Consider the following 288,358-nt stretch of genomic DNA (forward strand, 5'->3'; position numbering starts at 1 on the left):
GAAGTCAGAGTAAGGTGAATTGTTTGGTATTTAATGCCAGTACTTCTTCACGCTGGGCATTCATGCAATTTTTTACTCCCACAGAGAATATTGTGAGCAATTTAATTTGCAGAATGAGTTTAGAGGAAGTGTTTTCTCTCTCCATTTTAGATTAGGTATTGCAAGCATAAACAAAATTCCATGTATTTCTAAACCTCCACACACTGAAACAAACGTTTCAGAAAGCAAACAATATGAATTCCTTCCACATTGTCAATTTGGTAACAACAGCTGACATTATTTCACACACTAAAAAGGAATGATGAACTCTTTTCCATCAAGAGGTTGGTTTCAATTTTTTCTGAAAAGCCTAAGAGTGAAAGTAAACAAACTAATGGGTTAAACTAGACAGGGACAGTTCAGCAGCCTTTCTCAGCATCCCTTTGGCATTCTGATTCTTCTCATATCTGTGGCAATACAAGGTAATTTCCAGATAATTTTTTCCCATAAGTGGAAAGTCAGGATAATTTCTAGAGGTGCCCTATTCTTCCTGACTGGTTTATTTAGTTAGGAGTAAGCTTTTTAGGATTTTAAGGCTAAAATTAATACTGTCCTTCCTAAAAACACCAAATTCATCAATTCAGCAATGTAACTAATTAAAAATAAGATCTGACTTACAGAAAGAACTACAATTACTGTAGGTAGAATGTACTGGAAAACATACAGCTGCACAAATCTCTTTTACTTCAAGGATGTATTTATCAAATACTCTGTTAATCATTGTGTGTCTTTTCTTGTGAAGTTATCTATCTCTACCACACTTGTCCTAAGCTTGTGTAAGACACAGCCTCTCTTTTCATATTTGAGTCTTTTTCAACTGTCAACAGGCCAGCATTAATTGATATGGGGAAAAAAAAAAGAATAATAGTAATAAATGGTATAGATCTTATCCAGAACCCAGTGAAATCAATGGAAAGACTTGCAGAAAATTTACCTGGTTTTGAAGTATATGGAGTCCACTGAGTGTCTTGCATAAGAGCATTTGTCACTGATAATGTCACCTGTGTACACTTCCTCCTGTTGTCATCACTAGGATAATCTCTCAGCTCAGTGTCTTGACTCATACACACCTGAGGACTGAGCCTGCACCTTTATTCCCTCAAAGAAATGCTGATATTTACAAGTGTTAAGTAATGAAAATGTCACGTCACAAGAGCTATTTAAAAATGGTGCTTTAACACAACAAGGAAAAGCAGTTTGTATTGGAATTTCTACCAATAATGGATAAATATTAAAGATGCATTTCAAGTTTGATAAGCACCTCAAAGTTTGGATGCCTATCTGAAAGATATTGACTAAAAAATCTGAATGATTTGCATCTGCTCAGTTTAGCTGGGAAGTTTAGGAAAAGAATCTGTATCTTGAGGCATGGCTAATAGATACAACTGAGGACACACAGAGATAATGATTAAGTATAAGGTCTGAAAAAAGAAAAAGAAGAAAAAGAACCAAATTTCTTCAGACCTCAGAAACATATTTACTTCAGATTAGATTCAGGAAATAGGTTAAGAAATAAATTGACTCTTATTTTATTTATGTCATCACTTTTAGATCTTAATATTATTTTACTTGTTAATATTGAAAAAAGCCCTACAGCATGTTAAAAAACTTGCTTAGCATTTCAGTGAGACACAGAGGGAGATGAAAAGAACAGTTTCTGTCTGCTCCTCTGCCTTGACTCCTCTGCAATGTGCTGAGCTGCAAGCTGAAGCTCTGTAATAGAAAAAACTTTCCCAGTTCTTGTGCAACAGATGTTTTTGCAAGTGCTTCAACTCCCAGAGAAGCAAGTCTGGAGATAACTATATAAGCTCCCTCATCTTAACGGAACAGCACATTACCGAGCAATCATGAAGCAGCCTTTATGTGAGATTTCATATAAAAATATAAGTTACCAAAAAAGAAGTTTCACACCTAGGAAGCTACTGTCTTTTTTTCAATGTAATTATTTCTTTTTTTCCTGCATATGCAGCTCTTCTAGCTTATGCGGCTGTGACAGTACATTTATCAATTTGCTGGCGTGAAGTTTGTGCTTTCCCTTAACTTGCATAATTCTACCTCACAATTCAGTTCCTAATTCAAAACAAGATTTCTTTTACAAAGAGCTGTACATACAGAAGAAAAGGCTCTGTGCCTTATCCTTTATAACTGAACAAAGATAAAATGTAGAAAGAGTGAGAAAAATAGACATTCTTATTCCCATTTTTAGATGAAATTTTCTTCTTGTTCTTCTGCAGTCCTTTGTTCTCCACCGGAGTGAAGCCAAGCACAAATTACTACCCAAGCAATTCTTGTTAGTACTGTTAAGAATTACCTAGATAAGTATTAAAGAAGAGCATTGCATAGGGGTTTTTTTCCTAGACAATTTGAAGAATAAATAATCTGCTAATTTATACCAACAAACGAAAGAAAAACACGGAGATCATGGTTCCATTTCAAAACAATTGTTCACAGAGTTTTGACTCTGCTCTGGAATGTAGATATTTTCTTTGGGGCATTGGAAGTTCATCTCATATCCAACAGAATTTAATATCTATTTCTTAAATAATCTATTTGAATGCATATTACTCAAATACCAAAAAAGCTCATTCCATCTAGAAAAGAGGAGAGCATGTCTCTCAATCTTATAGGAATTGAAGAGATGGACCGTCAGGGTTTTAAATGTGCAGGGAGGAGGTGAGTTTGTACTGCTGATAGCAAAAAAGCAACCAAATAACAACCGTAAAGCCCTTCTGTGAGCTAAGTTATGTAAATTGAAGAATGCCCTCACTGTCAGCAGGTATATTATTTCGAAGAAGACAGACAACTGTGTTAATCTCCCTTCTGCTTAATCCCTGTCTCTCCACAAATCATCATGTCGACAGTTTAAACAGATTTAGATGTGACTGAAATCAAGAAAAGGAGATAGTCTCAGGATGCTGGGGCTGATGCAAGCCTCCAAGAGGTAATTTTGTTTGTGGTAGAGAGAGAGCGCGGGAGAGAGAGTAAATCTAACAAATCTAACAAAGCAGCCCTCTGGCCCAGCCCTGAGGATCAAATCCAATTTTACGAAGATACACATTAAGCCCTGTCTATCACAGCTTTGCCCTTGAAAAGACAAATAATGATGAGATTCACCTCGTTGTGCTTGTCTCTGGAGAGAGGAGACAGAAGACATTTAAGGAACCTGCACTATTGCTCATTTTGAATACCTTTTATTATTTAATTCTTATTATCTTAAAGTGGGGGTAAAAAAAAGTTAACTGTTAGTTTAACCACTTGCTGTCCCTTAAGTAATAATCACTAGCAATAGTCACTAGATACTAGAAGCAATAATCACTAGAGTAATAGAAGCAGTCGAGAAAGAGGTGGTCAGTGGAACAGTGGCTCACGCATTATGCATCTTGACCAAATTATTTGTTGCAAAATGCAGCTTTTGTACTTCTTCTTTTGGGTGAAAAGGACCAATTTCTACTTACTGCTCTTCTGAAAATCATTGTGGAAAATGTTCTCAAAAGACTCCTGTGAACTGAAAAAAAAACCAGTACAACTTTGAATATTTAATTTAATAATTTTCTGATAGCATAAAAGTTAGATTCACTCATATTCCTTCTGTGCCTGGACTCTGTCAAAACCAGTCCTTTAGCACTAATTTTCAGTACTTAATAGTCAAGTTTTAGATGAAAGAAGTCCTTTTTCAATAAGGATTACTAGCATGCCACTCTTGAAGTTTTTAAACCAGAAATTCTATCATTTAATCACTTTAGCTTTAACTCTTATCTGATCAAATTAGCATTTGCAAGACTACACCTAAAATAACAAAAACAGTCTTTGGAATAATCTTCAATGCAAAGAAAATTATAATTACCTAGGTGGTCTGCACGATCACAGCTTGCAATTCTGTGTCTTAGAAGAAAACCAGAAAATTAATTAGTTAATGTTAGTGATACTCTTTGAAGATGAATAGCTATATGAAAGTGCTGGGAATTATTACAGTTATTAGATAGCGCAATTAACCGCTACTCACAATTAAAAAATTGAAGTAATTTAACTGAGCTAAAGGGGATGTCACTGTTTGCAATTCCTTGGGCCAGCTCCCCTGAGTCTACCTGATGGGGTGAGGGGAAAGGAAAAGAAAATCTGGGCAGATCATCAGTGTACAAGACTGCAGGGCCCTTTGGGAATGACCAAAAGGGCGTGGGCTTCTGCATCCAGCAGTGGCCAGGAGCCATTCTTCAGCTGGGGATTGCAAGAGCAAAATCCTCTCTGTCCCCTTCTGCCAACAAGTACCGTTTCCCTTACTGTCCCTCACTGTGGGGTCTCCTACCTGAAGAGTGGCACATAGCGGGAAGAGGTGGGGACACCTCACAATATGGGAAATGGAGCTTATGTTTGTATTCTCTTTGGGACCTTTGTAGTAACCTCTGAAACCTTCCTACTCAACTTCAGCCAAAATTATTTCTGAGAAAAACTTCTGGTTTTGACAAATTAGCTTTATAATGTCAAAAAAAGACTTTGTCAAAATGGCTCTGACCTATTCTAGATGCAGTAGTTCACTCCCTGGACCTTGAAGGTGCCTCTTCTGGCAGGCACTGCCTCTTCACAGACAATTACTATGCTGTATTTTAGCACTTTTTTCTGTTTGTAGCTATCCATTCATTCTGTTCTTTGGAATATGTTTTCATGTTATTCTAACATGGTACTATGTGGCAATTGCCACCTAGAGATTTATTTTATGTGGTTTAAACTGTTTACAACATCTGCTGTAGATTTCATTCTCAGCCAAGTTTCTTTACTTCATGAAATACAATTTTTTTAATTTCTTAAATGCTTTTAGATCATAGGAATGAAAGAGCTAAGGAAGTACGAGATATAATATTCAAATTACATGTAATAATATTAACATATAATTCAGTGGAAATTAATTGACAAATTTATATTCCCCTTCTACATTGTGAGCCACCTTTCCTGGAACTATTCATAATTCAGACATATATCCTTAACTGTTGTATTTTATGGACTGTTGAATATTCATAATTTAAACTATACATTTTCTTAAGATTGCTCAAAGGAGCTACATAGTGAAATTTCTATTCGCTGATTGTTTCATTGTTCATGAAGAATTGCTTGTGTTTGCAAAATCAGAAATGAGCTTCTACTAGTACTTTCTCATCACTTTTAAAATTTGCTTCATGAAAACACATTGTTCAGTGAACTACTTTGCCTGGATACCTGCAACAATACTCTAACATTATTGTGCAGGTGAAAAGTAATTACCGATGGCAAGTTTAACCTAATTCTTTGTCATGGCCACCTTGAACTTTTAATGATTTTTTTGTGTCAATAATTAATAGAAGTTTATTGAGTTTGAATTGGATTTCTTTCAAAAAGTGTGAAAGTTATGAATGATTGTGCATATGTGTTTAGTGGGCCAATGTTTCAGTCATTGCACACACAAAGGGCACTGAAAGTCAGCAATGAGAAAAGTTGCAGACTCCTTAAAATGAAAAAAATCACCCTGGCAAGGAGACTGGGGTTTGCAAATATCTAGGAAATTCAGTGATAATTAAACATAGTAAGAGGAATAGTCTCAAAGTTAATTACGTAATTGGAAACACAGAAGAAAGCTGTGACAGCCCTATTGCTCTGAGCTATTTCTCTAAAGGAATCATTTCTGCAGAGATACCCAGTGCTCTGTACTGTGCTGGGGAACGATTAAGAGCAGTGGCCGCCCTTTATTGCCTGTGGTAAATGCAACCTCTTTAGAGACTAAAGAACAGAGAGGTAGATGTCTGCAGTGGCTGAGCTGTCGCGAGCGTTATAGCACCAAACAGCTACACTTTATAATGGTAGCGCTAGACAAGAATGCCCTTTTAGGGTCATTAGCCATCTTATTTGCCCAGATGCTACATTTATAATTGGATGCCGGGTGTGAAAATATTAATAATGCATCTTTCCAAATGCAAATAATAAAGGAGCTGTCTCTGGCTCAGGGCTGAGGTGAAAAAGCACAGCCCTATCATAAAATCTGATCAGTCACTGTTCATCCTGCCTGTTCAGCCCTGAAAACTGGTCTTCATGAGAGTGAGCTCAAGGGCTGTGACAAGGGGAAGGTGTGTACTCAGTATTATCTCGTGGCACAGTCAGGCCCATTCCGTGTACCAATAAGAGATTTTGAACCCTTCTGCTAACCTTTATGCTAGGCTAACAAAGTACTGAATTCACTGAAGAAAGAGGATCAGAAGAAATGGTCCAAAAGGTAAAAAATATTTTAAAGAACACCTTGCTTAAATATAGATAATATTCACATGTCACCCAGGTGTGATCACAACCAAATAAGACATATGTCACCATCTTCATTTCATGCTTTTGCATTATTAGATATTCCAGTGCAATTCTAGCCCAACAGGTAAGAACAAATAATGGCAGCAGGCTGGATATTGCGGTATCAAGCCTTGCAGTTAAATTCCTTACTACTGCCCTTGCCTGGCACTTACTTCTTTGGGGCAGTTGTATTTTATGTACTAAGTGGAACTATGTGCTAGCTGAAATACAGCTTGTAATGCCTTGGGCCTGGATTGCTGTCTATCTTCTAAAATGTTAATTGCTTAGTAGCTATCTTCTTTCATTTTTTAATTAAACATTTTCCTAGGAAAATTTTTATTCTTGCAGTGTGCCACATATTGAATCTTTTTAGATAACCTCCTTGAACTAAAAGAAATACAGTCTTTCTGGCTTTTTCCCTTTTCTCATATTTCTAAATTTTATTTCTCTGTTCTGCTATCTAGATGGAACTGATGAACAAAAAGAATCAACTTAAAGCTTTTCTGTTCAGTCCGATTTTTGGCTGAACTTTATTATGATGTTTCCATTGTTCATTCTTGTTTTGGTTATGCAAATATCTGTAGATAGGCAAATTTTAATGATAGCAAGCCTGTTTCCAGTATCTGCGTGAAGTCTTCATGCTTTTATTCATTACACCATAGTGTCTGAGAGAAAAAGAAGAGAATGCTATCCAGAAAGCTAAGTACAGAGTACAATGAGCATGCCACAATTTACTGTAGAGGTTTTTCTGGTTTTGACAAGTGATACAACTAATTGTAGAGTGCAGAACCCTCTCCACTCTCACTGAAGTCCAGGTGCTTCACTTAAAGAATTCAAACTTCAGAGAAGTCAAAATCAAACTTCAGAGAAGTCACTGCTGCTTTCAAGCTGCAAGTACTAATATAACCAAACCATACACATGTGCTCCAGGAAGATATTTGGTGTAGCATGCTCCTTTGGCATTTGCAAGTCTAATCCTCCCAAGGTTATGCACACAAACCATCATCCTGAGAAGTCAACTTATGCTACAGATGGGAAAAATTATGCCAGCATGTTCCTATGCAATAACATTCCACAGAAGAAACAGGACCTGAGTGGAAGACAAAGAATATGACTTGCACTGAAAACAATGCTCAAGATAGGAATTGTCAAGTTTCCTTTGCCTGATCCTTCCAGCAGCTCTCAAGCACTGCACTGAAAAATTTGTTCACTAGCATGTCACAGAAATGGGAAAGGAGGCTGACATCCCAAGATTATCCCATTAACCCAGGTCTTCCACACTAACCATGGTATGTAGCAACAACAGCTCAGTTCAGTTTCATAGTTAATGAGATTAAGGAGAAAGGGCTCTTTCCTCTTGTGTATGATAGCAAAGACCTAACTTAATATCTTTGTGATCACATGGTAAGTCTTAATAAAGGGATAGAAGTAATTACAGCTGATTAGTGTTCTTGATGTAATGTTCTTAGACTACTGTAAGGCCTTTGACTTAATACATTTTGCTTACGAAATTAGAGCAACACAAAGCCAATATGAAACCTATCAAAGGATTAAAACTGGTTGACACTTTCATAAATGGGTATGAACAGCTCCCGCCTTCAAGAATCTACTTCACCTGCTAGTTGTTTGGTTCCCTTGGTTCTTTCTATAAGCAGCAGAAAGAAAGAAAGAGAAACTTCTTCAGAGGACAAAAATATAACTTGCATGCTCGGAAATAGCCTTGGAAAGAACTCACTACCACAATTCTCTAAGGAACTTTGGGACACTGGTAGCTGAGATAATTAAAGTTGCAATCCCCCAGACAGAAAAGGTAAAATAAATATCATCATTTGCATCAAGAGTGGACAGAAGTTAGTTTTTGAACACATGCTGTATGATATATCTGTGATTACACAGAAGTAAGTACTTTTAGAGGACAGAAAATAAAGTACTTCTAGAGGACATAATAGTGTGTGTGAAAGGCAAACAATAAAGACAGATCACCAATACTAAGGTTGGATCACTTGCTAAAATGAGCACCAGTGTAAACACTCAGTATGGCTTTGAGTATTTTTTTAATGCATTTAGTATGGCCAAATGCAGCCATACTTACGGAACAGAAGAATCTGTCTCCTATTGCTTATCTGAGGACATAGGCATTAAGAGACCTAATCAGCTAAACACAACCTCCAAATGAAACAGCGTGGTCAAAACTAGTCACATAAACCCTGTTTGAATAACAGGATGTTTATTGGGAATAGATAAGATACCTGTATTTCTGTACTTGGCAGTGGTACAAACACCTACTGGGATATTGTGTTGTCCAGCTCCAATGCCTGCAATATTAGAAGGGAGTTAATAGTGTAGAAAAAGTTTATAGAAGATCTATTGATCAGAAAATACTTCTCACAATACATGTCCTTCAGTAACTAGCTCATTCAGTCTGTGTTAATAAAGGAAAGGTTAGGGGATTACATGCCCAAAGTCTCTGTACCTTATGACAAACAGGCACTTCATAATAGAAGATTCATCAGTCCAGCAGGTAATTCTGTAATGAGATCAAATGATCTAGATGAAGCAAGCCAAATTCAGATCGACTATAAAGCACTAAAGTTAAAGACTAATAAAACATTGAAATAATTTGCTACTGATTATGGCAGACATCTCTGGAAATACTTTCAAAAAGATTGGTTATTTTCCTAAATGGAACACTCTAGTTCATATGGGAATTAATTCAAAAATCTCCAGTGGACTGTGTTATGCAGGAGGTCACAGTAAATGATCACAATGGTTCCTACTGGCTTTTATAATCTAGGAATCTATTAACTTGCTTCAATAAAATGAGTACAGCTGCCTAGCTGCAGGAACACCAGGTAAAGGACTAAGCTCTCTCCTCTTCCCACCACTGATATGTAAGCTCACATTCAAAACTCCCAGCAAACAGTCCACTGAAATAAATGAATATTCATCTCAATACAGGTGGCTGGTGCATAACTCTGAAAAATCTATGTATGTTGATTGTTTTATGTTTAGGCATCTTGGGCCAGAATTAAAAGAAAATTTAAGTACCTAGAAGAGGCAGTCTTCAGGGATAAGACATAGCTCACCAATGACTGGTAGTCGGTTCCAAACCCAAGAAATTCACATAAGCTTTCTCTATAAACAGACAAGAGATGTGGCCATCCCAGTGAGGTGACTGCAAATCCCAAGCTAGGTGTCCGGACAGTTGGGATGATTCACTGATTGGTGGTGCCTTTCTCCCTCACTGACTACAGTGTACCATAAATGCCTTGCATAGACTAAGCACCCAACTTTCAGACAGCTAGGTGGACTAAATCTGAGAGTATGTGATTTAGGGTAAAATGCTTATTCACGCCCTCAGTGGCTGCCTAACACTGGTGTTGCAACCAAAAATATGTGTATATATACCAGCCAGAAAATTAGAGATCATTGTGATAGAAACATTTAAAAGACTGATAAGCCAGGCCAGTTTCAAACTTCAAAACAGCACTTAACTAGATTGCCACTCATTAACAATATACATTCCCAGTAGTTACTTCTTACTCACTATCAATCATTATCAGTACATATTCAAAGCATTTAATCCTTAACAATCACATCCTAAATTAGTTGTGACTACTGAGTGCCACTGAACTGACGCGGTACAGTTAGATGGCTGACAGCTATGGGCCTTGATAGTCTTAGCCATCTAGACTGGGATGACCATGTCTAAGAGCTCTTCAATAAATAGTCATCAAATATCTATTAGGATTTTAATACACATAATGCTTAAGATCTCGCAAAAAGTATTAAATTGAAAGCACTTGACCCAGAATTTTTGTAAAAAATAACTGTTACTTATTGTAATTTTAAGTTTTACTTCTGCTACACTCAAAATATCCATATGAGCAAAAATGAGACACCTCTCATATGTGGAGTCAGAAATTTATTTTTAGGCTAAATGAAATCTTAACTAGTTTGATTCTGGTGACAAGGGTCCCTTCCTCAGCTGTAGCGAGGTAGATATAATTTTACCATTCCTAGTACAGGGCCACAGGCTCTGTCCTGAGCTGAGAGCACAGGTCTCAGGGCTGGCCTGGGCTCACCTTGGCTGGAGCTGGGCTGAGCTGGTTTCCGCTCCTGCCTCAGGGCCAAGTGCCTGTTGCTTCCTCTGCCTGAGCTTGAGCTCTGCCAGTGCCTCCGTGGGAAGGGTCTGGCAAACCCAGGAGTCACTGCCCAACAAACAAGAGCCCTGGTGGGGCTGAGCCTGCGGATGCTGTGGGGTCATGCTCACACCCAGCTGGGAGCAGCCAGAAGGCAGCAGCCTGGGGCAAGGAAATATATGAAAATAATCTCAAGTAGACCCCAATACAGAGGATGAGGGGACCCCCACCAGCAGCACTGCATTTCTCCCAGAAAGAGACTCAGGATGTCAATGGCTATCTGTGACAGGCCAGCACCACTCGACTGGAGGAAGGATGCCTCCATTGGCCTTATGTGCTGGAGGGAGAGTGAGCACAGCACCAGCAAAAAGGGGTAGACATTAGAAAGGGGGGGGTTTTAATAACAATTTTAAGGATATGATTAGCATTGAGACATTTCTGCATTAATTTGGACTGTTAGTGCTAATATTATTGTAACAGGCTTAATGACAACTGTTTGCTGTATTTTTATTAGATTGTTAAGATTTTAATTAAGCTAAAAGTTAATTCTTGCCTCCACATATGAGGTGCATCTCATTTTTGCTCATAAGAACATTTTGAATTTAGCACTTCTGTCAAAGCTCAAATTTCTTCAACTACAGATTCATGCAGAAAGATATGATTCCTTAATGACATATTGTAATGTTGAAGATGAAAAAAAAACCTGAAAAAACACCCTATTATTGGTTACCATAAGAGAACTGTCCTGCAAAACAGCCATCAATTAAACAAAAGATATCAGTTGTGTTAAATGCCTGAGTAAGCACCAGATTATAGCATCTAGGCAGCTCCAGTCAGTTTATTCCTCTCTTGTGTCTCTTTCTTGATTTGTAGGTAACTTCATTTGCAATGTAAATCTAAATTCATCTGGTACTGGTCTACAGCCTATTAAAATCATTAGGAGACTTTCTACTGACTTCAGTTACCTTTGAATTACTCCTTAGGTCTTAACTCTATATCCAAAGGACACCAAAACCAAGAGGTTATTTAAAGAGATGTTCCAACTTTCTGCATTTACTACATGGTATCGGTTTATGTTGAACCAGATAAGCAAAACCTTTCCAAATAGATGGCTTACATGTACCAGCACAGGTGTTATCACCAATCCATTCCTGCTCATCTAAAGATCTGGCTGTAGGGATGTAATTCCTTCTAGATACAGTTTGGTTGTCAGCAATCACAACAGCTCTTCTACTGAACAGAAAGATGTCTCATTTCTGCAACAGAGGTGAGAGTCAGGGAAGATAAACCTTGGAGAGCAATGAAAATTGTGGTATACTGAACACTGCAAATTCAAAACCATAAAACTCAAGTCTACCCAGTACGATCTGATGTGTCCCTGCAGCAATCAAATGAGAAATCAAGAATGGCTAATGGGTCTTTGAAGTCTGTAGAAGGACAACAGTGTATGAGTACAGATGTGTGATCCACCTTTTCTGCTGATTTAGAAGTTGTTCATTGGCATGATGAAGGAAAGGAGCACCAGGTGAACTAGAAGAAAGGGAGGAATCCACTCAGCATTTACCATATCAACATCACAATGACAGCTGATGCTGATGAAGATGGAGTAAATATAAACAGGAAAGCATCCGGTCATCACAAGAAAGAATGCATAAGACAAGATAAGGAATGTGGTAAAGATGCATCCCCCCAAAAATGGTATACCTTAACTGATAATCTTGAGGTTCAGTTTTGAGTACAAATAACCTGAGAAATCATAGAAACACTTTAGCAACCAGTTGAAGAAACAACATCTCCGGGCACTAATTTGAAATGTAAATAACATACTGGTTGACCAAATCCTTTCAGTTCTGGTCACTTTTCACAGACTTAGTCAAAAAAGGAGCAGAATCAACCTTTCACATTCACTTTTCTAATGATCTTGGATCACTGACAAGAAAAACTAAAAGCTGAAAGCTATGCGAAGTCTATTGCTTTTCCCATACTGTAAGAAACTGCTCTTAAACTGGATGAGTGAATGGGTGGGTGAATGGATGGAAGGATGGAAAGAGAAAGAAAGATAATGTGTTTGTGCTTAAGTATATATACACGTACAGCTTTCATATGTATAGAAGTGTGTGTGTGTGTGTGTGTATATATCAAAAAGTGTATTTGCTACAGACAAAACTTAGTTCAGGCAGACCCCCTGGGAATGCATTCAAAAAGAAAAAGGAAAATAAAAGTGCTCCAATGAGAAAGCTTTTGAGCACCCTGAAGTTAGCTGACAAACATCCATTTCAAACAGATTCAAACACTGCGGCATGCAGGAATGGTAGACAGTTGTAGAAAACAGAACAGTCTGCAGTAGTAAGAAAATCCAATGCTGTGCAGTAGCTAAGGTAACATTTTTGAATTTAAGAATCAAAACAAAGAACTTAAAAAAACAGAAATGAAATAGATGCAGTACAGCATACACGGCTTATTAAGTCAGTCGCAACATTTCTGTTTTATGCTGCTATTTTAACCACAGACTTCTGATTTTTAAACAAAGCTCCTAATCTCATGCAGGGTTAGCCTAGATTTTAAATTCTGATAGAAGTGGTTTCATATGTTAGAGAAAACTCAATAGATGGAAAATAGATTGTTTTTCTTCAGTTATTATTTTATTCCACAGATCACAGAGTTGCTAAAGGCAGTGGGATGCTCCCCTGTGGCGCTTTTTGCTTGGTATTTGTCAAGTGAGTTGCAGAATTGTTCATCCGGTACTAATAAACAATCTCATTAATGCTGTCTGAGCCCTGCTGCCTGCTCCAGCAAATCTGTCCAAACCTTCATAGGCTAGTCACCTTCACTGCAACACACTCTCTCCCTTGTGTGCAGGGAGAACTCCTCCTCCCTGCTGCATTTCTTATCTCCCCGACTATCTCTTCATGGTCCCAGTCATTAAATTAACACAAAAAGAATGATGTAGAGAAACTAACATACCAATTTAACAGGTGTATATTGCTTTCACAAATTACAATACACTAAGCAACACAAAGTATGATCCAGGGGACTGATAATTTTTCATTCCCCTATTATTCATGGATCTTTTTTACTCAGTGCAACAGTCTATTAAAACTAGAGAGAAAGCTAATTTACAAGCAAGGTTTCAAATCCTGTTTAAGGGTACCTCGGATCTCAGTCCTCTAGGAAAATCACATTTGTTTGCTCTGCTAGAGGTTAGAGTCCCTCCAAAAGCAAATAAAGTCTCAGGACTCATTCTTATTGTCTAATTAGACACTCCTCAACCTGGCAAAACCTTGCCCATGTGGAAAACATTTGTGTGGTGGGTCCCCAGGAATTTCCACTCCAGGTAGAAGGTGAAATAATTAATACTTTTTTTGGAGAAGGTCACAACTACAGAAGCATCTAAAGAGTTTTGTATCTCTAAATAGAGAGGTAGGTAGATAGCCAGTTCTGTTTTTCTAAGAGAAACCTTTTTGCTTTGAGAGTTTAAGAACTTTAGCTTGGCTTTTTCTTATTCAGTTATTGTTTTCATTGTGTGTAGAGTCTTTATAGAGTATTTGTGCAATACGCTTACAGTTCAAAAGATATTTATCTGAGTTATGAGAGGAGGAACCATTAACAACAAAATGACAAGCCAGACTACCCTTATAAGAGAAGGTCTGCAGATGTAAAGGTATTGAAAAAAGTGTTCAGAGCATCTGTACAATGCAAATATAAGATCTGAAGGCTCTGAAGCCTCCAGAGTGAACAAACTCAATAAAAGAAACATGAAAATAACAAGAGGTCATTACAGAGAGTGTTTCTATACAGCCAGAAATCTCAACTCCTGCTTTGAGAGCTGACCTACACACAAAACATCCAGGTGACAGTCTTTTTTGGGATCAGGGGAAGGCATTCATGTGTGTACATGTCACATCATCCCTCTGCTCAGCCCATTCTGGTACTGAAATTTCAGGCTCCTTCTCTTACAAAATTGTGATGACAGAGAGTCACTCCTTTCTGACTGAGCTAGAGTGAATTCACAAAAGGTGATAGTTCTTTCTAAAGGAATAGGAAAATAACTGCTTAATGAGGAGCTGGGTAGCATAGTTTTCCCTTCAAACCTTGCTCACAGCATCCAGGGCATCTGGATTTTGGCAGTCTTGACCAGAATTATTCATGCACATCAAGAAATTTCATTTATTTTATTCCTTGTAAAATAGGCTTGGCAATTTAGTAATGTCAAAACAGGGAAAAAAAGATTATTCTTTACCATTAGATTCTAATGTTGCTTCAGAACTGTAAAGAAAATATTTAAAAGTGGGATGAGTTCCATTAATGTCATTTCATAAACTTTCCTCCTGCATTCTCATCTGAAACTCTGCATCCTGCCCAGCACAGCAAACCAAACAGCTGTCAGATGAGAGTGACATTTAGTCACTGCCATGCCTAGATCCATCATTCAAGGTGGGTGAAATAGGAAAGGCCTCGTATTCTGCTGTCCCTGCTTTCCAACATCAATTTGTTACTAAAAATACATTAAACACAAAGAGTTTTTCAATATAGTTATGTTTTAAAGGAGTAACCACAAGTGTAAATGTTTTCAGTAATTAGCTCTTAATGAATATATGTCTCCTTGACATAGGAGAAAAAAATTTTAGTGAAATCTGAAATAGTTCTTCAATGCCTAAAATTCATCATGAGTTGAATTCACATGCATAAGAAGTCCATGAAGCACATGATGAACCCCTGGAAAGCAATCCAATACATCCCACATTCTTAACTGAATTAAATAGTTCTGGTATAATTTGGTGATTAGCTGACTATCTTTTTTGCTAAACACATACATCACCAAATCATGGAATACAATGAAGAAGGTACCCTCAGCTAGAAGGGGTACCATCTACAAAGCAAACAATAAATATATCTTCTAAAAGTTTGTTCTCAAGCTGTTTGCTTAAATTGTCACTATATGCCAAAGAGAACATTGCAAAAGAGATTAATAAAACACAGGTTTGCTTTTCATTTTATGGAATTATTAGCCATCAGGATAAAATAATCCCAATGCACAATTATGCTGAATAACCAGACAGTCAGCCAGGCCATTTCAATAAAGCTTAATCCATAACACTCTTCCAAAAGGAGACAGAAATTAAGAAACAGAATTATCATCAAATAAAACCAATTTATTCCTCACATAATTTTCTTGTTATTGCCATCATCCATTTTCTCTCTCACCATTCCTGCTCATTTTGCCAAATCCAACTGTGCTTTATTTGATCTCTTCTCCTATTTCCATGTTTTGTCCTTTCTAGTTATTTTCACCCTTTTTATAGTATCATCTCTATTCTTTTTTTTTCTTTGCGTTTCCAGTCTAAAGGACTTCCTATACTCTTCATCTCTTTTCTATGTAGTGATTCATTCAGTTTCTGCAATCTCCTAAATTCTCTACCCAATCTTGTATTCTGAACATGTATTTCAAGTATTTATTTTTCACTTTTTTTTACTGAATTACATTCACCCATGCTCATGCTACACTGTTCTGCTTCCTAATTTTTAATTCCAATAGACATTAGCAATGTACCACAAATTTGTTGTTAAGATGTCAACCATTTTCTAAACAAAAAAAAAAATTCTCAGATCAGGAAGTCAAATGTTTGGTATGATTAACGTTAATATTTTCAGCGTGACTGAGCAACTGAGGGGAGGATCTCAAACATATCCTATTAAATATCAGCAATTTAGAAAAATATCATATTATTTACTTATACATATGTGCAACTGCTTGCATTTCATTCAGTTCTCAATTTGCACATACATGACCTTGATGACTTTGAAAGATGCAGGTCTACACTGCATATCAGAGCCCAACATGTAGCTCCCTGGTTTTGCAGTGACGGGCACATTTAAGTGAGGTGACATGTGGGCAAAACAGGTCAGGTCTGGAAGCAGTAAAACTACATCTGGGCAGCGCTGCATCTGACTAAATAAGCCCCATCTCCCTTGAATGATTGAGATACAGAATAACACAGCTACCCTTTACTCCTTCTGGGTCCCAGGATCCTCTCTGATCCCTCTGACACTGACAGAAGGCTTACTGTCCTGGTTTCATGACAGGTTAAATCACAACACTTACCTAAGCCAAGTGTCTCTATATTCACAATGCAGTTGGGCTCTTTAAATGACAAAGGACAACCATTCTTGTGCTCTTCTTTGGCAGTGTGGCTGATGGGCTTTTATAACCTGAAAAGAAGCAAATTGAACCCATACCAATAGCATTGATGTAATTTTGCAATATTTTAATAATATTTAGTTAGGTGTTAAGTATATGCATAGATTTTTTTTTCTTACTATTGTTATTTAACATGAATTTCCAGGGTCCCTGAGAAATATGTGAACCCTAAAATAAGGATGTTCATGTGACAAGGAATGTATCAGAACTGTATTGAATTTCATCTGGAAAAGTATCACTGAGATGCCCAGGCTTAAAAAATGTCTTAAAGAATCTGTAGCTGAAGAAAATTCACTACCTTATCCTGATAAATACCTAAAAAGCTTTAGCTGCCTATGAAAGGTTATCCACAGACAAGCAGCACATCACATTAATGCAAGCAGGAATCTTTGGTAGCAAAAACAGCTAACCATTCCAATGGCACCCCTGAGTTACATATGCAGGACGCAACAAACACTGCAGAAGTGTGCAGAGACCCCTCTTCTTCAAGAATTGATTACTGTGTTGTGCTGTACTGTACTGCTGCTTATGCTAAGTACTGTCTTATCATAAAATGGAAATGTAATTCTCATATTTGGTCTCTACTTTACATTCAGTCAGTCTGGTTAGCTGTCCTTGAGGTTTAGCTGTAAAATTTTGATGCAGAAGACTGATCCCTTTCTGGATAATATTCAGACTTCTGTGCCTCAGCGTCAAGACTCATCAACCCCATCCAAGGGAGGTCATATTATCTGCAACATCCTTCTATGTCAGGAAGCTAATCTAGCACATCAAACACAGGACTACCTCCCACGCTTGTGCTCTGCCACAGTGCTGACTATCATGTAGTGCCTATCCAAGCATAGTACATATGCTATGTCAACACAACACTGCCCCACAGGACAGGAGAATATCCTTAATTCAGTACTGACTCACATAACAGCTGTCTCATTCACATAAAAGAAGCACAATCACAGAAACATTCCTGTGCGTGGGGACAACATGCAGCCCTGATATTATAGTATCTATGTGAATCCACCATTCCTGTAATTACAGCACTTTGCATCCTCTACTGCATTTTTGTGGTGGATTGACCTTGGTGGGCTGCCAGACGCCCATCCAGCTGCTCTCTCACTCCCCTTCATCAACAGGAAGGGGGGGGAAATAAGATTAAAAAGCTCATGGGTCGAGATAAAGACAGGGAGATCCCTTATCAAGTACTGTCACGGGCAAAACAGACTCACCTTGGGGAAAACTAATTTCATTTATTGCCAATTAAAATAGATTTGGATAGTGAGAAACAAAGACAAATTAAAACAACACTTTCCCCCCACCCCAAACATTTTTTCCCAGGCTCAACTTCACTTCTTCATTGCCAACTCTTCTACCCATCTCCAGCCCTCGAGTGGCACAGGGGAGATGGGAATGGGGGGTTGTGGTCAGTCCATAACAGATCCTCTCTGCCACTCCTTCTTCCTCACACTTCTCCCCTGCTCCAGTGTGGGTCCTTCCATGGGCTACAGTCCTTCAGGATAAACCTGCTCCAGCGTCTCACAGTCTCCCTGGAGAGGAGAGGAGAGGAGAGGAGAGGAGAGGAGAGGAGAGGAGAGGAGAGGAGAGGAGAGGAGAGGAGAGGAGAGGAGAGGAGAGGAGAGGAGAGGAGAGGAGCAAGACAAAATACAAAAGACCTGCTGACTGTGTTGGGAATTCATACAGGAGGAGGAGAGCAACTGAAATGCCCACTTACCCAACCAGAAGAAAATCCTCAATTATAACAAAAATCAGCTTTTTATATATTAAAAAAGTCTCATTATTTATATTTACATCTGTTGTGTATAGGTATATCAGGTGGAAAGTTGAGTTAGGTGTGCAACAGATCATCAAAGTTACCCCTGGTCTTCAGGAAAAAGATGGGACAAGGATGGCTTTAGACCTCTGCAAGCCTCCTTGACCAATGGCTGCCACAAGGACACAGAGAAGCTTATCCAATGTAAAGCAAGTTTACCCCTAATTTGCACCACTTTGTAGCAGCCCATCCTCTGGATTGTAGGACCAGCCAGGGACTGGAAAGTACTGTATCCTCTTGATATAGTTTCTTTGTACTCCACCTCTGCTACAGCAAACTCTTAGGTACCTTCATAACAGAGTATTTTGTCCCTTTGAACTGCTCTGAGCAAAGATCAAGAGCTAATCTAGACTATTTAGAAATGTATATTTGCTTGCCCTCTGAAACTAGCATCAGACACATGAAGTCACTTAGCACAGAGAGGTATTTGCACAGTACTAGAATGGTTCAGGAATGTATTGTGGTTGAAGTAAGTCATAAACTCCTTGTGATTGAATATATTCAAGAACGATATACTATAGATTCTTCAGTGGACTGCACTGATGATAACAATGACCTTGAATGTAGGAACTATAACTTTCTACAACTATGCAGCTGCCATTTCCAATATTTTAGTTTGTTTTCCTCAACTAAGATTTACAAAAAGCATCCAAAAAAACAAATAGAATCCTTGAGTAGGTTTTCCACTGCTGAAGTTCTTTGACTAAATCTGAATATTGGATAAGATGCCACTCACTGCCAGAGGATTGCAAAAGGTCTTCTCTGGATATAGCAACCTTCAAATGTCTGTATAATACTTAAACTGCCCTTAATTTAGTAGCTGGACTGAACTCATTATCACAAACATCAAAAGGTTTCCAGAAATACAGTCATTAAATATTTTTCCTTTTCCTAGCATTAAAAAGCAACTCCTGGCTTTATTAGCATAAGTTTTCTCTTTAATTGGGTGCTAATGATGGTGCTTTTTCAAGGATTTTTGTAGTTAGTACCTTGGGGTAAGTAAACATATAAATAGGTCTGGTAAGCTTTGGGGCTGAAATCTCAGGTTAACAGCATCATTATAAAGAGAATATACAATTATAACAATAAGTATTTCCTTAAACTAAGTTTGGGTCTTTAAAATGCCTCATAACTTGACCAAAGTCATTAATACATGCCCAACCATTAAAAAAAAATAGTGATTTTCTCACAGCTTGAGTCAACCTCTAAACAACCATTTACTGAATTTCAGTGATGCATTAGCAGTATCCTTGTTCATTTTTTTTTGCTTTAAAGTGAACTCAAAATGAGGAAGACCCCTCTAGCAGCAGGAAAACACCTCTCAAGCAATTGGAATGTGAAGAAATGGGATCGCAGAGCAACGTTCTGAATACACATTTTGTTTTTCCAGATATTTAATTAAAGACCATTTGCTCACTGTAGTCACAACTGGTGTTTATTGGTACCTTGAGTCCTTCTATAATTTACCTTACATGCTCCTTTGTGCCCAAAGATTTCAAGGAGGTGATCAAGCTTCTGTCCTTCTTCATGACTTAAATGGGTTCAGGCTAAGGCTCTTTCTTTTATCTTTTCATTCTGGTAATGCAGGAGGGTATGGAGGATTGAGGGCTGTCACTGATGACATTTGAGGAGTAAGGTTTGTCAGTGACGGAGCGCCATAAGCCCTGGTCCTACCCTCTCTCAGTCTAATGGTAACACAAGTCATTATTCTTTAGGAAACCCATAACAGCCTGCTGTCACTGGCCTCCAGTGTGCAAAAGCACTGTCTTACACCAAAGACTATCTCTATTCCTGTTCTCAAAACATAATGACTTCTGCTTTGAGATTCTGGGAAAAGAACAAATCAAAATATTACTCGTGTTTTATGCACTGATCTTAGCAGCAGTCACTTTAGCTGGAAAAATATTACTTTTTAGTAAATATTCTTTCCTACAGAACTGTTTCATTCTGTGTAGTTAAACCTTCCCCCGATCAGACAAGGAAAAAGAGAAGCTGGCAGCAAGTGAGCTACAATTCAGCTATTCTCCAGACTTCCTAGGTCAAATTTCCCTTTACCTGAGATTTTTAAATGCAAAATAACTGACACATACATGAACTGGAAACTCTCCATTCTGCAGGAATTCTGACATTTTGATCAAGATGATAAACTGATTAGCCTATGAAATAGGAACAGGGGAAAAAATAAAATAGAAAAGTTAATATTGAATAAGTTCATCTTCAAATTTTGTATCTGTTCATAGTATTTTATAGTCTGCTTAAAATATTTAACATTTTCTTCATTAAATGAAAAATTGAGGATGATTCTTTTTTTATTTCTCATCAAAAACTTCACTGAAAGAAGAAAGTTCATCTGAAGCATCTAAGAGAGATGACTGTTGTCTCTCAACACATCATTAGTTGTTCAGAGGCAGTGGAGTACTCGGTGTGTACATGGACTGAAATAAAGGCAGCCTTCATCAGAAAAAAATGGAATGGGACTTTCTCTGCACTGTGGTGTCTTGGCATTTCCAAGGCCACTGCAGAATATTCCCTCTGCTATTGAATCACAGAAATTATATGCAGACTTATTCCCTGTCCCATGCAACATTTTTCTTTTTTTACCCCATAAGCCATATAAATTTAGTTTCTGAACATAATTCTTGCAAGTCATTTTCCTAGCATTCCTGTGGAACTACTAACAGTATTACTCCCAGTGCTGAAAATCTTCCCATTCTAAAGATTTTCTAAGGACAAAAAAAATCACAAATTCTGATGATTTCACTAAACAAATTCATGTTGTGCTTTTTTTTTAGTGTTGAAACAAGGCAACATTTCACTGTGACGGAAAAATCTACTTCAAACCTATTTTCCACTATCTTTGAATAAGGTGCAACTATAACAATTTGATATGCCAGACTGAGACCTGGACCTTATTCTTTACAAATGAAAAGTTTGCTCACTAGTGTCTTTGTGCTTTTAGCTATACGAATGCATCACCTTCTTTAACAATGCCCTCTGGTCAGCTGGCTTTCTGCACTAGGCATCCAGCTCCAGACAGATGTGGGGAATATTAATCATGCCAGTGCTTTACCTCCTACTGCCCTGACCTTCACTGGGGAAAGCGAAGATCTCAGAAATAGAATATCTGAAAGAGCAGATTAATTTGGGATGAGAACTTTTCATTTTGGGCCAGATCCCAAGCCAGAATCAATCTAAAGACTCTGCTGAAGCCAACAGAATTATGTTATTGAAACCAGTTGAATACCTTTTGCCACAGAAGAATCTGTACCCCTCAGGAGAAATTTTTTTCAGTTGATTCTAAGCCTAGAAATATTAAAAATGCTAAAGTAAGTATATCCATATTATATGTAAATGGTACACTTCAGATTCTTTGGGAACTAAACTAAAGCTATCATGATGGACACTTTACTAATTTCACTATAAATAATAATTAATTTCATTCTTACAGGCTATTTTTCAGATAGCTTTGCAGGCTATCTTCTTCCGATAATTGCTGGATTTTTTTCCAGCACCTTACTAGTACAGTATTGTGAATATATGAAAATATCCAGTCTTGATTTCTTATTTTCAAGGACAGTTCTAGCCTTTAAAGCTACAGCAAAAGGCACAAAAAAAGTCTCTAATACTTCAATGGCATAAAAAGTCTACACACTAAATTAATTAAAAAAAAAAAACAAAGCAACCAAACCACAAAAACTCTGAATATTGAAAACAAACTGGTAATATTATGGAACACTGTTCATCATATTTCAGCTTTTGAGACTGGAAATGCAGCTGTTAGTCCCATTTCACAAATGAAGAAACTGAAGTAGGGTTTTGGATGAATCGGGGTGAGCTGCTTTTGAAAATTGAGCCAAGTGTTAGGGTTCAGAGGCAGCAGGGAGCACTAAGGTTCTCAAAAGCCCCAGATAAAAGCTCAGACTGTATTCATCTACCTATTAGACTGTATCATCATGTAATGAGCTAATGCCTCAGAGAAAACTAATCAATCCTTGTCCTTTCAGGGTGATCGTAGTGACACAAATGAGCCAGGCTTTGTTTTGGAAAGCCAGAGACCCTAGCTCCAAACCTGCATGCGGTTCTCCAGGCTACGTAACCCAGTGCAACGTCAGAGCAACAGTTGATTAGGCAAATTTGTATGAAAGTAATATAATTTATTCCAGTGTAAATAATGTAACAAATCCTCATAGATTATTTAACTAAGCATGATACTGGCAGTTGGCAGGATGCACTTCTGACAGGGGAAAAAAACCCTTTTAATTGGAAAGTGTATTAATGGCCTCTATTTTTAACAAGGAATAAATGTTCAGGAGGCCTACCATGTCAATAATTCACAACTTCCCCCAAAAGCAGCCACAGCTGGGGCAGGAGCTGAACAAGCTGCCCCACTAATGACCCTGAGACCTGTTCCGAAAGAATAGCAGTGCCAGTGACAGGAGGCCGATAAAACTCTGGCATACGGGAAGGGAGAGGGGCTGCACGACCAACCAACCATAGTCACTTCTCAAGATGGAGGAGCACCTGCCTTCTGGGGTAAACTCATGCATTGGCATGAGCTAACACCTGCCATCGCAGGGTCTCCGGTGTGCTAGGAGCCCATGGCCCAGGAGCAGCTCCCACGCTGCTTGGGAGTAAAAGGAGTGCCAGCTTCTACCCTCCCTGTTTGATGAGAACTTGTCACCGGATTCTAACTCAGCTGTGGTCCTGAAAGGGAGCTGCTCCACCATTTCCATACCGTGAACACATCAGATGATACCAACATTGACACTCTCCAGGGTTTGCAGTTTATTAGAAGCAAGGATACCAAACTCGAGTAAGGTAACTCCTTCTGCAGGGGTAGCTCAGCTCTGCGGGATGAGACAAATTGCAGGCAAGGTTTGGAAACCAGAAGTACCACAGCCCCTCAGGGTCCGCATGCTGCCGTGGCTGCCTCCATGGGGGGCTGACGGCTCCCTAGCGAAAGTCGCTCTCGGGATGGCACAAGCACAGGTTCCCTGTGGGCTCAGCCCCGGCCCCGGCTGGGAGTCGCAGTGGGGGCACAGACACAGGCAGCATGCCCCTCCTTACCAGGCACACCATTTCAGCAACTGTGCAACACCCATCCAGCAAACACAAATGAGCCAGGCACCAGAGAGGCTTTTTGACACAGCCTACAAGAATGATTACCACTTATCACCATTTTTTCTTTGTTTTACTTTGTGAAGACAAAGGCATTAAGCTTTGAGAGAAAAAAAAATAGATGACTAAATGTTCTTTTTTTCCCCCTTCCTCCTTGCCTAGTGAAACCTCCCACCGCTTAACAGTGGGAGCCAAAGTCTGTAGGGAAGAACTGCCAAGAGGTGCTTTGGAGCAGCAGTGCAGTATGACCATCCACCTGCATCCGACTCTGCTTCCCTCAAAGCAAAACAAAGTGGTATTACAGTTTGGGTTTAGAAGAACAAATGGTTTCCATACTGTTCTTATACAAATCTCAGTTTGCAATACAATGGGTTTTTTTACACAGTAATTAAATTTAGAAAAGCTTTTTTTTTTTTTTTTTTTACATTATAATACTTTCTATAATAGGTTTTTTGTGATAGCCTACAAATCCAAACAGTTAGGAATTTCATGCCCTCTGAAGTGATTTCTCTTTTAATGTGTTTTTATTTGAAGGATAATTTATCTTATGCTTCTTAGTGTATGCAATAAATAAAAAGAAAATATTGATCATGCGTCTACTGCAGCGAAATATTACCCCTTTAATTACTCTGCAAATAGTACATGTAGAAATACATGTAGAATTATATGTAGAAATACAGACTAGCAGTGTACACAAGGTTATCAGAAATGGTAAAAGAAGAGAAGAAACTCAGCTCATGTATACACACTGTAATGTTTCTTCAGGCAGTCTGGACTAAAAGAGAGCTCCTGCTGGGACATTTTAAGAATAAAAGCAATTAAAACAAATAACTGTTGACTGTTTACATTTTCAAGATCTGATCTCTCTCTTATTAAAAGCAATTGAAAAATTCCCCACTACATAACAAGACTTAGATGAGACCTTGAATTCTTCTGTCACCTTTCTACACTGTTAGGTGTGTTGGTTTTTTGCCAGCAGTAGAGATAAAATGAGAAATTATGTGGGTAGGTTTTCTTAGTGTTTAGATTACCTTTTTTATGAGCTTTATACATAGTTGTGAGGATCAAGTCTAACCTTCCTACCAGTATTTCTGAATCAGACCTTTCTTTAATAAGGGAGATACTGAGGGAGAATTATTGTAGACTATTCTAAATTCATTTCACAATCAACTCTGTCAGTGAAACACACTATAATTCAGTAATATTGCATTCTGGTAAGCTCCTTTTTTTTCCCAGAAATACTAGCTGAAATGTGCAAAATATTATTTTTCTTATACATGCATAATCAAAAAAATATTGCAGGTGATGAATAGAGGTAAGATAGATTTATTAAAACACTTTGTATAATGTTTCATAAGACCTTAATATCTCCAAAATTAATTTGAATTGTAACAGTAATAAAGACAATTGTACAAAGTGGAAACTATCTGAATAGCCATAAACACACATCAATGATAAATATCAAAGTTTTGATTTGTGGGCAAAAGTATTGGAGATCCAGTTTTGTTTAAAATGTCCCTGTCAGATCTGGAAAGTACGAGTAAAACATTATGCTAATAGAAGGAAGTTTGAGAAATAAAACAAAGGTATATAGAGAAATTAGAAATGTGATATCAAAAAGTGGTACAGATAAAGGAAATACAGTCTCATACCTCTGAGTAGGACTAATGTAGATCAAAACTTGAAAGGAGGAGAAACCAGGAAAGCAATTACATCAGAGGGGGTCAGGCTGATGGCAATTTCCTATAGCTATGTGATAGCATCAGCTCCTGCCAGGCTGCCCACACCACTATTTTTGGGACAAAGCCAAGACCACAGCTGCCCAGATGAGCTCTTGTCCGTTTGCATGGAGGATGAGCATAGGGTCAGAGGAAGGCCTCAGCTAATGCAGTTCTCTATGGGTACCTTGACTTTTGTCCCTTTTTCTGAAGGACATGGAAGAGCAAGCTGGATTTCTTCATTTTGGTTCCCACCGATCTTTATTCTTTTAACTAAGCCTGGTGAAAAAAGTCATAATGGTCTCTGTATACCGTATGCTTTAAAGAAAGGTAGTAGCACCTCCTTTTGATCCTCAGAAGGCTTCAGTAACTCAGAAAATATAAATAAATCAAATGCAAGAAAAGAGAAATGTATTCATCTTATTTTTCTTGGCTTTCTCCCAGATAATTTCCTTTTCATACTTAATTCTGGGATTTTGTCATTTCCATATCCCAAATTCAAGCCTTGGCAAGTTGAGATACCCTGAACAGTAATGAGTAGGTACAGCTTGTTCATTGAATTAATGCAAATGAATTACAAAATGAATTTTTTTTTTTCACTAAGGCTAGCAAATGAGGTTTTGAAATCATATTTTAAGCTGAAGGAAACAACTAGACAACCAAAAGTCCAGGGATGATACATGACTGTGACACTCATGCTCTGCATGGCCTCCTCCAAACACCTTCTCAGGGCCTCCTGCTGCCTGTTCGTGAAACCATTTGCTGGAAGGCTGAACTATCCCCTAGGACTACACTACCATCTACATTGTGTTAAATAGTCTAATCTTCAAATTGGCATAATACCTTTAAATCTTTGAGTGCCCCACGAGACAGCAACTCGATCCAGGGTGTACACCACGGCGACTATGCTGAATTCAGTGGAGCCACACTAGTTCACAAAGTTGAGAAGCCACAAATGTGGTGACTTGCTAGTGCTGAGGGTCTTACATTAAGTAAGTACAGCTCTACTGCAGACTCTTACAATTCTGCTTAGTCCAAAACGGCATCTTAAGTGAAGCTTTGGTGGGATTTAGATACTTTAATCCATGTGTCCTCATTCGTTAAAGTGTTAGGTACCTAACAGCTGCGGGCAACCATGCTGCTGTTTACTCTGCAGAGCTGCACCCAATGCAGAGCCATTTGAGTGATACAGTGGTCTGCAGTATAACAATCCCTGAATTTCTTGTCTGTGAAGACTATTATATATGTGAAGTGGTGTTTCTGCCTACTCTTAGGCCATTTCCACAAGACCAGAGGAAGGGCTGCCTGCCACCAGGGCAGTGACTTGTCAGGTGTTCCTTCTCTTACATCCTTGGAGAAGCACAGCTGGACAAGCAGACCTGTACACGATGAAAGTCTGCAAGAAACCTCTGTCCATATGGGTCTCTCCTAAGCCTTCCTGAGAGAGAAAAACCGCTTGTAAAAAGAACCAACGGTACTTCCAACTTCATAACTTGCTGAGAGGATACATGTTTTTAAATAGATTGTCAGAGGTTTTAATGCTGTGGGAGGGAGAGGGTGAGGTGAATTTACATCCAGCTGTTAATGTACAGTATATAGTTTTGTTTGAGGCTTTTGTTTGCGTTAGATGTACAGAAGCCATTAAAAGGTATTCATACTACTAAACAGCCTCTATACTTTTAAGCAGTTTATTTCAAAACTGGCTGCTTGAGTTAGAGTGAGTATCACTGGAAACTGGTTAGAGCAAAGGAGCATGTTTTTGCATTACCTGAGCTGCCAATTTTGAGGGTACTGGGGCCCATCTGAAAGCGCCTCGGGGTTGCTTGCAGTGCGGCCCCAGCCATCAGCACAGCACACCACGCTCCAGACCTGCTCCCGAAGCTGGAAACAGCAGCAAGGCTATTAACAGAATAATTTGTGGAGGCACTCTCAGTCCAAGATTGCCATCTTGTGGACTGCGATTGCTGAAGAAAATTTTTAAAATCTAGGCTTGCCATCCTGTGATCAGTGATGAAGACAAATTTTGTATCATCTCATTTATTGCACTCCAAAAAAAATTGATTATTTTTTTAAAGACTCTTTAATGAATCTTTAAGAGCAAAGTAAGGATGTAAGTACTCCTGAAACAATCAGAGAAATTGCAGTTTACAAAAAAATTAATAACATCTAATAATAAATATTTTACAGCTGCAATGTTTTACAATTACAGGGAACAGTTTTATGTGCATGTGTAAGAATTTTCAATATAATTTAATGGTTTATAAATTTAGACATAAAAATTTAATTAAATCTTTTAGAGAGAGAGTGGCTTGGTAAAGAAATCTGCTCTCCCAACAGACGTTAGCCAGGGAAGCAGCTTTACGTCAGGAAAACTGCTCTCCTACTGAGTTACCCAGATACGTGTGGTTTCTTTGAAGAGGCTAGTGGGCATAAAGTATTTTACTTACTCAATATTTTGATCTAAAATATTTTAATATATCTTCAACCTAGTTAAAAATATTTTAGAAAATTGTTGTGTTGTTTTTTTTTTAAATTCAGTTGAAGGAAAGATGAGTGTAATAAGGGAAAATTTTAAGCACCATTGTCTGGATCAGATAGATAGCGTATATCCAATATATATAAATGATGCAGCAGTGTGTGTATGATTTACTTCGTTTTATAATTGCCACACTTTTTCAAACTGCCTGCTTTCTAAGCAGACTGTCCTCCTGGAGTCTGATTGCTGGGCTTGGAAATCTCAGGCAATCAGATGCTCCCAACAGCAGGGCACATCTGGAGAATGCAGGTTCATTATGGGCAACGATGAGCCCTGCTCCCTGCTCTGTCATCTGCTATCAAGGAGACTATTTCATCAAAGATAAAAGCTAAGAGCATTGTTTTATGTTTTCCAAGGCCCTGCAGTATGTGCGGCTCCTTCTTTGTACTGTTAATATGTAGCTTACAATGAGACCTCAAAATGCCAAATTCATTTGAGAGCCCAATGAGCAACTGTTGAAAGGGCCCCTTGATCAATATTAACCATATATTGGGGATACTTGATATAGAGGGTATCAAACTGGGACATTAATAAAGACATACTATTTTTCTTTAAATATTTTGCATTTTATTTCAGAAATACAAATGACAAACAATAACAAGTTTGAAATCTAATCACATAGTAGCAATCCAGTAATAATCAATTACTATCAGACTGATTTGCATTTCATTTACAGGTTCATTTTCTTAAATGGAAACTTTTATTTAATACTCTATACTGTATTGCAGTCATTTTAAACAAAGGGTTAAATATATAATATCAGCCAGTTAGCTGTAAGAGAGTTCTGGTGTAATTTTCTATAATATTTTATATAATAAACACTCATTCTCAGTTAACTTTGTCTTTGCTCTATTTACTCTGCTATTTATTTGGTGTAGCAATGCACAGAGGAGATTCTAAGTTAACACACACAATTTCTATCATCACAGAAGTTGAAAAAAATGCAAATGTATTCAACCATTTGTGTCCATAATAATCAGATCAATTTTAACAGTGAATATTCATTTTGACTTGCCAAGTTGAAATTATTCTTACTTGATTTTCAGAAGCTATTAACTTTCTCCTGTCTAAATTAAATGAATAGAAATGTTGCTCTGCTTTTGAAAAAAGAATCATGAGTGTCTTGAATGGGGCATGTAAGATCGTCATATTTGAAAACGTTCAACATAATGCCTCAATGAACTTCAGTGCGTGTCTAAAAGGCTCAGGTCTATAATAATGTGAACATGGCACTCTCTAGAGCAACGAACAGCATAGAATATTTCAGTCCTTTAAAACAAGAAAGACAAGCAAACATGCCAGCTCGCTTCCGCCAGACTCCAAGGTGTGGATTTAGCTAACAAAAGGCACTCCCATGCTAACATAACCATATCTCAGAAGAAAAATCACAGACTTCCACTCAGCTGTTATTGAGCCTGTAAACACAGAAGAACAGATACACCATAAGCAGAGATAAGACAAAAGCAACATCCATCTCTTTTTGGTGTTTGCTGTTGTAGTAAGCTCATCAGTTTTATTATTTTATCTTTTGTTCAAATTCTGCAACTTTGCAACTATTCACTGTTAGCAAATTTCTCATATGAAGTATGAGTAGAAACAGATATTTTGAGTGACAACAGTAACAAATACACATCTCCTGTGATATATTTTGACATGTTTACATTATCACCTTTCTGTTAAATTGCAGTTTTGAAGAAAACATCAGATGTGACACCAGACATCATAAAAAGGAAAATACAATTGTACCTATAGAGAATAACTGAATAGGGGTAGCTAAAAAGTCCATCTACTCTTTAATGTCCCCGGATATATCAGCTGACAAAATCCAGAATTTTGAAAGTGATTTCTAACACTAAAGACACAAGCATTTAAGCTGCTCCAGTGCTAATTACTATTGCATCAAAATGTTTCTTCCAACATGAACCATTAAGTGAGGCCTGTTTTAAAGAGCTATTTAATGCAACACTGCTGCATGTAGACCAGTGTTTCCACTGAAAAGAACATAAAGAAATAAATGCAATGAACTCCTGAGATACATCTACTAACTTGTAGCCTGTATTTTATGTTATGGCCCAGAGAGACACAGGGACATAGAAAATTCCACACTAAATGAAAATGGTGACTGTTCTGCCTGGTGTTGCAAAGAGAAATACGCTGTGGACCACACCTAATAGTTTCTCAATGAAATTAATAGGAAAATGCGGGCAGAATTACTGTTTGTACATGTGAACATTAATCTGCAAATGTCAAAAGTTTAAACTATTACTAGAAAACAATGTAGGTGAGTTTTACTCCTTTGGAAAAAATCAAACATCAATAGAAATGATTTAGATGTGTATCTTGGTCATCAACAGCATACAGCTGTGATATTTTACCTCTCAGGCAAGGACTAAACTCCTCCAGGCTGAAATCAATAAGGTTAATGCTAAGGCTGTGAACATCAACAGTTACAGCTTTCTAGGGTTAACACACTTTATTCATGCAAACTGATTTTTTTAAAAAAAAATTATTTTAGCACAGATTAGAACCTTGTGCTCACTGGGAGTTATTTTCATCTATCAAAGCGATAGGGATTTCTTGGGAATTTTTGTATGCACATATTAATCACCTGCTGGTCCATATGTTTGTTGCAGCTATGTGCTGAAATTCACTTAAAAATTTCCTTTGATTTAAAAAAGTCTCAGCCATTTCTCAGAAATCTACTTTTCTGGAAAGACAAACTTGGTCTGCTTCACTTATTTTAACAGAGTCTCTGTATTTACCATGACACTGAACCATCATTGTGCAGAGGCTGATGGAGCAAAATTGCTTTGCTAACCAGCTCTAAGTTTTAGTGGTTTTAGAACAGGCTTGAAAAGACACTTCTATACCAGAATACAAGATCTAAAGAGCCAAAGGTTGTGATGTATCCACACATGCCTATGAAGGACCATATTTTCAGTATCCTCCTCTCTCTCGTGTTGAAAATTGAGCGTAGATATTTTTGTACCTACATTCTCTACCTGTGAAAGTAGATAATCTTGGTGGAAATACAGAGATAATTTTAAGCAATGCAACAAAATGAGCCTTGCCATTATTACCCACATCTATCATGTTATGGGAATTCTCCATAACCCAGAGATGGAAAGATATTAATCCTGCGTAACAATATATATTCATTGTACTTTGTTGCTAGACATTTTTATGACTCATCTGCTGGGCTTTTCTGGGGAAACAAGATTCTGGGCTCCCCTCAATTGTTGCAAATCACTTCATGGAGAAAAGAAGTTAAAACTGTGCGTGTTATTTTCCGTCATCCTTTTGGGGCCAATAATATGAGTAAGCTGACCAGAGCCCTAAGGCAAGTGTTTTCTGTTATAGAAATGGTTATCAGCTGCATTCCCACAGAATTAACCAGCACGGGAAGCCTTAGTCTGCACCCCATTTCTGATGAAGGGAGCAGCTGAAGGATGAGGAACTGCTACAGTGTCCGTGAAAGACTGCATGAAACAGCAAGGGGTGATTACAGCATCGGCCCGGCAGCAAAGTGAATGTGCCACTGCCAGAGGAACGCAGCTAAAGGGAGGGATTCGCTGTCCCTGTGTCAATGCTGCTGCAGAAGAGAGGTTTCGTCTGTGTTCTGTTCACAATGGATAGATACCCACATCATACAACGTGCTCAAACAGCAACAACTTTGCAGAAACTTTCAGGCAGTGAGTCAGTTGTGCCCCAGATGTCTCCAGAAAAAAGGTAGAAATAGTGTAATGCAATATGATTAAATTCTGCTGCTTTTGCCCTAAATAATGGAAGTTCTGTCCTCAGCACTTTGTATTCATTTTTTCATGAAAAGGAAATTAATTTCCAAGTCCCAGGTAAACCATCTTTGAAAGGTGGATAGTGGCTTTGCACCCAAAGAACCCATAGTTCCATCTTAAAATAATGTAAATATTTTAAACAGACATATTCAGATATCTCTGAGAAGAGCTGACCACCTGGCAGGAATAAGAAGAAATCCCTCCAGATCTTGTTTTGGACAGGAGGCTGTGTTAACCACCTGTCTGTACATATGTCTATAGGGACATTTGGGACCAGCTCAGTATAACCTCCTTGTTCTTTTAGATTTATTTTAACAGCCAATATGTTATGTTAAAACAAAACTGTCCCTGTGGCATCATCCATCAAAGAGAATACCTGCAGCATAAAGAGCAGGCCTTCATGGGGGAAAACATATAATTCTTTTCAAAGTTGTCAATACTCTTGAGTTTTTATTCAACTAATAGTTGAAATATTCTCTGGGTAGAAGTTGGGTGCAATTAGTGGGCATGTGCATTAAAAGGATTAAAATAGGATTTGGATGTGAAGTTAAATCAAGACTGACATAGTTAAATCAAAAACACAAACAATTACGTTGCTCTCATTTCTGGTACAAAACAGAAGAACCTCCTGGTTTTAAGATATGGATGTTAAGATGTAAGAAACTTCCTATGAAGAAAGAGGTTTGATGAGGTTTTGGTGACGTCTAAACTAGATTTGTAGGACATTTTGGCTCTCCTTTGCCTGTAAGCCTCCAAATGTTTCTGGGCACATTTTTTATCATATTGATAATAAGAATTACAGTATCAAGTTAGGATAAAAAGATTTACACCTCAATCACACACAGCTTTCCTGTTCAGAGCACTTTTATGAGAGTTCAGATGATAGTAAACCCATAATAGTGAAATAATTTTCTATTAAAATTATAATAAAGTGCTCTACACAATGTCATTGTAGAGCAAAGATTTTCTTAAAGTTTCAACTACTCTTAATTTCAGTATTGTTAACTCTAATACTGATAATGTTATTTTAAATGTCAGTACTGGTAAGTATTCACAATTAAAAGGCTAAGAAATGTGATGAGACTCATTATAAATACTTATATCAATATTATAAATATGGATAGCATCAGGCACATGCAAAAATTGTTCAAATTCAAATGCATTTGTGTTTAATAGGTCATGTGAAACATCTTGAGCATGAATAAGTGCAGTTTCAACAGACTAATTTAGCTTTGCTGCTTTCATTTTTTTAACACAAACAAAAAACCCAGCAAAAATAAGAAAATTACTTATTTGTGTAACTCTCCACTGATTACTGAAATGTTGGTGACGATTTCATCTCATAAAATGGTTTGTCTTCTTTTTTACAACAAAAATATTTGTGTACTCATATAGATTGAAATTTCAGCCAGAAAATTCCAAAAATTGTGAACCATTTTTAATGTGTGCCATTTTAGTTTTCCACTTGGAAGCATTGTACTTCAGAAACTGCCTATGTTTGTTTTTAACTCCGTGCAAGTGGGAAAATGTAAAAATGGTTTGTATCAGATGTAAAAGTTTTAATCACAATGAAATTTGTAGAAAAAGGGGATTGAAATATTACTATACAAAAAGAAAAAAAGAAAAATCCATCCTGAAATAGTGTAATTAATTTCTCTGTTAAGAGAAAACTGCAAAAATTCCACAAAATCCATCAGCCATCTAAACCTGAGCTGTGAAATTATTACTATTAGGGAGATTTTTCCCTAATGTCAAACCTAAGACATCTTGACTGCAATTAAAACCCATTATTTCTTTTCCTACGTAAAAGTTGTTGCAGAAAAAAGTTCCCTTTTTTAGCTACTTTTTACATGTTGAAGGCTCACTTTTCCCTACTCAGAATTAAACACCACCAGCAGTATGTACTACCAGACATTTCTCTTTAAGCTGAAAATGAAATCTGTCCTGTTGTCTGAAAATAGAGCCAGCTTCACACTGCATGAAACCTCCCGAATGATGAAGATAGCTGCTTTCTCTTTTCCTGTTGCTGCTTATAGGAGAATTAAGAGCAGGAAAGGGACAGGAAAGGAATGACTAGATGAGTAACATCATGAAAAGAAAACAGTCTTTGGACCCGTCTGGATCCAAATGTTTCTCACCCAGTTGTTACTAAAAATGTATGTGCTACGCATATATGTTTTTTTCTGTAATCTTATTGACATGAGCCTGAATCCTGCAGTCAGACTTGTCCTGTAATCACATTGCAAGAGTAAGAACATGGCCATCATCCAGACCAGCAGCGTCAAAAACCTGCAGAAATTGTCAGATGTATGCAAAACTCTTAGTAGAGCATAAAACAACTAATCTACTCCTTGCTGGTTTTTCTCTGTAGCTTTATGTCTTAATACACACTTTCTTACTGCAATGTGTAAGGAGGACAGGGAACAGCAGCGAAGTTTCAGCCTCATTTAAGGGTCTTGGGACGTGGCTAGAGATTGCCTGAACTATTTGTTAGCTTTGATACACTTCAGATGCCCGTGCAATATAAAGAGCACTCAGAATGAATGAACGGTCCCTGTGTGAACTGGATTACACTGCACAGGTTGACCTATACATGTATACAGACACATAGAAGCTGAATTGTACAGGTGGACTCATCAGAATGTTTTCTGTAATTAATTAGATACTGCTGCTTATTCCCAGACCTCAATGAACTGTTTTAATTCTTTGCTGCAGACTCATATCAACAGAAGAGCTGCAAATAATTGCAAAAAATGATATTGCATAGATTCATTTGGTATATACTCTCAAGATATCTGAAATTGTTGCTTGTTCTGTGCCCTTTGAAGTAGGAATCATTTTTACACTACCTATTTCTGTAGCCTTGTGACTCCAACTGATTATTCAAATACAAAAGAGAAGCTGTACTTTTTTGAGTCTGATAAAACAGTCACCACGCAGACTTTGAGGTTTGTTGTCACTTTAAAGTCTTCATTAACAGTAGAAGAACAACTGTATTAAAATATCTGCTTTAGCATCAGATTCCTCCAAATTGTGCTATGTTGGTCATATGTACTCCAGACTGATGGATCTGCAGCCCACCAGCCCAGCAAATACTGATTTAATGGAAAGTCACTCAATAATTTCAGTAAATTTTAGAAGAAACTCTAGCTAATGTATTTTGATATGTTGGACAGGTAGTGATGAACCAGCATGTAGAAACAACAGATTAATGATCAGGAATCAGGGAAAGTGAGAAGTTAGTTCTAGCTAGTCAGATTGTGGAAAGTGAGGAATAACAGTGCTCTGCAAATGGTCTAAACAAAATAAATTTGGAAAACATAAAGAAAAAGTTACTAAAGGGCATCCCCAAACTATGCTAATTCTGCAACAGGAGTCATCCAGCAGGGATGAAAATATACCAGAGCATTTAGGTAAATGGTTGGACACTTAAGGTGTAGCAGCTTAGAGTATTAGACTCTAATATTGTCATAGATACCTGGATGGGACTTGTGTCGCAGGAAAAATGACAGTTAGGAAGAAAAGCAACATTTTTCAAATAAATAGATTTAGTTCTTTCAGAAGAAGATTCAAATCTTTAATCTGAGATTAAAATTGTCTTTTTATTATTTACGCCAAGACTCTGGAAAACGTAAGAGAAATGAAAATAATGAAAATGTCTAGGTTACAGGTTTGATTTAAACCCAAGCTTTTCACCCAAAGTCCCTTAAAATCTATAGAGTTAATTGCTTAGCTGAGGCCACCTTCACTCTGGAAACCCTCAGAAGGTCTGCAAGGAGACCTGTCCATTCTCAGCATGCTTTAGGCTCTCCAGTATACAATATATCACATAAAATAAGGACTGAAAGACAGAAACAAACAACCTTTGCCAGCTGAGCAGAGGATCTGTCTGGGTCAGTATTGCTGCCTTGTTCCAAAGCAAAGTCACAGAGATAAGCTTAAATCATCATGGTTAATTATTTTGCCTATAGTGAGAAAGGTCGTTCTCACTGCTGCTGAAGTTATCCCATTTTAGATAAGCAAGTAAATATTTATCAGGCAGGGAATCTGAATCCAGACGTCTTATATCTCATGTTTGTTCCCTGGCCTATAGAGTGAGTCTTTGCAGAAACAGTTTAAAATTTGCCAGAGTTGAGCAGCTCCACCAGAAAAACAAACCAAAACTATCTGCTTGCACTGTAGCCATGAAGACAGCGGTGAAGACATTTGCATAGATGCAGCACAGCTGCTTTCAGATTCCTTGGCAAACTCAAGCAGGGCATAGAGTTGATCTCACGTATCCATGCCAGATGATTACTGCCAGCCTACCGGGACCATGAGAGTTGCTTCCTTGATGGGTGTGGTGGGTTGACCTTAGCTGGATGCCAGGTGCCACCAAGCTGCTCTATCACTTCCCCTCCTCAGCTGGACAGGGGAGAAAAAATATAACGAAAGGCTCACGGGCCAAGATAAAACTTTTTAAAATGGAAAAGTTGTTTAATACTTATGGCCTAGAGACACATGCTTTGCCAGAGTTCTTCCCCAGAGCACAGGTCAGGATTTAATTCTGTCACACCCTAGGGCTTCCTATGATCTAAATAGTTAACTGTCATAATTTAGTCTTAGAACATTATCAACTTTCTCTGCCAAAGGCGTATTGACATTGCTATTATCTATATGATCCTTAGACATCATTAGCAGTAAGTCCACTCTGTGATTTCAGTTAAAGTTGAAGGACACTGCAAACTGCCTCTCATTTCTGGACTGCATGAATTAAACCATGGCAAATAGTAATAAATTGAGTGAAAGACAACTGATTTTACATATTATAATATTTTCATACAAGTGTTCTATAATCTAAAAAGAGGTGTTAATCTAAAAAGCATTAATTTACCAAAACAAATTTAACATGAAACTGTTCTACTTTGAAGAATGCAGGCATATTTACTGAATAATAAAATGTTTTAATTATCTTTACATTATTTGTGTATATTTGTTCTGTTTGAATGGGTAGTTGTAGTATATTGTCTGGGAATCAGCATCTTTCCAGACTTGTATTTTTCTGTAATACGTATTGTTTTTAAAAAGTTAATACAAGAAATCTAATCAAATTGCTAGTTCAAAATTTCTTATTTGATATGTATTTTCATGCAGTTGTAAATGCCTTAGCATTAGTCTTAAAAATTAAGACCGCTTACTTCAGCAGGATCAGAGCCAGATCTAAACTGTGTCTTGTGCACCTTCTTAATCTCACATTGTGTAACAGCAAAAGTCCCATGCTGAAGATTTGCTCAGTTTGTTCACCTCCCTCGGAGTTAATATTTTCATTTCCTCTCTGAAAGTGGAGAAGGAGAAAGAAAATCAACCAAAGGGAAAACTGAAAATGCTGGACGGTTAAAGACAGACCCATAAGAGATCTAGAAGACTAAGGAAGACAGACAAAATGAAAGGCAGGGCGAAGTCTTCTTCATATCTGTCTCCAGGCAGTTATTTTTCAGTTCCACCCTTGAGAAAGACTGTCAGAAATTATAAGGGATGAGAGGAGGGAGGAGGAGCAAGATCCTATATAACCTGTGTCCAGATCAATCTTCATCTTCAGGCCTGGGGGAAGTGTGAGAGCAGTAGGCATTGGAGCAGCCCGGCAGTGGCTCTGTTTACCTGAGAGCAGCCCCCTTATATATTATAATACTTCTTATTATTAACTAACGAAGGAGGTCTACTGTGCATTAGGATAAAGCTTTCCAAGATATTAGGGTATCTTCAGCATTTTAGCATATCCACAATTCAGTTCACTTATATCAAGCAAACTGGCTGAGAACAAGTTTTCTGTGCTTGCATTTCCACAACTCCTTTAAAACAAGCAAACAAATGAGCAAACAACCTTAACAGAATAAAAGTGTTAGGTTTAGTCTTTTGTTGTAAAAAATTTTGGTCCATGGCTGTAATTTTTCAGTAATAATATATGAATTTTAGCCTAAACCTTAACTTTGGGCAAAATTCAGCCCGTGAAGGTATTTGTACCTTACCTCTGAGGGAGAACTATTTAACTAAGGTTATACTCCTTTAGTGAAAATGAATTATGTTTGTAAAAGATATATAAACAGTTTATAATTTTACTGTGTTTTCACAATAAGCTGGTCTTAACAAGAAAAGTTTTCCACAAGAAAAATTATGCCTGCCATAGTTCTCCTATGTCTTTGTAATACATTTGTACTAAACGAGCAGCTCATCCATCAGAATGAAGTACTCAAATCCCTTAAAGACCATTGTGCTAATTTAGTGCTATCATTTGATTAATACTCAGTGCCTCCACTTTTCCAAAATAAGGGATTTTTTTTTTCTCTTTTTACTGCTTTAACATACATTTCGGGAATCATACTTAACAACCTGTCATCTTTTTGCCTAGAGATCTAGCAGTATAGAATGGACTTACATAGACAGTTAAAACATTCGTATTTCAATCATCAGGTAAAGAAATGGAAATACAGTTTCTAAATGAAGCAGCAGAGAATAGTAAAACCCCATAACTTTAAATGCAGTAGAGATGAACTTAAACTCTTTAACTACATGCATGAATTACTTGTTTTGGTAGTCCCCAGATGCATACCCAGGAAGCACAGTAGAACTTCTATTTATTTCAATCCTGCCATGGCATACCTGTATAGATTGTATACTGGGAACAGCTAATACCAGCAGTCAATATAGCAGTAAATAGATTAGGATCAATTGGCATCTGTTTTATAAGAAATGTTTTACATTGTGCCTCACATCTGCAGCACAGGAGTAGACATTAGGTAGAGTCAAGAGTTATGGGTAGATAAGAGGCTGACATAAATAATTATACTGATGAGAACCTTTTTGATAAAAGTATTAAGCTAGTTTTTTGTAACAATTTTAATTTTTCATTGAAGCATATTCATTTCAACAAGGCTTTTTTAGCAGGCTTCCTATTTACAGGATGGATGGTTGGGTTAACAGGAGCCCACGTTCAGTGTCCACAAGATGCAAATGGGACACAGAGGATTCACAGGTAAGTACCTGTGTCAAGTTCAAAGTGGGATTGCTTAAATCCAAATCCCATGGGATTGCTCTGACTACAGCACTATTGACTATTCCGACAAGAGGTTAGAGGACTTCTGCCTTAAAAATAAATTTTAAAATTTATCATAACAAGATCTTTGATGCTGATGCAAGATGAAACCAAACTGAAAAACCTCAAACTTTTTGTACTGGGTCTGGCTGGAATGAGTTAACTTTCTTCACAGCAGCCCGTATTGTGCTGTGTTTTGGATTTGTGACCAGAACAGCATTGATAATGCACCAGTCTTTTGACTATTGCTGAGCAGTGTTTGCACAGCGTCAAGGCCTTCTCTGTTTTTCACTCTGTCCCTCCAAGTGAGTAGGCTGGGGCTGGGCAAGAGACTGGGAGGTGATACAGCCAAGAGTGCTGACCTGAACTGGCCAAAGGCATATTCCATATTCACTTAGTAAACTGTTTTTATCTCAGCCCACGAGTTTTCTCACTTTTGCTCTTCCTATGTCCTCCCTCATCCTGCTGGGAGCGGGAAGTGACCAAGCAGCTGTGCAGGTACTTCACCACTGGCCGGGGTCAGCCCACCACACTTCTTTTTCTAACAAAATTCACTGAGCGGCTGAGTTAGTGATTAAGTTCCAAATTTACCAGCTGATTAAAAAAGAAGCCATAATTTGGCAGCTGAGGCAGAAGTGTGTTCAGTTCAATTCCTAGCTCTGTCCCAGGCTTCCTCTGTGGCCTTGGACAACTCACTGAATTTCTGCTTCAATCCCTTATCTGTTAGCCAGAGATAACAACACTTCCTATTACATTCTTCTGTCACATCGACATTACAGCCAAGCCCCCAGAAGGGTGCGGGGCATGGTGCAATACCAGACCAAACACAAGCAAGATGTCAGAAGCCTGAGCAGCAGGGTAAGCAATACCATATAACACTGAACGCAAGCAGTGGAACCGCATTTCCCTTTAACGATCTTTAAAAGTACCTTCATATATACCTTCATAAGTACCTTCATAATACCACATACACACATATCTGTCTATGCACACATCAAGTATACATGATACTCTATTGATTAGTTCTGCAAATGTGACTCAAGTATGGGGCCATCCCAGCTAGTAATTTTTGTTGCAGACTGATATACACGATCTAAAGAGGATTTCACCTGTGCTGAAAATGCGCTTTTCACTTGTGCACATTAGGAGGCTTTTTTCCTAAGTTTTTTTCTTCCCATTATTTGAGACATAGAGTTTCCCTCAGTCCTTTAAACTAAATAGTTTTCCACCATCAGGAGGTTTCTATTTTTACCAAAACTTAATGTCAGCAGCAGCACTAAGCCATATATTGCTTTTGTCTTGCTCTAGAACTGATTTCCCTCCTGTTTGCATTCAAATTAATCAATAAATGGTCATCTAAGCTTATAGCCACACAGCCTCTGGCCTCATTTTATAACAGATTCCATGAACATCAGAAAAGATAGTGGTAATTTGATTACGTGCACTTGAGTGGACTAACATCTACTGCAAAGACTTCACATGTTCTCTTACTGCAAACACGACAGCTAAGCAGGCTCACGTTCAGCTCTGTAACTGTTTTTTGACTTTCCAAGGCTGTTTGTTCTTTAGCTGGTAATTGTACACATATGGCTAACATTAAAGAGACAGTTGAATACAAGAGCTAATATGAACTTCAGACTGTCCCCAAAACTAATTTTAGAAAGACAGCTAATAAAACAGACTTGTGTAGTACATTAACTACGCCTAACCCTAGCACTGACTGAATACATCACTGTCAACTCTAGTAACCTTGGACATAGAAGATAGTGTCACACTTACTAAGATTAATGGAAATACTGAATGTTAAATATGAAACAAATTGAGTTTTCAAAGCCAAAATGTTTTATTGCTGAGGTGTTAAAATGCTAATGGTTTATTTTTATGCAAGTAGCTTATATGAAGCATGGGAGATTTGATAGACACTTTGAGCAATTGCAATAATAAGACAGCAGCACGAGCAGGGTCCCTGGCATACAAGGCTCTGGAAGAGGTGTCATGCGACTATCCGCTGCTGCTATTGTCTTTGACCTTATTTATTTTTATTCTGACTTTAAATTGAGAACTCTGCCCTCATTTTCTATGCAGCCTCCTTTTCCCTGCTTAGAAATTAGGACTTGATTAAATAACAACTGTTCTACTGTTGTTTGTCAAATTCAGTTTTATTTGCCTTTTTTTTATTTTCTGGTTGACAGACATAGTCTCTGATAAATCAAATAATTCGGTAACATCTCTAACTGCTAACAGTTCTCTCTCACTGCTTATTTTGATGAGAAGTGTTCTTCACTCCATTGCAGAAGATCTTCTGGAAAACAGAAAAAAACACACAATATTGGTTTATACATTTTTATTTACCTAAAATATCATTATCTTTAACGAACTAGAGCTTTTATACCTCTTAATGATATGTCTTGTATAAAGACCACCACAACCACCCTTGGAAGAATGCAAAATATTATGAAGTAAATAATAAACAGAATGTGAGAGTAAATACACAAAAAGGAGAGAAAAAAAACCAGCATGGTTGCTTTTCTCATTTTGGGAACCATTAATTCTGATGACTTATTCTGGCTTTATTTTAACATATGAATTGGGGGAGAGGGCGAAAATCTTTTGTAGTAGAATTAGACTTATGAAAATTAGCTAAAAAGCCAAAAGCAAATCATATTTACCTGTCATGGGACAGCTTAACAATTAGGAAGTAGCAACACAGCATTGAAGAGACCTTCTGGGCCATCAAAGGCAATCATCTGCTACTGCAAACAATTGAGTTGCATAGTTCCTGTCACAAAATTATTAAGCTATCTTTTTTGTTGATTTGCCCAGTTAAATTTTAATGCCCAGTTGCCTCTGCCCTACTGCTTCAATGGCCACATGTCAAATCCATTGTAGAAAGCTTTTCTTTCTTTGCCCATGTGTTAATGCAGCGCATGAATCACAGAGGGGAAACACTGCTGCACGGAGCACCTCGATAGGGATTGTCTAAACCCCAGGACATCTACTCTGTGTAACATCTTGTGATTTTCTCTGTTTTCTCACTCACCCTTTAGCAGTCCCATATGGCCAGTGCAAAAGTCTAATGGAGAGTGGAGACTAACAGTAGACTATCGTGGCCTGAATGAAGTCACGCTGCCGCTGAGTGCTGCTGTGCCGGACATTCAATATGAACTGGAGTCAAAGGCAGCCAAATGGTATGTTACAATTGATATCGCTAATGTGTTTTTCTCAATCCCTTTGGCAGCAGACTGCAGGCCACAGTTTGCTTTCACTTGGAGGGGCGTCCAGTACACCTGGAATCGACTGCCCCAGGGGTGGAAACACAGCCCCACCATTTGCCATGGACTGATCCAGACGGCACTGGAAGAGGGGGAAGCTCCAGAACATCTGCAATACATTGATGACATTATCATGTGGGGCAATATAGCAGAAGAAGTTTTTGAGAAAGGAAAGAAAATAGTCCAAATCCTCTTGAAAGACAGTTTTGCCATAAACAAAGGTCGGTCAAGGGACCTGCACAGGAGATCCAGGTTTTAGGAATAAAATGGTAAGATGGGCGTCCGATCCTGATGGATGTGATTAACAAAATAACAGCCATGTCTCCACCAACTAGCAAAAAGGAAACACAAGCTTTCTTAGGCGTTGTGGGGTTTTGGAGAATGCATATTCCAAATCACAGTCTGATCGTAAGCCTTCTCTATCAAGTGACCCAGAAGAAGAGTTATTTCAGATGCGGCCCTGAGCAACGACAAGCCTTTGAACAAATTAAACGGGAGGTAGTTCATGCAGTAGCCCTTGGGCCAGTCTGGGCAGGGCAAGATGTAAAGAATGTGCTCTACATGGCAGCTGGGAGAATGGCCCTACCTGGAGCCTCTGGCAGAAAGCACCAGGGGACACTCAAGGTCGACCCCTAGGGTTTTGGAGTCGGTGATACAGAGGACCCGAGGCCCTCTATACGCCAAGTGAAAAAGAGATATCAGCAGCATATGAAGGGCTATGAACTGCTTCGGAAGTGGTTGGTACTGAAGCACAGCTCCTCCTGGCATGATGACTGCCAGTACTTGGGATCATACTGCATGGGATCCTCACGTACCCAAGAGTTGGGCCACTGGAGAACATCAAAACACCCAGCAGGTGGATCAGGCTGCTAAGATTGAAGTGGCTCAGGTGGATCTGGGCTGGCAACATAAGGGTGAATTATTTGTAGCTCAGTGGGCCCAGGACACCTCAGGCCATCAAGGAAGAGATGCAACATATAGATGGGCTCGTGATCGAGGGGTGGACTTGACCATGGACACTATTGCACAGGTTACCCATGAATGTGAAACATGCGCTGCAATTAAACAAGCCAAGCTGTTAAAGATTCTCTTGTATAGAGGGCGATGGCTGAAATATAAATATGGGGAGGCCTAGCAGATTGATATTATATCACACTCCCACAAACCTGCCAGGGCGAGTGTCACATGCTTACAATGGTGGAAGCAACCACCGGATGGCTGGAAACATATCCCATGCCCCATGCCACCACCTGGAACACTATCCTGGGCCTTGAAAAGCAAGTCCTGTGGTGACATGGCACCCCAGAAAGAATTGAGTCAGACAACGGGACTCATTTCTGAAACAACCTCATAGACACCTGGGCCAAAGGCCATGGCATTGAGTGGGTATATCACATCCCCTATCATGCACCAGCCTCTGGGAAAATTGAATGATACAATGGACTGTTAAAGACTACACTGCGAGCAACGGGTGGTGGGACATTCAAACATTGGGATACACATTTAGCAAAAGCCATCTGGTTAGTTAACACTAGGGGATCTGTCAATCGAGCTGGCCCTGCCCAATCAAAACTTTTAAGTACTGTAGAAGGGGATAAAGTCCCTGTAGTGCACACAACATTATCATGGGGAAAACAGTTTGTGTTACTCCTGCCTCAGGCAAAAGCAAACCCATCTGTGGCATTGTTTTTGCTCAAGGACCCAGGTGAACTTGGTGGGTGATGCAGAAGGATGGGGAGGTCCACTGTGTACCTCAAGGGATTTGATTTTGGGTGAGAATAGCCAAGGATCTGAACTGTGTGACATTGACTGCTACCTAATACTGTATATCATTACTATTATAGTTGTTGTATGCCATGGCAATGCTATTACAGTAAGAATCACCCAGATAAATGAAGAATTAACTTTGATGGAACCAAGTAAAATGCAGCAGTGATGGAACCAGAACTGTCTTCAGCATGCAACAATCCAACACCACATACCACTTCTCCTGCCCTGAAAGACTGTTATGACAGATGGAGCCCAAAGTCATGGACTAAATTAACTCAATGGACATTTTACAGGGATGGCCCATAGACCAAGGGAATGATAGCTGCATGTATGTATTAAAAGACAGGAAAAGTTGTGATGATTAATTGGAAAGTGTAGGGCCTGGGCATGACGTAGATGGTATAGAATAAGAGGTGGATACTGTCCTGTTTTCAGCTGGGGTAGAGTTGATTTTCTTCCTAGTAGCTGGTATAGTGCTGTGTTTTGGATTTAGCATGAGAATAATGTGATAACACACTGATGTTTTAGTTGTTGCCAAGCAGTGCTTATACTAAGTCAAGGACTTTTCAGCTTCCCATACTCTGCCAGCAAGGAAGCTGGAGGTGCACAAGAAGTTGGGAGGGACCCAAACTGGCCAAAGGGCTATTCCATACCATATGACATCATGCTCAGTATAGAAACTGGGGAGAGTTGGCAGGGGGGCAGCAATTGCTGCTTGGGGACAGGCTGGGCATCGGTCAGCAGGTGGTGAGCAGTTGCATCATTTGTTTTTTTCCCTGGATTTTGTTCCTCTTTCTCTCTCTTGTTGTTTTCCTTTTCATTACAATTTATTATTATTATATTTTATTTCAATTATTAAACTGTTCTTATCTCAAACCATGAATTTTCTTACTTTTGCTCTTCCGATTCTCTCCTCCATCCCATGGCGGGGGGGGTGCGGGGGGGTGAGCGAGGGAGCAGCTCCGTGGTGCTTAGTTGCCAGCTGGGGTTAAACCACGACAGAAATATCACATTATGCTTAGAAGATTTTGTAAATGAACCCATTCTGACCCAGATTAATTTGCCAGCTGTAAGACCTGAGAATGCTTAAGAACAATGAAGAAGTCTGGGATGGGTTCACTTAAGAGGTGCTTTTATGCGTTCTCTTGGATGGAAGTATTACTCTTTTCCCCAGAACAACCACCAAAGAATTTGGGTGAAACCTATTTTGTACAGGAAGCCATGCACAGGGCTGCTCAATCCTGCTTAGTACCAAAGACTATAAACGTCTTATTACCTATTAAAGACCAACTAAGACTATAATTTATTTACATATACTTCAATACTTTTATGGCAGTTAAAGTATTAAAAACAAATTTAATAATTTGACCAGTAATAAATCACACTCAAACACAGGAATTTTAAGAGATCTTACAGTATAAAGTAAGTCAGTTTAATGATCTTTGATTAAAAAGGGAGTAATGAAAACTCAGGACAAAAATATACCAATTTGTGACAAGAATACAACACAAAACATATACGTACATTTCTGCTTCTAGTCAGACACTACAAAAAAGCCTTTTTTCTACCCTGCCAAAATTCCCTTTTAGAGTAGCATTTTCATTAAAAACTAGGACTACTTTCTAATATAATCAACAATGCAACTAAGACCCATATTTTTCTCAGCTGGAAAAACCTGCTGACAAGTACTGTATCAGATATTTTCAGAAGAAATAAACATCTGTGGAAAGAAGCAGACAATTATGCAGCAAATTAGATTAGCTTGGTTCAAATTATTTGATGAAGTTGATCTGAAAAATTGATCTCCATGGTTCATCAGCATCTTACTGGCATCTTGTATACATCCTTCCCATGATCATCATCTGGCAGAAGTGCAGAGGAGTAACTTCAATTTCACTTTTCTTCTAAAATGGACAAATTAAGGACTATTCAGTTTTGCCATCACAAATATGGAAGTTACAGAAAAGGCATAAAATGTAGATTGCCAGTGAAGTTCATGTACAACCTGACTGTAGTTTTACTTGTTTTCTATTTATCTTGTAAGAGTCATTTTCCTTGTGCACAGACAGCTATTTCCATTGAAAGGGGGGGGGGGGGGGGGAAGACACCTTTAATACAGGTCTTACTTTTACTTTCTAAAGGAACTGCTGCCCAAATGCATCATCTTGTCCTGGTTTGGACAAATAACATCTCTAATTCCAAGTTCCCCCTGTGCTCGGGCAGGGAGGGGAACTCTACTGGTATTCAAGCACCACATTTTATGTCTAGTCATGTCAGTCTGTAAAGAAACTAATTCTGGGACATACTTATCATATATAGAAAAGTCACACCAAGCAGGAAGCAAAGTATGAGCCAAAGAACTACAAAGCAAAATAGAAGTTCATTCAAAACACAGGTGTAGATACACACACCAAAAAAATCTGGACTAGCATTTAAGAGTTTTGCAGTGCTATTTAGCACAAAAGTACTTAATACTAATGTGCAGACCCAAAAGGCAGAGTATTGAACATGTTCCCCCCAGTTTCACATCAAACCATTGACAATTACTTTGTGAACTGCTGCAGTTTTTAAAAAACCTGTTTGTCTAGGTAATATTTTTCTTGTTTGCCTAAGAAAATATGATGAAGAACATCAAAAGCATTGGTGACGTCAAAAGTAATTCCAACTGATACTTTCCCTTTTATCCACCATTAGGACTGTTATCCTATCCTACACAAGTAATAAATAATTTTAAATTAACTAAAAATTAATTACGTTCTCCATATCCTTTAACTGTGTATAAATCCACATAATTTGTATCTTCCCAAGTAGGAAAGTAGGAAAATACTGTTACCCTCTCTCTGCCCACCTCTCAGCTATTACTTTTCCACCTAAAATCCAGCCACCATTGCTTCTCTCACCATGTCCTTGTAGTGGCTTTATCTTTAGCAAGACCTGTGGACGATTCTCCACATCCCCCTTTTTAAATGAAGACACTACTTTAGCACTTCTCCAGTCCTTTAGAAAGCCCCGAAGTCCTTCATGAGTTCATGATGAAAATTTATAAGGTTTTTCCTATAGTTCCCCATTGACTTATTGACAAAAAATGCTAATGTTCTTCCTGTAGTTCCCCATCTACTTGAGCATGAGCATCAAGCTCCCACAACCCTAAAGAATAATTAGTCAAGGAAGATATTCTCAATTTCTTTTTATCAAGGACTAGGAGTATGAAAAAATGAACTGTCATAATCTCAGAACAACTCTGTGAAGAATGAAGCAAAGAAATCTCCAAAGCAAACTCCAATCTTTCATCACCATTGCATCATCTATTAGCAACTGTTTTCCCATTAAAATGACAGGCATAGAATTTCCTTTGTCCTCCTGTATTTTCCATGTATTTAGATAAGCTTTTTCTGTTTTGTTTTATGCTATAAAAATGTGAAAATTCTCATCCTCATAGAGCCAAGTATGGAGGAGTGAAGGACATGATAACTGAAATTGATGAGGAAGATGTGTGAGCTCTCCTAGCCCATCTTCTTAGGCTAAACCAAATTTTTGTTATTTTTGGGCTGTTGGCAGGGAAGCTGAACAGAGAATTCAGTTAGGTCTCCCTTGGATGTACAGTGGAGAATGGCTCAAGACAGCTTAAATAAGACCAAAAATGTGCTAAAATGCTGATTAATGGGGGAAATGGGAAAAGCAGTATTAATACTTAAGGTCATTGTATAAAGAGGAGCAACCAAAGACTGGACATGGAAACTACATTATTGCAGACCTCTGTACATCCATACGTTAGCCCAGGCAGCTAAGACTTGCCTGCTTTGCTGGTAGTGCCGACTTGTTGCAGTTGAGACATCAAAACAGATGAACAAAAAACCAGCTGAACTTGGGGGAACTGTGAAAACAACCAACAGAGGCAGCAAAGAAGCAGTCTGAACAGCGGACTGCTTTCTAAGAGATGCGATCACAGTGGGATTAATTTTAAAATTTTTAAAGAATAATTAAATTTAAATTTAAAAAAGCCCACAAAGTTAATTTTTCCTTATTCTGTCCCCTCTCACCATGTAGTATTAGCAGAAGATAGAACGGGGTGACTGCAGTTAGTGCAGTGTTAGATTTTTAACACTACGGAAACAATCTAAGAGAAAAGGACCTCGAATAACCTTAAAGTACCACTGCTGAGATCTTGCATTTTCCATCCTGACCAGCAGAGATTTGATAGCAGTTTCTGTGCAGAGGCAATGAAAGCAAGCTGAATAAAGTAGGCAGACAAAAATACATTTACAGCCCCCTCCCATCAAATACCAATTCCCAAAAAAGTTTTTAAAAAGCTTATTTATCAATTTCATGCTATTCTAAAAGAGTATTTTCAACTTTATGAACTTTCATTACCTTGAATTTACTCTTTTTCTACATATAAGAGAAGTTTTAGAGGAAATAAATCTTTCAAAGAAGAACTGATAAAATAGGCAAGTCATAATAACTGTATGATGTTATACAAATAGGTAAACAAGATAACCGAAAGGTGTTAAGTAGAATGTGGACAGTAAATGCTTCCTCCATTTACATTTCACTTCTGTATTTGTGTAATAGACTTAGAGGTCAAAAAAGAAAGTGTTTTCCTTTTATAGATAACAACCTTTACCCACACAATCACACATCAGAGCTAAGTTTATTGAATTCCCTTGTGAATATCCTCAAGACAACCTTCCTTTGCCAGCCTGCAGGACAGAGCAACTGTCTCATCTCGCACCTTCACCTCCAAACTTGAATATCTTTGTTGGTGATTGCTGCGTGTTTGACTTGCACTGCATTACTAGCAGCAAGCAGCTCTGAGTCATTTTCTGTTTATAATGCTATAGAATGCACCCATAGCAGTACACCTGTGAAAAGAAAATCAACAGCTAAATAAAACACAGTGTAAAAAGCAACTTGCCTGTCACCAGCAATTAGACACGAAGTAAGAGAGCCAGAAAATCCAGAGTTGTTCTATGTACTAGCTCTACAGTTAAAAATAAGCATTCCCAAAATGGGCCACTTGCAGCAAGAACATCAGAGAAAGCTACTTTTGATGGTCTATAAATACTAGAAGCAGAAAAGACCGTTTACCAGCAAAAAGTTTTAATAGCAGCATTATGAAAATACTGATTTTGTGAATGTTGATGGTGTGTGTGTATTGCTCCCTCTAGTGTAAAAGAAACAAAATCACATCAACAAACATTCAAAAAAATCACTGAGTTTGGTAACAAATACAAACTGTTTTTTAAAAAAGTCACTCCCTATCCACATTTTTTTCCTAAATATTTATAACATGATTTATCACATTTTAATACAAAATACAAATCCTGACTTAGTTTCAGCTTCTGATCCGGGATTCTCACACTTTATTAGCAGGAAATGATCATACCAGAATGGAGTAATGAATACGCAAATCTACACCCCAGATTTACCGCTGTAATGCTCCCCAAGAAATGGGTAAGATACAATGTGGTGTTCCCTTTTTCCCCCCTCCACTAAAATACTAATTTCCACTCTAAGATTATGTTACAGTTATTAATGGTGTCATAACAGAACTTCATCTAAAATGTAGCGAAGCACATTCTGATATGCATGTGCTCATCTGACTACTGTACCTGGTTAGGCCCTAGAATTTTGAAATAAACCAGTTTTGGAGCTCAGACTTCCTTTCCTAAACAGGTATGAAATCCCTTAAAAACACACAAGTCACACTGAAGACTGACAAGTCTGAGAAATTATTTTAGACTTTAACTCAATCCGAAGAGCCACTGGACGATACTCAACTTTGGCAATAAGAGAGCATGGCAACAGCCGTAGCCACTGCTGCAACCTCCTCTCAGACAGTATTCCTGGGACAGTTCCCATCACATACACAAAAGAAAAACAACGTAGCCTTTCATGCTAGTTTCATCAAAAGAATATGCAGTGTGCTTTGTTAGGATGCGTAACAGGCCTCTTTTAATCAGTAGTTTTCCAGCTCAGAATTCTCTTCAGCGCATAGACACCTGTAAGATCAAGGCAGCAAATTTACCTTCTCCAAGAGCTGATGGAGCTGTCTCCACAGATAAATGCCAGAAAATGAAACTTGGAAGTCTGAGCAAAATTCAAACTAAACCTTTCACTGAAGACATGATTAAACAATTTGTTATGGAATAATGAAATTAATGCTCTGCTTTTGTTTTCAAAAAAGGAGCTTTTTTCCCCCCCTCCTACGTTGCTACCCTCAGAAGCAGCTGAGAATTTGGGAAGCCTTCTCATGACTCATTTTGCAACTGTATGTATACTTTTTTTTACTGGGACTTCATACTCTATAGGTATCAAAATTCTTATCATGCAAGTGCCAAATTATCATCTTCTTACTCCTATTGTAAGTGCAATTTCAGCTTTCCAAGGTCTGACAGATCCATAACCCCCTTTTTCTCTGCTTGCCAGAATGAGGCTGTGAATCATTATCTGGTTTAACACACACCAAATTTGAGTATATTTGGTGGAACAAGTCTGAAATACAAACTGATGCAGGCTGTTTTTTTGAAGACTCTTCATAGGCAGTCCTAACAGATCACAAGTGGTTCTACTGTCTCAATATTGCACAAATTAAGCTCCATTCCCTTCAAAGATGAGCATGGTTATATGGCAGATCCTTCAAGTTGTTAAACAGAAGTTCTATTTAAGCCAAACCACCAAATTTTCATTTTATTTTTCTGCCGATATGGCTGTTATTTCTATCACAGCAGCACACCTCAGTGACAGTCCCTACAGGATACCTGCCATTGCTACTCCCCCTAAAGCTATGTTTACTGTTAAGACTGAGAAAACTATTTGCTTGATCATTTGTGAAATCTATCCAACTAATCTTTGTAATTATTAGAGTCCATTATAGGCAACTGGTCTCAGCTAGTGTAGCATAACTAGAACACCTACCATGCAGAGGCCTCAGCAAGGATGATACTGCGTGCCACAGCAAGAAAACAACCAGGTTCTTGAACTAGCGCCTCTGTAACAGCTCAGTCATGGCGTGAGAAAATGGGCACTACAGCAAAATCTCAGGGGCTAAATTCAGGACAAAATTAACAGTTGAGAAAGAAATTTTATTTCAAGCTTCTAAGGGGGTATTACAAACAATAGAGAATAAAAACATTAAAAACTATTTAAAAAGTAATTGTCCCTTTAAAATAAAGATTCAAGCAGGTTTAACAATGAAGTATGCTATTCAATGAAGTTTTAAAAAAAGATTTAAAAAGTATTGGTTTTGCTGTATTTGCTAATCCTTTATAAAAAAGCTGGGCATAAATACTTCGTGCATTCATATGCATTATTTGGTGTTTCATATTATATAACTTGGTACAGTATTTAAGATATCACTGCAAAAGAGTTCAAACACAGTGCATTTATAAATAATGGAGTCATTATAAATCACATTGCAAACATACCTTGTAATTTTCATTGTTACAAATTCAGTATCTCAGTGAAGGTAGGAATAAAGTAGCTACAACAATCAATATCTTGACTTTATTTTTTTTCTTTTTAATATAAAAATGCAGTTCTGGAAACCCACCCTCCTCCTTCCCCCTGCCCAAACATAATGCTTTACTTCTTAAAAATAAAAATAAAGTACTAATTCTATATACATCACATGTACCATACAAAAATGTATCCAAAGTTTCTATTGCTACCAAAGTGTTCTAAATTAAAAGTTACATAAATCCCCTCATTGGAAACAAAAGATTACAAGTTACAAAAAAATCAAATTACACACAAACCCATCAAGTTATTTTATACAATTTCCAATACATTTTTCTCCCAAAGCAAGTTGTCTTCTCATGTGCCTGTATAAAAATGCATATCAATATATTTGTCAATTTTATTTTTCATTATAAAGCAAATTAATACATTTTCTACAATAAATAAAACACAGGGAGGCACACATATCAACAAAATTAAATCAATGGGAGATAAATGGGATATGGTTTTGAAAGAAATAATGTGCTTGCAGGCTTTAAGCCAGGTTTGTTTAAAACAAAAACAATCTTAAGTTATTTTGGGCAACAATGGAGTGTTTTTGGTGATTTGCAAGTGATGTACATAGTATAATTTTTCTCTTGATGTCTTTCTCACAAAGTACCCTCCAAAATAATGCAACTTCCTTTCTTAAAATACATATTTGTAATTGTAAATTTACATCAATCTTAAATATGTGGTACTTTGTGCAAAGAGCAACGATTTACACGAACATTCAGAAGTCTTCTTCAGAAGCTACAGACCAAGGAAGAAATGATACAAGCAGCACCATATTGTGTATGATTTAGGCAAACATATATTTGATGCCATTTTGATATTAGGCTTTAAGATCCACTAAACACCTTAAGCTGGAAGATGGTGCTTAGGTAACAACCTCAGAAAGAAAGAGAGAGAGAAAGAAAGAGAGAGAGAAAGAAAGAGAGAGAGAAAGAAAGAGAGAGAGAAAGAAAGAGAGAGAGAAAGAAAGAGAGAGAGAAAGAAAAAAAGAAAAAAGCATGGAAACAAAAACCAACTCCCTCCCCAGCAAAATTATAAAAGGAATTAAAGAGCTACTTCTAAAATCAGAATAAGTTAAGTGTTGAATATACATTTATGTACAATTATGAACACTATGAACAAGACATTTTAACAAGTTTAGTGGAAAATCCTCCAAACTACAACACGATAAAATCATTAATCAATATGGCAATGGTGATTTAGAAGAATCGCTCAACTATTTCAAGTTTGCAGAACTCAGCCACTGAATCAACAATTAAGGGGTTGTATCTTCAATACATTCTTTTAGACAAAGAGGTTCATTAGTAGAGTTCAAGTCTGTGTGGTATTTTTCATGCCTTGGTAGAATCTCTGTTAGTCAATATCACTGAAGTCACTGACTGGTTCTCCATGGACTCTACTCAGGTGATTCATAGCACGATCGAAAGCAATTCTTACTGCTTTTCGTATGCTTGAGTTACGGCCTTCCATCATTTTTAACTTGTCTATGGTCTCATCTATCCCAAGGGGAACCATTTTGGATTTGGGAAGCCACTGCCTGTAAGAAAGGGTAAAATAAGTATGTTAAATATAGAATAAAATCAAGAAGTTTGTCCAGAAATGTCAGGGTTGCTATACTGGGTTTCTCATATAGCAGATCAGATTTACCACCTTAAATAAAGTGATAAAATTCCTTTTAACATAGTACTTACCCGCCCTAAATATTTTAAGAAGAGGAAATATTAAGAAAGCCTCTTCCACAAAACAAAGAATACATTCCAATTAAATGATACTTATTTAATGATTGATATTAGGTATCAACTGAAAAAAATTAGCATGAAATACTGATGCAGTTTAGTTTAAGAATAGGCAGCAGTAACTAACAATGAACATGACTTAAGATTCACTTGACACAGTATTGTTTCTCTTAATTCTTTCATATCCATTATTACAAGGAATTTGCAGATGATTAATTTTTGCTTTACATTTAAGACATCTCAACTTGGTCTTTATGGGGAAAGCTGAACTGTCATGGAGGTTTGGCTTTAGTATGCTTTTACCCTGCAGTATGAAATCCCACTAACTCTGTATTGAGGGTACTTTTCTGTTTTAAGCTCCATTAATATAATTAATTGCTGGGCACAAAGGAGTGATAATGAAAAAAATTCTACACCCCATTCTTCTAGTTACAGGAAAAGCATTCTAAATATTTAATTAAAAAAGTATAAAGTAAATTTACTTCATTTCCATAAATGTCTATCTTAATCCTGTTTCCTTAAGTTACAGTTATTAACGAAAACAAAAATTAAGTAAAATAATGAACATCTATTAAAGTATTTTACTGTAGTCTACAATCCTAACCCTGCAAATGGCAGAAGCCATGCTTCTGCTTAAAACCTTCAGTTTGGGAGTCCGTTTGGACCCAAACCAACTGCAAATCAGACAGTAACATATGATATAAAACATTTTATTCAAAGATTTTTTTTTAAACTGAATAAAGTTGTCTCTTGAAACATTATTTTTTATTAAAGCACTCTAAACTACAACCCCATTGTACTGAGCACAGACACTGAAACCAAAAAAATGTGAAGTCAGTACAAGGATACAGACAGAACAGTAAAGACTAGTAACATCAGTGACCAGCATGAAGCAGCAGTCTAAACATTATCAGTTTTAATACAGATCAGAGGGAAGTTTTAAGAAGGTATTTTTAAACAGAAAGCTTGCCAAGTCCTCCAGATGCAAGCAGTGAAGAAGAAACAAATATGACTATTTGAAAAGGTAATCCATAGGTGATAGAAGCTGGTATCACGGACTGAAGATGACATATACCCTGCAAGTGAATGAAAACCATAGATATGGGTTCAGGAATAAAAGATACAAAAGTGAGTTAGAGTGACAAGTACCAAAATAATCAGGATAAAAGAACCATTATAAAAAAAAGTTGGGGGGGGGGGGGGGGGGGGAAGGGACTGGAAAAATATTTAGCCTTTCCTGACCATCTATGCAGAGTATCCGTCAGAGACAGCTTTGTATAACATTTGCAAGATGTAGGACCACCTGCATATGGCAATGAAACAGAAAGGTTTACACTGAAGAGGACTCCTAAGATCAAGAAGCAATCACAGCAATTATTAAGAAAGTGGCTAGAGAAAGCATGCATTACACTTGTGATACCAGTGAGATAAAAAAGAGAAACAGAATACCGAGTATGTTTACATTTGGATGTTCTCCATGAACAAAGGCAGAATAATGCAGGAGCTCATGGAATCCTGCGCAACTGAACAAAGATCATCATGAAGAAGTACCAATTAATTAAGAAAAGAATCGAGGAACAGAGAGAGCAAGCCAAAGAATTGTGATTATGCCAAAGGATCTACAGGGACAGAAAAGCAAACACCAGTTCTAAATTTCAGGCAAGAATTTATTTAGGTGATAGTGTACTGGGACAGAGAGAGAGAGGAGAATGGCAGCATTTCTAGACATCACATTTAATCAGCTAAAGAGGAAAATGATACCTGAAAGTGTAAGCGAATTCAAGAGTAAAATTGAGATATTAAAAGATTTAAAGCTAGCTTGACCTGTGTGGAAACCCGTAGAGGAGAGGGATTAAGAAGAACATAGGAAAGAAATATATAACCTGATGAAAGGAAGAGAGAGAGGTAGATGAAAAGCTTCCATATCTGGCAAAAAACACCCCAAAACAACCCACACACAAAACTCAAAAAACCCAAAACGACGACAACAAAACCCCCCCCTAAAAAAACACCAAAAAACCAACCAAACAAAAATACACCAAAAAACCCTAACCAAAAAAGAAGAAGAAAGAAGAGCTAGTGGCAGGGGAAGAGAATGTTTTATTGTGTGAATTATCCTTTCAGGCTCCACACAGCATATTGCTGATACTGAAAGAAATGGAAAAAGGGAAGGTTTCACGAAAAAATTTAGAAAGGGCTCAGAACTTCAAATGAGAGTGTTAATAAAGCATTTACCTAGAGAGGTTAAAAATTTAAAGAAAACACACTTGAGCAGACTGGGGTGGTGGTGGGGGAAGTGTTGTCATTTGGAAAGCAATGATGAAGGCCAATACAGATAAATACTGAAGACTATTACCTTTAAAAAATCTGTTTAGCCAAAGAAGCAATTTTATCAGGTCAAAAAATGAAACCAGCTTGTAAATCAATCCAAAAGACTATTTAACAACTTGTATTATTTTCTTCCAAATTGACCATAAATAAGTACCTTTCAGTGATTATATGCCTTGGTTCAAGAATAGACTCAAATATGAAATTTTAACATTACAGCTGATACTTCCATAGAAAGATATTAATGGAAAGATAATGTTTCAATCTTCTTTTAGACTAAAGGTACAGGTTTTTAACATTTTAAGTCACTGCATCAAACAATACACTTCAACAACATACCAACTTCTTTTATTGTCAAAAAATAGTACTAAGAATAGTTTCTCATCTGATTTGGTCTGCATTTGTTCTCCAATTTTCAGTACATCCAGAGGTGGCACTGGTATAGTAACACCATTGTGATGGCCAGCAACACGAGGCATCTTAGGGTCAATAATCTATAAAAGAGAAGAAAGGATAGTACCTAATTTTTAAAAATACATCACTTACCTTAAGGAGGTATTACAAATAAAGTTAATGGGAAAAGAATCATACACTAAACAGCCACTGCATACAAATTGGCTTTGTGTTACACATGTAACTTCTTGATATAAGCTCAATAGGCAGAGTGGAGGCACAGTGGTAAATTTAACTGAAAAAACTACCTCTAGAGCATTTTTTCACCTGTGTAAGTTCTTCTTAAAGTCACATTTGAATTTCACTTATTACAACTTTGCAGACTGACAAGCAGGTTTCAGAATGAGGAAGTTGAACCAGGATTTCTAAAAGCAACTAGTCATAACTGGACTCAAATTCTGGGTTTTGAATTTCAGATACCTTAAAGAAACAACCTATGCTAAGGTATAAATATTTGCTTCTGCAAAATACAAGCCCCATACTCAAAATCTGAAGCAAAACACCCTCTAAACAAGCAAAAAACCCCAAACAGAAAAAAAGGAATCAGAAGTCACTTTCGAATATCTTGCATACCCAATTTAATGACTCGGTTTTCAGCAAAAGATGCAGTTAGAGTCACAAATTCTTTCTAAACAAAGGTTGGGGGAGGGAGGAAGATGCTGCTGACATTAAACTAATCAGGCTGATGGAAAAAATCCTTTGTAGGCAGATCACAGCATTATCAAGTGCTCAGCTTCCACCAAAAAGGGGTAATGTTACTCCATGCTTGTTCCACCTATCTCCTACCCTACAAACTCCTGTTGTTTTTCAAGCATCCACGCTGGCACCAGTCTTAATCCATACTAAACTCATTACAGGACCTAAATCAACAGAAAGCTAACACTGTGGGGAGTCTGTAGAAATCAGGAGAAGAACTTTCTTCTCTTGACTGAGGTTTAATTCCTCAGTCAACTCATCACACACTCAGAAACACCAGTGCTGACATAAAGGATTAGGCAGAAAAGGAGCCCTTCGGTCATGATCAGCTTAAATCTAAGACTAAAGTGCTAACACCATTCAAGAGACAATCAAATCATCGAATTTTCAGCATCTGACCCAAGAGTGTTTGGGTCACCCACTGAGGGCGCTTAAACTCAAGTGCTCTGAATCTCACCTCCACAGGTTTTAATCTGACTCTGTATGGTTACATGTCCTGATCTCCCCAACAGACATATATTAAAACAGTCATGACTGTCCAGTCTATTATATAGATCGGGCCATAGTGTATGAACTGTTTCTATAACCCCAAATGCCTGAAGCCAAACACTTTACCAACAACATTTTCTCTGCAAGCTTTAAGTAGAACTGTGTGTGTTTCTCCTAAAATAACAAAGGCACAACAGCTTTAACTTTCCAGTACATCATTCACAACTGGATACAATCATTCAACTCATTCTGACTCTACCAAGTTTTTTGTTTCTTTAATGAACTGCAGAATCAGAGGTTTTTGTATACTTATTTTGTAGCAGAAAATATTTTATAGTTCCAACACCAACAAGATGTCTGTCAAATGCTTATTCAGTTGATCCTTTAAACAATAATATATACTGCAGAAATAAAGACTACTGAGACAGGTATTGCACACCTCAAAAGATGGGTAAGGTAGTAGAGATTATTGACTCAACATCTGATACTGCAATAATTTTACAAACTGGGTGCATGGTAAAGAGGGCAGAATAATCCACCTTTGTTCAACCTGAATGGGAATTTATCAGTTACCTTAAGTTCAGGCACCAATAGTCTCAGACCAGAAATAGTTTCACTAGTGTACTGATGGGAAGCTGCGTACTCACCAAAGCTGGGTAAGAGGGATATCCACTGCATTTGGCCCATACTACTTTTAGAGGCTCAAGAACAGATGTTGCAGCATCAGTTGAAATCCACATGCTGCTATGCCCAACTTCTAAGAACAAATAATAATTAAATATAAAATTAATATGTTAAAGAATTAAAGCTCAGATAAATCTTCTGCACTTCTTTGTTTCCTCATCAATCTCACGATCATTAGAATCCAAATACCAATAACGTTTCATGCACATAGCAATAAAAAGCATGTAATGTTCATAACAGCAATGATACTAGTACTTTAATCCAAGCCTACAGATAAAAACCCAAGTTTTTAGACACTTCTAGAAACAGTTTATCTTAAAACACCTTAATTCTCAGAAAGCAAGTGTTTGCTGAATTTTAATAATCCTTTCCCTTTGAAAAAGCTCAAAAGAAAACAAAGTTATAGTACCACAAAATAACCAGTTTCTTTTGAAACTACGACGACAATCCTGTCAAAGAAGTGATGGTATTGAAAATGCAAGTTGCATGGATGTTTCCAAAGTGTTGGATGTATCATAGAGGGATTAGTTACCTGTGGGTAACTTACAATGCTTGTCTGGTATACCTTTCTATTCTCATGCATAAGTTCTAATCTGCATGTTAATTTCCATTTATTTATTTAATCAGCCCTCTTGGTCTCTCTGCCCAGCCCTTTCCTGCAGCAAAGTTCAAAAAGAACAACAGGCTTCAAGGAAGCAGCTGCAAGAGTGTTTATTTTCCTTCTCAGGAGGCAGCATAACAGAAAACTGAGTTTATGTTACTGCTCACTTCTACCAGAATCCTCCGTTGTCTTCTCTGTTGCTCACCACTGGACTGAAGCATGAAACAGGTTTAAGCTTTTCAGTCAACAAGAATCGCAATTGACCCCCTAGACACACAGGGATACAGTCAAGAGACTGGGCAGAAGGCAGTGAGTGATCCCCTCAAGATGGAACTGGGGGTGGAAAAAGTAATAAGAAGGTAATGAAAGTTCACAAGTTGTAAAGATGAGGAGGCACTTCTTGTATGGGGAAATGTGGTAGCATAATACAGTTCAGAGGCTGCAGCTGCACTTTCTTTTAGCAGTAAGGCAATACTTGATAGAAGTAGCTCTCTACTTGCCAAAATACAATTTATTCCTCAATTCTTCCCGATCTGCTCCCATTTAAAATAGGCAATGCTTATTTATAATGAAATGTGGCATGCAGATATACATTCCATCTCAACATCATAAAAAGTACGGGGAAAAAAAGTGGTTTCAAACCTTGTAAGAGTAGAAATAGCAAGGAAAGTGTTTAAGGTGATCACAAAAAAAAAAAAAAAAGGCAGTCATTCTCCACAATATATTCTAGGTCAATGTTCAGCCATAACCTATTAATTCAATTATAATTTAATCTATAATGGTATCAACATTTCAAGAAAACACTTTATTGGGAAATCTAACTTCAGAGATTCACAGCTATGTAACATCAGTTATCAAAATGCAATTGTTCATAATAACTTGCCATCACAGTGTAACGAAGACATTAGATGTTTTTGAAGCTAAAAATTGTCACTGGTTCTGTTACAGGTGTGGGTAACATAGGAGGAAGAGAAACAAATACAATTTTTCCAGTGTCTTCAAGACCTCAAACAAGTCTCCTAAAGAAAATAGGGATCTTTGCCATCAATCCCAGAGGCTTTACAGAGGAGATCTTTCATCAGTGGATTCCATTATACAAAACCATGAAAATAATTTAAGTCTTATTTACACTATTTCTTACTGAACTACATAACCTTGGAAAAAACAGTTACTAAATCTATTTACTGGTTTATTTATTTGTTCCTTTCGGTATATTTTTAGAGAGGTCATTTTAGGACATTCTTCACTGTCTCATTAAAAGCCCTAATAGTATTCTTCAGATTTATAAATAGATAATACACACAAATATAATATATACAGGCATTCTTATACTACTAAGAGTATAGCTGAATACATAAAATACTGTATATTATGGAAAGACATGTTAAATCCATATGAACCATTTTGGTAGTATCTCAAAATAAAACGATCAGAGCAATTGCTAACACAACAGAAAAAACAATTTGGGCAACTTCTTTATTTCTCTGCTCTATTAATACCAGTATGTTAAGTATTCACACGTCAGTTATAAAGAGTCATGAAGGTTTAGATTAATGTATCCTTCAAACACAGACTATTTTGAAAAATATATATAGAACTGTATCTTGTACATAAAAACAGTACAAGTCCTCTTCTGGGCAGCTAACAAGAAATAAAAGAAACCTACATTATTCTCAGCTGCAGAGTCAGTATGAAACAAAGAAAATGGCATTTTAATGCTGAGTAGAAGGTCATACACAATCTGACAGGATGCATGCAGCCAGATTCTCTCAGAGACTTCTCGGGTGTATACACAGTAGGGAAGAGTCTCAGAATTTTTCCTAGTCAGAATTTATTCCATGTGGTGATAGATAGGGTGTTAATAGACTAGCACATATGGTTAGTACCTTTCTTTTACAACATAAAAACCCCTTTATTTCCTCAAACTATGAGACACAAAGAATTTAAGTTAGCAGTCAGGACAACATACTGGTTAAGATTTTAAATAACAGTACCCCCACTAGCTGAAAACCAGCAGTAATGAAATACCACAAACCAGACTTAAGATTCTACATAGTTTAGGGTAAAGATACGGATGTCTCATTACACCCTTCCTCCCCTTACAGACTTCTTACTTCTTACAATATTTTAAAAACAACTAGTGTTTTTTTCAGTATCATTCTCATAATAAAGTCAATGTGTTTAATTTTTTTGTAGGAAGTTGAGCAAAACACCCATTAGGTGCCAGCGCCACAGCCTCAAAACTTTAAGGCATTTCTGTCTTCAAAAACAGAGCTAAGAACTTCAAACCCAGTATCTGCATAGCTTTCAGCAAGGAATGCAAGCTCTTCATAGGCCAATTTTATTTTAAACCAGGAACTTCAGCCATAAACAAGAAAGTCTATTTTACTGAAAGATGACCGGATTAACAGAGCACAGTGTTGGGGATTTTTTGGTTTGTGTTTTTTTGTTTGTTTGTTTGTTTTGGGGTTTTTTAATTACATAGAGGAACCTTTGATTTTAACACCTAAAGCTGTAGACAAATCCACTGACATTAAGCATACTTAAGCTCCAAAACTACTGCCACCCAAGAACTAGCTGTGGTATCAGCAGGGTAGATGGATCATTCTTTATCACGAATGATAAACGGAGACTTTCCTTTTACTGTGTAACTCTTGGCTAGACAAAGTGTTCTCTCTGCTGTCCATGTTACCTGTTGAAGTTAAGACCATGCAGAGGGGAAAGCTATTTGAGTCAAATGCAGCAAAATGTTCCCTACAACCTGCCCCCTGCCCACTCTTGCTCACCAGTCTGATGTGACTGAAGGGAAAGACAGCATCTAGACACTGCTGGAAAAAATACCATCACTAAGATTTACTGAGGAAAAAAATCTGACAAGAAGGTGGAGCAACTGACTGGACAAAGACAGGGACAAAGAATTGAAAACTGGGACAAAAAGCATGAGAGAGTATGGAACAGGAGAGCTAGACAAGAATCTTGGATCAGGGAACAAGGAATAGCCAGGCAAAAGGACTGGGCAAGGCTCAGGAGGGACAGGCAGAAGAACACATTGCCACTTCGGTGCAGCAACTTCCTGACCCTATAGGGGGATCCAAGACCTACAAACCTCAGCCCATATTTGTATACAGCAGCTATTAATGAAAACCACTCAGCACGTGTCTACTCATCTTCCAGTGCTCTTGCACACCAAGGACGACAAGCTATTACATACAGATAATTCTGTTTGAAAACCAAGAAAACCATATTAAGTCTACAAACCCAAGCCCTAGAAGTTAGACAGAATTCTGAGTCACTTCTGAAACTTTAATTCATCCTCCATATTTATATCTCAATATAATCTTCATATTTCAATGTAGAACATATTTTTCCATAATAGTCTTAACTTGTCCAGTACACTAAGTGGACCTGGTTCTAAAGCATACCTCAGTCTCACAAGTCAAAAATGCTGAATGTGGCAGCAGTATTACAGAAAACAGCATGCTCTAACTTGCAGACTTGGCTTTGTGATTTCAATAGCACTCTTGTAACATCGTTTGTGTTTGAACTAACTTATTTCAATGTGCGTGCATTACAAAGATTACATCCATTAATCAGTGCAAAACTGCACCCCATCATAATTGCAGTATTACAACATACCATACCACAGGTTCTGAAACAGCATCTTGTAAATAGAAACAAGATATTCCTTGGACCTAAAGAGAGCATAACTGTAAGCACTGTGTCTCTTGCTAAAGCATATATACTCTGTCAAACAGAACTGTTTGAGACCTTTTTCCAAGAATGAACAACCCTTTATTTTAGTTTCTTTGTAAAATCTGGGATTTTACTAATAGAAGTAAATCATGGTAAAGTTCCAGTTATGCACAGAATGTAAGCAGCAGATTTCACTTCACTCCTACTTATTTCTTCTTCTTGATCTGCTGGGGTAACAGGGTGCAGAAGGCAGCCAAAAGAACTCAAATTAGACAGAATATATAGTAATATATAAAATAATGCTGTTAAATGTCATTTGCTCCTCCTTTTAGGCAGCTGTGGAATGTATCTGAGAACACAGACAAAGCTAAAAGAGATCAAGGAGACTTCTGAAAAAACAGGTACAGGAATTCTAAGTGGAAAGTGTTAAATATAAGACTACCCAGGACAGAGTAAGACAAGCAAACGGAAAAGGTTAAGTCCTGTATAAGAGGTTACCATACAGATAATAAAGATACTAAACGTGAGAGTAATGAAGCCATAGCTGAAAACAGATTAGCTGCAAGAAAGAAAACCAAAACTGATCGTATGGGGAGGAAAGAACAGACTAAGGCAAACAAGACTCAGATAAAAGCACTAGAAAGACATGAGAGAGTCGTGGACAAGGAACACCCAGAATGAGGGGGCGAAGAGTTTTAAGGTCAGAACTAAAGACGGGCCTGCTAGACACTGCAAGGCTGATGCCTAACTTCAGTGTGGGAGCATTGCATTACACAAACACAGTTCTACTTATGGAAGAGATGACCTACTTAAATCTTGTAATTCAATTAAAATATTGAACAGGTAGAAAACGTATCACCAGAACATAGTTATTTCCCTAAAATTTGGTAAGTTATTATCCTCTACATTTCTAGAAATTTCCCCTTTCCAATTTCAAATTTTTCCTGAATGAAAGCAGACCATGTCTTACTCGTTTGTCAACACGTTTATGTAGAACAGTAAATGAGGAGTAAACCCTAAACCAAGAAGCTCAACAAAATATGGACAGAACCATAAGTAGTACTTCAGTCCAAGTTTTGCTCGTATTACTAGAGTAGCTTGATCACTTTAAATACCACTTTTTCATCAAAAAACCAAAATCAGGTACTATTCTTTTCTCTTCAAAGTCTTTAAAGAGTCAAAAGCAGAAACCAGTAGTTTCTGCAATGCTATCAACACCACCTTCAGAATGCTTAGATGTACTTCAGCAGTGAAAATAAGAATGTTAGAATCTGTCAAATAAATGGACAAAATTATAGTTATACAGTATTATTAAGAATACAATTATTTATAGTTACCAGCTGCAATTCTTGCTGCTTTGGCATAGTTTCCATTTTCAATGCATGATATCAATTCACTTCGGTCTTCCAGTGTGTGTCTTCGTATAAGTGCTGGTTTACCTTTACCACACTTCGGTAGGCTGAAACTACAAAAGCATTAATATTAAAACCATTACTTGATAATTAACATTGTTCACTATAAATCAAGACTTTGAAAAAAGAATTTAAAATTCACCAGTACACAGCAAAATCAGAGCAGCAAGTTCTAAAAAAATTTATATAACAAACACAAACAACTACATAAAACCTAAAACCCCAGATTATTTTCATGCACAGAATTGCCTGGTTATCAGCAAACGACAAACAGTATGCAACTGCACCTCAACTGCTGTACAGGTTATACGTGCACAAATGAGAGAAGCTGTTTTGTCTCCAGTGTTACAGTGGATACTGGCCAAACAGAAACATGTTCCCTCTGCTCCAACAGTTCCACTACACAGGAAACACAATCACTTTCTCTTTCATTTTTCACTACAAATTCAAGTAATCAGTTGTGGGATATATACACACAAAATTGGAAATTTGTCCTCTGCACACTTAAGTTTTCTTTAAGAGATCAAAGAATCTGAACAGCAATTATTCTAGATCAAATCCTCAACATATCACATTTACAAGAGATGCAATATTAAATTCTCTTTGTTTCTGAAGGCCTGTTTGACATGACTGCATTAACGCCATTCCCTTAAACAGTTTAATACCAATCTTGAACACATAAATAAAGCTGCCTTCTTTTTTTTCTTTTTTTCTTTTATTCTTTTTTTTCCTAAACAGATTTACCCTATACTCCTGTATGCCCCATCCCCATAGCCCAGGACTGGAGACAGATACCTTTTACCCAGAGATTAGTGTGCTTTTGGAAGATGTGCACCATTGGTGAAGGAGAAATATTTATCAATGGTAGCAGAGGTGACCATTCTGACAGTCCTACCTTTACCAACAGCCTTCACAAAGAGAAGGTCAATAGTTGGTATACGGGTACTATCATCACTGTGGTAACTAGCCAGTAATCCAAATCACAGACTCATAATCTAGTTTCACAGCTACTGAATTTACCTTCCCTGTGTTCAAGACTCTGCTTTGGAAATTGCTTCTCCCTTCACCAAAATAAACACACCCATTTTTTAGTGTTCAGGATTAGGAAGATAATTAAAACAAGATACTATACACACAAACATGTATATGTATCTATAAAGAGCAAAAGAAGCATAGTCAAGTATGAAAGTGTAACTTCCCGGATCTGCAATAAACTGAATTCAACAAAAGAATACTAGCAATCCTGAAAGGTGTCTCAGATTCGACATACAACTGAGAAAACTGAAATGTACTCTTTTTTCTAAAATTTATGCAATCCTCTGATGTGGGTCACAAGCAGAATAGAAAACTGATATATTCAATCTCAAATTTATATTTCAGATTTACAGTTTTACCTTGAGTTACACAAAAGACTGTTACTAGATGAAATACTAGATTCTGATGCACAGCGGCGACGAGGTTCAACTTTTCTTCCTGGAGTATCATCTAATGCTCTCTCTTTACTTCCATCTCCGAAACCATTTGACAGACCTACAGCATAACACAAAAATAAACTGCATCAAACTGGAAACCACACCATTTCCATGAACAATGTTTTACATTCACACACTGTATCATTATTGTTCTGTACTTCAAGTATTTTGATGTGCCGAAAAAGGAAGAACATGAGCATTAACAAAATACTTCATTTTAAAACACAGTATTATAAATAGGAGGTTCCTGTAGTCCAGATTTTAAAGACAGGATGGAAATTTAGGTAACATAAAAAAAAGGGTGAAGATTATAATATGGGAAATTCCAAATGGAATATCAAATCAGTCTCTGTATGTAGTATTAAGACAGTCAGGCTGCAGAAGCTAGGTAGAAAAAACAAGGGGGGGGGGGGGGGGACGGACCATGTTACAAACCAGGCAGATTTACCAAGTCAACACAAGACTCATTTGAATACAATGTTACAACTGTAAGCCAAGAACTACTGAAAATCCTTTTCAAACACTGGAAGTAAAGAGTGGTAGGGATTCCCTCCTGATGCCATCTAGTTCCTCCTGAAAGTCTTTCCATTTTAGTAAATTCAGACTGACACCATGATGTCTGTTTTCTGGGATCAACAATCAATAATATGCACATTACATATTTTGACTATCCTTCCCCTGGCACAAGTTTATATACGTCCAAGGATATTGTATTTTAATTGTATAATTGTAATGAAAACCTAACAGAAGGCTTTTATATTACAAGCTACTGATTTGATGGGCTGCCACCAATCCTGCTCTGGGTTTGCTAATTCACAAACTGTATAGTTCTTATTAAGCCATTTCCATATTTGATTAAAGAGACAAATGAAGAAGTTTAAGGTAGCTTTCTGAAGACTTTCCCAAGGGGGGTGGGGGGGTGGAATTAGGACTAAAAAAGAAAGAATCCAACACAGACTCCAGAGTATCAACAGAAATGAACTGGCTAAAGACAATGGTATTAGCCTGCAATCAGCTACTGCAAGCTGTAGACTGCAAAGAGAATAAAATTTTAACACAAATTCAATTCTGAGCACACTTACTTCCTTACAATAAATTAAAGTATTTACTTAAGGCATATGACCAGCATGCTTCTCATAATGCAAGAAAAGAGCTACCCATCCCAGCCATCCTATTATCAGAGTCTTAAAGGTCATAATGATCTTTGTTCATTCAGACATAGTCAAATAAGCTTATGTAACTTCACGTGCCCCTCCACAGAGCATTATACTGTAAAACAATTACGGCAGAACTCCCTTTATTAAGTTCTATTTCTTCCAGTCTGATTGCTGCAAAGAAGGCTGACAACTAAGGAACTTGAGCTTAGCAAGTTACTTTGTACGATCCAGTTGTATTTCAAGATTTAAGGGATTTCCTCCTCCACCCCCAGGAGACCTTCCATTTGGATTATCAGCATAATTTTAGATTTTTAAGAGAAAAAGGAGAATTTATTCAATGGTCTGAAAGATTTACAGATAAGCATTCTCTTTCATAGTCATTTAGTTGACACTGTAGAACATTCATTTTAGAGTGTCTGTTTGTAATGCCTATATTTGCCTTTGATTTCCTATACAAGAAAAAGAAATAATAAAGGTAGCATTGTCTTGAGTGTTCAAGCACCAAACTACATGCTATTGGTTAATCTTGTTCTCATTCTCAGCAAGTCAGTACAAATAGCTGGAGATTAAGTAGGAGTTCAGTCCTAGACTATGCTGAAAGACCTGTCAAAACAGAGTATGCTTTATGAGAAAGCTTAAATTCCCCTATAAACTATCACAGTACACCTCACATAGCATCTGAAATGAAAAGCTGAAAAAACATTCTCCAAAGATAAAAAGTAGATCTCTTGGGTCTCTGTAAATAACTATTTTTTATTCTTAGATATCCTGTCAGACCTATTTTTCAAGTGAGGTGTAGAAACTGTTTTGTTTTCATCCTGCCACAAGCCAGAGATACATCACTCAAATTATCATTCAGGCATCTAGCTAATATAAATCAGCTATCAGCAGAAACAAATTAGATCACAGATTAAATTTTAGATTTAAAGACAGATCAAGTAAATATTGCTACCAGAACCAGAGCACAGTTCAGGTTCCCAAGGGACTGAGAAAGTGAAAGGAAATATCTGTTTATTCTTGTAAGATATGTATAAAATGTTTAATTATATGCCAAATATGACTTGGCTACGTATATCTATGTACACTGGTTCTGTATGTATATCCAGGACAAAAAAAAAAATTAGGGAGTAGCTTCACATTTTGATTGCTTCAATCAGTTTATGATTGTGCTGCCACTGAAATGGACATTTTGGCACTCTCAGTCCCTTGCAATGGTTTCTTCTCACCATCACCATGTCAGTACCAAGAAAAACATGGTCATGTAATGAACTAGTTTTCAGCCATGCACTGGGCAAAGCAACCATCTGACTGCCTGATTGCTGATGTTGAGAACCAAGGGAAGCAAAAGAAACATGTAACTATAGCAATGGAGACAGCTCTCTGCAGTGGTAGTTCAGTCTTATACTAGTTTAAACATAACCTACATTATGAGTTTAATGATTCATTTAATTCACTACCGTAGGTTTTTAAGATTACAGTAAACAGGTTTTTTTCAATCTGCAGAATGGTCACTAACAGTGGAAAAAAAACCCAAATAACCTTTTTCTCACAAGTAAGGAATATTAAAGTGCAAAAGAATTTAGACCTTCTCAGACACATTTCTCTCTTGCTTGCGGAAGTATGAAAAGCAAAGAACAGGCAGGCTATTAGCAGGAGCAATTTTCCTGAATATCAAGCCCTGAATGACATGAGCTTATGCAGTCCATGAGATTCAGTTTATACAGTCAATTTTTCAGAAATTATAAGGAATAGGCATTATTTTAAGAAAGGAAAACCTCAACGCTCATTTTAAACAAAACACACTCCTATCTAGTCACAGATGCAGCAGTTCCCAAGTGACCCTGTTACTTGACAGAAAAATCCAAGCAATAAAATGTAAGTGCTTTATGCTATCACTGATGTGCAAAAAATAAACAGATATACTACCATTTACATGCTATAACTCGGAATTTGTTTTTTAGGTCATTACACAACTCTTTCTCCCATGCATCAAGAAACACCCAATCTCCTGTAGCTACTAGAATAAGTGAGATTAAAGAAGATCCCCATTTACTTTAAGGAATTTGCATATTTTTGGCTCCAAAGATATTACTAAGAAAGTCAAATAAAGAAAATCCACGGGAGAAGTAACTCATCCTGCTTTTGTGGATTTGTAGCCTGGGTAAGCCTGCAACAAACCTATATGAGCCATTTACATTTTCAAAAGCTCATGATTTTGTTAGATCAACTGAGCTTTCTCTATAGACATGGAGAGAAACTTTATTAGGTCAGGTACTAAACTTCTAACACATACCCCCTCACCAACACCCTTGATTAACACTCCCCCCCTCCCCCAAATCCCAAACATCAAACTAAAACCTTTCATTAGTGGATGATTCCTTTTTATTTTCCCCTCTGTTCTTAAGTTTCTTCAAAAAGCAGTCCACTCTCAGAGCCAGAACTGAACTTTTTTTCATTTAAAAAAAAAAAAAGGAATTCACAAATAATGAAGTCTGCTATCAATCTTAAAATGCAGGGTTACTGCCATTTCCAATCTCCAGCTCTAGACTTCAGCTTACATAGAAAGTTTACTGCCATGTCAATCATGGCATAAAACACACACAACTGTTTTAAAAATAAAGAAACGCTAACAAACAACTGTAAACCAAGAAGAAAAAAAAGGTTAGCCAAAGATGATCAGCTTGATACTTTTTCACAGGTTTCTCACTGCCCTGAATATGGTATTTGTCAGGGAAAGTTTCAACTTTTTCTCAACAGTAGCAGTTTGTTCTTAAACTGCAATTAAAACTTTCACTGACTACCTACATCAAGCAAGTTAGAATCTTGTTGCCCATACCAAATTAATAGAAGCAGGAAAAGCTAACTCCGGAAAGACAGCAGAAGTTCGGAAAAAAATCAGAGGAACAAAACTTAGGGTAGCCCAAGGAGCAGCACGCTCCACGAATGTACAAAATGCTGCCACAGAATACAGAACTGTGCATTTCAGACTGTAATCACATCTTGCAGCTCTGCTGAAACAAAAATAAAGAAGCAGAACTTGTATAAAATTATTCTAAAGCAATTAAAACTTTATTATGCATAGCTTGATGCAAAACCAAGCATATCCAAATGTAAGATGAAGTGCTGTATTAAAACCACAGCTGAAGAGCTGAGAAATAATGAAAACTGTTAAATAATTTCAACCACTAAAGAAGTGGGAGCATTCAAAAAACGACTGCACACAGCACACCAGCACTTATATAACACTATTTAGGTTCATCTTACCAAGCAAGGACTAATCAAGTCCTGACTTGTGCACTTACCCAGCACCAGTGACGTTAGGCTTCATTAAAATATATATATTACAGAAAAATATGTATTTTATTAAAATGGGTAAAACATTTTTTTTGTACGCTTTACTTCTCCAAGGAAGATTAGACTGGTTTTGGGGGAAGGGAAGAGGATGGAGATGGAACATTCTTAACTAATCTGCTCTCACAGAGCATGTTCTGGGAATAAGAACGCTGGGACTGGTAAAAATCTGCGACCAATTTGTGTCACATATACTACAACATGTACAACTTTATAACTTACGGAAATGGGGCAATATATTGAATGAAGAGCATAGTTTCATATATGTCAAAGATTTCCTCCAACAGTGTTCATATTTTTTTTTGTTTTAAGGATGGCTGGTGTCTCCAACATGATCCAAAATAATTACTTCAAATGTAATTGTCTTTCTGCGTTCCAAAATGATCATTTAATTGAATTCCATTCCATGTTGAGGATAACAGAAAATAATTAGGATCCAAAGAGATAAATACCCAGCATGATATTAGTTAATATGAGAACCTGGAAGACAGTGAAAAAGCCATTAAGTCTCTCTGAAAGGAAACAGAGCTTTCAAATAAATAAGCCATCCTTACAGCAGCGTCCAGAGACAGTGAGAGTGATACAAGTGCTCCACCTATTCTTAACACTAATACTCAGCTGAAGTTTCAAAAGGGGCAAAACTAGATTAAAAGTTTCACTTTGATTCAGTCCTCTTTCTTGAAAAAGAAAATATATGCAAGTCATTGAAAGCATAGAATACAACCTCCACATGCATGATATGCATCAAGAACATGGTTTTGAAATGTATCTAAAAATACTTCCAGTAAGAGTAAGAAGGGGGATGACCCTAATTTAAGAGGAGTTATATATACAGGTATGCACAGACAGGATAAAGGAATACTTTAAGGTAATAAATAATCAGAAATTATTGTGTTCTTAAATACGCAAACCTTGAAAATGGATGTATTGCAGCAAATAGGAAGGCATCCACAAAGTTTTTAAAAAGTGAGCCTTAGAATAACCCTATAAATATCTACTTCCAACAGTAAATTCTGGAGTGCAGTAAGAATATTAGACACAATCCTTCTTTTCAGAATACACAGATGAATATCTGAGCACGTCAAAGTTTACAGTTCTTAAAACAGTCTTCAGTATGCAGACAAAATGGGAGCCAGTTACTCACGAAGATGATAAAGTTTGGTGTGAAGAGTCCCCTTGGAAATAAAGCTTTTAAAACTTGCTTAAAATTTGGTCATGGCCAAAGACAGCAAAGAAAGCTCAGTGTCAGCCCATGACATAGCACCTACACACTAAATAGCTGCAGGCTTTCAAGATCCTAAACAGAAAAATTTCATCTTTGTTGGTTTAAGTAACACATAATGAATACAGTTTGGTGGCTCACCGAATAGTCAAAGTTTGATATGTTTCAAAAGAATGCTTAAGAATTAATCCTGTAACTACTAATTTTCTTCGAAATCTGTGAATAAGAAGTGTCTCTGGCTAATCGGATGAGAGTATGCTAAAACAGTTGAATCTGAATTGCACAACAGAAAGGAAAACTAATCAATATTTAGTAACTACAGCTTCCACAAGATAAGGATTGACTGTTGCTCTAAGCACTACAACAATAGGATCGCTGTATTATAGGACAATTGTTCAAGACATTTTAAAATATACAAGTGGGAGGCAACACTAGTGGAGCAGTTTGAAAACATTCCATAAAAATCTGAAAGGAAAAAAAGAACATATAAGCAGAAACATTTCTCAGAAAACAAAAACACAACCCCAAAACATTTTACAACTTCTTCTAGAGAGTATCAGCTGTTCCAGTGGTATAGAAAAGACTGATGACAGTAGTAATATAGTAGAAACCAAATCCTGATATAAATTAAAAGGAAGAAAACTTAAAGAGTTATTAAAAACTTATTAATAAAGATTATTTTTGTTCTCAATTTATATCATGAAAAAGCATGTAATTATCTATCAATATATTGCATCAAAAACCTAGTGCCTAGCAGTCTTTCAGAGCAGCTCAGCAGAACCTACCAAGGCAGGCTATTCCATTTCCTAAATGGAACTAACTTCTTTTTCTTAAATTACTATCCAAAGGATTTTATACAGAGCTTTTACCAAGACATGGTTTTTTTCTTCTTTGAAAGTAAATGCTTCCCTGTAATTGTGAGAACATACTTGCTGGGCATGGTATCCAAAGAAAAGGAAACAGATGGACAGGTGAACTTCAGAGGTCTCTTATGTAAGTATGTCCAACAATCCTACTCTATTAAAAAGGAAACAAATCATTTACCATTTATTTGCCTTTTACAGCTATTTAGAAAAATTGGTTCTTAACTTGTGCCTCATTCTAGGATAGGGAACAGAAACTGAAGTTGCCACCTGAAAGAAAGATGACGGCACAAATGTTTACCAGAGATCTGCCACTCCCGAGATGACATACAGGACAACACAGTAAACTGCAAGTCCTTGAATTAGCCAGTTATTTCATTAAGTTACACAGCTGCATTTTAGGACCCAATTTTCCAGGCCTTTTGTACCTTGAGAGGTATTTCACACAGGGAGATGGAAACTTCAAGTGATTCAGTATAAAAGATCCAGCACATACTAAAGACATGGAACAGCCTCCTTCTATGATAGCTTGCACTGTACTTGAGGAAGTGCATGATCTGAATCCTTTTAGAGACCATAACGTCACACTAAAAATTTATTCCAGCCTAGCAAAAATTAACAGTACTTGCAATCCTAAGATTTTCTTCCTGGCTTCAATGAAAGGAACTGCAAAGACAAAACAAGATGTTTCACTGCTCATGCAGTCAACCTGACAGCGCTTGAAGTGTCAGGCAAGGGAAGATAATCAAGGGCTATTAAACACCAACCCAGCTTTGCTATTTTCAGGCAGCACTGAAGACAAAGAGTTAAAATAAGGCTGACTTGCATATTCACATCTTTGTATCTAATCAGATAAATTTATAGTGCATTCTTTCCCCCCCCCTCGGACCTAAAATACTTTTATCTTCAACAAAAAAAAAAAAAAAGTTTTTATAGAACTTGGGAGTACTTAGCCATTCTTACCAGCCAACAGTTAGTTATCAACATCTGCTTTCGTCTCCATTTTTTTTCCAATGACATATTGTTAGAAAGTAATTTCTGAGTGACAGCTGTATTATGACAGCTTTGGAGGGAGGGGAAAAGGGAAAAGTAAAGGAAGAGAAAAAAGGAAGGAGGAGAGAAAGGAAAATGAAAGTGGGGGGAGCATTACCATGTTAGGATAGCATGGCCTGACAAAGTCCAAGTGACAACATGACCAACGAACACTGTTTTGGTACCAACAAAATAAAAGAAACTTTGTTTCAAGTATTTTACCTATTCTTGAGTAATACATGTTTCTTTGTATGGGATACCTTCTTATGGGTACACTTCCCCTAGACAAAGAAACTATGTCTGGGTACTACAATGGGAAACATAGAAGAGAGCTATCAATTAAAAATGTCCCAAAATATTGGACTGCATGTATGATACAGTAAAAGAGTACATACTACCATAATTACTCTTTATGGAAGACCTGCCTCTATGCATGTAACTACACAATCTGTTCTCATCTGGGTGGAAAAAAGGGGAAAGGGAAAAAAAAAGAAAACATAAACAACACCCCCCCAAACCTTTTCTGAGACATTCATCTTGCAGTCACTCGTACTGTGGAAACTATTTCCCTCTCTCTCCACTCATAGTAGAATGAGCCCTAAGTCACTTGTATTTTTGACTTCCAGGTTCAGTGCCTGAACTTAGTGTTGAAGTCACTGGATTCATTTTTATGATCACCCATCTCTTAAATCAGACCTGTAGGCGAGTATATGCGGGTTGGACTAGATGGCCTTTAAAGGTTCCTTCCAGCCCAAACTATTCTATGATTCTATGATGTTCCAAACAGGTCAAATATAATGGTGATTTGATCAACTCTGGTACCTTATGTACCTGATACAAGGGACTTCACAGTACCTGAGCCTGTGAATTTGAAGGTAGGTCAACTATACTCAGCCCCAACACCATGACAAGTGTGTTCTTAATTTATAAGCATAGTGTGGATCTCCAAATTAACTTTTTTTTTTTTTAATACCTTCAATAAATCCCACAGTTCTCTGTTTACCATCTGCACCACACAGAAAAATTAGTGTTAAATGCCACAGATGAAGCACATAGGGGACTATGACATTTTATTTTTTAGAAAGCCAAACCTGGGCCAAGAAATGAGCTACGCATTCCAAAAAAATGAAATGCCAGAATACAGTAAAAAGCTCCACAATTCCTACAGCATCAAGAAAAACAGAGGGGCATCTAGAAATATTTTTTTATTATTACAGAAGATTCAGTTATAGTGATCTTAGAAAACACAGCAATTGTAAGTTGGGTGCTAATAATTAACATCTTAAGAATAACCCAAAAGATAGTACTTTAAAAGAAATTAACACATCTAAAATATTAATGCATATTATAACGTATGCATGCACACACTTCACAAGCCTTGAAAATGGACAAAACCCCCATTTATCTAGTTGTTCATCAAGCCCCACCATTCTTGACTATGTTGCTCAAAACTCCCTCTATTCTAATAATATAAATCAAGAAATAAGCAAAGGATTTTTCATGGTGAGGAAGTTAATACGATGGTTCTTTAGATGAAATAAAACCAAAAGGAACATTTATTCTCTTAAATGTCATTGCAATTGCTGACTGTTATAAAAGTTTCCTTCCTCTGCTTTCTGCCTTATACACTTACTTTATTCCACATGTATTACAAACATCCTCTCCTATTTCTCAAAATTTTTCCAGAAATTAAATTGGCAAAATTTTTAGTAGGGCTGCCAGAACTCCTGTCTAAAGCTTGAGCGAGCCAAATACAAATAAAAAAATGCAGCATTCAGGTTTTTTCAAATTTATCTCCTTAATTTGCCTGATTTTCTTAGCAAATGGTCAAAGTTTCTCAGTGGCCTATCATCCCATTAAAAATAAAACAAAACAAACCCCAAACAAACAAACAAAAACTTGTCAAAACCAAGCAAAAATGCACTAGCATCCCCCCCACTAATTCTGGTAGTGTTCTAGTCAAACTTCACCTTCTCAGCCTCTTTAGTACTTATGGGCTGCTGTGCAGCCTGGTTTTATCCTGACAACTCAGCAGTCGAGCTCCTGTAGTCCCTGTGTCTCTATACTGACAAATTTAACAAGCCAGGGGATAATTCCTTTTAGGCCTTCACAATCTCCAGTGCTTTGTTCGTTTGCATATACACCTTAAAATGTTTTATGTTTTGAAACTTCCCAGAGGCAGGCAGCTGAAGTTTTTTGGACATTGTTAAGTGCTTAAATAACTAAATTTCACATCAGATTTTACAGGAAACAATCACTATGCATCTAAAGAAAAAAGAAAATAAAAAGAATAGTTTTAATTCAAAGTATAAGGACTCTGAATCTGTCAGTAGATTTAGTCAAATTACTGCATTTTACTCATGAATATATGTATACACTATCATTCCTGTCTATGGTAACCCTATGAGTAATTATGCCAATTTGTTTTTTCATTGAGCAACCTCTAGTTTAGTTTGTTATTTACTTTGAGGACATAAGTTATGTTCTTAGATATGCATATTTTACTTTCATTTCTTCCATTTAGAGAATGGTAATTTAATGCTGCACATACGAAGCTTGACTTTTAATCAAATTGGCCTGTGCTCCAGAGCACCGAAGATTTATTAGAAATCAAGTACTGCAGAATTCAGAAAATAATCTGTGTTCCATTTTACCCCAGATATAATCTCTGTCCTTATTACACCAAATAAAATTAAGTAAAAGTGGTCATCGCTACAATATTAAATTATATCAAATGCAAGTGGAATTCATATACAGGTTACTTGCAGACAGTTCTTAAGTGCCATCAAACATTTTGTAGCAATTGGGCAGAAACAAAGTCAGCCCAACGTTTACTAATAGATTTAAAAAGGTATAATTACATTTGTTGTATATTGACAACTGCATGCAAAGTATATATTAAGAAACAATAAATTCCCCTGCCGCCCAAAAAACCCTGTGCTTTTTACTGTGTTAAATACTCTAATTCAGTGATCCATGTTATAAATATTTGTTTACATCCATTTCAGTGCCTTGAGAAAAATCTGTGTAGCTGGAAGCAAGACGAATACTAAGTAAATTATATGTTTCACTGAAATTTTCTATTACTGCTATCTAGCCAAGAAATAATAGAAAAGCAACATACTGCACTATAATAATCACTATTTGCAATCCTAATTCTATAGTAAGTTAAGGATAGTATATTCTAAATACTTACTTTCCAATTGAAATAGAGGGTACCAACACAGTAAAACTGTGAATTACTATCCTAAATTTATGAAAGCTTAAAGGTGACTGATAAAACCAAGAACAACATGAAAATTTAATCTGAACCTAATCTAGCATTTTATAATGCTCAAAAGGTATCTTAAAACAGTCATTTGTTCCAGGAATTTATCTTACCTATACACAACTGACAGAGGTAAATTTTTAAATGGTCAGTAAAACCTACCTTCTATCCATTAATCAGCTTTATTTTTCTCAGATGTTATAATTGCACCAACTAATTTCCTGACAAAAAGGATTAATCTTTGTAACAAAAGAGCAAGGTAAGGATACAATGGATATTTTGAAAAGGTCATTGATCTTGTCGCAGTTAAGATTTGACATGCTTGAACTTCAAGAATCATACATCAATCTCTGATGTGACCAAAATTTCCTAAGTAAAAACAACCTATCTTCTTTTTGAAACTGCCAGATACCATGTGAAGCAAAAGCAAGATACATCAAGTATATACAGGAATTTTTTAAACACATCTCTGCACTATGTAGTCATCAGTTTCCACATAGCGACCATGGAGAAAGATGTGCTATATATGTAAGTGATAATGCCCTAGTAGAACAATGAAATTAAAATGTAAGGTTACATTACACTATTGCTTCATATTTTTTAAACAAAGATTCACACATAAATGGAGGTTAGAGCATTAAAGTGAATTGCTTTCAGTCCTCTTTAAAGGTTAAGGCATATTGTGCAATAGTCCCCTATTTCTGAAAAAAGCTAGTATTTCAATAATTCTTTTGTATATGAAAACCAACAACATATGGGACACCATACTTACAAAGTAGTGTGCCAATGGATCCTGTATGTGTCTTTCTTGAAACTAACTGGCAAGCACACCAACCTCAAATGTAATTCAAGACAGCATAATAAAAGACAGTCTACGAGAATAATGAAACATCAGACAAAGTAGGTGTGGTTTTACTTAACTAGGTAAGCTTTAGAGTCTTCCTTTGAACGTCTTCATATAAGAATACATATGAGTGACATGAAAGGCAGAAACATTGAAGAGGCTGAGTACGGTGAGGGACAAAACAACAAGGCATCCTTAAGTAATGGCAAAAGACCCACATTGGTTATGAATAGGTAAGGGAGAAAAAAAAAAAAGATGTGACAGCGCAGCTCTCGACCACTTATAAAATTTCAATGCTTTGTATATTAAGCAAAGTCCTTTTTAATGACTTTTTTCCTATAGCCACTAGAAATGAGGATATTTAACATTCATACCAGTCAAAGAAAACTGTGCAATAATAATTCATTTGCAACTACAGTGATTGCTCACGAAATTGCTAACTCAGAAGAACGCATGTAAGAAGCCTGAAGCATGCCTTTTCTATCATGGTATGGCTTTGGAGGGAAAGGTTCATGTCTGCTGAATTGTTTTGAATAAAAACATTTTTTACCAGCAGCATGACATTGAAATTTTGTGAAAAATATCCAAATAGAAAAAAAATTCTATTACCGTATACATCATCTCATTTATTTTTATCAGAACACAGACATCTGCATGAATCGTCACCAGCTTGCATATGCAAAAGTAAAACAATTCAACTGGTTTAAATCTTGGAAAGCACCTGAGGTTTGTGCTGGGTTCCTGCTGAATCGTAGCTCAAAATAGCTGCCAATTACAAATTGCTTAAATTAGTGTGGAGACACAAGTTTGAAAATAACACGAGTAATAAAGTCTCTGACGTGAAACCAAAACGTTTGGTTGCAAATGGAAAAAGAATCACAGGAATAAGATTTGATAAGCTGACACATCTGTATGAAGCATATATGCTTAAAACACCCACGTACTATTAAAGAATAACTGGAACACCTTCAGGTAAATTTAATTTGGCTAAAACATTTCAATTCACATACACAGTCTCTTCTAGAAGAAACCAATAAAAAGTTTAAAGATAAATGCCCCCTAGGTATTAATTCTACATAAATTTAGTTCTGTGCATATCTTCATTAGCTTCAGGAAGAGGCAACAGATTTTTATTTAAAAATTTTTTAAAAAATTCTTTTAACCTTTTGGATTTTATTCCTGTTACTAGCCTACATATTACATTAAAAAAAACCAAAACAAAAAACCCTAGAAATTCTGACATGGGAAGAGCACTAAAATTAGAAGAAACTACCCATAAATGTTTGGGGGTTTTGTTTTGAAGATAAATCAAAAGCATATTTGCCCCACATACACCTAACTCAACAGAGAGAAAAGGAACAAAATGACAGATTTTAAATGTATTCAGAAATTGGGAGGGGTGGGGGTATGTGTGTGTGTGTGAAAAATTAAGTCAGTTTTCCTATATAATAAAAACATTTGTCCCCCAAACAAACAATTCACAATGTTTAAGATAAAAATTTCAAGGAATTAGTACTAATTCCTGGTGTGATCTAGCACAAAATGATTCACCGTGCGTGTGATAAAATGCGATCTGTATAAAGGTACATAATGAAATTATCTAGATTAAAGACTGGCAAATTGGAATATTTGGAAACCAAACCTTTTATATCATTAAGATTAATTCATTTCTATCATCACGCTACCTTCACATGATTCCTACTTCAGATCAAACCTACATGCTCCTTCCAAGTTGTTATGAAAAGGGGCTTTCCAAAGAGGCGAAACAACAAAGAAACAAAAATGTAAATGAAAAGACCCCACCCCTATACCAAATCTTACTTATCATTTTCTTATGCTATGATTCCAGCATTAGAATAATTTTCCTCCTCACTTGATCATTCAAAAAACCCCACCCCAAAACAAAAAACCAAACAAAAAAACCCAAAAAACCACCCCACCCCCCCCCCACCAAAAAACCCCAACCAACCAACCCCCCTCCTCCCTCAAACCACAAAACCCCCCACAAACAGCTTTTGGAGCACATATTCACAATAAATGTTCAAATTAAATTCCTTTATCTTTCATTCAAAGACACAAAAACACACCTGCTGTTTTCATACCCACATACAGATTATCAACATGACAATGAAACAGAGTATTTATTTCAAAGGTAATATAAAAGTCATAGCAATGGCCATGGATAACATTAAGGAAATATACTTAAGTAATTTCCTTATACTGCTGTTCTTCCTCAAAGAGGGTTTTATTCAAACTTCTCCAATAAATAGAACTACAGTTCGCTAAGAAAAGGTGTAATTAATGCCTTCAACTGTGCCAACGTATCAAGACTACATTTTTTAAAATTCTCTTTAGAGAAGTCTCATTAAGAGCGTAATCTTACACTTAGATTCTTCAACTTTATTTATTTAAAGTGCACAGACTAAAGAAAAGGAAGACAGGAAATGTCATTATACTTTGGGATTTTAACACTTCCATAAATACATGGGTATACAGAGCACCTCATACACAGCCATCAGTTTCATAATGTGAAAATATGCTTGGAGTAACACTACAGAAAAATGAAGTCATACATAGAACATGTATTTTCCATGTTCTTCCTTTTAAGAGTTCTAGTTTTGGCACCATATATGAAGCTTCCATGTAATTTAACAGGGAATTTCCAAAAAAGCAGCTGATTCACCTTTCCTACTGGTTGCAACAAAAGGAAACAGAAAACAGCTTGGGGGGGGTGGGGTGGGGGGAATCACCCACCCATACATGTAAACTCGAAGATTCCATTGCTAAAGTGAAAACTGTGAAAAAGTAAAACTTGGTTCACTAAATCTAATTGTATAGGGCCAACACAAAAATGAATCAGCAATTTTCTGAACTATAACTACTCAACTATGAGGACAAACTGTTCAAGTACTAAAATCTGAAGATTAACAACTACACATATGTCAAAAAATTAACAGGTACATTAACTTTTGAGATACACCCATTCAAATAAATTTTGTAGCATTTACCTGTATCCAAGCGCTTTACAGGGGACTCATCATCAACCTCAGAATCTCCACATGCACTCCTTGATCTTTTCCTTGGGTGCAGAAGTGTCTCCAACCTTGGAAGGACTACAGACAAAAAGGTTTTGGTCCCTAGCTGTGGAGAAGTTGGCTGGGTTTCAGTGTTCTTTGCAGACTTTTGGGGGCTTATACTTTTCGATTTGCAGAAGAGAATGGATGTACGTCTGTTTACATCAGTTGATGACTCAGCTACAGAAGAAACAGTCGACTCATTGAGATTACTGTCAAGTAAGTGTTCTGGAGTGTGTCCATTTATTTCTTTCTGAATGGAAGTGCTATATAATTCATTATCAAATTTTACTCTTTTGTAAAGCTTACTCTGCTCTGGATTGAGTTCTACTGGTTTGAGGGTTGGTGGTTCTGAATTAGTCTCCAAGTTTGAAGGAAGAGGTAATGCATCTGATGGTTCAAGTTTAGGGGGAGATTTATCTCCTGAAAAAATTATAAATAGAGTGTGATTTTTGAAAACCTGTAGTTATAAAGTCTATTATAAAACTCACTATAAATGTGCAGCCCACCAAATAAATTGTTGTTTGGAAACAAAGCATAACATTTTAAAAACAAACCTTGTCTAGCAACAATCTGTCCTAGTTAGTAGTTCCTACTTTTATACTGGGAATGTAACAGGGATGGAAAAGTAGGTGTTTATAGTTTGTGTTAACAATTTACACCTGGATAAATACTTTTTACTTATCATGCAGTTATGTTAGTTTCATTAACTAAAAGCTAAGAAATCTATTTTTTTAAATAGAATGTTGGGGTGGTGGATGATTATCTGTTAAATGCAATTACACTGCCATTCAAGTAAAATTTTTGATAGATAAAAATTTATATTATTTCACCTTATCAATATTCACCTTACCTAAGACAAATTTTATCAGATAAGAATAATAATAATAAAAAAATGTGTAACCTGATCTACTAGAATGAGCTAAAATGTGTTAAAATTTACAGAAAGGCAAGATTTGCAAAGCTGTTTTACAGCTGTGGCTAGAAGTTTTATCTAACAAAAAGAAAAATTAATTTAAAAAAGGGAGGGGGAAAAAAACCCCCATCCTCAAAGTCTTGCAGCTTGATTAGCCACTAGTTGGCAAATACACACTTGACAAGGCAGACTTGATAGGAGAAATCAGAAAAACCACCCTCTACCATTTTTCTCCTGCCCCGCCCCTCCCCCCCCTTTTTTAAAACATTATAATGTCCCAGTCAATTCCAATAATTCCATGCTGGGAAAAGAAAACAGAGATACAACTGTGAGCGTATAAAACTAGTTTCAGTTTTTCCATCCTAAGTGATGGGGGAAAAAAAAACCAACAACATTCTAATGTTGTAGCATTCCTAAATACAAGTAGAAGGACTTCCTAACCCATAATAATCAACTCAAAAAGATGTTAAAAACCTTCTTTCTAGCTTCCAAAAGAATCTTTTAGGATATAAATTAATAAAAAGAAGATGCTTATTCTAGAGAAACTGTAAAAGACCAACGTAATATTTATGCTATCACATGAAATTTTAAAGTTTAGTTAATTTTTCTATGCCACCTGAAAAAAAAGGCATAAAACCCAATGGTTTTAAGCCCTGTATCTGTAGTGGATTAAATATTATCTCTATATTGTTTTGGTTTTGGCTCAGCAATGCTTACTTGGAAATCAATGACTTCTAAGTGCAGAAAAATATCTGCCTCATTGTTTAAGGTTTAATCAAACAATAGCATAGTTCATACTAAAAATACATTGTTAGAATAAAGTGTAACTATGCTCACATCCTTTGAAGGCATACAAGTATTAGAATTGTTAAATAATATTTCAGGAAGACATTTAGAATTAAATTTACAGTCAGATAAGCACATTTAAAGTACTACCAATTAAAAAAGCCTGTCGTTTAGAATGTCCAAGGTGACTGTTCTTTGTGAACAAATTCTGATTTTCTTGCAATTAATTAGAAAATATTCACAAAAAGATTTAAGCACAGAAAAACACTTGAGAACTATTTAGACAATAAAACCTAAATGTCACAGAGTTATTCTGGTACCATATTTTTCACATGATCAGAAACTGAAAACAGAATTGCAAGGGAGTAATTCACAGCTCTTCTAAAGTCAGCTCCTGTAGAGATCCTAGGCACAGGATTCTACTTTCTCATCTTTCTTTTTGGCAATTTCTTTTCTTTACTCCTCTAAGTATCTTCCATTTCAGCATTGATATTTGAACTAATGACTATTACTCTTCACTAGATCGGAATTGTAACAATAATGCCAATCAACTCTGGATCATGCTCTTCATTAAGCCTTTTTTAAAAAGTGTGCTGTAAATATAAGAAAACAGCTACTGCACACTTTTGGACTATTTTTTGCACAATAGCTGCAGTGAAAGGCTGTCTCAAAAATTTTAAGCTACAAGTAAAAAAAGTTAGTGTATTTATTATCTCTCAAAAACTACATTCCTAAAGAACTATATTCATTAGCATCATCACTTAAAGATTAAACACCCCCTCCTCCCCCAAATCATTAAATGTTTTAAGAATAATTAACGGCCTCAGAACAAGCATGCCGATTCACATACATTTTTTCTATTATTGTCGTTCAAATCTCAAGCAAGTTATATGTTTGAAAAGCATTCTCTTAGTCACACTAAGAATTAAACATCAAGTTGCTGTTTGAATGGCAGTTAAGGACAGTCATTTTATTGACTTCACCTTCCAAAAATTTTGACAGCTGCACCAGACACAGACTGTTTTATTTATTACCATGCTTCCACTTTCCCTTGAGCTCTTTCCTCCTCCCATGCAATGCACTTATTCAAAATGAAACACGTCTCTCACTCTCCTAAAGAAAAATAGGTTAGCTTTTTAGAGAAGAGCTGATGGTGAAACAAACTCAACAGAACTTTTTTTTTTTTAGAGAGACTAGATTTTCTTTGCATCATTTAAAAATGAGCAATAAAGACCTCAATAACTGATTTAAAAGCTAAGAAAGCAAATACGATATTCAACTTAAATATAAAGTTAGGCCTTTCTAGTATATTGCTCTCATTGAAATCAATGGGAATGAGCCAAGAGTAGATGCAGTTCTGAGACCAATGTTTTGAGGAGGAAGAGAAACGCAAGGGGAAGTGCTGGTTAGATACGGCTGACTTGATTCTACAACATGAAGTTTGTTAAGTCTTATCAAGTTAGATTTAAAAAAAAAAAAACAAAAAAACACACACAACCAAACCAAAAAACCCAAACAAAAAAAAAAACCCAAAACCCCCAACCCAAATCTACCCTCTACCCTCCCCAGAGTCTGGAGTAGAGAATAAAAAAAGCTACAAAAGACAGTACAACAGCCAGAGTTTTCAGCACCATTGACCTAGGCTCACATGATCCCTAATACATATTTCAGCATTTAAGTCGATTTCCAAAAGTACAAAGATGTTCTCCACTCAGGCATTTCCAATTCCTTTTCATATGAGATTGCTTGTACCTTCATTTCTTAACACCTACATTTTTAAAAAGCCTTGCTACTGTGAAAAATAATGGAGGGATGTTTTGTTTAAAAAGATCATTCCCATATTCTTAAAATATTTGTTGTAATTAAGTGGCTATTTGTCCATTTAAAAATTAAATATAATATTCATTTATTACACTCTTTAATTCACATGATTAAAGCACCTGACTGAAGAGGTTCAGAACAGTACTGATTTAAACACGGTTTAAAGTCTTACCTTCTTCTTCTCCGTCTTGTTCTAATGCTGTACTTTCTTCTTCAAAACTTCCAATACCTGATTCTATTTGAGGAGCTTGGTTGTGTTGCTGACTTAGTTTGTTGCGAATAATGCTGATTTCTTTCTTTAACAGCTTTGCTCTTTTGCTCCTTGACCCACTGGATTTCATTGCACAGGTGAGATCAAGTTTTTCTAGCAACTCTCTCAGCTGTTCTTCCAAGGACATATGCGCTCTGTTTGCAGGATTCAGTAACCTATCCACTGAAGTCAAAATATGTATAATTGAAAATGTGTTAGTGTATCCCAGAATATCTCCCAGAATAATAATACCAACAGGAAGGATAAAAAAAATAAAATTAACTTGCCAGAATCAAAAAACATCATCAAAAAGCTACTTAGATTACAGTCTTAGTAGCTTCACCGTTACCAGTGAAGAAATGTTGAAACGAATTCCTACTATATAACTACTATTCTTCTTGGTCAGCATTTTGCTCAAGAAAACTAAGTAGTAGAACAAAGAATTAAAAGGTCACAAGGAAGACAACCTTCCCACCCTAATAGATTATTTCCTTCTTGTCGAAGAGAAGGGCAAGATTATGGTTATAAAAGAAACGTGTTAATTATTCTCCTTCACTGCCAAAACCTCAGAAAACTGATATGTATGTCAAAAGAAGTAATTTTAATTCCTACTATTATAAACGTGCTTGATGTTTTAATTCAGTAGATTATTTAAGAATGTGCTTAAGTTTATGTGCACTGGTAGTCATTTTCCATGACTTAACAAGCATATACAATCATGTGAAAGAAAGCGCTCAATTTAAAAACCTTTTTCATGTATCTTGTTAAATTAGGCTCTGGCATTGTCAAAATCAGTATCTGGATAACAGTTTTTCAATGACACATCTAGTAGAATAGAAACACTTGAATCTTTCAAGCAATGTTTTTAATGGAGGGGAATCTAGTCAGCAAACTGAACAGCAACAATCTTAAACAACTGTATGGAATGTACACACTGTGTGTAATGAAAAATGCAACTTTTAAAAAGAATCCAAAAACATCTTACCATCTTCCCAAGAGAAAGGCTGGGGTGACTCAAGTTTAGGCCGTTCAGGTAAGTGCATTCCAGTTTCATTATTATAACCGATTCCTTCAGCATCTCGCCTAGCTTGCCTGAGAACTACACCTCCTTGATCTCTTAACCGCACTGCAGCTCTATAGAATATTGTATCTTTTGCATTGTATTTCATACAGTTATCTATGATAAGATTGAAGTCTTCTTCAAACTCACTGAGGTTTTTATAGCCTTGAGCATCTAACCGTTTTCGCATGGTAGAGAAATCCATAGGATGTTTAATATGATCCAAATAATCTGGAACCTTCAAATAAATATTTAAAACACGAATGGGTAAAATTGTCTTATTACAGACAAATTAACATTAGCACTGATCCACATTTTCTAACATATTTTGTAACACCTCAAATCAAGAACTTCAAAATGTAGCTCAGAATTGCACATCTTAATATTGCAAACATTTGCACGCAAACAGAAGTTCACATATTACAAGATTCTGCATCTTAGGTAACAAGTTGGAGGTCTACTAACAGATGCTGAAACTTCATGTTTTTAGAATTCTGTGTTTTTATGTACATATTGTACGTGTATTTATGCATACACATACTTATAAATGTATGTATTTATACATATGTACACATATATACATGTGTACGCAGTATATGCACACATGTATATATACACTTTATAAAGACATGTATAGATGTCTACATGTTATACACATGTATAAATGTGTTGTATATGTACATATGCACACATACACACACACACGTACACTCTAAGTTTATCTGTTTTCCCCCTGAATGAAAAGGAATTTCACCTGCAAGTTAAGAACACAGTATCCACAATTCAATTTTTAAGACACCCTTCAAGTTTGCTTTATCAAATGATCTTATCACAAAAGATCAACGCGCACCCATGTTATTCCGTACAACTATTTCCCAGAAATTATTTTGGTATATGAGCATCAACAGACTTTCATAGCAGTAACTCATAACTCACAATGTAAATTACCAGAATAGAGATTAAAAGGTAACACTGCTCCCAACTCTGCATGCAATGATTTGTTTCTTGTACTTAAGAGCCACCAAGTCATATCTAAATATAAGGAAATACAGCTTAAAAAATACCTCTTTAAGGTTCACTGGCTGAGCAAATATACGAGCAGAATCCTTTTCCTGCAGCTGATCCAGAACTGAGCGCAGAAGTACAGTGAATGGAGTAAGCTGAAGTTCCATAGCAACCTGCTCAATCTTCACCTAAAGTAATAATTATCCAATTGAGCATTTTTCATTAAGATACTGTTTTAAAGTTGTTTTGCAGCAATAGTAAAGTACTTTAGGTATGAAACACAATATAAATATACTTTAAGTAAATGAGTTCAATGCTACTTTCAATATCATTAGTTGGCATTTGTCTGACATACATTTTCAGCGGATGACTTTACTTCAACTCCAGCTTCTCAGAACTCAAATTTGTATTTTATCTGTAAATGAATTTTGTTCCATTTTTTAACTGTGTTTCTTTTATTTGAAAAGATGTTACACAAGAACAGCTTCATATTTTGCCAACAACACAAAAATAAGAACAAGAATTTAAAGGTAACATGTTTAAAATTAAATTTCAGTTGCAGTGACATATTCAAAGTGCAAAAAGATAATGTGATGAACATTTACAGGCTATACAAGACCAAAACAAAGAGTAACTTTAAAGACAATGTTCTATGTAAATTCCAAGAAAATAATTTTAAAAAACAGAATCAACAATATCTTCAAATACCTGACCATCCTTCAGAATTTTCATTATTTTTGACAATATTTCAACTCCTTTATAGTTTTATTTTCAGACCACTTAAAGAGTTATCAACATTGAAACAGTCGTGTTATGGCAAAAATAAATTTTTAATGATACATTAGTGGTGTGTGTGTATACATATAACATAAACATGTAAACAAAGTATACATACGCAAACACACACACATAAAATACATGTGTATAAATAATAATACATAACACATGTATAGCAAGTGATATGTGAATGTACAGGAATGATGCATGGAACTCCAGAAAGCACTCAAGAATTACAAACTATATTAGCTTGCAACGAATATTCACAGCCTGCAAAAAGTAAAAATGGAATGGTGTTCTTATTTATAAGGACAATTAAAGACTCGTAAGTGCAAACATTTTGCTTTCACAGTTTTCATAAAAAATGTTATCTTTCTGCATTATTGCTTCCTCAAATCTCTTCTCCCAGCAATATTAACTCTAGAATGCCGTAAGACTTAGATGCATCTTGTTTTTTTTCTTTTTTTGGTGATAGAAGAATAAAATTGCTACTCAATATAGGCACATGTATTGGGAAAACCTGAAGAGATCAATTTTTCTACAGTTCTTCAGAAACTAACTGTCTTTGCAATTCTGACAGAATGGCTTGTTAAATAATTTATTGACAACAATGCACGCAGCATGGGCAACAAACAGGAGTTGGAAGCCACCGTGCTGCTAGAAAGCTACAACCTTGTTGCCATTACTGAAACTTGGTGGGACGAATCCCATGACTGGAGTGTGGCTGTTGATAGCTACAGGCTGTTCAGAAGCAACAGGTGAGGAAGGAGGGGCAGAGGGGTTGCCCTCTACATCAAGAAATGGATAGAGTGTGAAGAGCTGTCTCTGAAGAATAGCCACGAGCAGGTCAAAAGCTTATGGGTAAGAATTACAGACCGAGGCAACAAAGGGAACCTTGTGGTTGGTATCTACTACAGGATGTCCGATCAAGGGGAAATAATTGACGAAGACCTTCTTACTCCAGCTACAGGAGGCACTGTGCTCGCAGGGTCTCGTCCTGCTGGGGGACTTCAGCCACCCCAACATCTGCTGGAAAAGTAGCACGGCAAGCTGTAGGCAATCCAGGAGACTCCTGGAGTGCATTGAGGATAACTTCTTAAGCCAAGTAATAGCCCTACCAGAGGGGATGTGATACTGGACCTGATGGTCACCAATGCAAGTGAGCTCATCAGCGACATCAAGATTGGAGGCAGCCTGGGCTGCAGTAATCATGCACTGGTGGAGTACACAGTCCTGAGGGATATGGGTCAGGCAAAGAGTAAAGTCAGGACCCTGAATTTTAGGAAAGCAAACTTCCAGCTCTCCAAGGAGTTAGTCAATAGGACCCCCTGGAAAACTACCCTCAGGGACAAGGGAGCAGAACAGAGCTGGCAGATCTTTAAGGACGCTTTCCATAAAGCACAAGAGCTCTCGATACCCAGGTGTAAGAAATCAGGAAAGGAAGGCAAGAGACAGGCACGGATGAGTCAAGACCTGCTGGTCAAACTAAAGGGCAAGAAGGAAATGCACAGACAGTGGAAGCAGGGACAGGTAACCTGGGAAGAGTATAGGGACACTGCCCGGTTGTGTAGGGATGGGGTCAGGAAGGCCAAGGTGCAGCTGGAGCTGAACTTGGCAAGGGATGCAAAGAATATTAAGAAGGGCTTCTACAAGTATGTCAGCCAGAAAAGGAAGGTCAAAGAAAGCATACCACCCACCCCCCCACCCCCCCACCACCGATAAGCAAGACTAGCAAACTGGTAACAACAGATGAGAAAGCGGCTGTGGTACTCAACTTTTTTGCCTCACCCTTCACTGGCAACCTCTCTTCCCACAGCTGCTGAGTGGATGGAGCTCAAGGCAGGGACTGGGGGAGCAAAGTCCCTCCCACTGTAACAGAAGATCAGGTTCATGACCACCAGAGGAACCTGAACATACATAAGCCTATGGGACCTGACGAGATGCATCCCAGAGTCCTGAGGGAATTGGCTGATGTAGCTGCCAAGCCACTCTCCACAATATCTGAAAAGTCATGGCAGTCAGGTGAAGTCCCTGGTGACTGAGAAAAGGGAAACATTGTGCCCATTTTTAAAAAGGGTGGAAGGGAGGACTCTGGGAACTACCAACCTGTCAGGTCGTAGTAGTAGCTCCCGACTACTCACCTCTTGCCTGGGAAGATCATGGAACAGATCTGCCTAGAAGCTATGCTAAGGCACATGGAGGACAGGGAGGTGGTACGAGACAGCCAGAATGGCTTCACCAAAGGCAAGTCCTCCCTGACCAACCTAGTGCCCTTCTATGATAGAGTGACTACACCAGTGGACAAGGGAAGAGCTACCGGTGTCATCTATCTGGACTTCTGTAAGGCCTTTGGCACGGTCCCCCACACCATCCTTCTCTCTAAATTGGAGACAGATGGATTTGATGGGTGGATAAGGAATTGGTTGGATGGTCGCATCCAGAGGGTAATGGTCAATGGCTCAATGTCCAGATGGAGATCGGTGACAAGTGGTGTCCCTCAGGGGTCCGGATTGGGACCAGTACTGTTTAAGATCTTCATCAATGACATAGACAGTGGGATCGAGTGCAGCCCCAGCAAGTTTGCAGATGACACCAAGCTGAGTGGTGCGGTTGACACGCCTGAGGGACAGGATGCCATCCAGAGGCACTTGGACAAGCTGGAGAAGTGGGCCCATGTGAACCTCATGAGGTTCAACAAGACCAAGTGCAAGGTCCTACACCTGGGTCAGGGCAACCCCCAGTATCAATACAGGCTGGGGGCTGAAGGGATTGAAAGAAGCCCTGTGGAGAAGGACTTGGGGGTATTGGCGGATGAAAAGTTGCACATGAGCCAACAATGAGCGCTTGCAGACCAGAAGGCCAACTGTATCCTGGGTTGCATCAAAAGAAGCATGGCCAGAAGGTCGAGGGAGGTGATTCTGCCCCTCTACTCTGCTCTGGTGAGACCTCACCTGGAGTACTGCGTCCAGCTCTGGAGTCTTCAGTACAGGAAAGACATGGACCTGTTGGAGTGGGTCCAGAGGAGGGCTGCAAAAATGATCAGAGGGATGGAACACCACTCCTATGAGGACAGGCTGAGAGAGTTGGGGTTGTTCAGCCTGAAGAAGAGAAGGCTCTGGGGAGACCTTATTACATCTTTTCAATACTTAAAGGGGGCTTATGAGAGAGATGGGGACAGACTTTTTAGCAGGGACTGTAGCAATAGGACAAGGGTAGTGGTTTTAAACTTAAAAAAAAAAAGGTAGATTCAGACTAGATATAAGGAAGAAAATTTTTATGATGAGGGTGGTGAAACACTGGAACAGGTTGCCCAGAGAGGTGGTAGATGCACCATCCCTGGAAACATGCAAGGTCAGGTTGGACAGGGCTCTGAGCAACCTGGTTTAGTTGAAGATGTCCCTGCTCACTGCAGGGGAGCTGGACTAGATGACCTTTAAAGGTCCCTTCCAATCAAAACAATTCTATGATACTATGATAATTTTATATATTTTAAACAGTTTGCATGAGTGCACGCATGCACGTATGTTTCTTGATCCTACATGAGGATTAAAAAGACAAACACTGAGGTCTTTCTATTGCAAAAACAGCGTGTGAGAATACTTAAACTATCTCTCCTTCATAAAACTTTCACCAAGTTAAAAGGTACTCCATTTACCTGTTCTCTTTTTAATTTTTCACGCTTACGTATAAGTTCAATCAACAAACGTGCCCTTTCAAGATCATGGCGCAGCCTTTGCCAGTACTTCAATTTTTCTTTTAAGGCTTGCATTTCTTCATCATCTTCTCTCTAAGAAAAGAATCAAAAAGTTTTCATGAAATGAAAAATGCTAACCTGTTTCTATAAGCTAGTTTTATGCAATTATTCACATCATAGAACGTATTCGCAGCAAAGGAGAAACCACTGTCTTATAGTTACGGCACTTAGTATAAGCTTCATATTGCAATAAAAGAAAACTTCTGGTCAGGGTTATCTCCTGGAGTTTCTCAACTGTCTAGCTGAAAACAAAATCTATAAGCTGGAAAGCAATTCTATGGTGAGGGCTATTTACATCAGTAAAAGCAACGCAGCAAACAGCAACCTAGCAGTATAACAAGCTGCAAAGTGAGTTTCAGTATTTTTACATCAAAATCTAAACCAGTTGAACATCATCAACTTCTTCAGAAACTCAAGGCTGGTAGAAACAAATTCTTCTTGTGCTCAACACAGTCTACCTCCCCCACACTCAGGAGAATTAGAACACACTTGTAACAGAACTAAATCATTATGACTTCTGAGGACAGGAAATTAAAAGCAGTTTATTAAATAGTATAGTAACTTCAAATGGTACTGCAAATGGGTAATGCAGTAATACAACCTTTCAGTGAATGGATGAAAGAATTTAATTCACACATTTTTAGGAAGAAGTACTGTTTAAACACTTGTAGTATTTAGTTTGATTTGTACATGCAGAAAATGGAGCCTTTCTTGCTTGTTTTTACTATTTTTCAGAAGAAAAAGAAGGATATTGGAATACTACCTATAGTATTCAAATTATATTGGTAATTCACCAGAAACAAGGCCAAAAAAAAGTAGAAGTCCTGGTATTAGTACCAAGTACACAAAAGAAACATCTGCTTTGGAAAATGATTACATTTAAAATGAGTATTTTGTAAAAGAATCTCAGAAAGAGATCCAAAGCTTTGTATGCTTGCATGTAACTAGCATAATGCAATATACATTTGACAGAAGAAAAAAAAAAAACAACCACCAAACCACTACAACTACTTAAACTAAAACAAACGAACAATAAATTTCATAACTTATATAAAATAGAAGACAGGAATAAAGAAAACTGGCTAAGCAGATGAACAATACCCAACTTACAAATTGTTATACTCAAAGCAAAAACCTCCTTAACAGAAGGAGAATGTAGAAATACCATAGGTCCTCTAAAGGAAACTTATGCAATTTTCCAAACAGAAGGTTCTAAAAATAGAATTGCAAAAAATGGCAGTCTAAAAAAATACCTAATAGATCTGCGAGTGCTATGATTCTATAATCTGCATTGTATTTTATTGCTTTCTACACTGTAAAAGTAAAGGCACGTACCTGTGGAAGCTATTAAATTAGTTTTATTCAAATCTCTGACTTCACTGAAGTTGAAAATCCTTAACTATCTTTGTATTACAATATAGCAATCTGGAAATAACAGTTTGTTCCTCTTTTAAAAAAAAAAAAAAAAAAACACAACGAAAAAACCCCCCAAAAAACACCAACAAAACCCCACCCCACAAAACCCCACAAAAAAAAAAGATCAAAAAATTGTAGCTAGAAACTTATAGTTCCCTTTCCTAATGACTATTACTACTGACAGAATTTCTTTTAAGGAGTTAAGTCTTGACTTAGACACATAATAATTTAACTGTTGAGGGTCAGAATAGTTCAAAGTGAATTCTGACAGAACACATTAACATGCACACTTTCAATTTCTTAAAATTCTTCAGAGACTCACTGAATTAGAAAGTCTACACTGCCACTAATTGCTGTTGTCCTACACCCCTTCATCTCTTGAGTACAGATCCCATGTATGGAAAAGCAACCTAACTGTTAACTGACATAGCTATACAATTTTTTCATAGTTTTACTGTTTTTCAGGACCAAAATTAAGCTGTGGCTATTGCTAAAAGTGGAAGGCTTGTCCTCCCTTTGCTCGCAGCCATTCGGAATCCACTCTTTTGCCCTATGTAATTGCATAGTTCATGAAACTGGGGAACTGACCCTGCTGAAAGCTAAGTCAACAAAACCATACCAGTTTTAGGGTGGGTCAGGAAACTTAAATACAGCAAGAAAAAAAAGAAGTTACTTTGTTACGCCAGGTCTTGGGGTAGGTCATTAGAGACTTAAGGATTTGGCTGAATCTGAAGGTGCAGTTGCACTTTTTTTTTTTTAAAAAAAAAGATTATTCTTTTAGTTGAATCAGTTGTTTGACCAATTTCGTTCCATAAAACAGGCAGGTAGGTGTAAATCTGCAGATGTGACCCAAAGTATCAAGAGTGCCTTGTTTGCTTTTCTTTGTGCACACATACACTCCCTTCTTGAACGTCGCTCCGGCTTGGGGATTAATAGCAAACCTCCGAGTTTTTGACACTTCTATGCAAAGTAATGTTGGCAGACATGTTTATAATAGCTAAGATAAACCCACTTTACCCTAACCTATTTATTACCTGACATACAACATATGCCTTAATTAGATTAAAAGATCCAGGCAAGCTGAAAAGAGGATGATGCACTTGTTTCCAATATCTAACTAGTAAAAACTTGGATAAAAAGAGTTACTTTCAAAATTTTTAGCTTTCAAAAGCTTTCTGAGAAATAAAATTTCTGTTAACTTCCTGGTAAAGAGCTCTTCTTCCAAGTCTGTCTTTCCATAACAAAGCCAGAAAGTTTCTTCTGGCTGACAATACAAGAAAAAATTTAGAAGGAAACTCTTGTGGTATTTTCTGATGGACTTAATTCTTGCTGAACACCAAATACTATCTAGAAAAGCTAAAACTGACACATTTATTAACAGTGAGGGAAGAGGGAAACACTTCTAAGTCTACACACAGAACATGCATCAACTGGGAACCGCTCTTCAGCTCCAGCTCCCTCCATGAGTATGTTACCAGTCTCTGCATACTACCAGAAATACTGTCAAGTGTACCAACAGATCACTCCTTATGCTGGATGTGAATACATGGGGACAGCCTCACTCCCTACAGGGACTGTAACTTAATATGAGCCAAACAAAAATAGAATTACAGTGATGAAATTGGATCTTGATCAATACAGTTAGTTTTATGAAGACCCTCTGCTGGCACTTGTATGCTAATTGGTCAAAACCATTTTGTGGTTGCAACTTGTGTTTTTACTGAAATCTTCAGTGCAGATATGACCTTAGTCACCAGCACCTTCTGTTTATTTCTCAAAACAGCAGTTTTTAACCAACCTCCCTACAGCAGCAACAAGCTACTAAACTTAAATTTCATGCCTTATTTTTATTCAAGCATTCTTTAAGTACAGAAAAAAAACTAAAATAATGGGGATTTATTAGAGTATTTCCAATACCTTTCCTGAATTTCTAGGTGGAGAGAGAAGTGACAGTATAAACCATTCTTTCAGAGGGTTCTTTGTTCCTGCAGATGGTGAGGTAGTATATCTTTTTGCCTGGTTTGGAACTGTTAGTTGATGTAACATCATCATCAAAAGCATATCATAACTGAGCTCTGAAATACGTTCATTAGGAAGTAATTCTAAATCTCAGAATGCTTCCCCCCACTACCAAACCTGTTCTAGTAAAACAAACATTAGAGAGGGATCAAAATCACCTTCCACTAGGCAAACTGAAACCATTTTCAGGGTTTTGGTTCCTCATCTTAACATTTCTTTTCAGTTTTAATAATCATCATCATCATCTCCCCTGAATCTGTATTACAACAGTGTTTATGTTCCTTTGATTGACTGAAACCTGTTTAGGTTTCTTGACGTTCTGACCTCTCACAGAAAACAAGGTAAAAAGAATTTTCCCATCTAGACCAAAACGAACAAAATAATCATCTATATCTCGAAATTCTGAGGCGTTCTCACAACAGCTATGCCATAGCTGTTTATTGAAGTCTTCATTATGGTTTGGCTTATACTTGGAGTAACGAAGATGACTAATGCATCAAATGCTTTGCAGTTATGACTACTTTAATAGGTATTATAAATACATATTGAAGATGCTATGGAGAAGACACAATGTCATATACAGGACACTTGCTACTCACTGAAAAGCACTACCCACACATTTTTCATCAACAGAGTAATTTAATGCTCAGCTTTGCTTGAAACTTGCTCTTTCTTTAAAAGACAAAGTTAATTTCAATTATAAGTTTTCAAGCATAAAGTCTCACAAGTGTCCCAATTTTTAATAAACCAATATAAAGCTTCAAATTAATTTAGAAAATATTTTATTTTGTTACTTAGAGAATACTGCATAGTTCTGAAATTAGAAAAGAAAAAAACCAAATAGTTTGTACAGGAGTGCAAACAGGCAAAGGGATTTTAAACAGCTCTTATCCAAGGCTCATTTTATTATAATCAAACATCAATTATAAGAATAATTTTATTTCAGTAGTTACTATTTCAATATTTAGAAATGCTGCAGTCTCATCATGCCACTCCAATAGGAAAAGTACTTCCCAACTAGCAAGTATAATTTTTTCAGGCACTAACTATAGTCTAGGTCTACACTGCCACATGAGCCCCGCACTTTCATGCTTGATTTTATTATTTTTAAGGACTTAAGCTCATTTAAAAAAAAAAAAGTCTACTATCTGAATAAATTTATTTCAGCTATTATTAGGTAACTGCCAGGCACCACTTTTCAAAATAGGAACTTCTCATAGAGAATTAAAAGATTAATCAACGATTAAAAAGTAGAATACCAAATATTTTAGAGGAGTTACAACCCAAAAAATAGTATTAAAATGAAGTAATATAGAAGCAATGAAAGAAAGATAAACAAGTGGCCAATTTGTATTCAGAGTTATCCACCTAAAAGAAATTCACCTAAATTCCACCTAAAAAGAATTTGAGCATCTCAGCTATGACAAAAGGCTGAGGTAGCTGGGACTGTTTAGCCTGGAGAAGAAAAGGCTCAGGGGGGGAATCTCATCAGTGTGCATAAATACCTGAAGGGAGGGTGCAAAGACGACTGAGCCAGGCTCTTTTCAGTAGCGCCCAGTGACAGCACCAGAGGCTATGGGCACAAACTGAAAAACAGGAGGGTCCCTCCGAACATCAGAAAACACTTTTTTTTTTTTTTTTTATGTGAGGGTGACTAAGCACAGGCACAGGTTGCCCAGGGAGGAGGTTGTGGAGTCTCCACCCTTGGAGATATTCAAAAGCTGTCTGGACATGGTCCTGGGCAACTGGCTCTAGGTGGCCCTGCTTGAGCAGGGAGGTTGGACCAGATGACCTCCAGAGGTCCCTTCCAACCTCAACTGTTCTGTGAATTATTAATTAGTTTTTCTCATGAAAAGCTAAGAAAAGAAACACACACAAAAAGGACAGATCAAATAGCTAGAAAGTAGTGTTGACCATGGTATTTTTATGACTACATCAATTAATGACTTATCAGCAAATAGCAACATAATTCAAACAAGAATAATAGTAAAGGTTTGGAGGGGAAAAAAATATCTCAATTTAATACAAGTAAATAATTATAAAATGCATTCTTAAGTTCTAGAGGCTATTTTACAGGAACAATTCCACTGGAAGTCAAACACCTGGAGAATGGAAAGAACACAGCCAACTACATTTTCAGTTCAATTAAAAAAGGTAACTGGGATGCAGTAGGAATTTCCACATCATGATGCTTCACAGCATTTCAAGGTCTAAACACATGGATGCATATACAGAATTCAGAAAAGAAGTTTTAATTATTTTCAAAGCCACCCAGTGACTTGAAACAAAAACAATAAAAGACCTGCCAAAATCTCTAATGTCACTGAAGAGCTGTTAATGTTCCAAAAATGGGAAGCAGTGTTCATATTACAAAAATGGGAAGCAGAACAGTACCGCTTTCTGAATCTGATACACATCTGGAGTGACTGTTTTTCAGCAATTCTGAGTGGTGAACGCGTTCAACTTTAACCAACCTAGATGTATTTTAGAAAGGATGAGTTTTACTTGAACAAAATATCAGCCTAAATTTATGCTTGTCTATAATCCCACTTAACTATGCCAAAAGCGAAACTAAAAGTTGAAACAGGTCTTTGAACTTCTTCAACAACTTACTCTTTGTTCTGTTATTACCAAACCAGGTGGGCAATAAGGATCTGAATTTGAAAACCGTAAACTAGCATGTCTAACCTTTACTCTGTAAAAATCCCTGTTTTTCTCAGTTGTAAGTGTCAAAGATGACATTTGCAAATGTCAAAGATAAGGTAAGTGTCAAAGATAAAATTTATTTTTTATCTTACTAACTCATAGGACATTATACAATGAGTTCCAAAAAGACACAATACTAGTCAATGAACAATGGTATTAGGATAGTTTTGGTGACAGTATTTTTGTGAAACATTTAAGCGAAAGAAAAGAACAACCCACACAAATATTTTTTTTTTTCCCCTCGTATCTCTCAAATTAAAAAGGATTAGATAATGCCTGATTTCCAATACAGGTCATATTACTTAAGAATAAGGTAAAGAATTTACTCAGTGCTGAATAAGAGAAAGTTTTTACTCCGTGCTATGTTTCCTGGTTAATTTTTTACTCTATAAAATAGAGATTTTCTGATTACTTCTTATAAGTAAAAAGTGTGTCACATACCTGTTGTGTGTTTCTTTGTGACTGTAAGCTGGACTGCAGCCTTCTCAACAGAGGAACACCATTCCTAGACAGTCTTTTAAGCAACCAGTAACTGTGCACTCGTTCAACAAACTGCTTCTTCCGCTGAATGGCCACCTGATTCATAATCTTATTTAATCTAAAATATGGAAAAACTGATATTGTATTTTTTGCAGCAAAGCATAAAACATATTTGTCTATGAAGTTAAACATCAGATATATATGAATGTATAATATAACAACAGCAGTGATCACCATATTACTAATTTCTTTCAATAACAAACCTTTCAGTACAATTATTTCTGAGCAGTAGGTTACAATCAAATACAGCTGCTGGACAGTGTAGTTTCTACCAAATATGTTAATGTACTTTATAAGACTAAAGGGCATCATTTTTTTCATGATCATTATCTCAAGAGCAATCCCAGATTAGGGCTGAGAATAAAGCCTTATGTGCATTTTAGAATAATTTTCCTATTGAAAAATAAAATCAGAAATAAAGCTCTAGATCCCTACAAAAGTTTTCAGATCATTTGTTGCCATCTTCAAACAAAATCAGTAGTTTATTTTAAAGACAATATATCTTCAAACTTTTTACATAAAAATATGCAACAAAAAGCTTGTATTACTCATCTATTAATATTAAATTTTTGGTAAATAAAGTGAACAAAAAAAATGTAAAACAGAAGAACACTTATGATTTTACCCCATACATATGATGAAAATATCCACACAGGAAAGATGCAAGAGATGACAATACAAAACAGTTAAGCACAATATCTTGATTAAATAAATAGCATTTTCTCCAAACTTGTTTTTTAACAGATGCAAATACTCTAGGAAAGTGCTATATGAACATCACATGCAACAAACTTGACTATTATTTTTCAAATAATGACACATTAAAATGTTCAAGTCACACACTACACTAACCTCTCAAAACTTACATTCAAAAAAAAGTTTGTCTGAAACAGATCTTCAAGTCTCTGTGCCTACAGTATCTTGAAATCATGGCAAAAATATTAAAAAGTTGTAGAATTAAAAGGTTTTGCCTTTGTATGGTATTGTAGGGATTTGTCACTGGTGGCAGCCCTTGCAAAATTAACACAAGATGCCCCAAGGCACCAACCACCTGTATTGTTAGGGGGATTGTTTATTTGCTCGGGGGCAGTGGTGAACTGGAGAGAGCTAAGGATTTCCCTGAGCTGGACGTAAGACAGAGTTACAGAAAGGATAACATCAATGAACAGAAATCTGTTAATTCTTCACTCAGTATATTACTACCCACAAAAAAACTCTACAATGGATAGTAGTAGGTCTATCAGAGATTCTCCAATAAAATTTAATACCAAAATAGGCAAAATTAAATTCAAGAAGTGCCTGATTTGTAGACCATTACCATGACACATTTAAATAAAAATCAGGAACATATACATACATTAGTATTTTTCTGCTTTTTCCCTTTTAACATTAGGAATAACGCAGTTTCTCAGGCAAGTGGTAGAAGAAAAGTGGTCAAATACCTAAACAAAATTTAAAGCTATAAGTTTAACCTTGGTTAAAATGATTTTTAATAATAGCTGGTAAACATTAATGATATTTTTCAAATAGACATAAAAGTGAGTCTACCCTGAGTTCACCAAAGGTCATCTATGCCTGGTTGTTTTTTCTGGGCTGTGTAGAAGGTAAGGTGCAATAGGTCTACGCAGTGCTATGCTAACTGTAGCTACAGAGCTTTCAGTCATCACCGGGTAAAGGCAGAGCAAACAAGTTTTCTTCAAAATATAGCGCCATTGCATCCTTCTGTTCTTCAGTGACATTGTTCTTTAATGAGTAACTCAGCCAGTTAGGCACTCCTGAAAAATTTTAGCTTAACTTAAAGCTTAGAAAGTCTGCAGATGGACTTAGGACTGTCTTGTAAGTGTTTCACTGAAGGGCAGAGGCAGGCTCCACAAAGACTTACTCAATACAAATAGGCCTTGATGTGACCGTATTAAACTTCAAACACAACAGAATTACAATTAATCACAGAATGCAATCACAATCAAATAATTACTTTCACATCTGTCTCTTGGAAAGAGCAAAACCTACTGAACTAAGTTAAAAAAAGCAGAGCCAAATATATACCTATTTGGAAAGATCAGAGAAACGTAACTTAACATGAAGAAAGGTGCCTTGGCTTCATGCCCATCAGATGTGGCAAGACTAAGCAAATATCTTTAATTAAAGCTTTAAGTACATTTGCCCATTCATATAATGAACCATTCTATTAATAGATAATTATAATAGTAAAGTGCTAGAATAAACTTTGGAAAGATGTTCACAGAAGATATTCTCCCACTTTAAAAATACAAATAAACAGAAAGTAATTTGGAGTGCAGAAACTACCTAACAAGGGGTAGGAATCTACTCCTCTCTGCCTTCCCTCCAAATGAAACCAAATACCGGCTGTTCATATTTCATTTAGACACCAGACTTCGGTAGTGGCAATATACCACCAATCACCCCTTAATTTCTCAAAATATAGAGGTCAGAGGCTCTTTACATGGCAGGTATCTACAGAGCCTCTACACTATGATCTTACTGATGTAACGAGGATGTTACATCTGCTGAAGAACCCACTAACTATAGCAGAGTTTTCTGATCATCTTTTTGCTTAGTCAGATACTCCCAGGTAGACTTTTACTGTCCGAAACGCTTTAAATTTTCACAGACAATACAACCATTTTGGGGAAATATGACACAATTCATCTGCTGCTGTAGAACCCTAGAAGGAGCACAGACTGGGTATTGATTTTGAAGCTCCCACCCTTGAAAGCGCTACCGTATTGAGAAAGACGTTCTCACTCACAAAGATATTCAGCTGCAGTGAAACTGAACACAAGCATGAAATAAGGCACACAAGTACGCACCAGTCTTGAGAAAGTTCCTTCTGCTACCTGAGCTTGAACTAAATTTGTAAATGCTGAAACTAAATTTTCAAACTAGAATTTTTAAATTCTTTGAGGTCTTAAAGGAGCTTGCTGCACATTCCACTTCTTTTTTTTCCATAGAGAGATGTACTTTAAAAGAAATTATTGAAGAATAAAAAATATATATATATTTGAGGCAGGTAAGGGGGAGCTATTTGAAGACTGTAGTTTTGCAATCCAGGATCTGACTTGCACAAGACAGGATTAGCTGCTACACCACACTGACAAATCCCCCACGCAGGGGCAAGGCTTACAGAACTTAGGCTATGTCCCAGAACTACACAAGACACCTCAGCAAAGGCATTTTTTTGCTAAGGTATCACTCCACCCTAGAACTTCTTCCATGTATAAGAATATCAGGAAAGAACAGCTTTCATTAGTGTTTTATTTTCTAATGGCAGGTCAAGCATAGTAAGTACTGGGAGAAAATAAATATCAGATATTTAAAACTAACATTAAACACAAGTGTGTCAATTGAACCTGTGCTTTCTCTTCAGAAGAACAGACCAATCTCATTGCAATGAGCATTCTCATTACTTAATAATTTTTAGTTAAAATTGCCAAGTAAGTGCGAGACTACTACTGAAAACAGCTCACAAAGAAGACAATATAGGAACATACATCTGGAAGATACTACCAGAGTTACTGTCTTTCCTGTCACAACTGACTTCAGATACATCAGGGGGAAAAAAAAAGCCACAACTATGCCGACTACAGAAAGCAAGTAGGGAGACGAGAAGTCTTCTTGCTGTCCAGGTTCCGCATGGAACAGAGAATTTCTTAAGACAAAATTCCCAAGGAGCATCCTGAAATGGACCATGTTATGTGCTGAACACTTTTCTCTCAAAACATTTAGACAATTAACACAGTTAAGCTAAACCCAGAGCAGAACAGTTCCTACACTGTAACTTGCTGCAGCCTGAACCACTGTTCTGAGGCCTTAGGAACAGCTCAGTGTGGCTCACAGTATGTTGTTTTTCCCTCAACTTACCAGTTATTTAAAATACAGTACATTGAAAGAAGAATTTGAAAATTCTTAAAAAGGTGGCTGTGTTCCCATGAAATTCAGTAGCTAGTGTTATATAACTGGTCCCATAAAAGAAGCGTTAGGTTTCAAGCTGATGACCACTGCAACCATTTGATGTTTTGGCACCACCAGTCATACTCCCTCTTGTTTTTTCCTTTTTTTGGGTCTACATTCCAAGAATATACAGATGTCAAAACATTTTTCAAAACTGTTTTGTTTGTGCCACAGGCAACTGAGAAAGCTAGTACTACTTCCCTTCCCCAGCCCCACTTGTATCCCACTGTAGAACACTGTGACATGCACTACAAATATGATACAGAGGTATCATACAATTCCCTGCTTGTCTTTAAAAAGGGAAAGGTCCCTTTTCAAGTGAAGCTTTCAAATAGCACCTGCAGTTCCCAGCCTGAAACCACAGTTTAGGCTGAAGTGTAAATTATGGCATTAAAAATATGCTGCATTTACAAAAGCAAAGAAGGATGAGGAGAAGAAACTGGTTTGTTTTGAAAGGGTAAGACAGACTCAAATAATTTAATTTAAAATTAAAGTTAATATACAACAGCTTCGATAAGAAAACTGTAATTTATCAGCTGATCTACACAAACCCTCAACTCACACGGAAGACGTCTGATGGATAATCTACCCTGCAAAGGGTGATCTTAATGCAATGGTCAAAGCATTCAGAGAAAGCCAAGTGTTACTCAGTCCTGTGTTTCCTCATCTTTTAGATAAATGCATAAAATAGTTTTTGTCAACAGAAGACATGTGCTCTTGTCACATTAGCAATCTCACAGCTTCCTTCTTCCTACTCATGACTGCCTTCCTCTCCCAGTTTCAGCTACATATCACTGTGGCAACTATGGCAACTAGTTACAAGAAGAACGGAAAACATTTTTGGTGACTAACTATGCGGCAGTTTAACATAAGAAAGCCAACAAGAGATAATCAGCCAGTTTTCTATTAATCATCACTAACCACTCCACAGACCATACATGCTTTTTAACCCTACAAATACCATTTTACTGTTATAATATATGAAGACTTCTATAGCATCTCTCCATTCTCAAGTTTTCAAAATACAAACTGGAGAGAAAATTTCCTTAAGCAAGTATGTGATTTTGCCACTATTACTATAGTGACCCAGGCAGAAGGAACTTAATATGAAAATCTGTAAGATTAAGTGAGATCAAATACCCACCAAACCCAATCAATTTTTAAACATGAACTAAACCTAGTATTTTAATTACTATACTTCTCCTGAGCCTCTAGTTTCATCAATTTGTTATTTTGAATCTTCCTTTATCCAACATAGCTGTATTAAAGGTACATGCAAAAGACTAGCAAAACTAAATTATAGTCTGTAAAATTTTCTTTAGTATCACTAAAATACCAGTTTCTCTTGAGCTATGCTAATACCCATAAACAATCAAATGATGTTCCACTTCACTGGGCAAATAAAATACCCCTATTTTCCAACACAAAGATTGCAGATATGTTTCTAAAATCTGTCAGAATAAAACATAAAAAAATCTAAATGGAACAAATTGTAACAAAGTAAACTGAGTTTCAAAAACATTTGAATTTTCAAGCCTTGCTCAGCAAAGTTCCACAGAACATACTGAGACTCATAGGAACCAGGAAAGACACAAAAATTACCTTCAGACAATTACAGTAATTCCAATGACACTAACTGAAAGAGAAGTAGCAGAAAAAAGAGAATAAAAAGCTATGAAAGTGTCTGGTTTGGGAATTGGAATTAATTCTGGGGCCTTGCCAAATATTCCTCCTAGCTCCATATCCAAAAACTTCAGCTTTTGAAGATGAGAAAGCCTGCTTGGACAGATGAAACCCTACCCTTTCCAAACAGAACCTCTGGCAGCAGCTGTCTATCAAACAGTGTTTGTAAAACTCGTCTTTCAATATATCTTTAAACAAAACAAAACAAAACCACCAAAAAAAACCAGTGGAGACACACAGTTTTGGTGCTGTGTCTGTATGTTATTCCCTCCCTCAATAAAAAGTTTAAGTTACTATATGATTTCTTAACTAAAAAAACCCCAAACAAACCCTTTCGATCAGTTTTAAAGACAACACAGGTAGATGAGTAACTATGTAAAAATTGGAGTCCATCTGCGTGTCTTTATTTCCTTTTGAAAAAGGATAAGGGTAAGGGTTCTTTTGTAACTAGCAGAAGTCAGCTATGTTCCCAACAGGGTACATAACAAATCCTGAAAAGACTGACAATGATTTCATTTAAACTTCTGTGCAACGCAAGTCTGCAGAATCCCCATGTGACGAATACACACTTTCCTAATTATAACTACTTTCCAGCTTTTGTATCGAAGATTTGGGGAAACAGGAATGTCCCGTTCCCAAATCACTTCCCTTACTAGTCTAACACAGTGCTTAATCATCTTCACAGTTATTCCTTTTTGTCTGTATGTTTTAAAATCCTAGATATTGAATTTGCCTTTCTCTGCTAGGTTGAGAATCCAACACTGTATCTGCTGATACATTTTCTGAAGCCTGAAAGTCTCTCCACATTCCTATTCTTTTTTCTACATTTATTGATATTTAAATAATATTTCATTTTGACTGAACATGTAGGAAGCACTTTTTCTTGCTTCACATGACTGTGAAACCATGTATCTATTTTTCTACTCGAGCAAACAGCTTGTATAATTTTTCTTGGACAGGAAAGTAGAACACTGAACTTAAGAGGTAAGAAAATGGTATGTTATTTCAGTCAATTCTCTTTTAGTTATAGCAGGTTACTTCATTCCTATTCTAACAATTAAATTTGTGATCTTCCAAACCTTTGGATAAGGAAAAAAAAAAAAACAATAAAAAAACCCCCACCCTGTCATACTGGAAAACCTCCTTAGTCTTCTCAGAAAAATCACATGCATAGATTTACTTCTGCCACTTCCTATACATAATACTGAGTCACAACTTTTCCTTAAAATTACTCAAAATATTTTTCTGTGCTTCTTTTTTTGTAGTAGTGATAACCATACCACACATGATTTTGAAATCTAATCTCAAAAAGGCTAAATTCACATCAGCAGAAGATAAAGCATTAATCAAAAATCACCTTTTTATCGGTAATAAAAGAAATCTCAGTATTTATCTACTCATTTTTGTGCACTCTGTAACTTGACTGTTGAATAAAAAACTGAGAGGAGACAGCTCTTCAGACAATGCATTCTGAAAATCATGTTTTTGTATGGCACTTACAAGATGCAACACCCTCTAATTGCCACCAAAAAAAATGTAATGGAAGTTCACATAACTGGTGAAACTCAGAAGTACTGAAAAATAAACACACATGAATTTTGATCTCCATAACTACATTATCACATATGTAATCATTGTGGACCAAAACCCCTAGAGGATGCACAGAATACTGTACAGAAATACCTAACGTATTAATTTCTGTTTTAAGCTTCTTTGCCCTGTTCATGAAAAATAAACAGAAGACAGAAAAGAAAGGGAAAAAAAATGATATGTACACCATATTCCTATATCCATTTTGTAAAAAGGGCATATTTAAATATGAGACAGCACTTCCATCCTCTGGAATTTTTTTTGGGGGGAAATCACCCCTCGGCATCAATCAATGTAGCTCTTAATACCAGATATACAAGTATCTTCCCCATTATTTTTACTCAAAATCCACTTTTACAATCTATTTAATAAGTCACACTCTCTCAAACACATTAATTAATTCTTATTTAATAAGCCAACCAGAGTCAAGACGAACTAGCTTGAAAATGAAGCTCTAAAGTTACCTTATTTTATTTTTTTTAAATACCACTGAGGCAAAGCTAGTGGACACTGTAGTAGTTCTTTTCTTGATTTAGGCAAAATCATTTTTTTATTTAAGCAAAGAGGTCAGGATGACATCAGCAGTAGTTTCCACATGTATCAGAAAGGTTTCAAAGTCGATCCATCTTACAAGAAACATCAGTGGATGATGCCTGCTACCACGCCCTTCTACTTTACCTAGGTGATTCCATCATCTAATTATTAGGTACCCCCATAAAGCATATCTACACCATGCACTCCTGTAATTAAAATAAGTAATTAAAATAAGTATTTCCCCATGATTTTGTGAAAGTAGACATACATGTATATTCAAGGATAAACAGCTAACAGACATTACTCTGGATTTATTCAGCTTTCATTTTTTTTGCAACACTGGCTCCAGTAGTATTTTTCAATGGCTTTTTTATGCTGCATTTTAAGCAGCATTTATTCTTTTCCCCCACACAATGGGGGATGCCACACGATGCCACACAACTCATGCATACAACATGGAAAACAAGTATAACACCTTGTTCCTACTTATTATGAAAGTTGGGCTTTTTTTTGCTTATTTTTTGCTCTCTGTACAAGTATTGCATTTCAAATGCTTTTGTAATTTCAGACACAAATATACCATATAGAAACCGAAACGAAAGATGAAAAAAAAATTTTATATACTTTAAAATATCTGCTTCCACTTAATAAAGCAATACTTGCATGAATGGTATTTTAATAAAGCAGATTACACTGTATCTCAGTGTATATTTTGAAAACATTGAAGATTAAATATTTTATATCACATGCAATCTCCCTCCAAGTATATAGCCACAATATCCTAGTTTCACAACATTTTTGAAGAACATGAATACTGACACAGGCTTTGCTTTTCATCAGGCAATCACATTTTAAATGCCTCTTTCAACACACAAGATCAAGAGACTACACCAAAACAATGTTACTTGTACTAAATAATCAAGCACTCAAAAGTAAGAGAAACCAGATAGATTTCCCAGCTAACACTGCAACTCTTCTCCTTTGTGTATCCATCCTACTCACTGTATAAGGCAGCTGTTACAAAGGACAAGGATGAGCAGCAACAGGGGAAAAAAAAAATCCACAAGAAATGGAGCACAGAACCAGTACAAGATAACTAACATAGACAAGAAGCTAGATTGAGATAGTCAAGTCAGCCCTAAAAGTTAGGATTTCCTAACTTGGAAATTCTGGACCTGCTATCTAAATGAAACACTTTTAGTATTTTATTAGGGGAAAAAAAAAAATTATCTACTAGGCAAAATTCAACCATCACACACCATCAGCAGAGTTACGAACAGTACAAAAACAAATTTGCCACTGTCTTCAGACAAACTAGCTGGTGGCAGCGGGAGGCCACTTTTCTGACGACCATTTGCCAACAGGTAGGGGTACTGCCTGTCCTCCCCATACAGAGGTACAGTTTGAGGGAGTGTCCTTCCCCACTCGCCCCCCCACATAACACAGCTGCTCTGACACTTCCCAGAAACATGTGACTTTTAGACTAAGCTCACTTCTGCCTGTTCAAAAAAAAAAAAAACAAACTGATGAATGCAACCAGTACAACATAAGCAACAATCTTCAACAGTTTTATATTTCAAGAAAAATGGAATGGCATTTCCTAGGAAAGAGACAAGACACTTGTCTTGCATATATAATTTGCATCAGAAGGCCTGATGCAAATCATATATGCATAAGACGTTCCCTGGGGGTCCCATATACCATTCCAAGTGCTAAGCAAGTTACTAAAAAGTCAGCACTGACAGCAATGAAAACTGAAGTCACCTTAAGGTTCTAACATGACCTACTGCACCTTTGGAAGTGGATACTTAGGTATAGACTTTCTAAAATACCTAGGCAACAGGATAGATAGATGTTCAGCATTAAAAAAAAAAAAAAAGAAGAGACAGGGGAAGCATGCGTTCATCTCCTATCATCAATGGTTAAAAATTTCTGATCCTACACTTAAATCACAAATAAGTCTGAGAGGCCATATAATTAGATTACAAATGACCTACAGAATGACACTATCTATGTAATTTAACAGCAAAAAGCTTAGAGTATGACACCCGTGTAAGAACGTCTGGTAACTGGAAAGCGTTCAGCTCTCAAAATCATTAAAGACAGTAGCACAGAAACATGACCTACAGATAAGCTGATACAGAAATTAATGAGCTACAGGAAGTTGTGTAGAAATTATGAAGTACGTTGTTCTACACCAGTCTTTTTAACACATCCTAAACACTAAGATAGGTGTTTTGGAAAACAGAATTATTACAAACGGTGTTATTAAAATGCCCAATCTTTCATATACACTCACTATCCAGTTAAGGAAACAGCATACTATCCTTCCACCTTAAATGAAACAGAAATGGCAAGAGGGTTTTCCTCAAGCTTCAGCGGGTGCGCTCAGGGGCTACATCCACCACGTATTTTCCTCCTCACTATAATCTTCATATTTCTATACTTCTCCAGCTACCAACTCTAAAGAATCAGCTATATGCCAAGCAGACATAGAGTCTTGTTATTAATGATTAAGAAAGTACACCAAACCTAACATCTCCACATGTGCCTTAATTTCCAGAGATGTTGAAAACATGTTCGTTTCAAATTCTTTAGGAAAAAAGCACTAGTGTTTAAACGCTGAGCATATATGTTTCTTCTCTGATGATTTAAATAGCTTAATTGCTCTTCCTTGAGATCTCTGCAAAGGCAAATCATGTTTCATCTCCAAGGGAAAAAAAGCACATTAAAAAACAGATTAGAGAAAAGGGATAATTTAAATTAAGAATGCTGTGAAATGATCCACATCATTCATTATTAGTTTATGGGTATGTATTTAACTCACACACACGAGTTTTTGTAAAAAAAAAAAAAAAAAGAATAGCCAAAGAAAATTAGACAACTGAGATTTGGGTCTGCAGCATGATCACTTTTCCTTTTAGTATACCCATTTTTATTTTGCTTTTAATTCAGGTATTCGTTTTCTAGGACTATGCACATTTATATTAAAAAGAGTACTTAAGAAGAGTCTCCTTCATCTGAAGACAAGCAATTTATAATAAAGCTAAACTTTAAAATAGTTTTAAACTGTGCCCATTGTTTACACTTATGATATAGAACACAGGAACTATACTTGTGTCCAGTAACATGAAACTGAGCATAAATAGAAGAAAGCTGAAACTCTCCGCAGTCTTCAGACGAAATTTGGTTGTTACTAAAGGGGAGAAGAAGAGAGAGGGGAGCGAGAGGGGAGCGAGAGGGGAGCGAGAGGGGAGCGAGAGGGGAGCGAGAGGGGAGCGAGAGGGGAGCGAGAGGGGAGCGAGAGGGGAGCGAGAGGGGAGCGAGAGGGGAGCGAGAGGTCTTTATATTTCTGTTCCTGGCATCTAATGACACAAGCGGAAAGGAACACTGTTTAAAATAAAAAATCTGATTATAATATCCTTTTAGGGTCTGGCTTTTACGAAAGTTATTAATGCAAAGAATTAACAGAGGTACAACTGAGAACATGCATTCTAATCTTCAACTCTCACTTCATGTTCTTTCTTACTTTGTCTTAAAAAACCAAAACACAGTACACCACCAATCAGGATTGTCCTAATTAAGACAAAGCCAAATTCTTTTATACGGACTCCCCCTCCCACGTACAACAGTACCTATTTAAATAACAGTATTAGTTGCTTACTGTCAACTTAAGCTTTTCTGCAGTGCCTCACTGAACAACAATACCATTTTACCAAGCAAATCGTAACAGAGAACAGTGCAAGCAATCTGATGTTTGTAAACACCACACAGGAGCTAAAGGCTGTTTGTCAGTCAGTAAGTAGCTACTTGCATTAACAAAACTTATTAAAGGAAAGGACTGCAGTCTCAAAACATGTATTTATTTAGATTAATTTAACCAGCCTTAATTGTCCATTACCTGAGACTTAGGAATCAGCTTTCAAAAAAGCATGGTTTATTTGTATTATTTTAAGAGCCCTCACTGTCTGAGCATTCAGAGTCCTGTCACAGTACAAACAATGAACTTGCACATGGAAGTGGTGCCTGTTTTGAGAAACTTTCTAAACTACTGTTCTTAAATCAGGAAGAATTTAATTCAAGTGGTAAACAAACATATTGATGTTGTAAAAGCTAGAAACAAAACAAATACTCCACAAAGACAAACTTGGCTTTAGTCCCAACAGTCCAATTTTGTGTTTCTCAGCCCAGTATATTCTGTCTCAAAGGTTCAGCAAAGCCAAAACTATCTTTCTACCCCAGAGCTTTCTGTCATTGCTCAAATCCCAGAAACAAATTATTTCCACTGTTGAAGTGCATTATAACTCAGCTTAACTGAAAGAAATCTGAAAAGAGATGCTACTGTTCTAACCTAACTGAAGTTTATGCTGAGGTTTTGAACTCCTGAAATAAAGATACTAAAAATCTCCATTTTGCTCCAATTCTGTTATTACTTATGAAAACAGCACTTGAAACATCCCTGCTTTCTGATGCTTCACTTCACTAGCCTCACCAGATCTAGAGCCATGTGCAAGCCCCCCGATCACCACTGTTAGAATAGAAAAATATGGCATGTTAAATGTAAAGAGCAATTTCAGTTCTGGTGTTCATGCTTTATATTTGCACTCACATAAGAAAAGCTCCTGCAAGAACTACAAAAGACACATTAATATAAAAATAAGCTTAAACAGAACTTCTTACAAAGTATAAATTCATAAGCAAAGACGAGATTACGATTAAAACTCTCTGTCACATGCATTAATTAATTTTTGTTCAAACACAAACATTCTACTAAAGTTATAGGACAGATATTTGATAGCATCATTGACTGGGAGGGCACATTCATTTCAGGTTCCATGACTAAGAATACATTAACCAACGAACTTACCATCACTTACTTGCTAACTTTTCTAAAAAAAGTCTGCTAGGTACCAAATTCATCCAAGCCTTGATAAAACACTATTGCATTTGCAAAAGGAAAAATGCAAATTTAGGAAAAACCTCCTGAAGAGTTACTCTGCCCCACAAGGAAAATAATTCCTGGAGAGTTTGTACTACTTACACAGATCTTACAGTACTTAATTTAGGTGAGATGAACAAGATTCACATCTTATATATGCAAATGTAATTTTCATTTTAGGGCTCTTAAAATTACGAAAAGAAGTTCAGATTCACAAATTATGAATACAGTTAACCCTGAGCTTGGCTGATTTTTTAATATGAAGGTCAACTACATATGCTATTCTGAATTCTGTGGTTAATTCTCAAAAGGACAGCAAATGACAACAACTGAGCATACCACATGATTTGGTCTGACAAAAAAAAAAAAAGGTTTCTGAGGACAGGACAGACCACTTGACCACTTACTAATCTCTCTGGGGAAGTTACTGCATTTTTAATGCAACTTCATAAAAGTACAATGTACATAATTTACATTAATCCTCTGAGTATGGCCTTTAAGGAAAGCATATAAGAAATGCACAAAAACTTCAAGCTGCCATCTAAAAGCATTGGTTTAAAATTAAACAACTAATTAAGTAAAGGTTTCTCTCACTTGGATGGTTTGCTTACCTCTGGGGGGGGATATAAGGAGCAGATACTGTCGGCATAACCGTGCAGGGTTCAACCACTGTTTTCTTGGCCTTTTTTGTCTTTTTTCTGACTTTTGATGTAGACCTAGCAGTTCTGACTGATCCCTCCTTTCTACAAACACCGTTTTTGATTTCAGCTTCTCCATAAATATTTAGAGGTCTCCTTGTGCAACCTGGTGGAGTATGTACATCGCAATAGGCAGTCTTTTTTACAGAGAATGTTGTCCCGCTGCCAGTTAGTTCTTTCACAGGTTCCATTTTCATATATAGACCGGCTTTTTGAGCACACGTCACATGGAATGCAGTATAGCAGTTTGCTTTGTGGCACTGGATGCAGGCACCAACACCTTTCTGTTTACAGAGGTAGCATGTTAACTTCCATCTGGCTGGGGGAATGTTCCTGACACCATCAATTGGCTCAATAAAAACTGTATTGGCAAATCCAACTTCTGGAATCCACAAAGCACACACCACGTGTCCCCAACGATCATCATCAGTCTTTTTAAAGGCACCTCCCTTGTTTGGGCACAGCACACAGTCTACAGGCCGAGAACGGGACTGCAGACAGTGTCTGCAGAGCCACTGGCCCTCAGGTATATATGGCACCCCATAGCATTCCTGATGTACTGCTAAATTACACATATCACAAAACAGGATTACATTGCTGTTCTGACATTCACCATCCATGCATATACAACACACTGCATCTTCATCAATTAAAGACTGATGGTCACCCTGTTTTTGGTTCTCACAGTAAGACTCCTTTTCAAACCTATCCATAAGGAATTCAAACATATTTTGTGACACAACTGACACTCCATCACTTTTCCGCTTCTCATTTATTATTTCTAACCATGCATAATCTTCTTCATCCATGTCATACTCAACTTCGTTATCAAGTTCTTCTGCTGACTTCTCAATGAATTTGTAATAAACTGGAGGTCTCCGAGGAGCTGAAGGGGGACTGTATTCAACAATCCGTACTTTTGGTTCTGGAAGAGGAGTTGTTGTAGCAGGTATACCATGTGAGCTCGGAAGAGCTTCATTTTTCTTTTTCACTTTGTTATTTTTATGCCGTTTGCTTCTTAGACAAACTGGTGGTCTTTCACTATTTTCTTTATTGCTGTTGCATTCACTCATTTCCTGGGCTGTAAGATCATCTTCTAATATAATCTCTAAAGGATCAAAGATACTGATCCTATGCAGGCGACCTTCAATTTCTATTTCAACCATTCTTTGAGCTTGAGCGTATGTCAAGGTTTCTCGTGTGGGGGAGTGCTTAATACTGCACGGGGAAGAAGAATGCCTTGCTGCCGATACTCGATGACATCTTCCTTTTCTCCTCATTTGGTAATGTTTACCTAAAATTAGAGCAACCGTTAATATTATGAACTCCAAAAATTCATATTAAAATATTATTTTTATTATAGCAACAAAAAACCCCCTTCAGTTCTATAGCCCCCAACCCATCTACTCAATTTAAAAAAAAAGTCTGTCACCCATACTTAATAGGACTGCTCAGTTTTGTACAAATTTAACCTAAGACAAATAGATCTCCTAAATAACAGCTTCTGTAAGTAAACACAGCTATACAAAATCCTTGATACAGAAATCCTGCAAATGAGCTATCTGTAAGACCTCTGCATGAGAAAAAAAACACAGTTCAGAAGTGCCACAGAAAGAAAAAAAAATACACCTGTTACATTGTAAGAAAACCTTTAATACAGTATTTCCTAATAACTTAAGGGTGTCTGCAGTTTGAATTTTTTTTCAACAGCTACAGTTTACTTTCTCCAGATCTCCCCCCAAAAGAACTAACATAATCATGAAAGAAAAACAAGTTTTCCCTGCATTTTTTTCCAGTGCAATTTGACACAGTCATGTTAACAACTCAATTACTACACCTATACTTAAAGCTAGAAAAACACGCATAGTTCCAAATATGGCACGTATGCAGTTTGACAGTCCTTTAATTTTTACTTTTCCCTTCTCAATTCTTAGTGAGTCTATTATTCTTTACAGAATGACAAGAACACAATTGAACTTGCAATGCCCAATATGGCACAGTACGGATTGCACCTAGAAAATATTCCATCTGTAAAGCAGATTTGACTTCTAGCAAAAACATGCTCCCTGCATGTAAGTGTGCGTGTATGCACACCCTTCTCCCTCAATAGATTCTTCAAGAGTTGTTCTCAGAGTAACTGGGGTAGATAAAAATCTCCCTGTCTTTAAATACAACTCCAAGCTCTTTAACATAATTTTCAAGTTTATCCCTTAGTGGAAAAAGAACTTTCCACATACTGTACAGCAAGACAGCCCCCCACCCCCACCCAGCACCATGACTAGGACAGGCATGCATTTTGATCACAAAATTTCTAATTAAAAGCTTCCATATTTATGCCTTTTGACATTTTAATGTTTTTTTTTTTTCCTATGAGGGTTGAAAATATTATGAAACCAACCGATAACGTCAAGTTTAAAAGTTTCTATCCCCCTCCTTCCTTCTTCCTAATAAATCATTAAAAAATAGCAAAATTCAACCTCAGCTAACTTCAAGTCAGTGTTGTGTATTAGTTAAAATAATGCAGCTAATGTTAGCATGTATTGCCAAAATAGCAGAGAAATATAGAGATCAAAATACAATTATCATTAAAGACTAGTATATCTATTTCATTAAGAACATAGCAAGGGCTGGAAGAATTACATAAACTACTACATGTCGCCTGCTTTTTGCTTAGTCTATGATGCCAAACTCTAAAGGTGCACCTTCAAAGTACTGAAGGAACTTTTACAGGAAGACTAAATAATTTAAGCAGCTAGTGTTAAAACTAGTTCTTGAAAGGGTCTGATCTATCTGCTGTCACAAACTGACCTTGTTTTCCCAGAGAATCTAAGCTGGTTTTATTATTCATGTGAGAATGGTGTTGCTGATAAATCCAACTTTCACACAAATAATCCTTAACTCTTATTACTTGTTTTTATAGCACAAGCACAAAACCAGACAACAGTCAGTGTTTAATCATGACAGACCTCTGATCTGCTCTATATAAACAACAGATGAATAAAAAAAGACTCCACCTCTTCAAACAAGTTTGGAAGAAATATTTAATAATTTGATTCTGTAAAACAACTGTCATGGTTTAACCCCAGCCGGCAGCTAAGCACCACACAGCCACTTGCTCACTCCCCCCAGGCGGGATGGGGGAGAGAATCAGGAGAGTAAAAGTCAGAAAACTCATGGGCTGAGATAAAGACAGTTTAATAGGGAAAGCAAAAGCTGTGCATGCAAGCAAAACAAAACAGGGAATTCATTCACTCCTTCCCATGGGCAGGCAGGTGTTCAGCCATCTCCAGGAAAGCAAGGTTCCATCACACGTAACAGCTACTTGGGAAGAGAAACATCATCACTCTGAACGTCCCCCCCTTCCTTCTTCTTCTCCCAGCATTATATGCTGAGCATGACATCATATGGTATGGAATAGCCCTTAGGTCAGTTGGGGTCAGATGTCCCAGCTGTGTCCCCTCCCAAGTTCTTGTGCGCCCCCAGCCTACTCACTGGTGGGGTGGTGTGAGAAGCAGAAAAGGCCTTGACTCTGTGTAAGCACTGCTCAGCAACAACTAAAACATCTCTGTACGATCAACACTGTTTCTAGCACAAATCCAAAACATAGCTCCACACTAGCTACAATAAAGAAAATTAACTCTACCCCAGCCAAAACCAGGACAACAACATAGGATTAAATCATACTGATAAAGTTTAAGCCACTAATACTGCTACAGAGGGTCCAATAACTAGAAACAAAGACATACTGATAATTTAACCAAAATTAAAAGTTAGTTCCCAGTTTCACAATATATTTTATAATTCAGAGGCCAAAGATAACACAGTGGCCTTGATTTCTGTTTATTATTGTGAATAAATAATGAGGGATTCTTCAGCTAAAACACACTGATGCGCCAACGTACAGCAACCTACTACAGATCAGAATGGCTTCATTTTATGGTATTTTTTTTATATCTGTCTTTAATTTAGTCACCAATCAAGAAAAAGAGATCATTTACATTATGTTTACCTCATATAACTGCACTTCAATTCTGTCTAAATGTAAAAGTCTGCACTTTTTTTTAAATGTCCCTTCCTACCTCTTGGCTGGTTGTGTCGCTGTTCATAGTGGTTCATGAGGATAGCGATTGGTTTGGACAAAATACTGGGGGAGGGATAAGAGGTAGCCTTCAGATACCAAAAAAATGTGCCACTTGTCCACACTTCACTATCTAACTTAACCCAGTACCACAGAAAAACACATTAATGCTAGGTTTCCAAGCTGTTCCTCTGTTCCTGAAATTCTTAAGCACAGCTGCAAGCAGGCAGTAAAAACAGGAAGAAAATATTCAAAAGCACAAATGTTCTTGCTTTAAGATTTAGGACTACTATCATAGCAGTCAAATAGACTGTATGAACCAGAATAATAAAAAATGATTAAGCTAACATCTAAGCATCTTCCCTGTAATACTAAACTGTTAATAAATTAGGGAGCAAATTAGTCACAGTTAAATGCAGAATGGATACCCTACAAATACAATGCAATGAATACAGAATTGGAACTGGTAGTACTCTGGCCAAATTTCATAGAAACTTAGTGTGAATAACCTAAATGCTCTGGAAGCCAAAGGAGTGTTTTGTTTTGTTTCTCAAAAATTCTTCTGTTTGCAAATGTCCTATAAATATTCTGGAGGAAAACCAAATTTCTGCATAGCAAATTTACGACTGGCAATCGGTTTGCTTTTCCTAGTTAATTATCAGACACCTTTCTTCCCCCCCCCCCCCCCCCCAGTATCCTGTAGATGCACAGGAATGAAGACCATGGACCTAAGTTTGAAAAAGAGTAAACTAAGACAGTTTCCATTCAATATTAATAGAGATACCACACTAAGAGCAAAATGAAATTACTTGAATGTACTTCTGTTAGCACTTTTCTGCCTCTTACAACAACTCAAAGACTGCAGGAGATAAAACAGGCAAGTTATCCACAGCTTTCCTCTCTTGGAATTACATCAGCTGCTTGGGAAGAAAGTCACCAGCAGACGCTTTCCCTCACCACGACAAAAGTACATGAAGACAGCTGTTTGCGTGGAATGCATGGTACGAGGGAAAAATTACTTTTTATCAAAGCGTAGGATAGCTAAAACCAACAGGAAAAGTATGATAACGTATAATTTTGGACTACAAATTCCTTTTACAATCTCTGTTCTAGTTACCTTCCTCCTTTCCAAATAAATTGCCTTTGGTCCCTGGATACCCCTACTAAATGGAAAAGGGAATTCCATTCTCAATGGACACTTTAATGCAGACCATTAAAAAGAGAAAGACACAGGAATGCTCTTTAGTCCTAGACAATGAGGGAGGGTAAGCGAACAGTGCTTACACGCATACGGGGGCGGACACCACCCGCAACTTCAGCGGTGGAGCAGGAGCAGTCCCCTCAGGGGAATGCAAAGAACCGGGGCTCACGCAGCCCAGGGAATCGGCCCGGGGACGGCTAAGCACCGCGGGATCACCAGCGCCGCTCTCCCCCCGAGCCGGCGGAAGACCTCCGGCGCCGCCTCCCCTCGCCCGCGCCCCCCGGGATCAGGCAGCCACCCCGGCTACCGGCGCGGCTCCCGCCGCCCCCGCGCCAGCACCGCCGCCCCACCGCTCCGCGCACGGGGCCTGCCCACGCCCACGGGCCCGCCCTCGCCGGTTCTGCGCGAACACTTCCTGCCCACGCCCAGGGAGCCTCCAGCGCGCACACACCCCTCCGCGCCGATGGTTCCTGCCCGGCCTCGGCATTCCCCCCTCCCGGCCCCCGGGAGGATGGTTCCTGCCCAGGCCCATCATCTCCAGCCCTTCCCAACAGTCACCTCCCTCCCCTCCGCGAAAATACTCGGCCCACAAATATGGCGGCTGACAAAACAGCTCGAGCGGCGCCCTCCCCCAGACCGCCGCGCTCGGCTCCCCCCCGCGCAGCCTCCCCACCCGCCCGCCTCGCCCCCGGCCGCCTCTCCCCCCCGCGCCCTCCCCGCTGCCGTGCCCAGCCCGCCCTGCCCTTCCCCCGCCGGTCTCCGTCTCGCCGCGGCGAGACCCGCCGGCTCCCGGCCCCGCAGCCCCCACCCGCCGGCCCCCGCCGCCCGCCCGGCTTCACTCACGCTGTGGGAGCCGCCGAAGCGCGGCTGACAGACCTCCCGCTCCGCCTCTGCGGCCGACGCTGCGGCCGGTTTAATGGCGGAGGTCCCGCCGCTGCTGCCGCCTGGCCCCGCGTCCGGCAGCCGCGGGCGGGCGAGCGGGCGCTGAGAGGGCCGCGCTGCCCGCGGCGGCGACCCGGCGCTGGGTGCGGGGCTGCTGCTGCAGCCGGGCGCGGCGCATTCGTGAGGCGCGGCGCAGGTCGCCGTCCGGCTGCGGGCTCGGCGCTCAGCTCCCGGGGCTGAGAAGCTCCCCTCCCCCCTCGGCACAAACAATGCGGCTTCACCACAGCGCTGCGCCGACGGGGGGGAGGAGAGGGAAGGAGGGAGGGAGGGAAGGGACGTGAGGGCGCCAGGCACCGCCCAGCCCCGCCGCTGCCGCCGCCGCGCCGCGGGGCGGGGCAGGGCCTGCGCGCCGCCGCTCCCCCCGCCCCCACATGGCGGAGGGCCGCGCGGGGCCGAGCGGCCGGGCAGCGGCCGGCACGGGGCGCTGCGGCGGCAGGGCCGGGCCTCGCCTCGGGGGACAGGGCGGGAGCGCGCTGCTCTAGCCGCCGCCTTCCCGCTCAGGGCCGGCCGGGCCCGGCGGCAGCCAGGCCCCCGAGCCTCGCCGCGGCGCCCCCAGCGAGAACGCTTAAACGCCCCAGCGCAGGGTGAACGAAAGGGGGGAGAAGGGGGAACGGGGGCGGGACGGGGCTTGTTACAAAACCAAGGCTCGAAACTACAAGCGAGTGGTATTTATTATTTCTCTGGGGGAAGTCCAAGCTGGAGATTCGTACGCCGAGAATTTGCTTGAAAGTTAGCTCTTGCGTGGTCTCCGGGTCAGGCTGCTGCTGCTTTTAAATTAACTGGCACTAGCCTCACATTTTGACAAAGCAAAAGCGAGTTCTTTCTGGCTCTCCTTGCGAAGGACTGTGGAATAATTGCTGGAGGTGACTTAGCAATTAAACTTACATTCACAGTTTTAGCTAAGGTATAGCATTGAAGAAGCTTCCCAGGTGGAGCGTGGCTGACATGCGAGGAATCCATTCCACGCAAGTTCCCTAGGCCTGCAACCTTAGATGTCGGCAACGCGAGGGGAACTTGGTGCGTTGGCTCTAAGAGGAACTGCTCGGAGGGTGGAATGGTGTGGAGATGATGCGGCCAGGCTCTGTGATAATATGGGAACTTTAAGGTATCACGGAACTGATAAGCTGCATATTTACTACCCTGGGCCAACAGCCTGTCATGTTTTTGACAAAATGCTGTCCTTTTGGTGAACTTTGCTGATTATAACATTGTTATAATACCAAAACACACCTCCATCCCAAAAGCTGCCCGCCTCCAAGGTGCGACCACCCCTCACTAAGCTTGCGCTTCGAATTTTTCTAGTTTATACCTTTAAAGGCAAAACAAGAAAATTTTACACCAATCCTAAACAAAGGTATGTATGACTAGAGTCACTCAAGCTCTACCTGAAAGGTAAAAAATAGTATAAAATAGCTTAAGAGGGAGAGAATGTTAGGGAAGACACCATCACGTACCACTCTGACGTTTGGGATCAATCGACAGGCTGAGCCTCTCTTTCCCCCCCATCAGGATGCCTTTGGGTAAGATTTGAACACTTGGTTATACCAAGTGTGTCCCTGGGAAACTTAGGAACCTCTACAGAGTCGCTTTATATCTTTTAATGCGTTTGTAGCCAGCAGTCACTTTATATCTTTTAATGTGTTTGTAGCCGGCAGTATTACTCATACTCTTGGTATTTGCACGTGCTTTGCAGACAGTAAATTTATCACCGGTAATCCAAAAGAACCTGTGTATGTGTTGCTTTAATAAACTGCACTCTTCATTAATCTAGCCACGATAGTTCTCCTTGAACACGACCAGACTCTAAGTGTGGCCGTGGTAGTTCATGGAACGCGACTGGACTGGGAGTACATCGCGTTATTTGTGCATCCGTAATCATGATAGTTCAGGACACTGAACGCAACTGGACTTACAACAACGAATTGGGCATCTGCCAGATTACTTTAACCTTTTAACGCAACAAGGACACCGTTTGTTATGTATTATTTTTAGACAGCCATTACAGCCATATTCAAGATCTGGAGGATTTTACTGCAATACATCTCTGCGAGGCAGCTGCACCCACACGCTTAAAAAACAACTTTTAGCTAGCCCTGCCAGAGACAAACACTTGCCTTTGCCAATCATACAGAACACATTCTGCGTGTAATAAAAAGTAAAGTCAAGAGTAGGTATGATCCTCTTTGCCCATCTGTAACAACCATCCACTGAGTAAAGCTTTCTTCAAAACAACTTACGTATTTTTAAGTTTTCTCTAGCACTACTGTGTTTGCTTGCCTCAAACAGCAGTTAGTCCTACCAAAAAAATTATGACTAGGAAATCAGGAATAGATACACCTGTCATTACTTACTTGTAGAAAGTGAATTAAGGTCCAGAGAGCTTAAGTAACTTTACTAAGGAAACCCTGTAGAATAGGCAAAGTACTTTCCAACTCCTTTTCCCCATCAGGGATGATCCAGCATGCTGATCTCTTAACAAAAAGAGAAGCTATTAAAACAGCTAATACTTGTGCAGTGCACTCAGTGTAGAAATACATCTTTAGGATCAGATAGGCCCAGTAACTTCAATTTCCAATAAAAAAAGAAAAAAGCTTGTATGAGCTATAGAGGCCATCTGGTCATTTGTGTACTTGCCTGTGAGGAATTACTCTCCGGTTATATTGCTTAAGCGATCCTACCATCAGTCACAGAAGTCTTACAACATGCCAATTTAAGTTAATGTTGTTGCAGTGGAATTCAGCTTGTGATAGAAAGATATGAAAGAGGGAGCAGCATACGAAATCATATGCATTAGTGTGCAAAGTATAAAAATGACTAGAAATTATAAGTATTGTCAAGAAGCTAATAATAAGTATAATAAAATCTCATTTATGATAGAAAACATGTTGTTTTATCTTTTAAGTGATTATCCACATGTGTATCTGCCCTGCAGCTGTACAAATTCTTTATAACTGGAGACAAGTTTTCCACAGAAAACTTGATGGTATCCATACTCTCACATGTCTGACACACAAGTAAGTCTGGCACTTTTCCAGTTTCTTTTTTCTGCCAGGTGGACAGAAAAAAGGGATGTCCAGCATTCTGTAGCTGGACATCCCTTCAATAATGCAGTGTTCCTTACTGGTATTTGTATCATTTAACTATCTTTTTGTAGTTTAAACTCAAGCTTTATTCTCTCTAGTAAGCTCTACTTACACAACTTTTTCTTGAGATTCATCTTCCAGCTCTGCCTGCCCTGTGCATAGGGCACATTTGGTAAAAACACTCCATCCGTACGGTCTTAAACTTCACACTGATAAAAACAGGAAGTGGCAGTTCCAAAATGATTTCATTAAAAAGACAGCAACAGCATCACTGATTCCCACAACCTATTGACCAACAACTCATAGCACAGCCTGAATCAATCACGACAGTGTGCTATGGTGCCAGAACCTGATCTCCTGACAGGTTTGAAATGAAAAGCTTCTGATCCACTTCAGCCTAATGCAGAACGGCCTCCCTGCTCCTCAGATTCTTTACAGAATTTCAAAGAACTGCTGAGCTTCATTTCCTGGTGCCCATACTGAAGACGGTGTCTCCACCTCAAATTACTAACATGCAGGCAGGGTTCACCAGTGTTCTAGATCCTCTCAATTATTCTCAGTAAGAAGGTATGAGGAGTTTTTCCTATGGACTGTACAGCTCTGGCACAGAATGCATGCCATTCCTTGATACAGTACTTCAGAGCAATGGCACAAAGATCAGGGCAGGCTCAACACATAGTTCAGTACTATGACCCCTACACTTTCGAATCATCTCTCATTGGCCTTATGACAGGCTACCAGGTCAGAATCCTCAACTGCTCCATGTTAAGTATTAGTATGTTAGCCCATATTATTTCAAAATGCAACAGCATGTAGTATTGTCTGGGGCATTTGACCTCAGCACACGCTTCTACAATCTCAAAGATCTGTTTCCTTTGCCTTTTCCGCCTCACAAGTGAGACCTGGTGCCTCAAAATAGTATTCTTTCTGGTTTTGGACAAGGAGGAAACAATTCTACTGGGATACCGTACAATTTCAAGAAAAAAAAAAACAACTGGCCCTCTGAACCATAGTTTTACAGCAACAGGATGCTCACCACCTTTTTTGGCACTAACTCAACATGTGCATGGGGCTTCGGTCCCAGTCCATCAGAATCTTCACCCCCCTACCTGGCAGCATCAAGTTTTTATTCAAGTTGCCACTGCTGACTCACCCTGCATGGAAGACTTCCACAGAAGAAATATCTTCTGCCTACTAGGTTTCACCTGCACTGGTTATGAAATTCTCAAGAGAAACATTTCAAAAAGGAAGGATCATGTAAACACACACAAATGCTATTTCTTTATCTATTTTGGCATCCTCCTCTCTTTCCTCACAGAATCAAACTTCACAAGACACATTTCTATGTTGCTGAAGTATATCACCTACATAGCATCATCTTTGTTTTACAGATTAATAATGATCAACTTAGACTTGCCGCAGCACTTAAATATTGGCAGTGGTGCTGATCTTCCCTGGATAGAACTCTGTATCCCTCTCCCGCTCTTAACAGCTGGCTGGTGAAGGGACAAGCAAGAGGCAGAGCCCACTCCACACGTTCTTTAGAACCTGCAAGAATCTTTCCATTTCAAGATAGGTTTTGGACTGCCATAACATGCGTGTGTGGGTCTTCTATCACCATGACACATCCGCCTAACCTTACTAAGTTATGTGATGCCTCTGTATGATGTCTCAAGCCAATCTATCCCTATAAAGTTTTCAAGTCTGGCTTCCTCACTATATGGTTTACATCTTGAGACTCATCTATGCATGATGAATATTCCCCCCCTAGACTACAGTCTCATAAGATACAACATTACTATGGTCCTCACATCCTGCAAGGGGATGCTTTTTGATCTCACTTACCTCATCAGTCGTGGTATACAGCACTGGCAAAGTACTCACGGGCATGACTGTGCAGGGCTGGTTCTTCTCAAAAGAAAGGCTGTTCCCAAACCTCACAGAAGCCAGAACACCATGCACTGTGGAAGAGATGCTGCAACCCTATCAAAAGGCATGTTACAGCAGTGCGCTGACAAACAAAAATGCAACTGTTTATCTTCAGTCTGTGAGGTGGTCTAGTGTCCCTCCACCTCTTCTGGCTGATCTCTGTGAACTACTATATTTAAAGACAATTCCATGTATCAGTGATCCATCTCCTAGTTATCATTGATACTTTGGCAGAAATGCTGACTTTTTTTTCATACTAGACTGAGTGGGATATATGGTCCAAAGTCCTACATGGCAATTCCAGAATGGGGATCAACCTTTTGTCTTCAAATACAGAAGAAAAGCGTTGTCCCTTTTTATCCCTACATGTTTACTGAATATCTTCCTTTTTCTCTGGTTAGGAAGAATTGTCCACATTTTCCTTTTTACTCCTCTGATCCTGAAGTTTTAGCCATATTATGACAAAAGGGTGACTAAAGATGAAATAATATTGGTGTTCATCCATGTTCACCAACTGCTAAGGAATCAAAGTTTTTTGCTTCTTATGGCCTCACTAACTGTTACTTCCTGCACGTACCATCTTTCTCATCCTCAGAATCAAAGTGGTTCTCCATTTATAAAATTGGTAAGACCACCCTTTAGATATCCTGAACAGTTCATGTTGATCCAAACGAATGGTCTTCACTGAAAAAACAGACTGGAGGCTGTGTCAATGCCTTTTATGGTACTGGTAAAGACGGAGCCCTTTTATCATCAGAGCTTCACCAGAACTCAAGCTATATCAGCGTGCTTGCTAAGAAATACCTCTGAGAGTTGCATCTGCTAAGCAGTCCTATGGAATGTTATCTATAGATAATACTTAAAGACCACTCTGTCAAATGGTCTTTAAGCTGTACAGCTGCTATGCAAAGGCTTTTACCCCATTTCCATTTAAGCATTTGTGGGGACTGCTTGGAGTCACCTACTGCAAGAAGAGGTATGTAGACTGTCACTTGCAGACAGAAAGATATGTTAAGCAGTTCGTTGAGATACACAATTGACAGGGAAACCTGCTTCCTGCCTTACTTACCCTTCCACTATCTAGTTTGAATCCTTTAACATCACATACCTTTGGGATTTTGCAGTTACAAGGTGCTCTCTACCATATGTGCTCATAACTGTTGCATGATGGAAGGTGGGGCTTGAGCTCACCCCTACGGACACTGCAAAGATAAAAAAATAATATTTGGTATTAGAATATACATGAAACCATATGTAAACTACACTTCAACCAAAAAAAAAAATTCCCCAAATTACAAAATACTACACCAAAAGCACAAAGCTTGCTCATCTACTCACCTGTAGGTCTTCTAAATAGCAAAACTAGTATCTACTGGAGACTGTTTCATCGAGCACAAACGCTTGGAGCAGAGTTATTTGCACTCTTATGTATAATGATATTGTTGTTTACAAAAAAGCAGACAGAGCCATAAACAAGGGAACAGTATTCCCCTTCTCTCCCGCCATTGCCTCTTCGGCATTAATTATTCAATTCCTAGTGTTTACAGTTTGGCATTTTTATTATGTTCTGCACAGTAACTCCACCTGCAAAGGTCTTTATGGGAAGCTATTCTTGCCAAATGGTAGCTACCATCAAAACAACCCTTCATAAACTAGTCGACGATTTTCTGTTTAGGTCCCAGAACTGCCTCCTTGCATGATCAGATGAAAATGATTGCCAGCGCAAGTGAGGCAGCAGGAAAGCAAATCCAGGGTTTGGGAGTGCAGCATCCCTTCAGCATCCCTAGTTATTAGCCATCAAAAGAAGATGCATGTTTAGAATTGGAGTGTCTGTCAATTCACAAAGCACAACCAACTGAGACAAGTTACGGGCAAAGACAAAATGGCAGTGGTAATGATAGGAATCAAAAAGCAAAACAATAATTACTATGTAAAAAGTTCTAAAAATATCATACTTGCATAGCAAAGAATTGCAAAACACTGTGGCTAAACAATTTATGTTGGATTTTGACTTCTTTTTTTGCAAGACATGCTGAGGAAACCTCAGTAGCAGATAAAGACAGAATTTATAGAAAGTTAATGCAAAAAAAAGCGCACCTATTTGAACTGGTTTTATTTGGACTGTTTTTTGTCAAAGGCAGCCACAGCGAAAGGAAAACAAAGTGCTCTCCACGCAAATATCTGATACACAATGTATTTCTCAAATCATACATAATTTTCAGTACTTTTATTTCTAATTTCTCCCTGTGGTTGTTCTCATCAGGTCTGGATTTCAGAAGATACTTCGTTTAGCACAAACTCAGGTAACTGCTTAAGCCAGCATAACCCATGTAAACAGTATTACTGCAAATACATTATTACTTTCTCTCATAACCCTTTCCTACTCCCTCATCCTTTCCTCTGCACTGGAAACAGCCTTCATCCAAGCAAAGAGAAGTTACTCACTTCCTTCATAAAGTTTAACAATATATAAAGTTTATTTTATTTATTAAATCCCTTAGAGTGACTTCTCTATTCCTAATTCCTTGCTGTCAGTATCAAAACTTGCAAGTGTAATATGTGATGAAGTATAAACTCTGAGTGAAGTTGTTTTCCTAGGTAGGTCACTCACAAACGTGTATCTCTAAGAAACAATCTCCAGTGTTTACAGTGAGTTAATACTTCATCCTTAGTATAATTAAGTTAAAATTCAATCAGCAATGAGACACAAATCCAGTCTTAATTACTTTACTACCTCTTCCTCATTCATTCTAGAGGGCAAACCTGGTCTGCAGATGATTAAGACGGTATGCAATGGAGGAAGCTTTGCTGTTAGAATCCCTAGTCATTTACTGCAGAAGAAATCCCAAAGTAGATGGGCTCATTCAGAATTAAAACCTTGTCTCCTCATTTACATGGGGAAGGACTACAAAACAAGGTGACATCAAAATCTGGGGAGGAAAAATAAAATGAAAAAATAAATCAAGCAAGACTCAATACATGACATCCACAAGAAACCCCAAACAAACAAGAGAATCAGACATGGCTCATAGCTTCCTCTGTTCAGAGAAGCCCAACTTGTATGTATTATTTAACAAATAGTAATGAGCCCTACGCAGGTTTTCTTTGCTTTCTCTCACACATGTCTACCACCTCGGCCACTGCCTGATGCTGGCTAATAAATTTTCCAAACTTGTGCATATATAAATCAGTTCTGATATATAATATGGCTTCATAATGCAGACAGAATCTCAATAGGCTCAAAAAATGCTGGAATAGGAACTTCAAATTGAGCACTCCTGAAAGACGTATTACAGCACCATCCTCATTCCACATAAAGGGTAAGTATGAATAAATCCTGTGAACATCCTATCATATGCTCAACTCCAAGTCAAAAAAATCACTGACGTACGCTTCTAAATCCAGGATGATAAAGAGATTACAGCTATGTTTGTAACAAATGAAGTAATTAATATAAAAGCACAAAGACATCATAATTTTGGCAGTGGAGTTGCTCGCTGCTTGAAGTGGCTCACAACTACTGTGCAATTGCTCATTCTTTGTTTTCTGAGCACCCAACTTGACACCTTGGATCTGATCAGCAGAGCCAAGTGCCCGCTGAAGTTAATGGGGTATGTATACTAAATATATAAGTACTCTCCTATGTTAAGTGTTCTTGGAAATCGTACCCTTGTGATACTAAATTGGACATTCAAATTTAATACTTCTGACCTCTATTTTAACGTTTTGATCATTAAGTTGTCACTGTCTAGATAGGGTCCTGGAAGAGGCTGGAATCTATACAAGGAGGAAGAGAGATCATGTTATTAAATATATTACCTCAGTGCATACAAAAGGCAGCAATTCTTTGGGCTTGACTTAAGAACTATTATTTCTCGATATAGTCTTCATGATTTCATATGGAAAATGCATCACTGATGCAGAAGTTGATAGAGGTGAAGCCAAAGGTTTGAGTGATTCAGTAAGGAAAATAATCTTATCAGAGCAGGTTTGGAGATAAATACATTAACTGCCCAATTCTGCTAAAACAAGGTAACAGCAGCAAAATGGTTAATAGTCCTGACACTGGTATTATCAATATGCCATTATAACACTTAATGTTTCCAAAGGTATACAAATTCAGAAAGACAGAACTACATCAGTTTATCATTGCAGCATCAATGTTATCTTTACTATCAAGAAAGAAATGGATGGAAGGAAGGAAAAAATCTGATTAAGATGAACAGCTCAGTGACTGGAGAGACTCTGGGACCATAGAACACAAAGCTCTGTCTGCAACACCTGAACATCTACCATCGTCTAATAACACGTAACATAATATTGACAGAGAACTAGGTATATTTAAGGCATATTTTAAATTCTTTCACATTAAGAAGGGATAAAAGGATCTCATCTAGTTTCCAACTAGTTTTAGGCTCTTGTTATAGCCTCCCTGGGAGCCTTCTGAGTTCAATGTGCACCCCAATATCGAGAACGACAGAGAGCTGGTTACTTACGGTTACTGCAGTGACTTTTCCTTCTTCTCTGAACCTGTAACACCTATTCTCCAGAGAACCTGAACAGTTTCTTTGGGAGCATGCTCTCTTAGCTTTCTGATATTCTACAAAACGTAATGGGGAACCAGGTACTTGCAGTTTGCTCCAGGGACTGGAATGAGAAATGACTTTTTTATATTCATTTAATATCAGATCACTTAATTCATGCCAGGTTCAGTTAAACATGCAAATAAAGATGTTTATTCACAACACCTGAAACAGATAACAAGTGTATAAAGACATAAATGGGGGAAAATGAAAAAAAAAAATTACTCTTCTGAAGTTGTGTAAGTTTTGGTTTCTTCCTGTCAAGACGTCTTGCACAGACTTTCCTAATATTCATCTTGCCAAATGACTCTGTTCTTTCACATACTTACACCTCAGACTGCATGCTTGATGGAGAATATCTGTTTTTAGACTCACTACACCAATGCTGCTACATTCACCACAAGCTGGCAGTCTGGAGCCTTCTCTAGGAATTGCAGTTACTTTTTCTTTCCTTTGCAGTCATGTCATCAGATCACCATAATCTTGTTGTTTTATTCTTCATATTACTTGGCTGTTTGTGAGAAGACTTTCCAGTCCCAGCTTTGCTCAGATTTTTAAGACCTACTTTCTTAAGTTTCCGCTGTGTATTTGTAAAACAGAAAGAAGTTTCAGCTATTTCACTCAATCTGTGATATACATCTATAAATTATATACTGAACCACTGATTGGTTCTCAAGCCACTTAGAAGATAATTTAAAGAAATAACCAACTTTCATCAATCTCAACTTTCACTAACCCTTAAGGAAATTTTCAGAATAGTATGTATGAAAAAATGAAGAGGTACAGAGAGATGCATACAGAAAGAGCAACATGCAGTGGGAAAGCACAAAGTGAATTTCTAGTCTTTTTTAATTTACTGTACAATTTTTTACTATAAATTGGGAAACTCTTCAAAAGCATAGCTGTTTCAAAAAAAGAAAAAAAAAAGCAGTTAAGAGCCAGATATTCTAGTATTATCATGCTTTCTGTGGTGAGTGTAACTATGTAATTCCAAGTAAAATTCAACATACCTTTTACAATTTTATAGTTCTCTAAATATGCTTTATGAGATGATATGTTTCTACTTATTATTATTATTATTGCACGTTAAATAATCACCATAATTACATGTCAACAGACTGGTGATAGAGGCTTCTTAGTTAAGCTCTCACACCTCTATTACTGAGTCTAGTTGGCAGATGTGGACTTCATTTTTAACAAACTTCATTTTTAAGTAGTTGTATTCATATAAATGCACTTTTGTAACAGTGAAAACTGGGCAAGGCAAAGTAACTTCACCTCAAATCACTTTGGCCTCAGTTCCTTGGCCTCAATCATCTACAGTAGTGGTTCAACTGTATAGTAAAAACACACTGTAAGTTACAAAGTTACAATATGGAACTAAGAAGGACTGCCAGCACACAGTGTAATAGCTGTTTTGTTGTGATTTTGAGCAGTATGTGAATGAAAAAAAAAAACCTGACATGAGATTTCCAAAGGAAACATTAACCATAACAGATCATTTACTTTGTTGACTGGCACCATCCATTTAGAAGACCACACCAGTACTATAGACGTACAAACATACAAATACTATAGAAGAATGTTCAAGAGCTCCACTATTTCAAATCAAAAAGCAATCAACCCATTTCTTCATATACTGCCACATATCCACCAAAACATATAACTAAATCTGTTCAATTAGGAAAAAAAAGAAAAATAAATCAGTCAATTAACTGATGAAAACAACTCAGACCAAAAAACAAGTACTTGCTTAAGCACTATTTCTCTCTCTAAACACTATCTTAATCTAAAACTTAGCATTACTTTCTAGCCAGTGCTGTCAATGTTTTTCTCCTGCTTCCACTCCCAAAGGTAAGATGCAAGTTGTTATGATCAGCGACACTGAAGTCTAAGAAGCAGAAATCTACGACTGCCACTGGTAATTTGACAACAAATGTCAAAGTCTCACCAGATCATATCTTTACCCAGCTCTCTGTAGAAATGGCATTCATTAAAAAAACCAAACCGAAACAAAAAAACAACAAACCACCCTGCTTCACCCCCACCCCACCTGAAAAGCCTGGATCCCTCAGTCGACTTGACAACCTCGATGAATCTCTCGCAATCACAGAAGACAACCACTGACCCACAACTGAACAGCAAAACTGGAGGAGCTTTATCCAGAAAAATTCCAAGATCTCAAGCATATAGCAGGCCACTGCTTCGCTGAACCGACACAACGCATATCCTTCATCCCTGAACAGCCTTCGTTGTGATGGCTACACAGGAGATCAGATTGAAGTGTCCTATAAAGCGTCCCTCCTGAGGCAGACAGTGGCTGCAGGTACAGCGAAACAGAGCCCAGAACCAAGTAGAGTGTGCATTAGACCACAAATACATATCAAAGTGGGGGGTTTTTTAAATGCAAATATGCATAATAGAGATTAAAATCCTGAAAAGGCGAGGGCTGTGTTCAGGCGAGCGGCGTGCCCGCGCTCCAATGGAGCGATGCCCACGAAGGCCTCTCCTTGGGGTTTCAGCCAGGGGATGCTGCCCGCCCTTCCTGAAGCCGGGGCTCTGCCGGCAGCCCGCTGCGAGCACGCCGCTCGCCAGGCACTAGCTCCCCGCGCTGCCCCGCCCGTCAGCCCCCGCTGCGAGGACGGGAACAGTCGCTTCGACCGCGGCCGACCCGGGGGGAGCTCGGGGCGCCCGCCCGCGGCCTGCCGGGGAAGGCGCGGCCGGGCAGAGGCCCCGGCGGTCCCTCGAGGTCTGCGGCGCCGCCCCGTCCCCGCCGCCCTCGGAGCCCCAGCAACCGCCGCCGCCGCCCCCCTCAGCCTCCCCGGAAACGAAGCGGGAGGAGGCGAGCGGCCGCCGCAGCTACACCTTTGCGGAGAAGGCTCGCGTCTCACCCCGGCCCTGCCGCGGGGGAGGCACAGCAGGACACCCGGCTCCCTGCGGCCGCGGCCGCCGCCGCCCCGATCCGGATCCGGGCACGGAGCTGCCCTACCGCCCCCCGAGCGTCACGGCCCGGGGGCAGCCATTTTGTGGGCCGCGGCCCAGATGACATGATGCGCGTCGTGCGTGCCGCCGCTCGGCGGCGGCACCGCCCCCCGCGCCCGGCGCCTGCGCACCGCGCCCCGTGGCGGCCGAGCCGGGGCAGCCTGCTCAGCGCCGCGGCGGCGGCGGCGGCCGGAGACAAAGCGCCCGGCTAATGAATGGGACGGTCCCGCCCGGCCCTTCCTTTTAACTCCTTCGGGCCCGGCCGGGCGGCGGCGGCGACCTCCGGCTTCCCCTGCGGCGGCCGCCCGGGGAGGTGAGTGGCACCGTTCCGGCACCGGGAGGGGGGCCGGGCCGGGCAGGGCGGTCCGGCTCTCCCTCTCCCGCCCCCCCCCACCACCCCCCCCCCCCCTCCCGCCGCCTGGTTTTGCCTCAGCGGCGCCGGTGCCTGCGCGGCCGGGACCCCGCGCCCCGGGCCCGGCGGTGCCCCGTCCCGCCTGGGAGCGCCCGCAGGACAGCGCCGCCAGGCCGGGGAGGGGGCGTGTGGCGGCGGGGCGGCGCAGGAAGCCGGGGACTAGGCCCGCGGTGCTGGCTCCATTGTCTGCGAGGCCCCGGGAGGGGGCCCGACCGGCCCGGCGGGCGGAGGTCGCCCGTCCCTGGGGGTTCGACGCTGGCCCGGACCGCCCGGCAGGCTCTGCCGCCCCCCCGCCCAGGGAGGGGTGCCCGCTGAGCCGCTGGCCGCGCCCCGAGCCCGCCCGGCATTGTGCGCGGCGCGGGCCGGGCCGGCGGGACCCGCCGGGGCTCCGCGCCCGCTCCCACCTGGCGGGGCCGCGCCGCCGGGAGGCCGCGGGAGCCGGGCCCGCGGAGGGAGCGGTGACCATGTGGCCGCTGCCATCCCGAGCTAAGATGGCCCGGGCAGCCCCGGGGGCGGGCAGCCCGCCGCCCCCCTCAGCGGGCGGCCGCGGCTCTGCGCAGGGCGCACGGTGCGGGCCGGGGCTGCGCGGGGACCGGCGGGCGGGCGGGTTTCTGGGGCACAGGCTTGCCAGCCGGGCGCGGGAGCGGAAAAGCCCAGGAAATCCTAAAAAGCGTTCTCCCCCGAGAACGCGGGACACGAGGGGGGCAGGCGCCCGCCAGCGGCTTCGGCCGCGGCGTAAACATCGCATCTCTTCCTGTGTGGGGTGAAGCTCCCAGCCCCGCGTCTCTGGGGCAGAGTCGCTCAAGAGAGGTGTGTGTGGAAAAACGGCAGAATTTAACTGTCGTACACTGCTTCTCTCGTTTTATACTTGGGACCCGGTAATTTTGCTTAAAAATGTCTTCTGTAACTTCTAGATCTACACTGAGACAGCTGCTGATGGTAGAGACCGTCTGTGTTATAATGCTTACTGCATTTCAGAGGGTGTCTGATACACTTAAAGTTGTCCGCTGCACGTGTGGTCTACTAAAAGTGTGGAAACATTTATTAATGCAATGAAAGGTAAAAGGCCTCTTCTGCATTAATGATGATTCTAACTATCATTGCTAAGTTTAGTAGTGTTTGGCTTTGCAGTGTAGAAAAAAGTCCTCTTTCCCCAATCCTTTCTCCCTGGTGCTTATGTGTTAGAAGCAGTTATGTCTTGTTTCTGGGGGGTATCTTTGAGAGATTTCAATAATTTAACGTGAGCTGTCATGCTACACCTATAATGCCAAGCAGAGAACGTCTTTCAAGCTTCCATAACATAAGCATACTTCTCAGGCTTTCCTTATGTTTCCTTATATGTTGTTGTCTGTATGGCCCACTACGTATGTGCATGTCTTTTGCTTTTCAAGGGAGTGAGCGCAGTTCTTTTCTTCTAAAGATTATCTTCGCTAATGCAATGTTTCGCTTAAAGCGCAGATGTGCACCCTTGGGAGGACGTTTGTGGAGTACATACTGGGGTAGTGAAGACTGGAAGACTTTATCAACTATCCACAAGATACTACGCTGCTACTAGAAAGCCTGTATTTGTACAAATACTGGGCAGGGGCATTCTAGTTATTATTTACTATGGAGATTGGTTTTGTGGAGAAAAAAAATCTTACATCTCTTCATTATATATTAAAAGCAGCAGAAATTCTTTTGGGGACCCTTAGAAATTTGAGTGCTGTCTGCTAGGTATAAGACCAGGAGGCAAGGTGCTGAAAGTTTTTATACAGTTGGATGTCTATCTACTTTGGTACTTAGAGTGTTGCTAGTATCTTTGGACTTTAACAGAAGTTGAGGAATTTATTCCATAGAAGCTCTCAAGAGCAGACAAATGTAAGAATTGATTAAGTAAAATGAAAGTAAAATGAAATATCTGAACTAAGCATCTCAGAGAAAAAGTTTTCTAAACATTTGTACTTTTGAATAACTGTAACTCTTTTACTGTTACTCTATATAAAGCAAAATTGTGACAGGTACAGCATCCTCAATGATAATGTGAAAGGCAAAGTATATAATAGCGGAAGGCTAGACAGGTGATGAGCTTAGAGTAATGCTTACTGTCTTTCGGTTACCTTGTCTGCTATGGCCTCTCTCTCTGTTTGGTGTTTCCACCTATTCTGGCTCATTTTAAACCTAGACTGCAAACGTCCCGAGCAAGAATTGTGTTTGCAGAACAGCTAGTGTCATGGGGTCATGGGTGGTTAGTGCAGAGGGGGTCTACTTCAGTACACACTAAGGCTTATAACATGTCCTTTGGAAATACAGGAGGGCAACTGAATTTCACACGTTTATTTAAAATTGTCTATCCACGTAAAGTAGAATTTCCTCCTATCAATGATTCTGAAGAACTAGGTGTTGCAGAAGGAAGTCCTGGCAAACTTAGGTCACAGGGAATAGTTGCTGGTTTATGTGGTGTTTGAGCCTGTTGTATTTTTTTTTTTTCTCCCCTTTTTCTTGGAATTTGTTCTCTTCTGATTTTTAGAACCCTAAATACAATAACTTCTTAGAGATTTTTTTTTGTGGCTCTGAGAAAGTTTAAATTAAGGAATGCAGATGATATATCTCCCAACACCTTGCTGCGTTTTACCACCATTCGCAGTGAAGACTGTATGAGAGGATTTTGTAAATCCTGTCTTTTGAGGCTCGCTTTTAATTTGTAGGAGTTCTCATCTTCAAAATGAGCATATTGTGCTATGGGGCTGCCACTGTAATATACAGTTAAAATAATCAGCTTTATGCAAATAGGTGTGATGATACATGTATATTAGCTTAGGTTTAGATAGAAAACAGTATTATAGATGGCTTAGTTGGGGATTTTGCACTATGTAGACCATAGTGTTTAACTCATCATCATGACTGACTTTTTTTTTCTAAGTAGGGACAATCTAGGTATTTTAGTAGTATCTACATAAAGTAATGTAATTTACATCATGTTGTCTGTTCTAGTGTACACTTTCAAAACGGTCTTCACAAAAAGGTGTTCTCTTGCATGTGGCAGATGTGCATTATTTTCTGTACAACTTTGGCTGTTTGTTTTGCATTTGCTATTGGCACCATCAATATCTGTCAGTTCACAACTATGGGATTGTTTGATTTCAACCAATTAGTGAAAAAATTGAGTAGTTTCTATGGCCTAAAGATAGCTTTCAAGTGATAAAGCACACACAACAAGTAAGAACAACTAAAGCTTTTATCGGTGTCCCCCCCCCCCCCCAAGTGGACGAACTTCTATCCTAAATTAGTGTGATATGTAGTTTAACCATGGTAGTATTGTTTTGTTTCTTTTTTGTGTGTGTGTGATGAGACAGAACATAATATGAAGGTCTGTTAAAGCAACAACAGGGAAATAGCTTGATTTTTAAGGTCCTTATTTTCATTCACATGTAATAATTCAGAACAAATTGTAAATTTTTTTATATTGAACAACATACTGGAAAGCAAAGTATCAGTCTTTCCTACAACCTGTGTAAGACTGGTTTTCAGTGGATGTTGACATAAGAAATATTACGATATTACCATAATCTTTATTTAAACTTGCAACCTGTTTGCTCTGTTTAGCTATTACTGCACACTTGCCTCCCTTCCATCTCTCACCTCTTTCCCTTCCCCCTTTGCTTTGTAATGACATGTAGGGTTGGACGATCCCTCTTTGAAGGTTTAGAGGGTTACTAGTTCACTGTTACAGCTGCCTGAAAGCTTGTTGGAATTTTTTTTTTAGTCATGTCTGCTAGTTTACATTCACTAGTGTCATACAGATATATTTTTCCCTTGGTGTGTTAGAGTAATTTTTGCACTGAGTGCTCAGATTTTCTGTACATTTAATACAAAAGCCAGTTCTAGATTTCAGTATTCACTAGCTTGAACATTATGGCTGAAAACAGGCTTGGTTTAACAGCTGTGACACATTTAGCAATACTCTTGCAATTCTTTACAAAAGGTATGGAAAAAGGTATTTAAAATTAGTATTTGTCTCATGACAATGATCAAAGAATTTGTACCAATTTTGCTCCAAATAGGTTCATTTAATTAGCATTTCAATAATTATGCTGCTTACCTGTTGCTGTAATTCTGTATGCTATTTTCTGAATCAGTGTTTGCCTCTAAAGAAAATAACCTCAGATCCATCTAAAATGACTTTTTCTTTGTTATACTTCTCACTAAAATAAACAATCAAGAAAACCCAAACATTAATTTGAATTGAATGAAACGTTTGGCCTGGCTTGAAACTATTTTATAGTCATCTAACAAATGAAAGAATGGGAAAATGGGAATGGAAGGGTTGTGGTGTTGTTTTTTAAAGACATCGGGGAGGATAAAGATGCATTATTTGTACTCTATCTTGCCTGTAGTCTGATGGCTCTGGCACTTGCAAGGAATGTGGGAGAGCCAGGTTCACTTCCCTGCTTTGCCTGAGGAGCTGAATCCACATCTCCGGAGAGTTCCCTAACTGCTCCTGCTGAGCACCCTTCGTCGGGTGGGTCTCTGTCTCCTTGTCTGACACCTTCCTCTTTGTATACATTATTTAAATGTTTGCTGTAATAGGGACAGCTGAAGTGTCTCATCTTAACAGTCAAATTAGCCAGCCGCACAGCTCTGGAGATGTTTTCACTTGCTTAAGAGGGAGTATGGAAGTATTTTTAAGTGAAAATGTCAGTAAAAGAAGTTACATATAATTCATTCCATAATGCACAGTAAGCCAGCAATCGGGACTTTCCACCCTCTGAGAGGTGTTCTTCTCAAGGAAAAAAAAAAAGTGTGTGTGTATATATATATGTATATATTTATCAATCACCATTTCACAATCTGAATGAGAGCAGTAAGCACTGACTGGTGGGGAGAATGCTCTGCTGATTTAACCCCTGTTGATCCTTGATCCTTATGAAGTTTAAAAAAGAGGACAAAGCACCATCCTGACCACTAAGCATTGCAGAGTCCAGCGTTTTCTGCATTCAGATTTGAAGTCAAAGTTTACTTTCCCGATTTTCTAAGGCGGCAAAAAGATTTCTTGGTTGGCTGGGGTTTTTTTGGTGTACTGGGGCAGTGAAACAGCTGGGGTCTCTGCACAATGACACTCATGTCTGTATAATGGTCAGTGGGACTGAAGTTGCAAAACTCCAAAAATATGTCCTGTGATAGACTGTTTTGGTCTGTTTTGTTGCTAAGTCAAATTATCTGACTTAATATGCTCTGCTTGCTATCATTCCTTTTTCATGCATGGGGAATGATAATCCTGTATTGATCCTATGCTATTGCATGTCGATTAATACGCATGCTAGGTGCAGTGTGTAAGCAGTATGTTTAGCTTATGAAGAGAAGGTGTAACAAGCTGCCAGATGAATCCTGTAGTGCATTGAAAGGTGTCGGCAAGCTCCTTTGAAATCTTGTCTGTAGTGTAGACTTCATTTCATTCATCATGAGATGTAGTCATCCCTAAGCATAAAAAAAATGGAGCAGTGCCAAGACAAGTACAAAAATTTGACTTTTAAATCTTTTTAGTACTCATCAGGGAGGGGGGATATTTTGATTTTTTTCTTAGGAGCTCTAGAGTTGAAAGTGTCTAATTTTTCTTGACAATTATGAGGGCTAGGGATTTTGAAAAAAGGCAAGAGCTAGGCATGTAAGTGCAACTCCTGGAGCTGTCACCTAAAGAGAAACTTGAAACATCCCATGACTTACCACTGTGATTATTAACATGACTAAAAAAATTTATTAAAAGGAATTACTTTCTTCTTTTCCTTAGATACAATCATCATCATTAAGTTTGAGTAGCAAGTATTTAACCTCCAATGAAGCCGCCTGCATGCAGTGGAACAGATGTGTAAGTTTTTATGTTTGTTTTTTTGTTTTTTCTCAATAGACTAGTGGGCAGCTTGTTTGTTTTGGGTCTTGTATCATTTTTGTTGTTATTAATTTAGAGTAAGCCAATGGATAAAAGTAATGAATAATTGTATGCCTGTGCATTGACTTGTATGGAGCTTTATAATTTAGCAGGAGGTTTGTATGAGTGCCTGAGACTTAATTTTTAAGTTTGGAAGCCTGGATATCTTTACAGTGTTACAGTAATAGTAACTAGTTTATGATTTGTGGGGCACCTCTTACTCTGTGGTAACAGCTGGCATATGTACCTCCTTACCCTGCAGTCTCCCTCTTAAAAGGGGGAAGTAACTTGCATGCTACGTTCATCCTATGCTCAAATTACACTCGTCTTATTCAGATTTTCATGTCCTCACTAATAAAGTAAATTTTAATATTTTCTTCTAGGGTTTTTGTCTGAAACATTTTTTTCTTTATATATTCAGTTTGAGCTGTTGAGTGCAGATTTTTCAGAATCCTGAGATTCCTGACTAAGATGCAGTAGAAAAAAATTGTTCATATACAGATCAGCATTTATATGTAGATTAACAATAAATGTTATTCTTGTATAGTGTTTCAGAGCTTTCTGTTTACTTTTTTCTCCCCCTGCCCCAAATAAAATAGTTCAACTTTTAAGCTGCCTATATTATTGGTTAACATGCATGTTAGTAACAGATGGACAAAATGTTGAGCTAGGAGGTCTTGGTGGGGTCATAGAATCACAGAATGGTTTGGATTGGAAGGGACCTTTAAAGGTCATCTGGTCCAGCCCCCCCTGCAATGAGCAGGGACATCTTCAACTAGATCAGGTTGTTCAGAGCCCCATCCAGCCTGACCTTGAATGTTTCCAGGGATGGGGCATCTACCACCTCTCTGGGCAACCTGTTCCAGTGTTTCACCACCCATCATAAAAAATTTCTTCCTTATATCTAGTCTAAATCCACCTTTTTTTAGTTTAAAACCATTACCCCTTGTTCTGTTGCAACAGTCCCTGCTAAAAAGTCTGTTCCTATCTTTCTTGTAAGCCCCCTTTCAGTACTGAAAGGTCGCAATAAGGTCTCCCCCAGCCTTCTCTTCTCCAGGCTGAACAACCCCAACTCTCTCAGCCTTTCCTCATAAGACTCGGGCCTCCATAGGAAAAGAAAAATAAAAACATGATTCAGATTAATTTCTTTAAGGAGAGTTTTCCTAGGTGACACATACAGAAGGTGTGGGGGATTTTATTACGTATTAAATCTGCTTGTGGATCGTTCTTCATCAGAGTTTAAGCAATAATGAACTGCTAGTGCTTTCCAAGTCCATAGCGTAGTCAAAGAGCAGGAAAGACTAGTCGTTGTTTGCAGCAGCCTTTCAAGTCAGTTCTAGACCACTGTAAAGAAATCTGATAAAAGGGACAGTGTTGCTTTTGCCAGAATATCCAAAAGTTCACTCTCATGTATTTAATGCTGAATTCTAATATACTCATCTCAGGGTCACTGTATGCTTTGCACCGTTTCATTACATGATGTCAAGCACTGTAGCATTTTATAGTTCTACCTAAAGTGCCTTTCTAATGTGGCTCTCAAGGTTAAAAGCCTGCAATGAAAATATCTACTTTAGTACTATTTGTCTACTGAAAATGAGTATTTGGTCTTAGTATCTTCAAGAACTATTTCTTGAATTATAATCCCAGATGAAATAACTGTTGACTGCAAGTTCAGTTATTCTGATAGATAATCAAATCTGTAAGTGGTTAGTCTTAAAGAAATTAAATGCCAATATGAGCTCCAACAGAAAAGCGTATACATTTTGTCACCTGTTTTTTGTCATATTCATGTGCTTCATTGACATTCAGGTTGCAAGCACTCTGGAATAGAGCTTAGATAATATTGGTCAGCCTAAAAAAAGCATTTATAGAACATACTTTGAGTTCCTTGCGACAATTTTTTTTTCTTTAAGTATTTGGTAAGGTTTTATAGAACACAGTCATTTTTACATGTTTATTTTGGGAAATAGGAAATGTGAGGAATATATCAAATACGTAATCTTTTAAGTGATCTCATACTACTTCCTGCTGGGATATTTTTCCTTCGTGGCAAGGTAGTTGAAGACTGACTTTGTGTTTGTTCTGTGTTTCAGTGTATCAATATGCAGTATGTGATATATTCACCAGTAGAGATTGCACCATGCAGCATATTATGACCAAGTTATTGCATACTAGCTCCTGGAGTTGAGTAGTGCGGCCCAGAGAGCTAGTATTTTTCAAATATTCCTTCTGTCCATGATGCTTTCTTCATTTGTGATTAAGAAGGCACTCTTTTGGTAGAATGGGTACTTACATAGAGCTGGAGTCTCCTGAGAACAAAGATGGGGTATTCTGCTGTCCAGATGTTATCTTCTTTGTTAAAATGTTTTGATAGGTCATAAATGTTATAGGTCTACATCCTATAGCATCCACTGTAAGAATTAAAGTCTTTCAGTGCATATGCTATGCAGTAGCTTTTATGTACAGTTTAGATCATTGAAGAAAATCTAGTTCCTGATTAAAGGGATCTAGTAGTGTTAGACATTCCATGAGGAGGTGGGAGAGGAAAGAGCAGTGTGGAAACTGCTGCCTGTTTATAAATCCTACCCAACTACTGGCTTCAGCTCTTGAGAGCTTTTCTTATTTATGATTTGGGACTGGAAATCCATGCTAAAATGTGGCATAGGTAATGGCAATCATATCATATTTTCTATTTTTACTCTGTGGTTCCTCTTTCTTCTGCATTAAAGGTGGGAACATGATATGCTAATAACTGTGGGAGCAGATCTACAGACAGAGAAAAAAAACAACCAAAAGATAACAGGGTAATACTCATTACATGAGAGGTTTTCACTTGTTGTGACTTGCATTAGAAGCCACTGGAAGAGTGGGTCAGCTTTCAGGGAGCCAAACAGTGTGCAGACCATGCTGTTGGCAGCATCTTTGCTTTTGACATTGGGAAATGGGAGGGATTGAGGTTCTGTTCTTCTTTTCCTTTCCTAGTGATTTTGAGTTGTCTTCTGTGGCTTACTGTGCTGTGGGGAGACAGTAATCTGTTTATGACAGGAAATACAATGATGCTCATAAAGAACAGGGAGATTCCTGATTCTTCTCATTTCTCTAAATGTTTTTATCTATTTCCCTTTTCTATACCTCACAAAATAATACGTTTATTAGAATAATTATGGCTTCTGTATAATAATAGAAATAAAGCAAATGGGAACAGCAAGGGCTATCCTTTTCTTTACCTGCTCTTGTACTAAAAATGTGGATCCTGCTCTGAATAAAACACCCGTGTAACCTTATTCTGTAAAACTTATTTAAATTACAGGTTGCATTACGTGAATTAAAGCTCATGAACTGCACTGGTTAGAATAGGTACTACAAAAAGCTTTATTCTTAATTAAAATTCTTGTTGATTTTAATTGATTCTTGTGATTCTTCCTTAGCTCCTCAAGCAAAACCTTATTTGCTCAAATTAAAATCTGTGTCTATGGTGGTAGGATGGTTCTCCTATAAACCATTTCTTTTGGGAGAAGAAGACTGAGCTATTTGTTCGCCAGGGACAGGAGTGTCTCTTTGGATTTCCTGCTAATGCTCAATGTGGTGCTAGTGGAAACAATGTTGGCTTTCCTGGCTTGGTTGTCCTTGTCAGCTGGGTCTTTGCTGCAAAGTCTCACCTTGCCTTGAAAAAGGCAAAGAGAGTATGTCCCTAAAAGAGGTTAAGAGGGAAAGGACCCCTTGTCATGGAGGATAGGAACAGGCTGGTTGACAAGTGAAGAGGGAGATCTGTACACCCATTTCTCTCTCCCTCTCCCCCATTTTATGAATAGGAATGTTTGTTTTGAGAGGGACAGAATTGAGGTAATTGTTTTTTAAACTGGGATATCAAGTGAAAATGTCAGATGCTACTGACGAACGTACTTGCTTAGAAAATACCAAATTACAAAAAATACTTGAAAGGCGCATAAGAAGGTCACCACTATCATGGGCATGATCGATTATGCCTGCATGTGATATGGAAGCTTGGCTTTAAAGTTACCTGGTTGTTTTGGTTGCAGTTCTTGTGCTCATTGGCAAGATGAAACTGATTATTTCTGAACTCTATAAAAATTAACTTGGATGGTATTGTGAATATTATTCCGTTATATTTAGTATATTTAGTAAAGAGATGGTCTTTTCCTTGCTTCAAGTAAAATCTAGCCATATTTCCTCAAATTATTACACGAGGAAGAAAGAAGATATGTGGTAAAAAGAAGAAACAGATTTCTTTGGAGAATCATTTGCAATTGAGGCTATCTTCTGACTTGAAATAAAGTTTTGTGACAAAAGAATGATAAAGCTTAGCTGTAAAAAATCCTTACGAAGTATTTAAACTACTGTTTATCCTCTTGAAAATATTTTTTGTCTTTTCAGGGACTATGAACTGCATTTTCTTTCTAACCTGTCTTTATGTGCACAAGCATTCCAGGATACAAACATATAATATAAGCATAGTGCTATGTCATCTTACACATGTACGAATACAATATATGTAAATCATGGAAAACCTCTCCATAGCACAAGTGAAACTATCTGAGGACATGTAACTGACTGGCATCAATATGAACACAGAATTGGATTAATGGGTAGCTATGAAGGGTTTTTAAAATAGACCTCTTCAGACTTGATCTGGTTAGTATCAAAACAGATACTAATATATGATAGTCTTAACAGTTCAACAAATATCATTCTTTTTTTAATTATTATTTTAGAGAAATTATAGTTCAAACAGGTTAATATAAAACTACATTATCTAAAGGACCCTGTTTACATTTTTGTGAGGTTTTTTCACTTTATACTTAGATGGATGTTTTCAGAAGGAGATCCAAGAAGTCTTACTGTACACAGGACAGTGTGCCTCTCCTAACTGCTTTTTCATTCATCATCATCCTGCCTATTCAGCTTTGTAACCCTCAGCTTTCTCGTTTACAGGTGTCTCATTTTTAACTGTTTCAAATCATCCTTAAAGTGCTTAAGGTTTCACTCTTACTGAGTTTAAAGTTAGACATTAAAAAAAAAAGTATATGTTTTCTAGTATATTGCAAGCTAGGAAGGTGGACTAGTCAGGAGAAGAATCTCCTGTCCTAATCCCATCCCATTTATTTTGTCAGCTGTGGACTGCACAGGAGGAGGAAGAGAAGAGCGTAATGGGCTAGGCAGAGGAATTGATCGCTTGGGGAAAAGAATTGTCAGAGGAGCTTTGCTTTGAATTTTCTGATGCTTTTCTAAAAGCAGGCTGCTGTTCTCTAGAAACATGGAGTAAATGTTTTGTCTTTTGTCTTTCGTTCGTTCGGAACTTATCTGTTGTTACTGTGTTTTTGGTTGTGTGTTGTTTCCTGTTCCATGATAATACTGATGCATCTTCCCTACTCTGTTCTTATTTTTATCTTCTGCATTTTACCCTCGTGTTGTGTTACTGCAACCTTTGTACATCTACCCCCAGCCCCAAATTGTACGGCATGAGATACTAAAAACAGCTTTGATGTCCTGCACTAAAAATGCTATAAACCAAACAATACATGCTTCAGCTGTTTTAAAAAAATCTAAATTTTTTTCTTAAGAAAAGTACCTTATCTCTTGTAACATTAACAATTGCTCCATCTTATTAGCATATAATTTTTTTTGTCAAAAATTGCAAATGATAAAAATATGAAAATAAGAGTACAATCTCCTGTAGCTTTCACTTGGAGCAACATTGAACTGATGCGTAAGACTTAGGAAAATCCTGCTTAGAGTTTTAATGAAATTATTGCTTAAAACATCAGCATTTTAACAAATGACAGACAGATCTGACATTCGGTAGGTGTGAACAATAGCATAGGAACATATCCTGCAAGTATTGCTTCAGTAGTATCATACCAGATAATGAGAAAGAACACTTCAACACTCAAGAGACAGTTTGGATCATAGACAAATGTTGCCATAATTTACTTATCATGACAGATCCGTTTTTTATGAGTGATCTCTTAGTAAAAGCTGGGACAGAAATTATTAGCATGTGTACAACCTGCTTTTTTTTCCTTCTTTCTTATAGTGTGCTGCTATGGGAAGTTAGCAAAGGACGTGTGGAGGAAGATAGCCCCATTTGAGATTGATGGTATTTTTAGTGCACTAAGAAAAAAAAGTAGCAACAATTAAAGGCTTATCAGGTGGTTGTAGGTGTGAGTAGTGTTACTGTTTGTGGTGATACATGATATTATGTATGGTGGTACATACAATACAGTGATATTTCTTTATTTTTTTATATAAAACTTGGGAGTGACATTGTTTTGGCTGAAGTGATTTTTTGTTGTTGTTTTAGCTTTGCATTTTTATTTTACTTTTAAGATAAATGCTGTTTGAAATAGTGTGGAATGGGGATTTCTGTGCTATGGGCTTTATGGTGTTGAACAGTACTGCTTAAATCTAGGTGGTGGAGGATGATGCTTCAAATAGATATATGCTTAACAAATTGTCAAATAAATTATGAAGAATGATTTCTCCAGAAATAAACTTGAGTTTTGACTCCCTATCTGTATCAGACACCTGCTTTATTCTTAAACATGCTGAGCAGTCAGCCTGTATCATTGAGGTCTCATTAAACATTTCGGTACTGAGCATGTTTAGCAAATCTGGTTGGGTGCTAAACAGAGATGCCAGAACTAAATGTCAGACAGATGTGAATAATACGCATGCTAACACAAACATCCTTATTTATATCAGGCTTCAAAAATAATGAATATGAAATGTGTAATATTTAAAAAGTATTATCTCAATCTTCTAAAAAAGTTTTATGGTTGAGGATATACTGGTGTAAGAACTGAATTAAGAACCAGATCCTCTTTTAAACAAAAAAAAAATTAAAATGAAATCTTACTTCATTTCTGCTTTGTGTCTATTTCAAAGTATTTTTTTAAATTATGCTAATCTGGAAATCATATGGTTTCTCTTCAGTTTCGCCATTGTCATGAGTTATTTTCACTCCTTTTACACATCAGTATAAAAGCCAGTGTAGTTTGGGCAGGGGGAGCTGGTGCGCACGCTTTCTTCTATACACCGTGATGAAGATGATTTAGGGTTTGAGATGGAGATATTTGTACAAAGCTGGGGCTTTTAGTTCTTGAATCTTTCCTGAGGTTTCAGGGAATATCTGAAAATGATCAGTAAACAAAGTCCCTTAGGGTTTTTGATACGTACAGCAGCAAGAGGAGAAAACAGATGTACAAAATAAACCGGCTTTTTAAAGAGTAAGAGGCTGAGTTTGAGGAGTTTGAGTTTGTGCAATGTTAGGTGTTTTCTGTGTGCTGGTTAGATTTTAACTCAACACTGTACCTTAGTAACAATAGTCTAAGACTAAAATTGTCACTTCTGAGCTGTGCTGTTGATTGTTATCTTCCTGCATTATTGTTAATTTAGTGGTGGTGGGGAAACTAGAAGACAGGGGGAAGAGTCCAGAGATCGCTAAACCAAAAAAAATATAACTTGGCACTTGCAGGTCTATTTTACTGCTTAGTATAAAATAGTCTGTGTTCACAGTAAAATTGTTTTATGTTTTGGGGGACAGGAGGCAAGAAAGGGGGGAATATTCACATTTAGCTGGTAGTCTTTTTAGCTAAAGTAGAGACTGAAAAGTTAAATTCCTGCATTTGTAATTAGGGTTGAGTACCCAGAGTCTAGTGATGGTAGTTATGGCTATAATACACAGCTCTCTACACCTTGGTTTTTCTCTGTCTGGAATGACTGATTTAGGCCCTAGCTTACACCAAGCACTGAGTTTTTCAGCAACATGAAGAGGCATGAATGATCTTTATACTTGGATAAATCGGAGGTCTCTGTGTCGTGTCCTGACAAGTAGCGTGAGCGCACCGGGGAACTCGCATACCTTTCTTGGAGGGCTCTCATTCTTCCTGCTTTGTCTCCCAAGCCTCTGAGAGTGTACCTTTGTCCCATCGCTTTCCAAGGCACGTTTTCATTTCCTTTCTTATGCTTTACTTTGGATATGTTATTTTCTCTTTGTAATTTTTCCCGGCTTCTTTTCTCTTCAGGGATGAGGGACTTGAGGGCATCAGCTGCCCTGACAGGATGCTGCCCCATTTCTTCAGCAGCTGAAGCCCAGCAGTCGCAGCATCCTCGGGAGCTGCCTGGTTCCTGCCTCCCAGTCAGTTACAGCTCCTACGCGTGGCATCCTGCTTGGCTGGCCACACATCTGTGAAATGCTCCAGCCTTGGAGGAAGTAGCCCCCCCCAGCTTCCCACCATCAGCCCCACTCTTGAGAGCTGAATCAGTCTTTTCTTGTTTACACAAGCATATAAAACTGTTCATGAATATTCCCTATGTGTAAACTAGGATTTTTCTAAATGTTTGTCTCACTCCAAAATGGAACTTTAAAAATAATTATAAAAGCTTTTCTTTTTATTCTACAAGTGTTTCAGGAGTACTTAGGGAGCCTTAGTGAGAGTGAGACCTTGATGGATAAGCCATGTAGTAAGATGACCCTGTAAAACTCATGACAGAATAGATGTAACAAAAATAAAAGATGAAACATAAAATATTACAGCCCTTGTAACTGGGAGGAGGTCATGGAGGGAGAAATTTAGACTTCTGCAAGACCAGTAGTTTGTGACCGGACAAGACCTAAATCTAGATATTATTTCTCAGCCAATATTAAAAAATGTATTTTTGTTACTTCCATATATCACTTTTTTAAGATATAAGTAGGGAAAAAAGCATAGTAAATAGTTGAAATTTTAAATAAAAATACTTTCAGTTTCTAACATCAGGGTTTTTCTCTGCAGTAAAAGAGAGAACTTATAAAAGTAATAGCTTCTGTCTTTTTTTTTTTTTATTCTGTGTATGCCCTTTTTGTTTGGGTGGGGTTTTTTTTTTTGTTGTCTTAGATATTATTTTGGTTATGATGTTTCCACTTCCATTAACATATGCTTCTCCAATTTTTTTTCTTTTTTTAACATATTTTCTGTTAAGTACACAGATTCCTATAACCTTCAACTCTTTCATGTAAGATTAATAAAAATATCTAGTATTATTTGTCCTAATTGTTATATTCTGTTCCAGTATTTGGTTAGGTTGAAGACTATTTCTGTCAACAAGGAGCAATGTACAGTATTGGTGGTGCTGTTTCCACACTTTACTCTTTTGTGTCTGGATGGAGCGTTTGGGGTCATGGACATGAGAGGTTATTTTGCAAGTTGGAGAGAATACCTTTGTAAGACCCCAACAGTTATCACTTAATGTAAGATCTGCCTTTCAGGTGACTGGAAAAGTAATGGAATATAAAGGTGGCTTTACCTTCCTCTTTTTTTCTCTCCCAGCAGTCCTCTACAAATCACGCCTCCCATGAGGTCCAAAACAACTTGTTTCTTTTATTAAGCCTGACTTTCTGTACTTTGATCCCAAATACACTGTTGCATCCACTAGTTCATGCTTGTATGTCTGTGCAGATTCCTGTGAGCTTCAATGAGACTCGAGCGTAGGACCCACCTCGTTTCAGAGTGTAACATGCTAATTTTGCAGTCTTTTCTAATACCACATCTTAATCACTCAGTATCTTGCAAACTTCTGCAGTTCTTCACGGGTGAGCTAGTACTGATACTTCGTCACAGGAAATTTCTATTAAAAAATATGTCACTGTTCTTAGTTTTCCTTTTTCAAGGGAGTTGAAAAGCAGTAAGGTTCATCTAGGCTATATATTTATGAAAATATTTTCTGCTTATTTGTTACAGGGTTTTGGATGTGTGTTTTGTTTTCAGGTGTGTTTTTTGAGTTTTTTGGTTGGTTGCTTTTTTGTGTTGGTTTTTTTGTTAGCAAATATTCCTTAATTAGCATAGTACCTGCCACTGAATTGGAAGCTAATAATAATTTCTTAAAATGTCTCCTCCTTATTGCTTGTGTTGCTTGCTTTTAGGGATTTTCTTTTTACTTTATGTTCTTAATGATAACTGTAGAATTCCAAAAATAAACAAGATTAGCACTACTCATTCTAAAACCGACATCCATTTGTGCAAATTGTTTTTAATGTGCTTTTATGTACCTCCTACGCTCAAAATCTGTCACTATTTCTGATTTTTTTTTTCAAACTAGTAAATAGTTTTGCTTTCGTCTCCACATTTTGCATCTTTCTTGAAACCACTACTCTTGCATTTTGCAGGTGTGTGTATTTACACTATATGCACTTGTATGATAATTTAAAGGTTTTTTTTGTTTTAAACTACTTTCTCTAGACCATTATTTGTACTAAGATACTGTAATATAATCAAGTTCATGATTATTGCCTGACGACTCAACCTAAAATCTAAAATTGTTTAAAGCTTGCAGGCCACTATCTGCTTTACAAACAAATAATCTGCTCATGGTTTAGTGTTCTTGCATACTTTTCATACTTCTCTGTATGTTAATGTATGTCTCTGCAATCCCAAGACCAGTGTTTCTCTTTTTTTACCCCCTTCCTTCAGCAGTGGTTTCTTCTGGTTATGGCAATCCGGTGTGGCACTCTTTTTGGATCAGTGACATTCTCCTGACATTTCTTGTCAACCACCATACACTTTCAGTAATCCCATTTTGAATGGAAAATCCTATAAAATGTTTCTGCAGGCTTCTTGCCACAGCAAACCACTGACTGTCTACAGCCGTTCAGGAGCTAATAGTCTAGAAAAGTACATTTGAGTAGAGAATTGTTCTCTAGTTCCATTTATTTTCTTTGAAGATTTTTGTTGCAAGGTGACTCTTAATTCTCTTTGTTTTGCTGCTTGTCTGTATCTAATTGAGGAGATTTCAAAGGCATAAATCATTTTAATTTTGAGCTCACTGCCTGTAGCCTTTTGTACCTTTGAAAATATTTTCCTTCTCCTTGAATATCCTGTTTGTTGAGCAGTACTCCTTAACTTCAAGTAGCTTGTGTCCAAGGGTAAATAAGCTATGTAAAGGTGGTCATAACCAAATTCATACTTTGTTCTAGGTTACTATAAAATCTTAAAATAGGGTGGAGTGTTTTGTTTGTTTTTAAAACAGGTTGACTCTTACATAGAGTTGGCATGGGAGGGGGAGGTGAAAAACATATCTATCTTTCTAACCTTGAGCATTTTGGGGACTGTATTCTAAAGAAAATCTGGGTTTAACACTCAAGGGTGTTTGAAGAGACGGAGCTTGACTTAATTTTATACTATGATGTAGTAACACTCAAAGCAATAGAGATCGTGCTTAGATGTTTGAAAGAAAATAGAAAAAAAAAACACATACAAAATCTTCTAAGGGACATCCAACTTTGGGAATTTCCCAGGAAGTGATCTAGCAGCCCTAACAAGTTTCCTCTAAGAATCTCAGCTATTCTGCATTCCTAGAAGGCAGGAACAATGCCCAGAAAAATAGGTACTATGTAGCCAGAGACCTGTAACAGCCATAAAGTGGACAAGATATAATTAATTGTTTTATTGTCCTAAACATAGTCATAAGTACACTAAAATAGTGTAACTGGCCACAGTATATAATCGCTTTGTAACACTGCTAATCACGTAACCCTCCTAACAGCATGAAAGCATTTTATATCACAGCTAACCATAAATATAGAAATAATGTGTAGCTGCAAAGGGAGACCTATGTTTAATTGCACAAATAGGGGACAGAAAAACATGAATTGACAATTCAAGTAGTAAAATCTGCAAGCAAAAACAAAGGATACAGAATAAGGATGAAAAATTTCTGGTGGACTCAGAACAGTTTCTGGTCCTAAAGAAAAGAAGATAAATAATGTCAGGAGCAGATGAGATTGCTTCCCACACCTTTTTTTTGTAGAGGAGATTATGAGCATTAAAACCACCCAGCGACAGCAAGGAGAAATAGGAAAGAAAGAAGTCTACCACCACGGTTCCTGCTTCAGAGTCCAAATAGCTCTCTCACCTATTCACCTCAACTTCAGCAACTAAGACCATCAAGGACCATAGCATCAACTACATGGCATCAGCTCAGTGGTATTGTGTACTCAAAGTTAACTTAGTATAAGATGATTAGGGCCTGTTTGAATATGTAGTGATAATGGCTGATAATGATTAAGAACTTAAACATTGGCAATGTGTATTGTTAATGAATGTCAATCTAGTTAAGTATTGTTATGAAGTTTGCAACTGGTCTCATCAGGTTTCCAAATCTTCCCATCACAGCTACCTTATGCTTAGCTGCGTTAAGCAGTAACTGCTTATCAGGACAGGTTCAAGTGAAACATCTCCCTGGATTTTTCTGTTCAAAGCCTAGAATTGTTTTTTCCATAGTTAAGAAATTACAGGAATTGCAGGCTAGAGATGTGATTACCTGTTTTGAGTCAAAGAAATTGTGCACAACTTCATCAAAACCTGATGCCAATGGATGCATGCATGTATTTTGTGCGACTCTAGCTAGGAGTCTGTAATGTGCTTACTGTAACTTGGCGCTTACATGCATAATTTATGTTCTGTAAGCTCTGCATAGAGTCACTTGCTTGTGAGCCTTTTTATTCTCTGGTCCTAAGTCACAAAAGCTTATTATATATTCTTGCTTTTCCTGTTTGCAGTACAAGCTCCACGTTCACAGATTAGATCGAAATAAAGATAAAAAAACCCTCTTAGATTGATTTCTATTAAAAATGTTGACTATCTTTCTCTCTCTCTCTCGTCCCAGATGCGCATGCTTCCATATCATCAGTATGTGTGTGATCACTAACTTGTGTTTCATTCAGTTCTATACTGAGTGATGTAAATTTAGTCTCTGCTGCCAGAGTTGTTCTTAGATGTGATTTCATAAACTTGTGGAAAGTACTGTGTAGTTTGTTAAATTTCTAGAAATTTAAGGTTTTTCTTTTTCTTCAAGTCTCTCCCTTCGTTAGAACTGATGTTCTTCATGCTCAACCCTCGTATCTTCTGGTGTCTGAAAAGATCTTTTTTTCTGAGAAGGAGAGGGAAAGGCAGAGGATAAATACTAAAACTTTCACAGAAAGAAAACCACTTACTGCCTTCCTCTTTGCAAGTTCTGACTGCTCCATCTCTCTTTTCTTAAAATAGCTGCAATAAGCTGGTTGCCCTTCCTTTTCCCTGCCCCTTCCCCTGCACTGGAGAAGAAATAAAGTTATTGCTACAGTAGGCTTTCCAGAAGTCTGAAATCCACAGAAAATAAGTGTTTCTGATCTCTCTTGTAAACAGACTTCAGAGAAATATTAATTAAAATAGGTTACAAAGCTAATATGACATTGGCCTTGATACAGGGGGGAAATGTTTATGTGAGTACAACCTAGACTTTTTTAATGTGTTTTGCAGCTATGGCTAATTTTACCTTTTGTCTGCTGAAATTCTTCTTGTGTTTGAGTAACACAGGAAAATAGTGTGAGAAGTTTTTAAAATAACCGATTCAAATTTGTGTTTTGTCTTCAGCTGGGGAGAAAGAGTCCCATAAAATCCAGTTTGCACAAATTGGAGTGCATAGTGTAGCATCAGCTGTGTGGTCAAAAAATGTTACCTTGAATGAAGGTACCAATATCTACATTAATGACACAAGAGAGTAAGTGAGAAAGGGTTTGGCAAAACTTAGAATTCTGATAGAACTGTAGTAAAAACAAAAAAAAAAAGTGGTTGACATGCAGACAGCTTTTTCAGGTTTGTGTGGGGCCTACTGGTTTTTGAGCTTGTTGTTGCCCTGTGATTTATATGCAGCTATACTTCAAAAGCCTACTCTTTGTGCTGGAATTGTTGGTGGGGGAAATCTTTACCCATAAGGGAAATGAGCTGTTTTGGTGTAAATGGCCTTTTGAGTATAACCCTTGGGTACATGAGGAACTTGAGCTGGCAGTGCTGTGCTAGGCACCCATGTATGCAACTGTATCTGTCTTTGCTTCTGAGTGATATTATGCTTTTGGGAGACCTCAGTGTATATATGGCATTTGCAGAGCCCAGTTATCCTGAATTAAGCATTTCAGTTTTTAATCGTGAAGCTCTAACAGTAGCTTGTTTCTATAGTATGGTGTTGTCTGGGAGTGTTATGGCATGAATACAACCGTGTGAGACTATGATCAGAGGGACAGAGAGACAATAGTGTGACTAAACGCTGGACACCCTTACAGAGGTTTCATGTAAAATATTGTATTTTTAAACACTGTTGTCAGTAATGAAGGGCTTACATGTACAAGAGTATTTGGTTTTAAGTACATATTTCTGTGCTAATATGACTAAATGCCTGCTCGTCTTCATATGTATCTGTAGATATAGACACCTATATAGTATATGTTTATACATATATGTGTGTATGTATGATTATGCAGCGGTTGAATTAGGATGTAGGATGAGGCATAGGTATGTCCGAGCAAATACAAAAGTGATGCTTGGACTCTAGATTTTGTCAAAGCTGAACCAGAGCTGCATGTGTAGACATGTATTGGCCCACAGTAAATGTATTGAGTAAATTTGGGGTTTGGGGTTGGGTAATTTTGTAATTACCAAAATTTGGTAATTTTGGGGTTGGGGTTGTTTTTCTTTTTTTCAATACTAGACTGAATTGTTCTTATCTCAAAGGAAAAAAAAAACCAACAAACAAAACACAGAACATTTAGTGCATGTATTCAGTTCACCTTTACTGTAGTTAGTGTGTTCGTCAACTTTGTCTTCTGATGTTTTTATTTCTAGATGGTGCAAAAGAATCACAGTTGCCTAGTCAAGATGAACAGAATGGCTTCCTTCAACAAGAAAATAGAACATTCATTTTTTAGGATTATGTCTACAACATGAAGCATTTAACAGTAGCTGTCTTTGAGAACATTCATCTATGACCTGAAATGTCCTGATCCTGGGCAAAAAATGAGATTCCATTAATTAAGTCTATAATTTTAAAATGCATTTTTATGACTAATCATATTTACTTATGCACAACACGGATACAGAATTCATAAACCAGAGATTATTTTAATGCATACGCACATTTGTGTTTGTGCATTCAGTATACAAGATACATCATTTTAATCAAATTTTAAATAATCTTTTAAATTATCTATATTTATTAATAAATGAAGACTTGGCAAGAAGAATTTGTCATCCATGTACAAGAGTAAAGCAGGTTCCCCCAGAATGGATGGTAATTTTGTATTGGGTAAAATCAGTAACTTAAAAGTAGAGCAAGAGGAAGACAGCATTAACTGTACTCTAGAAAGAATGGATATCAAGACAGAACAAGATGATTTCAAACATGCGGACAGCAGTGATGAACAAGAAGACAAAGAAAAGAGCTTCATTACCAACAACCCTGGCAAATATTTATCTACAGAAAATGAAGATGATTACGGATCTCTTTTTTCTCAGTATAGTAGTACGCTGTATGATGTAGCAATGGAAGCTGTGACACAAAGCCTCCTTTCTAGCAGAAACATAAGCTCCAGAAAAAAGTCGCCTGCTTGGAATCATTTTTTTATATCTCCTAGAGATAGCACTAAAGCAATATGTATGTACTGTATGAAAGAATTTAGCAGGGGTAAAAATGAAAAGGACCTGAGTACAAGTTGTCTCATGAGACATGTGAGGAGAGCCCATCCCACTGTACTAATTCAAGAAAATGGAAGTATGCCAGGTATATCCTCCTTTTCTTCACCTACATTGTTACTGCCACCTCAGTCCGCAGATGTTGGAGATTTGAGTTCTATGTTATCCCCTATAAAACTGGTCAAGAAAATGGCTTCTAAAATACCGTCTCCAGATCGAATAATTGAGGAATCTGTTTCTATTGTTTCTTCTGAAGAAATATCAGATCTCTCAGTTTCTGAAAAGTGCAGCAAAGAAGAAGTCATGGTTGGGTCATCTCCACAGCTACCCAACAACCAGTATGATGACACTGTGGAGAATGTAGCAGAAAAAACTGTTGTAATTCCAAAGAGCACATCAGGTTCCAGAAGGAGATCTGCTGTCTGGAAACACTTTTATTTGTCGCCTCTAGATAATTCTAAAGCTGTTTGCATCCACTGCATGAATGAATTCAGTAGAGGAAAAAATGGAAAAGACCTGGGAACGAGTTGTTTAATAAGACACATGTGGAGAGCCCATCGTTCCATTGTCCTGCAAGAGAATGGGGGTGGTACCAGCATACCACCTCTCTACACTGCACCTCCAACTCTGTTGCCTTCTTTACTACCCTCAGATAGTGATCTGAATTCTATGTCATCCTCTCCTGGAAAACTAATGAAAGAATCAACTTCTGTTTCTTCTTCTCCGGACAGAATCTCTGAGGAGATCCATACTAATATCTCTTCTGGAGATGCTCTAGTGGAAGACTCAATGCTGTCATCTTCTGATGATATAGGTGAAGTCTCCTTTGTTTCCTCTCCTGAGAAACAGTGTGAGGGATTAGGTCCACTAATATTTGAACCTACTGCTGTATTTCAGCAAAATAAAAGGATTATGAAAAGGCTTAAATCAGAAGTTTGGCATCACTTTTCACTGTCACCTGCAGACAGTCTAAAAGCAGTATGTAGATACTGCAGTTGTATGATAAGTCGTGGTAAAAAAGGAGATGTGGGCACAAGCTGCTTGATGAGACATCTATATAGACGCCATCCCGATGTAATTGGAAACCAAAAGAGCTTTCTTGATGTGAGTTTGGCAAATTCTCCTTATGCCACTTTGGCTTCTGCAGAATGTTCATCCTCAAAGTTGACTGACTTGCCTACAATGGTTACACATGATAATCAAATTATATTTCCTGTTAATAGCAAGAAGACCTCAAAACTGTGGAATCACTTTTCAATTTGTTCTGCAGATTCAACAAAAGTAATATGTATGCACTGTGGACGTACAATAAGTAGGGGGAAGAAGCCAACAAATCTAGGCACAAGTTGCCTTTTAAGACATTTGCAGCGGTTTCATAACAATGTATTGAAAACTGATGTCTCGGAGACAGTATTATCCTCATCTACGGATAATCACATGCCACTGAGCACAGAATTACTAGGAGCTTCAAATTTTGATGAAACCAATGACAAGTTTTGTGACTCTCACCCAGTTGCCAAAAAAATCACAAGTCTTGTAGCCGAAATGATTGCACTTGACCTTCAGCCATATTCTTTTGTAGACAACATTGGCTTTAACAGGCTGCTAGAATACTTGCAACCTCAATATTCTTTACCTTCTCCATCTTACTTTTCTAGGACAGCAATTCCAGATATGTATGATAACGTAAAACAAATAATTATTTCACATCTTAAAGAAGCTGAAAGTGGAGTGATCCATTTTACGTCAGGAATATGGATGAGCAACCAAACACGAGAATATCTAACCCTGACAGCTCACTGGGTAACATTTGAGTCTTCATTTCGACCACAGTGTGAGGATTACCACTGTTCAGCACTATTAAATGTATCACAGATCGATTGCGACTACAATGGAATCAGTATTCAAAAGCAGTTAGAGTACTGGTGGGAAACATGGATTACTTCCATTGGCCTTCAGATTGGGATTACTGTTACTGATAATCAGAGTATAGAAAAAACTTTAAATGAAGGTGATCATTCAAGTGTACAATGTTTTAGTCACACTGTTAATGTCATTGTAAATGAGGCTATTAAAAGCCAGAGAATGGTTCAGAATTTGCTTAGTATTGCAAGAAAGATCTGTGAACGCGTCCATCGGTCAGCAAAAGCAAAAGAGAAGTTAGCTGAGTTGCAAAAAGAGTATGAGTTGCCTCAGCATCAGCTAATACAAGATGTTCCATCAAAGTGGAATACATCATTTCATATGCTTGAACGTCTTATTGAACAGAAAAGAGCAATTGATGAAATGTCAATAGAGTGCAGCTTTCGGGAGCTAATAAGTTGTGATCAGTGGGAAGTCATGCAGTCAGTGTGTCATGCTCTCAAACCTTTCGAAGCTGCAAGTAGGGAGATGAGTACACACATGTCTACTCTAAGCCAAGTGATTCCAATGATTCATATACTTAACAGGAAAATAGAAATGCTATTTGAGGAAACAATGGGCATAGATACTATGCTGAAGTCTTTGAAAGAAGCTATGGTGAGTAGATTGTCCTCCACGCTTCATGATCCAAGGTACATTTTTGCCACGCTTCTGGATCCCCGGTATAAAACATCCTTATTTACAGAAGAGGAGGCTGAACAATATAAACAAGACTTAATCAGGGAGCTGGAAATAATGAATTCTACCTCAGATGATGATAAACCTGTTTCCAATGGATGTGATATAGGTTCACCATCTACAAATTCATATGGGGAAGATAGTCTTTGGTCACTCATGGGTGACATGAAGAAAACAAAAGACCTGAAAGAGAGAGCAAAGTTACCAGAGGAAATGGTGCTTTCTTACTTGGAGGAAGAAGTGCTTGAGCATAACTGTGATCCTTTAACTTACTGGAACTTTAAGAAGTCATCTTGGCCAGTACTGTCAAAATTGGCTGTCAGGTTCTTGGGTTGTCCACCAAGCATTGTTCCTTCAGAGAGATTGTTCAATACATCCAATGAAAGCAACAACTTCAGTCAGTCAAGGTTAATGATTGAACACTTTGAAAAGCTTATCTTTTTGAAAGTGAATCTTCCTTTAATATACTTCCAGTATTGAAACTAATGAACAAACTGCTAGACTAAATCTATTGTTGCTCACTGGATATTAACTATCTATAACCTGGATTGTTAAATTGCTCCAATAGGGGCCATGTATGACATCTAATCAGTGACTATAATTCCAAATTTTAGTTTCATTTTTTTCAGCTTTCAATATGTCTACATGTGCCTTATTCATAGTACTTCAGGCCAGATATTGTATATATGTTTTTTAAAAGTTCACACTAGAGATAGCCTGTCTTGTCAAATTATACAAAATTATGTAGGTTTTAATCCATAATTGTAAATGAACTTTAAAAAAGCTCAGTCATTTGTTTTAATAGAATGGCAAAAAAAAAAAAAAAGATGTAAACAGTTCTATTCTGTAGTTTTTTATTCAATTATTATGTAAAAACCATAAACCAGGTACTGTATTTTAGTTGAACCTTGCTTTAATTGCAACAAAACAGATTTTGTAGTTGTCAAAAGAAAGCTGTACATGAAAGATGGAGTTCAAGCCGTCTTTTTATCACGTGTATTTAACTGCAAGCCCTAAAGTACTTAAAGGATGAAGAAGAGTTGTTGAGGAAGATGTGTTTACAGGAGACTATTGACTTAGTATCTAAAAATAAATCTTAAATTTGAGATTATATGGAATCTCAGTTATACAGCAATTGGTAGTAAAACTTCCCATTCTGGGTTCTCCTGTTCAGGTTTTACATTTTAACTGAACTACAGAAATGTTCTGGGTATTTATAAAAGCTCTTTGGAAGTCTTATCAAAGTTTGTGAATTAATGGTTGTTATTTAATGCCGTGTACAAAAAAGGCAAGAAATTTACCATGAAGACTCTAATGTCATTCTAAAGCCTTTTCTAATCTTTAGTGCATCGAAACTATAAGGTTCCCTATTGTAAAAATTGAGCCCTTACTCCTAACGTACTTTCAGTTGTGTAGAACAGCCTGTCTTAAAGCTCTTAGTACAGAAATAACTGATCTTCTGATTTTCAGTAATAGCCTTATGGATATGGTGCACTGCTTAGAATTTTATGTAGTAGGGTTGATTCTTAACTGTTGGTGTCCATCAGGCAAATGGGATATAGAGCCCTCAAAACTTCAAAGAAGATGGAAAAAAACAGCCAGCATTTTAATTTGAAAGGAATGTTCTCCATGTTTTTTTAACTCTAGAAAGATTAATCTTCTCATTTCAGTTTTCATTGAATACTTTTTGGGAAACAAGTCATCATTTGCCTATGACCTTTTAGAAAAGTTGTAGCTTTGTTAAAATACTGTACCTATGCCTAATCTAATTTTGCATTTACTATGTTTTAGTGTATTTATAAATGGTGAACTCAGTTTCTGAAATTAAACATTTTATTTGCAATTTTCTAGTGGTAGTCAACACTGCCTTTTATTTTCAGATGGATTTAAGACAACTGTTGAATAAAAATTAATTTATACAATTGTAATGGTAAATATACCACAGAACATGCTATGTGAAAAGATTGGTTTTCCATTTAGCTCTTTGGACTTAAGCCTCAATTCTGGTTCTTTTCATTTCACTCAAGCTATTCAACCTCAGGAAGATTCGTTGAATTCTTTCCCAGGTGGCTTTGGTTTCCACGTGACGTTTCTCTAAACATTTTATGGTTTCAGGTATTTCAATTCTTATTCCATCAGTTATGTTTATAGCTGTACTATTTAAGTAAATTATTATATAGTGTACTTGGGAAAAACTAATACTGCATTTTGTCTCCAGTATTTTAAAAGGTAACTTTTAATTCTATTAACAGTCAGCATTTCTTTGTTCTTCTAGGGTTAAATGAGAACAGCATGTGTTTTTTCTGCAGTAATAAAACAATTTGTTCTAGTTTATGTATAGTTTGAACTAGGTGAGTTTGAAGCAGCTTATTGGGAAACATGGTTAAATGGTTACTGGTTAATTATTATCTCCATTTTTCCCCTACATTTTAACTGTGAATATAACCTTGACCTTTGTAAAGGAGATGTTTAATCTCTCCAAACCACTAGAGAGGGAGGTAGAGGATGAAGAAACCTTTTTTATTTTCTTTTTAAAGAAGTGATATAATTCTCACTCAAGGCTTGAATGTAAACACGTCCTTTGACTTAAAGCATTGTAGAGCCACATCATACCAGCAGGAGTGCTGGCAGTGGACAAGCTTACCCAAAAATCCCAGTTCTCTGAAAACAAGCAGCTTGGCTCCTCTGAAGGCAGTCTTTACTGTAGCTCCTATGTAACTCTCATTTGGAAAGTTGAAGTGATGGCATTTTGTAGCCCCTAATTTGCATCTTATTCATATGGATACTTAATTGTATAGTCATGCTTTTTGTTAAAACTTCTCCTGAGAGCATGAGAACTAGTCACTATTTTTAAAAGTAAAATTTTATCAATTAAAGTTAGTCTATTTGTACCCGCAATTTCCTTCTTTTTGAAGGGCTTAGGTCTTAAGACCACGCTGTTTCAGTATCAGCTTGGCTAAGAATTAATAATTATGTTATTTTTTTTAAAGATAATATGCAGGCCCAAAAGGCCTTAAAATCGAAACACGTAATTCTTAAAAACTTAAGAGACTGAAAGCACAAAGCTGCTATTTTTTGGACGTAAGCATTGATCCTTCTGTAGGAGTTATGGGAGCATCTTCAGTTCAGGCACTGCCGCCTTTGAGAAAAGAATGACTTCAAAAGAAGGGCTGAAAGCTTTCATTGAAGTATTGAGGTAAGTTATTGAGTGGGTGGGTTTTGTGTTGGGTTTACTTTATTATTTTTAATATAAATTTTTAGTGATTACCAAAACTTTCATTTTTTTTCCCAACCCTTCTCATATTTGTAACGTATAGAAGACTCCCTTATTTTTACATTACCTTCTCTCAGACTGTAATAAAGCATAAGCTCTGTTAACAGTGGGAGTTTTCATCAAGCTGAGTTTGTGCTGGAACAATCCCACAGCAGCAGACAGTTCCCTAATTCATAATGATATGATGAACCTGCAACAGTGATAATTATTTTATTTAAACAGTTAATTTCAGTACATTAGCAACTTTAGAAATAAATTTAGTAAGTAGAATTTTCTTTTCCTCTTAGCATAAAAAGTAAAGTGTAGCTGGTACTAAAGATGATACTTTGTGTCATTGTGAGAATCTTATAGCTTTTGCTTCTTTTAAGAGTAGGCAGGTGTAACAACTAATTACACACTGCAGCAATAAATATTTTGTAGCACTAAAGGTAGGAAGGGGAAGAAGTAGAGATCTGCAACAGCCTTTTCAAAGAACTCCAGTCTTGAAGGGTATATAATGGAAAGTATCTATGGAGATCTGTATTATGCTCCGGAAGCCTGTGGTAACGCTCTCCCCACATTGCCCCTTTCCATTTGGCCACTTTTCCCTACCCGCCACATAGGAGTGAAGTAAACCTGTTTGACTGCAGAATTTGGCCAGTGAGCGTTTACTGGGAATACTCATAGCTTCTCCTTGCTCCCCAAGAGCAGCTTCTAAATTTACAAAGAACCAAAATCTCGATCTAGAACAGTTTAAATTCTAGCATAAGGATGTGATTGATTAAATGTAGATACAGATGACAAGCTCAAAGTAGATGTTTACAGTTGTTGAGAGATCAGTCCCTTAAAGTAGCATTTTTTCCCACTGCTATACAGTGCTGACTGTAACAAACTTGCATTTAGGTATCTCCAACCACAGGAAATATAAACATATAATTAGCAAGTAACACTTTCTAATTACAGATTATTTAGATTTTATAAACTAAGCATTGTAGTCTTTCCACAAGTATATTCATCCTTTGCTTTATTCTTAGTGACAAGAAAGAGGATTCTTTACCTTCTTGGTTTCCTTGCAAAACTGACCCAAAACTGCTTCATTTCATAAAATGAATATGCCAACCAGAAATAGTAACCATAGCGATGTCCCCAACTCAGGTATCAGCTTGGGTTCCAAGGGCTAGATCTATGCCTAAGCAGTCCCTGCCTTTTTTTTTTTTTCTTCCCCTCTGTATGAACCAATTCCTTCTTCGGATTTCTTAATTTAAATTGGCAGTTTTAAAGGAAAAGATGGACTCTATTTCAGACAGCATTTTTACCTTACACTTGATGTAAGTGGACACAAATCAAGCCTTGGTACAGAGCCAAGGGCAGCTGAAATAAAGCAGAATTGGTGAAAGACTGCCTGTGATAGTAAGATGTAGAATTTCAGAAGAAACACTGGCTGTCCTTGCTATCATAAACAAAGGTCTGAAACGAACAATCAAAAGTAGTTGTAGTTGCTCACGTTGATCTAAAGGGCTGATATAAAGTAAGTAGTTGCATGCAAAATGGATCAATCACTTTATGTTTAGGAATCATATATTTAAATAAAAAAACCTTCAGGGAGGTATGTTTTGTCATTTAACTTCAGGAACTTTTGCAAACACCCTTTTAATCTTGTGTTATATGTTAAGCAGATAGCGATACATTTCATTTAAGACATAGCTGAGACTAATTATGTAACCAGCTAACTGAGAAGGCTGTGGCTAAACAGTTGCTTACATTGGTGATAAACTCAGCTTGTGGTTTTGTTCTTTTCTTGCAAATAGAAAGTGAAGTCATTTGTGCAAGAAAGACTCTGAGTGCTAAGTTACAAGGAGAGCTCTCGGGGGAGGTGGCGAAGGGGAGTGTTTAAGAAGGAGCACAGGTAATAAAGCAGGAAGGCAGCACTAGGCTTCTGTGTAACTTCTGTTATGCATGAAAAAGTGCTCTCAGATGCAAGGGAAACACACGCACGCATGCATTGAAATTGAGATACCACAAATGAGGGCTTAAATCTTTTATCACCTTTCAAGCTCCTAAGCATTACTGAAATAACTAGAAGTATTGGGGAAGATAGGAATTGTCTTAGAACAGTTGTAGTAGGAAAGGCAGCACAATCTCAATCTTGTTTGCCCAAATGTGTACCCATTCTCACCAGGCAGTGAGAAAAAGGGGTGTGATCAGTGTTTCAAAATGTGCTATGCAGTTACGTTGTGTTGAGGTTGTGTTCTGATGGCTGGAGTGAAATGGATAGCAAAGGGAAGAACCTGAGACACATTCTGGCTTTTCTCAATGTTAACAGATAAATATATTTTAAGTTGGATCCAATACAGCCATTCTCCAGATCCCCTCACCCCAACTTTGCTCTTGAGAGAGAAGACCCATAGCAAGTACTTAGGGCAGGTATAAGGTAAATACGGTCTGATGTTTTTTCCCCACCTCTGAACACTCTATTACTTAGAGACTTTGTGAACTGGAAGTTGTTCTTTCTTCTTGATCTTTGGTTCTTCTAGTTCTTGATGGGAGAGTGATCTGTTTAACCCTGTTTTGAAGCTGCTTTTACTTTCAGCATTCAAAAATGTCCTCTGTCAGCAAGTTCCACAACTTTTTTCATGCAATTACTTTATTTAGTTTTACAACACAGGGTGTCCTAAATCTTATGCTGTAAGACAGTGATTATTCACCACCTCTGGGTGAAATGACATGGTGACACATTTGTTTCCAAATCGTTTGTTAGCCTTGCTCTTTACAGGAACAAATGTTGCTTGTAAGAAATTAAGTCAAACTTCAGAAGGCAATGTGTGATGCTATGCAACATTTGACCTCTGGGGAGTTTAACAAGACATCCTAAAATCTCATTCTACAGCAGTGTTATACACATTAAATGCATTTTATTTACACCTCCATTCCGTGTTTAAATGTCATAAATGTAACATAATTTACAGACAGGCTGCACTATCTGTCTTTTGCTTTATTCAGGTTAATTCAACCATTGATTATTTGAATATGCTCACCCTATTCCTGCTTTTATTAAGAAAAGCTATACTCTAAGCTAGGGTTGTTTGTAATCAGTCAAGACAAAAGGAATTTTTCTTTTAAGAGCTTGAAAGTCATGAGCAATTTATTACTTTAAAGTCCCTTCAAAAATTCCATGAAGTAAGTTTTCAGAGTGTCTCTCTTACCTGCACCATTCATGCAGTAACTTGAGGCCTCACACTATGTCCCCTAACTGCAGAATTTGTAATACCCCACTTTAAGGAGTCTCTCATCCCATGTACAAACTTGATGTCCTCTTATATCTAAGGGAACTTAAACCCACACTTTCTTCCATGCAAGTACACAATATTAATCTATATTAAAGGAGAAAATAAACTCTGTGTTTCTTGTGGAGCTAAAGAAAGACATAACTGGACTTAGAGATGAGAAGATTCATTTAAGAGAGAGATGCCCCTTCCTATTCAGGGTGTGAGCTACTGTAACACTATGCTGGGGGGGGGTTACCCATGCTGTCACAGAAGTACAGCCACTGGTGCTATGGTGCTGCATGCACTGCGTGGGTCATGATCTAGCCCTTTGTATACAACCATGTTGCAGATCTTAAAACTAAGCACTTTTCAAGAACCACAAACTTCAGACACTGTTCAAAAATGCAATCCTGTATCTCTTTCCTGTCTCCTTGTATTATTTTACCTTTCTCTACCCCAAACAAATACACTAAACAGGCTAATGTGAGCTGATATCTTCTGTTGTCATCAGCAGTGAGGCTGTAAGCAGTAGTACGCACTATTACTGCAGCTGAACATCATCACTGGTTTAAGTTCAACAGGTAGCATCCAGACAGAATCACAGAATCATATAGGTTGGAACAGACCTTTAAGATCATTGAGTCCAACCGTAAACCTAACACTACCAAGACCACCACTATACCATGTCCTCATCCAAGCCTATACCTACACCTCATCCAAGCGTCTTTTAAATACTTCCAGGGATGGCGACTCAACCACTTCCCTGGGCAGCCTGTTCCAATGCTTGATAACCCTTTCAGTGAAGTAAAATTTCCTAATATCCAGTCTAAACCTCCCCTGGTGCAACCTGAGGCCATTTCCTCTCATCCTATCACTTGTTAATTGGGAGAAAACCTGAAAACCTGGGAGACACCAGAACCAAAGTCTGTGGGAGGACTCGATCAGCTACGTGTGTCTGACATTCAGCAAGATTAGACTCTTCAGATGCCTAATGTCCGCATATTCTGTGCCACTTCAGGCATTAGCTTGAGATGCATTACAAGCATAATAGCCCTAGGTTTTCTCTGTAGTTAATAGAAGAAAGCTTCTGTGGAGGGATTCTGACAACCAGGGATTTGTAAAGCTGGAGTAACTATACACCTAACTTCAGCAGTGCAGATATTTGTCTACACTTGGGCAGGATAAATTTTAGTTTAAATTCTTGAGTTGTGGATTACAGTGTGGGGGAATTACATAAAGTATGATTAGGCTTAACATAAGGGCCTACATCCTTACTCAGAAGTTTTCCTTTGTATTGTTCCAAATTCTCAGCTATTTGCACATGTACTTCCTTCTGTCTCATGTGAATTGTTTGATGTTCAAATTGGCTCTGGAGAAAACAGTGTTTTCTTCCAAAAACAAGTCAATTTCAAGAGCAGCCAGAGACTGGACCAACAAGTTCTGCAGGTTGCCTTTGCCAGATCTGTTCAGCGTGAGGAAGCCTGCGCAACAGCCACCCCCAGGGGAGCAGGCTCCACCTCACCAGATCAGTTCCTCTGATACATAAACTAGAGGATAAAAACCCATGGTCCCAAAACCTAAAATGTACACAGGTAAATAGAGTTCCTAATTAAAACACACTTTAAGAGTAAAAAAAAAAAACAAAACAAGCCACTTTATTCAATAAGGATTTTTTACTTGAGTTTTCAGTCAGCAAGGAATAGTTTTCTGCCCATTATTATTTTAGCAATACTGATGTTTTACGCTAATGGAGCTCTTGTTGTATTACAACTGGCCCTAACCAAAATTCTAACTTTTTTTCCTTAGTTTGCCCCTTAACTTGTTCCATTCAGCAATCTAAGCAGACATCCTTAACAAAAACATCTAATAAAGAAGATATTACAGAGCATGCTATCTTATTCTAGTTTATAGAATGCAACACATGGCACACTAGATTATTCCTTTCCAAAAGGACTACTTAATAAAAGGAAAACAGCACCTATCTTCCTAATGTGTATTCAAGTGAATATTTTCACAGGTAAATTTTTGCACTGCAAATTAAGATAATATCATTGCAGCAGAGAAGGGAAATACTATTTTAAAAATTCTTTTTCCTGTGAAATCCAAGTTGCTGCTTATTCATGAACTGTTGGAACAAAGATAACCATCCTTTAATATTCAAATCTGTTATGAGACAGTGCTTGTCAAGAGATCCAACTGCTTTTTAAGTGAATCTTTCAGTTTAATTAGTTTGGTAGCCTACAGGGCACAATTAGGCATTGTGATGAAGCTACAATGAATATGGCTTTCCTATGTTGATAACATCATTAAGTTTCACACAGGCAATCTGACAACTGAGGGAGTTACAATCCTGCAGATACATCAAGTAATACATCTTTGCACACATAGATTAGATACCAAATTATTGCCATAGCACAAACCTGTTCCATTATGTATCTTATATAGGACAATTAGGACATACCTGTGCTACATTATGAAACAGACAGCTACCCAAACCAAATAGACAGGCTTTACTTAATACCACTGAACTTGTAGGTAGCCTCTCAAACATATCTAACAATACAACTCAGTATTCAAGTATATACTGACTAGGAATGCGTTGTAATAAGTATGTAAGAAACAGGATGGAGCTAAATACCAATCGGTACAAAGACTTTCCGTGCCTTTCCACAGAAGCTGAATTGCAGTGCTGGAATGACCATTTGCTGCTGTCTTAGATTATTCAGTCATCAGCAAAATTACATCAAAAGACTTACTTAAAATTCACAGTCAAGATGATAGAGGAAGTTTTTCCAACAGTACTAATTTTGGTTTCAAGTTTAAAGTAAAAGGAGGTAGCGCAGTAAGGTTCAACCCAATTTTACTGATGCCAGGTATATTTGCCAGTGGCCTGTGGGTTGTCTTGTAATGTGATATTTGAAGAGGGTTTGTTTCCATCAGTATGTGTGTGTACGAAAACATCAACTGGTCTCCTGGTTTAACATCTTCTCTTTTGTCATACCTGTAAAGAATAAAGAAGGCTTATTTACATACCTCTCTTTACCTATTAAACATCTCCATTATCACAAGGGCATGTAGGATCCAAGATGAAACACAGAAGGAACTGTAACATTCTCAGTTATATCTCTTGATTAAATTAACTAGTACTGGAGGAGGAAATAGTATTTTTGAAGAGTTTAGGGAGCCAATCATTCCATGCAAGTCTTTCTGCTGCTATTGTGGTATAAATCAGGACTCCTGGGATCCTTCTCACTAGTCCTCTATTTGAGTTCCATGGAGAAAGGACACCAAAGCCTAAGGCTGTAGAAAACTGGACTAATTTTTAAGTTTTACTCTACAATAATTGCATTTTGGATAAGTGTGGAGTTGTGGGGGTTTTTTTGTTTGCTTTGTTTCTTGGGGGTTTTTTGCCTTTTTTTTTAATTAAAAAAAAAAATGTTATGAGGCACTTTACCAGAAACCTTTCTCTTCTGGTAGTCATACATTAAAGTAGGAGCCTTACAGAATAGCAGGGAGAAGACTTCCTTGAACACTGTAGGAAAGAAAGAACAGCCTGGAAATTATAGTATTAACTTGGCACTTGTTATTTCTGGGTTCAATTCCATGATCTTACTGCATGTTTGGGTAGGTCACTTTGGGTCAGCTTTTATAAACCTATTTAAGTACCTAAATATATATAAATTATATTAAAAAAATATAAAAAGTAACTAGTAAGTTCTACAACTGTTTAACATGTACACTTACAGTTATTTCTTAAAAGGAGTTATATTCAATCTAGCTGTAGAGGGAATTTACAGGATGAGAAAACAAGCGACTTAAGCATTTGGCAGGGATGTGAAAGATACAGGTTCAGTCACTCTCCATCTGATCTAAGCCCAGAACTGAAGTTTGTTATCTCACAGAGTTGTATGAACCTCTCTAATTTTCTAGAAGTTGAAGTAGATCTCCCTCACTGTCTCATGAAGATACTGTTCTACTTTGTAATAGTTATTTATTCATTCACTGAAGAGTCAGATGGAATTTATAGCCCAAGGGTTAGGATGCTTATGGACATGGCAGCCTGATTGAGTCCTCAATCCAACAACTTCAAAGGGGAAGAATAAGATAAGTCCACCCTAAAACACTTCATAGACCACTGTTAAGTGTGCTTCCAGAAGTGGGAGACCTAGATTCAAATCTTTGCTCTATATCCCAGAAAAACATTCTACAGTAATGCTGGGTAACAGTCCAGAAGACAGAAGTTAAGATGGAGGTTACTTAACTTTAGTTGGTTTGACAAGACAGTCTTAAACATCTAACTATAAAAGAGTGTCCATGCTCTGTAACCCAAGGGAAGAGCAGTGCCCAGTTCTTCACCCTTTTTGTTGCCCTTTTCTATGAACTGTCTTCTACCAGCTTTTGGAGCTCCTTCTTAGGCACCTGATTCCTTCCACGCATTTCACGAGCAACTTACTCTAGGCTGTGGCTTTTCTTACAAGCATGGACACTGGTACGGAAGTGGTACAATCCCAACCCTACATACTCTAAAATGTACCTAGGAGTAAATCCAGGCTGCATCTTTCGCCATGTGTGTCTTTGCAGGCCTGGCCTCTCATCTGCCTGAATTCTCTGTGAAAAACTGGAAGCAATCTCAATTTATATTTTTTACAACACTCCCAGACACAGCAGTCATTAAGATATTTAAATCAAGTACTCTACAGCAAACTAGAGGATTTGTGTGGACTGTTAACTAAAATTTTGGCAACCCAGAACAGACCTCAGGCTGACAGAATCCAGAGATGTCAATAAATACACCATATAATGCAGAATTAAATTTTGCATACTGAACAAGTGCTTTCTTCTTCTAAAAAAAAAAAAATTGCACACTAATTTCATCTGCTATTTCCAAACAGATCACAACACCACTTAGGATGGTACATGCATCCAAACTGGCAGAAGGAATGGCATACTTTGTAACAACTTTACCAACTACTAATTTTGCATTTTCTTCATCAGCAAATAAAGGGCCTTTCATCTGTCTGCAAGCATTTCTGAATTTTATTATTTTTAAATACTTTAAGCTTACACAGCGTATTTATTCCTGGTTCAAAGAGACCGCACTAATTGAAGACAAGATTGTAACACCTGTTCTGTGTAAGAATCTGCATCAAGCTTCTTTCAATCACCCTTTGAAGAAAAATAATGGATCACTTGCATTTTTCTTGAGGCAAATAGATCTAATCTGAGCATGCCACTGAGCTGAGAGCTGTTAAATTTAAGACACTTTTATTTATGGATTGTAGTTATCCTGATGAATCATCAGCCTTCATAGCCACTCCATCTATAAATCTGTTTTCATCTGATGTACACAGTCTATGAAGATGGTAAATTAGTTTTCACCCATCTGAAAGGCTGTCACTTCCTTGGATAAAGAGAAAATGGGACAGCTGGTACCACTAAACTTTGCGCTACTGTGCTGTTAGACAAAGTGGTAGTCCTGTGCGTGATGCTCAGTTGTGGATTTTGCCTGATTTTTTTAATGTGAAACTTTATGATGAATCAGCCCTCCCTTGAGGCTTTTTTATGATGAGTAAAGATAAAAGAGAAAGAGAAAAAACTGCTCTGTAGCTGCAATGCTATGAAACACCCATCAGTGACAGGGATATTATTCGTTCACCTTCCAGTCCCACTACACTACAGCCTTGCAAGCTCAAAACAATCCAAAACCCACCACCTCAAAAAGCTCACTGAAATTAAGCATTGTATTTAGAGATTAGAGTTGTATTTAGAGTAGTGTGTGTACTTAAGTATATTCAAAAAACAAAGATTGGAACATTTTAGCTATCATGTGTGTTCTATCATTTGTACTCTAATAGATATCTCCTCCTGACTGTTCATGGCTTAAGACTTCCTCTAGACTGAACATGCAAAAAATAATTTGAAATAACATTGGATTGGTAACTGTGAAGGAAATTCAGCTTTAAACTGTCCATACCATCACAGTATTATGAGAAAGCACAGAAATAAAATAAGGCGTAGCAAACTCAATGATTTTTATAATTCCCCTGGAAGCATACTTTTCCCTCCTTCCTCTTTACTTCCAAAATACTTTTATCTCTAAACATACCAATAATTGAATTATGTTTCTTTATCTGATCCTGAAGACTAACTGGGGAAAAAGAACACCATGCTCAGAGTACTTCTTAAACCAAAATCTGCTTGCATTGCTTTTGTTTTGTGCAAGTATGAAGTGAGGCTTTGTGTTACTTTCTGCTGAATCATTTTCATTAAGATGACATTTTAAATTAGAAACCTACACTTCAGCTGAAGAGGTAGGCCTAAGAATCAGAAAGGTGCCTTTTTTTTTTTGGTCTGCATCCTGAAAACCAAACAATGCCATCCCACAAATATCTCCTACCATTCAGTTCAATATTCTGATTCTTAAAACTGTTTGTGCATCACTGCTGGTCATGGTAACAAAGCATTCAACTGCTTTCTCTCAGAGCCAATGAATGTGACCGATAGTCCACAACAGCAGCTTCAATGCAATCTATGTGAAGGATGTTCCACATAAAAATAGACTTTGAATATTAATATGCAGATAAGCCTCACATTGCCACACATCACTCAAAATCAAACAAAATGAGAAGATACCCCCACAATTACTGTTCTGCCAAGAGCAGAAAAGTGTTCATGTACAGCTGTGTTTTACAAGGTCTAGTGAGATATCAAATGTAGCTGCATTAAAGATATTGGTGTTTTAGTAAGCTAACAATTTTTTGCACTGTTTCTAATGTCTTTAAAAGATTCTACACTATTTAGGCAAACCAGAACCAACCAAAACAATTAAAAAACATTGCAGTGCTCTATTTCTGAAGTGGCAGAGCTGCACACATCAAAGTTCTCTGAAGATTCACATTGTTCTTGACCTGGCTTAATAAATAGGCTGTACCAGAAATGGTATCTGTGATGCCTGTCCCTGTGCATATATAAAAAAGGAAAAGGCAAGCTCCTGCCTTCAGATCAAAACACCTCGTTCATAACATACCTCCAATCTGAATTGATTTCTAGAAACCGAGAAACTCCTGTTTGTGCTGCAGCCACATCAATATGAACAGAGACATCTACATAAACAAAGAAAACAAAATACAATTTCAAAATTCTAAGAACACTCTGATTAATGAATTAACAAAATAGTAACAGAAAAGATGCATGTAAATAGTGTGAAGAAGTAATATCCAATACATGTAAAGACATACTGGCAGAAAAAAATAGAAATTAGGTGAACATACCTCAAGCCAGCTTTACATACCTGCTGTTGAAGGTACCAACTCATGCAACTTCTGAATTGCCACTCCTCCAGGATAATTGAAATGTGAAACATATAAAGATGTTCCTGAATAAGCAGCATTAACTAGAAGATGCGTTACAACAAAGAAAGATCCAAGTTTGTACAGCCAGGATTTCCGGTAGTTATTCAGACTGTTGAGGGGGGAAAAAAAATATTGACTATTGTGACAGAACTTTTATGAAAACTCCACTGCTAGATAATAAAGATTAATGCAAACTTTATTACAGTCATGTGCATGGAATGTATTTATTATCCATTTCTAAAAGACTAGCTTCTAGGAGCATTTAAATTAGAATATTCTCATTAATAAAGCTAATGAAAGCTCACCAATAAAGCTAAGTATTTCTGCATTTAAAACCTTTAGCTATGAATGTATTCTCTCTCAAAGAAGTTCAGAGTTTAACTTCAATTTCTTTACTCAATATACCCAAGTTTAACTATTTAATACAAACTCCATGTTTCATGAGCCCCACCTGTATATTAAACTATCTCCTAATGTAAGTTATGTTAACAACACAGTAGTACACTGGTATGTCTTTTTCTCTGGTGGGTAAAATAAACTGAAATGAACAGCGTTAACAGTAAAATCATGACTCTTCTCGACTCTGCCCCAGACTTGCCAAATGGTCCTGCCAAATCATTTAACTTTTCTTTGTCTCTATTTCCCTCATTAGTCAAATGGGGACGATGATACAGACCACCTTTTTAAAGCACATGAAGATCTCAAGACAATCCAGATTCCAAGATGGAAAAAAGTGCATAAAAATAGTAATAAGTTTTGCTTTTCTTTTGCATTTTCAGAGAAAAAAAAAACAAAACTGAATTTTGAACTTACATTCGTGAGCACATTTTAGCAGCCACTATGTTGAAGACAGGGAAAGTATATATGATAAAACGCAGCTCTTTGTGTGGGAGAAATGAATACAAGAAAATAAAGCCCAGTGCTGGCAAAAGTAATATCCGAGTTCTCTTTTCTGCTACACCTAAAGGTACAAATATAATGCTGCATCCCAAAGCACGAGGCAGGGCTGAATAGAAATACCACAAGAAGGGGGAGGTCTTCCAGGTGAAAAGGAGAGTTAAGGATGCTCTCACTGCTGACAAGTAAAGTAACTATTCTTTACAGTAGTACATGCAAATTTTGCAAATATGTAGTATACTTTTTGTATATCACATTCTTCCAGGCATTTGGTTTTCTGCCTTACCCTTTGAGAAATAAAAGCAGTTGCCTAACTACATTCACATCACCAAACAGAGGCATGTCAAATGGCGCTAATGATGGGCAATGAAAAGCCAAGAGGAAGAAACCTGGCTCTGCATTGGTAGAACAAAAAGAAGCAAGAAGAAACAGTCAGCAGAGGAAAGTTAACATTCACAGAAAGATCTAAGAAACAGACATTTTGTCATAAGCTTCAAATAATGAAATACTAGATGAAAGGTAGAATTTAACACCATAACTGAGTCTCAGGAATAGGTTACATCAAGTCTTTGCTTTGGCTGGTAGTGTTCAATAGATCTTTTTCCCTGGACATTTCAAAGGATACTCCCCAGTTGGAACTTTTGTTCAAAATTGTGTTATACCAGAGCACTTTCCCCTCAGGCCACACAAGTTGCCTCCAAAATAGAGAATCCACAGCAACTGTTAGCCCTAAAAGAATTAAAGAAATACAAATCTGCATAAATTAAAAACTAGGGAAAAGCAAACTAGCACATCTAAATTGCACATTTACTGATGAGATCAACATAAACTGGAGCATGCATTGTAAGCCTCACCCAAAAGCCACAGAGAAGGTTGAATCTGTCTGTCTTGCAATGGAAATGCAGGGGAGGGAGGCAATTCGTAACAGAAGTCTTAATAGAAGCACATTAGATAAGAATCTGATTGAGATTTGCCCCACTCATGCCCCAGGTGTGAAAAGCAGTGGTTTAATTAAAGTTTGTTTTAAAAGAATATTAGAGCATTAAATTTAATGAATGGTAAGAAACCCAGGTTAACTCAAATGGTACTAAATGGATTTTTACTGTAAAGCTGATAAGTTAAGAAAAACAATCTCTAGAAGTTTGCTACTATTTATTAGGTGGGAGGGAAGAAGGAGGATAAGGGATGAAAGGCAAAAAGACAGAAGAGCAGCAAATCCATCAGCCCCATCTCCTCCACTCAGCTCTGTGAAAACTGCTCTGGTATTTAAGAAGTTTGCCCAGAGAGGGAATGGGAGTACCAGTGACTAATTCCCATTGGGCCTCCAAACTCTTATGCTGTGAGGTGCCTCCAAATGCACATGGCATGATCTTTTATTGTTTCTACTGTCCACGCTGTGGAAGGGACAGCACGCTACCAGAGGTCATCTGACAACAGCATTTTTAATTAGGTAGGCTGGCAGAGAAGCTTGGAGTATTTACATGCATACGTATGAGCCTTCCATGGAAGGGTAGAGACAAGATTTTTCAACCCCTCTAGCATGGATAATTACTTAAGCTATTAAAAGAAACATAATAAAGAAACAGAGATGAACTGTGAATCTCCCCACAACCCTTTTGCTCATTATCCCTGTCTGTCACTGTTGTATTTTATCCTGGGATTCAGCTTATCGTTATGGCAACAGATACTACAGCTGATAATGCATGTGTAGCTACAGCCAGGTACTAATTATACTAAAATCAACTTGCACGTCTAAGCCTTTTTAAGACCAGGACATTATACTGTAAGCATCTAAAGGTGGGGGTCACAGTATCTTTCTACTGCTGTGTGCACACCTATTTCCTCCCATGGAAATTTACAAAGAAATAAATACCCTTGTCACACTACTAGCAAATTGAATCAGTAACAACAACAACAAAAAAAAGCCCTAATGGCCAGGTCACCAGAGAAGACAGTCAAATCTCCAGACTTCTGTGAATTTACTATGTGGCATTTGTTTTTTCCAAGCAAACACTTACCCAACCAAAAAATTCCAGCAGGTACAGCATGCGAAAGCACTTTGAAAATGGAGATTCTTTTAGTTAATAACGTAACCAGGAGCATGAGGCCTAAGAATATGCAGAGCTCTGATCTGAATACTATAATTGCCAAAGCTGAGAACCAAATGAATGGCCTTTGCTTTTGCTGTATCCAAAACGTCAATGCCAGGAGCACTGCAAAAATAAAACACACCGTCTGACTCATTGAACTATTCGTTTTCTAAAGGGCAACACTTTTCTCAATGCTAGCGTCTTGTTTCTCTAACTTCCCACCAATCCTCTCTCGGTCTTCCTACCATTTGTAGTCCAGAAATTCTTCCTATGTTAGAGAAATGTAATTTGGAATAACACACAACTTTCTACTGTTGATGCTTAAGTAATTAGGAAAGGTATTAACCACAGAAGGAACACATGGGAACTCTTCCTAGACAGTATATTTAATAGCTTGGGGCGGGGAGACCAAAAACAACACAAAAACCTTAAGGAAGTACTAAAAGCCTTTCAAACTAAGATTCATAATTATTATTGCTCAGTATCAGCTGAAGAGTTAGTTTAGTCTCCCGGCTGAGGATATCCTGTATTCATGATAACAGCACCCCATTTCAAATACGGAAAAGAGACTACAGACTACTGCTCAGGGAGAAGGAACTATGAATCCCTTTGCATGGTTAGCTGGAGACACACCATATCTCTACAGATGAAGTTGCCTCTACTTTTTCACAGTTTAAATCACATGATAACATTGACTACATAGTAAAGTGGTCATGATCCTAAGAAAAATGTGTGAAATGTTAACAGTACAAAACGATGAAACAACTTGTATTTTTTAATACATGCAGAAATTATCTGAGAAGTTTATTACTACACAGTGTTTATCCGACAATTCAACTGCTTTTTGTTTTGCTTTTCAGTTCTGATCTACACAGGTTCTTACACCAACCTCATGATTTTATTAGTTGAACAGCTTGCACTGAAGCATTAAGTGACTCAGCTAATATCTGTCACATGTGGTTAATCTTCCCTCCCATCATCTCTGGGGAAAAACTGTATGTGTAGAGTAAGGTTTTGGCTTTGACTTTTTTTCCCCTTTACTTTAAGTGTACAAACTGCTACATTTGTAGATAGGAAGGTAGAGAGGTTGCGGTGGGATTTTTTTCCACAGTCTCATGAGAAAGCCGTTTCCTGTGTAGACTAAGTTCACTAAGTTCAGATTTTTTTTGAACTGCAGGTGTACCTACCGCCTTTAATAGCTCTATGTTTTATGCATCAGATACGTGTACTCAAGCCTCTAGTTAATCAAAGCCATCTGACAAACTCCACATATACTCAGATTCAATGAAACTTGATTCAACAGCGTATTGTAAGCATATACAGTAAAAAAAAAAGAAAGAAATCACAACTGCTTAAGTTTTCTAGTCTTGTTATCACAGAATTTAAACAAGCACATACATTAATTTGGTCTGCACATTTTCTGTGCTTTAACTGTGGATACATTGGAGAAGAATTTTCATCTTTTAAAATTATTCCATGCGCATACTTACCAAAAGGAAGTGCAAACACATTAGGGAGGGTTCGTGTACAGTAAAACATCAAATGAAACTGCGTAACAGTGATGAGACAGAAGACTGTTGATGTAGTTGCTCCAAACTGCTTTCTAACTTCTTTCTGCAACTTCCATAATGTGTAAATCACACTAAGCCCCAAGCTTCCTCGGACTATTAGAAGAAAAAAAATGGGAAATAAGAGTAATATGAGATGGATCACTGACGAACAACCATGTTACATAACATAATGGGAAGAAGTTATAAAGAATAATACTGAAGATATCACAATATAACCCACTTCAAAGAAAAAAAACCCAAAACTTCCCTGTTAGTTTATCTATTTTAATCCACCTTTAACATGTCTGATACTTTTGCACAAAGGTCAATGTTTCTATGCCCAAGTTAAACACTATTTTCTGAAGCGTACATGGAAGTACACATGGGAGTGTATTCTCTGAAGACGTTTGCTTTTTCTACACTGTCTGACCATTTGTTAGCACAGCCTCTCTCTGTGTTGTTACTTACTCCAAAGAGGGGGTGGAATTGCCATGCTGGCTCTAAGTACCTACAGTTTGTAAAATCCCTCATTAAGAAAAAGAGTACCAGATTTTAACCACTGATCCAAACACTGAATGTTACAACAATGTCACCCATTACTCCAGTAGTAAAAACATCTCTATTCTGATGATTTAAAGTTCTCATACCTATCAGCTGGGAGTAAAACTTGGACATTCTTAGCACAGAAAGTACATATATAGCTGGGCTGGAAAGAGCAGCAATAAAAATTGGTCCAAGGAACGTTCTTGGGACAACTCCAGGAAATTCATGATGGTCATACTGCAAAAAGGAAAAATCTAAGTAATTCGGCAAATCAGAAACAAAGGAAAACTCGGAAAAATCACATGCACATTGCATTTATCCTACTCATATAGCAGGGAATTGCAATCTTTAACAATGTCCAAGAAAGAACACCTTCTTTCCAATTTACCTTATCCAAGTCCAGTTGGTGGTACACCACATCATGGATAGCTTGCAGGTTAAAGCTTTCCTCCACTTTTGTAAAAGGACAGACAGTTAAATGAACAAAGGCCACAACAATAATCATCAGCAGCAATGGGAATGACCGCCCACTCGAGCTCCTCTTCTGAGCCATATTGGGTTCAAAATTCAAATATATTCTATTATTATTAAAAAGAAAATTAAGAAAAATACATTAATAACACAGTATGAAGTGTACAAACAGAAAAAGAGAGATTGATAACTCAAGGAAAACATACTACAGTACTGTAAAAGTTTAAATAAAGACTAATAAATTAAATAATCCATCCAATTTTTTTTAATACATTCAATGAATTGAGTAGATAGCCAAAAACATATTCAGACAGCATTTCAGGATTTATTCGCCTTCTGTAAATGTAAAGGTTTTAGTTTTCACCTAAAAAACTCAGACAACATAGACTCTACTTAAGAAAATATTTCCCTTTGCGTTCCATACTGCCACCACTGCCGACTGTGCAACCTCAATTATGTCTGCATTTTGTGGGAGAGACAGCTTGGTAATTTACTCTCACTTTAATCTCACACTGGATTTACACATGATCTTTCAAACATACTCTCTCGTTTGTCTAGGACTCTGAAACTAGTGGGAGAGGAACCACGAGGATGAGAAATTGCTTGGAACAGAGTACTCTGATCTTTTGAGTTTGCCAGCAGCTAGGTCTGGACTCAGCAAGTGAAGGACAAATCCCCTTCGGCACCCACACCACATGTCAATATGGCGTGAGACAGTCTGCCCTCCATCCTTCGCACTCCTACACAGAAATGAAGGCCATCTCTCCCTAGTGCTTAGTTTCACAACACTGTGCTGAGCCATTCTCATGGCAGTACTCATGATGTATTTTATCATTATGATAAAATCACGTGTCCAGGTGATGCCAGAGCAAATAAAGCATAGGTATTGTCATGGGTAAACAGCTCATCTTTTCTAGTTTCAGATTATAAACCAGTTAAAAAAAAAAAGAAGTTATTTTCCATGACCATTTCCAGCAAAAACATGGTAATCTATTTCGTGTTCTTTTAATTTAAGCTTCCCACTTTTTGTAAGTTTACAATTTAATAAAAGACAAGAGTTTTTGGTTATTGTTATTCTTGCTCTGTTCTCACATAAAAAAAAAAACCTTTAAAAATAGCACCTTTAAGGTACAACTGGGGTTTTGGTTAGAGATGTTTTCTCCCAACTTTTGGTCTAAATATGTCCATCAAACAGATGTAAGGTAGCTGGCAGATTTGCTAGGGTCACTTAGCAACTGCCTCCTAGAGTTACCTTTTCCTGAACTGATGTTTGTCCTTCTCATTAGTAACAATAAATAGTGAGCTAACGTTCCTTATTTTCACAGCTAACACCAACAAATCCTGAAATTTGTGTACTTCCTGTAAATTGCATGTATCTGCATATTATTTTATGTATCTCACTGATTGCATCTCTTTTTCTCATGACTGTTGCTGTTACAGACTGTAACTGAAGCTCTAGCCCTGGGCTCAAAGACAGAGAGTTCTGTGGTAGGTCCTTAAGATTTTTGGCTTGTTTTGCAATGTTAAGAGCCTAAATAAACACAACATCCCAGGAAGTGCAAAGAAGTTTTGTTTTTTTTAATCTGTGCCTAGTATTACTTCTTTACAAGGATGGATAAAAATGCGTTATGCTACGACAGAATCCTTCTTCCACAGCAGTAGTGAAAGAGGTATGGGACTGCCATCAGGAGCACTTCAAGAAGCGTTTGGCAGGAATTAAGCCTCTGCACAGGACAATTTATCTTGTACAAATTCTTGTCTCTAGAAAGCTCTCTTGCTGAATTCTTCCAATAAATACAGAGGCATCTCACATTTCTGGCCAAACTTACCCAAGAGAAAAATGGACACTGAAGGATCAATCCACCACTGCATATAGCAACGCAGGCATTTGAGTAGCTTGTGTGTCATGTGAAGCAGCATGTAATACACCAGCAAGGCAGGTATTCCTCCCTCCCAATTCGCAGTTTAACATTTCAGATATTTTCGGACCCAATGAATCCTTGTAAAAGGATCCAAGTGCCAAAAGCTCTATTTTTTCCTTCTTAACTGTATCAGTTGTGTAACAAAAAGATGTTACCTTCACCTATAAATATTGTATTCATTATACTCTGACCACTCTACAATATAGCCTGCTCCTGATATCTTTAGCTGACCACCACATGAATAATCAGTCCCCAACTTCCTAAATTATCAGAATGACAGTGAAGCTACATATCCCACACACAGTTTATTGCAAGTTTTTTTTTCTTTTTAATCTTTTTGACTCCAATCCTTTTGTATGCCTGAAGAACGTAAGCTTGACAGCATACTAATACATTTTGAAGATAAGTATATGCATACTGAGATTCCCTTAAGGGAAATATGCTAGAAGATAAAAAACCAAAGTGTGAAGACAACACCTAGGTTTCTGAGATAAAGCCTAATAAATTTAGTGGTCTTGTGAAGACTCAAGATAACTTGCTCTGTTGAAAATTGATGCTGACAAGCCTCAAAATTCAAGGTGAATTTATCAAGACAGGCAGACACTGAATTTAATGTTTAAAATAAATTTGCTATATAAAGGCAAAATACTTGCAATTACAGCTTTTATTTTTAAATGCCAGAAACACAGAACAGATTTTCACTTAATAAAAACATTTTAATAATGGTTAGAGGAATATCGTAAGCGAATACAAATGGTTTTATCCATCATTAACGTTCTCACAACTTTAGAAGAATCTTCCTCAGACCTGTACAACATAGCCACATTGACTCCCCCCCCCACCCCGAGACGTCAATCAAGATTGAATTATAGAAGAGCAGAGATTTTCAACACAAAGAATTCATCCCTTCCTGGGATTAAACTGGGTGAAAACAAATTGTTTTCTTACACTAAAAAAAGACTGAAGCACTTTCATCAAAAGTGTTTTATTCTTTTTCTGTACTTTTTCTGTGGAAGTGTCATTAGTTCCAATAATGGACTTTTTACTCTTCCCATGAAAAATCTACCATATTTAGCTCACTTACGCTTTTCAGACACTCTTCAGTATAAACAGGTTAGAGTTTGGCAGCCAAACTGCATGTTGAATCTGTCTACAGAAACCACATTTCACTCCCTCACATGCTCTGTATGGATGCATCTAGGCAGAACCACCAAGAGCATCCCACCATAAGGTCCTCCCTCCTTGGCTTGATCTACCCTTGGTAAAACCTATGTTGTATTATCTTCAATTTTCATGGTTTTTTCCTAGCCTTTAATAGCTCTCCCAACTTTGCTCTAAAGCTAACTTCTGAATGAGGTCAGATTTAAACCTCATAGTTGCTGGGATTGCTTTTTCTTCTTTTTAAGAAGGAACACGACAGTTGCTATTCTCACATACATTTCCTCATGAGTTTGGGAACTCGCTAAAAAAAAGAAATTAAGACGAAAAAGAGAAGAGAAAGTTGAGGCAGGAGATGAAGTCTGGGACAGCACCAGATATGAAGGTACGACGAAGCCATGCAGAAAATGTCACCCTTCGGACTGGGGAAGAAACACACAGAACGCTCTCGACTAGGGAAAAACCCCACCACGACCCAGCCGCCCTCCCGCGCACACCCCTCAGCCGGCTGCTGCCCCGCGCCGCCCGAGCACCCCCTCCGCCCCACGGCCTGTGTCCGATCTCCCTCTAGCGGCCGGCCCGCGGCGGACAGCCACCCCCCGCCGGCCGCTCCCGCGGGCAGCGCCGCCCCCTCGGCTGGCCGCCCGCCGCGAAGCCTCGCACGGCGCCGGCGCCGGACGAGCGACGTTGGGCGCACCGAGCTCAAACCCCAGGGACGCCGAATGCAGGCCGCCGCTAGCCCGCACTCGGGGCGCTGAAGCTGCTCCCCTTCAGGGCGCTCCTCTGCAGCCCGGGGGTGTTTCAGGACGAGACCACGACATCACCCGCCGCTTCCGAAGCCACCGGCACCGTCCCCGAGGCCGTACGGGACCCCCGCGGCAGAGGCCTACCCGCCCGCCCGCTGACAGGCACCGCGCGCACCCCCTCGGGAGGCGTCTGGGCTGTCCTGCCCTGCGCTGAGCTGGCCCGCTCCCTCCTGCCACGCCGCGGCTACCGCGCCCGGCAGGCGTAGAGCCAGGGGGGGCCGCCTGGCAGCGCCCCGCCGCCTGCCGCGCGGTTGTAGCCGCAGCCCGGCGCCTCGGCGGGGAACGGGGCACCCGGGGACGCCCTCGGGGCCGGTTGCAGCCGGGCTGCGACGCACGGGCGGGCCGTTGGCGGCCTCCCCACTCCCCCTCACACACACGCTCACACGACCGTTACCTCCCGCCGCTCCCGCCCCGCCCCCCAGCACAGGCACGGGCGCGGGCGCAGCGCCCTCAGCCCAGCCCGGCCCGGCCCGGCCCGGCCCGGCCCGGCCGCACTCACCGCCCGGGCGTCCACGTGGCCGCCCCGCAGAGAGCGCCGGCAGCAGGGGGCCGGCGGCCGCAGGCGGGAGGGGGGGAGACGGCCCCGTGTCCACGTGACCACCCCTCCGGGCAGCCATATTAGTTGAGGGCAGGGCACGCCCCCGGCAGCCACAGGGTTCCGAGGCGGCCGGCAAATACAAATGGCGGATGGATCTGAAGCTCTTAAAGAGCTCGTGCCTGCCCGTTCTCATGATGGCGGCGGCGCGCGAGGCCGATGGGCATCGCTCTGTCGGACAGCTCTCTACCACGCCCCCCACTCAGCGCTCTGCGTACGCGAGGGGCTCCAATTGGTCCGGAGCGTGGCGGGCGCTGATTGGACCACGTTCCTCCTCTCCCCTGCCTCCACCAACGAGCGCCTGCGGCTGGAGCGTGCGTGAGGCTGACGCGGAAATCTGAATGGAGCTCGCGGGCCGGTTGCTACGGGGGTCGGGGCGGGGCGAGTGCGCTGCGCGCGGCCGGCGCCGCCGTCGCTGAGGCGGGCTCGGTGCCGCGGCTGGGGCGGCCGCGCTCCGTCTCCCCGGGGCTCCCCGCGCCCTCGCTATGGGGCCCGGCCCCGCGTCTCGCCCGGGCCGGACGCCGCTGGCCGTGGCGCTCTGCGCTGCCCTGTTGATGCTGCCGCCCGCCCTGGGCGCTGGCGAGCGGCGGCGCCTGGCGTGTTCCACCTGCCGCGGCATCGTAGACAGGTTCAACCAGGTGGGCCGCGGGGCTGAGGGGAGGCCGGCGGCGGCGGGCGGCCTCGTTGCGGGGCAGGGGCGGCAGGCGGGGGCTCCCCGGCGAGGAGGCGGCCGCGGGGTCCTGCCAGGCAGCCTGAGGCGCGGGGGCAGCGTCTCAGGCCGCTCCGCGCCTGCCGCTCTGAGGGGCAGCCGCCGGTCTCCGGGCCGGTCAGCGACAGCGGGTGCGGAGGGGTGCCGGGCCCGCCAGAAAGCCGGCAGCACCGCCCGGCGCGGTGTGGGTCTGCGGCCCCCGGGGCTGCCCGGCTCTCCGCCCCGCAGCTCCTGAAGCCCCTTGGCCAGACTCCGGGAGTGCTTCCGCCGGGTGCCCCGTTACTGACAGCATCGGTCTCTAGTTAAGCTGATACACGGCAGCAGTTTGTGCCGGCTTCGGTAACTGTTGTAGTCCTTAGGTCGGCAGGTTACAAAGCTCCTCGAACTTTGCTATCAAAGCCGGTTTGGTCCTTCAGTGCGAAAAGATTGGCTGTGCTGGCTGTGGCATGCCCGGTTCCATGAGGAGCGCCGATCAAAAACATCATCCCCTAAAATTCTGTGTCTGCTGCCACTTGCAACAGCTCTACGTTGTGGCACAGTAAACTCAACATAGGCAGTAAGGGGCTGCTTCAGCTTGTGACAGATACTTAATACTCTTTGTACATATATTCACTGTTGCAGGCTTGGTGGATCACTTTAACTACGGCGATTTTTTGCAAGGTGTGATTTGTGCATTGGCTGTGACTGGGGGAAGCTGTGCTGATCACGATGAATTACCCTGTTGTATGGTTGTGTGTTTAAGTTACAACGTGGTGAATGTTGGGCTAAGTACTGTCAAAACTGAATGAAGTAGAGGTCCTGTTCAACTGATTAATAAAGTTCCTGAGAACTTAAAGGAGAATGGTATAAACTTCCATACATGTATGTTTCTTGGCATAAATGAAGACTGTAACAAGGCCTTGTTTGCATTATGAAAATTGAGTCATGTTATGCTATAACCTACACTTTCTCAGTTTTCATGTTGTCACTAGCTGTTTCTTTCACTTAGCAATTTGATCAGCAGCTTCAGAGCTTTACTGAAGTTTCTACATGGCACTTTTCACAATTTTCATATAAGCATTTATTATAGCCCTTAATTTGTGTTAGAAACAATCCCTATGTATATTACATTCTTTTGGTACTTTGCATTTGTAGGGATTAGCAGATACAGCTAAAAAGAACTTTGGTGGTGGAAACACTGCTTGGGAAGAGAAGACGCTGTCTAAGTATGAGTCCAGGTAAGCTGTCTCAGTACTTCTCATTCGGCCACGTCTCATGTTCACTGTGCATAACTTCACCATGCCAGTGTTTGTCTGGAACTTAAATATTGAATGTTGCAGCTAAAGTTTCACATTTCCGAGCCTTAAATTCTTACTGATGAAAATGTAACATTACATTGTAAAGTAAAGATCACAGTAAAGACTGAAACCCCTTATCAATGCCTTTATTTGTCTCTGAAAACAATAAAAGTTAATACCATCATTGGTCATAGTAGTTTTTTTTCTATTTACCCATTAAAGTCCTAAAACAATAAACTTAAATAATGGTTAATAGTTAATTGGTAGTGATAAAAGGTGTGAAGTACTGCAATACTTGTTTTAGAGTGAAAGCGGTACCTCCTCCCTAGAGTCGCCACTATTTCAGTGCCAAACAGAAAACTAGAAGAGGTGCAGATTCCTGTACTCTTTTGCATATATGTTTGATTACTGAGGTCTGGTATCTTTCTTCCAAATTTCAAACTCACTTTTTAATCTTAGTTGGAGCATTGAGATGTAAGGGTGGGATTCCTGAACCTCAGTTACTGTGAGCTTCATGGGCTTGTATCAAATATTAACAGTACATGAAATTTATTGTTGAACTTTGGAGAAAAATACTGCACTCAAAATTTGCTGGGAAGCTAAAAGTCTATCAAACCTACAATCTGCAGACACAATAAATGCGAGCAAGCCAAAGCGGTGCTTGTGATCATCCTTCTAATTTTTTGGGTTGAAGTAATGTTCATTAGTTCTTTATTCTGATACTTGCTTTGTTTTGGAACTAATTCAGAACACACCATAAACTGATAAAGTATTCTAGACTGAAGTCTAGCTTCTCTGTCACATCTTGAGTGGTGTCAAATGTTTAAATTAAATGTATGATTTTCTTTCTCTGTTTGTAGTGAAATTCGTCTTGTAGAGATCATAGAGAATTTGTGTGACAGTAGTAACTTTGAATGTAACAACATGGTAGAAGAACATGAAGAACATATAGAGAAATGGTGGTTCAAACTGTAAGTATCAAATTTTTTTGTGGAGATCTTTGTATGGATGAGTTATCTAAGAGGATGAACTACTAATGCTAAATCTTGTGCCTGAGCAATAGCAGTATGGGTAATTCTTAATTATCCTTCAAGAGTTACCATTGGCAACAGCTGGGTTCAGGCTGACTTTTAATAGCATGTGCTGCTGTGCCATGTTCTTTTTTATTTTCAATTCTGGAAGTGTTGCACCAAAACGTCTGGTCTGGCTTCTCATATACTGTCTACTCAGTTACCAGTGAAGTGTTGAGGCAAACTAACATTGTAAGACTTTGAGGTTTATTACTTTTTCTGTTTTCCTTTGTTGTGAAACTTCAAGGGACTCTTTGGTTCTTGTGTGTCTTTTGTTTGTTTGCTTTTTTTTCCCTGAAACATTATTTTGTTCTCCTGGCAATCAAAAAAAATAGTTGATACTAATAAACCTAGAAGTTGGATTTCTTGAGGTTGGTAGTGTAGCAGCTGACTTTTCTATCTATCTTCTAAGCTAGCCTGTGGTTTCTATTATAAGCTTTTCATACACCATTATAAAATATAGTTAGTGCAAGGATGGCATTGTAGCATTTAAATCTCTTAAGATCTTTTTTTAAATTCCAAATCATGTTTCTTCTAAGTATTTTTTTACTACTTTAGACTGTCAGCACTCCCAATCAGCTAGAATTCAACAGGGTGACCTGCAACAGGGTAACGTTGCATAACTGGATAAGAATTTTTGATAACCCACTTTGCTCTTAATGACCACTTTATTGCATTATCTTTTTACCTAACTGTACGGGATTGTGTATACATTAACGTGCCAATTGAAGGGAATAGAATAGCATAGCATAGAATAGACTATTTCAGTTGGAAGGGACCTACAATGATCATCTAGTCCCACTGCCTGACCAATTCAGGGCTGACCAAAAGTTAAAGCATGTTATTAAGGGCATTGTCCAAATGCCTCTTAAACACTGGCGGGCTTGGGGCTTCGACCACCTCTCTAGGAAGCCTGTTCCAGCGTTTGATCACCCTCTTGGTAAGTAAATGCTTCCTAACGTCCAGTCTAAACCTCCCCTGGTGCAGCTTTGAACCATTCCCACGTGTCCTATCACTGGATCCCAGGGAGAAGAGACCAGGCCCTCCCTCCCCACTTCCCCTCCTCGGGAAGCTGTAGAGAGCAATGAGGTTGCCCCTCAGCCTCCTTTTCTCCAAACTAGACAAACCCAAAGTTCTTAGCCGCCCCTCGTAAGACGTGCCTTCCAGAAAGGTGAGCTATGCAACCCAGAGTTTTAAATTTGTCTCACATTTGCAGAACTGAAAGAAACGGGTCTTAAACTAGAGAATTTGGTAAAGTAGACTTCCTAAAATAAACAAAACCATTCATAAAATACACTGGGTTTTGGAAAGTTTCTGTGTTTAATAAACGTTTTGAGTGCAATTGATTAACTTTGCCTTCTGTCCTTTAACCTGCGATATCCAAATGTCATTCAGTTTCTGTGGTAGTTTCCACAGACAGTTTCTTTGTCTGTGAATACCTTAGATCTTTTTTCACAAGTTGTTACATTACACGTGGTACTCAGTAAACTTACTTTTCAGGGCCTGAGCCTTGGAGTCAATATGGTCAGACGTAATACTTTAGAAAAAGAAGCTGTACATGCCTCAGGAGTTACTGAAGACTTCTATCAGGCTGCAGAATATCTAGCTTTTCCTTTACGAAAGTTTTTGAGACTTCAACATCAGCGTGATGCTGAGATTTGTGAATTATCATTCAGAACTGTAGCAGTCCTCATGCTTGCTTGAAAAAATACCTATCAATTTCATTGTTAATTGGGAGTATATGCTAGTGCTAGAGTGGCACATAACTAACTGTCTAATATTAAAAAAAATCCTTCTAAGATAATACTTGATTCATGCTAAAAAAGAGGAGAAATTCTAACAGGCATACTATTGTCAGGTTAGCAATAATTTGAGCAAATGTTAGTATCTGTCCTGGGTTATCTTCTACATAACTGAGATAAAGAGACAGCAGTTACCTTTAAGAGGAAGACATAAATAAGACCGTCTAAACTATATATAAACCTTCCCTAAAAATAAGGTGTTAAAAAAAAAAAAAGTGTGTGTGTGTATGTATCAAGATGAATTGATTTTATTGGTTGCTCTTATTTCACCTTTTTCATAAATATAATCTATAAAATTTGAGTAGAGTCTGTTAATAGTGTTGTAGCTGAAAAGGTAAATTCATCTCAAGTTGGAGGACTTCTAGAAATTGGTTCCTGAAATAAGATCATCTTCAGAACAGAAAAAATAGGTTTCTAATCTGTCACAAGCAATAGATTTCTCTACTGCGTTGTGCAGGCTCAGTTGTGTAAGTTGGCTTTTAAAGAATCTTTGTTCTTATTGATAAATTAATGTCTTTCATATACAGAAAGAAGAAGTATCCTGATTTGTTTAAGTGGTTTTGCATAGAAACAATAGAAGTTTGCTGCCCTGCTGGAACTTATGGACCAGATTGCCTTGGTAATTTATCTTTTGAAAAATACAGTAGCAGATATGTTCTTTTTACCTGTCTGTTTCAGTCTTTCATAACATACATAGACAAATACATGAAGTATGATGTTTTGCATGAGACACCAGCTGCTGTGTAGTATGTACCTGCCTGCTGCCTAATAGTTAGGTGGCTGCCTTGCGAGCATTCTGCCTGAAGAAAAGTCTTCCGGGCATGAAGTAATGTACAAACTGTCATGGGTACTTACATGTGCAGAACCTGTCTGATCTGATGCTCACATCCACACCTGACCCATGCTTAAAGGCTCTCTGTGACATCAAGTCTGTTGTTTAGGTGGCCTTTCAGAAGCTATGTAGACAACAGTCCTTGACCAGTTTCAAGAGCCAAAAGACTGTTGGGGATTAAATGAAGAAATTCACAACTGAGGATTAGTTAAAAAGACAATGGGAGAAATTGGATAAAAGGAGGTGGGAGACAATTGGATGAACATAAGGTCTTTGATGCAAAAGTGATAAAAGAGGTATTTCAGCCCCTGGAATGTCTGTAATTTATAAATCTCTAAAACCTTGCACCTTGTTAGAGATCAGCTTTGGCCTCTTACATTGTTAAAAATTAACTGCCAATTCCCAATATTGATCTGAATGATTGCTAGTAGGTTTTTCCAACTGCAGTATGAGCATTTTTAGAAATCCAGAATAAATAAAGATACCAACTTTAGCCAGGAAGCTAGGGAAATAGATAAAATTCTAAGCCATGGTCTTTACCCAAAATTAAATTTATAACTGAACTTTCCTGGGGATTGTTTTGAGTTCCTCTTATACTTGAATATATTACTGAGCATTCCTCGTTGCAAGCCTTTTGGTTGCTCTCAAGGGAAAAAAGATTTTGGAAATTATATCCTGGTTTAGTGTGACTGGTTTTTTGTTGGGTTTTGGGTTGGTTTTTTTTTTTTACGTTTTACTGTCTATGAAGAGGGAGGGACTTCAGGTGCTTGTGGCTGAGAATAGGAAGTTATTTTCTTTAACATCTGATTTAAAAGTATTTTTGATCCTTTTTAGCTTGTCATGGTGGATCAGAAAGACCTTGCCATGGAAATGGCCACTGTGATGGTGACGGTACCCGAGGTGGAGATGGCTCATGTAGCTGTAACAAGGAGTACACAGGAGATTTTTGTTTGGACTGTTCTGATGGTTACTTCAGTACCTTGAGAAATGAGACGCATTCTGTTTGTACAGGTAACGAAGTTTTTGACACATGCTTAGATCTTTGTCTTCCTTCTTCAGTTTTTGTAAAAAAACTAGAAACAATTTAAACTGACAAATGTAAAAACAAAAAATAGTTACAGCTCAGTCACTCAGTTTTAACCATAAATAACATGTCAGTCAGTTTGGAATTCTAAGGTTTTGGTAAGTAATCCTTCCAGGCTGCCCTTGATTTTTTTTTTTTTAATTTTTTTTTCCTGCTTTAAATTAGGAAGCAGAATTCATGTATGTCATGAGGGAGGTGGGAAGGAAGAGCAAGCTTTACCCCCGGCCCCCAAGTACTGTACGAAAATCTTGAGCAAATTTCAATTGCTGCATAGTGGACTACTTTGAAAGCTAGGTTTTCCTCATGTCTCAGATAAGCTTAACTGGAGTAAATGAGCATGGAAATGACTGTACTATACACTACATACAACTATACTGTACACGACATAGATTCCAGTTAAGTACATCTACGCTTAATTTTGAAACAAAGTCAGGTTGTAGGAATAAACCTTTTCAGTCGGTAGATTTTCTTCTGTTTTTACATTTTGAATGAGATTCAGCAGCAATTAAATATTGACCGTGGGGTCTAATAAGGTTGCTGTTCAACATGATCTATGTTATTTTTTATGTGGCTGTGTAGTAATTATTCTGTAAGAATTGCTTTATATTACAATATGTAACATGCATATGTTATATATTGCATGTTATATATGCATGTAATATATATAAAAATATATAATATGCATATACAACTGGATTTCTAATATGTTTCCCTGTGAAGTTCTTCAGACTAGTATCACTTCACACATTATCCTCATAGCTAGTTGCAAATGTTGTAGTCTGATAATTCGTTAGGTGGGAGTGCTGAGTCTAGTGTTTAAACTGTTGTCCCAACCCTGAGCAGCTGAGCAAAGTTTACCTTTTTGATCTCCTCTTCCCATATATTTTGAAAATTGGACCTGCTGCTTCTAGTCACTAGAATTTTATGGCACTGTGTAAGTGGTGCAGATGACTAATTGCCTGGGGTTTTTTGGTTTGGTTTTTTTTGTTTGTTTGTTTGGGGTTTTTCTGGTAGGATAGAGCTGCATTTTTGTAAATATCTCCATAAAGTCAAGATTTAATCTTGTGAATGGGAGGGTCAAGCTACTAAAATATGATAGCTTCCAGTGAATCCTAAATAAGGGTTTCATTGAGGAGAATTTGTGTGCCCAAACTTGTCTTGGAATCTCTCAACAAAGCTCAGATTGTAGTTTTCTCTGATCTCAGCCTGCCACGCTGCCTGTAAGACTTGTACTGGTTCAAGTAACAAGGACTGCCAAGACTGTAAAGAAGGCTGGATTAAAAATGAAGCAGCAGCTTGTGTGGGTGAGTAATGCTTGGTAGACTTCAAACAGGTTTTGTAGCAACGTTGGCTAGTGAGATTAGATGACATCACATTGAGTTTAATTGTATTTTATGGAAGTGTTTTGTCAGTTTAGGTTTCTATAGTTTGTAGTCTCTCTCTTCCTGACTTGTTTCACATTGCAGGAAAGCAGTATTTCCTCCCCACTGATCGCGTGGTGATTATAGTTGTCTTTATCAAACTGTTCACTGTGTATCTTTTTAGTTTAGCAGCAGATAGCAGCAGCGAGGTGTTCCTTTTAAGGCATGTTTTTTGTGTTTATTTGAATGCTGAACAGTGCCCTGCTCTTGATTTAAACTATTTTGTCAACTACTGGAAGATTCCTGCCAGCTTATCTACATATTTCGTAGTAATTGCACACTTGTCTTCACATTACTGTATGTTTATAAATGCTCAACCCTAATAGAGTTGAAACATTTCACTAAAAGCCAGGCATACTAACTTTTCCTGTTATTGGAGAGAAATACCAGGAGACATCAAGCTTGGTGCTTCCATTAATCTCTTGCCTATTTCTAGCTTAGCATTTCTCTTGGTTTATGAGGAGATACGTATAAAATGCTTGAGGAAAAACCCAAATACTAAAAATACTCCCAATGCAGGAATGCACTAGGGGGGAGAGTAACACATTCTGTTTAACTGGTTGAATTTGACCAGTTAAAGACCCTTAACATAATGTCTGGAAACAGTATCTTAGAAATTATGTGAACACTGCTTCTTTTTAAAAGTGCTAATGAGAACTAGGATTTGAATTACAGCTCCTGCAATACCTGCTTAGGCAACTGCTGAACGCTCCAAGAGAGTTTTTAAGATGCTCCAGTATTGTCTTCTGTACAGCTGTTTTTTTCCAAATAATCATTGCAACTGATCAAGTATAAATTCATTGAGTAATCAGTAGGAATGATGTCTGCAGCAACAGGATGAGGTAGACAGCAAGGGGACTGAAATAGCCTTTCTCTGTCCAAATTTTTTTAGTTGTGAGTACTGTTGTGCCCTTTCCTTGAAACCACAAGACTAGCATGTTTTAACTTCCCAGGTAGAACTGGTTTTCATCTTGACTGGTCCTGACCATAAATTGGCTTTCTCCAATTTGCCTTGTCTAGAAAACTAAGCCGTGTATGTGTGTGCATTTGTGTAATTTTTTTAATACTTTAAAAAGTTCCATAGCTTGGTAATGTAGGAGTAGAGAAATCAGCAGTATTCAGAAGAGTAGTCTGTCTGCTTATTTGTTATACCATTTGCACAAAAAGCATAAATGCATGCAAAACACTGACTTGAAAATGACAAGGATGGCAGGTATTTTGGAAGTTTTATTTAATTTGAGCTCTTGAATTTCTCATACATCTGTTACTGTCATCACAAAACATCTTCTGAGGATCAACTTTGTTTTGTTAATGTAAGTTTAAGCTGAACAAAGCAGTATATGTTACCACGTTACTTTTATGTCTAACATGTTGCATATCTGATCCTGAACTCATTGTACCAATTACTCTCAATGCAGTCGGTTTAAGTTATAGCTTATGTGGGCCAGTTCTTACAAGATCTCAAAGCATAGCATTCAAGTATTAAGCTGACTATTTAATCATGAATACTATTTTAGGTAACTTGCCCCTTTTTATCTTTCAGATTTAGATGAGTGTGCTGCTTCTCCTTGCAAAGATCACCAGTATTGTTTGAACACAGATGGATCTTTCTCATGCAAAGGTTTCTTTTTAATCTGCTGTTGTACTTTATCATCTAGAATCCTAATCTAATGCTAGAGGTAATGCTAGAAAGGGTGTGATACCAGGCATTTAGTACAATGTGGTCTGGTCTTGACTGGGCATGGGGAGGATGAGGCTTTAGACCTATTGTATGAGGAAAGCAAGAGATTTCTGGTTTATTTCTATTCTGCTCTTGTGAGACCCCACCTGGAGTACTGTGTTCACCTGTGGGGCCCCCAGCCTAAGAAAGGACCTGCTCAAGTGGAGCTGCTCGAGTGGGACCTGCTGGACCTGCTGGAGTGCATGGACCTGCTCAAGTGGGTCCAGAGGAGGACCACAAAGATGATCAGGGGGCTGGAGCACCTCCCCTATGAGGACAGGCTGAGAGAGCTGGGGTTGTTTAGCCTAGAGAAGAGAAGGTTCCGGGGAGACCTTATAGCAACCTTCCAGTACTTAAAGGGGGCCTACAGGAGAGATGGGGAGGGACCCTTTATCAGGGAGTGTAGTGATAGGACGAGGGATAACGGGTAGATATAGATTAGATATTAGGAAGAAATTCTTTACTGTGAGGGTGGTGAGACACTGGAACAGGTTGCCCAGAGAAGTTATGGATGCCCCATCCCTGGAAGTGTTCAAAGCCAGGTTGGACTGGGCTTTGAGCAACCTCATCTAGTAGAAGGTGCCCCTGCCCATGGCAGGGGGGTTGGAACGAGATGATCTTTAAGATCCCTTCCAACCCAAACCATTCTATGATTTCTTGTGTGGGTAAGCTGACTGACTTTAAGGGTGGTACTTTAAACCTCAGATACATTAATTTTTATGCTTAAAATATTTTGTCTTTAGCATGTGATGCCAGCTGCATAGGTTGCACAGGGGAAGGTCCTGACAAGTGTAAGACCTGCGCATCTGGATACATGGAGGAAGATAAAAAGTGTACAGGTTGGTGGATTTAGCAGTACATGGTAGAACACCAGTTAGCTCACTCTTGGTTAGCCATGCTGAGGGGCTGTTAAGTACGTTCACGTTTGTCTACTTCAGTTTTCAAGCCTATCAAAAGGAACCCAGTCATTCTGGTATTAGCAGCAAAGACTTCCTTTAACTTCCTTTATATTATCGAGCTAACATGCATGACAAGGCTTAAAGATGAAACACTCCTACAAACGGAACAAAGTATTTTATAGCGGGTTCAGGAAACAAATACATGAGTCTCTTGTCAGTTACCTACCACTTCATTAGAAGTGTGCACCTGTATTCATTTTGTAACAGAAAGGCAGGAACGCAATGTGGATTCTGTTGCCTTTCTGTTAATCCATTAATGTCCAAGTTCAAATTATATTAATTCATAGTGAATTATAACATGTGAAGTGATAGTAAAAAGAGTGAAATTAAGAGTTTCTCTGTGGGGAAGAGCAGAAGGTACTGTTAACTATGGTGATGTAGTATTTACAGGCTCACTTCCCTTTAGTTGTACTTTGGCATCAATAGAAAATGACTGTGGGAAATCTTCAGTAGGTTAAGACAAGTGCCGTTGCTTAATTCATTTCCCCACATAGGGGCCTGCAAAACATAAAAAAACCCAGTACTATCTGAATAAACTTGAAACACAGTCTAAATCACGAAGAACCATAACAGATTATTTTAACAGAAGTTAAATCTGTTGCAGCAGCATTCTGCTTCTCAGTCTTTTTTATATTTGAATAGAATTTTGTTTATATGACTGAGCACAAGTAAGTTTTATAATAAATTAACAGCAGTGGACTCTTTCTTTCCCTATCCTATCTCTAGATATAGATGAATGTAACCTTCCTGAAAAGGTCTGCGTGAAAGAGAATCAAGACTGTGTTAATACTTCAGGTAGTTACAAGTGTGTATGTTCAGAAGGATTTGAAGATAAGGATGGAACATGTGTTCAAACTGTAAAAACAGGCAAGTGGCTCTTCAATGACAGATTTTTTAAAAACATGCTCTATCAACAACTTGGAGGTGTATTTCTGTCCAAGGGACTAGTCGCTTGTAAACTCTTCTGTATAGTTTCTCATCTTCCTACAGCTGTGGTCTGTGTCAAGTAGTCTGTGGGGTAGGCCACATTCTGGCATGCATGTTTTCTTGCTTAAAGACAGTGGATTTTTTTAAATGTTCTGTTCTTGTGTTAGTATTTTTTTGCTTAACTCCAGGTTGTGCGAACTAGCAAATTACTGCTATCATAAAAAGGAGGTCTTCCTCCTCCCCACTTTTTTTCCTTTATCATTAATTATAATGACTTAAGGGTTTATCTGATTGCATGCAAGCTGCTTCAACTCACTGAAATGTCAGAAAATTAAGCAGAATTCTTTTTGCTGGATGAGCGAGCTGAATTTGTTTATTTTGTGATCACAAAAGTGCCAGAGCTGGTGTGAAGGTGAATGTGGAGAAGACATCCATCTTTCAGTAGTAGGGAACTGTTTAGCTTGACTTAAACTGTACCTTCAGTCAAGAAATTAAAGTGTAATTTGCTCTAGGATGTATGACACATTATGGACAGAGTTATGTTCATTAGTGTTTCATTACTCTGCCTAGGCTTTTTTTACAATTCAAAAGTGAAAGACAGGATTATTTTGCAATACAAGTTGTAGAAGAATAGATGAGAGACACTCAATTTCGTACCTTTATTTTCTTTCTACTACTTAGCTTGCTTGTTGGTTTTCTTTTTTTGTCCCCCACCTGCCCCTGACTGCTTTTTCATCTTGTACTAATAAGTTTTAAAGATCTATGTAGTATTGCTACTCAAGGCCATTGAGTTCAGACCTTATACACTCAGTACTCACTGTTATTAGTCCTTTAAAATCAGTTATGCACTTTTCCTGTGCAGATACTCAGGATATCAGTTACTATGTTTTTTAATGTGGCCTGACATTTTATGAGAATAAAAGCAAAATGAAATGTTGACAAATTGGCTTAGCTTTGTTCTTAGATTAATGCTTCTACCAATATAATAAAATTGCTTTGCTTTTTTTAAAGGCTGTTTTAACATCTGAACTGAGCAGTTTGCACTATAGAAAATCATTCTGAGTAATACTTGCTTTTTGTTTTCAAATACCAGAATTTCTTCTGACAGGTCATGTGGAAAGGAGAAAGTTCACTATGAAGAGCTGAAAACAAAAGCTTAGAATAGAAATAGCTGTGCTGCTTTTTTCTTCCACTAACAATATCATACCAGTTTATTTGAAATGTTTTGTTTGGATCTAGGAAAAAAAAAATTGATTTTTTCCTAATGCTTCAGTTAGGAGGGTGGTGCAAGTAGCTCTTCTATGTGGCTTTATTGCTTCTCTGGTCTTGATAAATATGTTGATTTGGGTTTCTCTTTAAAGAATGCCTAATGTCAAAAACTATATGGTATAATTAATAATACATTTGTATTCTAATTCTGATACTTAATTTCACAGGAGAGGAAGTAGAGAGTGAAACAACTGAGCCTTCACCTACTGGACATGATGACTTATGATCTGCATTCAGAACCAAAAGACTTTCCTATCTAAAGTTTTAAATTATTGGACTAAGCCTCTGCTAGCTGACATACTGTGGAAATGGTATTAAATATGCAGGTTGCCATTAAGATTTTTTTTTTTTTAAAATGGTGATAAATTGCTCTTTAAGCTGCACTTCTTTATTCTTAAATGCCACTTTTTATATAATTCTTCAAGAACAACACTCTAGATGGGTTAGTATAAAATTTGAATTAACATAACATTGTACCCAGCAATTGTAAACAGTTTGCAGGTTTCTCATTCTAGTGCCTACTGAAAACTATCATCATTTGGAAGGACTTAGTTGCACTTCGTAATTCAAGAAAAATTTAGACTTAAGTTTGGTGTTTCTTGACATGAGAAATATTTCTGTAACTGAAATACAGCTTTTAGAAATTGTCAAAGGGAATCTCTTTGGGGGGGGAAGCACTGTTCCCTTAAACAAAATAGAATGCCTAATACTGCATTCAATAAAATTTTATTTTGTTGGAATACGCCTTAAAAATTTTTAAGATGTTAATACCTTGCTGTGTTGTCATGTCTATTTTTCATTTAGGCAGTGGAAAAAAAAAAAAAACAAAACCCCAAACAAAACAGAAATGAGCAAACAACCCCCACAAAACCAAAACTCCAGAACCTTGTAAGCACTGTATTTCAGTTCAGCACTGAATTCCAGTGCTCAGTTGTGCTGGAAGGTATGGGGGGGGGAACAAACCCAACAAAACCCCCACACACACACTTTCCTCTAAAGGAAGAATTATGTCAAACAACTTTTCACAGGTAGGTAGACAAGTCTTTCTTCTAGATACTTGCATTAAGTATGTAAACTAGTTTATACAGTGATGAAAAGTACGTTTGGCTAACACCTGCACTCAGTGGCTCACAGTTGTTATAGAAGTACTCTCTAGAATTGATGAATACGTGACTTTCATTACAGTCTACTGCTGCAGGTAATAGCTTCCTGTCTTTTCCAGAGCAGGTGTACTATAATCAATTTATCTTCTTGTCTCTTGTGCCATTTCAGAGGGAAGGCTAATAAGCATAGCATAGACATAACTTCCTACGTGTTGTCCCTAAGCTTAAAGGCAAGTATAAGAGCTAAAATTGGTATATTCTGCAGGACCATCACAGCTGTAAATAAGCTAAGGACCATCCAGGTACAGTATTTAAGGCTCTGATGGAAGTGAGTAAAATTTGGGATACATTGTGGTGGTGGATACAGGGAGCATAAAGAGAGATTACAGAATACAGCTAAAAAGAGCATAGCTTAGGCCGGGCTATGAAGAAGTTATAAACAGTACCCTGAGGTAAGTGGAAATAAAGGGTATGAATAGGATTGACCTGTTGAGCAGTGAAGGCCAAATACCTTCTGTATACTTCTGAAGACTTCTTTGTTCAGACTAAGTCACAGTTCAGTTTGTGAACAGTGCATGTAGGATTTGTATGTGCAATAGATATTTATGTGAATATTGTACAGAAAAGGATTCTGGATTCTTATGTTAAAAGCTGTCTAAGCTGATCTTGTGTGCAGTAGTTTAAATACCCAACGGTATTAAAGTATCTGTAATGGTTTTCTTTAAGTTATTTTCCTTCAGCTCTTATATCTAGATGTTTCTTAATTTGCCAGTCTGAGAATGAAAACTTTAGTGCTTTCTCAGCTGTAATTACCAGAGATGGGCCTGTATGCCACATATCTTTCAAGTTGTAGGGTAGGTGTTGTATTAAATAAGTGCTAAATTAAAAGGAGGAAAAAGTAGGCAGTTTGGGGAACACAGGAAATAGAACTCAAGGATCTTTAGGGTTTTTTAGTACAGGTGTAGCCAGTTATGGTAGTATTAGGCCTTAAAGATCTTACAGGAGTGTAGCTTGTCTTTGTTGCTCAGTCATTGACACTTAACTACCAGGTGTTCCAGATGATCGTCCGAATGGTCCTTGTTAATAGTAATGTGAAATGTCAGTTCTGTTTAGAAACTACCATCAACTCTTACTCAACGGAATTGTCTCTCCAGTACAAACTCTGCTATTAATGTTTTAAGCTTAAAATAATGCTTCCTCGTATGAAGAAGAACTTGCTATTCTAAGTTCCCTTCAAGTTACTTAGGACTCTGGGGGGATACCTGATGAGATTATTAACTACATTGTGATTGTGGAAGCATTTGCTTTCCATTTCTTCCGCCCCCGCCCCCCCCCCGCCCAGCTCTGTACAAAAAGCCCTAACTGAATTGGTCCTAGTTAAGCTCAACTCTGGGATGAAGTAATGAAAAATAAAAACTTCAAGAATTTGTATTTTCTCTGGTGATAGAGAAGAGAAACTTCCTAGCCTGACCTGCAAAAGTAATGAGAGTACTCTGATATAACCAAACCGTTGTTCAGTTCTGGAGAATAATGTTTTCAGCTTTCTGTTACCACAGTAGAACCATTAGAGTGTTGTTCCCTAGGAAACATATGAATGTGGTACCTGAGTATTAAGATCCACTAATATTTTTTTACTCAATTCTCCCACTCCCCCACCTCCCAATTATTGGCACCTATTGCTCTGCATTAAATTATTGTGGATAAACTTGATAAGTCAGGGGTCCAGAAAGGTGAATTCAAATATTTAGAGCTTTCTCTGAAGGACTATTGACTGTGTTGTGTACTTGATAAATATTTATCACTAGGCTACAGCATCATGCCCTCTCAATGCTGAGTTTCTAAAGAGTTAGTCCTCTTGTTTTATTCTGCATCCTCATTTTATTACTTCAGACTGTAATTACTGCTCTGTTTTAGAGGTTGGAACTAAAAATTATTTTGACTGATATTCCCCCCCCCCCCCCCCATCTGCCTTGAATAGAGTGGGGATCGGGCTCTTAGTTGTCTTGAGTTTTGCCTCTCATAATCAGAATGAAGGGGGTGGGGGAGCAGGATTTAAACTGATCAGCAGAAACTGGCAATGAAGGCCAAGTGCTTTGTGTTAACCAAACCAGTACAGGGTATGAATGCTTTCTACTGTATGTGTTAACAGCTTCGTGCTAAAAAAAGGGAGCTGTTCCCATTAAATTTTTCATTACATTGTAAGGAATCTGGTTATGTAGTACAAGACTTTGTACTTACAGTTGCCTGGAATTACAGGTCTCATGTCAAACTATATTAATATGTTGTTAAGTACTTCAGAAGTGATCTGAGCTATCCAACAAACAAGATTTGTTCCTTAGCAAAGTGTTGGTTAGGTACTTCTGTTATAAATACCAAGGTGAACCTTGAACTTCTAGATTCACGCCTATTATTTTGTAAACTTCATACTGTGTGGTATCAAACTAAAAATGGCATCCCTTTTGGTAGTTTGTTTTGTTACTTCTTTGGGGTTTCTTGACCTAAGACTAAGCACTTTTTGCAGTGGGAAATACACTGTTCAGTACCATCTAGGCACTTTAAAGGACAAGTTCTCTAGTATGTTATAGGTGGATTCTGCAGAAGGTCCAGGAACAAGAAGACCTACAGACCTGCATGTTTCAATTAAAGCTCTAAACAAGGCCAGGAAAGGAGTCTCAAGTATGCAGCATGTATACCACAATCCTCCTGCAGTGTCTAAACTTAGGAGTCAAAGTATGTGCTGAAATGTTTTCATCTGGGCATTGGGACATAATATTGAATTTATTCTTTGGTGTGAATTCTCAGCGTGTCTATCATAGACACTGAGTTCTCTGCAAAGTATAATACCATCCATTCATAAATAGGGTAAAAGAACTCTGTTTTGCAGAATAACTTGATTATTTAGGTAATTCAGGAAGTCGGAGATCACCTGAAAAGGTTCAAATCACTATCTTCTTTCTCAGGAGAGATGCCAAAACCCATAGGTTATAGACAAGATCAGGACATAGGTCACTGTAAAATATATGGGATATATTGTACAAACACAACACAATTTTTCCTTTTATGGTTGACAAGAACTGATCATGCATTGTCCTAGTATGTATGGGAGAGGTACTCTTCAGTCAGGCAGTTGTCATTGTTAGCTTTTGAACTGACATTTGCAAGTTGAAAAAGCACCAAGAGTTGTGAAAACCACCAAATCACATTTTGAGTGTTAAGCTCTCAGTGTATACAGCACTAGGTGCATATGTTAAGACAATTCTCCCTGACAAACAGGGTGTACCCTGCCCTTCATGTTATTTTCAGACCATTCTTAATACAGCACAAGGTTAGGCATACAAATAATTCAAGCTTGCCTTAACAAGTGACTAATTGAAAAGAATGCATGGGGAGAAAAAAAAAAAAGCTTTAAAAAGTCCTCAAGCAGTCCTGGATCATATATAGCAATAATATAAAAGACAGTTCTCGATAATGGTCTTAGCTGACCTCCTGATACCCCTCCTTTTCCTTCCCTTCGTCTATGAGTCTGCCATGGGTTATTTTCTGAGATTATATTTTATCTGTTCTGAAAGGAAACTTCTGAGGTTATTCAAAGCCTCACTTTCTGTGCTTTTTTTTCACTGTCTGTGCTTTTTTTTTTTTTTTCCCTTTTTCTTCCTTGGATCAAAATGGAATTTTCCTCATCTTTTTCAGCAGCTTCACACCATGTCTAACTTTCTGGTTTCAGTTCCAGTGTTAGTCCAAATACGACCTGTGGATAGAGCTCAAATATGTTTGCAAGAATTGTGTTTTTTCTCAGACTTCTCTTAGAATTAGATTTTAATGGATGCTAACGTAGTAGTCTTTTCTCTTGCACTAGTGTATTAGATTTTCTTTCTTACTTGAAAGTACCTTTGAAATTGTATTTCTGTTGCATTAGACCTCCTTTCTGTAGCCTTTTTGTCTTGATTTTAACTTTTTTAAGTTATTCAAGTTAATATTTCCCCTTACAGGACTGGAATGTTAAAACTTAATTTCTAGTCTACTGATTGTTCTTTGTGGCACACATGGCTACATGTAACTTTACATGTTGAGATAACGGGCATGTCCTTATTACCCTGTCTTTGTTGAATTTCTTGGGCGCGAAGGGGAGAGTTGCTGTTAGTCCTATTGAATCTAAACCTCTTAATCCAAGATTCTGGAAGGTAGAGGAATCTCCTGGGATAATCTCTTGGGAGGTAAGACCTAGACCTGGATTTATTTTTCATTCTTTCTGAGAGTGCTCTAACCCCTAGGTTAACTAACAACTAGATGGGCAAGGCTACATATCTGGCCGCACATCAAAAGAGAAGAGCAAGCTCATACAAGTTCGTGTGTTCTCTTAGGTGGGGGGTGGGGGTTGGGGTTTTGGTTTGGTTTGGTTTCTAGAAAATGAGTATCTGTTATCAGTAGACACAACTTGCTGATCCTGATTCATACACTTATGTTCTGTAGAAGGAATGAAAAGTCAGACTCATGTCCTGGGTGGGGTAGGTTTGAGGGGTGTTTTTGGCTAGGAGTACATATCTAGTTTGTTTAACTTTGGCTATCTAGAATGTAGATGTCAAAGTCTGGCTGAGTTGTTTGATAGTTGCCCTTAGAACAGATTACACCTGTTGGCACCCTGCTCACACCTAGTAAGTGCTGGGCTCCTAGAGTGGAATCTAGAAGTCCAGATGCAGAGAGTGTGATTACATGAATGTACTAGGCACAGTGCAATGTCCTGTACCTTGAGCTAAGCTGGGCCTGGCCTGGCCTAGCATCAGCTTGCTTTCCTAGTATGGCATTATGACCATGAGCTGCAGGTCCTGATTACACCAACTCTGGTTGTCCATTAAAGTTGTACTGTAAGGAAGTTAGTGACCTGTCTCCTAAATGTGCCTGAGACCCAGTTAACTCTTCCACACTTACACTTGCTGCAGGCAGAACTCATTCTGCCACTTGACCAAAATTGAGCTTTGCCACTGCCAAGAATATAAGCCAAATGAATTTCTGAGATTACAAAATCACGGAATGGTTGAGGGTAGAATGTGCCTTCAGAGGCTGTCTAGGCCAACAAGCCTGCTCAAAGCAGGGTCAGCTAGAGCAGTACCTTGTTGTTCAGAACCATGTTTACTTGAGTTTTGAATATCTCCAGGAATGGAGACTCAACAACCTTGCCTTCTTAACGTCCTCGGGAACCTTTTCTGATCACTATGACTTTTCAAAGATGATCAAGAATGGCTTTGCAATAACATTGGCTAGCCTCCACAGCACTCGTGGGTACATCCCGTCAGGCCCCATGGGCTTGCTCTCTGTCCAGCTTGTTCAAATATTCCCTAATCTGATTCTCCTCCAGGTAAGTCTTCCTTGTTCCAGACATTCCCACAGGCCTGGGAATCCTGAAGGCAAATCTTACCAGTAAAGACCAAAGCAAAGGTGTTGAGTACCTTGGCCTTTTCTGTGTCCTTTGTCACCTGGTCCCCTGCCCACAGCAGTGGGCTCACGTTTTCCGTCATCTTTCATTTGCTGCAGACATGCCTGTAGCAGCCCTTGATGCTCTTCAAATGCCTTGCTGGTTCTACGCCAGGTGGGCTTTGGCTTTCTTGACCCCATCCCTTCATGCTAAGACAACGTCTCTCTATTCCTCCTGAGTCACTTGCCCCTGTTGCCACCTCGTGTGTTCCTTTTTACATCTTGAATTTACTCAGGAGCCCCTTGTTCATTCATGCTGGCTTCCTGCCACCTTTGCTTGATTTCCCACGCATCAAGATTAGAGAAGGTGATCACTGAAAATCAACCAACTCTCCTGGACCTTCCTTCTGTCTAGGACTGTCTGCCTTAGCTTCCCCTCCAAGCAGATCCCTGAACAGGCCAAGGTCTACTCTCCTGACATCAAGGGTTATGATCCTGCTATTGCTTTGATGGCAAAATGGTATCTGGTTAAGCTACTTGGTCTGCTGCTGAGGTGAAAATATTGTCTCTCTACTTACTGATGCTTTTTTGTTGAATTTGACCCTCCTAATTTAGCCTTTGTCAGTAGGGAGACTGTAGGCTCTTTGGGGCTGAGGGTCATCTTTTTGGTTTGCTTTTGTTAAATAGTCATGCCCTAATCCCCACCCATTCCCCAGTTCGCATCGTAGCATTTGATATGTAGGATCCACATCTACCACTGTATCCGCTAGTGCAGGAACTGCTTGAGTAGTAGCTGGAAAGTTGTGTGGCTAGGAGAAACATTCTTCTCTTGCTAAATTCTTCTGTATTCACAGGACACAGTAAGTCCAAGAGGGGGGAAAAAAAGGAAAAAAGTTGGATTTCATACTAGCTGTAAGATAAATGCTCAAGTTAAGCTTGTTGATGTTGGGACAGTCATGTTTAAATACATCTTGGGGCTGCTATGTCAGTATTTCTAAGCATATTTGAGAAATTGTTATGGATACTTTGGTGATGGTGCTTCATGTTTTGCAAATCTGTAATGTCCATGTAGTATAATCTATCATTTTGGTAGATTATGTATACAATAACTTTATAAACCCAGTACTTTCTGTCCTCTTTTTCACAGATGTCATACCTGGACTAAGCATATTTATCTCCCTTGAGGAAAAAAGAAAAGGCACCTTAGATTAAATCAGTTCTGCTTCACATTAATTTGTTCTGTGTCTTCTACGAATCTAGTCTGGATCCTGTTATTCTTGCCCATTCTGTGTACCTGTAAGAAGTTATTTCTAATTTTTAAAAAAATGACATTATTTTTCTTTAATATTTCTTAGTTTAAAAAAAAGTTTGGCTTTTTTTAATAAATGAGAAGGAGGAAGAATGAGGAACACACACTTTAAAACCAAAAAATAAGGTGGTCTACATATTGTTTTGGTTTGTGGTTTTTTTTTCTAGATAAAAAAGGCTGCCCAAAAAAGGGATGTGTTAATAAACTGTTCAGTAGTCTAACAGGAGATACCTTGTGGGTCATCTTATTCTTCCCTTGCCAGTATGGAATTATTCTCTGTGCCATTTGGAAATGCAGTATCTAATTACAAAATTGCTGAGGTAATGTCTTTTCCATCATTCCCTATTATTTTATCTATCAGAACATATTGTCAGGTGCTCATTTGATAGTAATTCTTCTTAATGACTACCACAATAAATAAGAACTCTTCCTGTATGCAGCTGTGATCATGGCCTTACTTGTTTGAGGTAATGCACAGACACAAAAGATGGTCCTATATAAGATCTTCGCCTTGCAAAAGGTGGAAGAGAAACAGATTCAGGGAACTGAGACTCATCTTTGACATTTAACATAAATAATACACAGTTTTGTAGTTCGCTTTCAAATTTTTTGGTTCCTGGAGTAGGCAATGTCACATTTTCAAGCACTGAAGCAAAGAAGGCCAGAAACTACCATTTAGAAAAGCGCAACAACAGCTGACATTTTCATATGAAATGCAGTTACGTAAAGGAAATGGCTAACCATAACTCTTGGCAGCAATGAGACGTAGTTTCAGTGCTAAGATCAACTTAACTTGCTCTCGGGAAATTTAGAATTTTGCTGTATGAGTGTGTCCCCTCAGTGTCTTTGTAACATACTTTTAAGAAAGTTATTCTTTTGTTTATTTATCAAGTAACAGCAAGGTTAGCTGTGGCTGCTCAGCGTTTGCAAATAGAAAGATCGCACATCACTGGGAATGGAGAAGAGGGAATGTGAGAAGTCATCAGGTGTATGAAGCAGCCACCAGAAAGTGGTGGCATGGTATCCACCATCAATGGCAGTCTCTTGGAGCTCTTTAATAATTTTGTCCAAGGGCCTGGACTGAAGCAGCAGCTTCTCCTTAGTAATGAGGTTAGGAAATAAAGAATTGTATCTCAACTACATTTTTACTTTTACTAATCTATACATCTAAATGCTTATGTTTATAAAGAAATACTTTCATAGCTAGGTATATCTAGACCTATGTGCCATAGTATAGATAAATAAACACCTTTCAATTGATGTACTTCATAACTTTGTATCTTTTTTTCATTATACATTATAATATATGCAGTGATTAAAATAAATTCTTCTTACCTGATGTCAGCTTTGCAACAAGACATTTGATTGCAGTGTGAGCTGTAGAAGGTGGATAAACTCTTCCCATGAGCTCGCAAGGGAGAAAGATGAGTCATTAAGACACAAGCTGTTCTGTCTTCTAGGACATAATTCTGTTATCAATTCATTGCACACTGTTCATGTTCAAAACAAACATAGTGTCCCCAGAATAAGTTTTATTTTATGTTAAAGCTCTTCACACAGATGGCATTTGACAGGCTATTTGACAAGACAGGCATCCTAATGGGACGACAGCTCTGGAATTCCTGTTGTTTGGGAAAGAGAGCCCTGTGGCAGGCATGGTGCGATGGTGCTTCAGGCATTCCCTTTGTAGATGATAAATGTTACTGCACAGCTGTTTGCCCCATGCAGAGATGCACAGCTGTGCTATGCTGGGAAAGAAGTATATCTCTGCGATGCTGTTTCAGTAGATTCTGCTGCAGATTTTCACAACTTTCGTGTTAAGCCAGCAGAGGGTACTCTTAAGCTTCCAAGAAGAAGTTGTTATAGTGGCTGCTTCAGGAGGCCACTATCTCAAACACAGTTACAGTACTGAGGAGAGGGGCCAAAAATGTTATCTTTTTAATTATATGGGCCTGATTGCACTTAAGTAAAACTGATTAATAGGTCATAGTACTTTGAATAAATCTTCTACACTGCATTCTTTCCAAAAGCATAAACAATTGAGATCTTCTCAGTCCTATAAAATAACATTAACTTAGAAACAGGAAAATTCAGGTTGGAATGGACTTCAGGATGTCTCTCATCCAACCATCTGCTGAAGCAGGGTCAGCTGTGAGGTTTGAGTAGCTGCCTTACCCCACTCTTGAAAACCTCCAAGGATGGAGACTGCACAACCTCTTTTGGCAACTGTCCTCACAGTCAAAATGTTTTTCTGTATATTCAGGCTGAACCTGTCTTGTTCCAACTTGCACCTGTTTTGCTCTCCTGCCATGCACTGCTGTGAATCCTTGATCTTCTGGCTCTGCTCCCATTAATGCAGCCCAGGAGGCTGGAGGCCCTCTCTGCTGCAAGGGTGCTGTTGGCTCATGTGCATCTCGCTGCCCACCCGGAACCCCAGGGCTTTTTCCACGGAGCTGCTCTCCAGCTGTCAGTCCCCAGCCTGTATCTTTGCAAGGGGCTCTTCCTTCCCAAGTGCAGGAATTTGCATTTGTCCTTGTTGAGTTTCATAAGGTTCCTGTCAGTCCATTCCTCCAGCTTAGATAGATCCCAATTTTCTGTGAATTCTTATATTTATACTACATTTTCATTCAAATCAGCAGTTCTACTGCCTTTAATAGAATGAATTACATGTATAAAGCCTAAAAGTTTGTAGGCTTGTGGATTACAGATTTATATATAAAGTCACTATAAGCAAAACTACAAAATTAGGTTTTATGGATTTCTAACCTATTTAGCAAATAGCAGAGGAACAGAGTTTTATCTTTTCTTTGAAAAATAATGCTTCAAGAAGAAAAATAGTCTTTCTTACATAGCTTACATATCTCTTGTGTTGATGTGATAGTCGAAGTACAAGGCACAAATGCACAGTTCACTCTAATTGACAGGATGATGTAAACCTTGTTATAAGTAGGATCTTTATTTTTAAAGGCTCATAATCTTTCTCTTAAAAACCATACGTATTTATGTCATTACTCATCTGTACAAATATGGTTTATTTAAAGCACAACTGTTGCTCCTTCACTGGTTTTCAGTCCTTTCTTCTGCCAGTCAGCTATATCACCAGTTGTTCCTATTGCCTACAGCTGTATGTTTTCTGCAGATTAGAAGCAGAGAAATGAGGTAGCCAGAAACACCTGGAACCTCTTCAGGATTCTTGCTGGCACATCTGGAGCTCTCAGGATCATCAGAGCACTGAGACTAATAGAACCACTTTTACGATCAATTTGCAACCTGGCACCACGTGAACCAGATGAGTTTTAATGAAAGCTGATGACTCATTAGGCGCAGTGTAACAGTGTTTTGTACAAGACCCTTGACTTGACACTACAGCCAATGAAATTCTACCTCTTTCTTCCCAAAACCTTGTGGAAACCTACTGGGGCAATAAAAATGTATGGTTTTGTGAAGGTCGCAGTCTAGCGTACTTCCCCTTTTATTTCATTTTTTTATGGCTTGATAGTTAGAAAAAGTAAGAGATTAGCAAGGAGGGAATTATGTACTGGAATATGTATAGACCAGACAGTTACCATTCTTGTTTCCTGAAGAAAGGTGAGGTCAGTCTTCTGCTCCTTAGAGGTCTTTTATTTTTCCAACCATCATTACTTTAAATATGCAATTTTTTTTTAACTCTTCTTTGTCGCTACCATGAAGACCATTCAAACAGTATGATAGAAATGCCAAATATAATAATTAGAAATGCTATTTCACTTTGGCATGAGGAATACACATTGCTTCAAATGTAAAATCCTTGTGTTTGTGCTTTGAATGTTTATATGTGGGTTTTATTTCACCTGGTTTGCGCACTCTTCAGAAGAAAGTAAATCCATGCAAATATACACATGTACATCCTTATTCAGGAAAGTGTGTAAAGCTTAAGTAGAAAGTACTCAAAGCCAAACATACACATAGTCCTCTTCCCGTACAGTTAGTGGGATTTAAACAGAGGTTTAACCGATTTGCTGAATCAAGTAGATCAGTATGGGTGCGTGCTTGATGCTCTTCAAACAATAACATATACACTTCATTTTAAGGTTATGAATAATCTCACTGTCTTCAGTGTGACTGGTGCAATTAAAATTTAATACACATGGGAGAGGATTCAGCGCTGGCCTGGAGGGTTCAAGCAGTACATTGCACTATTGAAGAGAGAGATCTGCACGATGGCTGAAATGTTTCAATCTATGGCAAGGTCAACAACATACGGCGTAAGTGCCAAAGGTGGGGGAGAGGTAGATCCTGAATGTCACTCGGGTATAAAGAGCAGGAGCTACTGAGTCCTACCAAGACGTGGTGGTTCTCTCGACTCTTTCTGAGTTCAGGGCTCAGACGTCCCTGCCTCACAAAGAGGAGGAACAATTGGCTGCATCGTCCCTTTCAGAGGCCGTATTTCCTAGCTCCCACTGAGATCCTTCCAGTGCACTTAGCTTCTCATGTGGGAAAAAAAAAGTAGTCTGGCACACTGCACTTGAGAAGATGCTGACCCTTGTTCTACATCTCACACTTCCAGGGGAAACATCCATGATTGTTGAATTTAGCTATATCAGAGCATGTGTTTCAAATCCTGTGAACTTATGTGTCTGTTAACAGCAATTTAAAAACCTGCCAGTTTTCATAGTATTCTATAAACAAGAATATGTAGTACTTCTAAAGAGTTATCTGCTATTACTCTGAAAATTGTATGATATTTTCCAGGGAAATCATCACCAGTGGTAGTACACGCTCCCTATTGGCTTACATTCTTTATTGGAATAATATTTGGGCTTCCCACAATGTGAACTAAGAACACAATGTTTACATGAGTTAGAAGCACAGTACTGGAAAGAAGCAACTATATGAGTTAATGTTCTTTGAATAGCAGTTGAATAAACTTCCATGGGAAATTTGTTTATTTCTGAACTTAAAAATGGTTCCAGGAAACATTCGTGCTGTGACAAAGTTTCACTGTTCTCTGGGGTAGAGAGGGATTTTATCACGGGATCATGGCCTTCTGAGTTTGCCAGTGAAAGAATGGATGTCCTTGTGTTTACAAATATAAAGAAAGAGGAAAAAAAATCTTAATTCTGCAAACTAAGCTCGGCAGTTGTATTTAAGGTCCCAAGAAAGCCTTAAAAACCTTACAATTTCTAGTAGCAGGTTGAAGGAGGAGGTGATGAGGATTTGTAAAAATAAGCAGTTGTGGGAAACAGTCACTGCTGAGCTTTGTCATTGCAAATATCACTTCTTCTAATGCTGTGGTCCTCTATAAATAAGCAGTAAACATAAGATCTTTACCAAAGCATCCAAACTGTAGGTGAGCTTCACCTCAACAAAAGGTGGTGAAAAAAACCCAAAAAAACCCTAATGGGACTACAGGAAAAAATAGATGTGATGACATGTAGAGCAAAATATAGAATCTTCTGAAAACTAGAATAATCCTGAGTATACGGTGAAGACGATGCCAGTGAAAGGGAACGAGCAGGCCCTTGCCACAGAAGTCGTTTCAATGGCACCCTGACATTTTGCTTTGGTTCTTCCACAGAAAGAGCTGTGGAGCATGCCTCCAAAGCTTGTTGACTTATGCCTGTCAGCAAGGACAGACGACTGCTGAATTAAGATGTGTGTAAAGGAAGCGCACCGAGTCATCAGTCAGTTACATCCTGCAAGATAGCAACAAAGATTGCCCTGAGTTTTTCCAGGGACACCTTTGAGGTACCTTTTTGAAAGCGCAGGAGGTTCAGAGAGCATGTCCATAAACAAATCCATGGGAAAGGACAGTCTGGTGGAGTGCAGGCAGGGATGAGATTTCTGAGTTCTAGGTCTAGCCTTGCTGTAAATTACCTGTGTGATTTTTGGATCATTTGCTTCATTGAGCTTTATTCTTTGGGCAGGCCTGTATTTGAGCAGCTGGCTTGGGGAGTGTTATCCCAGCATGAGGAAGGAAGGCATTTCTCAGTATAGAGGGTGAAATGACTCCAGTGCTTCCCACTGATTTTGGAGGCCAGACTCAGGAACAGAAAGCTTTGACCTTAATGAGGGAACTTAGTGGGCTTAGTGGCCACCCATAGTCACTGTTATTCAGAGCATCCTCGTGGTTTCCTGACTTGCTCTGGAGAACCTGACAGGCCCGTGGCAGCCTGAGCTTTGGATGAACGCAGTGGCAGCTGGTGCAAACCAAACACCTCTAGTGAACACAGGGATCAAAGCAGTTTTGTGCTTTCTAGTGCTTCTGTGAAATTCATATCACCACAGAAGAGGGAGAAGCACTCAAATACCCCAATGAAGTGGGTCCAAAATGATGAAAATGATGAGAAGTGTCCAAAATTATGAAATAACTACCGGCTTTGGACTGTGAAGCATATCTCATACCAGTTCAAACAAAACTGAGAATTAACGTAGATTTTGTAAGGACAGGCAGCTGCATTTGGCAAGAACTCAAGTAAAATACAGGCAAGGAGAAAAAGTTGCTTTTGATTATACAAGGTTTGGTCGTATGGTCATAACTGGACTTTACACAGCCTCTTGTTCAGGGAATCATCACTTTGCTGCATTCCCACAGCGATAATAAAATAGATGTACAGAGAAAATGACAAAAGCAACATGACGAATAAATACTGTCCCCAATCCTGCTCTTTTCCAAATGAAAACTTCTGAATTTTTCCTTTTTTCCCCCTGAAAAGTACCAGTTCTAATAAAAACAAAGCTCATTAGGGGATGGCATTAACAGCAGGACAAAATGTTCTTTCTTCTTAGCAAAACCAACTTTTCTTTTGAGGACATGTGTCAAGAAATACTAAACTTCAAGAAACCTCTTTAACTTCTCATTCTTTCATAATGAGTGATGTATCTCCTGGTGACAAATGATGAATGATTTAATAGAATACTTGTTTGTGCTAGCAGGAGTCACAACATATTTTCCAGGATAAAAGCTCTTAGATACAGTGATTCCTGTTTAAAGTAGAAACTGATTTTCAGAATCTCTACTGTAGTGGAAATCACTGAAACCGGACAAAAGGAATTTTTATTCTTTTCCAGCTGCAAATGCAGCTTAAGTTATTTTACTTGGATGGCCTTCTGCAGCTTCAAAGTTATGTACAAATGTTTAGCTGATCAGTAAAGTTGTGCACACAGGCAGGCAGGCAGGAGAGTAGTTGACGAATGCTTTCCAACACCAAATGGATTTTGGAGATGACTGGTGATAATGATTAAGCGATGCTGAGGATCATTTTTTCTGGCTAACGCCTTGGCTTTCTCCACCCCTCCCTTCCCCACCTGCCGCATTCCTCCCCACTCCCTCCTTGCTTTTATCTGCAGCCTCTCTCCTTCCTCACACCACAGCTGTCCAAAGGCCTTTGCTCGCTGCTTACATTTTTTCCATTCTCAGTCTCGGCTTACCTCACTTCTGTTGGCATCTAAAGAGATATATTGGCTGCTTTTCCTCACCAGTAAAATCCCGGATGATCCCTAGGGATTCAACACCGCAGAGGGGATGGGACTAGCCAGCACGTAACTAGCCCGAATTGTGCAGCCAACCCTGTCATTTTGGTGTATCACTGCAAGTAAGGTGTGACCATTGCTGTGATCAGTGGGAGATCTGCCGACAGCTTTTAACTAGACCATGACTGAGACCTTAAAGCACAGAAAATGAATGAGAAAAAACAGAAACCTTTCTGCCAATGTTTTAAAGAGGTCTGTTGCAAGGAAAATACCCTAGTCATTGGGGACTCCTCTGTATTGGAGCAAATGAGCTTTCAGAAAGGAACAAAAGCTCAAAAAAGAAAGAAAAGAAATAGATTTTATCTGAATACTCAATTTAGAGTATTAGAGGATAGAGTAACAGAGAAAACTTTATTTATTCTGGTCCTCCCAGAAAGAAAAATCTCAAACTCCAAAGAAATGCAAGAATAGGTGTTAAACAAAGGAATAAGTATCAACTATTGAATAGCAAACGGTTTTGCTTGCCCACATGTAAGAAAAAGCAAAGTATCTTCGTAAGCCAAACCCTCACCTGGGAAGTTCTGGCAAGTAAGGACTCAGCGTGACTGGCGGCAGGAATTTGGATGCTACTGGTGACTGCATCTCTGGGCCCGCAGGTGCCAAATGCCTCTGAAAAACACTCTCCTCCCAACGCGCCAGGCTGGGGTGGCTGAAGGTCTCTTGGTACAGTGCCAGACCACATTAGGTGCTTCACAGAGATATTACAAGTTGTTTGTTATGATTGTAGACTTTCTTTACAAGGGTTAAGCAGTACTGAGCAGGGCTGGCAGCATGTTTATATACCTTAACCAAAGCCTGGTAGTCTGCTGAGTAAAATTGCAAATAAAAATATTTATGAAACTGTTGTCCAAGTAAAACATAGATAATATTTTTGAACACAAAGGCTATTACCCATCAGTGAATAAAATGCTGCTATCTTGATGATGATTTCTTGTTTTGGATGTGTCAGTAGCTTAATACAAAGTCAGAATATTATACCCTGATTAAGCTGAGAAAACAGAGTAAGTAGCACTCAGCAGACAAAATCAGTCCCTCCCGTTTTAGAAATTTATAATCTTTTGTCCTGCAGGGAGGCTTAATTTGGCTTGAATTAGCAGAAATTTCATTGTAATGAGTATGCAGTGATAGAAATCAAGTCTGGCTGTGGAGTACTGTACCACTTTGAATGCAGGTTATCACAGATTAAGGGTATGAATGAGGCTTGGATGCAAAAGCACTAAGGCTTCAGAATCAGCATATATTTTTCAAGGCAGATCTGCTTTGCAGTTTCACCATGGAAAGAACAGAAAAATGTGTCCTTTTTTAATTGGAAATAGTTCTTCTGGCAGACTGAACACCCCTCAGTCAACAGACAGACGTATTTTATAAACTATATTTTATCACATTGTTAAGAATTTATGCCTGCAGAGGTGTTATGGGACAGAGCAATGATAACTAAACCCAAATTCCATCAGTTGCATAGTAGTTTTAGTGCTATGCTATGTTACTAATCAATGGCATGTCATTTCTCTAGGGTGAAGCTTCTCATACAAGGAGTATATTTTCAATGTAGGATTCTATTGTTATGCTCTTTGAGTATGTCTACCAATTCAGTAAATTTTGTTTCTCAACCTAATTTTCCATTATTATTCATGAAATAATTTGCTATTCAGTTATAATTGGTAATAATTGTCTGTGAAAGTCTGCTTTCTGTACCAATTTTATAGTTTCTCCAAAAAGGACAAAAAATGTAATTATGGGAACAGTTTATGGTAAGTCGTCAGATGCCTTAGGTACCAATCAGGACCAGACCTGTATGTTGCAATTAAATTATCTGGTATTTGTGATAACACCTGCTTAGTATCTTCCAAGTCTTCCAAAAGAAAGCATGAATTTTCTATGTGTCCAGCTTTGTGTATATGAAATTTGTAGTGTCCAGCAGTGGTAGCTTTTAGGGCTACTTAGGAATTCTCTGCTACTCTACCAAGTCTTTCCAAAAAAACCCTTTTCAAGTGTTGATGTCATATATAGTTTACTCTACAGTATCTAGGGTGCACTGTGCAATAAGCTGTCCATGTGGAGCTAGCCTTACTGCCAGGGCTGTTTAAAAGTGCCAAGAGATGCTGGGCATAATGTGCTCAGGGACCCCTCAGTGTAGATGCGTTGACTCTGGATCAGCACTCATGTCCGGCACTGACCCACCTGCACACTGGCTGTGGGCTTCCTTTAGAGCAGGAGCATGGGGACCCCAAGTCAGCTTTGTCTGTGGGCAGCAGCTGAGTTTGAGAAATCTTCCTCTGGATGTTCGAGAACCTCATTCAAAACCAAAACCTTCAGATTCAGAAGCTCTAGGCAGTTCCCACTGTCTGGGTTACACTTAGCTCCAGGCTAAGTGGGTGTTGATTTACCCATCAGGGCAGCCAGGGATTCCCTTGGCATAGAAGCCACCAAAATAGATTTAATACAGCCTAGCAGCAGGAGAAATTTGTTCCCTAATTAGAAACATAGCTCTTAGGAGCAGGTCTCAGCCTGCTAAGTTTGAAGTAGCCTATGTGCTGTTATAAACTCCTGTAGGAGTCACTTTAGCCTCTCGTTGGGCTGAAGGTGATGGAAACAGAGAAGTACATCACTATTTCCCATATGCTCCCTACTGTGGAAAAGCTGCCTCCTTAACTCACGGCAAGCTGAACCTTTCCTCATGAGGCCCCTGATGCTAAATGTGTCGGCCAAACCCCATAAATGGCCCCTACCCCCTGCCCGCATGAGCATCTTCAGCCAGAAATAGACCTCTGTATTACAGAGCCATTTTATAGGGTAGTGTTAGGAATAAATAATAAATCCCACCTGTAAAATGCTAGAGACTCATTGCTTATACCCAATCAGAACAGGAAATTACTTTCTTCTTAGTATATACTCCTTTCCTGGACTTACAACTAGGCAAAATTATGGTATGAGGTGCCCACGCAGTGAGGCAAGAACTTGGTGAAATACAGGAGAAAAGCAGATTCTTAGTTCTCTTAGACTTCAGAGTAATTAAACTATACTGAAAAAATGCTGTCTCTGTTCATGTCACCCAGTACTTGCCGAGCGTTCATTTAAAAAAAAAGAAACAGAAAGAAAGGCATCCAGAAGACAATTAGAAACTTGCAGAATATAGCAATTCATTGAACATAACCCACAAAAGTAACTGAAACCACCTGTTTCCACTTTCTCCTTAAAAAAGAAAGTATTGCGATGTATAAAGCGCAGAGCAGTGAATGCAGCAAATCCTGAAGATGAATCATGGCAAACACAGCCACACAGAACTTGTTTAACAGGGAAATGGCATATCCCCTTCTTTTTCACTTTAAATCCAAGCATTTGTATTCACTATCTTTTGTATAGCTTCAGTCTGCTAGGCGATAAACCTCACCTACTAGAAACCTGGCCTCGGATTATCTGTGCTGTACAATTTTATTAAGTTTTAGGGTTCTTTCCAGGCTTTATATTAATTGAGTTGTGTTTAGTTTGGAATCTAATGATGAAAACAGTCACGGGTTCGCACTGAAGAGCACAAAATACATTTTACTCCCACTCCAGCTGAGGAGGTAATGAAAGCTACCATTACAAACACTTCCATTTCTTGTGGTCTCCTGCTTAGGTACAAACTTAATACTGAAGTTAAATGGTGCTTTACCCTGTGAGTGCCCTGTCAGTTCATGTTGACTTCATCTGTATACTCACTAAGTAATTTGTACCTCTGGCCAGCAGATGACGCATTCGTTCTGTGCGGTCTCTGTTGCTGACCGATACTGAGGTGTTTTGAAACTTTACTCTCCTCGCATCCTTTAAAACACTATAAAGAACATTTTCAGGTATGGAGTAGATTACTGCTGCCTTTACCAAGACAATTCAAACATTTGTTTTCAGAAATGCCAGGTTGTCTTGTTTCACATCTTATCCAGCCTTTTCCTTATATACAGTAGGTGCCTCTACTAGTGCACTCGTGAAACTGCAACTGATTGTTGCACTAATATTTGAAACCACTATGTCTCTGAATATCAAGAACCCATTACTTAGACCCTTTATCTTTTGTTATTTTAAGTAACTTAATGGAATGAAATAAGTCAAAGAAAAACGAAAAAACCTTGTAATTGGTCAGATCCTCAGCTGGCAAAACTTCAAAGTTGCATCAGTTTATGGGGTGAGGCCTTCAGATGCTGGAGAAATTACCTCTGAGAAGGCTGTATGCTATATACATTATGCATATAATGGTTTGCTGTACAATAGCTGCTAATTGATCATTTAAAAAGCACTGTTAGCAATTCAGATAACATTAAGTATATTGTACATTTGCACTTCTTGATCTTCCTTTCACATGCAATTACGACGTCCTTTGATTGACATTTATGTTGTCAACACTTACTCTGCAGCATGCATAGTTAAATAAGCATTAATGTTACAAAATCTGGTTTTAATATCTGCTTGAAAACCACAGTTATCCAGCCTGCTTCATTACTGTAGCACTGGCCTGAAGTAAAGACGCAGGAGTTTGTTGTACTAGACGGTGGAATGAATTTGTGATTTGATTCCCCAGAGCTGGTTTCCCTTCAGTCCTCCTGTAACATGAAGGTGACTCAACAGGGTTGATAGCCAATGGAGCTATGCAGAGCATGTTTGTTTGGTGTCTCTTCGCAGTTCTGTTCAGGTTTCCCCGGGGGGACGAAGCAGTTCAGGAACAATAGTGAAATGACATATGCTTGAACTAGGAGCACATGGCATCTGTAAAACTTCCATCCTTAATGGCTTGGCAGTGGATCATTTGGGAATTAGGGATGAAAGCAACAGATGTTATGCATTCAAGCACCTGGATAAAGAAATGAAAACCTGAAAACTACATATATTATTTTGACAAAGCAAAACGGTGAAACTTGCATTTGTCTGTGATGTCCCATCCTATTCAGATAAGGTGCTGTTTGTTTTTAAGTGGAAATATGGCTTGGCATAACATGACAAAACCATAAAGGCCCTTGTGACCATGTTACATCTGGGTCAGATGTATTTGATGTTCTTACTTTGATGTCCTGTGTAATCAGTGTGTTTTCAGCTTAGATCTTGAATCCACATCTCTTGTAAACAAGAACAATTCCCAGACCTTTTGATCTGCAAAATGACTCATTCTTCCACAACTCTACTCCAGGACAGCAGAAAGAAGTGATTCTTGTTCCTAGGGGTTTCTTTGGCATGCTCCTCTGAGACATATAAAGCTCTCTCCTACAAAAATTAGAGGGGCTAAACAAGCTCTCTGCTGGATCTCTTGGAGCTTTTTCTTTGACATTCTTCCCATGGCTTTCCTTGGGACTTTAAAAACTTGGATAAAGTTCCCTATGATGACTGGATTCATTGACCACATTGCCTGGGACTTGTTTGATAAGGAAGCCTGGACTGTAAAGTAAGAAAGGAAATAATGGATGTTATAGAGGCTGATGGATTGTGAAGGAAGCAAAGAAACTGTGGACAAGGACCAGGAAAGTGCAAGATAAGGTTGGACAGAGGGAGAACAGAGACAGCAGAGCCAATAAGGACTTGGTGATAGGTGGAGCTTTGAGACGGGCTAGGCAAGGACATGAGGACAAGGGACTGAGGTGCCCAGGGCAAGGACATTGCGACTGGCTGAGGAGTTTGAAGGAGCAATTTAGAAATCTGAACTCCCGGGATCAAGACCTGTGAGTAGGGAGAAGTGATGGGAGGTGGGTGAGAGGGGAGCCAGGCTGCACGAGCATCCAGGGCAGAGGGAGCGGGCCTGGCTTGGTGGGCAAAATAGGAGCAAGCCTTGGAGTCAGGGATGTAGAAAAGACAAGACTGAGGCCAGCCCAGAGGGAGAGGGAGCCCTAGCAAAACTGGGTGAGAAGTGGTGACCACTAAAAACATACTCTTCACCATATGACCACACTCCTGATCTTCACCATTCATCCACACTTACCACTTTTTGTGGTACAAACTGGCAAAATGTTCTGTTCCTTTCAGAGCTGGTGAAAATCTCTCATCTGTGAATTAAGGGGTTAGGTTTTATATTAAAAAACCCCACATTAGCCTTATTGAAAGTGTGAGGGTTCATTTCGGTTCAAAAATATATTTTTTTCTTTAAAAGCTTACAACCATTTTGAAAAAACATTTTTTCCCACCTGTCTCTATCCCATTCAACCTGCGAGTACTAAATAAGATACGTATCTTGCTAAAAATAGGATAAGATCACGTAAGGAGAGACAATGCCAATGCATTTACAGGAGTCTGAATTACAATAATCCTTTTTGCCAGTGCATTTTGACTTTTCAAATCACTCTTAATAGTACTCTTTTAAAACACACTTTTCCATTACTAGATAGAAACATTTCTATCTAATATACTGAGACATTACACGTGATTTCTATTTATGTCTGCCTCCTCTATTGTGCTTCTTTTGTGTGATATACTCAGAATAGTGAGTAGTAGCTGTGAGCTATTTTTGGCATGTAATACTGTAGATGTGAGCAATGGATCATGTGTTAGAGAGAGAGGAGGATTCTGCAGAAGATATCTCATTAGGTGCTATTAAAAGTAACTCGCAAATAATGAGAAATGCAGCAATCTCCCAGCACAGCAAGGCACAAAACCCATTTGCATGTAAGCAAACAGAAGCAGAAAGCAGTGGCGCATTTTTCTAATTGATGGGTGCCGTCCACCTTCTAAACTGCTTATTTTGACACAAAGACACTACACAGGCCCAAATCTCATTTTTTACTTTGGTTTCCCAGTTAGATTTCTTTCTGTTTCTTGTCTTTTCTCAACAACAGGGAAAGCACATGTCTATGTGTCCTTATCTCATTTCTTTAACTTTATGTGTTTTTTACCTGAAAAGCACTTACTGAGAGCCGTGCCAGAAAGCTTGCTGTGATGTGTCATCCCTGAGCGTTTCGGCTGCTGGCTGTCGGGGACCTGCAGCATCCAGCGGGGTCATAGAAATCCAGGCTGATGAGTTTCCCTGGCATAGCTTTCACATCATGCACAAACACATGCTTAGAATATGTAGTGTGGGCCATGTCAAGGCACCCCCGTTGCCCTCTCCCTTACTAAAGGTGCCGCTGGCTCATCAGGTCATTTTTAGCTTTTGGCTACAAAACTGCTGGGGTTTACTGAGAGGTGCTGGGAGTTTCCCTCGTGTTTTCCGTTGGAGAAACCTACATCCTGTTATTGGGGTGCTTTTCCTCTTCCCTTTGCAAAGTGAAAGAGGTCCAGGAATGCGTTTCTTATCTGTTCCAAACTCTTTCTGGCTCGTGTCTATCCATGAGCAGCAAGCGCCTAAATAAAAAGGAAAAGCTATCTAGTCGGGTGCTGATTTAAAAGCAACACAGAGTGAACTGCGCTAAAAAATGTATATGTACATGTAAGTATGTGTATAAATGTATTAAACACCGCATGACTGATCCTAAAAAGCCCATCCTTCAGGCCTAAAACATTTACATTCATAACTGAAAATTTCTTGCATATGCCCATCTTTACCTGTTTCTATACGACACGTATGTGAGCGTGTATCTGTTGATTTCACTGCGTTACATATACCAACGTGGACCTGACCTTTGGTCTTTTTAAAATGCTGGTGAGGTTTCCCTGGTGTCAGACAGCCACTAGAGGGGACTGCGACTCTGTGCCAGAGAAGCTGGATTTGGGGGCTTTTGAGCATGGGCTTTCTGTTGCTAATACGTATTTGTTTAATGTTTCGTTGCCAGGTCTGGCCTGTGTCTGTGGTAAGTCCCGCACAGGCAGGTTGTGCCTGGAGCTTTCCCTTTCACCCAGTTGGACGATGGGGGGCAAGGGACGATGTTTCTGGCAGCGTCTCTGTGGGTGAGAGGCTGGATGGGGAGGGAGGCTGCTGCCCTTGCGCTAACATCTGGCCGCACCGCGGGAGGGAAGGGCGGCCCCGAGACCCCCGCGGCCCCCCTGGACTTTTATTCTAGAGATTTACAAGTGCTCGAGCGATGCGTTTGGTATGAGACTGCTGGATTCACAGGGAAACCTGGTAAGAAAATGAAACCTGGTCAGGAAAAGTTTGAGCCATGCACGTCCCTGACTCCCATTTCCGTAACACCAAGATAGAAGCATTTGCACGCTTGGCCACACAAGAAACCCATTCAGTGATACTTCTTTAAATGATAAAGAAATTACTATTTATGTTTTTATGGAAAGGAGAAAGCTTAAAATATGTGTGCATTATCTAGATATATTTGGGATATAGCAATCCTTCATACAGTTATGGTATTTATTCAGGAAGGGTCAGTGGTTAAAGTAAGCCTGGACAATAAGCATCCTAATGGAGCGGAGACACCTGGTTCATGTCCACTGTTGTTTCCATGTCCTGTAAGTTTATTAGAGAGACATGTGACAGCTTACAAGAATAAACCCACGCTGATGAAATACCTTTGCTTCCCCTGGGGCAAGAGAAGGCCTCTGAGCTGAGAGATACAGTAGTAACAATACTAATACCTTTTCCATTTCTTTTCAGGGTAAATACTACCATCTTCTCCTCTTGAGGCATTCCCTGTTACAGCTGAGTACTGTGCCAAGTCCCTGGCACATGGTCCAAAAATGTCAGAAGCCTTCTCACCTTCCTGACTCCTCCTGGCTTGCTTTACTGCACTTCCATGGTATATCATTCCCTTAAAGCTACCCAAAGCTCTCAAATGCCTTGAAAACTTTTGGGGGTAGTCCAGTTTGAAGGTCAGTGGAATCAATTAGGAAGGTTTCACTGACTTCAGTTCATTTGGACAAAGCTTCCATCCTGCTCTAAAAGTTGTAATCTTTGTCTTATGGTTTTCAAGATTTTGTGAGATGGAGAAGCATGCTGGTTAGCTTGGAATAAGCTTCCATCTGTGTGCACCATTACATGTACTGCGCTAGAGTGCCTTTAATTTCTACAACTGCCTGAGTATGTGGCAGTTGACTGTCAAAGTCTCAGCTGAACAGCAAAACCAAGAGCTAGGCTCCTAGAGCACCCTCCATGCTCTTAGACCGTACTGGAGATTTGTTTGCTTATAAAAATCAACCTGAAGACTTCTTCATCTGAGCGCCGGGTGAGTTTGGTCCATGTGATGGATGAGGTGTCTGATCTTCCAAAAGCTTTCAAAGGGTCTGGTGCAACTATGGGAGCATACGGTGCACAGTGGTAGCGGGTTGGAGATTCCCAGCTGGGACATGGCTGAGATGGTATGTAGGAGCCTCTCAGCTGGGGAAAGGGACCCATAAGCAGGGGTACTAATTCTCGCTGGTTTGTGCATCTCTATGCTGAGATATATGCAGAGAACCAAAGGCACTGGAGAAGTCTGCAAGATTATTTAGTAATTTCTCAGAAACCAGATGATAAAAGAAAATCAACTGGAAATCCCTTTTCTTAAAAAAAAAAAAGGCAGGCAATTGCAGGTCAAAAGTGCAAAGTCATTATAGATGGCGGCATGTCCAGGAAGGGGAAAGTGAGGACAGCCTAGAAAAAGCTTTTTAAAAAGCAATAGGACAGGGAATCCCCTGAGCTCCAATTCATAAGGAAGTGTCAGGAGGCAGGAAGCAAGCACTGTAGTTCAACTGCAGTGAGAAATAGGGCTTTCGTGGCTTTCTGTGGTCACCCAGTGTCTCTGTGAGGTGACTTGATGTTTTAAACACTGATGGTGATTGAGGTAAATCACTCAGGTAGGGGGAGAGTGAAAACTCCATGGTCATGCAGACCACATTCTGGCTTCTTGAATCCAGGTGGAAATCTGCTACTCCTTGCATGTTCAGGGAGTCCCGGATATTGTCATTTTCTCTTTCCTGACAGTGCCTCAGAGGCATCACCAGGTATGGTGGTGGCTTTAAGCTTACACCAACCACACTACAAAACAGCTTCTGAGTAACCAGGATATGGTACAAAAGTTTCAGCCCCTGGCTTTGAACAGGTGATTAAGTGCTTTATAGCCTGTGCTATGCACACCAGACCCCATCCTACTCATATCCACACTAAGCAACATACACCATTTCCCTTTTTTCACTTATTTATCTTTGTGAGTTTTTATTGGGGTGTTTTCTCTGCTGCTTGGTTACAGGTTTGTGTAGGACTGTGAATAATTGCTTCGGTTGGTTTCTTGCTTGTTCGGCCTAACTGATCTCATTGATTTAAAATAAAAATTTTTTAAAAATCCAAACGAATATAAGAAAGAACCAAAGTAACTGCAGAGAAGGTTGTTTTTAATGTCCTCATTTTCACTTGCTGTTTGACTTTGTTCTGCCATGAAGGGCCAGCCGTCAGTGTTTGTATCTGTACACACACACATGTACACACACACAGATACAATGAACTCTTTCATAGCCAGGCTTTACCAGTAAATGGAGAGTAATGTTGAGTGCCTGCTGCTCTCCTGTTCATACAATTGTCTTGGATTTGATCGTACATGCTTTTGAATGCTGCCTGTAAGGTGCTTCGTGACCTCGGGTGTCACACAACATCCCTCTCCTGTCCGATGGTTAAGTACCGAGCTGCTAGAGCATCTCTGTGTGAAGTGGATTTCAAACTCTCTGGAAAAGATGCTTTTTATTCAAAAATTCTTTTTAAGTATGCTCCAGTAAATGTTCCCTTTAGTTTAGACAAGGGTATGAAAGGCTTCACTTAACAGTATTACTGAGGTCGTGTAGCAGTGAAAAATGTAGGAGCCCGAGGATTTTACAGCCGTTTTTTTAGCAGGTTGAAAGTAAAAAGTATAAAAAAATATCAGTGCATATAAATACCCCTGTATATGTATTTTATAGTGCAATAGCTCAAGAAAGATCAAATTCAACACAGATTTTGTTCTTTAAATATAAATGTCAATTTATGAACAATGTTGTAGCCAAATCATATCACTGTGGAAAGACAAGGGCTCTCTTGCTTACCATGTCTCTCCAAATTACCTGCAATGAGTTGTGTAAACATGTATAAACAAAGTCCAAAATAATAATTTAATAGGTACATTGCAAAGCCTGATTTTTATAACTGGTCAGTCACAAAGGTATGGGCTGGGGAGTGAGAAGTGAACCAGATATAGAGTTAGTTGAGGACATAAATGTCAGGCACACTGTCATACTAGTAAAATGTGTGTATGGAGTAGAATGATTTGAATTTGCATATTTGGCACCGTTTATTTTTTAGTTCCCTAAAGCATCGAGGATAGACATATCATATCAGCCAAATCTCACAAAATTGGCTCCTGCCTTGCACTGGCATGCTGTAAAACATGTACTTTAAATCCTGTCAGCAGTCCCTCTTCTGCTCTGTAAGTACAATGCCAGCTGCCACCGGACAACCTGATCTTGCACACTTGCAGAGCGGTCACTGAGTAGGAGGAAGGCCATAATGCTGAGCAGCAGCTGGGATAAGCATGTACCCAGCCTGGAGCCAAGATAACATTGCTGTGAATTTTTTAAAGCGTAGTGGCTAGTCTGACTAAAGCTATCTGGGACTTGGACATGCACCTCCTATTCATGTTGAAGGCATATACGGGGTGTGTATATTTAATGCCTGTGAATCTAATGGCTGTGATCTCGTACTCTGCCTGGCCATTTGGGAACAGAAGATCACTGCTAGTTAAAACCATATGTGTAATGCATGCAAAGTGATAAGAAAATGTGGAGGAAACATATATTCATTACATGAACAAACATGGTAGGAACAAAGTTCATCTGACAGAAGTTGCTCAAAAAGTTAGTTATTTAAATCTAAGATGTCAAAGTTCAAGTTTATTTCATCCTAGATTAGACTCATGCATCTGGATTCAGTTATCTAAATGTAGGCTCTGTGTCATTTCGGCATAGGTCCTGTGTAATTTTAAATGCTTGTGAGACATCCCACCTGCTGTTCCAAAAAATTTCAAATCTTTTGCAAATTCAGTGTCATATGCTAGCCCTGTGAGGATGCCCCAAACGGCTTAGAGTGCCTAAGTACTCTAAAGTAGCACAAGACACCTACAAGTATTCCTTGAATACTTTAAACACTTTTGACACCAAAACCTAGTTGTCTTAATCCAGTGCTAAATCCCACTCCTAAAATTCAGTGGCATCAATCCCAATCAACAAACCTCAAAACTTTAGCTTTGCAAATATCTGTCAATATGCGTGTACTAGTAACTAGATGATCAGTATCACATTGATTTAGTAATGATGGAGGCTTTGGACAGGAGTAACAGGTTTAAACTAAGATGAAAGACAGCAGATCTAATTACTATTCTTTGAAAATATGAAGGAGCTAGATTTTTGCTTCCTTGAATGGCTCAGGGACAAAGTAGCCTCACAACTTTTCAAATTTGGAAAGTAAAAAATATTGCTTTAAGAATAATGATGAACAGAACAACACTCAGTATTCTCACACATAATAAGCTGTCATCAGTTACTGAATCCCATCTAGAAGCTGGAGATGTTACTGTGGTCCTTTCTGGAACCTGTTTTATTTATGTAATGCAACATTTCATCCAGCCATGCTGCAAGGTCTCCTTGAGCCTCAAGTTTGTTCTGAAATATGGCAATTTGTGGTTGTTAGCGAAAGGAAGTTTGAGATTCCCCCCCCGGGAATGAGACCATCTGCTGCTAGGATCTCATGGATAATGGCCTCTCCCATGAAGGTGTAAAGCCTTGCCTGCATAAGAACTCCTCTCATACACGGCCGTGTCAGTAAGGCACACTAGTGCAGATGCAATGTATTCTGAAGGGGAATTTTTTTTTTTTAAGGGGAACTTTACGCTTTTGCTCAGATCGGTGAAGCCCTTCTGTGTCTCCTCTCCATTGGCATGGCTTGACTACATGTAAACCTTAGTATGGTCTGGAAACTTTGGGATTTCACTGCGTACTTGCTTCTTCAGGTCATTGATGAAGATGTTAAATAAAACTAGTTCCAGCATCTGTACCTGGGGATACTCCAGTATTTTCTCCATCCTGTAAGTGACACTTAAGCCTTATTTTTTGCTTCCTGTCTTTTAACGAGCTCTCAAACAATTAAATAATGCTTCCTCCAGAACAGTGGCATCTTGGTCTTGGTAACCTTTGGTGTGGAAGAGCTTTTAGTTAGTTTTTCTGTACTGCTGGTTGTCTTATTACATATTTATTGCTTCTGACCTTAATTAAAATGTTCAGATTTCCATGGCAGACACTATCTCTTGATATTGTGTGAATGGCATGTAGCACAGACCAACACTCCCCAAGCAGTCCCAATATCCTTTTTCATATTACTGTCAGATGATCAGCTCCCACTAAAAGATTTTTCAATGCTGTGCTGTAAAACTTTAATATGCCACAGAACTGCCCAGACACAGGTCTCTGGGACATGGACATAGATTTGGTTTCCATCAGAAAGTACAAAGGAGAAAAGCACCTCAGGACCTTCTGTTCCCCAAACATGCACATGAATATGGGTGCTGGAGTTCACCTCATTACTTTGTGATGACTATGGCGATTTCCAGCTTGAGCTAAATATGATCTAAGCAATTTAATTTGTCAATAAATGTGGTGCTACTTCTCACCTCTCTATCACCACTGAATATCATAGTGTCTGTTTTGGACACTGTGTGGAACTGCACATGGATTATGTTTCGTGGTGTCAATTAAACCATAACTTTTGCTTCTATTGCATCATTTGGTCATTGATAACTCAAAGCCTTTGACATGAGAAGAGTCTTCTGCTTTTATCACTCATCCTTTTATTGTCTTGGAGTTTTCTGGATAGTGTTAGGTAACTAATTATGGTTTTGATACAGTGGCTGGTTTCTGGGGATGAGCCCCATTTGTATACAAAAGCAGTCACCCAGCCTCAGTGGAGCAGACCTATCACCTGGGAGCAGCCACACTTTAACAAAGCTCTTTATCAGCTAATCCAACCAGACACACAGCTGAAAGAGTATTTCACACTAGTTTTTAGACTTATTTGAGAACAGCTCATAGTTTGATTTTACCATTTTAATTTAGACTATTTAGTCTGTAGTAACTGATGTCATTGGTTATAGGGAATTAAACCTTTAACATAAAAAATAAGTTTCTAGCTATGAAGTATAGGGTATATATTTCTATTTTGCTTTTTGTGTTTAGTAGGAGGCAGTCTGTCTCTTCCTCTCAAATGTTCCTGATTTATTGTCATGCAAAAAATACACCTCTAATTTTGTAAAATGGAGAAATTTTTTTTTTTTTTTTACCTTGACAGAACTTAGGGATGGATGAAGCAATTTACTGAAGCGTCTTCAAAAATATTTCACCTTGGGACAGAAAGTAGAAAGGAAAGATTTAGCCTATTGCAAAATGCAGGGGTTTTAACCCCTATATAACTGTGTACCTATATAGACATAGCAATTGACAAACCAGTATTGCCTAACAAATCACAAGTGCGTTATATGGTTTCTAACAATGCATCTAAGGTAGCTGCATGGCCCCATTATCCAAATATCTGCAAACTTCACAATATTTAATGTTTTCTCTCATAACATCTCTACTAAGGAGAGAATGTGCCTGTCTTCCTTTAGCAGACAGAGAACCAGGAGGGAGTTCAAAGCATTGCCGTACAAAGACTGCTGCACTGAACTTGAACATCTGAACTTGTTCCTGAATTTGTTCCAGCACACAAACTCCTGTGGCTCAGAGCTATGTGCTGTGCTCCTTAGCCCTCCCCGCTGCAGGGAAAGGAAATGTCCAGGGGGGAATACATCTGTATAACACCATAAGCAGTCATACAGATAGGTATAGCTATGAAACTGTATAGCTCTGCTAATGCAGGCATCAGTCCTGGCTAATGTGAAGCAATGTCAGCTGGTCCAGACAAACTACATGGACTGCAGAACCTACCTGAGCCAGGTTGTTCAGAGCATGCCTGCGTGCCTCCAGGTGACCTTGCACTTGCAGAGGTGGTCAAGGCTCTGTGGCTTGTGCCTCGAGGCACTGCTGTCATAGCTAATGGAGCTTTCTGGCATCTGTCTTAAATCTAAGCTAATTTGGGAGCAAATTAGACCCATCCAGCACACACTGTGGGTATTGAGTTCAGTGCAGAGCAAAGCAGTCATTTCCAAACCACAGCTAAAGAAGACAGTGGTAGTACTGCACTTCATTTTGTATCAAGTTTAGAGATGTTAATCAAAAAGGGGGAGATCTGGTTTAATATTCCTCTCATCCTGATGAGATTCAGATTGTCTTCCCAGGAGACTGCAGTCTTTGGAAGTACACAGAGAAGCCTGTGGTGATGGTCATCTACTCTACAGGCAAAATGTGAGACTGATGGGAGCACAGAAAGCAAAAAAGAGTCTAATTCCGTGGGCTACTATTTATAGGTACATCCTTGGCAAGGAGAAAACCTTGATTCTGCTTCCCGTTTCCATGTTAGTTTGTGTGCTTGATCCAATAACCTTTAATGAGCTAAATTCAACGCAACATGGCAAGGGTTTTATGTTGTATGAGGTAGTCATGGCAAAGTGTAGAATGGAGCAACGTTCATCAAGAGTCACCATGACAGGTAAATTGTTTCTCTCGATCAGTGCTGGAGATTGCTGCTAAAATATTGCCAGTAGTCCCTTCTCATGGGGAAAGTGGCAGGGGGTGGGGGGGAGTTTTAAGGCATGTGAATGGGATGAGAGCAATAGGTTAGCAAATTGCTTGGCATGAAAGCAGGTGCTGGCAGTGCTGGAAGACAAACAGAGCTATTGCTGCTGGTGGTGGTGGCACAGGGCAAATAGGAAATGAAAGCCAAGAAAGAGCTGTGTCATGCAGGGTGTTTGCAGAGAGAGTGGGCTGTGCCAACGTGAGGAACGGCATAACGGGGAATTGGTGTCACCTTTCCTTGTTTCTTTAAGTGAAAAATGAGAATAGCGATCTTTGCAGACACCTAATCTTTCTTTTACTCAGTGTATATATAATTTTAATTGAGAGCTGCATGCCTCCCAGGCTGGGTCATATAATGGTAGTACCTCTGCTCTCCCCGCTCAGTGCTGAGTCATTCGAAAAGGGAAGGATCTGGCCATAAGACTGCTACCCCAGCTCTGGTGGTTTCTTGATATTTGGGACCTCACTACCAAGGCTGTTGCCACAGCTTCTGTTTGTCTCTGCATCCCCCTGCCCAGACACAGCCACTCTGATTTCCAAAGCACGCAAGAAGCTTCGTTTCTGTGCCAAGGACATGCAGGTGACTGGCACTGCCGCAGGGCAGCAGGGGTGGGCAGGTGGGCAAGCATCACCTGGGTGATTTTCAGCATGTAAAGCTGGATACTCTGTACGGCTGCATGAACTCAAAGAAGTTTTCATTTCCAGATAGAAGGATTTTCCTTGGACTTGTCCACATTTTAGCTTATATGAAAGTCCTTCAAAACAGATGCTCATCTTGAAAGGAATTGAAGAGATTTCAGCAATTAAGGCAGTTGATGTTTAAGATTAATTGTTTTCATACCAAACCATGCTCATGGTGCTAGTCATCTTCTATTCCATGGTCTCTGTTAAGAAACTGGAGGGAACAAGGGGTGTACTATGAACTCATTGAGTTTCCTATTTGTCCTTCTTCAGGTTTGTTTCTCTTCTTCACTGGGACAGGAGAGGTATTCTTTAGTTTTAAATTTTAGTTCTTAGTTCTTTTAAGTCAGATTTCAAAACTGCAGAAATCCAGGTCAATCTTTACAGCTCCAGGCTAGCAGAGAGCAGAATGTTTGAGGCACAAAAACGAGCAAATCAATCAGTCAGTCAATAAAATGGTTAGAGTCCTTCTCTGGTAGGCAAATAATCCATAAAACATCATGTCAAATATTTTAAATAAATGGTCTCCCCTTAGTTCACGGACTAGTGCTAGCATTTCACTTTATACAGGGTAATATTACTTGCTAGAATGGGAGACTTTAATGAAGAATTTTGGCAGTGTCTTGAGTTATAGTCAGCTGTCATTTATTATCTACGATCATAGCAGTATGACAAGTTTTTCTTGGCATTCTAGACACTTTGAGAGGACATTAGAAAGATATTTAAGTTGGGTGAGAGGCGCAGTACCAAATGAGGGCAGGATTTTGAAATCTAGGGGTTAAGGAAAGGGATGTGTATGATGACTAGAAAAATCCTATCTCCAAACTGCCAGTGAGTGGTTAAACAAAATCTAAACCAGTTTCCTCCTGGTTAGTGGGCACCAAAGCCTCCCTTTTGGTGGTCACTGAAGCCTGATCCAGCAGCATGATAATGGGTCATCCTGCCAATTATTCAAAACGTTGCTAAATAACAAATGCAAAGCTGAAATGTTATGAAGCATTAGGACTTGTCATTGGCCACTATTTATATAAAGAGTAACTGCAGTTGTTGGTTTAGGAAAGTTGTAAAAATGAGATTTTGCCTTACAACCACACTTAAAACTAGTTACAATACCTCTTTTAAAATATGTCAGATCAATCATCCTGAATTGCTGAGTTATAGAAGAGACTTGATCTATATTAGTTGTCTCAGGTAGCATCCTATGACTGTTTCTTTGTACTTTATTTCTTAAATAGTCAATTATCAAAAGTAATTACACTTCACAATTTGAAAATAATTTAATACAAAGAAGCACTAAATTTACTTCAGGAATGTTATCTCAGTTTTCAAAGCTAACTAGGAAATTGAATTTCAGTATCTACTTTTTTTTCCTTCTCTATAAAAAATGTGTCTAAGTGCAGAAAAAAACCTGGGAACTAAAGCAAGTAGTTGTACAGTAGGTCCAGCAGTGAGCAGTGAGTAGCTGAAGCAGTAAGTTAGACATTAAAAAAGTCAGCATTTCATTTCTGATCCTTGGGCTTTAGCTTGCCACCACTGAGGCAAGACTAAATTTTGCAATGGAACATGCTCAAGAGAGCCCTAAGCTAGCTCTGAGTGAAAGCTGTGTCTACAAAGCATAACGCCGCCCTAGACACAAATGTTGGCTTGGTCATAGAAACAGTATATTGCTGTGAACACTGCTCTGAGCCCAAACTAACTCTGCTTCTAGCTTGGGTTCAGGGCTGCACAACCATCCCTATACTACTTGTGCTCTGCCGGCTGCGAGGATCAGCTACGTGATGGCTCTGCACTGAGTGCCCTGATACACTGCCAGCATATCCTGGGTGCTCTCCTGGCCTCAGATCTTGCTGCTGCAGGTCTGCACAGCTCCACTTACCTCTTGGTTATGTGTCTGTTGTGGTTTAACCCCAGCTGGCAACTCAGCACCACACAGCTGCTTGCTCACTCCCCTCTGGTGGGATGGGGAAGAGAATCAGGAGAGTAAAAGTGAGAAAACTCATGGGTTAAGATAAAGACAGTTTAATAGGGAAAGCAAAAGCCACGCACGCAAGCAAAGCAAAGCAAGGAATTCATTCACCACTTCCCATGGGCAGGCAGGTGTTCAGCCATCTCCAGGAAAGCAGGGCTCCATCACACGTAACAGCTACTTGGGAAGACAAACACCATCACTCTGAATACCCCCCCTTTCTTTCTTCTTCCCCAGCTTTATATACTGAGCATGACATCATATGGTATGGCATAGCCCTTTGGTCAGTTGGGGTCAGCTGTCCTGGCTGTGTCCCCTCCAAACTTCTTGTGCACCTGGCAGAGCATGGGAAGCTGAAAAGTCCTTGATTTAGTATAAGCACTACTTAGCAACAACTCAAACATCTCTGTGTGATCAACACTGTTTTCAGCACAAATCCAAAACATAGCCCCATACTAGCTACTATAAAGAAAATTAACTCTACACCAGCCAAAACCAGCACAGTGTGAAAAAATGGACAAGAAAGAGAGACTTGCTGGGCTTTGTTTTGTTGCCAATGCTTTTTGAAGGTTTTATAGGCAATTCGGCCTCAACTTATGGTGAACAGTGGTGAAGGACATCTCCATGACTCACTGGCCATATGTTGATACCTGACCTTCCTATATAGTTATGCAGTGGTCACTCATTAGCACATTAGCTGTTCTCCCTTGCTTTACAATTTGGCTAGTCAGAGATTTTTAAAAATAGATCATCTTCATAACCACGGTGCATCAGAGGAGAGTAACTGTCTTCCTTCTTTCAACTTTGAATGAATCATGGAGTTAATCACGGACACTTAAAAAGCTGTATTTCCAAATATCAGGCAGCTATTTAAAACCTGTGATCAGCTGTCATTGTGTCCTGATGGAGGTTGGATGGCTTTGAAATGTTGACAAATGCACTATTTGAAAATAAAAGCAAGTTATAACACACCAGACTGCAAGCATCTGTACTGTGAAGGCTGGATGCAAAGCTTAGAAAAGAATGCGGAGTGGGATTGCATGCTGACAGTTCTCAGGCGTTTTTATTCAAATGTTTCATTTAGGATGATTTAAGACCTCCATGAGCAATGCCAACAAAATAAATAAATAAATGCAGACAGGCTACGAGCATGGAGCTATCGTGGGAGAATGACAAACAAAGACCCACATATCACATTCTAATGGGGTCCCAGCTTGTCCACTGCCTTGGTGTGACAGGCTGTGTGGGTTTCTGAAGTGCTGTCAGAGCCGTGCACTGACTCCTGATGGTGTACAGATGTGACATCCCTAAACACTTGCAAGTGTGTGCCTGTGTCCAGACGTGTGCATTCCCATGCATCTGTGATTCTGTTGTGAGGACAAGACATTAATAGGAGAATAAACAGCATGGGAAACTACCTGGAGAGCTGAGGTGGCAGGGAAGGGAAAAAGCAGAAGACATAGCCATTGCCTGGTGCCTTCTCCCTTGTCTTCTACCCCAGGAGATCTCTTTGGTACAGTCCTCTGTTCCCAAATACCTTCCAATGAGGTCAAGGTCAGCATTATTGCAGTGAGGAGAATTGTGGAGCCCCTGATCTTTCTCTCCTTCACAGCATAGCTCAGATACCTGAAACACTCTTCTGCTGATGATCCAAAGATTGTACTAGCCCTCTTTGCCATGGACTGTTGGAAGCTGAGCTCTAGTCACACTGAGCCTTCTGTAATGGCGCCTGAATGTCTTCATTTCACCTCAGCAGTGTCCCTTCATCCTGGTACATTGTCATAGAAATGTCTAAGGAAAGGCATAGGAACAGGATTATTATCCAGTGATAAATTTCAGAATATTCTTCCAGCCAGCCAGGGGCATCCTGAGGTGGATGTGGTGTCTTTGTCTTTAACAGCCTTTTATCAATTTTTCTTCCATAAATTTCTCTAAGTGATTTTTGATCTTATGACAGCATTTAACATCTGCTCTAACTTAAGACAAAAAAAAAATCTGTACCTTAACTCTGCATTGGGTGGAGGCATAACTTCTTGTGTTTGTTTTACACTGCTTTTGCTAATGCTCTTCTCTTCAGGCATGGGTCTCCATGACAGAGCCTCACTAGCTGAGAGCATGACCAATCATTCCTCGTTTCTAGGAGTGTAACTTTGTACAGGTCTCTGTTAATACATATTTTGAAAGGCAATAAAGAAAAGTGTTATACAACATCTAGTAGTGGTGTTATGGCACCTTTGAAGGATCCTGAGCCAAGACTGTGGATGCACTGTGCTAGGTGCTGTACGTAGTTATAAATAGATATGCAGACCTTTGGTACTGAAGGAGAGTCTTAGCTTTGGGCAGAGTTCTTTTCAAGGGCAGGCCAAACCAGAATGTTTTAAAGCTAAGAGGACTTTATATTTCTGTATGGGTGTTTCCTTGTCTTTACATCTTATAGTAAGACTGAAACCTTAGGAAAGGCAGATAAAAGAGTAGGGGGAAAAAAAGTATTAGTAGCTATGTTTTACAGGTGGAGAAAGAAAGAAGAATGCATGAACTGCCTGGGATCACCCAGGAGATGTTTGTGCTTCTGCTGACCTGTGGCTCTTGATAAGATGAACATTTGTCGGAGCATTTTCAGCCTGGGATGCTCCTGAAAAGGTGCATCAGGATGCCAGGGAGTGTGGGTGAACAAGCATTCACAGAGGGGAACGAGCACTCACAGCTTTCATACTGTCTGGCGGGGCTCATGTCTCAAGGGACAACATGAGGAGACAGGGCTTGCAAGTTTGTGCACAGCTACAGAAAATGGCTGAAGCCTGAAGCTTGTAGGTCCAGCATAACAAAATCAAGAGAGAGTGGGCAGATGAGCTTCTCAGTGGAAGATGCTTTAAGAGGCTCATGACACATCCCCCTTTTCCCTTTCACAGTCCCATGTCATCCCTTTGCTTCTCCCATTTTACATTGAATTTCTGTTCCCTTGATATTAAACAGTTACCAAATTTCATCGAAGTGGCTGCAACAATTCCGCACTGGATGAACTGATTTCTTTGTCTCAGTCTTCATCTCATTTTATGTGTGAAAAGTGCTGCAGGATCTGTTAAAGAGGGAGGTATAGGTAAAGAAAAACCAGGGGATTAATCCTATGGCCTGATAGGTGAGGCACTCATCTGCCTAGGTAACAAATTTCTTCTGGTCTTGGAGGAGTTTTTATATACATTATACCACAGAAGTGATTAAGAGAGTCCCATGGCTTTATGCTTAGGAAAAAATCTCCTGGATGATGGAGGTTCAAATATCAAGCACAGACTTGTACCTGACATGTCCCATGGATGTCCTAGTTGAATATTATCTTTTAGCTTAAAAAAATCCACCATCATAGTGACATTATGGATCTCGTATCTCCCATTTTTTTCCTAGCTGACAGTAATAAGCAATTCAATACAACCTGCAATATCTCCTGTCATCAGATAAGCCACTGCCATAGGAGGCTATGCAGCACTAGTGTAAAGGGAAGAACACAAGCAGATCAGTAATTGTAAAGGATGGGCCTTCAAGGTTTGCATTTCTTTAGCTTTTTCTTCCTTACCATTATAATATCAATTAAGTTGGTATTGATGTATACCACAGCATCTGGACCAAACTAAGTAGTTGCCTTTTATATTGCAAGCCCTTGCAATGCTCAGCCCTTCTGAAATAGGATACGTGAGAGCAAGAGCTTTATTTGAGCTTATTAACTCATCTGGTCTTACAGATGAGTTAAAAGCTCCAGCAATTTACATTTTTAGTTAGGAAAAACCAAACCTAATCTTTGATGTTCTTTGTTATAATCAAACTGAGATTAGAGTATATCTGTGTGACATATTACTCTAGATTTTTAGCCTCTCTACTTTGGCCCCTTCTTGTGTGTGTTCCCTCTGCTCCAAAACCTAAAACCAGATGGAAACTTGCTGGTTCAGGGACCACATCTCCCATTTAGAGAGTAGCACAGTGGTGCCTATGAGACACACATTACAAAGTATAGCTGTAATAATAGTTGACACTCCAGAAACTCAGCAAGAGTCAACTAGATTTACTTTTCCAGACATTTCCCTCCTCTCCCAGTTTTTGCTTTTGAAGTGTTTGAGTTAATCCCTGACATAATGCAAAAATAATCTTCTCACTTGATAAGAGAAACAGTTTCTGTATTTGTGAGAAAGTTGTGCAGTAATTTATAAGCAATCTTTTAGTAAAGACCTCGCCATACTTCTGCTCTTTGGCACTGTGAACATAGAAGCTGCTTTCTCTACTGTAATCAGGGCTACATGACTGTAATTATTTCAGTCAATATAGCTATGAGAGAAAAAGACAACATTTGTCAGTCTTGGTCCCAGTGTGAAAATAGAGAGTTTTTCAATCAATTTGTAAATTGATTTATATAATCTGGGACTCACTCCCATTTGTAAAAACTTATCAATCTGTACCAGTGCCTAAAATTAATATACATCCAATCACACGCATTTCTTCAAGCAGCATATGGGAATTGCATGGATTTTAACTAAATCAGTTCAAAAAGTTTTAGTTAAATTGGTGTAATCTCTGCATATAGCTAGCCCTTGGTCACAGAATTAATCTAGATGACTTTCATGGGAATTTTGCTTCATCTTTTATCTTTCTACCAAGCCAGTAGAAATTAGTGGTTGCATTGTAAGGTGACTCAACAAAAGTAAGACAGCATTAATCAGTGGGAACAAATCTTCATTTACATAAATGTAAACATGTTTCCTGAAATAGAGCAAACATAACATAAAGCTTCACTAGCCTGTCGCTCCCACATCATCAGGTTACAGCACCCAGCCTTCTCAAAAAGTGACAGTCTTCCTGGCGACTTTTCATACATAGCTTTCTTCAAGAGCCTGCCTAACAGAAGGCAAAGAGAAGATGGTGTTAACACCTAGCCAGGAGCAAACTTGCAAGTATCTGGGTCCTTGATTCATGCATGGAAACTCAGTATTGATGGTGATCACACATGTTAGCATGTGTGCTGTAGCAGTGCAGCTGAGTTAACTAATATGGGCACCTCATGGCATTGCCCAAATATTCTGTTGTGCTGGAGAGAGTTGGCATGTCTCTGATTTCAGGATACCTGATCCCAGTGTAAGTTACAGCAGGATTTTTTTAAATGGGTACCTGTTGAAGAAAAGTTTCCATGGGAATGAGAAAAAACAGAGATCTACCCTGGCATGTTACCTCCCTTTTGACATGTTTCAGATAGTAACTCCCAAAACATCACCTGTCAAAGGCCAGGCAGCTGAAGGAAGACAGGCAGCAAAGACAGGACTAATGCAATTATGGGAAGGTTACAAAGGTCACCAGTGGAGGACTTTCCACAGTTAATCAGTAGCCTTTTATGACCACTTTCTCCTGAAGATGACTCACATGCCCCACAGTAAAAAAGGTATATATATTTTAGGCGACAAAGGCTATGGAAAGGCCAAAACCTATTCTTGGTGGAAGTTCTTCTATTGACTTCAGTGGTGTTCTGTGAGAATACTCTGACCCCTGGGATAAAAGGGACTGCTATTTATATTTGAACTTGTGTTTGAAGTCACTATTGTATACACAGGAAATGCAGAGAATAATAGTAAGGTTAGCAAGAGAAATAATTTCAGTATTATATCATATAAAGGGCCTTGGACGCTGGTGAGACTTTGATTTCCCCTATTGTAAACAGAATCACTGATTGAGGTCCAGAATATTTTGGTCTAAGTACTTAAGAGATGAGCTCAGGCTTGGATCTAGCTTCTGTGTTTGGAGGTGGTATTGCATCCAGCTGTGCATTCCCACCTCCCTCCTTGTTTAAAGGTGGAGCAACAGGGTGCAGGCTGCAACAATTATCCCTTTGGCTGCCTACAGGAGCAGCAACTTTTGGGAGAAGGAAAGAGTAGAAAACTTAATGTGATAAGCAGTTTAGCTCAACTCAGGTCCTTTGAGTCCTAAATTTAGATAGTTAAACTTTTAAGAAGGGTATGTCGATAAAATGTAATGACCTGTAATGTGTGAGAGCACAGACTAAATAATCTAGCCTTTTCTATAGAACAACAGAAGTTATAAACTCTGTTTTGTACTCATTGCTGTTATCATTCAAGTGAATGGTTTAGATTTGTTCTGGGCACTGCTGCTGATTCTCCCAAATGCATGTGTCTTTAGTAGGGAAGTGATGTGCTAGGGTTTGGATTACGTGCAGCTGGAGGGTAGATTTATTTTGTGGTTATAAACTACAGCTGGAATGCAGAATTTTCATATATTTCATAAATGAATCAGCTAGACAGAAATAAGGAAACAACCAAAATAAAATATGGATTTTTTTCCTAAGGATCTGCTGGAACGAACATACATTTTTCTAAACACTAAAATCTCATGGGGTTGTGTTTTTGTTTTTGTTTTTTAAATTTGCAAGAGATCAGTTGTCAGAAACGAATACTATCAATAGCCAAATATGTAGCTGATAAGAGCTAGAGGGAGACAATCTAGAGCAAGAGACATGCAGAAACAGTTTGGACTCATGGAAGCTAAAGATTAACATGTGAAATTCCCAAGCTGCTTCTGCAGAGCCAAGAAGCTGCTCAGCAGAAATGCCTCAGAGGAACTCCATCACTAGGGCCGTCTCCTGAAGCCTGCTCAAGTTATATCCTACAAGCAGCAGCACTTTTACGTCCACACAGGTCTTCTTCTTGGGGCTTGTTCTTCCACCTCAGTGGGGAGGAGACACACACCTTGTGTGTTGTGTGCAGCAGATTGGGCTGGTGTGAATACAGTGCAACCAGACACAGCCCCACAGAAGCAAGGCAACGAAATGCCAACCCGCCTGGCAGTTTGTGCTCTCTTGCACGAGCCAGGCTAACTCTTGCAGGGTGAGCCCTGGACCAGGACAGATAAACCTAGCGAGAACTGAACCGACTTTATATGCATCTTCTAGAGCACCTCTGCAATATGCCTGGCAACCTGACCGGTGCTTGAGCGGACACGCTGCAGAGACAGCTTAAGTTCATGGCTTAACAGCTATCGTCCCCTGTCACCTGAAGCCACTGCTGGGCAGGAGCTGGCCCTGTGGCATGGATCCAGGCCGGTGCCGGGTTAGTGGGCTCAGCATGGGTGTCTGTGCATCCTGGGCACCATTCATCCAGCATGCAGAGGGCTGAGCATGAACTCTGGACTGGCGTTGAACAGCATGAACAGCATGAACACTGTCACCTGGCATGGTACTGGCATTTTTTGCTCAGCAGATTAAAGCCATCTGACGTTAACTTGCATAATGCCACGTTTTCTGACTTAAAATTAAAAGGACAAAAATGTGTTGAGTCTCATTCCACAAAGTCATTGACGAAACTCTCCACTAGGCCCTTGCTCAGGATGGCTTGTGACTGCATGTTGAGACTGATATTTAACTGAAGGGGATTTAAACACTCACTTAAAGGGGATACATTCCTTAGTTCACCCTAAAATGGAAGCAGTAGTGTGGCTTCATACACATTATTAGTTATATCACATCCTAAATATGGCATATGTTGGGAAGTGAATGAAGTCAAATAAACTACAGAAAAAAAATCCTTCCTATAATTAGAGACAGACTGCAAAAAATTCCATCACACAAATAAAACATAAATGCTAAGTGAAACAATATCATCAGAGTTAATGATTTATAACCTATTATTTTATATATATCCTGTAACATCAAAACTATTGCACATATTTAAAAACAAAAGAAGAAACAACTTACTTACAAAAATATTGGTGATTAAATACCATAGACACAGTGCTGCTTTGATGCCAAATCATGTAGATTCCTTTTTGATAGTTTGTCTCTCTGTATTTCATCCCTATCTTTTTTTGTTTTTACAGATATCCTTGTATTTCAGCTCCGGCCTTGCAAAAATACAGAACTCAATGGAAATACAGGCACACAGGAGTGTTTTAGAAGGGTTGTTTTGTTTAACAAGATTTAGGTAATATACTTTAGGCCATTTTAGTATTTTTTAATCTTCTGCTTGAGTTGTTAGTATTTTTCATTCTTTTCAACATTTAAATAAACTTTTACTTTATTGATCCCTATTACCCAAACATTCCCTTGATGAAACACAATTTTTGCTGTGTACAAGCTGCTGGGGGCAAAATCAGAGCTCTTCTGAAATCAATGTTTACCCCAAATTTAACTGAAAATTGTTATTTCTGAAACTCTTAGGAGACAGTCTTGTCTTGCAAGGAACTGAAATAGTTTAAATTGTGATAGTGAATGCCAGCCTCCATGCTGCCTCAAAAGCAGTTTAATGTTCTTCTGATGTTAATGTCTACTATTAAAAATAAAAAGTCTATCACTTCTTCCAGTGTGAAGCCAAAATAAAGCAGGCCAGACCCATTTATCCTTTCTTACACTGCTGTTTTGAACTTTTGGCTTGCTGTGCTGAAGAAAAAAGGTACAGTTTTCTTTTAAACATGAAGCTTAATGTGATCTTTGATCTTTGTACTTCAAAAAGTTTTTTGCCTGGAACAGTCTTCCACAGATGAGTTATAAATCCCTGAAAACAGAAATTTATAATGGAAAAGCTGTCACCACATTAATTATGGTAGCATAAATGTGGTGCTGCTTCTATAGTTAGTCACTGCTTAAAAATAAAAACAAAGAAAAGATGTACTGACTTGAAGTCTATCCTCACAGTACTCAATGTCAAATGGTCAATATTTAGTCAACTGTGTTTTTAAAAAGTGATAGCTATAGTACATTCCTTTGCTTTTTTTTTTTCTTTTGAGAACTTTCATTTCTTGGTATATAAAAGATTACATTTCCACCAAAAGACAAGAGTTGGAAAAGAGTGAAGATTACATATATAAAAAGCTTCATTGCATGATAAAAAATATCTTGGATGTTTACTTAGAAAAGCCATTAAATGGCTTACTTTTTTTTTTCCCCCCTGCAATCTTTGTCAGCAGTTTGGATTCAAAGACTCTAAATTTAAAATTTCCTATCGATCTCTTGTAGGTCTTGGCTTCCTTCTGATTGCTTCTGGACTTATGCCGGCTCTTTAGGCTTTACATGAATTTGGAGGAGACGAGTCACTTAAACATGATGTAAATGATCTAATATAGTAAACTTTGTAGGCATTTAATAGATTGTGTGTTTGTGTTTGGTTTAGACATGATAGTGAAAGCATATGTTGTAGTATATTAGTATGTATCTATTTGGCACAGGGAAAAAGCATAAATCATGAAACAGTACAAATTTCACGGTGACAGTCTTCCAGGGAATATCCAAAGAAAATTCTAAAGGAAAAATTGTCTGGTGATACAGCATGCTGTGCTGAAAGGTTTTCTGGACTTCAAAAGACATACAAAAAGCATAACAAATAAAAAATGCTTATGAAATGGAAATAGATAGCTTTTGTGCTACAAAGTAGTATTGTAAAGCTGACACTGGAATCCAAATATTTTGGCCTTGGTTGCAAAATTTGTGATTGACTGAATTTTAACTGTTCACGGCATATGCATTTAACCCTTTGCATGGTTCAGAATGTGACAGAAGGATCTTTTAATATGACTGAAGATAAACAGAAACAGAGCAGCTAGCTGTAGCAGTCCTATTGAGGTATCTGTTAAGATACTGGGTGTAACACAGAAAAAAAAAAAAATTGTTTGGTTTCAATTCTCCCAGACTCCTCTCTGTGAAGTCTTCTGTGCTGTTCCTTAAGTTGGAGTTCTCTTTCTGCATAATTGTGTCATAATAATCTTTTCTATTTCCACACATTTCTTCTTAACAGACTACCGAATGTTGAACCTTCTGTGGAAGGGTGTAATTGTAGGAATCTTCGGAGTGAGCAGCCCTTCTCTGTACTGGTCCTGGCTGATGTTATGGGATCTAGCAGGACTGCAAAACATGTTCATCCTATTCCAAGCATTGCTGGACACAGAAAAACCGTTAAGTGCACATTGAAATTAAAGTGTTTTCTTCATTATCATCTCATTTACACTACATTTTGACTGGTCTTCATTTTCCCCTCCTTGTGTCATAACACACAGACCAGCCAAAATTAACAGTGTGAAAAAATGCTGTTACTATTGGCCCTGCTCACAAACCAGCATAGGCAAAATGCCGTGCTTTGCTATCATTGCACGCAAAGCAGCAAAATACTAGTGTCTTCTGGGAATTCCTTCGTTCTCCCCCTGGGACTGGATGTCTGAGTGATATCTGTCATCCTGGGATCCTGCCTTGGTATTGCCGCTGACAATGTGCAGTGTGCTGGCAGCACAACTGAATGATAAGTGAGTTAACATCCTGTACTTAAATATTAGTGGTTCTTTGAGGTCAGAACTAAATCTTGCACAGATACTTGGGTATTTTCCTCACTAAAGAAAAAAGGCACCCTTAACTCAGAGCAATTAATGCACAATAAGACTCCATTGAAGACAGGGCAGTTTATAGGCTTCAAATAAATTAAACATTGAAACAAGACCATAGAGAAGCCAAATGAAAACTATGAGTTTCTTTGCCTTTGCTAGAATTTTACCTGAAGTTAAGTAATTCAAAATAAGAACACACCTTTTTCTTTTTTTTCTTTTTTTCTTTTTTTTTTTCCCCTTAGTGAAGGCAAGACCTTGCATCTGACATACCAAAGCAAAAGAACATTTAATTCAGGATCCAGATTTTGCAATTTGGGTCCATCTGTGATAAGAACAGAGTGTGAACTCATGGAAATGCTTGTGTGAATTTTTATTAAATTGTCACTAGCCCATTATGATACAAGCTAGAAAACTGCACATAAATGCAGCAAGGAACTACCATACAGAAAACAGGTGCTTCCCTAGCACAGAGTCCAGCCCAGCCCAGTCCAGTCCAGTGCTCTCCAGCAAGGTGCAGAGAGTAACAACTCCCTGCAGCAGCATTTGACTCCATCTCACAGAGCTGCCGCAATGTTAATAATGGGGCATGGTCAGAAGCACTAAGTTCCTTAAAGACAGGACACAGACAACAAACACTGGAAAAAGCATTTGTGTTTAATCTGGTAACCTGATAAAACTAGTTACCTTATTTTCAGCAAAAGCGTTGCATGCTAACAAATACAAACGTTTGTTGTAGGTTAAATGTACTAAAAAAGCCATAAAGTCTAAAAAAAAGACATTTAATTTCTTTTTGGTCCTCAAATGATTTGCACTGATTTGTCTGTTTTTCCAAGGAAATGAGAAAAGAAAAGTTCATTTTAGGTCAAAGTGGTTTTTATTTCATTATTTGATCATTTTTTGGCAACCAGGCCATAGAAACAGATATTCACATAGCTCTAGTTTGTAGTTCTGGTGATGGTTGTTTGCCAAGATGTATTTGGGAAACAGTTAGGCTCCCACAAGTCCATTTATTAGGAAGGGAAGTATATTTGGGATTTCGTAATTCTTTCTTACTTTACTCTTGTATTCAGTTTTCAGGATTGCAAGGAAGGAAAAAATGAATCTCTTTAAGATGAAGCACACAAATTTGAACTTAATATATAATGTGAAGAATGAAAATTCCTTTTTTGGGTAGAGTTTGAACACTCCTTTAGGAAATTTTGCAGACACACAGTAATAATCTGAATTATGTTAAGATATGCAAGTAGTTTTCTATGGAAACTAGAAAAAGCTGCAAACTTTAAATCCCAGATGGAGTTCTTATTAAGGAAACCTTGTACTTTTGAAAATCCTATTTCTCCATCTGCTTGTAATATCTTTCAAGTGTCTCTCTGTATAATTGTAATGATGGTTTCTTTGGGTCATATTCTTTATTGTTTATTACATAATTCCACTCCTTCCCCAAAAATGCAAATATTCACCTTATCAGTCAGCAAGGACTACAAGGACTAAATTCAATTTTGTTGCTGATCCGAGTGGAGGAAAGTGATATAGTTGCAGCATCTCAGCAAAAGCTCCACAAAGGGATTGTGTGGCTTGAAATTCTCTTCCTTCTCAAGCCCTCCGCAGAGAGAAGTTTTGTGCTGGGCGCCCTCTCCGGTCCTTGTGGTCTGACTCATTCTGACTCACTGAGTTTGAGAAAGCAGTGAGCTTTACCCCTTTCTGGGAAAGTGCAAGGAAGGAGCAATCCTGCTCCAAATAAATGCAAATAAGTAAGCTGCAATCATCTGGGAAAAAGCAGTTAGAGAAATGAGAAATTATTTCTTGTATTCCAGTATTCAACTGCAGTGTAATTTTGGCTGTTATCTTATTTTTCTTTCCTGACCGAGGGAATGAAGTTTATAGGTTGTGAATCCAAGCTCAGTACACGACTTGGGTAAATAATAAGCCACATCTGGTTAAATTTCTATTTCAAACTGTTGTTTGGAGGTGCTTATCCAGTCATTTCAGTTTAAGAATGCAAGCAATTTCATTGACTTCAGTACATTGTTCAAGTTCATTAGCTTAAGCCTTGGCTGATTTACTTGGAGAAATGTTATGGTTTCTCAAAGAACATTCTTGCCTCTCACCTTATTTGCTTGCATGTTCCTGAGAAGATAATACAAAAGCCAGAGGTTCACCCTGCTGATATATAAAAAAATCCAAATCAGTATTTACTAGAAACTGCTTATGCTAGATGACAGCTTTTAGTTGGGAACTTCATAGAGCTGTGGTGATAAAATAACTGCACCTGCCCTGAGAGCAGTGATGGGAGGAGGGTGCCCGCTGCTAAGGAGCCTTCAGCTTTTCTGGCTTCCATAGAATGCACACAGGTGGTGCTGGCTGTTCACTGGGGATCCCCCACTTGGAACTGGAGGTCGAAATACTGTATTTTTCCGGGTATAAAAGCCGTATTTCACACAAATGTTGTAAAGCCTGCAAACTTTGTAGTAGCCAGATGGTGTCAGTCTTGTATTGAAGCTTTATAATTACTCTCCCCTGGTGCTCAATAGAATATAATAAATTCTGCTGCTCACATTTTTTTCACCTGTACTTGCCTAACAAAAAAAAAAAAGTGACTTGCCAAAATCTGCTATAAGCAGGTCACACAGACTGTCCTTGAATTGCAGTGAACTTTTGCAGGCCAGAGTGCAAAATCCACATTTCCTCAAATCTAAGAGGTCTTCTCTGAAAAATTGCCTGATCTGTCTGTCTTGATTTTCTTGTCAGAATGACCGACTCTTGCAGAAACGCTTCTTATCAGAGAGAGAGAAAATAAGGAGTGCCTGCAAGACTTTAAATGGGCTAAACCCACCCAGAACTGGAAAAAAACAACAGCAGTGAATGACAAACCATTTTAAGACAGACACCATTACCAATAAAAAAAATCTCATAATATGCAGAGCTGCAAGACATCGTTAAAATAGTAATTATTATATAATCCATTTGTTAATGCAAACATTATGGGCTTTTGGATGAGCTGTAAAACCAAGTTCTTGGCCACTCTTCACCTTCAGAAGTGCTTTGGCACTTAGGCCAAGAGCTGGGGTGTTAACATGAGGGCTCTGTCCAAATTCCATTTAGGTAACTATATTTTGCCTAACTGACATTTGCATGTAATTTACTTAGATACATTATTATTCCTTGCTTGTCTCATACTGTAGCACAGAGCTGCTGTATGAAGAGCTGCTGCTGTCTTGCCAGAGGTTTTAATAATCCAGGAACCAGCGAAGGGATTCCTGTTAGTACCAGAACAGGGGCTGTGGTCAGTGTTTTGGGAGTTTGGAGTGAAAGTAATCTATAAATAAATGTCCATAACCAAAGCTCTGTTTCAAATATCACAGATACCCTTGGCATTTGCTAGTGATGCTGAACCCCTGAGACTGGTGCAAATATTAAGGAAATTGGTTAGCATCCCTGCTGAGCTCTGAATGAATAAAACAAGAAAACTGGTAAGAGGGCTCAAGAAATATATGCTGTGTGTCTTTTTCTTAGTTGAATTTAAACTATTTATTTAAACTATTTATTTTCAAAACTACTTATTTAACAGTCTATCCAAAGTCTGTACACTGCTTCAAATCTGAGCAGCTTCTGTCTCCAGAAGCAGACTTGACAGGGTCACTTGGCCATTCTTCTGTGGGGACTGAGTAGGGGTTTGTGTTGTGACTGTCTTGTTTTTCAGACAGGATGTTTTGGAGGGTGTCTTTAGAAAATTTGCCCTGTCTCCTCTAGAAGGTTACTCCCTCACTGGATTCTCTGGAATATGAATGTTTTGTTGTTTATCTTGCATGTACATCATCTTAAATATTGTGACCAGGACTGTTTTAGGAAAAGGCAATCGTCATGGTAGCCAAGGCCCCTCAGAGCACAGTTATGCAAGACTTTTGTTGGGGCAGTTTGGTCTGCACTGCAGTGCTAAGGTGGAGGAGGAGCTGCCCACGGCAGCTAGCAGAGGCTGAGCCCAAGTCAGTGCAGTCACTGCTGAGTCCTGCAGTCCCTCTTGCCTTCTCAGCCTTCAGAAGGGCCATGTATATAGCAATAAAATGATCATGGCCGCAGTGAGGGTTGGGGTGCGCTCCTTCAACTGCCCACAGTGTTTGTTAGCCCAGCCCATGGAAAGTGTTTGACTGAGCCAGCCAGCACTCTCCCAGATGGTACCTGGGCTTGTTTCTGGGGATAGTGTGAGGGGGGACTCTTCTCCCCCTGTGGCAGCAAGGATGGGACCACTCTGCTGTGGAGGGGCAGAGAGGCAAACTGAGTTGATATGACTGCTCCAGAGCTGGTTATGTCTATATTTTCAGAGCAGAAAGAGATGAAACCAAGCTGTGAATACCAAATCGTTATTGTTGTGTCCTGTGGGTCAGGGTTGTACTTGGGTCTGCTTACGATAAGCTACTTCAGTCCTGAGAAACCAAGACAAGTGGAACTGGGGAAGACACAGCAAAATTTTTGCTGGCCCATGGACTACATGTCCTGTTCTGCCTGACATAGCTAGCCATACAAGAGACTACAGCAGCCTGGCTGGTTTGTGCAGGAAAGCTGAGATCTGTCAGCTCTGCATAACAGTTAGGGACTTTGGGACCTCTTTAGTACTAAGCAGGCCATGGAGACGGAGAATCCTCTGACCTCTGTGCTGTCACAGCTTGCATTCACCAAGGCAGAGGACCCCTCCAAAACCCTGCAGCTGCTTTTCTCCTCCTGCTGTAGTGAACCTCTTTGTTAGTCTGGATTTAGCTTGCTCATTTTATGCCTCTGGAAAAATGATGACACCTCTTTCTTCACAGCCTGACGTCGGTTGGGACTTCCAGTCACTGGCAATTCATAGGCAGCATCACCATGTGCGGCATGGGAGCCGGAGATGAAGCCGTTGGTTTCCAGTTCTCCTTCTTGTTTCTTGCCACTGTGAAATAGGTTGTTCTCTTCCAGTAGCAATGACCTCCATTCCCCCCATCCTTCTATCATTCAAAACATTATACTAGGCTTGGCATTCTGTTATTTAGTCTTCTGTTTCACTAAAAATATCATGAAACAAGCAGTGAAAGCTGGTACTGTGTTGTATATAGAGAAAAAGTGATACTTTATGAATTTTATGATGCAAAGTGTCACTTCCAGTGCATATCTCTCAGTTCATCATGCTTGCTGCTATGCAGAATCTGGGAAAATGCTGGCTGTCACGCAGATGAGTTTGCAATGTATTTTATGTGTTATAAACTCAAAAACACAACTTGTTTCCAAGTGGAAATAAATACAAAAAAATCCCGTTATGTAGAATGGAAACTAGATTATTCCAATTTTCCCTTTTGTTCTGTTGGAGTTTGATTTCTTCTCCCAGGAGTGCTACTCTAAGACTTATAATCTCGTAGTACCCTATTTGTGGTTTTGGTGGCTATGTAAGAGTCCTAAGAAACCTTTGTTGTTCTAGATTACTTTTTCCATTGAGTTCATAAGCCTAAAAAAGGGTCTTCCCAACTCATTTCTACTCTTGAAACCATGAGGAATTTAAACAAAGGGCTATATTCTGTTTCTGCCTTACTCTACAGCTCTATAGGAACTCCCTTCACTTCCAAGGAGTTTATCTGGATCTACAGAAGTCTAAATCAGACCAGAATTTGGCCACTAAAAATGCAGCTGATTTAGACATTGGGTTAGCATGGCTGGCATTAATGATCTCACTGTATTTAGAGATCCAGCCAGCTCCCTTCCAACTTAATTTCCTTTTAGGTTTTTTTTTAATATGCCCTGGTGGTAATATGGGTTGAGATGATGAGTTACCTTACCTAGCAATGCAGGATGTAGAGTGACAGAAAACATTGAAACAGTGGGAGAGTGTTGGCTAGCGTTGACGGTAAAAGTGCCATCCACACCCTGCGAGAGCCTGAATCAGTGAAGACATAAGACATTTTCCAAACATGCAGTACAAATTAGAAAAAGGCCTTTTACGCCCTTGTTATTGCCAATGCTGTAGAGAAAGGAAATTAGCAAATTGAAACCAAGGGCCTTTCCCAGAACAAGCTCTTCCTTATCACAGGACATGCCACACTTAAGATGCTCTTGTTACAACTCAGCTCACTTTTGGCTTTCACGAGTCAGAATTAGCTTATCTGTGATTTCTTCATGTTTACTCAAGCTCTCAGCTTGATAGTGATGCACTACTAATACTTGGGTGGTGCCACATTCCAGGAGATTTGTAAAGTAAACGAGAGAGAGAGAGACCTTTAATTATATGAGGTTAGTTTTGGAGCTTTGCTTTCCATAACCATTGCTATAAAATCTGCAGGCAGCAACTTCAGCCCCATTCAGAGCCCTTTGTGCTCTGCTGGCAATGAAGGGGATCCCAGAAGCTGCCATCAGCAGCTAACTGGGGATTTTTTCTGGCTGCACGTTGCCATTTGGCTACATCCTTTTGTGGACAGAGGAAGATTTGCCCATATATTCTGGGGCAGTTTCTGTAGGGAACATGGTGGGGAAGTTCACCAAGGCCAAGTGCAAAGTCCTGCACAAGGGTCAGGGCAATCCCAAGCACAAATACAGGCTGGGCAGAGAATGGATTGAGAGCAGCCCTGAGGAGAAGGACTTGGGTGTGTTGGTTGATGAGGAGCTGATGATGACCCAGCCATGTGCGCTTGCAGCCCAGAAAGCCAACCATATCCTGGGCTGCATCAAAAGAAGTATGGCCAGCAGGTCAACGGAGGTGATTCTCCCCCTCTACTCCGCTCTCATGAGGCCCCACCTGGAGTACTGTGTCCAGCTCTGGAGTCTTCAGTACAGGAAAGACATGGACATGTTGGAGCGGGTCCAGAGGAGGGCCACAAAGGTGATGCTGGAGCGGCCACAAAGGTGATGGAGGGCCACGAAGATGATGGGCCACGAAGATGATGCTGGAGAAGCCACGAAGGGCTTCTGGAGGCCCATGAAGATGATGCTGGAGAAGATGAGGCTGGAGCACTTCTCCTATGAAGATAGGCTGAGAGAGTTTGGGTTGTTCAGCCTGGAGAAGAGAAGGCTCCAGGGAGACCTTATAGCAGCCTTCCAGTACCTGAAGAGGGCCTACAAGAAAGCTAGAGAGGGACTTTTTACAAGGGCATCTAGAGATAGGACAAGGGGTAATGGCTTTAAACTGCAAGAGGAGAGATTTAGATTAGATATAAGGAAGAAATTCTTCACTAGAAGGGTGGTGAGACACTGGAACAGGTTACCCAGAAAAGTTGTGGATGCCCCATCCCTGGAAGCGTTCAAGGCCAGGTTGGATGGGGCTTTGAGCAACCTAGTCTAGTGGAGGGTGTCCCTGCCCACAGCAGGGGTGTTGGAACTAAATGATCTTTAAGGTCCCTTCCAACCCAAACCATTCTATGATTCTATGAACAATGGCCATTCAGCATGTGTTAGGCAGCCCTGAGATGCATCCAGATCACACTGGGGATACAGTCAGTATGGAGCAACCCCTTGAACAAGGAAGTTGGAAGAAGTTTCCCCTCCTTTGCTACTGCATGGCTCCTTTGAGTACTTTTGGAAACAGCCAAGGAAGGATCCTCATATCTTCTGTTACTGCATTTTGAAGTACTTCCAAGAAAATGTAATACCATTTTTCTACATAATCACCTTGAATGACCAAGGTTTAGTTTATTTTTTAGTTTTTAAAGTAAGAAGCCTAACTGGAATTGATGGTTTCTTTGGAAACATACGATGTCCTTTGTTTTTATAAATTCTTTTGTTACAGTGTAATTTTGAGACCCTTGGAATTGCCAGGTGAACTTCCAAGCTGACTATACCTTTACAAAGGTATAGTGAAGGTGTTTGTATTCTGAAACAATGGACATGTTTTTATTCTGAATTGCTTTGATTATTTTTGGAAGACAAGGTAATGGACATGAATTTTGCTTGGTGCTTACACAAAAAGCAAAAAAAGAACATCCTTGCATTTATTAAATATTTCCTTGTGGTAGTGCTGCAAGATATTTTAAGGGTTTTTTTCAGTTGTTTCTTGATATCTCCCCTAATGGATGGTTTTTCCCACCTTCTAGGCATGGTTAAGCAATGAAAACATGAACCAATAGGCTCACTATTTCATTTTTCACGAGATCTGAAAAGGATAGTCTCCATCAAGTGATCGCACTGCCACTTACCACTTAGTCTTGTTGGTGAAGTCAGCACAGAAAAATTTTGCAGGAGGCCTCCTTTCCCATTCACAAGATGGGACATGTATGCAAAGCAAATTCTCTTGACACGGTAATCCTGGGGTTGTTTGCTTGTTGACCAAGAAATCTTCCTTTGGCCTGTCCTATCACAATGTTTCCAGTGGCATACTAGGCACAAATTCTTTAACACAATGTCTATTCAGAAGGTAACCTCTGGCATGCTCTCTGGGTGCCTTGGAGCATATCAGCTGGTGTATCCAGTGATCCAGCCTCCAGGGACCTGCACTGTATAGCGTTTCTCCCAGGCAGAGTGGATTACCCACCCTCTGTCATATTTGCACTGTCATACTAACCTCAGTACACTCAGTCTTTCTGTGCATATGTCAGAAAGTTGTTTTGTGTAGCCTGCACCCATATGCATGATGTGGTTCTTCAAAAACTCTGTTGCAAGAACACATGGCTATTTCATTTTTAATGTAGCACCTTCCTGACAAACATATCAGTATAATTTACTGTTTGGGTGAAAGGGAAAGACAGACATGCAGAAAGTCCCATGGATTCCTGTCCATAAGTACACAAACCCAGAATTTAGGCTCTGTCACTCCAGACCACGAGGTGATAGTCATTGGTATTTTGTTGTGGTGGGCCATGTCCTCTCTCCAGTACACAGTGATGATGCATGGTGTCACATCCAAAGATCAGCTGTGGGGGAGGGACTATTTAGTATATAATTTTGCAAATTTCCATGAGAAGACAAATCACAACGGACTTGCTCATGACAAATTGCTGGGCTCCAGAGCTGTGGGAATCTGGCCAGATTACAGAGAGCAGTGCCAAACCACTTCTGGACAAAACCAGATGTACTGCCACTACAGAGCTCCTGACCAAAAAAAAAAAAAAAAAAAAGGTGTGAGATTTTGCATCATGAAATTAGCAGCCCATTGGTTTATCATCCATGTCTGGAGTTACAGCTCTGCCTTTCAGTTCTGTGGCTGGAAGAGTGGATCACATGCCTCCTGGAGAAGCAGCGTGAAATTGGATGGAATAATGCAAAGTATGTGGAAGGGCAGGAGAGTATGCTTGTTTGAAACAAGTGAATAGTAAGTCTATATTAGTGAGGAGATATGTTTCCTCTGGTAACTGGTCTGGCCCATGGGAAATGCTGAGTTCTCAATGATCCCTGTGAACATCCTACCTCTCTGTCTCCCTAAAGAACACCTGCAAATTCATTAGGCCAGATAAATAAAAGGAGCTAAAGCACCTAACAGTTAAGCACTTGGCCTCCTCACTGGATACCTTAACTTATTGTTAGGTATTTAAATGCTTTGGAGAGACTTCCAAAACCTCTAATATGCTGAGTGCACTGCTACTCAGCACTGAGCACCAGGGTATGCTGAGGATGGGAGCATGTCTAAATCTAGATCCTTATTCTCCTTTTCTAGAAATACACACCAAATTCCCCTGGAGATGCACGCTTTTCTGTCTACACATGCATGGAAGAGGAGGCACAGCAACAATTTTTGCAACACACCATTAACTACAATTCAAATCCAAGGAGTTGAAGACTTAGTTGTACAGTGGCAGTAGTTTGTGATGGTTTGAACTTCCACTTCTCTAGTGGAAAGCTTTTCTGTAGCTTACTGCCTGCTATATCAGGAAATGCTTTGCATTGAACTCAGTGATATGTTTGGTCTGAGAAAGCTTAATGTTAGAGGAGGTGGGTGGGATTCAGGCATGCCTCTCCCCTTTGGGAGTGGGTATTACTGAGATTGAGACAATTAAGTTCCACCTACATCTATCTTAGGCAACATGGTAGGTACTCAGAATACCTCTGAGTCTTAGAGTGTAGTAGACCTTCCCTAGCTCACAGACTCTAAGACAACTGGGTCCTGCTGATATCATGTAAGAGCCATCATTTAGCAATTGTCCAGCCAGAAAACCACAGCAAAAATCCAACCACAAGCTGCATGACAAGAAGAGTTTTATATCGGTGATAGGGTCCATACTACCCTAACTTCAGCATATTTTAGCAGGGCTTGCGAGTGGATGTGTCTGACCAGTTCTTTCATAGGAAGCATCTGTAGTGTTTATGTAACTATTTGGTTAATGTTTTTCATGCTCACTGGTAAAGTTTAATAATAGTATGTTCCAGCAGAGTGCATAGAAAATCTGATGACTGAAGTTTCTTACCCAAGCAAATTTTAGCTTTTAAAAAAGAATTGTCTTTTCAGGGCTCTGACACATAAATATTTCTCTCCTTTTCAAAGTGAGGGTGATATTATTACCTAGTAAAATTGGAAAGTGGGACAAAAAGCTATGCAACTGAAAAATGAGATTGAATAACGTTTCTAGGAAAACTCCATCTTTTCCTGTCTTTCTGTGTTGTGATTAGGCAAGAAGGCTGGCGGGCAGGTACATTTTCAGCAGGGAGGTATAATTTCAGCATAGTCTCTGTGATTCTCGTATTAACAATCATGGGATCATTAAAATTAGAATGGTGAGATAAATCAGTGCGCTACTCTTCACATTGACTATGGAGCTGCTGCTTTCAAACAAAATACTCTGTCCTATTAGGCCATTTGATATACCAGAAGGCAGCCATAATAAGATTTACAGGACAGTCAGGCAACGGTGCTGCTCTTAAAGCATCTGTGAACAAGGGTAAGAAGCCTGAGTACAGGTAAGAGCAAAGAGCTGAATAAGGGAGAAAAAAAGGAAGATGAAAGAACACAGAAATAAGTATATAGAGAGATTATTTGGTGTCAATGTAGAGTAAGTTTCAATGCAAATCACTGGGACTATAATGGAGGTTGAGAAACGTTCTAAATTATGAACCAGAGCATGTAAGACAACTTTTGTAATTCTTTCCATCAGTACTAAAGAGATACTAAAGTGATATTGCTCTGAAAGGGAAGTTAGGTTGACTGGTAAATTTGGATACTTTTAAAAGGAATACTATTTAACTGGAAACTTGTTAAAAGTATTTCTGCTTTTTAGTTATGTATTGTCAATCACAACTGAAACAGTCCACATTTTAAAAAATATGAACCAAAACTTATTTTAAATTATGCAAACACTAATTTTGTCATTTAAGTTAATGTAACAAAAATTGATTTTGAATTTTTGACAGAAGCCCAGAAAGAATTACTTGAGTTTTACACACACATTTTCAAAAGTCTTATCTGACATTCATCAATATCAGTGGAAATTTAACTCTTTTATAGGAAACTGTGTTACATTGTATTCATGTAATATTTTAAAATATGCCAAAGGCTGTTGGAGTGGATTTTAGGATTTTTTAGCAATTCTGTCAATCTCAATAAAATAAAACAAAATAAAGGATAGAACCATATCGGAGGCTGTTTTCAGTAACAAAAAATTGTTGTCAGCTTGGTTCAGAATGCCCTGCAGAAAAGCATGAGCAATGCTTTTCAAGTGGTTACTGAGTTTGCAGTTTTAGTAGGTACTGAGGGTTCTGATTCAGATCCAAACTTCATGATGCAGAATCAGCTTTGCCATAAATTCAAATATACTAAGGTCCAAGAAGGTTTAGTGCTAAATCCAAATATCAGAATGAAGACCTATCTTTAAATTTGAGAAAGCTCCTAAGGTCTGATTGACTTCTCACAGTGCTGTCAATAGAGAGTGACTTCATAAAATTCACTAATTTAAAAGGTAAACTGAATGAGCTAATGTAAAATCAGTGTAAATGGCAAGAGAATTGGGTGGTTTTTTAACAAATGTTTAAATAAGTCGTTTTCTTCTTCCATTTTTTGATGTCTCAGCCCAGCTCAGGCAAAAGTGTGGGCTGAGAAGACAGCTATACTAGGTAGGCAGCCAATTAAAACAAACTTTCATAAAAAAGCAGGATGATTTTTCAGGACAGGCATCGTTATTTTGTGAGCACCAATATAACTTCCTAAATGTCTCACAGATGCAGTCTGAAAGAAATTGCGTCCCCCTCCCAGTAAAAATATCTTAGCCACCTCAAAGAAGAGACCATCTGGAGGCTTACTCACTTTGGGGGATGCTGAGTTAATTGAGTGAAAGTCCAAATAACTCTTTGGGAAAGACATGCTGAGGAATAGCAGTAGACTCTAAAGTCATTTAAAGTAATGTATCTCCAGATGAATTTGCCTCAGTATTGCTATTACTTAATCAGTTGTATTGTCACAATACTTGGAAAGTCTAGTCATAGGTCAGAGCTCATTTTGAAGGACTGCAAAAAGGAATTTGCTGAGTACTGTTATATGTATTTACACTAAAAAGTCAGTCAAAATCCAGTAATATTTCAATAATAAAATCAGTACAGTTAGTTACAATTTGCCCTGGCAACTCTGTTTTCAAACTTGTTTAAGGTAGCTTTCAGGTAGTTTAAGAAAAGTTTAAGCTTGTTCTCAGGTATTTTAAGAAAATAATATTCACAAAGCCTCTGAAATGATCTATGAATTAAGACGTATGACTCCCATTAAAATCAGCCAAAAGTTTCCAATCAAATTTCTATATGCTTCTTTGAAAACCAAAGGGCAGTGGCTGAAGAGACAGAGTATTATAGATTTTTATCCACAAGATTTTCATCAAGTTTAATAGAAGTCATGCAGATCAACAAAATGTTTCTAAGAGGGGCCGGGGGATGAAAAGAACATCAGGCCAACTATTGGTCGATGCTGGGGCGAATAGCTTTTAGTCCCTTCATTAAGGATATGGATGATGGAACAGGATGCACCCTCAGCAAGTTTGCAGATGATGCAAAACTGGGAGTAGTGGTTAATAGGCTAGGTAGGTGTTCTGCCATCCAGAGGGACCTTGCCAGGCTAGAGAAATGGGCCAACAGGAACCTAATGAACTTCAAGAAGAGGGAAATGCCAAGTCCTGCACCTGGAAGGAACAACCCCAAGTACCGGCACAGACTTGGGGTTGACTGACTGCAAAGCAGCTTGGCAGAAAAAGACTTGGGTCTCCTTATAGATACCAAGCTGATAATGAGCCATCTATGTGTCCTTGGAGCAAAGCAGTACCTGGGCTGCATTAGGCAGAGTGGTACCAGCAGGTCGAGGGATGATTGCCAGCTTTTCAAGTGAAGAGGCAGTAGCAAAAGGAATGTGCTCATTCTCTTGTTCAAAGAGGTGACTCCATCTGCCTGGAGGAGAGTCTAGCTATGACTGAAAGGTGCAGCACAGGCATCCACCGAAGATACTTGGGAATAATATGGGATTACCAACTCTTTGGTTCCTCGCTTTCCTGGCTGCTTTTCTCCTGGGTTTGCTGGTTGCTGTTGGGAACTGCTCTGCCTTTTCAGACCTGTCTAGAGCTGATGTTCAGAGCCATGAACACGTCTGGAGCCATGTTCAGAGCTGCCGTTTGTCTGATAGGTTTTGAGAGTTTTTTTACTTCAAAGTGGTGATACTGTGTTGAGGTGGTGCTGAGATCTTTCAGTTGAGAAATCTCCAGTATCATTTAGACAATTTACAGATCACTCCTCAGGCTGCTGTCTCCAGCCTGGAATCTCATCAACACTGAGCATTGTAGATCCATTGTGTTTGCAATCTCTGTGCCAAGAACTGACCTGTAGGAGATAGAGGACTTTCTTCAGAAGACTGTCTTCTGACTGACTGCTAGTGCAGGATCTATAGCTTGAAATTTTCTTCTGCTTGGCTCCTTCTATTGCCACCTTGGCTTTTTATGTAATATGAAAGGAGTCAGTTTTGCCATGTCACCTACATATTGGTCTTTTCTAGCCTGAGACTTCTCTTCGCTCTTTGATTCTTTCTTTGAACAGCAATTCTTCTTTCAATGGTTTTACCCTGGATAAGTTGAATTGATCCTGTCCTAGTGACTGGAGATTTTTATGTCTCAGGCCTTTGCCTTATCTTTTAAGCCCTCCCTTCCCCCATTGTTATAGTGAAATTACTTATCTACATCTATTTACTCTTTGACTCTAGTGGAGCTGGGATTGTCAAAAATTGGGCAGATTGGGCCCTTTCCAATTCATGTGAAGTTCATAGCAGAATAAATGGGATTTAGGAACCTAAATATATTTGAGGATCTATGTCTTATTGCTTCTGGGTGATATCCATAACTGGCTTAGGAAAACAGTCTTAAAACTATATTGTGGTGCCAAACTGTATTTAAAAAACAATCAGTTTCATCCTGCAGATTGTAATAACCCAGCAGTTAGCATAAGAATGGGAATCAAGAGAGAAAAGTTCCGTTTTCTTTGCTGCCTGAGAATGCTGAAACCAAGGACAGGCATCAGCTCCTAATGGTTGCTGTGAGTGGGACTCTGCTCTTTCTCACATTAAGGTTGCTGCAAATAAAATCAAAAATATTTTCCCTGGTGAGAGAAGACTGACTCTATAAAATAGATAGAGCAGTTAGAGCTTCCAAATGGAAGAAGAGAGTGCAGCGTGGCCCTAGTAACTGAAATCCCTCTATTACTGCAGTGTTTTCTCCAGCAGTCTGAATGCAAAGCCAATTTTGCTCTAGACTTTCAGGTTTTGCAGCCTTCCAGTCTTTCCAGGATTGAGAGTTGCTTCTTAACTCGTTTGGCCCATTCAGAAGGGGAAACTGCTCAGCTCCAGACACATATGGCTCATAGTACCTTTCACTTCTCCCTTCCCTATTCTTCAGATAACTGATTTGTCTTTCTTTATCACTTGAATACTTTCAAGCAAGAACTGTGATGTCTCCTGTGTCCTGTGCAATGCCTAGTACATAGTCAATATGGTGGGAAACAAGCAAAATTTACTATACAACTCAGAGAAAATCAAAGCACAACCTACCTGCGGTCCACAGGTGCACCGTCCTTCCCCCAGCCTAGCTTCCTCCACAAACTGGATAGTGCTGCTGTGTCCATGTGTTCTGTTGAATGCAGATGGCTCACTGAATCTGATGGATGCAGTCCTAGTCCATTGTCCAGACTGAAGGACCATTTGGAGCACGATAAGCAGTCCTTCCAAAAAAAACCTGGGTGCACAGGTGGGAGGTTACATAGCAAGGTCTTATCCTGACCTGAAGACCAGAAACAAGGAAGTACTACCCTTCCACCTAAACTCAAAATTGTATTTTAGTGATGGCCTAGTGAAGCCAAAGAGCTGCGACACTTTTCAAGATGTCTTTTCAGGGGCTTTGAATGGCTGCAATTTAAAGGACAGGTATTTTTCTTCTTTGGGCTCACACAGAATTTGTAAAACCCATAACACTGGCCAATCATTTATAGAATGGGGAGGAAAGAAGAAGGAAGAAAGTAACCAAAAAACCCGACCAAAGCCAAATGGTAGAGCAAGAAGAGCTAGAAATGCTAAGAGATGTAGGGACGTAGAAGAAACAGGTTGGAATAAGGGAATGAGAGCAGTGAGTGTGAAAAGACATCAGAGAGGAAAAATGATACAGGGAACAGCAGGCGGGAATGGAGGAAGAAGGAAATGGGAAGGAGATTCTTGCAAAGAAAGAGAAATGAAAGGCCAGAAGAAGTAGGAGATCGAAAGGGGCATAGAGGGATAGTAAGGGAGCTGGGACATTAAAGAAGAGGAAAATGGAGAAGGAAGGTGACCACAGGGAAAGAAAGAAGAAATGTATTCTGGAGCCAGAACAGAGGAATGAGAGAATCTTGAAGCAAGAGGATTTATAGAGAAAAGGAGGCAATCACAGAAAAAGTAGGGGTGTAAAATGAGAAAATGAGCAATGGAAGCATGAAGAGAGGAAGAAAAATAAAGGTATCATGAAGCAGTGAAGGTGTCATGAAGGTATCGCGAAGCAAGTGATGGACTTCTAGATGTCAGAATTAAGGTAGATGAACCTCACCTTAATATGTGAAAAGAACTTTTTTTTTGAAAGTTTAGGGGTTATAGCAGAAATATAAGTATTTTGTAGAAAATACAAGATGTCATGATTTTTAAAAATGTTGGGCTGTGCTGCATATTGCTTTGTAAAAAATGCCAAAGTAGAACAAATTACATCGAGCTGTTGTGTAGAAATTAGAAAAAGAAAACAGAAACTTGATAATTTATGACACAGGCAGGAAAGAACAGTCTTATGTATGCTATGACTTACAAATCTGTGGAAGCTATTGTGAGCGGTGTCCAGCCCTCACCTTATACATTACTCAGTGTAAAGGATGATGTCACAGAAGGATTAGTTCTAATCCTGGATGAGAAAGCCTTGTGATGACTCAACAAAGAGCAGAAAAGAGGGAGCTAAATCAGCTTAAAGTCAGGCTTTATGGGTTTGGATGGAATCAGCATTTTGCATGTGTGGTCATGCTTTGCACATAACAACACACTCGGTTCCTGATGATACTCTGTCTACGACTTTCCTATTCTTGCCTCCCATTTCAGCATGCTGCTGTCCCAGCCTCTGGCTGCCACTAACACAAAACAGGAGACTATGCTCCAGGATCAATACAAGGAAAAATTTAATTAACAGCAGAGCTCTTTGCACCACATAAGTCTCACAGTGCATTGATCAGTGCAAATAGCCAATAGATAGATCAGGGCAGCCCTTCAGTTGTCATGCAGTAAAAAATGTGGCTGCTAGATAAACCAGCTTTAATTCTCAAGTTCTGTTGGTAGCCTTTGAATCTTCTATCCTCTAGCAAAGCACAGGCATAGTTTTAAGTGACCAAATTTGCTCTAAATGCTGCTAAATGGTTGACGTGGATTACCAGCTGGTTCCTCCAACCCCAGAGCTCTGCTCAGCCCAGTTGAATGGCAGCAAGAGGACAGGTCTTTCTGGAGATGATAAGTCTGCAATTTGTGTAGAAGCTATCGATGAGCCATGGAACATCTTTGCAACAAGCTCTGTAGTCAGACCATCACTTACATGGGAATCAGCTAGGCAGTAAGGTGCTCAGGGCACCACTGGGTCAGCATTACCTGAATCAGAAGCAAAAGGTGAGTAATTTGAGTGTTATCTGAAGTGGTCACTGCAAAGTAGGCCTATTCTCATGACTAGTACTGAAGAAATCTTTCTTGTATTGAAATGAAAGCAAACCATTTGCAGAGATTTATAGAAAAAATAATTTAACTTTTATTGGAAAAGCACCAGAATCCTGTTTGGGGAGGTAACAAATGGAAAATTACTTTGCAGCTCATCATGGCTCTGGTAGATGCTTCCTTATTTATTTATTTTGGAAAATATTACAGAAGTGAGTGATAACTGTTGCAGAGATGATTTAGTTTCTGTTTCAGGGAGGTACCGTTTAAAGGTTTTCTTCAGGTTTTACGCGGATTAAGAAATGGAGACTCTGGTGATATATCCCAGTGCAATGTTTCTTTACTCACACTGTTGTTTTTAGTCTCAAAAACAATTACCTCATTGAAGGGTGCCGTTTAGGCAAAAGAGATTTTTAAAAGACTTGCAGCTTTATTTCAAAAGTTTGCTGGACAGTGTGGGAGCTGCTATAAAAGCTCTGTTTTGCAACTGTCAATTTAAACTTTAAATAGGAGGGCCAAATCTGCCCCAGAGGTAAGTCCCCTAATGTGGATGTGACAGTTGGAATGAATTTGGTCCATTATTTTCAGTGCTAGTTACTCAACTTTTAAATTACTATTGCAAGGCTTGGAGGTGTAAGAAAAGAGTACTGGAAGGAGATTCTAGCACATGGAATAAAAATGAAAAAAATAACAATTTTCCCAATTAGGAAGTATGCAATTACACGATATTTCACAGTTAAAATATTGTGTAAACTGGAAGAAACAGACACAGAAATCAATGACAATGGTTATCTGACAGCTCTTTGTCACCCTTTGCATAACACCTTTGACATCCCAGTCACTTCCCAGTGGACAGTTATCAATCCAACTGTCAAAACCACATCCTAGCTGGAATAGTTTTGCATAGAGAGGCTACAGGTCTCAGCCTGAGGACATGAGGGAATCCCAGCACCCTGGGCACATGGAGAGGAAGTCGTGCTGGCCTCGGGTACTCCCCTAACAACAGGTAATAGATAGAGTCAGTCCAGTGACTGGTGATCCTTTCCTCACTATGGAAAAGTGTTCTGGCAGGGGGGTCTCCTTTCTCTCTTCCCTATCCAGTTGCAGAGTTTTTTATTGCCTCATCACGAGTTTCTGACTTTTGGGAGGAGACAGCTGTGACAGCTGTGACAAATTGCTGTGACAGCATCTAATAATCCCTCCTATAGAGCCTCTTAGGTTATTGAACCACTGTCTCCTGTCCAAGTATGGAAGACAAAAGGAAAAAAACACTTCAACATCATATATTTCTGAGAATGATCTGGAAGAGATTTTTGGAGCACTAATAGTAAAAAAAAAAATGTAAAAAAATCAAAACAAGGGCAGATCCGCAAAAGGACTTGGGTTGAGCCAATAAAGAGTTGAGGAAGTTCTGGAGAAACTTGGGTGTAGCTGAGTGTAATTATGATCCCCAAATTTCCTGCTCAGCTGCAGCTAACTCAATATAGATACCTAAACTCATCAGGGGCCTCTTTGTTTGATGTTAAACATTACTATTATGAGAATTCGGTTCTGTGCAGCCCATCTCAGATTGCCCCAGTATAAACTCAGCAATTGGTTCAAAACTTGATCAGGTTTCAGAAATAGGAATTTTCTCTTAAGTCTCTCTTTAACTTGTAAAATATTCTCAGAACATTCCTAGAAAACACAGAGAACAGTGTGCTGCTTGAAAAACACAATTATGCATATTTTTTAGAGGAACCAGAAGGGGATTTTTTAATTTCTTCATAATATGATAAGATAGCATTTCTAATACTTGCAAAAATTGTGAAATTTGGTCTCTAGGCCTTCCTTGGCTAGACTGAGAAAGTTCAATGTCAAGTCTTGCATTTTTCGACTGAGCATCAGAATTCTTCAGATGCAGGTTGTTCTGTGGTTCTTATTACATCTTCTTGAGTTGAAGCTGGAATAAGACACAGGAAAAAAAGAAAAAGAGTAACAAAATCAAAAAGAAGGCACAATAGGGGGCTCAGTCCTGAAAATTAGGGGCTATAGAATAAACATCACAGGGAGGAGAAAGATTTCTTGTTTCTGGTTGCCATTTCCAGGAATGTTAGTTCACTTTATCCAGTAACTTCTTTATATGAAAACAGGAGGAGAAATGGGTTTGAATTCCCACTGGCTGAAGAGGAAAATGAAACTTGATTCTCATACTTCTTGGATAAATACCTTTTTGTTGGGTTTGCATGGCAAGGTTTTGGTAGCGGGGGAGCTACAGGGGTGGCTTATGTGAGAAGCTGCTAGAGGCTTCCGCTATGTCTGACAGAGCCAATGCCAGCCAGCTCCAAGGTGGACTCGCCACTGGCCAAGGCTGAGCCCATCAGCAATGGTGGTAGCACCTCTCTGATAACATATTTAAGAAGGGGAAAAAAAAACCTGCTGTGCAACAGCAGCTGTGAGAGAGGAGTGAGAATATGTGAGAGAAACAACTCTGCGGACACCAAGGTCAGTGAAGAAGGAGCGGGAGGAGGTGCTCCAGGCACCAGAGCAGAGATTCCCCTGCAGCCCGTGGTGAAGACCATGGTGAGGCAAGCTGTCCCCTGCAGCCCACAGAGGTTAATGGTGGAGCAGATCCCACACCAGGGCAGGTGGGTGCGCTCAATGGAGGCTGTGAGCCCATGCGAAGCCTGTGCTGGAGCAGGCTCCTGGCAGGACCTGTGGACCCATGGAGAGATGAGCCCACACTGGAGCAGGTTTGCTGGCAGGACTTGTGACCCCGTGGGGGACCCACGCTGGAGCAGTCTGTTCCTGAAGGACTGCACCCTGTGGAAAGGACCCATGTCGGAGCAGTTTGTGAAGAACTGCAGCCCGTGGGAAGGACCCACTCTGGAGAGGTACGTGGAGGACTGTCTCCCATGGGAGGGACCCCATGCTGGAGCAGGGGAAGAGTGTGAGGAGGAAGGAGTGGCAGAGACAACATGTGATGAACTGACCTCAACCCTCATTCCCCATCCCCCTGTGCCACTGGCGAGGAGGAGGTAGAGAATTTGGGAGTAAAGTTGAGCCTGGAAAAAAGGGAGGGGTGGGGGGAAGGTGGTTTAAGATTTGGTTTTATTTCTTATTATCCTACTCTGATTTGATTGGCAATAAATTAAATTAATTTCCCCAAGTCGAGTCTGTTTTGCCTGTGACGGTAATCGGTGAGTGATGTCTCTGTGTCCTTATCTCGACCCATGGGCCTTTTGTGGTATTTTTCTGTCCCCTGTCCAGCTGAGGAAGGGGAGTGATAGAGTGGCTTGGTGAGCACCTGGCATCCAGCCAAGGTCAACACACCACAACCTTAAAATCCAACCCTGGACATTCCAAAGTTTTGCTTCTGGCAGGCCATTCAATAGGTTGTGGAAAGGGGGATACAACAAAATTCATTAGCAATAAAGTGCCTTCATAGCCATTAGCACATTATAATGTGCTATATCTTACATAAACCAAAATCGTAAGTAGGAGAATTCGTGTTTTAGAGTGACTTTACTACTTATCATGTGAGACAATTTGGGTACAAAAGCTTTTGCCCTGGCATTGACTGAGTCAAAGCAATTAAAATGTGTATCTCTATTTTTTCTTCCATTAGCCTCTCCAGTAAAGTGCTATCCTTGCTCAGGGCACCAGGGCACTCAGGGATCATGGTTCAACTGGTGCCAGATTAAGCTGTTCCAGAAACACATTACAGGAAAGACCAAAGGGTCAGGATTAATTTCCAATGATTCTGTTTCAGGAGGTCTCCTTCCACTCCCAAAAGCTCTCTGATCACTTGCCATTTCATACTGTCTTTCTCTTATTTCACTTTTGGCTTAACATCCATTGCTAGATCTCTCAGGTCAAGATGCCTAGACGCTCTGAGCTCTTCTTTCTGATAGCCTCTATTGCAGTCATCCCTGTGTTGCCCCCAGCTTTGCCTGATATATGCAGCTTCTTGCTCTCCTAGTTGTAGCAAGCACCCTGGGGTCCTGGAGAGAGGGAACTGCCTACCTCTGCCATTCCCAGCTCACCTGGAGATTAGGGCTGTAGAACAGACCACAAAAGGGAAGCCTGCCCCTTTGGCAACTCTGCAAAAGACTCAAGTGGTTTCATGCTTCAAAGCAAAGTAGTAAGTGTAATCTTGTAGGTATGCATTTTACATGGTGTGCTCATGCCCACTGGACCGAGCTTCTCAACCGAGAAGGACAGAGAATATGCCCTTTAGGAAACCTGATCATGCTTATAAATTAGATGATAGACTTTGAATTGCTCAGTCCATGTCAGCTCTAGGGATGCACAAAACTACAATTTCAGTTGTCCATGGAAACTAGGCTAAAAAAAAAGAAGCTGTATCAGACATTAATGTACACTTCATTCTTGGACCAAAGTATACATGCCTATGAACATCTATTTCTGAGCTAGTTCCAGTTCCCAGCCAGAAGTCATTGGTTCTAGGGTTATAATGTGACTGAAAACTTCTTAGATTCACTTTTGTTTAGTATTGGCAAGACAGGAGTTTTGAAATTGTCATGCATTTCTTTCCAATTTTACTTTTCTTTCCTTGGTCAGTAGAATTTAATGAAGAGGTAACCGAAAGCAGAATTTTAACTGCCCTGTAATTATTCTGACATAATAGCAAGAAACTTTATTTTATTATATGATTCCATTTATAATTACAATATAATTACTGTTGTGTAAATCAGAAATAAGTATATTTTAATTGTGAGCTGTTTCGTGAATTTAAAATGAATCTGTTGGTGCTGAGTGAGCTATATACTTAAACACTAATTCTGAATATTTCAGAACTAAATAGGAATAGATATGTAATTAAACAGTATATGGCAAAGTGTAGAGGGGTTTTTTTAGGCTCAAGTAACTACATAATACCAAAAATGCATAGTATTTACTAATTACATTCTGCATTTCTTAAAGAAGAATTAGTGACATTTTCTACTTTGTAAAGTATTTATTTTCATCCTCATGTTTTCCCTGTCCTTGTATCTATTATTGATGACAATTTTGTATTTGGGAATTTTTTTTATGTAAAGAAAGTGAATTGAATGAACTTTCAGGTTATTATTTAAAAATAATAGCAATAAAATAACAATAAAAATTAAGCTTTTATATACAACACCTTCAGCTAGACTATATATATCTTCCTCTACTCTGAGTCCTGCCTAGGCTGACTTCTGATGAGTGAAGTCTGTGTCCAGGATCTCCACATAGTTTCTCTGAGGACAACCTAAGGAAGGGAGGGCTTAGCTGGAGGCAGAGGTTGATGAGAAGGTAGTACTGACTCATGGCCACCAACAGAGGGGTAATAAATGGGTAATAAATGAACAGCACCATTCGGGAGATGGGAACCAGGGTGGGAATACTGAGCTGAGGGTGTGGAGCTCAGGGGCTGCAGGGGAGGAAATGGGAATTAGAAATAGAGGGGGAACTTAAGGTATGGGGACATACTTGATTAAGGGTTTGGAGAAGAATGGTGACAGATGGGAAAGGAGGGTTTGGGTTCAAAAAGGATTAGGAACACCTTATTTCTCTAGTCTGGAGGTTTGGGGATTGCAAGGACTGGCTCTGGAGGAACAGGGAGATTGGGCTAGTGAAAGGTATGGGAAAATACTTGTCAGAGGTGAAGTAAATCTAAGCAAGGAGAGCTGGGGAGGAAGATAAGTGGCTTTGGTATGGGAGGAAGGTGCTTTGGAATGGCAGAGACCTTGAGAAAAGACAACGTGGGAGGGGACCCTCAACACAGAAGGTGTTTGGAGGAGTTTGTAGGCAGGAAGGACAGGAGGTTTTGAGACCTGGGACAGAAGGGACTGAGGACAGTAGGATGTGAGGGGGAGGTTAGGGTTACCAGTCTGGGGAATATTTTTATCTGGGCCCTGCCAAATATTTTTGTCTGGGCCTTGATGTTAGAGCAGAGGCACACACACAGAGAACTGCCTCCCTGTCCCCATGCAAAGAACAGCCCTTCCCTTATTCTCTGTTCGTAGCAATTATAGTAGCCCTGTTTGGACTAATAAACCCAGAGAGTACCCCTAAAGTAATGAATTACATGAATTCTGAGTGATCTGAGGAAATATTGTGCCATATGAAAATTCTCTACATGACTGTCAATTTGAGAGACTGAAACTTAGTGTTTCTGAACTTGTTTCACACAGCAAGTATGCCTAATAAATCCAAGTTTAAAACCAGACACTCTTCCACACAATGACATACATCACTTTCATCTTAGCTGTTTCCTTAAATATCTCTACTCTGTAGGAAATTGGTCCTAAATCCTTCTGTCAGATCCCAGATCCTTCAGTAGATGGCCAGATAATCCTACTCTCCATATGCTATGAGCACTGAATTTGCGTAACTTCATGTCAGCACACATTAGTGCTCTAGCTTTAGTCTGCTTTTCTTTTTGGATAGGGCAACACTGAGCACTTGAAATCCTGTCCATAATGCATGGTTATTTACAAACCACTTGATACAGAAGTCACAGCACATGTTTGTGTTGGCTGATAATCCTTTGCCAACGATGGATGAAGATCAAGTGTCATTTCTGATTCTTCTGCATGTGTCAGCTGCCTCCAGTACTGTTGACCATGAACTGACCTGCACTCCAGCAGTCTGGAAGCAAGGACAAATGGGATGAGTTGCACTCTGAGTGGAACTCAGAGTTGTGTGCAACTTTGAGCTCTGAAGCATGTTGGCAGTGGGTTGAGACAGGGATCTCTTCTATGTTAAAAAAACCCATCTGATTCTTCATTTCAGAGCATTTTTGTTAATATGTTTACCTATTAAAATTTTGATAATGTGGCTTTACTACTTATTTAGGTCTCTGCTTGCTTGTCTCATAAATTTTAAAAGATGCTGTAAGCTTATACAAAATGTTTTCTACAAATATTTTCCCCCACAGTCTTTTGCCTTTAGCTCATACTTCTTCCAACTGCCTCAAAAAATAGATGGAAAAAAGCTGTATTCCATATAGCATGCTCAGAAATGCCACCCACCTCCTCCCTCAACAAGCAGCCAAACAAGCTAGTCTCTGTTGGACCTGGGGGTATGGGGCAGGTTTTATAATCAAAGGTGGAGGCAATTCTGCTAGATAGCTCCTCTTGTCCTTGTTGGCTCCGTTGCCAGTATCTCTGCTGTTCTCAGCTGTGAGATGTTGCAGCATACTAATTTCCTCCATTCAGTCAGAATTTGGGTTATACACAGCTCCAGGGGTCTCTTTCATACTATATATTCCAATTCAAATGACAAGGGAGGAGAGAAGTGAAGCCTATACTTTTCTGATTCTTCTCTATTCTGTGTGGGGCAGCAGAGACATAACCTCAAGTTGCCTCTAAGTTGCTTACCCAAAATCAACAGTCTGAAGTCCACCTGGAAACAGTTGCTAACCACTCAGACACGGGTTCGAGCGCTGCCTGTGTGTACAGCTCTTCTCAGGAGGTCTGCGTGAGCCATCAGACAGAGCCACTAGGTGATCCCAGCATCTAGGGACACCTAGAGAATTTTGCATCCCAAGGTGAGAAAGGCATGGATGGCACCGATGGCACATTCTGAAGGGAGCCAACTTCTTGATCCAATTCCTATGGCAAAGCATGTTATGTTATGTCAGCTCAACCGTGGGAGGAGTCCATGTTTAAACTACTAGTCAGGTGCAAATATGAGATAAATAGACACAAGCTTCTCCACCTTATATTTACTGGCCTCCTAGATACAATTAATCAGAGAGGTAGGTAATTAGGTGGAGAGATAATTCAATGATTAATAGCAAATGCTGATCAGTGCAGCACAGGCATCTTGGGTAAGCACAATGAGGACAGGAAGTTTTGCCTTTTACAATGGCATGCAGTAGAGGGATTTTCTTTTTCTTTTAATAATTTAGTTACATGTCATCATAGCTCTATGGTTAGACATGGCCTATGAAATCTTATATTAGTAAGACACAGTTAAATCCATGTCCTCTACCAAGAGAAATAAGACATTCCCTCATGACTTGCATACATTATATTAATTTCTCTAGTTCTTTGCTGAAGAGGGAAAAAAGAACAAATAATAAGGTGGTTGATTACACAATCCTGACATTTGTCCATTTGCTGTTGCTTTTTTTGGCCCCTCTTTAGCCAAGAAAGACATGAACGTCAGGAAGCAGACGGATTTCCCTGAGGGACCTGAACTACTGCCATGCCACAGCCAACAGCTTCAGCCACTTGGAAAAAGTGCTATGTTGTGTCTTCCAAAAACTGTTCCCAGGGCTTCATAATATTTGATGATTAGACCAGGGTTGTTTACTGTACGGTGGCAGCTACACTCAGTACAAACTTGTTGCTTTATTATGCACTGGCTCAATCTGTTTGTGCAACACTTTACATGTGGTGATAAAGTCAGTAAAACATTGGCCGTGGTGTAGTGCTATTTACTGAAGTACGAATGTCTCTCTTTTGCTCTTTCCAGGGTAGTGAGGATAGATGGATTTCAACTGCCTTGTAGGTTTAAAAGAAAGAAAATTACTATGTGTAGTCGATTACTATGAGATTGGTCTATTATCTGGCCTCAAATCTGTCCTGTAATCTTATAATACTCCACCCCAGCCTTTGTTTCATCACCATCCCCATCCACCTTCTCCATCAGATGTTAGTCAGCACCTTTTTTTTTTCCTCTAAGACATCTACCCAAGGTGCCAGAGGCAGGTGCAGGAGACAAGCACAGCTGCTCATGATTGTTTTAACATCAGTGCTGTGCTTTCCAGTTGTAAAGTATTTCCAAAGTTTGTTTTCCTTAGTGAAATGGAAACAACAAAAGGAGCAAATCTGTTTGTGTTCCCATAAACTAGTACCCAACTATTTTTAAACCTAACTTTTACTTACAGTTTTCATCGTAAGGTTTCAGTTGACTGGGTTCCTTTGGTTTGGTTTTGTATTTCATTATTCTATAATCCTCTGTGGCTTGAGACAACAGGGATTGAGTTTCATTTACGTAGACAAGTTATACAAGGAACATTACCACAGCAACTAAGATCCTGTTTTATAAGACAAAACATAGCTCCCCCCTCTATTCAGACAGGATTTACAGGTATTTTGCTAATCATACATCCACAGTTCCTTTGATTTCCAAATGAAGTGCTGCCTATATTATTAATAGTGCTGTCACCTTGACTGGTGCAAATTCACCCAGCTGTTTTATGTCAGTTGAAGGGCTGGCTTTTCAGTTTCAGGGTTTCCTGTTCTCATCTTCCTTTGCCTTGAACCAAAGCACTGCCCTAGAAGTTATTACATTAAATTGAATATTTGCTGAAAACCCCTCAATATGGCAGGGTCAGTAAAACTGTCCCTTTGATTTTCTTGTCTCGGTAACAGCCTCTTTCCCTGAGAAAGGATTTTGTCAATAAGAGTATAAGGATCTTGTTCTAGGATGAGTTTTTATCATCACTTTTCTGGGTTTTTTATGTCTGAAGTATGGTATTCCATGTTACTACACAGCCAGGCAAGAAAAAAAATCCCCTCCAAAACACAAACATAAGCCTAGGATGACAGGTTAAATCCCCACTCAGCTTCAGATTTTTCTGTCATGCAGGTCAGTCCACACAGTGTCTATCTTAGCTCCTGAACTGCAAAACAGTAATAATACTCCCCACCTTTGTAGACCATTTTCAGGCTGTGAAATGTGCAAATACCCTTCCCTAGTGTAACTGTCGCAAGGGTAGGAGTGATACAAGTTCTCGTGCTGGGAGCTTGTGTGGATATCCCTGTCACAGCAGGAAAATTAGTCCACACTGTGTCTTGATTAAGCTGTGTCCAAATCCAGGAGTTGGGGATTGGTGTTTCTTGTTTAAGCAGTTGTTCCTATATCCTCCAAGGAATAGGTAGTAAGCAGGCTGGTGTAGCATTAGCAGTAATATGTCCTGAAGCTTGAAACTCCGTGAGGAACTTAAAAAATCCTCTTGTCTCAGAAGTACCAAACAAGTTCTCAAATAAAAACTTTATTCTGGCCTTACTTACATGCAAAAAAACTATTTCTAGCCCTCAAAGACAATAAAAGTCACAAAGACCCTGCCTTTTTCACTGGAATGTGAAATTCTAAGAGATTACCGGTATGAACCTCTCAACTCTAAAATTTTCCTCTGGTTTGAGGCACTTCCCATTAAAAAAGTAGCAAGAAAGATTACAAAAGGAAACTCCTCTGTAAAGGCTGAAAAAATAAAAATGCTCCAGTTGCAAATGAATTGCACATATTGCATTTGCAATATAAGCAGAACTCAGCTGATAGCGAAGACACGTTATAAATCCAGTTAGGTTGTGAGTCTGCACCAGCTGAGAGTATGCAGGATTGCTAGGAGCAGGCAAGAGGGGCTTGGGGGTGAAGGGTCCCTGCCCTTGAACTCACAGAGAATTGCGTTTTCTACATCTATGGGAAAAAGAGAGATTGTGCCATCCATGATCTCCCTTACCATCAAAAAAGCACTTGTTCCAGCTTGATTAATGATAGGCTCTATCTTACGAGTATCCTATATAAATATAGGTGTGAACCTCATGAAGTCCAGACTTGTCTCATGTGCAGGATGGTGAGGATAGGCTTAGCAAATGTGAAGTGAGAGCCAAGCATCTACAGACCTGCAGTGTACACAGGTCAGGGTGCTGTGTCAGCCTGGCCTTGATTGTACTGCCCACGTGCCTTTGTGCTGATGCCATGTAATGATGGAAAGCTGATTCCTGGAACAAGAGTCCTGGGTCTTCTATCATGCGGACAATGAGCTTTTCTGGTCCTTGTGTGAGAATGCCTATCTGTAGTCTGAGCCATAGGTATTTTACAGACACACAGCCTGCACGGTGCACTGGCTTGCTGATGGCCAGGGTAGTCAAAGTGGCTTTCTGGCATGAGAATTGTAACACAGATCGATAAAACCTGGGTGAACCTTTTCTGTGGATCAGCTACGTCTCCTTTGAAAATAGAGGCTGGACCTGTCTTCAAAACACGTGAACATGGAGAACACCTTGTTGAGAGTAAAGCTGTTTAAAAGGGACTAAGACTGATTTTTTTAACTTTTTGTTGCTGTTTGAACTTTTAAAATCCCCGTTAAGTATTCCTATGGAACAGAAATCTTATAACTGAAACAACATAGAAACAGCAATACAAAGCCGAATAAATTCAGTCAAAGGTATACTTTGGTTTTGTTAGCTACAGAGAATAACTGTAAGAAAAGAAAGGACTAAGGCTACCATCAAAGCTAAGAGTGTGATTATATAATACAAAAAGTTTTTGTTTGCTTGTTCATTAGTTGTTAACTAACATATCTGTAATCCTCTGCCTGCTGATAATTTAGACCACGGTCATGTGAATTCACTTTAAAAACACTGCACTTTAGGTAAAGAACCTCCTAATGTCCAACAATGTGATATTTCCAAGAACAGATGAGTTCCTGTGTTAATTTACTATCCTCAGTCCACCGGGAATAGGCCAGTCACTGATTAAACACACACCAAGGACTAATCAATAAAGAGCCATATCTTTGATCTAGTTGGTGCTGTTTCTGATTACATAAGGTAATGCTCTTAATATAAAATCTCTCTTGCAGTTTCAGTGTAAAATCCTGTGTTTCAAATGGTTGCTTATTAAAAACATTATGAAATAGCAACAAGAAGTTGCTCTTGTTTACTTGCTTCAAACAGTGCAATAGCAGCTTGCTCATGCTTTTCTTAACTGGTTTAAGGTTTTGTTTAGAGATTTTTACATGTGACCCAGAAGTCACGCTTTGATCTTTGTCAATAGCAAATGGCACGATTTCCGAAAGATACAGTTTACATCTATTTTGTAATGTTAAATAGGGCAAGTCAGTGCCCCAATGTCACAAGATACGATTGCTGAATTCTACAGGGATGAGTCCTGGCTTTAGCTGATGTAAGAGGAAGCAAAGCAGAACCAGTGCCTGGCATCTGTGTGCTTTCTGTGTCAGTCTGCTTTGACCGTACCTCATAGATGTGTATTTTATTTTCTTGCAGTGCAATCAAACATACCTGTTCACTATCTCTGAACACCCTCTGATTTCAGCTGTCTAAATGGTTTTTAAAAATTGAGAGTGACTGCCACCCTCACTGCACCATAGCTCTAAGTGCTCCCTCATTGACAAGTATTTCAGTTACCTCTTCATAGTCCTTTGTGAATACCAGTTGAAACAAATGAATCCTTCACTGGCTTTAAGCTATCTGCTGTAAAGGATGCTAAGGTGTCCCAGAGTTTCCCAGACAATGTCTGCCATAGCGAGCTGAAATGTCACTGAATTTGAGGATGGAAGCGGAAATTCACCCTTCCTTGCCAGGATTAATTTTAGTTTGTGTTGACAGACTTTATACCCTTGCTAATCTTTTCCTTCTGGTGTTCCTGCACTTTGGTATGGGCCAAACTGTTCTCCATTAAAAATAAAAATGATAAGGCCGCTGTCAATGCCTTTCTATACTTCTCACTGCTCTCCTCTCCTGCTAGGCACACGCTGGAGATGTGCACAGATTCTACAGACGGCTTCAGCTATGTGAGTCAACGTATGAGGTATGGCTGTACCAAGCTTTCTTGTACCCTCCAGATCTAGTCTCTGGCTCACCTAGATCAGAGTCCTGCCTGGAGCATACCAGAACTCCTTGTTAGCTTGTGTGTCCACCAAAGAAAAATCAGCTATGGGTAGGGACAAGAGGGAGAAAGGGAGAGGAAGAAGTTGATTCTGGTTCCTGCTTTAACTACTGCCAATATGTTTTCCCTAGTGATTCTCACCTATAAAATGATGCCAGAAGAGTTCTCAGGAAACTTAGAGGAGGTGTTTTCCCCTCTATTCTCTCTCAGCTGATAGGTAACCTAGCTGTAGCAAGAAGGATGGGGAACAATTTAGCAAAGAGATCTCTAAACTGTTCTTACTGGTACTACAAGCACACCCTGCTATCTGTGGAAGATATGCTCCTGAAAGGTGTAATGGTTAGCGAGTCATGAAAAGCACACAACTTAAATACAGAGGGGCAGGGTATGCTATGGGGAGGACAGAGAGGCAGAAGCAAGATCCTGAGGATGATCAACCAGCTGGAAGAGAAGCTGAGTTCTCAGCAGCTGAGTTTCTGGCAGCTGAGGGTGCTGGTTAAAATGCTGATTTGCATTTTAAAACACAGCTCAAGATATGATCTACATACTAGCCCGAGATTTTGATTGGTACCTCAGTTTACAAGGTAAGACTGAATCTTGTGGTGCCCTGATGCCTCTTCCAGTCCTTCTTGGAGTGGGCCACCACTATGGAAATGCTTATCAATTCACAAAAGATCGAATGCTTGACACAAATCTTCTAGTACACGTGTTCTTGGTGCCTCTATGAGGTGTTATGTTTTCATCCTAGTCATCATCAATTATCTTTTCATCAAGGCCAATTAAATCAATCAAACATGAAGGACAGAAAAGTAGGATAATGGCAACAGTTAGCAGAGCAGAGCAGTTAGTAAACACTGAATGCTTTAAAGCAAAACTCCAAAATGCTGGGTAAGGTAGCAACAGATTTTTGGTACACAAAAACACAGTAACTGCGCTTTACAGTATAATAACAGGGTGTTACTGTGTTATTACAGAACTTGGGCAACTAGTCCCCAGACCAAAACGCTTCTGGGCATCCACTGGAACAACTTCTGGGCATAGGTCCATGGGAACTTTGTGTTCTGATTTGAATGTTGTAATTGATTTTAGGTTTTTCTGGGGTTGTCTGGTACTTGTGAATAAGCCTTACAAAACTTAATCATTGGCAATCAGTCAAAATGGAGTTGGGATCTCAGGCCTTCCTCAGCAGGAGCAAATCTTACACTTAAGTAAGTTAACAATCTTCTTTAGCACCCCTTAAGTTTTCCTCTTATGTTTTCATTGACACGATCTAGTTCATTTCATAATCATCAATGTTGGTTAAATCAGGCCCTCAAAACTACTAGGAACTTAAAGATGCACTTATGTTAAAAAAAAAGCTAGGAAATTCTATTTTCTTAAATTAGTCTAAATAATAGGAAAGCACAGGGGTATCCTACCCATAAAAAAAAAGTAAATATACAATTTTTTCATTGGAGCTCTGGTCAAGAAATAAAGATAAAATTGACATATTTATTTGTACAGAGATGATCATATTATATCAAAATGCTTACAAAGTTAGATGTAATAAAAATGGCCCAGGTTGTCATGTATTTATATTGAAAAAATAGTTTTACACTGAAATCAGGCAAAAAACCTGCAAAGCACTGAGAAGAGTTCAGTAAGGTGACAAGTGTATCCTTCAATTAGAGTGTTTCTAAAGAATGACAATCAATACATTGGGTCCTAGGTATCTACAGTGCTGAAAAGATCAAAATAAACAGCATATTTGTAACAACAAATGTACTATAACACAATCTCTTTCCTGAGAATGTAATCAGTATTTTTGCAGTTATGAAAACTCCTGTATTCATTCTTATTTTGTATAGTCTTTTATCAAAATTTACATACTTTTCTTTTTAATTTGTGTGTTAGTCACCATTTTTTTGCTGCTGAGAGTTCCGTTTATCCCCAAATTAATCCAACAGGTCTGCATATGAAGATGGGAGACATTTTAATTCTGATGAGTTTAAGAATGTCTGTCTTTGAATAATTTTCCTAACAAATAAATGCTGGGAAATGAATCTCCATCAAATATAGGAAAATAATCCAGGTGCCCTTTGTGATGTGGACAACACATTTAGCTTCTTGTGTCTGAAAAAAGTCCCCATGCTAAACAATGATTTACTTGTTTATAAGTCACTGCTTGAAGTAATTATTGGATACAGAAGCAAAAAGGAAAGAATATGAAAGGGAAGCCGTTAATGCCTTTTATTGACTGTGTTTCAAACAGTTTAACTATCTTGATGTTGTACTTCATTGTTTTGCTTGTTGACCTTGTAAATATGAGATGCAAATACTTGTTCTTTATGGTGGATTTTGGTTATACCTACTGACTGTCACATGCTTTTATAGCCCAGCACTTCAGACAAGATAAAAAATCTATGAGCCTTTAAAAAAATTATTTAATAAGCAGCAGGCAAACCTTTCATGGCTACATTGAGATGTTTTCTTCCAGTTAGATGATACTCGTTATACTTAATACGTTCTACTACTGCCTATGAACAGTCATTCAACCATGAAAGGAAAGAGGTTGAAAGTAATCTCAAAATTACCTTCATTTGTGACTCGAGTACTAAGGGAATCAGACAAGTGTGTGTGAGACCACTCTTCTGCTGAATGAACTGTTGTCCTGGGTATTGTTTTTTTCTGGTGGGTAGAAAATGAACCCTGAAAAGAGTGATTTTGAAAGCATCTTCTCCTGTTAGGATCTTCAGCAAAGTCAATGCACTCTCACTCAAACATATATCAAAGTTGTCGACAGGTCTAAGGGATCAGTATTGATTCCTGCATGAAGTTCTGGTTCTACTGAGGTCAACAGAAAAATCCCACTGATCTCAGTGAGGCCAAGATTTCATTGCTTATCTTTGCTCATTATTGACAAGAGTAAATTTCAGACAGTCTCATGAAAATAACCTGATGTTGTATTATGTAGAAGGGTTCTTTTATCACACATAATAAATAACGAGAATAGAATGGCAACAGAAAAGGCAGAAATAATATGAAAGTGAACAGGGATAGGAGCTGAGATGATTGCAAATATTAAGAGGGGTTTTTTTAAAACAAGTGTTTAATATTGGTCCTTTTATTAGTCCTTCCCACCCTTTGAGATATTAATGATTCCCCAGCTTCAGAACTCAAAGAACCCATTTCCTATCCTTGCATTCTTTTCCACAATTAAGTTCAAATTTCCATGGGAAATATAAAAGGGATCAAGATTTATCTCTATAACAATTTATAAGGCCTTTCACCAGCAGCAGTTTCCTATTTTGCTCTCAGATATTCACACAACATCTGAATGCCTTGCAAATGTTAATGAACTTATGCTATAACGTGCTGAAGAATTAGAGGAGAAACATTATCTCTATTTTACAGCTGGAGAATGAAGACAGAAAGACTTTGTGATGTGCCTGAGGTCTCTCACTGGATTTTTCAAACTCTATGTTTAAGCCACAAGACTTTCTTAGCCTCTGATTATCTTTCCTTTGGGGATTCTAGCTTATTTAAATTCTCTTCTCTTGAACACTTTTCTCTAGGCCAGATCCATGCAAAAATGATTCTTAACCTCAACAAATATCTGGAAAACCACTTGTCCAGAAGAAAGCTAGAGTTTTTATTGCATGTTCACTGTCTGCTGTAGCTCACGAGGCAACAAAAAGAGAGCAGAAAATAGACCCTGAAGGATCTCAACACCTAATTGAAAATATAATAAATGCATAGAGATTCAGATTTAATAGATTTCCTCATCCTAATTTTGCCTGGGACAGATGTACTAGAAACTCTTCCAACTTACCTGAAGTTATGCTGTTGTTTGCACTATTAAAGTTATTAGCATTTTGCCACTTTTTTTCTGAAGCTCTCTCCTTCAAATTAACCCTGAGTTTTATATGGGCTACTTTATACAGGCTAGCTTTCATTTTATGAGGGCTGGATTGCATTGTCATGATGCCTTTCCCTCTGCACACATTTTGTTTAAATCAAATCCACCTTGATTTAAACACTTAAGAATGCAACTGACTGGTTTGTCTACAGTCTATTTTGTACAAAGGACAGGAGCAGCCAGGTTTGCTGTGCTACTGGAAGGAGTTAATATCTGGTAAGCTACATTATGCAGTACTCCATGCTGCTGTTGTAAGACTGCTTCCAGCTCCCAGCTGTCTTGCTAAGGGTTATCCAAGTGTGCTATACTTACACATAGCTATCATTTAGTAACTGTTTTATTTGTTTTGCAATGAATTATATCAAGTTTTTTTAAACTAGAGATGTAATTATTCCCTAACATCTACTTTGCATAAACCTAGTACAATGCAGTTATACCTTTGTATAGGTGTTTATACAAAGGTAGTTTATTCTACATAAACACACTTATAAGAAATCCTGGGTATTGGGACCTCTATAATATGGAAACCTGCATCCTGACAGAACCAGCACACCTTATCCCTGAATACATCGAGAACCAACACAGTCATAAAGTGTTCTCCAGGCTTTGCAAGGTGAGGGATGGAGTAAAACGAAGCAAGAGGAAAGAAGTTTGAAGAGGAATTGGGAAGTTTCTTGACTCAGGATGGAGATCAATACGCACTGCTGTGGACCCCTTTCCACCACTCTTGGCTTGGAGAACCACACAGAGTGGAAACTTTGAGTGGAGCCTTGAGGCAGACGCTGAGAGAAAAAAATGTGGAGCAGAATTCTCCCTCCCATAAAATTGCTGCCGTAAGGAATATCTGGCTTTGATTTTCCTTTTACTTACACCCTTTTCACATTATGGAGCTACTCCTGACTTACTGGATTTCTTACTGACTTCCTCAGGAATAAGGAAAGTTAGAGTCGAGTTCATTATATCTTGGCATGAAGCAGTCTGTCAGTGATAAGGCTGAAGGACAGAGTTTAGGACTTCTAGAATTTATCCTGTGGTTTTCCTAGTTTATTCAATATAAAGGATCCTGGACATCCAGAAAGTGGAAAATTCTAGACAACACCAGCATTGACTGGTGCTATGCAATACCTGACTCTGAGCAACCTGATCTGTGTTCAAAATAGGCCCTGCTTTGAGAAGGGATTTGGACCAGATGGCTTCCAAACTGAATTGTTCAGTGATTCTGTGTTCCTACTCCCTGCTCACTGTAAAGCTATAACTATGCAGAACCACGTCCGTGGCTTTCCACATGCCCATATTTTCCCAGTGCTTTGAATTCCAGAACTACATGCAGCATCAGTTTCCAGGTGAGGCTGTGCCCTTGTCATGCTCTAGACCTGAGTTAATGCACCCTGAGCGGCATGGTACCGACACTCACTGTCACCTTCTTTTGCTTCCACCAGCAGTTGGAGCTGCTGCCATCCCTCACTTTACCACCAAATCCTTGAGGTGTCATAAAAAGCTTCAGTTAATAAACCAAACTGCACCTGTAGTTACTCAGTCTGGAGGCCATTGGTTATCTGCACTTTGTTTTCTTACGGACTCCCAGTTCTGGGAAAGGATTTCAAGGCTATCTGTCTTTCATGAAGCCAAGTAAAGTCCTGGACAGATTATTAGTTCAGACAGATTGTCATACAAAAAGTGTAACACTAATACCAGACCCAAGACAGTTGAGGAAGCAGCACAGCTGTGTTTTCCTGGTGCTGAGTCAGCCAATGCCCACTGTACAGTTAATCTGCCAAGGAGATGACTGTACGTCACAAAGAAATGGAATTTTCATGTGCGGCTGTTCACTGACATTTGCAGGATTTGCAACTCCAGTGGCAGTCACTGGATGAAAAAGAAGCAATTTGGTCTAATAATGCAGATGTCAAAATAGTAAAACATTCAGGACAATTATATTGGGAAATTGTCACCATCAATTTTATTTATTTTTCTTATTGTGGCATTGTTTGAACAGTATATTTCCTACCATTGAGAAAGATGATAAACAGAGTAACTGAGCTGAAGCTAAATCACTCATAAATCCATCTTTCAGCAAGGTGATGTGTCATTAATTCAGGCACTGGAATAAGTAACATCATTAAATATTATGGCACACTTCATCCAATTCCTCCACAAAATAATCTCCTTAATACTGTGTTTGTAAAGGAAATTAGTATTAATCAATCAAACATGCACATGCACCATTCTAATTATATATTTTGCCAATATCATAAACCCACTATCTTTGGTGCTTCAGCAAGTATGTATATGAAGTATAGCAGAAATATTTTGTCTTCCTTACATAAGGATAATATGGCCTATTTCATTCATATATGACTCAGAGGACTTATGGCCCTAAAAGAGATGAAGTCTGGGTAGAATAGGCTGAAAGGTGGAGAGGTAAGCCAGGACAAGCAGACGACACCATCCTACCGAGAGCTGGACCTGGGTGCAATCACTTCTTGAGTTTCCTACCAGGCAGTGAGGTTCCACATCACCACAGCATCACTTGGGAATTGATACTGGTCTGAAATTATTTTGATCTGATGCTAATGAAGATGTGCAGAGCTACAATTCAAGCTAGCATTTCTTTAAGCACACATACAATCCTGGCAGGTTCTTGAACTTGCTGGGGAGTAGAATTAGGGAGTAAATAATTGACATTGAAAGAGGAGAGAGAAAATTCTACAGAGTTCTTTATATAAAATGCAGGTTCCCCTTCTAGAAATAATTTTAGTGTCATATTTTTATGACTTAGATCAATGTTTTAGATGTTGATAAGTACTAATGATACTATTACTAAAGCTGAAGAGAAGACCTATTTTTCTTTGAACTGTAGACAGCCCAGATGTTTTTACTGAGTATTGTGCTTTGTTACATTATTAATTGTTTAAAAAGTGTGTGAACATATCTATTTATCCATTTATATACTGGTTGGTCTATTCATTCCTTTACCTAATTTCTCCCTTACTGTTTGAGAAATTGCAGGAACTGTCCTAAACCAAATAAACCCTTTAACTGAGTAATCTTTCACATGCTTTTGTGAGGATTTATGGGATCTCTCCTAGGTGAAAATGAACATTTTCTGTAACCACTGGGAGAGTTAGGCTATGACTTACCAGTAAACCGGTTAAGGCATAGATTTGATCTGGCCTACAATTATCCATATGGTTTAACTGTTAATACTAGAAGTAAATAAGCCCCATGGCAGAGTTTTGGCTCACTTGCACTACCTGGGATAATACCCAGGAGCCATTTGTGTAATAGCATGGGCCAGAGACCATTCCCTATGTGGGTGAGGCCACACAGTTTAGTGGAGTAAGGGATCCTAGCTGTACGCCATGAGCTGGGCTGCCCTATTTGCTCTCAGCCTGGCAATGCAGAGCTCCCAGTTGCATGCCTGGGCAATGCACTGACTCACAGCCATGCTGCTGAAGCAGAAGGTCAGATCGGAAGCTGCAAGGGTTAAACAGTAAGGTTTGCTCAGCCACACCTGTGGGTGAGTCAGGCAGGAGATGTCAGCTATAAAGAAGAGCAAATGGGCTTGATCACAGTCAATCTCAGATACTTCTGAATCAGTTGGGCACTCTCCTGTGCCAGCTCAGGGATTGCAATACGTATGATGGGCATGGGATGGGATTGCATGTGCACGCGAACCTCGTTCCAGGCATGATACAGTCCTCTTCTATGGACAACTCCCAGTAGCTAGAAAGAGAGCTAGGAAGAGTCCTTAGCTCCTAAAATTGCTGGTAGCTCTTGGTGATCCTGCTCTGGGTGGGATTTCCAAGGGAACAGCTCTCTGTTATTTCACCTCCTTTTAGTTCCCAGAAGAAGAAGACATCTACCACTCCCCTGCCTCATCCCAGGGTTAACAAGAGTCTTGTATTTTCTCTCTGTCCTGCCCAAAATGGCTTTTAAGTTAAGAGGCCCTTTTTGTTACCACATGTAATCTAAAAAGAGTCCATAAGAATCAATACAAGGTTTTCATGTAAATATGGGGTCTGCACATAGCAAAAGAGAGAGAGAAGTAGAAGAAAAGAAAAAAGAAAGGAAAGCAAGCAGGACCTTGACTCCACTCACTGCAAAACTTAAGGACAAGAATAATTCTCCTCACTTTACTTATACGAGAAAGTGAAGTGCTCTCTCACACACACCCACACCCTTTTGCAGTCTTTCTTTCTCTTTTCCTGATGCTGTCAGAGACTTCTGTCTTCAGTCAGTCATCCTTGCTGTAAGTTTCTTTAAATTGTAATGGGTAATCTTCCAGATTCTGAGGAACCCCTTTGCCAGAGGAACTCCTGAGGACATAGCCCCTATTTTTTGAAATAGAGGGCTGCTAAATGAACAGAGGACTGACTACAGAGAAGATTCTTTGTTCATAGCAGAAATCCTGTTTTACCAGCAACTATTTTTAAGGAACCCTATTACAAAATATGTGTAGTTGTACATTCATGTTCCTGTATTTTATATTCTGTCAAAAAAGACTCCAAGTTTAAGAATATCGTGATCCCTGTGTGTGTGTCACATTGGGAATTTGAACCTTAGCCTGCTCCCCTGCTACCCTCCTTCTTAGTGATCCCAAACATATAGGCATCATTTGAACCAATTTCCCCAAATGAGTTTCATTTTTCACTCTCTGTGTATGTGGCTCTTAGTCACATGCAAAAGCCCTGCACGTGCCAGCCTGAAAGGACGGGTCAAGGCCTGTTTTATTGACAAGCAGAGGTGGCCTTGGTCACTCAGCTTCTGCTGGCAGCCCGCATTGTCTGCAGCATGTCAGTCAGCTGGCCAGCCCTCAGAAGTCCTTTAACTTATGAGCAAGTATAGAGATGAGAAGAGGCAGGGTCGAGAAGATTAAGAGATGGGACCTACCTGTTTTGGGGAGGAGAGAAGCTGCCTGGAAGTACTACCAGCTGTCCTTTGGATAGCAGCGGTGCTTGTATCTAAAGTGTGTTTGGTTCTGTAACCCACTCCTCAAATTAAGTCACAGCAAGAGGAGGACTCCAGGGACATGCTGTGAGTGGCTGGAGAAGCAGCGTTACCCCAGAGTGGTCATGGCCGAATTCAAGCACATGCTTCAGTGAAGGGGCCCGGGCAGGACAGTGAGATTTGCACCTGAGGACAGGGCTAACCTTCACCTGCCGCACTGCATGCCCTTGTTACGGGTTGGAAAACCAGGGGTTTGAGCTTTTTTTCTCCTCTGGTGGGGTATCATGGTCACTGGATAATGTCTGATCTCTGTGGTATCGTGACCTTCTATCTCAGGGTAAGTTTTGGCCTCTGGGTTGACAAATCATGACTGTTTTTTGAACTCTGTTTTATTACAGTAAAGTTACATCAGCTCACTTATACTGGCTTCTTGCACTATGCTAGGAAAAAGTTCAGCAAGAGCTGGAACTATCTCTCCGGCCTAGGTTTGAACCTTATTTTAAATACAAATATTTCTCCTTTTCAGCATAGTCGGGAAAGATAGGGTCATCTTTATACCTGATATCTCAAGCAAAGCAGTGGGTAAATATCAAAGATGTTAAGGCAAGGCAAACATATCCCTTTTATGTTTGTGGGCAGCACTAATGACACAGGGTGAAATTTATCCTCTTATCAAAGGTCAACACAAACCTAGGCACTACTTCAAAGGTGCATTGATCCTATAACTGGCTCCTGGCACTGAGCTGGATTTCACCAAAGTGCAAAACTTATAAGAACCAATAGATTTTATATATCTGTGTAAAAAATAATAGAGTGTGTTCAGATACAGACACAGTTAGCAATCCGCACCAGCTATCTTGATTTTGCTGGGACAATGTATTGGTTTTTATCTTGTGTTCACATATTTTGGACAGTTCTTCCTAGCCAGCTGTCCTTCCCTCCAACTTAATCAGTCAAAACATCCATGCTCTTCGCAACTACACAATATTTACTCAAGCTTTGTGTTTACCAAGAACAAGCTGACAGTCCAGCCACTGCGTGTTTAATACTGCAGATACTGCTTGGTTTGAAGGTGAAAACAAGAGTGAAGGCACCGTTAAAGCCATTCTTTCAGGTCTTAGTGAATAATAATAACAACTATCTAATGTTTCCTACCACATGCTCCTCCCAGCCAATGCTCCAAGATACCAAAAAGGTCTTGCAGACGGGGAAAATGTGAAAGGCAAGGGAGAGGGCAGCAAATCCAATGCAAGAGCAAGTTAAATACTGGTGTCTTTTTGTTAGTGGTCACACACATAAATGAGTCACTGCAAAGGAGGCACAAGATTTTTATATTGGAAGTGTGGTCATGCTGGGTGTGAACTTACACATTGTAAATACTGTAGGAGAAGATATGGCATCTGCCATTGGTGGTTTTTTCTTTCTTTTGTATTTTCTTTCTGTGGTTGTATTTGAGCAGGGTGTGCCAATATTTACAGTCTGAGGAATAGCATCAGAACGTCTAGTATTCCTGGCTACTAGCAAAAATAATGAAAACACTTCAGCTAATTCACTGTACCTTCATGTGCATTAGTCACTGGTCCCTGTGCGCTCTAATTATAGACTGCCTTGACGTTACAACTGCAGGGCATGAAGCAAAGACTTTACAAAAGTTGTTTTGGTATCTCTTTTTTTCTTGCTAGGCTAACAGAGAAGCTGCTTTTAATACAGATCTGTGCTTGAAGCTGTCCTGTTCTCAGAATGTGACTATGGCAGTTAATATGATTATGGTGGTATCAGCTGAGATGGATTAGGAGGTTCTTTGCTCAGGGTAGGTAAACCTACCTGGTAGTGTGTTCTTCCTTTAGTCCTGAGAAAATCAGATTTTTTTTTGATCCACAGGAGTAAGACATAAAGAATCTTTACATAACTGAGCTGTATTTTTTAACCTGAGTTGCTCTAAATATATAACCAAGGGCACCTAAATCCCATGTGCTATGGCTCGCTGTACAAGTTAGAATTTATTAAACTGTTATATTCATGAGATTAAGTCAGAACTCCCTTGTTCAGTCATGTATATGATTGCTTTGGGGGCTCCAATAGGTCAAACTCTGAAAGTGTCAAGCATAATTATCTCCTGAATATATTCACACCCCCTGCAAAAGCCAATGTTTGTTTGGTTTTGCCTTATTTAAGAGTGTATTCATTAGTTCACAACCTTTTGTGAGGCTTTCTAAGCTTCAGCTGAATGACTAAAATCTGCAAGAAACACAGATTCCCTAAGATTTTATTATGACATAAAACACATTGAAGGAAAATTTTGTTTTTCCATAAAAAATTCAAGACATAATGTTTATTTTTGCACACTGATGCAGCTCTCTGTATGTGTTCAGGCCCATGGTGGTAAACACACAGTAATGCACATTAACTTGTTTTCCTGAGTTAGTGGTTTTATACATATATGATAAATTTATAATCCCTTTTATATATATCCCTTATAATCCATTTTATAATGCATTTGTATCTTATAAAATATGACAATTACTGATATTCTCCACCAGTGGACTGGAGCGGTCCAAATATAGCGAGTACTATTCAGGTGGAGGGTTTGCATAGTGCAAATGTGAAATATCAATAGCATAACTGAAGAATTAATACTACAATGAGTGAAACAGCTGGAAACACTGTTAACAAGCTGAAGGCCAGGACACACAGCTGAACACAGCTGAGTTGTGGTAACCTAACAAGTTGTCACCTATGCATTCAGTCAACATAACTGACCTTGCGTCTGCCCCAGCTTTGGGGAAAAACATACTAATGTAAAGCTCTTTGACTGAATTCTTGTCTGCCAATTGAAGAAATACTGTTTCTCTCCCAAATTTGTTAATTCATTCTCTGCTATCACTGTAAGCATGTATTAATAACTAAATAAATAATAGCTTTGTGCTGAAACAGTTACTTGCTACCTGTGTAGTAGCTTGATTCTGGCAGCTTGTGATCTTTGTTCCTTTCACCAGCAGGAAAACACAGCTACTTTGAGGGAAGGCATCTTTTGAGCTCATGCTCCAGCTGATGCTATACAAAATGTTATTTGTGAAAAACCATAGCAACCCCCCCTTATTTATTTTGAGCCCAACCTGTTGCATCAGTTCTGCTCAGTGTTCCCCTCATTGTTAATTATTTTTATAAAAAGATGATTTAAAAAATAAAATATATTTCTTAAAACAAAAAGTCTGACAGCTAAAGACCAGACAAGAAACTAAGTTCATATACATTTTAATAAATTTTTTTTTAAAATCCCAAATATGAAAAAATTGCATAGAAATTTTCAGTAGAATAAAAATCTAGCACCGTATGAAACATTGAAAAGGCACTGGTATTTGAAGAAAAGTCAGTTACAAAAGTCATCTAGACCTATTTATTTCAGAATGCCACTAAACCACAGATTCATTTCTCACTTCCACCTAACTAATGACATTCATTAGGAAAATAAAAAGGAAAAAGTGAATAAGAACCCTTTCCCTATAAGTAAAGAATAGTGACATCTGTGAAACACAAGTAGATGCCCATGAAATATCAGCAGAATTAGGGCGTGTGGGGACTGGGCCATGAGAGGATGGGGGCAGGGAGTAGGGAAGGATCAGGTCCCTTGGGGCGTAGAAACAGGCAGGGAGGGCTGAGCAGGGAGGATGAAGAGCAGCCCCCTGAGTGGATGGGACATGGTTTCTGGGAGAGCTGGTGGGAGCAGGGAGGAGCTGGTTTTACTGAACCATGCAAACCTTCCTCTGGTGAAACCCCACATAAACATATGAGGTATGTTTGGCACATGGTCAGAAATCTGAGTGATCATAACTAGATCTGTTTGGAAAATAGAAATCCATTTGGCTTAATAAAATAATTTGGAAAATATTTGCCCTCTGAGTTGGGGTAAAAAGTAAAATGAACAACCCTTCCTCCCTCCTCCCGCTCTCAACTTTACATGTAATTTTTTATTTACTCCAACAGAAAGAGATTAAAAAAAAAAAAAAAGGTGTTTACAGAGATTTTTGGCTTGCTAGTTGTCTGCCTGCCCAGAAAGTACTGCTCAGTTTCCTCTTCCTTTCCATAAGTGAAACTATTAGTCTTCAGCTGGGGTTACTAGCAGCTAAATGTGAAGTCTTTTTGTTCTTCTGCTCCTCTTTGCTGATGCCCATTCAGGGAGTTTTGTCAGCTTTGAGGCTTTCCCCAAAGGCTGAAATACACAGAGCTATAACATGGGCAGCTGTAGTGCTCTTCTTAGTAATAGAATAGAAAAATGAAAATAACCACTGGAAAATTCAATTTTATGGAACAGACATTTTCTGTTTTAATGAAAATAACCTTGATGAAAAATTGCTGGCTAGCTCACCCCTCAATTCTTCTCCAAATATGTCAGATATTCCATTTAGATATTTACCTCTGATATCATATGCCACAGCAGGATGGAAGCTGACTCTCTGCAAAGTTTAGCTTTTACATTAAATTATGTATTTTAATGCTAGAAAGCCCCTTGACTCACTAGCATAGTGGTGATTCAAGAGCAGCAAATTATCATAAAGGTAATGTAGTAGTAACGCTCTGTGACACTTGCCAACTTATCTTTGGTTACATCAGGAAGGGACAAGATGCCTATCTCCTTCTCCTGAGTAATTATTTTTGAATTACATCTGATGCTTCACTCATTAAGCTCTGAGCTTCCTGAGATGACAGATCAAGAAGTCTTTATATTTTGTTTGGAATTTAAATATGCTAGATATTCAGATGGTATATAGCCACCCACTCATACATGTATGTGTGGATGCTTGTGTGTCGATACTTCCATATAAAAGAACTGCAAATCTTTCCATAGAGATTCCAGTCAATGAAATTCTTATCAAATATTTGACCTTCTTCCACTTTTCAAAACATTCTTTCTACAAATGCTGGAGTTAGGGTTTCAGAATGATTTATTTTTAAATCCTACTTTCATATTTTCATACTTACATTTTATTCACAATAATATGTATTATTATAAGGCTATTCAGATATGCACCAGATATTTTCCTGAAAAAATATAGGAAAAGACAAGAGAAGCTCATCTAAAAAAGAGTTTATGGGTTAGGCTTCAAGTATGAGATGACCAGTTGATCATCAACATTGTCCATTTAATATCAATATTGGAGATGACCGTTACAGTATGTGAAATAGCTCTTCTCTCTACTAGAGGGATGGCCAAGACTATCTTACTCCTTCTTCATATCATACATAAAGCTTCTCCAAAAGGCATTACTTAGATTAGCATATTTCCCCCAAACAATGTGTCTTATATTTTCCTCTTCTCTTTGCATCCTCTCTCTCCTCTCTCTCTCTCTGCAATTTTTTACTGAGTTTACCAACTCAATTTTAATAGGGAAAATTTTCAGTCAAAAATTGCAGTCTGTTCTATTCACTTTTTCTTAGAGATAATGTTCTTAAGGACAGAAGTCAGTAACAGACATTACAGAATCCAGGAGAGAAAATGGGCTGAAATGGAGATGGGAAAAGAATCAAGAAAACAATTATCAACTAAGAAAAGCCATTGCATGAAAGGATAGTAGAGGTTCACTCCCCTTTGGGAGAAGGGAGAGTCAGAAGAGAAAAACATGAACACGAACAGGCCCATAGGAACCCATAAAGTAATTTGTGGTTAAAAGAGGCTACGGCTCACAGCTGACGTATCCAAAGGCTAAAATTAGTAATAGAGTGGAGGCATGACTGTGAGCATAGAGCCAGCGATGAACTACAGCGAGAAGAGCAACCAAGCCTCCGAAGTGCTGGAGAAGTGTTTTGTTTGAATTTTTCTGTTTTGTCCTGGAGTGACAGAACTTTCCTTGCTTTGAGTGAAAGAATCATCGCAATGAATCATCAGCATATACCAAATCAACCGCATAAGAGAGATGGGAAACCAAGAGACAGACAACAATACTGAAATGACAAATAGTCTTATTCCTCTGCTAAACTTTCACTGTAGTATTCTCTTTATCCTCATAGTGGACTAGCTTCCCTAGTTCTGTACTTTTGAGGAAGCAGTAGTGTTATTTTAGCCTTTAATTCAATGTCACTTCATGTATATAGTACAAATTTGAGGAGCAACAGATCAATATTGTCAATGTCTTGTCTTCCCTGTTAGAAAATATCTTTGTCAGGAAGGTGATGACACAATTAAAGGCACACATTCATCAAATCACAGACACATATGATTTAGATAAAAGAAGAACATTTTTTTTTCTTAAAAAAACAGCACATCTGGTTACATACTGTGACTAGGCAAATGCACTTGTTATCCTGTGTTTTTGAAGATAGCAATAAAGATTTATGATCTAATTCTGTAAATCTATGTCAGACTGCTATAAATTTAGGAATAATTTGCTTTGATAACCAACTGGAAAATTAGTGTCATTCCTAACAAGAAAGAGCATGTTTATAACAGAAACGTGCTGTGATAAAATCCCCTAAGAACTAAATATCCTGGAAAGAATTTTAATTCTTATAAAGATAAGTAATTGAAGGAATGTTAATTCTCTGTTTACTAGGAATGACTAGGAATGACTGTGCTCCGCAGCTACATACCAAATGTCTTGAAGAGTCTGATAGTATTTTTACAGGAAAGCTTATGAATATTTTTTTTTCCCAGATGTGTTAATACATTTTGGTAAGTAAAGACACATAAGGAAAATGAACATTACATTGTGAAACATGGCCCCAATTTTTTATAAAGAACTGGTATGAATAAAACACTGGAACATGCCTAGCAGTGCTGGAGTCATTGCAATCAAATGTTAGGCAGGCGAAGAACTCAGCAAGAAGAAAAGGATGTCAATAATTTGGTGGTCAATAAGTATTTCCAGAACTACAAATGGAAATATTTCAGTCTACAGTAATGATTTTTAAAAAGCAATAAAAATGAAACATTTCTGAGGGATATAAATCAGTTGCACACTAAAGACACAGGAAAAAAACATTCTCTGCATTTCAGATAATTCCATAAGTTCATAACAAGTAACTGCGTGAATGAAAGGTAGAACAAAACAGCTGCTGAGTAACTTAATCTATCTTTTTTTGTCTTGTATTAAAGAAGAGACCAAAACACAGGAGCTGTTAGGCTGTTAACTGTGAAAAAATGAGAATAGTCACAGTTGGAAAATAGGAAAAGACTGTGGGGTTAGATCACATTTCCAGGTATGCACCCCAGATGATAATTTTGTCATTTGTTTTTATACACACCGATGGTCACTTTCATGGCATTAGACATAATATTTCTTAGTTTTCAAATAATATCACTGTTCTGATGAAAAATATAGTTTGACATAAAAATGGATAGTTCAAGCATGATTGTGCAAAAGATGGAAAGATGATTTTCCTAAATTTAGAATTTCTTTTCAGGAATTATCTTGTTTTGTTTGAATGATAGATTTACAAGTTTCAAAAGCTGATTTTATTTTCCCAATCACTATACCAGTAATTTACACCATTAAACATAATTATACATATTTTGTTTTATCAGAAGCTTTCATTTTGGGGGGAATTTCCTAGAAATGTGACACTAATTTTTACAGAAATACAGGAAAAACCCCAGAATTCTGTTGTGTACACTACTAGTGTATTCTGTGAATCTGGTATAAACTTCTGGACATTTAAATATGATACAATTCTTCCAAATAAATCCATGAACAGGTTTATAAACTATGGTTTATCCCTAATTATAATTGTTCTCTTGGCCATTAGGGGAACATACAATCTTCACGAAGGTTTTGTCTTCTGTGTCATGAAAGTTGTTTTCCGTCTTCATTTTCCTGGCAAACCAGAAAAAGGCAATGTACCACTTCACTCAGCCAGCACAAAACTATGGCATTAGCCACATCACTCAGCTGGGAGCTCTTTGGTCTGACAGTCTGTCCTGAGGAGCTCTCACAGTGCATGGGCTGTGACATCCCTGAAGACTGCAGCATATTGCACCTGCCAGCCTGGCCACAGTGAGGTAGGACAGAGCTGGGACAGTTAAGAACCCATGTGTGATGTTAGCCCTGCCCTTCTTGATCTTGGGGTAATGATCAGGAACTGAAAGGGAAACGTGCTGAAAATAGCCCCAGTGTTTGCTTTGGTAAGCCTCTGAACATGCCATTTGTATGGTCGAGTGTAAGCGTGGAGCTACCTGACACTGTGAGATTACAGGAGGGAAAATGGCTACGTAATTGATAATTTAGAGTATTACTGTCCAACCAGTCCATGACTTCCCATCCTCAGGGACTCAACAAGAACCAGTGGGAGGGAGCTGGAGACAACTGTTGATATACAGATCGGGGGAGAAGTGGTTAGTGCAACAGAGAAAAATGCTCACTTTGGCAAAATAACCCCCGCTCCAAGTCTAGTAGGTTAAGTCAAAAGGCTGTCCCTCTTGGCTGAGGGCAATCAAACACCTTATGTGCAGAGGTCCCAGCATTTTCAAGAGCAGATGGCGCCTTTCTGTATGAAACGTTTAATGATGTGTGCTAATGAAGCTGGTGTTTAAGCTGTTTTGGGACATAGGGGCCCTTTGCAGGCTCCAGGTACATTCTGTGCTCTTTTATCTGCTGGAGCTCAGTGAATAAAAAGAAATAAAAGAACTCTCACTTTTCTTGAAGGGAAATTCACTGCAGCCAGGGTGCAAATGTCTATGTGTATGTTAATCAACTCCAAATGTATCTGCAGGAAGAAAATTGTTTAACTAACTGAACTGCATAATTCAACATACCCACCCAACCCTCCTTAAGATTTCCTTCCTCCTGCAGTCATTTACTATAGGAATGCGTTATTTTATCCCAAAGTGCTCAACAATCACAACTGCCACTGATCTCTTGCAGCAAGAGGTCCTTGTGAAGCCTTTGCCAGGTCAGCTTCCCACATACCTGCTTGTAGACCTTCAGACAGTGAGTGGGACATGGGTGACAATCCTTTCCAATGCTTTATAGTAAAACAACTTGTACAGAATCATGTAAGAAAGCTATGACGCAGGCAAGAACAGACCAGAGCTCTTCTCTATGGCAATATCTACAGGAGCCACAAAAGTGACCTTCCTCCTCCTGAAGAATCCTTCCAGCCTTCTGGAAGAAATCTGCTAGGGAAATCTTCAGTCACCAGCTATGGTCGTCATGCCCTCAGCCATCCTCCTTTGCACTGTCCCATCTGTGCAGCAAGAGGACAAAGACTCCTAAAAAGCACCATGCTATGTCATGAAGGAATATCTCAGTTATAGGTGCAAGAGGACTGAAGTAAGATGAGTCAGATGACCTTAATTTTGTCCTTTTATAACTGACAGATTTTTGACTTTGCAACCAGAGTAATAGTTTTATTTTAATGTTGTTAGATACATCACCTATGTTTCCCACACAGGTTGAAAATAATTCTGTTGCAAGTATATGTGGCAATGTTATTATCAAATGTTATGAGTGTTATCAAGCCCTGAGCATCCACAGTTAGTCTGAACTCCGAGTCACTACTGTAACTGGCAGGAGGAAGAGTTTAAGGGAGGGAAGGTATACTAGGGTCTTGTACTGCCTTTGTGAAATGGTTGGAGAGGCCTGCTTTGAGTCTCTGCTTATATGGAGATGGTGGAAAAACACTTTGTTCACGTGGCTCTTTCAGAGTAGAGGACGAGGCCCTGAAGCCATGCAACACATCTGAGGGAGAAAGGCTGCAGGGAAGGGAAGGCAGTTTAGCTCTCCCTCCCTGCTCTCTCGTAAGGGAGGTTTTCTGCTCAGAGCTCCTGCTGTAGCAGGTGTTGCTGGTTATTTAGTTGTGGTGTCCGAGCATTTGTGTTCAGGTGTTATTTTGGCATGCTGCCACGGCTTTGCTGACAGATGGGAATGACAACACACCTGTACCTGCGACACACACAAATGGAATTTCATGGGAGACACTAGAGATATTTATCTTCCAGAGCTTTCTTCTTGCTGAATTTCAAAAGCCTGCTGTAAGCAATGAAAACATGGGAACATTAAGCTGAAGGTCAAAATAAGATTTTTTTTGTCTGATGAGAAATATTTGGCAAAGCACAGTTCCCTCACTAAAAATATATAGATATGAATATATGTAGTTTTAGTTACAGAAGTCTTTTTTAGCTGTTCAATAAATGAAGGTTTTTATAGTAGTACATTTACCTTTTTTTCCCAGTGTCTTTTACTATTTTCAGTGAACACCATACTGGAGAACCAGACTTTGTCCATGACATGGAGTATGATGGCACTGAAAGGCTCATCTCCTCATGCATAAGGACTTTCGCAACTTGGTAGACTGGAAATATGAAACAGATGGATGAATTTCTGGTTTAGATTTGAAATTACTATCTCTCTTTCAAAAGTTTTTTCTGGCTGCACATAGGTCTGAGCATGGTTTCACATGCTAGAAAACACATGGGGAATTTTATGTTTGCATCAACTCCCAGCGGGATTTTGCGTATGCACAGATAATCAGATTATTCACATTTGTTGGACTGGGGGTAGAAGTGTAACCCTCCATGGAGTGAATGCAGGGAGTTTAGAATATATCTCAAGCTTTTCTGCACACGTTTTCATTCAGTGTTGCAATGCTCCGAGGAAGCCATGGGTTCACCTCAGCACACTTCCTTGGAATCCTGAAGCTGGAGAATTGTATTTAAACCAGAAAATTCTTAGGACTGTTTGTTTATTTTTGTGAGCATTTCCTTTTAAAGAAAGAAGTGTACAGATAAGCCATCCAAAGCAAATAATTTGTAAAAGACATATTAAAGTAATCTTTCAGGTGGCATAAGTAGTAGATTTCTGTTCAATCATGTGAAAAATAGAAGTGACCATAAGGCTAATAGAAAAAAGAAAGAACACACTGAAAAATGATCAACGCACTTCTAAAAAGAGCTACTATGCCTGTTTAATATGGGGGTCGGGCTATCAAGTTTATAATCTCCACCAGATAACTAATACCTGCTCAAAAGACAACTAGTAAGTTGTTTCCCCTGGAGTCACTGGGTCTCTTTCCACTGACTCATTGCTGCAGAGAAATGTACCTATTCCATTCCCTCAGCTGGCTTTAAAAATATTTTGAACAGCCTGTCAGATTAAAATGGTGCAAGTATGCAATTTACACTGAGGTAAACCCCTTCTGTTAGACTATTTATGAGGAAATTATGAGAAGTTTTTCCTGGTTCTGTTTCAGATAATAAGAAAAAGAAAAAGAAAGGGGAAAGGAAAAAAAACCCAAAACCACAGAAAGGAACTAATGCTGATACTAGATTTCAAGAAGATGTATATAATATGTATGTATATGTATATAATTTTAATTTTTAAAATTATGCCCAAAAATTTATCAAAAAAAGAACGCAGACTATTTCTTTAACTTCTGGATCAGTGCTATTTTTCAATATAAATTTATGATTTACTGTAAAAGTATTACCTTCCCCCTCAAGACTTTTTCTTCAGCAAAACTTTGCATGGGAATTTTTTAACAGCTCTATATTCTGTGTTACAATTTTTTTTTTTTTAAATTGATATAGTGAGACATAGTATTAACAGGAAAAAAACAAAACCCCCCTATTTACTAATTAAATCACACTGGATCCCATGAGGAATAATCATTAATAATGAAAATGAAATATGATTTACTAGCCACATAAGGGCAGTGGGCAGGGCTGACCACTTTTCCTGTGCGTTTGTAACTAGATGATCTGTAGATGTGAGAGTTTCAAGGGAACCAGCCAAGGCTTGCAGAGCAGAGCCCACTGTTTCTCATTTGACTGAGGTCTCAGACCTCTTAAAGACTTTATGCTGGCTTGAAATCTCACAGCACTGCTGGTTAGAGCAAGCCCTGGTAGATGTTGCGTTGAATGGGGGCTGAACAACTGCAGGAAATGGGATGACAAATACAAAATGACCATTTGCAGCAGGGGTAGCAAACCCTTGCTTGAGGCAAGACCAACGCAGTGAAAGAGGTAAACAGCCACGTCTTCATTACATGGGAAAGTGGGGCTGGGCTGTCTGGGATAATGGAAACATTTGATTCCCACAGGGAAGACCCAAGAGAAGGAAAAGCGCAGAGGCAGCCTCCCTAGGGCGAGTGTGGTCCACTAGCTGGATGTCCATGGTGCTCTTGGGTGCACCAGCTCCCATGGGTTCATTTTGGGAGTGCAACATCATGCTCCCCGTTGCCTCAGAAGGGCTTGCTGGAGCACCTCCTTTCATCTCTCTGCTACAGAGGCTGGCACACAGACTGAACGCAAGCTCTGGGACCTGGGATCATATCCTTCCACTCTCCCACCCTTTGTTCATGGCATTAGTCACATCTTTTTAATAACTAATAGCAGTTTGCATACTCTAGGCTGGGAGCCGCTCTATGGACAGGTGGGGGGAATTCAACATGGGAGGACATTTCCTCCATCATTATTCATTGAGAATTAAGCTTTATCAGCAAAGGTACCAATTCCTATTAGTAAAAAAAACCATGAGGTGACAACTTCAACCCCAGAGTTTACCAAAGTGCTCAGGAGCCCTGAGCTCCCACGCTTGTCCTTCCTCTCATGTTTCTCCCAGGAGTGATGCAGTTTCCCTGAGCACTGACCCAAATGGAAGGTAAAACTTGTCCACTGTGGTCTCCTTCTCTTCATGAAAGGGCGTAATGATCTAGGGAATAAAGATCTAGATTTACCAGATCATGTTAATAATGCAGGAGCTGAGAAGTTCCACTAATTGTGAAAAATCCTTGGCTCAGATTTTATGTCAGCATCTAACACAACAGGGTACAAGACTAGTTGGGGTCACTGGGTGATACCACAGTGTGCAATTTAATCACAAACTTATTACAAATTTGATTTTGAAAAGACTGCTTTCAGAAGCATCACTGACAACAGAAAAACAATATAGCAGCCTGAAACCCACTGGCAGGAGGAAAGAGCAGATGTTTAGCTCTCTGCAAATTTCTAAAGGCTTTCTCAATAATGGGCAGGAATCAGTTTAGGAGAATGAAGGAGAGCAGAAGCATGAGTAACTGCATGGACTTAAGTAAGGCCAAATGTTAACTGTCTGGATAACCTCCGGACAGCAAAATCTACAAGTCTGTGGAGAATTTTCCCAAAGGAAACGGTGAAAGCCTCTCTGATTGACATACATAGACTAGATTAAACAAAATACTTAACGTTTAATAGACAAATATCACGCTTTCATGCAGAGGGATAGAATATTCTAACAGTTTTCTCCAGCTGTGATTTACAGTACAGAAACAATACCCCAAAATAGAAAGATTTTTTTCCCTCACTATTTACTATTTTCTGCTTTTCTCCTCCTTTGGACAATCAGCTAAAGAGTACGCAAATAAAATATGTAAACCAAATATTTCATTGAAGCTATACTGGCTGGTTATTGCACCTTCTCATGAACTCCTAAAAGAACCATAAACTATCTCCTGTACCTCTTATGCTGCATTCTGAAAAATAGTGTAGAGAGTACCTTAATTATCACTTGCTTTTTAACCTGGTGATATAGCAAAGTTAAGACCTTGATCAGTTTACAGATTAGATTCATATTCTATTCAGTCATATGAGAGCCACAATTAGGGTATTTATCTGAGATTTTTTTTTTTACCTCAAAGTTCAGGTTATTCCACATGAAAATACTGTGTACAAGTAGGTACTCCTTGCCAGCAAAACATTTTGCAATGTTGTGCAGTGTTTCAGTATGTTTTTGTAGAAGGTGACCTCCATAATGTGAAATTGTAGGTTTAATATTTTGCTTTTTTTTAGGCAGATGATTAAGGTCTCAGATGAGATATTTTCAGGAGCCAGTGCAAGAGAGATATTAATTAAAATGAAGTATATTTTGTCAGTTGTAAAAGGCTGTAATTATGTACAACCTTTTTCTATTTTTAAGCTACTCTCAAACATACTGATTTTTGTCCATAGTCTGAAGAACAAGATGACCTGACACTTCCTGCACTTGCAGACATTCTGGAGCTCACGGGCTAGCATCATTCTTCAGTAAAAGTTGGATAATCTGATTTAAACATACTTTCTACAATGATATTCTAGAAATGGATAACTACAGATTCCAAAAACTTCACCTTTCTGATGGGGTTGTTCACTGTAGTCCAAGTCACATCTACATCTGGTTTCAACTCTAGTAAAGACAAAAAATATACTTGTCTCCTTACTGACCTTACATTATTATAGGAGAAGGTAAAAAAATATTCTTTTTCCCCTAGTCTGTGCACCATTTAAAATATGACTCTACCCCTTCTTTAATTCCACTCTTATGCACGGATTTCAGCTATTCAGGCATATGCTTGGGGGAAATAGTGAGTCCAATTTCAGTAATGGCAAGAGCTCTATAAAAATCACCAGGGCAATTGTATTAAGCTCAGGCTGCTGCTTTCTCACAGTAATGGTCTGGAAGTAAAATAAAACCAAACAAACCTAGACACAGCCATTTCTTATGGTACAGTCTACTGTAGCTGTCTACTTCTACCCAGCAGGTCAGTCATGCATTTTATGAAGCCAGTTCTTGCAGCTCATTTTTTTTAATAAAAAAACATTCTGTAGAAGGAGAGAGTACAAACATAACACCACATTCTTCATAACATAATTTGTTAACAAGTAAATTTCTACCTGCAACTGAAAGACCTGTCTGATATTAAGGATTATTGAAAGCCTACCTTGCAAAGCCCTATTCATGATGATACTTCCAGTGAAGTCAGTAGCACTGAACAGTTGGGTGATATTCATCCACCACGTAAAAATCTTTAAGCATTTTTGAAGTTTTTTTCAAAGACCAGGAAGTTTCCAGACATGGAAGCAGACATGCATCTGTCGTACCTAATGAGTGACATACGTCAGAGGTCTAGAAGCTGGTATTGTAATACACACATCTTTTAGTCTGAAACCTCTGCTGATGAACTAATTTGAGTTCATTTGAATCATAAGTTCAGTTTTCCTTGCACTATATATCCATTATAAACTGGTGGGTGGCTATTCTATAGAAAACAGTTAATGTCAAAAACATTTGTATTTTTTGAGTATGCATTGCCATATTTATATACTTCTGATTTTTTAAAAATAGTTGTTTTGATTATCTGCTATTGACAGATATCATTACATTATCAGTTTTATTAGTATGGTAGGCATGATATAAATCAAAAGATATAATAAACGTCTTTACAGAACATTTAAGCAGCTTGAAATCCTAGTGAGACTGAACTATAAATAGAAAATTTTGTTGGGCTTATGATTTTAAAATACTACTTGCTGAGAATCAAGCATGTTCTGTTATATTAGGAAGTTCAGCATCCACTGAAGGAAAAGGCATAGGAAATCCAGTCTCCCTCGTGAGGGCTGGGGTGAGACATGCTGTCTTGGGAAAACCCAAACTGTGCAGGCAGGACAAAAGCTGTATTTACTTCATTAATGTTATAAAGACATTTCACTTCTTTGAAATAAAAGTATGGGTTTACAGGAGGAAAGGCCTCCTCGCTGTAGTCTTCAGGAATGTAAGTCTTATAACATAAGGCTTGTTTTAATGAGATATTTCTGAGATGTGGCCACTGTGTCAGTATGATCAGTTTTTTTCCACACACCTGAGGTTCAT

General features: G+C 38.9%; 4 protein-coding genes and 1 long non-coding RNA gene across 35 annotated transcripts; 2 read left to right on the forward strand and 3 right to left on the reverse strand.

Annotated features, from left to right (window-relative positions):
• Positions 1–50,842: 50,842 nt before the first annotated feature.
• Positions 50,843–116,665, reverse strand: BRD1 (bromodomain containing 1). 5 transcript variants are annotated; one of them, XM_072860290.1, is made up of 14 exons: positions 116,259–116,656; positions 110,050–111,430; positions 96,622–96,778; positions 89,941–90,072; positions 85,568–85,696; positions 84,429–84,741; positions 83,366–83,626; positions 79,980–80,093; positions 79,605–79,709; positions 64,782–64,917; positions 63,313–63,440; positions 57,645–57,754; positions 55,699–55,853; positions 50,843–52,832 (listed from the first exon to the last, which is right to left on the reverse strand). In XM_072860290.1, the coding sequence occupies exons 2-14, from the start codon at positions 111,414–111,416 to the stop codon at positions 52,649–52,651; spliced, it is 3,291 nt and encodes a 1,096-aa protein (XP_072716391.1). In that variant the 5' UTR covers positions 111,417–111,430; positions 116,259–116,656; the 3' UTR covers positions 50,843–52,648. The 5 variants fall into 5 exon arrangements, with proteins under 5 accessions (XP_072716391.1, XP_072716399.1, XP_072716375.1 ...); XM_072860298.1 differs by lacking the exon at positions 79,980–80,093; XM_072860274.1 differs by having other exon boundaries at positions 79,605–80,093; positions 116,259–116,655.
• Positions 116,666–117,020: 355 nt separating this feature from the next.
• On the reverse strand, positions 117,021–128,947 carry LOC140651213 (uncharacterized). Of its 12 annotated transcripts, XR_012042315.1 has the most exons (6): positions 125,866–128,795; positions 125,081–125,146; positions 124,133–124,299; positions 119,553–122,571; positions 118,709–118,828; positions 117,021–117,438 (listed from the first exon to the last, which is right to left on the reverse strand). It is a non-coding gene; the product is annotated as an uncharacterized lncRNA (long non-coding RNA). The 12 variants fall into 12 exon arrangements; XR_012042313.1 differs by adding an exon at positions 128,818–128,947 and having other exon boundaries at positions 124,133–126,016; XR_012042305.1 differs by having other exon boundaries at positions 124,133–127,286; positions 128,006–128,795.
• A 58-nt stretch (positions 128,948–129,005) lies between these two features.
• Positions 129,006–155,199, forward strand: ZBED4 (zinc finger BED-type containing 4). 14 transcript variants are annotated; one of them, XM_072860373.1, is made up of 6 exons: positions 129,016–129,247; positions 130,261–130,405; positions 133,723–133,847; positions 135,114–135,191; positions 141,307–141,369; positions 149,906–155,199. In XM_072860373.1, exon 6 carries the CDS (start codon positions 150,314–150,316, stop codon positions 153,830–153,832), a length of 3,519 nt encoding a protein of 1,172 aa, XP_072716474.1. In that variant the 5' UTR covers positions 129,016–129,247; positions 130,261–130,405; positions 133,723–133,847; positions 135,114–135,191; positions 141,307–141,369; positions 149,906–150,313; the 3' UTR covers positions 153,833–155,199. The 14 variants fall into 14 exon arrangements, 9 of the variants coding, with proteins under 9 accessions (XP_072716474.1, XP_072716438.1, XP_072716458.1 ...); XR_012042302.1 differs by lacking the exons at positions 141,307–141,369; positions 149,906–155,199 and adding an exon at positions 143,297–144,107 and having other exon boundaries at positions 129,006–129,247; XM_072860337.1 differs by lacking the exon at positions 141,307–141,369.
• Positions 155,200–159,253: 4,054 nt separating this feature from the next.
• ALG12 (ALG12 alpha-1,6-mannosyltransferase) lies at positions 159,254–177,312 on the reverse strand. Of its 2 annotated transcripts, XM_072860472.1 has the most exons (10): positions 177,160–177,312; positions 172,692–172,881; positions 172,408–172,540; positions 171,701–171,874; positions 170,139–170,333; positions 168,746–168,849; positions 168,037–168,260; positions 167,163–167,332; positions 166,899–166,974; positions 159,256–162,872 (listed from the first exon to the last, which is right to left on the reverse strand). In XM_072860472.1, exons 2-10 carry the CDS (start codon positions 172,854–172,856, stop codon positions 162,641–162,643), a joined length of 1,473 nt encoding a protein of 490 aa, XP_072716573.1. In that variant the 5' UTR covers positions 172,857–172,881; positions 177,160–177,312; the 3' UTR covers positions 159,256–162,640. The 2 variants fall into 2 exon arrangements, with proteins under 2 accessions (XP_072716581.1, XP_072716573.1); XM_072860480.1 differs by lacking the exon at positions 177,160–177,312 and having other exon boundaries at positions 159,254–162,872; positions 172,692–172,879.
• CRELD2 (cysteine rich with EGF like domains 2) lies at positions 176,551–191,082 on the forward strand. 2 transcript variants are annotated; one of them, XM_072860493.1, is made up of 11 exons: positions 176,551–177,569; positions 178,586–178,624; positions 179,099–179,181; positions 180,102–180,212; positions 182,641–182,732; positions 183,780–183,956; positions 185,235–185,333; positions 186,994–187,071; positions 187,914–188,009; positions 188,856–188,996; positions 190,493–191,082. In XM_072860493.1, exons 1-11 carry the CDS (start codon positions 177,348–177,350, stop codon positions 190,549–190,551), a joined length of 1,197 nt encoding a protein of 398 aa, XP_072716594.1. In that variant the 5' UTR covers positions 176,551–177,347; the 3' UTR covers positions 190,552–191,082. The 2 variants fall into 2 exon arrangements, with proteins under 2 accessions (XP_072716594.1, XP_072716603.1); XM_072860502.1 differs by lacking the exon at positions 178,586–178,624 and having other exon boundaries at positions 177,460–177,893; positions 190,493–191,075.
• Positions 191,083–288,358: the final 97,276 nt, after the last annotated feature.

The sequence above is a fragment of the Ciconia boyciana genome, chromosome 1 (assembly GCF_034638445.1).
Source record: "Ciconia boyciana chromosome 1, ASM3463844v1, whole genome shotgun sequence".
Lineage (NCBI taxonomy): Eukaryota > Metazoa > Chordata > Aves > Ciconiiformes > Ciconiidae > Ciconia > Ciconia boyciana.

Bases quoted from the DNA above. Each gene is read 5' to 3' on its own strand.
- BRD1 (XM_072860274.1), bottom strand. From the start codon at position 111,416: ATGAGGAGAAAAGGAAGATGTCATCGAGTATCGGCAGCAAGGCATTCT. The intron at 90,073-96,621 runs GTATGTGACACA...TTCTTTTCTTAG, and splicing joins CACAAAGAAACACACAACAG to AGAGAAGATGATGAAGAAAT. The intron at 63,441-64,781 runs GTAAAACTGTAA...ATGCTTTTGTAG, and splicing joins AGTCTTTTGTGTAACTCAAG to TTTCAGCCTACCGAAGTGTG.
- ZBED4 (XM_072860373.1), top strand. From the start codon at position 150,314: ATGTACAAGAGTAAAGCAGGTTCCCCCAGAATGGATGGTAATTTTGTA.
- ALG12 (XM_072860480.1), bottom strand. From the start codon at position 172,856: ATGGCTCAGAAGAGGAGCTCGAGTGGGCGGTCATTCCCATTGCTGCTG. The intron at 170,334-171,700 runs GTAAGTATGCGC...TTATTTTTGCAG, and splicing joins TGTGTTTGCACTTCCTTTTG to TGCTCCTGGCATTGACGTTT. The intron at 162,873-166,898 runs GTATGTTATGAA...TATTCTTTACAG, and splicing joins GAAATCAATTCAGATTGGAG to GTATGACAAAAGAGAAGATG.
- CRELD2 (XM_072860493.1), top strand. From the start codon at position 177,348: ATGGATCTGAAGCTCTTAAAGAGCTCGTGCCTGCCCGTTCTCATGATG. The intron at 179,182-180,101 runs GTAAGCTGTCTC...CTCTGTTTGTAG, and splicing joins CTGTCTAAGTATGAGTCCAG to TGAAATTCGTCTTGTAGAGA. The intron at 185,334-186,993 runs GTGAGTAATGCT...TTTATCTTTCAG, and splicing joins TGAAGCAGCAGCTTGTGTGG to ATTTAGATGAGTGTGCTGCT.